This window comes from Aulonocara sp. 'chitande type north' Nkhata Bay, linkage group LG17, assembly GCF_057382095.1.
Source record: "Aulonocara sp. 'chitande type north' Nkhata Bay isolate Kocher_YH1m ecotype deep benthic linkage group LG17, A_spYH_male_GT1.1, whole genome shotgun sequence".
NCBI lineage: Eukaryota > Metazoa > Chordata > Actinopteri > Cichliformes > Cichlidae > Aulonocara > Aulonocara sp. 'chitande type north' Nkhata Bay.
In genome coordinates, this window is record NC_141360.1 from 39,399,812 (window position 1) to 39,677,106 (window position 277,295).

Consider the following 277,295-nt stretch of genomic DNA (forward strand, 5'->3'; position numbering starts at 1 on the left):
AGCTGAATGATTCTGTTTTTCAAATGGGACGCACCAACAGAGATCCCCTGCACCGTGACGTCAGTAAACACATTTTTCTGATGCCTTTATGACATTCATTCTGTAAACTATAGTCATTGTTAGAGTCATTAGAGATTCATAGATTTACATTGAAAGGAAGCATAAGTCTAAATCAGTTATCAGGCAGTATCTCTTGCCATTTTCTACACATCTTCCTGCTGAACCCCTATTGGTATAACCGGTTTGTGAGTTTTTTCTACAAATTCTTGGCTGTTGCTCAGTGAAATCTGAACCAAACACCTCCATGTGATCGTGAGGCGATTGACTTGGCACCCACTCGCCAACTAGCTGAGTGGTAGTAAAGCTTGAAAAATGCAACACAAACTGGAAACAGAGGATGTGTGCATTCAAAATGTGCAACTTTTACTTAGATGGCAAATGGTCTCCATTTCTGGTTTGTCTTGCACTTTTCACAGTTTCACCACCAACGAAAGATTTGACTAGAGCCAGACTGATAGAGGATTTTTAAGACCAATACTGATATTTAGCGCTTTAAAAATCTGACATATCACTCACTGTTTTTTCTTTGACAAAGACACACATATAGTTTCCTAACATTCGTTATGTCTTGTTGTTTATGAGTTTTTACAAATATAGAGTGACAGTGAAAAATAATCTTCTTTTATTTATTTATTATTATTTATTTTAATATCGGCCAATTAACATCCACGATTGATATAGCCTCCCCTACCAATATATCGGTAGGGGAGGCTATATATGTTCTACTGGCAAGTGTTTGCTTATAAGTTGGTGTCTTCCATTCAAACTGTGGGTTCCAACATTTTCCTAGCAAACAAAACAAGACCAAAAAGGGTTTTCGCCTGCTGGTCGGGTAATACACTTCCATTCAAAATGGAAGGCAAGAGTGGTTACCGATCATATCACTGGTGGTCAAACCTCAGGGCACAAACTGGGTATGTGTAATGTGAAGTAATGACAAATACACTGGTAATTAACACCACTCTGCAGTTCTCCTCAGCCACATAAAATGCTCAGCCTCTTTTTTAGCCAAGTCAAGTGTTTTGATTTCATTTGGTTCTTGAATATTTGGGTTAGCAGTCCAAAATACTAGATTGAACTACTGGATTTACTACAGTTGGTCATTGTTATTAGTCATCTGTAAGCACTAATAGCTTGTTTTTCTGCCCCCCGATAATCAAAATTCAGTTGATATTGAAGAAGGAAACCGATCGATTATATAGGATATAGTTACTGTAAAATAAGTTCTTTGAACCAGGTAATGTCCTCCGAAATAATTTGATTTAAACATCTTAATCAAGTAAGGTGCTATGCATCTTAGACTGTTGACCAAATGACTATATAGTAGGCTACTTAACCTGGTCATTGTGATCCTCTTGGTCAGATTTGTCTGTATTCCTTTATGATACTAAAGAAAATGTTGCTTTTTCAGAGTAACAAGCATAATAGTTTCTGGTGGCAGCAGATGGTGGAAGAAGTGACAGGCAATAAAAAAGGAGGGGGGGGGGGGGGGGAAGGAATGGAAAAATCACTTCCAACATGTTTATACTCCTCGGAGTAAGGGAGGGGAACAGGAAGCAATGAAGCTGGTGGGGAATGTGCTGCACGTTAACAAGAAAATGCAGATGAGTGATGCCAGGGAACTTTAAATGTTCCTCCTGCAGCTGGAGGCGAAGACCTGGTGAGCTGGTTTCCAGTGCTAATGAAACATATCCATTATAATGTGCTGGAAGTTCATCTAAATGAGAAAATCAATTTAAAAGTCGACAGTAAATTTTTACATGAATTTCCGGTTAAAATACAGCACATATTGATTATAATAGGCAATAAGCCCAATCCTTCTTTTTGCATGTTTGAGGTGGAAACAAACTGCAGGCAGCAGCCGTTCTGCTGCATGTTTCAAGCTGGTGGGACTAACAGATGGCAATAATGGGATTACAATAATCGGATTTTTAAAAGTGGCATATGTAATCTTAAACACCTACTGTAAAAACACAGTAATCTGATTAGAGACTCTTTGAAGAGAAGAATGCAGAAAGCATTTAGATAAAATTAATGAGACTTGATTTTGTTATAGCATTACTGGAAATCTCTTCACTCTGTTCAGCTGTGAAGCGGAAGAAAGCCTTCTTTCTTCCCCTGTTCAGTCGAGGTGTGGGACGCATTAGGAGATCATACAGCGCGGTGACGCCCCCAAGTGGAAATCAGCAGCATTACAGCATCAGTTCAAGATAAAAAATAGTTCAGTTTTGCTTTCCAATCATCAGAAATGATACCGAAGTTTTCCTCCTCACATGAAGCTGTAGTCAGGCTGCGCTTTGGTCTCACAGGTGGAAGTTAACGCAGGCAGAGCTCGGACACGATGGAGACGGAAATACTGAGAATGATCTGCGCCGGCCAAGGAGCAGTCAACACGGAGGATTTAGTGTATAATCTGTTTTCCGGCGATCCCACGAAGTTGTCGGAGATCATTTCGAACCGAGAGAAATTTGCTCGGTGTTGTCCAAACGGACAGGAGAAGGTGGTGGCCAGGACCCGCCTGAGACTTTGCAGAGGCAAAGACTGCCCGGGGACGTGCAGGGGTCTGCACCTGTGCAAAAACTTCCTCTTCGGATTCTGTGAGTTCAGCCAGCTCAGGTAAACATGCTGGACTTAAAGTAAATTATAGAGTTTATTGCATTGGAGTATTATTATTTCTGCACACTGTATCTGTATACAGAAAGCTGCATCTGACAGCTCAGGTGGAGGCAGGATTTCAAACTCTTTTATCGTGTAAACCTGATATCTGCATCGGTTGCTACTGACAACAAACAAGGTTTTGACACAATGGACTGAACCATGTTGTAATTGGGAGGAACACTATGCAATATTTGCCTTGGACATTGCCATACACCTGCCACATATATTGTAATAACTCAAATAACAGGAATAGAAATGAAGACACAAACAGATAAACAAGAGGAGCCTACAGAGAATTTATAGAGCTGTTCTTGAAAAAGCAAAACCAAAATCCCTTAGACATATTTTCTCTGATGTTTTTTTTTTATGTGCAGCTACAACATCAGCTTGGCTTAGCAGTTAGAAAAAAGAGTGGAAGTGAAAGGAAAATGGCTTTACAGTGTGTTTGGTTGAATTTTTTGTCTCAATTTTAAATGTTAAAGGGATTCTAGTTCTACCCAGCTATATATAAAAAGCTGGTATTGGACTAATCCCATTAAAACGTATGTCCCAAAACCTAAGTTTGACATTTATGTAATATTACTACCATGATTTATTAGGCTGTCATTTGATATAACCCTTTGGTTTTAAGCACTAACAGCCTCAAAAACAGCTGACTTTGTTCCAGACAGATAAGCTTTCATAATCATCCCACAGTGAGAGACATCAGCTCATTTAAATGTATTACACTGTTTTTATTTTTGGTTTGGGTTTTTTCTTCTTAACTGAGCAAATGGATGCTAGCACTCACAGTCACGAATCAGCTGTGTGGATTCTGTTATAACAGGAGGGGCTGCAGCTTCTCCCATGAGCTGACGTCTGAGCATAACCAAAGACTTCTGAGGGAGCATGAGCTGGAGAGCCTGAGCCGAGAGGAGCTGTGCACCCTGCTGCTGCAGAGTGACCACACAGTTCTTCCTGATGTAAGTCTTACTACCGAGCACTCTTAAGTTGAATTTCAATCAATACTGGATCTGCTGATCAAGCAGCCTTTCTTTAGACACATTTTCTTGTCATGCTGATATCCAGCTCAACCTTCCCACCAACTTCACAAAATACAACAATATTAAAAAGCTTGAGAGAGTTTTTCTGTTGCAAACAAGTTAATAAGAAAATGATCCCACATTGACCGATGACCTCAGTAAAAATATTCCCAATACGTCTAGGATCTTGGGCACCAGTTTCACATTTTATTTATTTAGATAGCATTTTGCTAACTTTAATTTATCGAGCTTTTATTGCTGTGATAAAGCAAAGTATGGTTTTGGGTTATACCTACTTACATGTGGGTGCTACATGTCCTCAGTTGCTCAGTCAGATCCGCCTCTTGCTTATAGCTAGTTAACATAAATAATGGATATAACATTGGCCATATCCATCTTTTATATACAGGCTATGATTGTAACCATCTTTTCTTTTCTTCTCTCCATCAGATATGCTACAACTACAACAATGGTGATGGAGAGTTCAGCAGGTGTCGGGATGGTGATGGTTGCAGGAGGCTCCACATCTGTGAGAACTACATCAGCCGTGAATGCAGCTGCTGGAAGAACCACGATTTTAATGCTCCACAGCCATCCAGAGCTTTGAAAGCTAGAGGCGTACCTGACACACTCTTTCAGTCCTTGAAGGCTGCTTATGCAAATAAACAGGCTTTGAGACTGGCTGGAACCAACAGGGAAGATAGAGTCCACAGAGGAAACTGCTCCAGTGGTGAAGTCTCTGCTAATGACAACAACACTGATGAAAACAGTCTTTTTGGTAAGAGCAAAAAGCGGCCACGCCATTGGGATAGAGGGAAACACGGTAACCCGGTCAACCGAGAAAACGCCCGTTTCTCAAGTGACATTCATGCAGCTGACGATGAAGCTGCAAAAGCCAACAAAGGGCACAACAAGAGACAAAGGACCATTAGAGGTAAATCTGGAAACACTTCTATGGGGAGATGAACTAAAACTGCTGTCTAAACAAGGTGTGTGAAATATCTCCTGTTTCTTTCAGATAAAACAGGGATCTGCATGTACTTCATTAAAGGTCACTGCAAACATGATGGTGAGAAAGTCATGGTTAGTAAGTGTTTGAGGCTTTAATGTAGTTCTTTCTTGACTTTGACCAGCTGTCTTTCTTCTTTCTCCTTAGATCGATGTTATAAAGCTCATGACAAGATGCCGTACCGATGGCAGGTCCAAGATGGAGTCCAGTGGACTGATTTGCCCGACAATGAGACAATTGAGAGAGACTACTGTGACCCCAGTAACTCATACAGGTACTCACACAATTGAACTTCTTCAGAGATTTATTTTACACAATCTGTTACGGTTTGGAGGAGGACTCAAGCGCAGGACTCCGGGCTCAGATGCACACAAGAAAGATTTATTTACAATTCACCAGGTGTGTATACAAGAAGGTGCGGGGGGGGGTCCAGGGGAAAAGCACGCATTCTTAAATACAACGCACAAAGGAAACACACTTAACCCGACTTGCAGTAGCTTGGCTTCACTAATGCGTGGTAGACAACGATCCAGCGAGGAGCAGCAGTCACCTCCTGGCTTAAATGCTGATCATCTTCATGAGACCCAGGTGTCTCATCTCCCGAGGGCGTGAACCCACGGTGAGTCCGCCCCGGCGAGAGAGAAGAGGAGAGAGAGAGGAAGAGAGACAGTGCAGCTGATCCGCCTGGCCGTGACACAATCATCTCAATGTTTTTAGATAAAGTGGAACTATTAAGCTTTTCCATATTTTCTTTCATATATACACTGATAAAATAACAGATGCTCATTTTAAACTTTGACAAAGTTTAAAAAAATAATAATAATAATTTGAAACTTTAACATAATTGTAAAACAAAGAGAAAATATGAGGTGAGACAAGATTTTCTGTTGCTACAGGAAAATCCTTTCATTGAGTGTTTCAATGCACAAAGGTTTTGGTAGAACTGATGTTAATACTTTCTTGATTGTTTTTTTGCAGTAGTACCAGCCCGGCCGTGCACTTTGACACGATGACGTTTGGACAGAACAAAGTGCGTCGACTCTCGACAGAAAACTCGGTGATCGAGCCGACCTTCATCCACACCACCGAGTGGCTTTGGTACTGGCAGGATGGGAGTTGGAACATGTTTGCATCCGCTGTGAGTAACTACAGAGTGTTGACAGAAATTTTGGCAGATTGCTAAAAATTAACCCATAAGGACCCACAACATTTTTTTTTCAGGACAATTATGAGTGATGTCAATCATACAAAATGGACCACCTTTAACACACTTCTGAAGCTTTTTAAATAATAGCTCCAGAAAACTGTTTCTGGTTGTTAGTGATGATGTATGAACCCTGCTTTTGGGTCCAAACTTCTACTGTGTTCATTACATGTTTTAATGCTTCTCATCTTGTTCTGTTTAATCTGAACAAGCCCTTAAAAATACTCAGTGATCACTGTCGACCTCTCTGCATTTTTATTAGCACTGTTCATATGCAGCATGTTTTAAACGTGTGTGTATGTGAGAATGCGTGTGTCATGGGGGTGCATTTGTGTGACCTCCTGCTCACCAAAATGATCATAAAGCTGGAAGCTTACAACACAAGAAACAGATCTTTCATATAGGATGTATCTACAATAAAACCTCTCCCAGCACAGAGTGGCTGGAGAGGTGGTGAGACAAAGGAATGTCTTTGATTACACAGTTTGAATCAATGTAGAGATGGGAAGCATAAAAATGACAACATTTAACAATTCACTTTAACATTTCCCTCCTGTTTTGTTATTTTTATGCTCCAGATTATTCCTGTGTAGTATTTTCTCACTCCTTGTTTTTGACAGTGTCAGTGTAGATTTAGATGTCACACAGCTCCTGCCGTCATTCACCTCCTATTGCAGCAAAGGTTCACCATTAATACATGTTCTAAACTACTATGTTCTTCCATCTCATACACAGTAAACTACATCCTGCAAGTAAACAAATGAATGTCAACAGTCAAACACGAAGAATCAACATTCTCAAATCATATGTCACTACAATCCAGCTGTATACAGGCATTCAAACACATCAGTTGATTTTACTGTTTGTCCATGTGAATCTCAGCTAACTTCAGAGCTGTAGCCTGGTCAACACTCCTCTTTATGACCCCTATCAACCCCCCAAATCTTCTCACTGTAGGCACCCTGTGGGGGTTAGAGTCAACTGGTGAATCATCTGCACTTACAACTCTTCTCCTTTCCTGTTGTCACTGCAGAAAAAGATTTTGTAAAGGAAATTGGATCAAGTTGTTTATGATCTTCTCCCCCCTTTTTGAGTCATGTCCACCCATGGCTCAAAACTTCAACCAGCTCAGAGAAGTTGACACGATGTAAATGTAGACAAAAGGCTCCTCTGTTTACATCTCTCCCTCGCAGAAGGCTTCTCTGCAGAGCATCAAATCTGCATGGCAAAGTGACACCTTTAGATGATCTTCATCCTTGGGAAAAGTGGTGTCAACTATCTCCCAGTCTCCTAGCATCTGTGCTTCACACAGAACCACAATTCCATCGCTGGTCCCCCGCTGCGCTGTCACTTTTGGAGCTTGGCACGCTCCCTTCATCCCTCAGTTTCTGTTCCAACGCGCTGACGATTTAAGGCAGAGCACGTCGTACACCTTAGTTGTCTTCTTCAACGTCAACGTCGAAACTTTATTTAAGATTTTGCTGTGCGAAGTCTCCTCATGACGATCTTCTGGAAGCCCAGTGGTGCAACCCACTGTGGTTTTTCAGCTGTCCTGCAGATGTTCCCTGCTTCTCACTGGTCCTCTTGAAGCGTCTCTCCTGGCCTCAGCTTCCATCTTGTCGACGCTCTTCCTTACTCGCTTCTCCTCATGGTACCTGCAAATTTAAAATTGACACTCTTCTTGTGCCACACGGCTCTCGTCATGTGTCAACTCCACACAATGAGACATGCACAAGAATGCTGCACATTCTCTTCTAAAAAAAATTCTCCAGGGTTTCCCTCTTGGAGCAGCTCCACTCCAAACCTGTAACCCTGTCAATACATTAGTCAGAGGTTAAACATTAAGATTGTTTAACTCCCAGCTGCACCCGGAGCCTGTATCCTAGAAGACAAAGTCTTTAAGTTAAAACAAACTCACATTTGCAACCAACTGTAGCATAAGATTAATAAAGTATTCAGCATCACAGAGACAAGTATAATTGCAGGGTTACTCTAAACTCATTAAACCCCTGATTTTTCCATAATTTGCTCCAAATCATTGAACATCTGCACTTCATTCCACATTGTAATCAGAATCAGAATCAGAATACTTTATTGATCCCTGGGGGAAATTATTTTTTGTTACAGTGACTGGACAGTGACTTTTCTTAAGTTTGTCACTCACCATGAGCTCAATAGTGGTCAGATAATAAGCCCCATGTAACTATTGAGTAACCACTGCACATCTGTTCAATCGTCACTTGTCTGTCTGTGCTGAATCCTTTACAAGCAGCTTTAAAGGAAAAACAAACATTAGCCAAACACACGGATCATCCTGGAGGTCGGGCCTAAGTCAACAGGTTCCAGAGGTGCTGTAAAAGGTCATAAAGTTAACACTCGGCTGTAAAAAACAGAAGTAACACTGGTTTCAACACAGTATCACACTGTATTCACATCTTCCCCTGTAATTTTCAACATTTTCTCAACAACACAGTGTAATTTCATCACCAACACACAGCCTGTAACCACAGTTTTCTTGACACACAAAATCTCAGTAATCCTGTGGTAGAAAAACATTACTAAGTTGTGTGTCCTGCTGTAAATCACATGATCAAATCACATGATTAACCCTCTGCTGTAGAAAAGAAATGTAAATGTTAGTGCTGCGCAGGTGTATACACTCTTTCTCACAGTGATCTCTGTGAGCAACACAAGGTGATGAATAACACACCTTTGGTAAATTCAAAAACATCCAGAAAAATTACAACTAAAAAGGTTAAATTTGCAGAGTTCACATAGTCATGTGACCCAAGTTTCCTCCTGTGGTGTCCTCCTGCTCCTGCAACAAGAGGCACACACAGAGATACATCCACTCCTTTGTCATCTGAATGGGGTAACCTTGAATAGTGGTGTCAGTCAGTCTTGTCAGCTTTTACCAGTCAGTCAGTTCCCCATTTTTTTATTTTCACTCATTATTCATTCATCGATTGTTTCTTTTTTTCTTTGCTGATAGTGGAACCTATCGTCGCATTTTGTTTCCACCCTCAGCAAAACGACGACATTTCAAAAAGAAACAGAATTTAGACTGGATTACCTCGCTGAATCCTTTTAGAAAGGGACTCGCTTCCTAATTGTCCCAAACAAGTGGCTTTCTCCTGAGCCCGTTTTAATTTTGGAGAAACTCACTTTGCAACCGTTCGCAACAACATGTTGTAGTTCTCCCTATTCAAACGTTCAGATCCTCTTAGATGAGAGAGAATATTAAACAAAACTTTCAGTGCACTATGAAAGTAACAAAATAAAAAGTAAGGGGGGGGATCATACCAAACCTAATTGGCAGGCTCAACCTTGCAACAAAAGACAAATCATCAGCTAGTTTGATCTCAAACATTCATCCAATCAGCCACACACAACACACAGCATAACCCTGTTGTCTCATCACATAATGAGTTTCTTCTCATGTAACCAAATGTGTGCCATGTTAAAACTTCTTCACACACCAGAAACTCAACAATCAGCTCACTCAGTCAAAACCTCTCATCAGCATTCTGTTTTCTCCCTATGATGCAATCATTTGTCCTCCTATAATATTCAGTCCACTAGTCTATGTATCACTTTTCATCTTACTAGTGACTTGGACAAGATGACAAACAGAATCTCATGCTTAAGATGCTTTCTGGTCTTCATGAGTGTCATTGTATGTGTATGTGGGGTTGGTATGGTTAATGCTGTTTGTGTGTGTGTTTTTTTGTGTACCTTTCTCATTTTGTAGTCCAGACTCCTTCTCAATTTTCCCACTTAAAGCAGTTTGCTTTTTTCCCAGGATTGCTTACCCAAATTTTGATTTCCCACACTAAACGACAGCCTTCCTCTGTGTGCTCACCTGCTCCTCTCACTCCGTTCTCCTCTCCCACGTTGCAGTCCAATGGCAGACAGTTCTCTTCAGCTTTGTCCTGTGTTTTCCCACTGTCTCATCTTGCCATTTTACTCCAAACGTGGCAAATGTCACTCAGACAGTCTCCTCAAAAGTCATCTTCACACACAGTGAAGTTGCAGCTTGCTGGAAACGTATCTCCATCCATCCATGCTGATGCTGTTTGCACACACTGCAGCTGGACCTCTCTGCTCAGGACTCTGTTGTTGTAAAAATTACAACATTTAACAATTCACTTTAACTATTTCCTTTGCCTTGTTTGGTCTCATCCTTTTCAGCACAACCTCACGTGTCTGAATTTACAGTTATGTTTTCATTTTGACATACTGTATTAACACAATTGATCTAAAATCAGACAAAAAACATAAAATCCGAGTAGAAAAAGTTATATTTTTTACTGTAACAACCAAAAACATGTTTATCGAATCATATTTCATAACTTTAAAAACAAATATAAATTGTCAGTTTTAAAATCATATGCACAAGTTTTGCAAACAAAGTTATTTGCAGCCTTTACCCTTTTTTAAATAACCATTTCAAACTATTTACAGAACAATCAGGTGTTCTCATTCAATAAGATGCCACACAAACTATTTGTGCCACTCCAAATATTTCTGTCCACTATAAAGGAAACATCACAGCCTGATACCTGCAGGTCTGACATAAGGTCATAACCAGAGAGGGCTCGCTGCGCTGTCCTTAGACAGTAAACGTGACGAAACTATTCGGGAAAAACGCCGCGTATATATAGTTTGTCATGACTCTGGTTTTACGTGGCCTAGCAACACAATTTAAAAACTGGTATATATCACCTTGTTGCTTTGTCATCTTAAAGTGGTAATATGTCTGCATTTATAAATTAGATAGAAGCTATCTGCAAACCTTAGCCAATCTCTCTGTGGGTGATTAGAGTCAGTCCAAGTCTGACTGCAACTGGTTTCAGTAAGTTTGCCTCCTGTCAGACAACCTTGCGCTCAAACGTGGTCACAAGTGTGCAACATCCTCAAGCTCTGGGCAAAAATGTATTCACTACAAGTTGTAGTTGGTCACAGAATATGAATAAATAAATCAATAAATCACCAGGCAGCCACCAATTTTTACTCCAGTCTTATTTTTACTTGCGTGATAAGCCACGCTGTCAAGCTAAGTGTGTCCAGTGTTGGATGATCGTCAGTTGAATGTAAACACGAGGGTCCATGAAACCAGCTCTCTTGTTCATAGTATTTCCAGAATATATTACCATGCTAAATATTACGATACTATGGTGTATCAATTTTTCCCTCCCTATGGTTGGCAGTTGTCCTTTTCTTATGAACTGTTCATTGTTCATATGCCGATGCAGGTTTCCTTCAAGGTTAAAAACACCTTTACTGTTCTCACTTTGCAGATTGGTGGACACGAAGCAGCAGACATCAACAGTGCAAAGCTGGAGGAGAAGTTTCTGGCCAATGATAAAGACGTGGTGGAGTTCACTGCTGGTTCACAGTCATATTCACTCAGTTTCCAAGGTAAACAAAGAATAGGGAACCATGCATACTTCTGCATGTTAAAATATAAAATCAGCTTTATAATTGTTGTGCAAGTTTAAACTTTTTTGCCCCTCAGACATGATGCAGACAAACAAGCGTTACGGCACCAAAAGGCCTGTTTGTAGACGGCCACGGTTTGTCTCTGCTGCAGATGCCCTAAAAAAGAAAGTCAGGTATGTCATCCCCAAAACAGCTCCACCAGACTTCCTTACTTTTTTCTAAATTCATTAGATACTTGAACTTTCTTGTCATCTTTATTCCAGTTGGAGATGGGATTTGATTTTTACACCAAGATCTCTAGAGACCAGCATATTGTCTTGAATCTAACGTAATTTCTATTCAATACTGATAGGTAACCATGCCAAAGTACTGATATTGCCTTGGTCTTTAGAGTCAAACAAAGCTCACTAACCAAAAGCAAACAAATAAAAAACAATATTGTTGTTGTAGCGTACAGCTTCATAAAGCTTGACAAGAGCTGATGCTGGATCCAGGAAAGTTGTAAACTTAATTTTAAACAAAAATAAAATTGGCCTTGTTTTTTCAACTTCTATAAAAATGACATCATTAAAGTAAATTTGAATTTCTCTCTGCAGAAGGTCTTCAGTTCAAAGCTCCACTTCAATACCAAAAACCTGGGACAACACACAGATCCCTCAAACAGGATGCTCGGTATTGTAAAAAACATAAAATATAACTATTCTGTTGTAAGTCACACTCTTAAATTTAGATGTTTTCGAAATTAATTGTATTCTAATAATATTAATAACAGAAGTGAGCAAGTAAATTTACTGACAAATAGACATGAGGACAAAATGCTGTTGGCGTTGAAGATGCGAAGCTTTTCATTGGACGGGATGAATTCATTTATTAGAAGGACAGCTCATAAAAACGAGTTAGAAGCAGAAAAAGACAGTTTCATACGAGGTTTTCTGCTTCTTCATGTTCGTTCACTTGAAGGTTTTATTCCTGTTTTTTATGGGGTCTTTTTTTCTTGTGACAAATTCTTAAATAATTTGAAAATGAATGAAGTGCAGCCGTCTGGCTAATCTGCCGTGAGAACAGAGTTTCTGTTGCAAATGGTGTAGGAGAAGAAAAAAACCAGTTTTTAAAAAACGTTAAGTAGCAATTTATTCAAAGTAAACAAGCTAAAACATACAATTTAGCATTGCTAGGCATTTATTTCTTTTTTGTAAACAAAAGTACTTTAGTATTTTTGAATAGGCTAAAAAAAGTATATTACATTAGGGCAGCCTAATTATTATTTCATTATTATTAAGAAACACATTAGCTGATTGCTGTTAAGCATTGGGATGGCAATTTGTCCCTATTCGATTCAATTTAATTTAGTTTTATTTTATTTATATAGCACAAAAAAGTCACCTTAAGGCATTTTATATATTAAGTTAAAACCTTCCAATAACACAGAGAAAACCTCAACAATCAGACAACCCCCTAAGAGCAGTGTTGGGGAGTAATGGAATACATGTACCGCCGTTACGTATTTAAAATACAAAATATGAGTAACTGTATTACTGTTTATAAAGGTGGTATTCAGAATACAGTTACTTTGCTAAAATAAATGGATTACACTGCGTTACTTTCCTGTTTCATATGTTAGGCTGTCCCCTCTCTATTTTTGGTAATTCCACGCCGGTGGAAACCCAAACAAAACCCGCATTAAGAGGCTCAAACGTCTCATTCTCGCGTCTCATAGTCACGTGAAGAAATATTTTTTTAAATGATTTAATATGAAGGCAACAGGCAGAGTGTTGCAGGCATCGCCCTAAAGAATGTAGCTTCATGGGCAGTGTAGTCCGTGCTGCAGGGAGAATGGACTGTCATACCCGTTATGTGTCTGTGAGCGCGAGGAGGGAGAAAAAGGAAAAGTACGAGCTGTCATCGAGCAGAAACAGGAGCTGGAAGCATGTAAATATAATAATAACCACTGCAGCCAAAAAGAGAGCCTGACGAGCCCAGCTGTAAGTAAGCTGTTAAGACTCGACTGTGTTCGTGTTTTCCTCCGAAACAATAAGTTCGGTTGGAGCAGCCTTCCAACGCCTCTCTCTGTCTTTCGCTAGCAAAGTTGACCCAGACAACAAAGTAAAGCTAGTTTTCATCTACGAGCCCGACACGTACCCGACGTATTAGCCAGAGGTCCCTTTACTACGGTTCGGAGCCGCTGACCTGTTTTATATACGTGTGGAATAGTTTTCTATACGAGATCGCTGCAAAAAGTGCAGCCTTACCTAATGTCCACCTACTGTTACTCATTTATATTAAGATTTAAACATCTAGTTGGTGTTGGTATGGCGAGTAACCTTCAGTAATAAATCACCCAGCAATAGTACATTCATGTAGTTGTAAAAAAGCATGATAATATATTAAGTAATCCAAAGTATTCAGAATACATTACTCTCATTGAGTAACGTAATGGAATACGTTACAAGATACAATATGTAATCTGTAATCTGTAGTGGAATACATTTTAAAAGTAACCTTCCCAACACTGCCTATGAGCGAGCACTTGGCAACAGTGGGAAGGAAAAAAACTCATTTTTAACAGCAGGCTCAGAGAGGGGCGGGGCCATCTGCCATGAGCAATTGGGGGTGAGAGGAAAAGCAGAGAGCAGAGCACTTGTTATTTTTCGTTGTCATTGTGAATAAAAATATTTAATGTGCCTGTTTTTTTTTTTTCATACAGCGAATCTCACTCCAGCTCAGCTCAGAAGAATTTAAGGAGGCTGAAGCTCTTTTCTATAAAACCATGAAAGACTGTGACATCATCAACATTGAGAGGATTCAGAACAAAGCTCTATGGGAAGCCTTTCAGTTGTACGTATTTCATTTAATGTGCACCCATCTTTCACTTTGAGTATAAAGTTACTGTACCACTGCTGCCAGCTAAAGTGAGGTTATGGTTGTGTAACTGATATGACTGAGCTTTTTATTAAAGTGTATATAGTATTACCAGCTGTCAGTTCGCTGAGGTTTGCAGGCATTCATTTATGCACCGCTCTGTTAAAGCCCTGCATTTCATTCAGGATTCATTCAGAGATGGCCTCACATTTGAACAGTGATGGGAATAACAATGTTCTAAGTAACGGCGTTACTTTTTTCAGTAACGAGTAATATAACTAATTACTGCTACCTATCATTACAACGCCGTTACTAAAATGCGGTGTTACTATTTTTCAACAAACAGACGGTTGAAGCTGTGTTCAGGTTACCGCACCTTATATCAGTTGCACGGAAGTAGCTGTAAGTAATCTGGACGCTACAGCTTTGAGCAGCTGTGCGCGCTCAGATTACTTACTTTTTGGCAAAACACCTGGAGCTAAGGGGGCAAAACAATCGCATGAGTGCTGCTGCTTGACTGAGGAAGAATGAAGTAGTCGTAGTAAGCCAATCACACGACTACTTCAAGATGACAAAGCAACAAGGTGATATATACCAGTTTTTAAATTGTGGTGATAGGCCACGTAAAACCAGAGTCATGATAAACAATATATACGCGGCATTTTTTCCTCAATAGTGTCGTCACGTTTACTGTCTAAGGACAGCGCAGCGAGACCTCTCTGGTTATGACCTTATGTCAGACCTGCAGGTATCAGGTGTGATGTTCTTCTTTATAGTGGATAGAAATATTTGGAGTGGCACAAATAATTTGTGTGGCATCTTATTGAATGGAGAACACCTGATTGTTATGTAAATAGTTTGAAATGGTTATTTAAAAAAGGGTAAAAGGTAAATGGCTGCAAACTGCAACAACAATTTTGTTGTTTGCAAAACTTGTGCGTATGATTTTAAAATTTACAATTTATACTTGCATTCAAAGTTATGAAATATGATTCATTAAACATGTTTGTGGTTGTTACAGTAAAAAAGATAACTTTTTCTACTCAGAGTTAATGTTTTTATCTGATTTTAGATCAATTGTGTTAATACAGTATGTCAAAATGAAAACGTAACTGTAAATTCCAACATGTGAGGTTGTGCTGAAAAGGATGAGACCAAACAAGGCAAAGGAAAGAGTTTTTCAAGGTGAAATGTAGAGGGAGAATTGAAAGTAGTCAAAAACAGCCAATAATGCTCTAAAATTAAACATTTTTTTTTAAAGTAACGCAATAGTTACTTTTCCTAGTAATTAATTACTTTTAGAATCTTGTAACTCAGTTACTTTTTTGAAGAAGTAATTAGTAACTATAATTAATTACTTTTTCAAAGTAACTTGCCCAACACTGCATTAGACTGTAGAATACTTTGGTATACAGAGTTCATGGTTGACTCAGTGACTCCAAGGTGCTCAGGTCCTGTTGTGTAAAAGACCAAACAAACCCAAATCGCCGCGCCTCCACCACCGAGCTTGAAAGCTGGTATGAGGTGTTTGTGCAGAGACTCTGTTTGATGTGCACTGTGGCCAGACATCTCCGCTTTGGTGTCATCTTTCTGAAGGACATTATTCCAGAAATCTTGTGGTTTGTTCAGATGCAATTTTGCAAACCTGAGCTGAACATTTAAGCTATATTTTCAGAAACAGAAGCTGCGTCTGTTGTTTATACAGCATTTAGCTGCATTTAGCATTCAATGTTATCCTGCTTTCCACTTGTGGCTACAGAGACTGCTGCTGCAGATGTATATAGTATGTATACTGTAGATGTCTATAGTATATTTATTCACTTTATATTCCCGCACTTACTGTACATGTACCAGTTAGAGTTAGTTTTTTCCTGCCTCCTATTTCAAGGCAGAAAAATCAAATGAAGAGCAAAAACAGAGATGGAAAGGTGATGGAGAAAAAGCTTTTTCATGGCACTGACTCCAAAGATGTAGACGCCATCTGCCACCACAACTTTGACTGGAGAATCTGTGGAACTCATGGAACGGCTTATGGGAAAGGTGAGTTAAAACGGTTATTGAATATTCAAATTATGTTTTCAGAAAAAATACGTTTAAAATCAAAAATTCCAAACATTCTCATTTCAATCTTGCAGTCTTTTCTGTGACACCCTTGGGTGCTGGGAAGTGATACTTTAAAAAAAATAAACCAAAGGCTTTGTTTGTCTCTGTTTATCACTGAAGAAAATAATGCGTAGCCCTTTGTCTTTTCCCACAAATAAAGTTTTGATAATTGTATCTTTTGGTGTCTAAACACAGGTAGTTACTTTGCCCGTGATGCCAGATACTCCCACAAATACACCGGAGACACTGATGTGAGAGCCATGTTCATCTCACGGGTGCTGGTGGGAGACTTCACCAAAGGGTCCTCTGATTATCGCCGACCTCCTTCCAAGGATGGAGGGGGCATAAACTTCTATGACAGCTGTGTAGACGATGTAATGGACCCCACCATATTTGTGGTGTTTGAGAAGCACCAGATCTACCCCGAGTACCTGATACAGTACAAGACCACAAACCTACTTAATGTGCACAATGGCAATGCAGCAACTAATCAAAGTACTAATAATTCTTGTGTCATTGCTTAACAAAAGTGGTGTAAAAGGGGGTAGGCAGTGTCTTGAAATGGAAATTTTATTTTGAAGGAGCTTAATAGAGTTTGTGCTGAATAATTTAATCATATGCAAACACATACCTGAAAGCAAAAAAGCACAAAAAAATCTTATGTAGAGATAAATATAAAAAAAGAAGCAGTAGATATTAATGACAGATATGTTCACAATAGAAAAGAACTCTTACTTACTTCCAGACGATTAGAAAATGTGAATTGTGAGCTGGTCTGTAGTTAATGTAGATTAACAGTTTATGATTAATTAGCTTCTCAGTCAGATGATATTAAAACATTTTAGGTTAAATTCAAATGATGGGGAAACCTTGATGAAATTGCTGAATGATGAATGATTTATATTTTTACATTTTCCTGTTGCACTTTATTATTTCTATTTCTGTTGTTGTTGTTTTGATGCTGAAGTTTTTCCACCTTGACCAAATGTAAAATGATTTTCTACAAATTGCCAGCATTTCCTCTCACTTTGTATTTATGAGCATATTGAAGATGAAGAAAAAGGTTGGCACGATCCCATTTGCTGAGGTGTTGTTTATAGAAAATAGACCAGCCTTTATACAGAATAATTAAAAAACAGCAGGAGTGAGTTAACCTTATCAGAAGAAAAAACCAAGTGCTTTCCTCATGATTATCTTCGGAGGTTTTATATGTCTGCCACATTTAGTGTTAATTATGCAAACAAATCATAAAATGTCAATTAATGATAAAGGACGCTGTCAGATTAGACCATTAGAGTCAGAAATTCTTATAATGACTTGTCCGAGACACATGATGGATTATGTGTTGGTGCCTGATGGTAGCAACAAGAAGCAGGGACCAACTTTTGAGAACATGAATAGAAACAAACAGCAGCTCTGTGTTTGGAAAAACCTAAAAAAAAAAGAGAAAAATATTAAAAGGGAAGCTCAAAGACGATGCTGTGGTGGCTCTTAATCTCTTTAAGATCGTCCCATTGTGCACTACAGAGCGCACACCACTGCTCTTGGAGTCACGAAAACATAAAGGTTGCGTTAAAACTTGATAACTGATATAGCATTACACTTCTTTCCACTCAGACAAAGTCCATTGCACTACTTTCAAGCACTTTGCAACCTGTCCTCTAATTTGGTCATTTCTTCTGGATGCATTTCTCTTGCTTGTATATATTTATTTTGTCGTATGTACTCCTTTTGTCTGTTTTTTATTCTTGCCGTCCTACTGTTTCTATTTTTATTTCATGCACAGTTGATGTGGAGAACCCACAATTTGTTTTGTACATGCACAAAGAAAATAAAAGGCTATTCTATTCTAAAAAGGAGGCATGCCTAACTGGCATCATTTAGTTATCAACTATGATGGTAACGTCAAATGAATTCAGCTATGTTGCAACTGCAAGCAACAAAGTTGCAAAACACACAACAGTCCTGGGAACTGTTGGCTAACACATGGAGGTCTGTGCCACTTTTTAAGAATCATCAGTGACCCACTGCCAAAGTGATCACGCTGGATGATGTTTGCTGCAATGGCTCCAGACTCTAAGTCGTGTGCTCAGTGTGAGAAAGTGGTGACAGCAGCAGCAGATTTGTCAAATGCTAGAAAGGCGATAATGCATAATGTATATTGAATCATGCTGAGTATGCACAGGTGGCGATGCCTGATTATTAATGTCGCCAATGTTGGGTCCTTACTTAAATAATGTCTTTCACATTACTCCTTACTTTTCCTAAAATGATGCAGTACCTCACTTAATTACTTTACTGGAGAAAGTAATTGGTTAGCCATTTCACGCTCCTGCACTGTCTGTCACGATCCTGGGTCTTTTGACCCAGCGTTTTGAGTTTCAGTTTATTTTGATGTTTATGGTTAAGTTCATTAGGTTATCTAAGTTCATTTGCTTATTAGTTTCCCCTTGTGTTTTCAACCCCTGTTAAGTCTCCCTTGCCCTTCATATGTTTCATGTCTGTGTGTGTAATGTGTGTATGTGTTAGTCACCATAGGGAAATAGTTCCTCTGCATTTAACCCATTCACCCAGTGAAGCAGTGGGCAGCCACCAATGCATCATTATCATCATTATGTTCATGTGTGTCAGCTGTTTTCCCCATGTGTTCCGACTTCCCTCATTAGCCTCCTGTGTGTATTTAGTCAGTGTGTTTTCAGTCATCCCTTGTCTGCTCGTCTGCGTCATGTCTTCAGGTATCCATGTCAGTTCACCATGTTTTAGTTTTAGTTCACCCAGTTTAGGTTATCGTTTACTTTCATGCATGCCCTTTGATTGCATTTATTTTGCCAGCCTTAATGTGGTTGAAATTATAAATATTTAAACTGCTGGGAAGACTGAAGAAGCATTTAAAACCGTTGCAAAGATTATATTATAGGAAGGCCCAACTACAGAGCTCCGGGTATAACTCAGGCTTAGATGAGAGTACTTTACACTCTCATGTCACACTTGTAGTTGGAAGCAACTATGAGGCTAGAACACTGGGCTCAATGGTCAAGAAAGCGCTGAGCTTGACCTGGGAGGCCACGGACGCACCAAACGCTTGGAAGGCAGTGGAAGTAGACATGTGGTATGTTGCGTTTTCCTCAGAGGAGTAAAACAAACCTGAAGAGGATTCACCCATGGAAGAAAGAGGACAGATCATACCGACACACAAAGACTCTGGTAGCCCCAATCCTGGGTTTCAGCACCACTGATGCACGACAGACCCGACCACATGTTTGCACTTTTCAGTACACTTCTTTATTGTGGCTGTCAACTTACACACGCTGCTGCAGCTTTGCAGCGGATGCACATATTTCAAGATTTTCAAGAGCTTGGCTTCCCAAGTCCCTGATTTGGGAGTTGAAAACAGAGTGAGAGGTTTCAGCTACTTGCTGGTGGCGGTGGACTGCTTCACAAGCTAGGTGGAAGCAATCCCATTCAAAAATGAATGAGTGCAGACTATGGTGTCCCAAGGAGCATATGCTCTGACAATGATTCACATTTGTCCAATAAAGAACTGGCAGAGGTAGAAAAGGCTCTAGGTATAACACACCGATTTGTTTACCACCCTGCCTCACAAGGGGTGGTGAAAGGGCAAATCAGACTTTGAAGAGAAAAATTGTGGCATATATTAGGACAGTAAACTGAGATGGGTGGACACTCTCCCCATTTTTCTTATGTCAATGAGAACCTCTCCGGGTGCGCATACACACCTGATGCCACATGAGTCGCTGAGAGGCAGGCCAATGCCTGGTCCAACCCTGAGAGGGAGGTCGTATGACCTCTCTGGATGTTTGGCAGGTGAACTGTGATGAATATATGACAGCGTAGACTAAGCGAGTTTTTAAGTTTTGTTTAAGCAGGTGCAGCTGGCTGAGCCTGAGGAAACTACAACTACAGCAATAAAGGCTGGTGACTAGGTGCGGGTGAAAGTTCACAATGGAAAGTGGCTTGAACCCTGGTGGACTGGACCCTATGAGGTGATTAAATGCACATCCAGTCTAGTGCTGTCCAGATAAAAGGTAAAGCTGGAGCTAATTATCACCACATGACACATTGTATACCTGCACAATCACCTTTGTAAACTCTGGCTGAGGGTTAGGCCTAATCAGAAACCGGTGAAGGCGCCAAACAAATAGACTGATCTGACTCAAAAATTGACCATTGCATGTCCTTGTTAGTATAAATGGCATGTTTCCTAGCTACTATAGAGTGCTGCGGTTGTTGTTGTATTCTGTGTGGTAGAAGCTTATTGAATAGACTATAATAGCCGCTTTGTCCAAGGAGAAAGGCCTACCACCCTATCAGTTGCTGTTGTTTGGACAACAGGAGGAGTTAGAGAATGATGAGGAGGTGCAGAACAGTAAAAGCAGGGAGCCAAGGCTCTGAGGGCAATAGCTGGTGTGGGGTTGAAGGTTTGAAGCTTGTAGCTATTTGTTGTTAATGAACCATCAGACAGGATGGAGTACTGGCAGACATGAAGGGAACCAGTGGATTGAAAATCATCCTTAAATAGGAAAAGATCATACCACTAGGGCTGTTCGATATAACGATATATATCGGATGACGATACAAAAACGTCTATCGTTTCATTTTACGCTATCGTTTGTTTCGTGGTGTCGCAAAATAAACTGTTTACGGCAATGTTTTTTTTCGTCATTTTGATGGTTACTGTAGTGGGTATATTAATTTCTTAAAGTTCTCTCTTTCTCTTATATTTAATACAACCACACTACACACGGACAAGCGCCTGTTTTATGCACTGTCTTTAGCAACAAGGACGGCAACACCATCGCGTGTCCGCTTGTTTATGTTCCGCATAAACCTTTCACAATAAAGCTCAAGATCCTGTTGAGACTTTTCAAAATAAACTGAATCACGTGAAAGAGCAGATTATTTACGGATGAGAATTAAAAAAGAGCCGCCACATGCTAAAAAATAAACCTTAGACTCAAACGTTAGAACAGGCTTTTCCCCGCAGAACGCTGTGTAATAAATACTCACAAAGAAAATGGTGGCTGTTAAAACTTATGTCTAAAAATGTATAGTTTAATGCATCTGTTAAAACACTGGACTCCAGCTACATGACGCGCAGCTGGAAACACTTCCCGCAAGTCGAGCTGCCCGAGATTCACAGAATTTACAGAAAATGTTACATTTTTGTGATTTATATCGTTATCGGGACGATAGAATTCTTATATCGGGATATGAGATTTGTACAAATGTACAAACTAAGTACAATAATCAAACAAAATGACATATGTATGCATAATATTATCCCTCTCACACGCGCACACACACAGAGGTATAGCATTTTGACCCACTCATCTTTGCAGAGTTGTTGTAATTCAGTCACATATAGTTGTATACATAAGGATGGGTTTAGGGAGGTGCACCTACTTCAGTCGTCTCAGGAAGTGCAGTCACTGCTGGGCCCTTTTTGTCACTGATTTGGTGTTGCTGGTCCAGGACAGGTCCTCTGTGATGTGAACACTGAGGAATTTGGTGCTCTTCACTCTCTCTACTGTGACACCAGCAATGCTGAGCAGGAGATGGACAGCCTTGGCCTTCTTAAAGTCAACGATCAGCTCTTTTGTTTTGTCAACATTAAGAGATTATGGCATTGCACCAAAGTGCCAGCCACTGCACCTTCTCTCTGTATGCATCATCGTCCCTAGCTAGTTATCAAGGCAGCCAGACTGTGTCTCTGTAACCAGTTGGAGAGCTCCTTACATCGCACGGCATGATGAACTTGCATTGCTTTTTCCAAATGTTAAATGGAATAGCTAATCTGACATTTAATCTGATAGCTAATCCAAGTGCTAATCCCTTAATTAATCCCAAAGCTAATACATTTGGTAATTTTAAACTATTAAGGATAGAAAAGGTCAAAATAAATCTTTGGGGTTTTTTTTTTTTATCCATTTCCCTTTAATTCTGTTTACTCGTTTCTCTTTTTTAAATTGTACTTTAAAAAGATTTTGAATCTTTTTTCCCTTTGGAATTCTAAAATGTGTTTTTTATTGAGTTATTTTTTATGTTTTAGAAATTGATTTGAATATTTATTAATGTAATAATCATTTATTTTACAATATTGACACACACTTTATTTATGTCTAAATAAATAAAAGAATTACAAAATTAATTTGACTGTTCTGGTCCCCCATATAACCCTCGCTGCAAGCTGCAAACAGCAGACAGCCTGCATTTAGAATTTAGCAGCTAAAAATCCAAATGTTCACCTCAAAGGTTTGATGGAAAGTCTGGCATAACATTTGTTTTTCAATAAATTCTAAATGTTTTTGTTGCGAATTTTCTGTATTATATAGATCCTGTATCTTCATGGCATGTTTCATTACTGGAAATGTTTCAGCTGTGAAGTAGAAGAAAGCCGAGGTGTGGGATGTATGGAGGTCATACAGCGCGGCGACGACTCAGAGTGGAAAACAGCAGCATTACAGCATCCGTCCAGGTTAAAGGTTGTTGAGTTTCGCTTTCCAGTCGTCAGAAATGAGGCTTTCGTCAGTTTAATGTCACAGGTGGAAGGAAACGCAGGCAGAGCTCGGACACGATGGAGACGGAAATACTGAGAATGATCTGCGCCGGCCAAGGAGCAGTCAACACGGAGGATTTAGTGTATAATCTGTTTTCCGGAGATCCCACGAAGTTGTCGGAGATCATTTGTAACCGAGAGAAATTTGTTTCGTGTTGTCCAAACGGACAGCCGAAGGTGGTGGCCAGGACCCGCCTGAGACTTTGCAGAGTGAAAGACTGTCTGGGGATATGCAGGGGTCTGCACCTGTGCAAAAACATCCTCTTCAGCGGATTCTGTCAGTTCACTCAGCTCAGGTAAATATACTGGACTTAAAAGTAAGTAACAGAGCTTATTTAGGGAGTGTTATATCACATATGGTTGTAAAATCAACAGGTTTAAAGTCCAGGACACTGATGGTGCCTTTAGGTATTGTTAGGAAAATCCGACAATTTACAGCAGTTTGACACATTTATTCAAAAAGCTAACCTAAACAAGTAACAAAATGTGGCTTTGAGGGCCAGTAGGAAAAGTTGCTCTCTGGTTGTCTTTTAGACTGAAGCTTAGCTTTGAAATGAGTAAAAAGAGTGACAGTGAAAAGAACATGGCTACGTTCATCCACAGAACAGAAAGATTTTCCAACATCAGCAAAGTTTACTATGAAAAATAAAAACTAAAGCGGCTGCTGCGTCTACCCAGCCACATAGAAAACAATCTAGTACTGGGCTAATCCTGTTTCCCAAGCATGTTTCCCTAAACTTCAAACTTAGTTTTCACATTGATGTCGTACTGTTTCTAAGAGTTATCAGGGTGGCTGTTTGTCCTGAACCTAACCGCTGACTTTGTACCATGCAGATAAGCCTTATTAATCATTACACAAAGACAGCTGTCTCATATGACGCTGTTTTTGGTTTTTTTATTCTTAACTGAGCAAATAAATGCTAGCACGCCCAGTCATGACTCAGCTGTGTGGATTCTGTTATAACAGGAGGGGCTGCAGCTTCTCCCATGAGCTGACCTCTGAGCATAACCAAAGACTTCTGAGGGAGCATGAGCTGGAGAGCCTGAGCCGAGAGGAGCTGTGCACCCTGCTGCTGCAGAGTGACCACACAGTTCTTCCTGATGTAAGTCTAACAACACACAGCATGAACCGGACAAGTTAGTTTGCATTAAAATGAACTGTCACCTTTTCTGATATTTGGCATCTTCCAGCTGATTTTACTCCCAGCTTTCAATTATTTAATTTTCTTTTTTTTTTCTTGTTCTGTAACTGATTGTTACCTCACTAATTTAATTATTTAATCTGTATTGTCCTCCACTTTTCCTGACAAGTTTTTATACGCAAGCTTAAGTGTAACTTTATTAAATACTGGATCTGTTGATCAAGCAAGCCCTCCATCGACTTCACAAAACATTACTGCTTTGAACAACAACAATATAAAAAATGAGAGAAGACGTCCTGTTGTATAGAAGTTTATGTGAAAATGATCTCACACTGACCGCTGACCTCAGTAAACAGTTAACCTTGTAGTTCTTGGAACCATTTAGAGCAAAGTCTAAGGAGCCTGGAAAGAAAAGGCGTCTGGACTTCTTTAAGTTGCTTGAAGACATTTCACCTCTCATCCGAAAAGCTTCTTCAGTTCTAAGGTCAAATGTGGAGAGTCCCAGATTTAAGCCCTGTGGGAGTGTCCCCCCCAAAAGGGACAATGGACCCCCTAATAATCCTCTACCTAATCACACGAGCCAAAGTCTGAAAACGGGTGTAGGTCAAAATCATGTGTATCGTGTGATTTCCAAATCACACGATACACATGAAGAAATATCACTTCCTTCTCTCTCTTTAAGTCCTTAAGTCCTCTTTAAGTGATTGTAAACATGAGCACAGTTTCGAGATCAGCCTTTTATGTACTTTACCTTTATAGGTGTCGACAAACATGTCAATGAGGCCCGCCTCCTCAGAATCCTCCCTTGCAACTTTAATATTTTTATTAAAACGGTGTCTCAGTTGTAATTATCTGTAAAAGTCTGTTTTATTTAACCTGTAAGTTTCACTGAGTTGTAGGAAGCTGTCCATGTCTGTGTTGGTTGAGATTTTACAGTATGCTGTAAATTCTCTAAACACCCCATCCAAATGTGCTGGTGTGAAACCAGTATCATATCCTACCCAGTATTCACACTTCCGCGAAATTTCGACAGAAACCCTGGTAGTAGCCCACCATGCCGAGAAAATGGCGGAGCTCACGCCTAGTACAAGGGGCAGGGATTTTTGCCAAAGTAGGGTGCACTTGTCCTTGACCCACCTGTTTCCCTAGATACATCACAGTGGCTTTGCCAAAATCACACGTGGCGAGATTGAGGGCGAGGGATGCCCTTTCCAAGCGATGGAACACATCAGTGAACGTTTATGCTCTGACCAGGTGTCTGAATAGACGACAATATCATCTAAATACACTTCACAATGGAGAACGCTTCCCAGCACGATATTCATGAGCGTTGGAATGTGGCGTAACAGTAACAAACTTCGCAGAACCGACCATATTGACACAATCTTCCATTCTGGGAAGAGGATAGGAGTCAGGTTTGGTCACGCTGTTCACCTTCCGAAAACTCATACTAAACCGCGGGGTTTTATCTGCTTTAGGCACTAGGAGACACGGGGGGACTCCACGCACTAGAGCTAGGAACAGCAAGATGATTTTCCAACGGATGAGAAACTTCTGTCTGGAAAATGGCACGTTTAGTGGGATTCACCCGGTAGGCATGCTGTTTGATTGGAGGGTGGTCCCCCACATCGATATCATGCTCCAGCACAGTGGTACAGGAAGGAGTGTCAGAGAAAAGATTAGGATGATTCTCAATCAACCGACACACGTCACTTTGAACAGCATCCTTTAAATGTGTCCTTAGATCACTTAGGATTTCAGAGTTTCTAAGTCGTGCGCAGCCCTCAGCGCAACCGAAAACCAAATCATCACTTACCAGGTCATACAGGTTTTGGAAACTGGCACCCCCACAGTCGCAACTGTTGATACACCACTAGCAAAGTAAGGCTTCATCATATTGATATGACACACACAACACTGTTTCCTTCGCTCAGTCCGCCTGCACTGTATACGGACCACTGAAGGAGTAGAAGTATTAAAACTTTGTCAGCAACCTCAAATTTCCTTTGCACAGCTTTCTTATCAAACTTCCTTTTCATCTTTCCCTGCGCTGCAACAAGAGCATGCGATTGCGCATGCTTTATGCAAACACTTTCTAAAAGAACTCTCATAATCCAACACATTTTCCTTAGGAGCATCTATGTCAGACAGAAAATTCTCCTTGAGTAGTTGCATCATAAATTTCAATGTCTGGTGAAAACGCTCGAGTGCACCTTGCGACTCCGGATGATATGCACTAGACTTGTGATGTTTAATACCAAGTGATCGCAAAACTTGAGCAAAAATCCGAGACATGAAATTAGAGCCTTGGTCCGTTTGGACAGATTTCGGCAACCCAAAAGTAGAAAAGAAGTTCATCAGCGCCTTAACAATGGATTCAAAGTCAGAAGATACTGGTGTCCCGATTTTGTTTTAGGAAGTGGACCAACACAGTCAATGAGTATGTCCTCAAAAGGTTCCCCTAAAACTGGAATAGGGTGTAATTAGGGCTGCCACGATTAGTCGACTAGTCACGATTACGTCGACTATTAAATAAGTCGTCGACGATTTTGATAGTCGACGCGTCATTTGAAGCTTTGTAAGATCACAAAAGACGCAGGAATAAGTAGTAGGATTTAAGAGTGTAATAACGGACTGAAACAGAAGATGGCAGCACTGCATGTACAAGGATGCCAGCTGCCGTTAAACCCCGAAGAAGAAGAAGCTGTGTCCCAGAATTCATAGTGCAGCCCAGCTCAGTTTATAACAATGGCGGCAGCTAGTTAGTTTTAATATTACTCTTATTATTCTTTCTGGGTCACAGAATAAACATTTAACACATTTTCAGGCGAGAATGTAGCTGTGTAAACCTCAAATATCTGCTCAGTTTATCAAGACACCACATATTTTCAAAAGCGCTCCGACGTTTTCGGAGACGTCTGTTACCCACTAGCTCGATAGCTAGCCGGGGGCAAGGCTCACTAGAGCCCGTGAGAACACCGGACTCCCGGCAAATCATTTTCATCTTTCGCTACTCAGGTTAAACATACATAAGTCACTTAGATAAGTTAAAAATGTTATTGTTTGGCTTTTTTTCAGTATTTTATTTGTTCCTGAGTAAATCGGTTTGGCTGAGATTAAAGTTATAGTTTTTACACAGCTGAATAAACATCAAGCAGACAGCTGATTATCAGAAGTGTGAGATGCTCGAGAATATACTCCGGTGTCCTGTTATATTTTAGATAGCAAGGAGTTTATTAAACCTCACCGAAACAATCTGCAAATTTCATTAAAATTTAATAAACTATCATCTTGTCTTTATTTTTAGTTAGCACAGACCTTACACACTTAAAGCTGTAAGCTAATGATAGTTATATAAGAGCAGATGCTGCTGGTGCAATAAGCTGTACGTTTTACGTCCAATGGATGATGATCTGATTAGTCGACTATCAAAGTAATCGTTTGTGGCAGCCCTAGGTGTAATGGAGCGGGTGGAATGGTATGTAGATACTTGAAAGTGTGTGTGAGTATGTACATAGATGTAGGTGTATATATAAACGAGCAAGATACACTGTATATCTCCAAGTGGAAAAATTACATTTTAGTAACTTCACATTGCCTTGGGTGAATCCCCCCCCTTTCTATTTTTTAAAATTTTGTTGTTTGCTTTTCTTTTTTTCCTTTTTTCCCTTGTTGTGTCTGTGTAAATGTTAATGTTCCTGTTGAATAAAAATAAAGTTGGAAAAAATACAAATAAAGAAGTTGGACATCACGATGGCTATATTCATCTTTTATATACAGTATACTATTGTAACTCCCCTTTTTCCCCCTTTCTCCATCAGATATGCTACAACTACAACAATGGTGATGGAGAGTTCGGCCGGTGTCAGGATGGTGATGGTTGCAGGAGGCTCCACATCTGTGAGAACTACATCAGCCGTGAATGCAGCTGCTGGAAGAACCACGATTTTAATGCTCCACAGCCATTCAGAGCTTTGAAAGCTAGAGGCGTACCTGACACACTCTTTCAGTCCTTGAAGGCTGCTTATGCAAATAAACAGGCTTTGAAGCTGGCTGGAGTCAGTGACCATGGTCAACGAAGTCAGAGAGGCAGAGGGAGAGGTGGCCATCAGCTCAGCAGAGGCTTTAGAGGAAACAGAGGAAGCCACAGCAGCCGCCCAGATCTGCATCGAGCCCGTTCACTTAGTAACATTGCTGCAAACATTGATGGCTTTGACCTGTGGTCCAGCGATAGACTGAATGAAAGTGACGATGACAACTCTCCCACCAGTGACATCACTGTCGCCGCTACCAGGAACAGGGGCAACCATCAGCGTTTTCAAAATGCTCGTTCCTTAAGTGACATTAACGCTGCTGTCAATGATGAAGCTGCTAAAGGTGGAGAATGGCAGAATAATAGACAGAGGCCTGTCAGAGGTAAACAACAGCTGAAAATACTTCTGTGGGGAGATGAACTAAAACTGCTGTCTGAATGAAGCCTGTGAAATATCTCCTGTTTCTTTCAGATAAAACAGGGATCTGCATGTACTTTATCAAAGGTCACTGCAAACATCAAGGTGAGAAAGTCATGGTTAGTAAGTGTTTTAGGTTTTAATGTAGTTCTTTCTTGACTTTGACCAGCTGTCTTTCTTCTTTCTTCTTAGATCGATGTTTTAAAGCTCATGACAAGATGCCGTACCGATGGCAGGTCCAAGAGGGACACCAGTGGACTGATTTGCCCGATAATGAGACAATTGAGAGAGACTACTGTGACCCCAGTAACTCATACAGGTACTTACATTTATTCTGCAACTCAGACATCTCAGGGTTTTTTAAGATCTAGTGGAACTATTAAGCATTTCCACTTTTTTTCAAAAATGCGTTGATAAAATAACAGATGCTCCTTTTAAACTAAAATCAAGCTCAGTGTATGTGATAGTAATTTTTATGAGGGTAAAAAGTTTTGATGTTGGCTCTGTATGATGTCAATGCAAGATAATGTTCTTAAAATGGTCATTTCAGGCACGCAGCGTTTGTTTCACGTACCACATTATTCACCAAAATTATTATAGTGAAATTTAGTTTAAATCACCACAAAATACTGAACAAAGAATCATAAAAATCATCAAAGTTTTTGCATAACTGACCATCTTCATGTTAATACTTTGATTGTTTTTTTGCAGTAGCACCAGCCCGGCCGTGCACTTTGACACGATGACCTGTGGATGGAACAAAGTGCGTCGACTCTCGACAGAAAACTCGGTGATTGAGCCGACCTTCATCCACACCACCGAGTGGCTTTGGTACTGGCAGGATGAGTTTGGGAGTTGGAACATGTTTGCATCCGCTGTGAGTAACTACAGAGTGTTTGCAGAAATTTTGGCAGATTGCTAAGACATTAAGGCACGACTTTAACAGTCCACTGTGTATCCACATTCAAAAAATGTAACTAATTGTGAGTCTGATTTAATAGTTTTATTGAAAAACACAAATAAACTATTTGTAATGTGAAAAATCCCTCATAGTTTGAGCCTGCAGTGCTTTGTTTCCCCTACAGGAGAACTCTACTGTGCATTTCAGTGCTTTTCAATTTGTGTTTCATGTTGTTGTTCTATCCTCCAACAATATCATCCTGATCTGGCATCAGCAGTGATTCCATTACACTCAGGGAGAAATTTTAAATGAAAAAAATATATGAAAAAACTTTTCCAGTCAGGAATCATATTCGGCTGCTAGATAGCAAAAGTTGCGGAGTAGCTTCCAAAAACTAGCTTGTAGTTCATGAATTGTCACTTCTCTGGTGTGGAAGGAGCCTGAGCTAGTACCTAGGTTTCAATGTTATTTCAATGTGCAAAAAAAAAAACATACCAAAACCCATTTTTGTACCAGCCCGTAAGCGTATTCAGTTCTGCTGTAAATTTGGGTCAGCTTTTTAAGGCTGTTTTTTGGTACTTAAGTGCTTGATGCAGTCAGGTCTCCTTAAAGACAAAGTGTCTCTAAAAGAATTATAATGATGCTGATTTACGATTAGCTCAGGTATTATAATCAACTGTTCTTTATTAATATCCCAGTGCAGGTTTGAGGTCAAAAACTCGCTCAGTTTTCTTGCTTTGCAGACTAGTGGACATAAAACAGCAGACATCAACAGCACAAAGCTGGAGGAGAAGTTCCTGGCCAATGATAAAGACGTGTTGGAGTTCACTGCTGGTTCACACTCATATTCACTCAGTTTCCAGGGTAAACAAAGAATATGGAAACTGTCTCTGTTTGCTGACTTCAGAAATGCTAATATGTACAGCTGGCTTTATAATTATTATGTAAGTTTAAACTTTTTTACCCGTCAGACATGATGCAGACAAACAAGCATTATGGCACCAAAAGGCTTGTGTGCAGACGACCACGGTTTGTCTCTGCTGCAGATGTCCTAACAAAGAGAGTCAGGTACGTCATCCCAAAAACAGCCCCGCAAGAAAGTTTTCAAACCCCTTTACCTTTTTTTTTCTCAATCATGAGATCTTTGAATGCTGCTGCAGCTTCATTCTGACAGATACTCCACTCGAATTCCAGTTGGAGACGGGATTTGATTTAGAGATATTGGCTTAAACCTAACACATTTCTGTTCAGTACTGATGGGTAACCATGCCAACATTCGGGTTTTCTCTTGGTCATAGAAGTCTAAAAGAAACAAATCTTAAAAAAAAAAATATATATATATATATATATATATATATATTTATTTATTTGTGATGTAGAGTACAGCTACATAAAACTTGACAACAGCTGATGACACAAAATGTTTGTCCCTATGAAACATTTGCCTGATTCAAATTTCTGAATTCAGGAAGTTCTGCATGTAATTTTAAATGAAAATCAAATTGGCTTCATCTTTGTGTTTATAGAAATATTGGCAAAATTAGTTGAAAAACTCAAAAACTGGTGTTGATACATTTTAGAAGCTCCTTTTTCAGCAGCACAGCCTTGAGTCTGACCACATCTCTACAGGCTCCACACTCGTGAATTTGGTTTTTTCCTGGTCTTGCTGGCAGATCCTATGAAGCTTTGTCAAATTGCATGGAAGACAACTGTCATTTTCACGGCACCCCATAGTCGTGGGTGATAAAATTTGCTATAGAGACAAAAACCATTATTTTGTACCAGGCTGTAAACATTATCCACAAAAGTGGGTCAACTTTTTAAGCTAACTTCAAGTGGCCATTTAAGGAATTGCAGTTGTTTTGGGGGGTTTCAATGCTGATTTAATTTTTGACACAGCCAAATATCTCTTTCAAGAAGACGAAACGTGACTATTTACTCATGGAGATGTAAATAAGTAGCTAGCCATATCAGTAACTGGTCATATTAGCTTTTTAGTCAACAAAGATTTCACAAAACATGATGTCTACAGGTTTCTTAGAGACACTGTTGAGCTACTTAGTAACTTAACTTAATAAGACTCAAAGACTGTAGGAACAACCCTGATTGTTCTTAAATTCTTCTGTTTCAGTTATTAGCTGTGTTCATTTGGCTCGCTTGTATGGGATCAAATCCTTATTTCACTCAATGACATGCAGATCAAAGAACTCGGTAATGGGGGGTTTTGTTTCTGAATTTTTGGTTGATCTCTCCATTAAAATGAAACGACCATCAAAATGAGAGACTTTATATTTTAATTTCTTTGTAAAGTGAGCAAACCTACAAATTCAGCAGGGTATCAAACAGTTATTTCCCCGTCTGTGTGGAGCCTCAGCATGAGTCACAATTCTTTAGTTTGGGGTTGGTTTTTTTTCTTTCGTTGGTTTGTTTTTCAAGGAATTTGCAAGAAATTAAAAATATGATGTTTTTCATTGTCGCTTATAACGGAAAAATATTTTATTCATTTAAAATTAAAACTTAAAAAAGTTTGAATAAAGAAAAGAAGTCTGCTTACCGCAGTGATCATTAATTACATTTATCTGATGTGTGTTTTCAACCTTTAAAAACAATAATTAAAGTCATTCTAACCCTTTCTCTCTGCAGAAGGCCTTTGGTTCAAACTTCCACTCCAATACCAGAAACCTGGGACAAGACACAGATCCCTCAAACAGGATACTCGGTATTGTAAAAAAAACCAAAAAAAACCCCATTTTATTATATATATATATATATATATATATATATATATATATATATATATATATATATATATATATATATATAATATAAAAAACTGAAAATAAATTCAGATATTTCACACTATCTGCTGAAAAAACCTGCTTTACAGGTTTTCATATCAGATTTTGTGTGTTAGCGTTGTGATTATGTTATTTGTCTCCACTCCATTCTACTTTTCCTTTATAATTGTGACTGAAAATGTTTAATGTTCCTGTTTTTTCTTATAGCGAATCTCACTCCAGCCCAGCTCGGAAGAATTTAGAGAAGTTGTAGCTCTTTTCTCTGAAACCATGAAAAGCTGTGATATCATCAACATTGAGAGGATTCAGAACAAAGCTCTTTGGGAAGCCTTTCAGCTGTACGTATTTCATTTAATGTAGTAATGAAATATGTTTGGCTTGTGTTGTAAAAATGCTTCTTGGAATAAATCTCAATCTGGGAAGCCTGTTCATTTTCCCTTAATTGGTGGAAAATGCAGCTGCAGGTTGAGCAGCAGAGTTGAGTATGTGGGCTGACATCATATCCTTCAACCAGCATTTGTCGCATGTCCCTTCTGTTCTGTCCTCTCCACTCCCAAATTCTGGAAGTAGTCTGTGGGGGTGAGCGTTGACATCTTGGAGGATAGAGCGGAGCTCCACACCATCACACTGCCAAACACAAACGTTAATCTTCCCTGTTTGATAAGAATTTTTTTTTTAACTTTTAGGGTCGTGTTGCTTAAGTTCATCGAGTTTGGTGGACATTTGTTTATGCACAGCTCTCTTAAGGTCCCACTACAACATTTCATTCATGAATGAGTCTGGGCCATTCATTGGGCATCATATTGATTTGTTTCTTTTTCAGCCATTCTGTTGTGTATTTGCGGTTGTGCTTGGGATCATTGTCCTGATGCATGACCAAAGGCTTTGCTGTCAGACAGATGGCGTCCCATGAACAAATTGTAGTTCATGGTTGACTTCATGAGTGCAAGGTAGATTTTCAGAACCAGAAGCTTGATCTAAGATCAACATGTATATTATCTGACTTTTTTCTGCTTTGTCCAGTGTAAGTAGCATTTTAGTATACCGCCCCAAAAAGTTAAATGGACTGATTCTTATATATCGCTTTTCTACTCTCCCGGAGTATTCAAAGCACTGTATACAACATGCCTAATTCACACATTTATACATGCACTTCTAAACTCAAGTACAAACTAACAACATTCACTCACCGATGTAAAACCAGATTCTGTTCATCTGGACGTTTTCAGTGGGAGAAACGTTTCGTCACTCATCCAAGTGACGTCTTCAGTCTCAGCTGTCCGCAGGCTTCCAACCTTATAAATAGTACATTTACACAGTGACTGAAACCAGCACCAATGAATGAGCAATGGGCTGTGAGGTCAGCTCCTTGATCATTAATATGCAAAGTGTCATGATCATTGCTTTCATGCTCTGGGGGACCTGTAGATGCCTGGGGCCTGGATCTCCTCCATGCCTGCTTCATGTCCTGGGGGGCAGGGCTATGGCTCCCCAAACCTATTATTGGACACTTACATGAACAAACCTTATGCGTGTACACACAAGTGTTCACACAGGTGTACAAGCAGGTACTCACAGACACACACTATCTTGGTTGGCTGCTGCCTGTAAACATATCGTGCATTACTAGTCGTGTATGCTGCTCAGTAACATTCTATACGTATTATTTACTGTTACTTATGCTTATGTTGGTTGTTACCGTGGTTTCCTACTGTTTTCTTTGGGGGTTTTTTTTTTCCTACATCAGGTCATTATGCAGATTTTCAGTATCCCTCTGTTGCCAACTTCTCTTTTCTTCTTTCTCTTTCTTTCTTGTCCCCCGGGTTCTGGTTGCCTCACATCTACATAGATTGAGTGACTTTACATTCACACACTTACTGTACATGTACCCCTTTGAGTTCATTTTTTCTGTCTCCTACTTGAAGGCAGAAGAATCAGATGAAGACCAAAAACAAAGGAGGAAATGTGAGGGAAGAAAAGCTTTTTCATGGCACTGACTCCAAATTTGCAGACACCATCTGTCACCACAACTTTGACTGGAGAATCTGCGGAACTCACGGAACGTCTTATGGCAAAGGTGATTGGAAGAAATGTTGAATAGCATCCATTTAAAACATTTTCATTTCAGTCTTGCAGATGATTTTGTGACACTAGGGTTCCTGCTGTCTTTCCCCACAAATGCATTTTTTTCACAGTCGTCTTTTTTGGTGTCTAAACACAGGTAGTTACTTTGCCCGTGATGCCAGATACTCCCACAACTACACCGGTGACACTGATGTGAGAGCCATGTTCATCTCACGGGTGCTGGTGGGAGACTTCACCATAGGGTCCTCTGATTATCGCCGACCTCCTTCCAAGGATGGAGGGGGCATAAACTTCTATGACAGCTGTGTGAATGATGTAATGAACCCCTCCATATATGTGGTGTTTGAGAAGCAGCAGATTTACCCCGAGTACCTGATCCAGTACAAGACCACAAACATGTTTATTGATGGCACAGTACCAAAGCGAGTATCAGGGTCGAGACTAGCACAGCAATCTGTGGTGGTACCAAGACACGTGGCAGTAGGGAAACCACTGGTATTACCCACCGCAGCAGTAGTACAGACACCATCGGTAGTACACAAACTAAATACCATCTTAAGTCAAACCACTGCACGGCACCTTCCCAGCACAGCTTCTTCCATGGACTCAACCAGTGGAACAGTCAACAAACCCACACCATCAACTCCATTTCCCACACTATCTCCAAGGGAATTGTTAGACTTTTCTGAAAATGTAGCTGAGTTAGTAAAAAGATTTTCCAGAAGTGGTACCTGAAAATGTGAGTTATGATTTGTGAACTGTGCTCCAGAAAAAGAGTTGGTAGCACCAGCTTCCCAGTTAGATTCTATTAAAGTATTTTAGGTTTAATATGAATGATGAAGAAACTTTGACAGACATGCTGAACATGTAGATTAGAGGTGATGCAGGTTTCTAAAGAAAGCTTCAGAAATGTTAAATGTTTCATACTTTCTCTTTCCATTTTCAAATTTCTTGTTTGTTTTTTCTCTTTGTTGTTTTGATGCTCAAACTTTTCCACCTAAATCACATGTACTGTAAAATTATTTAAGGTGAATTTCTAAAACTTGACAGCTTTTCCACTCATTATGTTTAAATTAAACTTTGAAATAACTTTTATACAGAATAACTCAGAAATAGCAGCACAACGCTAATATCACATAAGCACGCTGAGCTAGAAGAAACACCTGATTGCTTTTCACGTAATTATCTCAGGTAGTTAGTGGTTGTCATATTAGCGTGTCCTACTGTATTAAGACACTGTCAGATTGGCTGAGACACATGACGGCCTGTGTGTTGATAACTTTGCTGTTTAGACAACCTTTGTGATGTCAACAGGAAGCTGGGACCAACTTCTTGGAGCACAGATAGAAACAAAGGGCTGCAATGTGTGTGACACTCACTTCTCTGTGTTTGGAAAAACATGTAAAAAAAAAAAGAGAAAGAAAGAAAACAATAAACGCTGAGCACAAAGACGATACTGTGGTAGTTGTTCATCTTTCACACTTCGCCCTGTTGTGCACTGATGAGCGCACGCTGCTGCTGTTGGAGTCAAACACATGGAAGTTTCCTTAAAACTCGATATGAGGGCAAAATATTAGCCTGTCAGTTTGTTAGAAGCTATAATAATAACCTACAGGTGACCAGGGATGAGCAGTAACGCGTTGCAAGTAACTACTGTAATCTGATTACTTTTTTCCAATTTTTAAGTGAAGTACAATATTACTATTGCAAAAGAGAAATTAGATTACTGCTACTTTCCTGTAAGCGCTACTGCGTTACTGAACCGTGATTTTATTTGTGAGAGTGACATACGAGCGCGCGACGTCTGTGGCAGCAGCAGACGTGTGTAGATCAACGGATACTATGGAGCTCGGGAGAGAGTGCGACCATGCAGCGTTGGAAGTACTCACATTACTTTGATTCTGTAAAAACATTGTCATCCGCTGTACACTCTGCATGATTAAAACTAATACTAAGTTTTAAAAGATACTTTTTCATTTGATTCAATTTTATGTGATGGATTATGCAGAAAAAATAGACTTGGGCTGATACCTGAATACGTTATAAAGCAATAGTACTTTATAATGTATTCAGGTTGCATATGTTTTTTAAAAGTAACTAAGTAATAAAGTAACTAATTACTTTTGAAAATTAGTAATCAGTAAAGTAAAGTGATTTCTTTTTTTGGAGAAGTAATTAGTAACTTAATTAATTAAGTAATTAATTAAAAATACAGTTAATCCAGTTCCTTCGCAATGGCCCATCCATACGAGCTGTCATAAGAGTTTGCTCTATAGCCCAGCACAGTCTGTGCAGTAGTATACAGGAGATGGGCTGTTGCGCAACGACACATCCACAGAGCCATAGACGCATTGTGACGCCATGTGTTTTCATTACTGGACATGTTTCAGCTGTGAAGCAAAAGTAAGCCCTTCTTTTCATTTTCAGTCGAGGTCTATGGAGGTCATACAGCGCGGTGACGCCCCCAAGTGGACATCAGCAGCATTACAGCATCAGTCCAAGATAAAAAATAGTTCAGTTTCGCTTTCCAATCGTCAGAAATGATACCGAAGATTTCCTCCTCCCATGAAACCAGCGGCCGCTGTCGTCAAGCTGCGGTTTGGTCTCACAGGTGGAAGTTAACGCAGGCAGAGCTCGGACACGATGGAGACGGAAATACTGAAAATGATCTGCGCCGGCCAAGGAGCAGTCAACACGGAGGATTTAGTGTATAATCTATTTTCCGGAGATCCCACGAAGGTGTCGGAGATCATTTCTAACCGAGAGAAATTTGCTCGGTGTTGTCCAAACGGACAGCCGAAGGTGGTGGCCAGGACCCGCCTGAGACTTTGCAGAGCCAAAGACTGCCCGGGGACGTGCAGGGGTCTGCACCTGTGTAAAAACATCCTCTTCAGCGGATTCTGTCAGTTCACTCAGCTCAGGTAAACATGCTGGACTTAAAGTAAATAAACAGCTTATTGTCTGAGTCTTCGAAGTTAAACGGATGCTGGCTCTACCCAGCTGTACATCAAACCTATTATTGGGCGAATCCTGCTAAAACATTTTTCCCAAAACGCTGAACTTGACTTTCATATAATTCTGTCCATGAGTTATTGCGTCGTCTTTTGACTTGCAAACGGACTTTCTACCAGAAAGATAACCCATGACGTACATGACAGCTTTTTTGTTGTTGTCATTATTGTTTTGGGGTTTTTTCTTTTCTTTTACTGAGTACTTACCGTCATGACTCAGCTGTGTGGATTCTGTTACAACAGGAGGGGCTGCAGCTTCTCCCATGAGCTGACGTCTGAGCATAACCAAAGACTTCTGAGGGAGCATGAGCTGGAGAGCCTGAGCCGAGAGGAGCTGTGCACCCTGCTGCTGCAGAGTGACCACACAGTTCTTCCTGATGTAAGTCTAACAACACACAGCATGAACCGGACGAGTCAGTCTAGTTTGCATTCCTACGACACAATGCCACACCCGCTGTTTCCACTAACATGTTACTTTTGTTTTTAAATGAATTGAAAGTGTTTTTCTTTAAAAATGGTTTTTTTTTTTTGAAAAATATAGCTATTGAGAAAAAATGTAAAATAATTACACCATTGACGTCTCTGCCTTTCTAAACGGAGGGACAGCAACTGTGTGTGTAAATGTAAGCGTGTAAAAACTGCAGATAGTCATATTAACAGTATTTTGTCTCTATCCGCCATTGTAGAGATTGATCTAATGTAAACGATGGCTGTATCCCAATTCAGGGTCTGCAGCCTTAAAGGCCGCATTTCAAGGCCGATTACGTCACCGCGATGCGACGAAGGCTGTCCCAATTCAAAGGCTGCTCGAAATGCGGCCCTGAAATGCGTCCTTCATTTCCCTGAATTTTAAGGCTGTGGCGGTGTAGACTTCGTAGCCCAATTATCCCAGAATGCATAGCGCGGCGGTGGGTGTGGATAATTTTGCAAAAAAAAAAAAATGGTGGGTGAAGGGCGCCTGAAGAGTAAACTTTAAGTAAGTACTGAATATTATGTCACTTATTTATGTGCAAATGTTTAATAACGAAGAACATTAAAACATTACTGTTGGTCACATGTCGGCAAAGTTATGTGACATTAGTGACGTTTGTGCTAACTTGGTTTTAAAGCCTTTACTTTAAAATATACGCCGTTCAATAGCTGAGCTTAATCTTACAGAGAATGATCAAAGCTTATGTAGAAACAAACAAATGAACAAAAGATTTTCTCCTTCATTTCTGTCAAACAAAGCTGTATGACACGTTTCCAGCTGTTAGTATCATGGTTGCTAGGCAACCTGGGCAGCGCAACGGAGGCTAGACCGTCCCATTTCACAAGCCTCGCACTTCCGGCCTTAGCGGTCTTTGAGTACGCGGCCCTTGAGGATCGTTGAGGCTGCGTACTTTAAGGCTGCAGACACTGAATTGGGATACAGCCATTAACGTGGCGCACGGCGTGACGTGACAAAAGGCACATACGTTTGACGTTGCGTGACGAATTTCGTTTTCTTGTAAGACGAAGGGGAGGGGCTAGCAAAAAAAAAAGTTTGGGAACCACTGTGTTAAATGAAAGTTCTTTAAATGCCTGCATTTTGTTTAATGCCCAGCAGGGGGAGATTCAAATGGTTGCATCTCTCCTTGAATTTACCTGTTTTTTAGAAGTTTATGACAAAATGACCTAAACTGATTCAAATCAAGCTTATGCTCTCAGTCTTTCCTGTCTTACTTATTTATACAGCTTACATGTACAGTGCCTTTTTAAAGTCAAAACAAAACAAACAACAACAAATCAAACAGGAATGTCAGACAGTTCTATCTATCGTTTATGTAGAATATATGATTATAATCCAGGTTTGATTTACAGTCTGTGATTATAACCTTCACTTTTCATCTTTTCCTCTCTCCATATCTCCAGATATGCCACGACTACAACAACGGTGTTGGACTGTTTGGCAGGTGTCAGGATGGTGATGGTTGCAAGAGGCTCCACATCTGTGAGACCTACATCAGCCATGAATGCAGCTGCTGGAAGAACCACGATTTTAATGCTCCACAGCCATTCAGAGCTTTGCAAGCTAGAGGCGTACCTGACACACTCTTTCAATCCTTGAAGGCTACTTATGCAAATAAACAAGCTTTGAAGGTGGCTCGAGTCAGTGACCATGGTCAACAAAGTCAGAGAGGCAGAGGGAGAGGTGGCCATCAGCTCAGCAGAGGTTGGAGAGATACTTGGGGCAACAGTGGCTTTAGGGGGAACAGAGGAAGCCACAGCAGCCGCCCGGTGCAGGATCAGGCCTGTTCACTTAGTGACATTGCTGCAAACATTGACGCCTTTGACCTGTACTCCAGCGATGGACTGAATGAAAGCGACGATGAAAACTCTCCCACTAGTGACATCTCTGCCGCCACTAGCGACAACGATGCGAGCAGCGAAAATGATGTAAGCCAAAACCGGACATGGCGTCCAAAAAAAGCTGCTGTGCCTTTTAGAGGGAGAGGCGGCAACAGGGGCAACCATCGGCTTTTTCAAAATACTCGTTCCTTAAGTGACATTCGTGCTGCTGTCAGTGATGTAGCTGCTAGAGGCGGAGGATGGCAGAACAATAGACAGAGCCCTGTCAGAGGTAAACAACGGCTGAAAACACTTCTGTGGGGAGATGAACTAAAACTGCTGTCTGAATGAAGCCTGTGAAATATCTCCTGTTTCTTTCAGATAAAACAGGGATCTGCATGTACTTTATCAAAGGTCACTGCAAACATCAAGGTGAGAAAGTCATGGTTAGTAAGTGTTTTAGGTTTTAATGTAGTTCTTTCTTGACTTTGACCAGCTGTCTTTCTTCTTTCTTCTTAGATCGATGTTTTAAAGCTCATGACAAGATGCCGTACCGATGGCAGGTCCAAGAGGGACACCAGTGGACTGATTTGCCCGATAATGAGACAATTGAGAGAGACTACTGTGACCCCAGTAACTCATACAGGTACTTACATTTATTCTGCAACTCAGACATCTCAATTTTAGATAAAAGGTTTGGGCGTTTCCAGATTTTTTGAAGGTAAAATGCTTCAGAAAGCTTTGGTTTTAGGAAGCGCTGGCTCTCTGTGATGTTAGTATGTAACAAACTGGATTGCAAGTTAATCTGATCATTGTGTCATCAGCGTTATTGTGTTCAGATTTGTCACACAGCTATGACGGACTTGCTCCACACGTGCAATGATGTGATTTACTGAGTGTCCTTGAAGGTGTAATAATCTAGAGGCTGTTAAGCCTGTCGATCATATCAAACACCTGTGACAGAGAGTCTGTAGGAGAACATGCTTGTGGTTGGCTGAGAGTGTATGTATGGGGGTGGGAGTTATGGAGCGTGTGTGTGTGTGTGTGTGTGTGGGGGGGGGGGAAATGTAGCACAAGTTCAAGAGGAGACAGAGGGATTGTTTTTGTTCTTCAGGGAGCGCTCTCTTTGTTTTGGCGTTGTCTACAGCCCACAGCCGACTGTGTTACTGTTCCTAATGAACAGCTGGTACACGGAATCCTGACCGTCTCTGTCTCCTGTTGGAGGGACGCTACAATACGGCGGTTTCAGGCGCAACGCTTTGGATAAATATTAAAATAAAATATTTGATTCTTTGCTGAATTTGTAAGTTTGCTCACTTAAAGTAAAATGAACACAATTTTATGGTAGTTTTATGTTAGTTACTCATTTTGATGGAAGCAGATAGAATATCAACATATCACAGAAAAGTTCTTTGACCTGCATGTCGCTGAGTGAAATAAGGATTTGATCTCTGACATGCAGACAGAACTCTGTCTCCCCCAGTGTCACGGGAAGCTGTGTGGAGTGTGGTGGTTGCGGTTTGGTGACCAGGTTTTTATGTTTTTATGTTCAGTGTTAAGCACATTGAGTTGACATGAATTTCCAACAAATTACCATTATCATTACTCCTGATCTCAACTGCGTTTAAAGCAGAATAGATAGAAATCTTGCTGCAACCTTAAGGTCCACCTGCTCAAGTGAACATCTTCATGATTGAGAGAAGGCTTGGGAGAAAGTGTTGTGGTCAGTCAGTCGATCTCTTTGGCCACCATGTTTGGCAGAAGAGAAATGCTGAATATGAGCTAAAGAACACTTTTACCACAGTCAAGCGCTGTTTTCTGCTAAGCGTTCAGAATGAGTTCCCCAGAATGAGGTTCTAATGGACAGTAGGTTTGAGAATCAGGATCCAGTTCTTGTAGAGAACCAGTTCCCTGTTGTCCAAATCAGCTGATTTCAGTTTGTTGGAGGAGGAAAATAGTGGCACAGTCTATAGCCTGGATATGGACTGTCCTTTTATTCTTATTGCACAAAAAAACAGACAAGAGTGTGATGGTAAAGTGGAAACTGCATCTAGGACAGAAACAGCTGCACTATGGTGGTAACACAACTTTGGCTCTTTGCACAGAGAGCATGCTAATACTAAGCCAGCCAAGAACCCAAAGTAATGTTAAAGCCGCAGCCCATCAGCCAGAGCCTGAACTTCAACAAGTAACAAACTGATGAGCAGTCAGGCTGCAGACTCTCTTTCTACCTGTTCATGTTTCTAAAGTAGAATCACCATGGCGATCGCTCTTTGTGCTGGTTTTCATCTTTGCTCTGTGTTGGCAGCTTTTTGTTGACACCTAAATACTATGACTAGGATCATATGTGTGTCCTTGTGTCGTCATGATTTGTGTTGGTGTGCTGGACTGTAGCCCAAGGTTTGTACTATTAACTGGTTATTATGACAGTGTGTTTTAGTATTTTAGGTAATGTAAAGAGTAATGTAACAAGTAGTTACAGTATGTACTGCATTATTTTAAAAAAAGGGTTTTGTGTAATTTGTGTAATACATTTTTACATTTTTCAGTAATGACCACAAAACTCAAGAAGGATGGGAAATCCCTCCAACATGCACAAACATTTGACCACACAGCATGTAATTAACTTCCATGAATGTAATGTCTTTGCTATGCTGCTTAGAGATGGTGGCGACTCAAAGCAGAGCCAGTGAAAGCCATGAAGAATTGATAATTGATATCAATCATTTAATCGGAATCGCTAAATTCTTATCAATTCCCATCCTAAATGGACAGGGCCATGCACCGTACAATCTTGAAGAGAACTTCCCTCCCGCAGCGTGACCACTGAGTGGACAGATTTTCCAGCATGGCAGTGACCCAAAACATACCAAGTCAACAAAGAAGTGGCTAAAGAAGAGCAAAGGTCATGGAGTGGCCCAGACAGTCTCCAGACCTGTCCTATAGAAAATCTGTGGAGGGAGCTGAAGCTTTGAGTTGTTCAGTGGAACCCAAGAACCTGAAGGGTTTAAAGCAGGGGTGCCCAATCCCGGTCCTCGAGAGCTACCGTCCTGCAGCTTTTAGATGCATCCTTGTTCCCACACACCCGAATCAAATGAATGGCTTGTTATCAGGCCTTTGCCAAACATGATGGCATGCTGAAGAGGTAATCAAACCATTTGATTCAGCTGTGTTGGAGTAGGGATGCATCTAAAAGCTGCAGGATAGTAGCTCTTGAGGACTGGGATTGGGCAGCCCTGGTTTAAAGAGTTTCTGTAAAAAGGAGTGGTCTAAGATCCCTCGCTGATGTGTGCAAACCTGATGACCAACTACAAGAAATGTCTTAATGCTGTGTTTTCAAATAACACACACGCAGTACACAGCTAGCAGTGGATTCATTTTGTTTTAATTGTGTGTCTGCAGTAGTACCAGCCCAGCCGTGCACTTTGACACGATGACCTGCGGACTGAAGCAGGTACGTCGGCTCTCGACAGAAAACTCGGTGACTGAGCCGACCTTCATCCACACCACCGAGTGGCTTTGGTACTGGCAGGATGAGTTTGGGAGGTGGAACATGTTTGCATCTGCTGTGAGTAACGACATTATTGTTATCGTATTTTAAATTTTTATGTTGTTAAGAAAAAGACAATATTAGGACATAACTCTAACAGACCGCTGTACAAACATATAAAATGTGTAACTGACTGTTTACTAAAAAGGTTGTTTGCACTCTTTGATAAACAGTGAAGACAGTCGTCTTTGCGTCACCCATTAGTTTGTCGATTGCATTTCAAAGCCTCATTTTCACCGTTGTTGTGTTTTTGTTTTACTTTTTAAAACTGAACACGACCACATTTGGAGAACAGAGCTACATTAATTTTGTCAAGAAACTTTAAACAAGACTCCAAATGCATGCTAGTTTTGTGGACATGCAAATAAAAAACTCTGACACATTTAACATATCAGCAAGAGTCTGTTGCTAAATCCAAAAGCTCATACTGTCACATTTATTACGTAAGAGCATTTGCTGTTTTTCATTCTCTGCTGAAGGGAGCGAGTAAGTGATGGGTTCTGTTTGTTCGTCTGTTTGCTAGCAGCCCAGTGTCCACAGCTTCAACTTTTTGTGTGATGGTAGAGCGGTATAACACACTTTATTTTGTCAATACGATGCACAACATCACAATGACAACAAAACAGACTGACATCATCTTGTAGTATAAACATCATTACTCACTTAAATTTTAGTATAGCTCTGTTGTTTTATGGAAACTGTATTAACCTCCTAGGACCTGGCGTCCACATATGTGGACATCACATTTTGGGTTAGTTAGATCAAAATACTCAATTTTGCTCTACAAGGGCCTGAGATCCACTTACGAGGACATTATACTGCTTCTGTTCTATCGAAATTTTAAATGAATATCCTCATATGTGGCTCTTATTTTTCTTAGAAACAAAAATTAGGTAAAAACAAAAAAATCTGGTAATTCTTTGTTTTTACATTTATCAGGACCCAATCAGCCCAAATATCAAAGAGAAAATAAAAATGCTGCTGTGGAAGAGTTCAGGTCTTAGAAGGTTAAAGTAAATAATTTTCCACTACCATTTAAGTTTGACGTTGCAGCCATTCAGAGCTTACACTTTCTGATCTTTTTAATTCAATTCAATTTTATTTATATAGTCCAAATCACACAAAAAGTCGCCTCAAGGCGCTTCATAGATACAGAGAAAAACCCAACAATCATATGACCCCCTATGACCAAGCACTTTGGCGACAGTGGGAAGGAAAAACTCCCTTTTAACAGGAAGAAACCTCCGGAAGAACCAGGCTCAGGGAGGGGCGGCCATCTGCTGCGACCGGTTGGGGTGAGAGAAGGAAGACAGGATAAAGACATGCTGTGGAAGAGAGACAGAGATTAATAACAGATATGATTCAATGCAGAGAGGTCTGTTAACACATAATGAGCGAGAAAGGTGACTGGAAAGGAAAAACTCAATGCATCATGGGAATCCCCGGCAGCCTACGTCTATTGCAGCATAACTAAGGGAGGATTCAGGGTCACCTGGTCCAGCCCTAACTATATGCTTTAGCAAAAAGGAAAGTTTGAAGCCTAATCTTGAAAGTAGAGATAGTGTCTGTCTCCTGAATCCAAACTGGAAGCTGGTTCCACAGAAGAGGGGCCTGAAAACTGAAGGCTCTGCCTCCCATTCTACTTTTAAATACTCTAGGAACAACAAGTAGGCCTGCAGAGCGAGAGCGAACTGCTCTAATAGGGTGATATGGTACTACAAGGTCATTAAGATGAGATGGGGCCTGATTATTTAAGACCTTGTATGTGAGGAGCAGGATTTTGAATTCAATTCTGGACTTAACAGGAAGCCAATGAAGGGAAGCCAAAACAGGAGAAATCTGCTCTCTCTTTCTAGTCCCTGTCAGGACTCTTGCTGTAGCATTTTGGATTAGCTGAAGGCTTTTCAGTGAGTTTTTTGGACATCCTGATAATAATGAATTACAGTAGTCTGTTTGTTAAACATCGTTTAACAAACCAAAGGTTAAAGTCTTTGCCATGAATAACTCCACGTCTTAGGAGGGGTGTACGGGTGAAGTAGTTCCTGACTGATATGTTTGTGAAACAGTGAACAAACATGGAAAAATAGCTGCAGCAGGTCAGAGTTTTATATCCGGCGTGCCTCAGCATGAAGAGCAGGTGGAGCTGATCTGTGCCACTGTACATCTGTCTCAGTCACATTATCAATGGCACCTACTGCTGCAGTTAATACTACATGTAAACTGCAATAAATGATGCACACAAAGGAGAAAGAAGTGAAGCTGGCAGAGATTTACTCTTAAACTAAATTAAGATCATGATATTTCTCAGCAGTTTGAGTTACACTGGCTGTGGCCCAGCGTGCTTTTTTAGTTTTTTTTATTTTGGCCTTCTTTATATCCTGATTTATTTGTTTCATGGTTAATGTTTTACTTGCTCTATTCTCTTATTTACAGCTCATCTCCTAATCTTTTTCTTTTACCTACCAAATGTATTCCTCTCATATCTCATCTCATATTCTGAATTGTTGAGATTTTTAATACTAAAATAAGCAGTCACTTACCTTTGATTTATAGGAAAGAGGAAGAATTACATGCTACCAACCAAATGAATGCACCATGCTTTGCTTTTCTTCCATTTTCATATAAAATGTCTGCAACCTAAGATCAAATTTCAAAAATCTTAAGGCTCCAGCTGTGGTCGTTAACACATATACCTAACATGCAAAAGATCCCTAGTTTGATACCAAAACACAAATCTGGTGTCAGGGGTTCAAAAGTTCAAAGCCATGCCACATGAGCGCCACATAAATGAGCTCGGTGAGGAAGGACGTCCAGCATGACGACTCTGCCAAACCAAATGTTACTGTTTTCATAATTGTGGCTATGCTAACTTGGGAATTTCTACCTTGAGACCTTTATAATATTACAAGCTCTTTAGACAATATTATTTTGCTTCCCAACGATTTATTGTTCATATGGCAATTCCTGTTTGTTATGCGTTTAAAGACCTGCTCGCCTTTCTTACTTTGCAGATTGGTGGACATGAAGCAGCAGACATCAACAGCACAAAGCTGGAGAAGTTGTTCCTGGGCAATAATAAAGACGTTGTGGAGTTTACTGCTGGTTCACACTCGTATTCACTCAGTTTCGATGGTAAACAAAGAATATGGAAACTGTATCTGATCGCTGATTTCTGTGTTTTAAAAGTGGTGTCATAATCATTGCACAAGTTTAAACTTTTATTTATGTTTTTTTTCTTACCCGTCAGACATGATGCAGACAAACAACCTTAATGGCACGAAGACGCTCGTGTGCAGACGGCCACGGTTTGTCTCTGCTGTAGACGTCCGAACAAAGAAAGTCAGGTACGTCATCCCAAGAGCAGCTTATTCTCTGCGGTGTTCTTACATCTGAGAAGTTCATTCTAATTGGGGAGGAGAATTCATGTTCTTGTTCGGTTTACTCTTCTCATTGAGACAATCAAAGCTCTAGATATGGTTTTATATACTTTCCTTTTCCTGTATCTAGACCTTACCACAGTATTACCTTGGAGATCTACAAAGACTTTATTTGGAACAATCTCGGGCCAAAAATCACTAGTTGATGAGATCTTTGAGCACTCAAGTGGCACTGCATTAAAAATAGGAATGTTGAGCATCTCTCTCTCGCAACTGGTCTCAGTTCACAGACATTTGTGGACTGTTGTTAGAAAAGGGGATGCTACACATGAACGTTTTTGTTATGATGGTGCAGTTTTTCCAGTTTAAACATTCCACATGTTCTCTGTGCTCTAATGTGAAACAAATCATTGCAATCCAAAAATTGCAGCCTCAGACATAAATCTGAATTGTTAAGTTTTTGTTGGTAGTTTTATTGATGAATTTGCAATAATAATAATAATAATAATAATAATAATCTTTTTAAAAATCCAGTAAAAAATCGTACTATTGTTATTACGGCTTTTAATGGGGAAAATGACGATTTTAATTTTAATTAATTTCAGTACTGATATAACTATAAATGTGTTTTGGGGTTTTAAAACGAACAATAATGAAAGCATTCCTTATCATTTCTGTTTGCAGAAGGCCTGTGGTTCAAAATGTTGGCCCAGTACCGGACAACTGGGACAAGACACAGATCCCTGAAACAGGATATTCGGTACTGTGAAAACCAACAAATGTAAAAAATATAATTTTCCTCTGTTGGTTTAGCTCACAGTCATTTCTAAATGTAAACATCATTGAGTAATTGTAATCTATTATTTCTTATTGTTTGCAGTGTAATTTTTAACAAAATGGGATAATTAGTACCAGATAGCTGAGGTTGTTTTTCACATGTTTGCAGATTTTAGGAGTCAACTTTCTTTAGTACGGCTGCTGAAAACTCGATGCCTCAGTTTATTCTGATATAAGATTTTGTATTTTTAATTTTCAAAAAAAAGACAGTCAATGATTTCAGTATTGCTAGATATCTGCTGTTTCTTTTTTCATTTCATTGTTTTGTTTTTTTACATCAGCACAGCCTGATTCAGCCAGCAAAGATGCTATGTTAGCTAAATGGAACATAATAAAGTATCCAGCAAAAAAACCAAATATTTCCTTCAGCAAGTGTTGAAAAAAAGTGTTGTTTAGAAGCCAAAGTAAAAAAAAAGTTAATAATTCTTTCTGTTTCTGTGTTTGATGATGGTGTTTTAAAATTGTGATTACAGCTTGTTTTTGTTCAATGTTATTGTGACTGAACATTTTCTATGTTTCTCTGTTTTCTTACAGCAAATCTCCCTCCAGAGCAGCTCAAGAGAATTTAAGGAGGTTGAAGCTCTTTTCTGTAAAACCATGAGAGGCTTTGATATCATCAACATTGAGAGAATTCAGAACCAAAGTCTTTGGGCAGCCTTTCAGTTGTACGTACCGACATCCAGTTAATATCCATGCATCAGCCGCTTGTTAAATTTGGCTGACAGCTTGTGTCTACGATAGATTCTAACCAGGTTATTGTATCTGTGCAAGTAGCCACCCCTGTCTGATAAAGTAACAGCATCATTTACGAAACTCATGTTGTATTAAAGTAGACTTTAAACTATTAATGGAGAAAATCAACCCAATAGGAAAATATTTAAAGAAGTCATAAACGTATTAAGAAGATCTTTTTTCATGCATTTTAATAAACTGACCACTTTTTCAGTTTTTTGCCCCCTGCTGCCCCCTGAATATAGAGATTTAAGCTGCCCACAGTGGTGTTGCTTTTCAGAGCCACAGGCTTGGTCCATCTTTTATTCAATGTCTACTATTAGCATGCACACTTTCTGACCTTTTCTCTACTTTTTCTTTATATCCTTGCCTGGATCTAGACCGTTACCCAGTGTTACCTTGGAGATCTACAAAGACTTCCCAAAATTTCATGGCTTGTTTTCTTCCAGATATAATGTGACCTATGGGGATATTATATGTAGTAAAATATACTGTGGAGGAGAACACAACCATGAGAACAAAGGGAGACTCAGACCACAAAGACACAGACTAAGACATGTGAACTTGACACAGTGACGGGAACATGGAGACGTGACTGACTGGGGAGACGGGACAGGGTCATAAAAGATGATGACTAAAGATTACATAACCTAATGACGAACACAGAAGCAATGTGAAACAATAATATATTGAAAGGAGTGAATACAGAGCTAGAACATAAACTGCGTCTCAACATCCAAAAGAACAAATCATGAGCTCACAGAAAACTCAAAGCATAAAAAAACTTAAAACACAGGCTCAAAGACACAAGACCATGATTCACACTCTTACAGCTTGCTTTAATTTGTTTCCTGTCTCCTTTTTCAAGGCAGAAGAATCAGATGAGGACCAAAAACCGAGGGAGAGATGTGCCTGAACTAAGGCTTTTTCATGGCATCGACTCCAAATCTGTAAACACCATCTGCCACAACAACTTCGACTGCAGAACTCATGGAATGGCTTATGGCAAAGGTGAGTGGAAGAAATGTTCGTGCTGAAATAGTTATTGGTTATTCAGCACATGTTCAGCATAGATTTAAAAAGCAAAGACTCCAGCCACGCTCATCTTTGTGACACCGTGAGTCCTGTGGAGTTATTCTTATGGAAAACATTGATTTTTTCACCGTGTAATCACCTCTGCATGTTTACCAGTTTCCTTCCCCACAAATACATTTTTTCACAATTGTACCTTTTGGTGTCTAAACACAGGTAGTTACTTTGCCCGTGATGCCAGATACTCCCACAACTACACCGGTGACGCTGACGTCCGAGCCATGTTCATCTCACGGGTGCTGGTGGGAGACTACACCAAAGGGTCCTCCGATTATTGCCAACCTCCTTCAAAAGACGGAGGGGGCATAAACCTCTATGACAGCTGTGTAGACGATGTAATGGACCCCACCATATTTGTGGTGTTTGAGAAGCACCAGATCTACCCCGAGTACCTGATACAGTACAATTAGACAGTGTACTGGTGAAAGAAACCAGCTACCCTATCAGCTTACCAACCCAGCACAGTTTCTTTCATGTGCTGATAGTGAGACAAATGTAACTTTGAGTACTCAGAGTAGAAAAGAGATATGAGAACCACATGTTTACCATTAAGCATTTAGCAATGTTGGTAAAAATGTGTGAATTGTCCTGGGAAATACTTGGTAAAACTAGCTTCCCAGTCAGTTGCTATTTTAGGTTTAATTAGGTTTAATGATGAAAATGCTGAATAAGCAAGTTTCTTTTGTTTGTTTCGATGCTCAAACTTTTTCAACTCGACCAAATGCAAAGTGATTTTTAAAAGAAGACAAATTTCCACAAATCACAAACATTTCCAGTCAGTCTGTCTTCATGTTGCACATGAAGACATATGTGCATCTTTTATGTGCAAAAGATGCACATAAAACCAGGCTGGCACAATCCCATTTGCTGAGGTGTTTTTTATAGAAATGACACTAACTTTTATACAAAATGTAATAATGACATTTTGTATCGCTAATGATCTTAGCATATATCTGTATGTATCTCCTTAATGGTGGGCCAATCTAAAGAAAAGTTTTTTAATAACATTGCAGTTATTAACATCTATTTTAAGCCATGTCTTTAAGTTTTCATATTTATCACCCTGACAATGCGATGATGTCTCCATTTGTTGTTGTTGTGACATTCAACATACGCGAAGGAATTTAGTTATACTCAACATAAATACAGAATGAAGAATTCGACAAAGCATACAGGCTTAGCAAAAACCGCCCATAGGACAGGTTTATGCGAGTAATATAGATATGCTGCAGCGTGCTAACCATATCAGAAGAAAAGCCTGAGTGCTTTCCTCGTGATTATCTCGGGAAGTTTTATACGTCATCCACGTTTAGTGGTTATCATGCGAAAGCGTCGTACCTAAAACATATCAAATAATAAAAAGGGATAACGTTGGAGGCGTTTAGAGCCTCAGATTCTCGTAAGGATTTGTCCAAGACACGACGGACTGCGTGTTGGTGCCTGATGATAGCTTTGCTGTTTTAGATGACCTTTGCAATGTCAGCAGCAAGCAGGGACCAACGTCTGGGAACACGTATAGAAACAAACAGCAGCAGTGTGCGATACTCACTGTGCTCGGAAAAGCTTGAGAAGAAGGAAAGCGAAAAACATGGACCTTCTAGTCCAGCGGTCCCCAACCTTTTTTGCGCCACGGACCGGTTTAATGTCAGACAATATTTTCATGGACCGGTGTTCCGGGAATCCATCCTACCTGACAAACCATCCTACCTGTTGTTTGTACACATGCGCACAACACGAAATTAAGTGGCGAACCGTCCTACCTTTGTGAATATGAGCGAGAAGAATACTCCGATGGGCAAAGTTAAGTGGCAAACCGTCATGCCTACTTAAATTTGTGCTGGAATTAGGAAGTAGGATGGTTTGTCAGAGCACCGGCTTTTAAGGTGTCGCGGATAAATACAAGAGAATAAAATGATACGACCAAGACAAATATAATAATAAACGTGACTTCACTGTGTAATTGTGTAACTTTATTAGCAGCGTCCTCCTGAAATGCGCCAACAACACTTGACAGTAACATCCTCCTCTCTGCCCCTTAATGCTCTCTGGTCGCTATGGTAACGCGTAAATATTTATTTCAAAATAAGACACACAAGACCCAGGGAAACAGAGTTAACGATAAAAACCATGAAAAACATAAATTTCACAACCGAGCCTCAACTCTCGCGGCCCCGTACCCAGCGACTCATGTACCAGTACCGGTCCATGGCCCGGGGGTTGGGGACCGCCGCTCTAGTGCAGCACAAAGGTGATGCTGTGGTGGTTGTTAAACGTTCACTTCGCCCTGTTGTGCACAGTGCACCTCGTTCCATTTGCCAGTCTTTCTAGTTCATAGTCTGACTGTAAATGCAGAAAACAGTTGATAAAAAAAAATAAATTTCTGTTTGAAGATGATTTAAATGTTACATTGTGTGTATTTCCTTTCTCTTTAGCTCTTTTGCAGTCATAGCCCGCTTGGTCAGTAGTACTTGGATTAGCTGTTATATATTTATAATGATTAGAAACAGATATAACAAAATACAAATACCCCATGCTACTAGTTTTGCTTTTTGTTATTGTTCTTGACACTGTATGAGAGGGTACTTACAGCCAGGCAGGCTGTGCATGAGGAAACCCTGAAAGGGCCATAGAAGGGCATCAACCCAGCAGCAGGATCGCTATCTGTTGCTTTATGCAGAAAGTAATAGAAAGATCACTGCCAAAGCCTTACAGAATGGCATATTTATGTGCATGTTCCTGATGAAACTGTTAGGAACAGACTCCATGAGCATAGCTTGAGGTCCTGATGCCTTAAACAGCAGTCATGAGAGCTGCTGACTAACACGTGGAAGTCTGCGTTACCTTCCAAGGATATGCCTCCAAAGGCTCACCCTCTCCCAAAAAAGTCATACAGGATGTTTCAGGCTTCATAAAGTTTGCCGATGGCGCCTCCAGATTCTTTACATGTGCTCACTGTAAACCTGTTCTACTATTAAAGCTATTATTCTTCTGAAATGTTCTATCAAAACAGATTTTTGTGTGTGTGCATGTTGGCAATCATTCAAATAAATAATTATTTAAGAGTTATCGAGACTGTTCACGGGTGTGGTTCTTGATTATGGCCCACTGTGGTTTACGTGGCCTAAATTATGGTCTGCATCAGGACATATGATGATCTGCACTTCCTTTTGGAGTCACAGTCGCAGGATAAAAAACTGCAAAACAAAAAAACCCTCTTTATTTGTTAAAGAGCAAAAAGATGAAGGCGAACAAGCTTCAGCAATAAGCTGTGGGTTTACAAACCTTCTTTTGCCCTCAAAAACCCTGAAAAAGAACAAATAAAGATTACAATAATATTTACAATAACAACATTCATATTTTCCCTCTGCTCAGGCGTTCCAACACCTTCAGTTAATGAGGAATACTTACTTCTAACTTAATCATCATCAGTTTGCAAATTCTGGACGCATTTTAATGATCACTAAATTGCTGTGATTTTTACTTTCCAACAATAATGAGTTAACACAACAAAACACAGCTAACTGCTGTTCTTGCATTTTAAAAAGCGAGCTTGTTGGCGAGCTGGATTGTAAAGGCGCCTGTCTCTAAAGTATTTTGGGTCAACTTCTGCTTTTTAAATGTGCTGTGGGCTATAAATAAAATAGACGTGACAGTCAACACGGTGCATGTATGAGGCACATTTTTTCATTTCCAAAAATAAATAAATAACACAGTTCAGTCGGTTACATATTGAACTTGAAGAAGATAAAACAAGATATCGATCCTCCTGTGCTCGTATCAATCCGTTACCAGTATTAGTGTTGGTATGATACTCTTGATATTCACATTGTTCTGTCGTTCAGGTGTGCCACTGGAGAATCACCTCAGTTTTTCACTGTGTTCTGTGTAGCAGCTATGCAAACAAGAAGAGCAAAGATATTTTTGGACTTGTGATTGTTGTTAGTGCACAGCTGTGCAGCACATGTATTTAGGTTCACCCTCCCCACCCCAGGCAGGCATGCATGAGCTATTTAACCTGCAAACACACAGCCTGGCAGCTGATGGACAGTTAAGCAGCTAAAGACCCGAAAATTCACCCCAAAGGTTTAAAGGAGAGCAAAGCTACAACAGGAGGTAATAGCTATGACTTCCTTTAGTCAGACTTTGAGCTTTCTGCTAATCAGCTCTACTGTGTTAATGTTACACTGTGTGCAGAGTACAAATGTCTTCCCTATATTCTTTCGTGGACGCCCCCAAGTGGACATCAGCAGCATTACAGCATCAGTCCAAGATAAAAATAGCTCAGTTTCGCTTTCCAATCGTCAGAAATGATACCGAAGATTTCCTCCTCCCATGAAACCAGCGGCCGCTGTCGTCAAGCTGTGGTTTGGTCTCACAGGTGGAAGTTAACGCAGGCAGAGCTCGGACACGATGGAGACGGAAATACTGAAAATGATCTGCGCCGGCCAAGGAGCAGTCAACACGGAGGATTTAGTGTATAATCTGTTTTCCGGAGATCCCACGAAGTTGTCGGAGATCATTTGTAACCAAGAGAAATTTGTTTCCTGTTGTCCAAACGGACAGCCGAAGGTGGTGGCCAGGACCCGCCTGAGACTTTGCAGAGTGAAAGACTGCCCGGGGACGTGCAGGGGTCTGCACCTGTGCAAAAACTTCCTCTTCAGCGGATTCTGTCAGTTCACTCAGCTCAGGTAAATATACTGGACTTAAAGTAAGAAAGGTGAGTCATGGCCCGAGTGAAACAGCCACCGTCTCTGTTCATCCAGGCCTTTTCTAGTAATGCTGAAAGTGGCTGCAAAATATTCCAGGGTTAAAGGCCCTGACTAGTGTCTCTGTTTACAGTCAGTGAATTCGACATTTTCAGCAGTTTGACGCAGATTTGTTAGGAAAGCTAACCTGAACAAATATCATCATGTGACTCGAAAGGCTAATAGGAAAAGTTCCTCTCTGTGCTTGTACCGACTTCTGAGTCTCAATAAAAACTTTCTTTTTATTGTCGTATTTGTGTACAACCAAGTTACGGACCATTAAAGAGGCTAAAATGTCAAATAATTCGTAGTGCTTATTATTATTATTAGTGTTTATTATTGTCGTCATATTAACTGGTTTTGAAGCCAGCTAAGCTTAGGGACAAATTCTCGGGTTTGGAAAAATATAAGAACACATATGTTGACAGACACTCAGTCAAAATGAATTTTTTATTGGTATCGGGCTGAATTTGGAAACAGACACACAGCATGTGTACGTGTAATGATGAATTAATCCACGTTTGGCAGCACTTATCATGTTTGTGTGTGGCCCTAATCCTTCTCATGTCACAGTCATGACTCAGCTGTGTGGATTCTGTTATAACAGGAGGGGCTGCAGCTTCTCCCATGAGCTGACGTCTGAGCATAACCAAAGACTTCTGAGGCAGCATGAGCTGGAGAGCCTGAGCCGAGAGGAGCTGTGCACCCTGCTGCTGCAGAGTGACCACACACTCCTTCCTGCTGTGAGTCTTAACCTAACACACGATAAAAGCACCCTGACGAAATACTTTAGGTTGAACTCATCATCATTGTCATAACATCTTTTCACATCTGATTCTGATATGTTCATTTAAATTGTAACAGCTTGTTGATACTGTAGCAATAACAAACAGTACAGCTGACACCCACACAGTGTAATATAATATGTAATTCTTCACAAATTGGCAGTCATTGAGGTGTTCTTAAAACTTAGAGGTAAAGTTGTTTGCCAGATGTGTATTGTTCTCCAATTTTAAAACACATTTTCTGTCACGTTGGTGGCAAATCAGCTTTTTTATACATGTCAAAAAGTATATTAAAAGTTTTAAAACGCATGCAATGTAATTGGTAAATAATCATTTCCTTTCGTTTGTTTGTTTGTTTGTTTGCAGTACCGTCCACAGTTTTCACAATATCTTTTTCAGATTTTGTGTGATGATAACAGCTGATTTAATTTAGATGAAAATTGGGTCGCGGTCAAAGTCTCATCTAAAAAATCAGTCAAAACTTTATATTACCCACAATTTTTTATGGATCGTCTTTAAACTTGACAAAGATATACTAGACCTAAGAAAACGTTTTGAACAATTTATTGTGGCATTTAGAGTAAAATCAATTTAAACTGGTTAAAAAAAGCAGGATGTTGCAATGTTTATATCCATCATTTACATACAGTCAGTGATTGTATTCCATCTTTTACTTACAGTCCGTGTATATAACCACGCTTTCCTTTCATTTTGTTCTGTCTCCATCAGATATGCTACGACTACAACAACGGTGATGGAGAGTTCGGCCGGTGTCAGGATGGTGATGGTTGCAGGAGGCTCCACATCTGCCAGAAGTACATCAGCCGTGAATGCAGCTGCTCGAGGAATCACAATTTTACTGCTCCACAGCCCATAAAAAATGTCCAAGAAAGAGGCGTACCTGGTGCCCTTCTGCCATCCTTGAAGGCTGTGTATGCAAATAAAGAGGCTTTGAGGCTGGCTGAGAATGGTCAACAACAGCGGAGAGGCAGAGGGAGAGGTGGTAGGGGTGCGACAGGCAGCAGGGGCAATAGGGGAAACAGAGGAAACCAGAGCAGCCGACCAGTGCAGGATCGAGCCTCCTCACTTACTGAGATGCTTGCTGGCACTCACATCTTCGATCTGTACACCAGTAATGGACTGAATGAAAGCGACGATGAAAACTCTTCCACCAGTGACATCTCCGCAGCCACCAGTGACAACGATGCGAGCAGTGAAAACGGTGAGACTCGAAGACGGAGACGCCGTCATGGAAGAAGTCAAGCAGCTGTCAGAGGGAGAGGCGGCAACAGGGGCACCAATAAGCAACCACTACCAAAAACTCGTTCATCAAGCAACATTAACGCTGCTGTCAGTGATGAAGCTGCTAAAGGTGGAGAATGGCAGAACAATAGACAGAGGCCTGTCAGAGGTAAACACCAGCTGAAAACACTTCTGATGTTTTCAGATGAACTAAAGCTGCTGTCTGAATGAAGCCTGTGAAATATCTCCTGTTTCTTTCAGATAAAACAGGGATCTGCATGTACTTCATTAAAGGTCACTGCAAACATGATGGTGAGAAAGTCATGGTTAGTAAGCGTTTGAGGCGTTAATGTAGTTCTTTCTTGACTTTGACCAGCTGTCTTTCTTCTTTCTTCTTAGATCGATGTTTTAAAGCTCATGACAAGATGCCGTACCGATGGCAGGTCCAAGAGGGACACCAGTGGACTGATTTGCCCGATAATGAGACAATTGAGAGAGACTACTGTGACCCCAGTAACTCATACAGGTACTTACCAAGTTCTCACAGGACTCTCTGCAGTCCTGCAAAAGACAACGTGATAATCTGATAATCAAATACACTTGACTTTGTGATCATCACAGACTGTTTAAAAGCAGAACTTTTGGCAGTTTACTGGTTCGGAGCATTCAGTTAGGTGTAGGGATGGGAATCGAGAACAGTTCCCAGTAGTGGCATTCCTTGGAATTGTTAGTCTGCTTGCCTATTGATTCTAATATTGGTTCCACCTGCACTTGAATCAGCTGATTTCAGCTCATGTGTCTGAGGATGAAAGTAGTGGAGCGGTCCACAGCATGAGCACGGACATTACTTTTATTTTTATTCCGCAAAAGAACAAGAGTGTGATGGTAAAGTGGGAACTGCATCCAGGATGGAAACAACTGCATTATCCCGCTAACACAACTTCAGCTCTTTGCAAGCACCAAGATAACAATGTTAGCCTTTTCTGCAGCTATGGGGCATATATGGTATCACTCTTGGCTGGAAGCAGTGCTTAAACAATGGAAAAAACACAAACTTTGTCCAAAAACCTCTCATGTTCAGCTGTTTTCCACTTTTTCTTTGGTCATTTTAGCCTTTTTAGCCAGGGTGAAGGGAGTATCTGCCATCAAACAAGAAGACAGCCGCATGTAGCTATGATGATGTTTGCTAGTTCACCTTACATGCATTAATGTAATAACGTGGTTAGCCTACTCAACGTAAATTACACACGAACAACATTAAGCTACTCACGCAGAGAAGAACGGCTGCTGCTGCATCATCATCCTCATCATTTCTGCTACACTGGCAGGGCTAGGGGCCAGGACTCTCCTCTTCGGGTTTTTGGGGGATGTTGCTAACTCAGGGTCCGATAACAGGCACCACACCCGCAGTAGATGTGCTCGGTGTGAGGTCTCGCAGCAAGCTATCAAATACGGTGCATTTCTTGCCTTTAAAAAACACTGTACGTTGCCAGGTGTTTCATCGGATTTGAGGAGTTACCTCCTTTGACAGTATCACAGTATCAGCTTAAAGCACTTGTTGCTGCTGAGTTTGCATCTTTTGCTGTGAAGTACAGCCAGACTTTGACCGCTTCGCCTTGGACATTTGTAATCTGTAGCTCTGCTCTAAAAGAACGTACGTACCTGGACCCGCCTACTATCCTCGGAAACGTAAAATGATTGGCTAGAATCTGAAGTGTGTGACATCTAAGGAAAAAAAGCACCGAAATGTGCGCTACTTTTAGGTCTGGTTACTACCGTTTATGTCAGAACCGGTGCCATCATGGCACCTGATACCGGTATCCTTCCCTACTGAGGAGCAGTCAGGCTGCCAGCTCAGTTTCTGCCTGTATATGTTTCCAAAGTAGAATCATTGTGGTGATCGCTTTAACGTCTCTTTGTGCTGGTTTTCATCTTTGCTTTGTGTTCATACATAAATACTATGACAAAGATCATACGTGTGTCCTCTTTAGAATAGGGATTTGTGTTGGTGTGTGGGCCTGTAGAATAAGGTTTACATTGGTAACGGGTAATTCACTAGCTGGGCCCACGTCCTCATTTATATTTGACAGCATTTTCGTAGATAAAGGTGAATGGCTTTGACATGAATTGAGCTGCGGTTTGAGGAAGGCCTCGAAAGGGACTGACGGCGGCTCCGGGACCTGGCACATCCCGTACTAAACGTACTAAATACAAGTCAAGAAGTTAAAGAATTGAAAAGGGGATGGAGGGTGGGGCATGTAAACGAGAATGAACAGCTTGTAGGACTGGGGGAACCTATATGGATGAGAACTGGAAGGAGTGTGTTTGCAGGTGTGGTCCCACTCCTGAAGTTCTGATACTTAATCTCCAATTATGAGACAAATTCATCCTAAAGTGAGACCCAATACAAACACAAACACAAGGACCTGGTTGTGGAAAGGAGACGATTTAGGTGATGATTCCACAGCCACAGGACACAATTCTTTATTTCTATTACTGTTTCCTTAATATCAACTTCTTTCAAACTCCACACACTTGTTAAAATGTTAACATTATGCCTTCTGTTTTGGGTGTCTGCAGTAGCACCAGTCCAGCCGTGCACTTTGACACGATGACCTGTGGATCGAACAAAGTACGTCGACTCTCGACAGAAAACTCCGTGATTGAGCCGACTTTCATCCACACCACCGAGTGGCTTTGGTACTGGCAGGATGAGTTTGGGAGGTGGAACACTTATTCCGCAGATGTGAGTAGCATCAGAATCCACTGTTCATCCACAGTGTTTTCAAAAGGTTGTTAGCACGTGAGTCAGTACTTTTGTTGTAAACATGATTAAAAAAAACATTTGTAATGTGGAAAAAAGTCCCTCGAACTATGACCCTACCGGGTGTTTTTCCCCCTCCAGGTGATCTCCACAAAGCATTTCAGTGCTTTTCAGCTTGTGTTTGTTTTAGCTTTAGCTCTCGTCAGGAGAGCTAAACATCTCGACAGCATTTTCAATGATAAAAAATTCATAAAAACCAATTCTATAATACCTGCTCAGAACCATATCTAGGTGCTAGACTGCAAAAATAATGGAGCACTGAGCATGTAGGACCTTTACATAAAAGGTGCACACAAGCACCTTAGTGTCATCCACTGGGGTTTTTGACTATGTAAATGTGTAACTGTTTGCTAACACGTTCAATATATCAGCTTCGAAGTCAGTTCTCTGTTGTCACTCTCTGTTAAAATATCTTTAAAGTCATACTGCCTCAATAGATTTATTACATCAGAGGCTGTTATTAAAGCGTAAACTATCTGATTTTCTAATCAAAGGTTAAAGTCTTTGCTCTGGGTAATGCCACGTCATAGGACTGGTATAATTGTGAAACACTTCTCAACAGATTGGGAGGTAGAAAACAGTGAACAAACATGGAAAAAATAGCTGCTCCAGAGTTTTATTGAAGATATCCACACTGACAGCATGCCTCAGCAAGAAAAGCTAGCGGAGCTGATCTGAGCTACAAATAGTCACTGAACCTCTATTTCACTGACCATTTTGGAGGTCACTGCATTGCTTCTGCTGCAATCACAACTATAGTTTTCATATTTTTTTATCCTCTCTGTATTCTGTTGTTTAAGCTGCTGGAATTACAGCTCATGATTAAAGTTTTAATCTCATCTATTATGGCTGTAAATCGAGGCTGCCACAGTCTGTGCATACAGCTCTGGTATCTCTGAGGAGAAATTAGCAGCTGAAGTAAACGGCTACATGTACCAGCTGTGCTCAGTTGATCATGTGAACTGAGCATGCTCATACTGGACTGTTGAGTTTAAAAAATAAATAAGTAAAGTTAAAGTCTGTTAGGGTAACTCTACTGGAAAGAACGTCAGACTTTCAAACGGCCTCAATGGTTTTCAGCCAAGCTAATTTGACAGTCGCTATCTTGGGATATTTATTAAATATTATAAATTAATTTCTCTTACCAATCGTTCATTGCTCTTATGCTGATGCAGGTTTGTTTTCAGGTTAAAAACACAGTCACCTTTCTTGCTTTGCAGACTAGTGGACATAAAGCAGCAGACATCAACAGCACAAAGCTGGAGGAGAAGTTTCTGGCCAATGACAAAGACGTGGTGGAGTTCACTGCTGGCTCCCAGTCGTATTCACTCAGTTTCCAGGGTAAACAAAGAATATAGAAACTCTGTGTTGACTCATTTCTGCATGTTAAAATGTAAAACTGAGTTTCTCATTATCATTTAACTTTAAACTTCCTCCTCAGACATGATACAGACAAATAAACGCTATGGCACCAAAAGGTGTGTGTGCAGACGGCCACTGTTTGTCTCTGCTGCAGATGTCCTAACAAAGAAAGTCAGGTACGTCATCCCAAAAACAGCCCCAAGAAAGTTTTAAGACACCTTCACTTTGGTTTACATGTAGTGTTTTAAATGAGTCTGATAGACTTGTTAACTCCTTGATCGTTACCAACCAGTCTGTAGAGACCAGTGTGTCTGCCAGAATCTAACATGATTCCTGTTCAACACTTGATTGAGACGTTTAATTGTCATTAGCAATGTTACACGTACATGCAGTGAAACAGGACGCCTTCTGATTGTACATACAGAGAGATAGATGATGCAATACATGAGGGAAGAGGAGGAAAAAAAGAACTCCGCCCAGATGGGAGAGCAGTTTGAGAACAGAAAGAAAAAAAAACCCTCAGCACAATGAAGCACATGAATCCTCACAACTTACAACATAAAAAACACATGATTTGCGACAGGGATCGGGGGGTGGGGGGTGGTATGGGGTAATGGAGAGAGCCAATGTAGACAACAGTCATCTGGTCCTGCAGCTGAAACCTGGCGCTGGACAGAGACCTGCCTGACCGCATCAGGTGTAAGCGTCAAAGGCGTTTGGAGGGCGAGGTGTGTGTGTGTGTGTGTGTGTGTGTGTGTGTGTGTGTGTGTGTGTGTGTGTTTGTTTCCTGTATCCAAAGAGAGAGAGTGCGCTTTCACCTAGTTTTAAGCAAAAGTCAACAATCCCCAAGTCACTGCAGGCGACCTTGAGGAAGAATTCGGGAGAATTTGATGTTCCAGCTTTGGCCTTCGAGCTTCCAGCTGAGGGAAGGCCGCATGAAGACAGTGCTCGTTTGGGTTTGGTTTACCATACGTGCCAACATACTAGTGTTGCCAGGGCCTTAAGATTAGAGTGAAGCAAATTCACCATGTTTGTCCATTCAGTAGCAAGAATGTCAAAAAACAGGCAAGCACTAGACATTAAAAATGCTCCAGTCAGAGCTTGCTAAACGTAAGTTGCTTTTTTTTTTTTTTTTAATTTCCACAAATTTCATTAAAAAAATCCCAAACCGATTTTGTAGTAGTACAGCTGTGAGTCTGGCTTCTACACTCTTGGATTTGTTTGGTTTATTCTGGTCTTCATGGCAGGTCCTGTCAGACTTGGTTGTTTCAGGTCTGTTGATGCACATTATACTGTATTGGAGTTTAACTCTGGACCACTGAAGGACAGACTTTCTGTAACCAGCAGCAACGCCTATGATGCAGCTCATTGCTGTGCAGAAATGTGAACCTTTATTTTGATCTAACTCAGCCCTGCCCGTCTCTGCTGCCTGAAGCAGCACAGAGCATGATGCTACCAACACCGTGACATCACGTCGTGTTGTGAGAGCTGTGTGCCGAGGGAGCTATCTGGTGCTCTTTACTCAAAGTGGCTTCTTTCAAGCATCTTTCTACCATAAAGACATAATTGATAAAACAGTGACACAGAGATATGATTCTAGACCCGTTCCCTGATCTAGACCTGGTGAGGCCTGTCGCCCTGGATGTTAAGAAAGAGTTCCTAAGATTTCATAGTTGGTTTGTTTGTTTTTTCTGATATTAGTATGAACTGTGGGGGTTATTACATGCTCAGGTGTGCGTCTTTCTTAACCGTATCCAGATCATCTCAGCAGTGGGTCCTATTTGTTCTTTTTTTTTTATTTAGCAATTATAAAAAAAATTGAAAAACAAACAAAAACACTCCTAAAAATGACAAACATGAGCTCTTGCCATTATGGCATGTGATGGGAAAAATGTTTTGTTGATTTAAAATGAAATCTTAAAACATATGTAAAAAGTGAAGGTGTCTGTATATCAAAGAAACTTTTAATGGCATTTGTGTTACTTATGTTTTCAGACGTATTACACCCAAACCTTGTGTATTTAAAGTCATCCTAACCCTCTGTCTCTGCAGACGGCCCGTGGTTAAAGCATCTGCTCCAATACCAGACAACTGGGACAAGACACAGATCCGCGAAACAGGATATTCGGTATTGTGAAACCATAAAATATTAGTTTTATGTCTCTGCTGTTTGAGCTCACACTCAAGTTTAGACTTATATATATATATACACACACACACACACACGCGCACGCACGCGCAGTGTTGGGAAGGTTACTTTTAAAATGTATTCCATTACAGAATACATGCCCCAAAATGTATTCTGTAACGTATTCCGTTACGTTACTCAATGAGAGTAACGTATTCTGAATACTTTGGATTACTTAATATATTATCATGCTTTTTACAACAACGTGAATGTACTATTGCTGTGTGATTTATTACTATTACTGAAGGTCCGCGACTCCGAACTGTAGTAAAGGGACCTCTGACTAATACGGCGGGGTCCCTGTCAGCTCGTAGCTGAAAAATAGCTTTACTTTGTTGTGTGGGTCAACTTTTCTTGCGACAGACAGAGAGAGGCGTTGAAAGACTGCTCCAACGGAACTTATTGTTTTCGGAGGAAAACAGGAACACGGTGTACAGTCGAGTCTTAATAGCTTACTTACAACTGGGCTCGTCAGGCACTCTTCTTGGCTGCAGTGGTTATTATTATATTTACATGCTTCCAGCTCCCGGTTTTGCTCGATGACAGCTCGTACCTTTCCACTCGCCTTTTTCTCCCTCCTCGCGCTCACAGACACATAACGTGTATGGCAGTCCATTCTCCCTGCAGCACGGACTACACTTCCCATGAGGCTACATTCTTTAGAGCTATGCTTGTAGCATTCTGCCTGTTAGCTTAGCACAACAACAACAACGAAAAGGCGCTCTCTCTCACCCAGGAAACACACAGTCGCAGAGAGAGAGAGAGCGTCGCCCTGTAACCATGGCAACCGTAACGCTGCCGCCTGGAACAACAGAACGTAGCTGTCAAACAAAACCCAAACAGTCCTGACCCGCGACAACATGAAACAGGAAAGTACCGCCGTGTAATCCATTTATTTCAACAAAGTAACTGTATTCTGAATACCACCTTTTTAAACGGTAACTGTAACGGAATACAGTTACTCATATTTTGTATTTTAAATACGTAACGGCGGTACATGTATTCTGTTACTCCCCAACACTGTACATATGTTAACATATTCCAAACATAGTAATGTAGATGTACAACTCAATGTTATGCAGTGTAATTTTCTAGTAAAAGGTGAAAGCAATCAGTTTTTTTTAAAATACAACATTATATTAAACAATATAACACGCATACAAAATAACAAAAAAAAGAGAGAAAAAGGATTAAATAAGACAACCGAACGACATAAAATAAAAACAGACAAGCCTTTATCTTAAAAACGTATTTTTAAGATCATATCTGATCTGTTATCCTTCCTCAGATAGAAACTTGATTCTGGCCTCATAGTATTTTTCAGTGTGGGCTCTTATGTTACACCATCCTGAATACTGGAAGTTCCAGTTATCCATTAAACCCTGGGAGTTTACATTCTCACAGACTTTATTGGGCGATCGTAGCTCAAGAGTTGGTAGTTCGTCGGTTCGAAGGTTGCCGGTTCGAGCCCCGGCTCCGACAGTCTCGGTCGTTGTGTCTTTGGGCGAGACACTTCACCCGTTGCCTACTGGTGGTGGTCAGAGGGCCCGGTGGCGCCAGTGTCCGGCAGCCTCGCCTCTGTCAGTGCGCCCCAGGGCAGCTGTGGCTACAATGTAGCTTGTCAGTGTGTGAATGTGTGTGTGAAGCGCTTTGGGGTCCATAGGGACTAAGTAAAGCGCTATACAAATACAGGCCATTTACCATTAATTACTGTAGTCCTCTCCGTGTGGGCTTTCACTGTCTAAGAACTTTCCTCGGTACAGTTCCTGAATACTGAGCTCTCTATGTATTCTGAAACTGGTCACCCTCTAATGTATTTACCACCCTGTCATATATCAGTAAACATTAGCCTTCCTTCTCATTTACGTTCTCATTGGCTGTTTCAGAGATTTGGAGAGTTTAACTTGGGACCCAGCTGTATTCACCGGGTCTTGTATTGTATTGTTGATTTAAGATAAAAACCATTTACTTTATTCAGTCACTGGTTCCCACATTGCTTCCTGTGCAGATGACACTTCAAGTGGAATTTCTACAGTAAGCAAAAGATTTTCCCAAATAATTTTTTTCTAAGAACATATTTGGGGAAAAAAAGTAAAAAACAAAAAGACAAAAAAAAGCTAAGCTTAGAAATATATTTCCTATCGTTGAATTCAGAGTTTCCATTTCTGTGTTGTTCTTAGGAGTAAAATGCCTTTTTTAACACTGTTGCTGGCCTTGTTTAAAAATAACATTATAGAATTTATATTTGTACTCAGACATAAAGCTAAAGAATTCATACTAACTAAATGGTGAAGGGAAATGCTCGTGTTGAAAGATTGCAATATTTTTTTGTTTTCTTACAGCGAATCTCCGTCCAGCGCGCTTCAGATGAATTTAAGACGGTGGAAACTCATTTCTGTAAAACCATGAAAGGCTTTGATATTGTCAAAATTGAGAGGATTCAGAACAAAGCTCTTTGGGAAGTCTTTCAATGGTACGTATTGTCTTCTGCGGTCCACAGACTTCAGTAAACTCTGACTTCTTTTATCCATTTTCTGCCCCCTGCTGGTGATTTGAAAGAATACAGATTTAAATTCCTGCACTGGTGTCACTCCTCAGAGCCAGAGGCTGTGTTAATGTTTGTGTACACAGTCCAGGGTCAGCGTGCACACTTTCACGACATACAGACAAACCAGACTGACGTAAGATATTTGTATGTCTTCTATTTCAAGGCAAAAGAATCAGATGAAGACCAAAAACAAAGGGGCAAATGTGACTGAGAAAAAGCTTTTTCATGGCACTGACTCCAAGTTTGTTGACACCATCTGCCACCACAACTTTGACTGGAGAATCTGCGGACTTAATGGAACGGCTTTTGGCAAAGGTGATTGGAAGAAATGTTCAAGCTGAAACAGTTATTGATAAAAAGCATGTTTTCATAAACCATACATTTAAAAAACAGAAGCTCCAAACTCACCAAACAGACATTTTTGTCAGCTGTGGTTGTGAGGAACGATGCTTATTTTTTTGCCCGATAATCACAATGGTCTCTTTTGGTGTCTAAACACAGGTAGTTACTTTGCCCGTGATGCCAGATACTCCCACAACTACACCGGTGACACTGACGTCAGAGACATGTTCATCTCACGGGTGCTGGTGGGAGACTTCACCAAAGGGTCCTCCGATTATCCCCGACCTCCTTCGAAGGACGGAGGGGACATAAACTTCTATGACAGCTGTGTTGACGATGTAATGAACCCCTCCATATATGTGGTGTTTGAGAAGCACCAGATCTACCCCGAGTACCTGATAAAGTACAAGACCACACACCCACTAGTTAGTACATTGATGTACAGTGGTGGTGCATCAGCACCAGCACCAAAGCCAGTGGCAGCACCAAAGCCAGCTACCATATCGGCTTACCAACCTAGCACGATCTCCTCTGGATATAAAGCCAGTACCTCCGCTTCTTTTTACTCACCTAACACAACCTCTTCGCCCCACTCATCTAGCTCTGTGTCTTCTGGGTACCCATCTAGCTCGGCGTCTTCTGGGTACCCATCTAGCTCGGCGTCTTCTGGGTACCCATCTAGCTCGGCGTCTTCTGGGTACCCATCTAGCTCGGCGTCTTCTGGGTACCAATACAGTACCTCGTACTCAAACATCAGAACAGTTAACCAGCCCACACATGTCCCTCCATCTCCCTCAGCACCCCCAAAGAAAACATCCGATTCTTGTGTCATTGCTTAACATCAGTGGTGTAAAGGGGGTTGGTGGTGTTTTGCAATAATAATAATAATAGTAATAATAATAGTAATAATAATAATAATTAATAATAGCATAAAAACAGACAGCAATGGTGGATCTTGAGCACTAAAAGTGTTAATTGGAGTAACTGAGAAGAAAACAAATGAAGCCACAGATATTAATGAATTCCAGAAGATTAGAATATGTGATTTATTAGCTGCTGTTTATAATGAACAGATAACCAGTTTAGGATTAACTCATTTCTCAGTCAACTGCTATTAAAGCAGCTTCACATGACTTTGAATGATGAGACTTTGGTTTGCTGAATAGGTAAGCGAGAGGCAGTGCAGAAGAAAGCTTCAGAACTGTTACATTTTCCCGTTACACTTCATAATTTCTTTTTGTTGTTGTTTTGATGCTTGAATTTTTCCACCTCGAACAAATGTAAAATGATTTTCTACCAATTGCCAGCATTTCCACGCACTTTGTTTTTATGTGCAAATTGAAGATGCACGTAAACATGTGGCATTTTGGCACAATCACAATTGTTGAGGTGTTGTTTAAAGAAACTACACTAACTTTTTTACAGAAAATAAAAAATAAACGGCAGCGGCGTGCGAGCCGTATCAGAAGAAACACCTGAGTGCTTTCCTCGTGATTATCTCAGGAAGTTTTATACGTCATCCACATTTAGTGGTTACCATACGAACGCATCGTACTGTATCACGTAATGATGAAAAACACTGTGTCAGATTAGGCCATTAGTGTCACGAATTCTCGTAACAACTTAGTCAAGACACATGACGGACTGCGCGTTGGTGCCTAATGATAGCTTTGCTGCTTTAGACGACCTTTGTGATGTCAGCAGGAAGCTGGGCCCAACTTCTGGGAACACGGAAACAAACAGTGGCGCCGTGTGATAGTCACTGCTCCGTGTTTGGAAAAACCTGAAAGAAAATGTTTAATGTTGTTTACAACTACGAGTGACAAACTCAGGAGTACAAAGCTACCTTGAGTCACTTTAAATATTGCTCTAGTGACTGGATGCCAGTATATCTCAGTGCTCACAGAGCAGGTGATCCATATAACATAAGGCTGTTGCAGAGGGCCGGGCTCAAATCTGACCCCACACCATTTGCACGCCTTCTCCCTCCTTTACTGTCCTATCATAAACAAACGCCCCCCATAAATGTTGTTCACTTACTGGATTTGCGTCTTTCAGTGAACATTAAAAAAAATATAACTGGTTGAGAATCAACCCCAGCCACTGCAACCTCACTGTTTCCGAGTGATAGCGAGTGTTTTGGGGCGATATCCAAGCGTGGCCTGCTCGTTCCATTTGTCTATAAGGTCTTTTTTTTTTTTTTTTTTTTTTTTTTTTTTTTTTTTTTTTTTTTAAATAAATCTTCCCGTAAGAAGATTAACGATTGTTTGGATATTGCATTTTGGCGATATCTCTGTAGGGTCCTGCTCAAAGCCTGCTTAACCGTGATTGGTTAATGCTCCTTGGGATTTCTCTTTAATCTTTCAAGTGATTTGAAAATAATTTATGATTAAAATGGAAAAAAAATGTGACTTAAGCTTTTACCAACCACTAGAAGGTAAAAAAAAAAAAACCAGGCTATATTGATTATTTTATTGATAAAATGTAAATGAAAGGCTTGTAATGTGCATGGTGGGTGATTTGTTTAGGGTGTGATTATTGATCATTTCACCTGCTCAACATGAATAATCACTGTTTTCACAATTATTAAAGTAAAGCATGTTGCAGCACATTAGAGTGTGTTTGTTTGTTTGTCGCTGTCAGAGCTGCAGTTCGTTCTGTCTTTTTTTTCTGCGTGTCTCATAACTGACATAAAAAATGCCACCAGCAGTCATGTTGGGGCTCTTAGTGAAATGAGGCAGGGCATGAAAAATGATCAATATGGCTGCCGGTGCTTCATCTGACACAAAACATTAGGCCTGTAAAGTAACCCCGCTGTAGCACCCCCTCCTATCAGCGTACATGCACCAGCAACTGCCTTCTGTTATGTTTCCTATAAACTGCAGTGTGAATATGGGCATGTTTGGATGTTTCCACTGTAGCAACGAATGGTGGAAACAGACTTTTTGCACAATTACAAAGCTATTAAATCCAGGTCTTCTGTGATCTTAATGAAAGAAAAAGAAAAAAGTAATCGGCCTTGGTTAAAGATCGAAAACTGTGTCACTATGATTCTGATTAGGCCTGACTCCTGGGAATTAGCTTTGTGGAAGTGGAATTCACAACAAGGCAGATGTGATTTTGAAATGCAGAGATAAATATGCTCACTTGCTAATGAGCCGTTGGGCAGACAATTGTCGACAGAAACCCCCCAAAAAAGCATCAGGAAAGGGGGTTACTGAGCTGAGAGAGCAAGGCATTTAAGTGCAGTTTCCTCTTTAAACTTCTAAACAGCAGAATGATTGTTTTCAAGTTTAAGTGTCGCCCTCTGGTGGCCATTAGGAAGACTGATTCTATTACATGTCATATCCATCTCACAGCTGACACATCCACATCATGGTGACATTTAAAACTTTCCTCTCTGTGCTTCCAAGTTGCAAAGCATAATGCTGACAAATGGCATTATGCTGTCCATCTTACATATACAGTCTATGCTTTATCTTCATATCTTAGATTTTCTGCCCACTTCTTTTTTCCTTTAGCCCGCCCCATTTGGCATAAGTACCTGTTGAGGAGGCGGGGTTAAAATAGGGAGGCAGGTACACAAACAAACTGATAAAGCCACCAAGGCGTTATCAAACCAAATGCATTGTGTTTCCATATATATTTATTTTTAATGTATGTGGTCCTGTTTCATTTCCAAATAAATCTACATTAATTCAGCCTGTTAATGATATCAAGTCCCCCATCAACCACCACAGGTGGGGGACAAAGAAAAAGACAAAGAGCTCAGCCTCCACATTAGATTACAAAGACCCAATTCCCAGGGCGAAAATAAATTTGGCTGCCACTTCTGCTGCATCCATTTATCCACCACCCGTGCTTCATTATGCCTCTGCTGCCCATTAAGATAGAGCTGTCCTATGGGAAATGCAGCTGTGTCCTGCAGGATGCAGAAAGCTCACCCAGCGACAGTAAATATCCACTGACATTAACCAGCTTGAGTGGGGCCCCTTCCTGTCTGATGTGTGCTTCGTGGCGGCTGCAGTCCTGGCCCTGGCTGTCATTTCCTGGACCTCCAGAGTCAGCTGCCAGGACCTTCCAGGCTTCGGCGTATCAGACAATCTGGTCTTTCCTGCAATGCACTGGCTTATGAATTAAATATGACTCCTTTCTGCTTTGTTTGCACGCGGCCCTCCCGGCGTGTGAGATGTTTATGTTTCTGCTGAGTCACAGTGGTTTAGCTCCAGCTGATGGAAGAATGCTATGGCAAAAACCGCAGGGGGGGGGCTATGAAAGCGAGTCAGATCTTTATTTCTGGCTGATGGCAGAAGTTTTTGTGGAGTATCTGAAATAGCTGCTTAAACTTAAATTGAAGGTGCAGGCAGCAGATCCATGCATGAGCAGCCTCAGTAGATGAATAAGGCACCTGTGGATCAGCTGACTGGTAATGGTGTCGATATACAGATATATTTAAAGTTACATAGTATATTTCTATGTTGTTAAAGATGCTTTATGTAGCAAGACTTCAGACATCTTTGTGGTGCAACAGTGTAATGTAAGTAAGTAATGTAAGGGGTTCAAAAGTCGTCTAGGGAATTTATGTTTGAGATTTTAGAAAGCATCTTTTTATAGATTTTTTTAAAAGAACTCTTTGATTTATTAACAAATATCTAAAAAATAATGACAATTCCCCCTCAGCTCAGCTCTACTTGGTGGTCAGTACTAATTAGGAAATGATTATCATGCTCTCATGCAAAATTAATATAGCTAGCCATCGGTAGTGAATGCAAGGTAATACTGGCATTAAGGTCAAAGCACTTAGATCCCTCAAAGCTTTTCTGGCTTCATTTAGGTGCGATAATTAATAAAAAACAAAACAAAAACAAAAAAAACAACGTATCTACTTATCCCACAAGACCCCTGATGATGTACCTGATGATGTCATTCTGCCCTTTAGGGTGAAGCACAAGAAGCAACTGAGCAGTGGGAAATGTGGTCTTCCTACAATTCTGCATAATTCTCACATGGTGGCAATACTCAGGTCTGCAGTTATTTTTTCACTTTCTGTGATGTTGTCATTTCCTAAAGAAAACCAATAAGGATGCTGTAGAGAAGATGTGTTGCATTACTATTTTGGTGCTCAGCGGATTTAAACAACACATCTACAACTGTTTCCTCTACAAATGGTGCTTAAGAGAAAGGCACACATTCGAGAACAACTTGAAACGTGCTTGGAAGTCGTGCTGAGGACTTGGTCTGAGAATAGAGTCCATATGTGAGTGGCCTGAGGGTTGATGGTCTGGAGGTGTGGGACCTGATTGACCCGAGACGCTACCAGTGGGCAGCGAGTCAAACGGGTGGTGGGTGGGGGTCACCTGTGATGGCCCTTGTTCTCCTCAGACAGGAGGATCTGGCGATGGCCTCCAGGGGTCACAGAGGGCAGCCAGTTATTTTTTGGCCAGTGTTAATTACCCTCTGCGCAGCCTTCCTGTTCTCATTGTGGCCCCTGCGTACCAAACATCCAGGCAGTAGGAGAGTCTCTACTGTGGAGTGATACAAGGCCAGCAGCAGCTTCCTGGCCTCCTGCATCAATTATAGATTTCTTTTCTTAGAAAAAGAGTGAGAGCCACATTTTACATTGTAGCTCTAAAAAATAATCTGCTTTGCTTTTCATTTGGAGCGTAAAGGCCTTTACATACCTGAGGTGTAAAATGCAAATATTTCAAACGTTTAAAATATTTTTGGGACTCACCTATTCATAATGCAGCCGTTCATAGTGACCGCGTAATTTCACTTGACAAATTTGGTGCAAAAAGTAGTCGTGATACAGCTTTACAGCTACACCTTCCTTGGATCAAACCATGAAATTTGTCTCTCTGCATGCCTTCTTGTGAGAAATGGATGAACCTAGAATTTCTGTTTCTTCCATTTCTCTGAACATGAGGACCAGCTCATGATCGCTGTCAACTTCCTGTTTTTTATCATAGTGCATTTGTTGAGGGTGAATTTTTCAAAAAAAAAAAGGCAACATGTTTGGCGTGTATATAGGTTACACAGTAAGTTTGGATCCGTGAAATCCAGAAATTCATTGCAATTTTTCAAAATGCATTAAGTGTGTAAAATATTTCCTAAAGATGTCTTTGCAGATGGAATTCTTTTTGTAATAGAAGTCACTATAAGTCACCCCCTCCTGGCTATTAGAGAGAATGCAGGTTCAAGGCATTTCTTTAAAAAAAATGTTATAGCCATCTTTTATATACAGTCTATACAAAACCCCTGTAGACATCCTTGTTAATTAATTTATTGCAGTAAATGCATATCATTTGAAAGCCTTTTCGCAGTTTCCACGAAAAGAAATAAAACTTAAAGAAAGTGAGTCTGAGGATTGAAAACAATGAATGCAGTGCTTCTCAGGTGTACTTCTTCGCCCTTTCCTGTTTAAGCCATCTTTTATACCAATCAGCATTCAGTCTTTGCATAGTTCAGTAGTTGTTCCTCTACAGCAGGGGTGACCAACTCCAGGCCTCGAGCGCCGGTGTCCTGCAGGTTTTAGATCTCACCCTGGGTCAACACACCAGAATCAAATGATTAGTTCATCACCAGGCCTCTGGAGAACTTCAAGACATGTTGAGGAGGTCATTTAGCCACTTAAATCAGCTGTGTTGGATCAAGGACACATCTAAAACCTGCAGGACTCCGGCCCTCGAGGCCTGGACTTCCCCCAGGTTGACTTTATATCTAAAACAACACCAGTGAACGACGTCACAGCAGCTACATCCATGATTTATATACAGTCTGTGGTTCCACTATATGCACATTTTACTCATTTGCACGTCTGCTGGAGGTCTCTTAACCCCAAAATGTGATTGTAACTGTATTAAACAACTCACTTGGTCATTTTCCAGAATCCACAGTTTCATTATACATCTAATCTGAACCCCCAAGCCCCCCCCCCCAACAAGAACAACCCAAAGCAGCAAAAACTGCACTAACAGTGCCGCTGCTGTGAGACAGAGACTTCAATCTTCTGATGCTGCGCCGTCATGTCAGTTTGTATTTGTGTTCAGCTGCTGTACAGATGTGTCCTGCTGTGAGCTGATGACAGCATTTGCACTGCACTTTGGGGATGCAGCCTCCTTCTCTTTTCTTGTCTGCAACAGCTGTTTCACTGATGGAAAACTGAGCCAGGGCAGCAATGGATTTATGGCCAAGAGCAGGCTGGATCATAAACTGTCACTGATACTACTAATGGATAAAAAAAAAAGTCAAACAGGCTTAAAATCGAAACAAAGCAGCATAAAATATACATACAAAAGCTGATTCATGTGTACATCTGTAAACAACCATCAACAGCTCGTGCTGAGAGCTTTACTGCAGTGCAACATAAAAAAGTGGCGTTAATTAGATCCCATTGCAACGTTTGTGACTGCGTTTGCATCCGGAAGGCTGGGAGATGGACCACTGCTTTTAATTAGAGTGTAATTAGCTCCAAAACAATCCTGGGATTTGTACATTCATTCACACTCTTACCCCTGAATTCATTAAAAGTTTTCTTAATCCAGCTCTGTGCCCGTGATGCTGCTGACGTGCTCATTGAAGAGAGCGCAGAGTCATTATGAGGCAAGCATGCTGCATAACAAACTGATGAAACCTACTCTTATTGCATCAGCTTTTTCTGTTTTGACCCCAGTGAAACAAACTGGGCATCGTGTCTGCAGACAGGCGGCTAATAAAAATCATCAGTGACGTTATTACTGTCTGTTACATCAGTGAAAGCCAGGCGGTCCGCTTTTAATCCCTCTTTTTTTTTTTGCTGTCATCAAATATTTACTACTGCTGATATCAGCATCACCAATATCTTCCCACTGGTTTCTTCATTTATATTTTGTTGTGATGATGGTAAGTGGTGGTATGTTGGGAGGCTACCTATCATCGAAGCATTAGTAGATGTTTTATTGGTCACTTGTGGGAAGAGTACATACCTGTAGACCAGAGGTGTCCAACTCCAGGCCTCGAGGGCCGGTGTCCTGCAGGTTTTAGAATAGAATAGAATAGAATAGAATAGAATAGCCTTTATTGTCATTGTACAGAGTACAACGAAATTGGAGTGCCACTCCCTTGGTGCAAGTTTCAATAATAAATATAAATGTAAAATATAAAAAGTACAAAAAAAACAATCGTAAGTACTCAAACAATAGTATGTACAATATATACAGGATAGCAGCATTAATATAATGACAGTATGAATAGCAGCATAATATAATGACAGTGACGGTATGGAATAGGTTCAATTGTTTTTGTGCTTATTTACTACGGTGATAGCTCTGGGAAAGAAGCCATCCCTGAATCTGTTTGTCCTGGTTTTATGTGACCTGTACCGTCGGCCTGACGGTAATAGTTCAAACAGTTGGTTGCTGGGGTGAGAGTGGTCCTTGATGATATTGCCAGCTCTGCTGAGGTACCGAGAGTTTGCAGTGACCTCCAGGCTGGGCAGAGAGCAGCCAGTGATCTTCTGGGCTGTGTTGATGACCCTCTGCAGTACTTTCCTGTCTGCAGCTGAGCACCCTGCATACCATGTTGTTATGCCGTACGTTAGGATGCTCTCTATGGTGGCTCTGTAAAATGTCACCAGCAGCCTCTCCTCCAGGTTGTTCCTCCTGAGCACTCTCAGAAAGTAGAGACGCTGCTGGGCCTTTTTAACCACCGCTGTAGTATTTGCAGTCCAGGAGAGGTCATCAGATATCTGCACGCCCAGAAACCTCATGGAGTGTACTCTCTCCACACAGCTCCCGTGAATGTAAAGTGGGTCTGCTCTGCCCTTCCTGAAGTCCAAGATAAGTTCTTTAGTTTTCGTGGTGTTCAGTTGGAGGTTGTTAACTGAACACCACTCAGTCAGTCTGTTGACCTCATCTCTGTAGTCCGACTCATCCCCCCTTGAGATGAGTCCAACCACTGTGGTGTCATCCACAGTGGTTAGATCTCACCCTGGGTCAACACACCTGAATCACATGATTAGTTCATTGCCAGGCCTCTGGAGAGCTTCAGGACATGTTGAGGAGGTCATGTAGCCATTTAAATCAGCTGTGTTGGATCAAGGACACATCTTAAACATGCAGGACACCGACCCTCGAAGCCTGGAGTTGGACACCTGTGCTGTAGACTTTGGTTGTGGCATGTTGAGCGCCTTAATTCTTTGTGTGCAGATTCAGTGAGGTGCTGGAATCATTCCTCAGAGATTTTAGTCCATGTTTACATGACAGCCCACAGTTGCAGCAGATTTGTCAGCTCGGCATCTGTAATTTGAATCTACTGTTCCACCACATCTCAATGGTGCTCAATTGGATTTAGATCTGGTGACTGTGGAGGCAATCTCAGTGCAGTGAACTTACTGTCATAAGTGCCTCTCTTGGATTAATACCACCGCAGTAAGATCAGTACTTTGTTTCTATCTTCCAAGTTCAGTTTGTAGCCCACTGAACATAGTCTGAACCTTTTAGTGCTGACTTTCATGTCTATTATATTTATAGCATAAGTCCTTTAAGTCCTTTAAAGACGGGCGCATTTAGATTGCAGGTCTCAGAAAAACCCAGTTTCAAAATTATTGTGGAAAGTAAAAAAGATGTAAAAGTGATTTAGTGTTCATTCAAATGTGTTCAGAATTTATGATTCATACACACTGCTCTCCCCTAGATAAGATGCCTTTTATAGGGTAAAATTATCAGTACTGGTATCAGTATCAGAAATACTGAATTTACTTGGCATCTGATCGATATCAAAATCTGCAGTGTCATAGCGCTACGTTACATTTCGGGGGCAAATGTTGCACTTTGTGTCTGTGTGTGTGTCTCTCTGTGTGTGTTGCATTATTTCACACAAGTTTAGCAATGAAATATTAGACAATTTAAGATTTTTGCAGACTGTCACCGTAACCATGGTGATTCTCTTTGTCAGTGTCCCTTTGCACATTCTCTATATGCGCTGACATCCTTTGTTATAACAAGCTTCAAGAGATCAACAAATACAGCAAACTAAATACATGGATCAGCAGGTTCATATTTTCTACATTAAATAAGCATTTCATGATTAATTTTTAAAAAATCAAAAAAAATATTTAAAGGGATATTTGAATTAAACACACGAGAAAAATTTTTTAAATATAATTTTCTTTAATTTATTTTTCCATTTCATTTTAAGAAATAATTATCCGACCAATGAGCTTACAGGACCGACTGCGGTAATGAATACGCTACACCCCTCACGTTCCCAGCATGCATTGTGGAGAGAGAGTGAGAGAAAGAGAGTGAGGGGGACTTGGCTGGGAGGCTGAGGAGGACCGCGGACCTGAGCGCAAAAGAAGAAGAGGCAGCAGCATCAGTAGAAGAAGACGAAGGGTCATCGCCCGACACTTGCTGATAACTGACAATTGCCGCTCAGGTAAATTGTGCGTGTTTGCGCTTTCTGGTTCTCAGCATCATGCCCACGTTTCTGTTCCCAGCCTTTGTCGGGGTGTTTGTGCTTCCTGCTGCGGGTTCATTCTGTTAGGAGAGAACAGCTGCTGCTTCACACAATGAAGCTTTTTTTTTCCTGGGCATTAATCATGTTTTATTGATTATTATCGCTCCGATGGAAAAATGTGTTTTGGCTACACGAGCGCAGCGTTTTGCTGTGTCAGACTCATTTGAATTGGCAGCTCGTGTGATATGGATCTGTGCAGGGATTCCCTCAGCCGTGTCTCTGCAGCCTGCAGTCCAGTCACTCCGCTGTAAGGGAGGGGAGGTGGGGCTATCCATGTCATGACTGTGACCAGGGGGTGGCCAGTCTAGTGCTGTGTTAAGGCAGATGTCAGGCTACATTAACTCGTGTGTGTGTGTGTGGTTCCCATTCAGAGACATGAAACTGATGGAGAAGAGCCTGTTTTAGTCCTAATTGAGCTCCTACTTGTCACTAATCTGGTTTAAAGTAAAAAGCTAACTTTTAGATTTTACTTTTTTAAGGTATTTTAATTATTTTAGGTAATATCTTGATATATTAAAAATCATATATATGCTTTTAACCCAATTTAAACCTGCAGTAACTATTTCGGCAGCAGACACAAGCGCAGCACAGAAAATTGACATTTTTATTTTGACTTCTTAGCATACAAATCAGAGCTGACCATGTGTGTGTATGATGACAGTACAGAATGTCACCGGCTATATGAAAGCTTAATAAATTTAAATACATTTAAGAACATTAAAAAAAGATAAAGAGTTGCTGATTCGGAATCAAGTAAATATTGGCAATTGGTTGAAAAAGCTGATATTGGTCAGAAAAATACTTTAACATCATTTGTTTCTGGCCTTCTGGTCCAAGATTTACTCTATTTCTGTGTCTGTTAATTTAAACTAGGTGTAGTTTTTTAGCTGCTAGTGCTTGCGACCACCATCTTGATTACTAGCCTGTTGCTAAGGCTGTTTCTTTTTTTTTCTTTTTTCTTTTGAATACGCTTTATTGACAAAGCACAAAATACAGATATACAAATACAAAATAGCAAACACAATGTCAAGGGGTTCGTATAAAAAAAACAAAATAGACACAGTCTATTAAAGAATCACATGATATTGAACAGGGAACAAGTTTATGGTTTTGACAGCTTTTAGATTTTGAGAATGTTGTATGGTTTTAACATATTGTTTGGTTTCATTTAAAAAGCACTGAAAGGATGGTTTTGTGTTAGAAAATTTCAACTTATGTATATGAAATTTAGCCAATAATATCAATAAATTAATCAAATAAAATTCGTTTGCCCTGTGCATGGGGTACTTAAAGAAACCAAACAATATTTTCTCGTAACAAAGAGAGAACTCAGAAAAGATAAAGGAAACAACAAAAACACAAAATTCTTGCCAGAAAAGATTTGTGTATAAGCATGACCAAAATAAATGAGAAATATCTTCCTTCACTGTTGCTAAGGCTGTTGTCGCTACCTGATCCGTACCGGATGCGCAAATCTTACGTCACTCCCTCTCTTTGCCAACATCGCGGCATTCAATATATTTGAATGATGGTTAGCGCTCAGTTAGCTCCTAGCATTTCTCAACAGCTCTGCCTCCTTTTCGACTGCCCGGGACTTTAAACAATGGATAATCCGTATACAAACAAATTCCTGCTTTTCTCCTCAACAGAGAGCGTCCCCCGATTGAACAAAAACGCCGTAAAAGAATAACAATGTTGTGTCACGTGAAGATTCATCAGCTAGATTAAGTGTTTACTGACAATTGATAGTGATAGCGGACATCATCATCACTATTCTAACAATCCTCTCCACACAGACAAGCATAAACACACTCGATTATCACTAAATCAAATTTAACACACATTTGTAATGATGCTAATTCAGTTTACAATAGGGTTCATTCGCTCGGTCAGCAGGTAGCGGTATCCTCGTACACTGGGGAGTAAACTGCCATTAAACGAAACAGAAGAAGAAAACATCTGCACATGCGCAGTACGGATCGGGTAGACCCGATTTGTACGTGTCACTACCCGATGCGTACCGGAAACCCGATCGGTACCCCGCATGCGCGAAAGGTGTCTACTTCCGGTCAAAGCGTTTTACGATAGTTACGGGTCAGAGTATCTGTTAAGATGTTAAGAATAATAAGTACCTCTTAAAATGTTTCTGATAATGACTCCCAGGACTCCCCGATCCTTGCTGCGCATGTGCAAAGTCGGACCGTACAAATCGGGCCTACCCGATCCGTACTGCGTATGTGCAGGGGTTTTCTTCTTCTTCTGTTCGTTTAATGGCAGTTTACTCCCCAGTGTACGAGGATACCGCCACCTGCTGACCGAGCGAATGAACCCTGTTGTAAACTGAATTTGCGTCATTACAAATGTGTGTTAAATTTGATTTAGTGATAGTCGAGTGTGTTTATGCTTGTCTGTGTGGAGAGGATTGATTGGAATAGTGATGATGATGTCCGCTATCACTGTCAATTGTCAGTAAACACTTCATCTGGCTGCTGAATCTTCACGTGACATATTATAAAGTCTGTATTATTAAGTCTGTAATTAGGTGCCATTCTTCTTAATTTATGGCGCTGTTGTTCAATCGGAGAACGCTCTCTGTTGAGGAGAAAAGCAAAAATTTGTTGCGGATACGGATTATCCATTGTTTAAATGTCCCGGTAGTCGAAAAGGAGGCAGAGCTGTTGAGAAATGCTAGGAGCTAACTGGGCGCTAACCGTATCATTCAAATATATTGAATGTCGCAATGTTTGCAAAGAGAGGAAGTGACATAAGATTTGCGCATGCGGGGTACCGATCGGGTTTCCGGTATAGATCGGGTAGCGACAGTACGGTCCGACTTTGCACATGCGCAGCAAGGATCGGGGAGTCCTGATCCTTAACTATCTTTTTATTTTTCGTTTTTGTCTTTATTATATTGAAATGGTTCATTAATGCAAAAACTTTAAGAGGTACTTATTATTCTTAACATCTTAACAGATACTCTGACCCGTAACTATCGTAAAATGCTTCGACTGGAAGTAGACACCTTTCGCACATGCGGGGTACCGATTGGGTTTCCGGTATGGATCGGGTAGTGACAGCTGTATCCACACTGGAAGCGATTTGCTGGATGCTAAAGCTTTGACAGCTGGTCACTAGTGGACATTTCATGTTTTGTTTGTCTAGGTAGCTTTCAGATCCTTCTGTCCACCAATCAGAGTTTAGTAAAGATGTTTTGATTTAGATGAATGATGACTGTGCTGTTATTTTTTTTTTGTTGCCAGGTTACAGATCAGATTATACCACACCCAGTGTTTTTTCTTATTTACCCAGAGAGCTTAATTGTTGTGGAGCAAGAAAAAAAAAGCACTTAAAGAGTAAATAAAATTTTTTTTCCTGGTCTTTAAATGTTGCAAACAAACATGCATATTTATTGTAATGCACTTCTGTGCTGCACAATGGATGCAGTGTTACAACGTAGTTATTAATATTTATTACCAATGACGCCACACTACAAAATAAACGCAATGAAATAGTAATGAGGTCATCAGGAGGCAGATGCAAGCCTTCTGTCCATCAGCAGTTATCTGCTTCCCTTCCAGCAGATGCTCCTCAGCATGAAAGGCCGACTGCAGCTGCTAATGATTCACGTTTTCTGGCTAAAAGATGAATCGCAAGATAAGAATGACCTTTTTGTCCTTAATCAGCCGGCGTTACTGGACGAATGTCAAAGTTAATGCAGAAAATAGAGCAGTTTGAGAAATGACTGGGAGAAACAAGCTGTAGTAATGTGGAGGCTTGTTCTGAATGAATCAATATGCCACTGATGCTGCGATTATGGAAATGATTCACTGACAACCTGTTGGTCATAGCTCAGATATGAAGGGAATGGGTGGTGTATTGGATTACGTCGTGCTGGAGCTCTATACCAAACGCTGGAAGCCAGAATTGTGTTTACACTTGTATTTTTTTCCCTTTAACTGAAAGATGTTGTTTGAGACTGACTGAGTGATTGATGGATTGATGAACCTCTAATCTCTGCAGCAATTCAGTACATTTAGTCGGCCTCCTGCCTTTTTGTGTGGACGTGCACTAATGCGGTGTCTGCAGTGACGGCTTGGCTCGGTCACTACCGCGGTGACTTGGCGGTGACTCCTCGCCTCACCGGCTCCTCGCTGCTGCTGCTGCTGCAGACACTTATAGTGAATTGAGACTGTTGTGTCACTTGAACCATCGAGTTTTGCAGTTTGACGATGACTTTCCTGCTCCTCCTAGGTGTGCTCTAAGTGCAAAATTAGTGAGATTTTCAGTTTAGGTCCAACGCTTCGTGGTTTTTGAAATGGATTTTGTATTCCTAATCGGAATTATGTCCCCATTATCCAAATTGCGTCTTGGCACAATGTCTTGCTTGGAAGTAAGTTGGTAGAAAGGAGAGGCAGTGCACTGAAAGCATTTCGCAGCATGTTAGCATTTTGGTGCATTGAAATCAACACCCTAGAGGCTAATAGTGTCTTCACAAGCTGCCATTTTGCAAGTTTTGCGATGGCTGATCAACTAAGCAGCAGGCGTCCACGCACCCTCCCACAGCAACTCAACATACCATCTTTGCTGTAAACGTCTCGGCCGCCGCAGAGGCGAGAACGTACAGGGAGAGAAAGATACTGCAGATTAACAGTATGTTTTATAATGTTGTGCAGTATTTTTGGACTTGTGATATGTTGGGAGGTTCTTATGGATCCAAGTCTGGAAATATATGTGGCAAAACCTTTTGCTTGGTGTGGCCCAAATGCAAAGGATTCAGTTTTCTGCAAAGTTAATCAAATTTAAAGGTTTTGGTTTTAACAGTCGGATTGAAATCGTTTTGAGCCAGTGCTGTATAAAGATGGATATATGTATGTATGCATAAATAACAGTTTAGCTGATAGCAAATGCCACTGCTCATATTTTCATATTTAGGATTTAGAACACTTTCTGCTCTGAGCACATTCTGTATTGAGTATGAACACTATATGTATTTATTACCATTAATTAATCTACTTTTTTATGTAGCAATTTCAGTAATGGACTCCTTATGAGGTCACGTAATACAGCCCAATAAAGTCATGCCATCATAATCTAACCAGTTTAATATTGTGCATTAAACATATCAGACTGAGACAGAAGTAATTTATTTATTGCAGAGCTTTATGTTGATGTTGTTATTGTATGATAATGACTTGGGAGAGATGTTTTGTTTTTTTCCAGCTCCATAGCCTCCTAGTGCACTCCTAGTAGCAACATGAAAAAGGTGGCGGAGTGCTAGGCACACAAAGATGAGTCATGCAAACATCCCTGTTTCCTGAAAGGTTGGCGTGTCAGTTAGATGGACTTCTGCCCTGCTTGTAGCTGTACGTAAGCGTGGGTTACTAAGTGACTGAGAAGACAGTGCAGATTATGTGATGATGCTGTTGTTTTGTTATAGTCTGAACTCTGTTATTTGCAAAGTACAGCGTGCATATGGAACATCGAACGGTTAGTAGCATTTACAGCTAAGCAAACGTATGAAACGTGAGCAGTGACGATCAGTGAAGATGAAAATGTATTTTTAGTTTCCCAAACGTTGCTGAAAGGCAGTAACAGTCTGACTGTGTTAGCTTGTGGAGCCATATAATAGGAAATACTGCTAGCTTTGCACTGGGTTAAAACAGCACTGCAATCTATAGGAAAGGCCAGAGTCGTCTCTGTTTTCTGAGGCGGCTGAGGTCCTTCAACATCGGACAATGCTCAGGATTTTCTATGAGTCTGTTGTGGCCAGTGCCATGTTCTATGTTGTTGCATGCTGGGGCAGCAGGTTGAGGGTCGCAGATGGCAGCAGCCTCAATAAACTGATCCGCAAGACCAGTAATGTTGTGGGGATGGAGCTGGACTCCTTTGGGGTGGTGTTGGAGAGACGGATGTTGTCCAAGATAAGGACAATGCTGGATAATACCTCCCACCCACTCCATGACATGCTGGCTAGTAGGGCTGCCACGATTAGTCGACTAGTCACGATTACGTCGACTATCAAAATCGTCGACGACTGATTTAATAGTCGGCGCGTCGTTTGAAGCTTTGTAAGATCACAAAAGACGCAGGAATAAGTAGCAGGATTTAAGAGTGTAATAACGGACTGAAACAGAAGATGGCAGCACTGCATGTACAAGGATGCCAGCTGCCGTTAAACCCCGAAGAAGAAGAAACTGTGTCCCAGAATCCATAGCGCAGCCCAGCGCAGTTTCCAACAATGGAGGCAGCTTTTAATATTAATATTACTCTTATTATTCTTTCTGGGTCACAAAATAAACATTTAACATATTTTCAGGCAAGAATGTAGCTGTGTAAACCTCAAATATCTGCTCAGTTTATCAAGACACCACATATTTTCAAAAGCGCTCCGACGTTTTCGGAGACGTCTGTTACCCACTAGCTCGATAGCTAGCCGGGGGCTAGGCTAACTAGAGCCGTGAGAACACCGGACTCCCGGCAAATCGTTTTCAAACCCACCGCCGTCTTTCGCTACTCAGGTTAAACATGATATATAAGTCACTTAGATAACTTAAAATGTTATTGTTTGGCTTTTTTCAGTATTTTATTTGTTCCTGAGTAAATCGGTTTGGCTGAGATTAAAGTTATAGTTTTTACACAGCTGAGTAAACGTCAAGCAGACAGCTGATTATCAGAAGTGTGAGATGCTCCAGAATTTACTCCGGTGTCCTGTTATATTTTAGATAGCAAGGAGTTTATTAAACTTCACCGAAACAATCTGCAAATTTCATTAAAAGTTTAATAAACTATCATCTTGTCTTTATTTTTAGTTAGCACAGACCTTAAACACTTAAAGCTGTAAGCTAATGATAGTTATATAAGAGCAGATGCTGCTGGTGCAATAAGCTGTAGTTTTACGTCCAATGGATGCATGATCTGATTAGTTGACTAATCGCAAAAATAATCGGTGACTAGTTGACTATCAAAATAATCGTTTGTGGCAGCCCTACTGGCTAGTCACAGGAGCATGTTCAGTGAGAGACTGAGATTACCAAAAAGCACCACTGAACGACACAGGAAATCATTCCTGCCTGTGGCCATCTCCCTGTACACCTCCTCCATCTAACACACTGTAAACACTGCAGTAGTTACAGCCTTTTTGCACACGCTCTACAGCAGCGGTCCCCAACGTTTTTTGTGCCACAGTCCGGTTTAATGTCAGACAGTATTTTCAATACAATATTTTCACAGACCAGCCCTTAAGGTGATAAATACAACAAAATAAAATGATATGACCAAGACAGAAATTGTGGTATTTTTCTAAATATAATAATAAACGCAAATTCACTGTGTAATTATGTAACTTTTATTAGCAGCATCTGAAATGCGGCATCAACATTGAGAGTAACTCCTCTCTGCCCCTTAATGCTCTCTGGTCGCTATGGTAATGCGCAAATATTTCTTCCAAAATAAGACACACAACTACAACACAGGAAAAGACCCAGGGAAACCGAATTAACCATAAAAACCTCGAAAACCATAAATTTCACACCTGAGCCTCAACTCTCGCAGCCCGGTACCAAACGACTCACGGACCGGTACCGGTCCATGGCCCGGGGGTTGGGGACCGCTGCTTTACAGTAAAATAGCAAATGACAAAGTTCACAGGTCAGAGTTAAGTGTCAATCATATATATTTCACCTCTGTAATATTCTTGATATTTATAATTGTGTGATTTGTATATATTAGTGCTATTTGTAAACTTTGTAACATTTTGTATTATTAATTAGTTTAGTCTGTTACTGTTGCTGTCTTGGAGCAACTGTAACCAACATAATTTCCCTAGGGATTATTAAAGTAGTCAGATTCTAATGATTGTGAGGCCATATTTAGCAGGAGGCAGCCATTGCTTCTGAATAAGCTAGCTAAGCTAGCAAGGCCCCAAAAGCCTTCAAAAGTGAGTCAAACCCCAGAAAGACAAAGAAAAACGTGTCATACTGGATGAAAACATGAGTTTCTTTTTTTACAAGCAATGAGATTCGCACCTTGTATCTAACTTTGGTACAATATAAATAAAAAGGAACTGAATAGACCCCAAAGGTGGACTGACTGACAGATGACTAGATCAGCTGCTACTAGCTTACAGCTAGCGCAGACACAGAAAAGTATCAAAAGATTACAATAAAAGATGTCCGTGACATGTCCATTATATATGAAAAATAAAATTACAGACAGGCTGTTTTGGTTTTTCCAAAGCAGAAATAACAAAGTCAAAAATCTAAATTGGGTTAAATGTTAATAGGAGAAGTTAGGTAATCTAATACAGTGTAAAGAAGTATTATAGTTAAATAAAAAAAAACCAAACAGATGTGGTAACGAAGCCTGGGACTTGACTTTGGAAAAACAAAAACATATGTATTTAATTTGCTTTTTTGCTTGAGATGGGTGAGAGCATTGGTCTGAAGCAACAAAACAGCAGTGATCTAATTAGATTTTGAGGCTTGAGACAGGATGGCTCTACAGAAGAGGTCAGGGTAATTTGAAAGGATCTGATAAACCTTAGTGGGCCCGGCATGTTTCATGGCTGTCTGCCTTGTAGATTAAGATGCTCGCTGTTGAGAAGTTTGACCGATTTGTTTCCAAAAACAGTAGAGGAAACAACAACACATGTGTACAGGCAGACAGAGAGATTGACTGACTGATGATGATCGATGAATATTAATATGATCTATGGTAACCATGACAACAGGGCCTGCCACCAAGGAATTTTTACTGTATGGCCCCAGGATAGTAACATCATGAGCATCAACGCGGCACCGATTCCCGCACGGTTATTAATAATCCCCCAGAATGCCTCGGGGCAGGTTCCAGCCAGCTCGTTCTCCCAGCGTTTTGTCTCTCTGCTCTCTTTAATTTCAGACTCGAGTCCAAGCAGCTATGCTTTGCTCTCTCTCGTTACAACCCCCAGCCACTCACCTCAGACTGTCATGAATAATTAAAACCTTGTTCGACTGCTCGTGGTGACACGCTGCACACTGGGGAGATGAGCACTGATCCCTGTAAGCTCGTTCCAGTTTAGCAGACAATATCTGTCCGTGTGTTCATGTTTGGCTTTGGGGTGTGAGGGGCGCTGTACGCTCCCGTAAGAGCCTTAAGAAGGAAGTTAAGAGCAGTTAGGGTCTTAGATAACACACAGTTTAGGTTTCCACACTTTGTCATTTAGGAGAGGCAGGCACTTGAAAACCTTAGCGGGGAGCAAGTAGTCTTTATGGCACGGTGTGAATATATGGCACGTGCTCTTAACTTCCTGTAGGCCTGTGGAGTGGTCAAAGAAGACGACGTGGCACTGCTGCATGTCTTCCACCACTCAGTCAACACTTCTATCAGGCTTTGGTGTGTAAATTCACAGAAGAGGCGTTCAGATTATGTGCTAGATGTAACAGATTCACAGACTGGATGTGAAGGAGGAAAGAACAGGAAGGAAGGCTGCTGGGTCTGCCGCACTCTCTCCTCGTCAATTTCGAGATTTTTAAATATAGAAAAACACACGCTGTACATCAGCGGGGGTCCAGAGTATGGTGTGGCATTATCGTCCTCCTTCCCCTTCATTAGCAGCTAAGCCTGTGATTATTGCTGAGCTGATTTTTGCTGCTATCGTCTATTTCAACTGAGGATTATTCAAGCTTTTGAATGTTTGGATATTTCAGTATAAACTCAGGCTTTGCCGCAGTAACCAGCGATTGACCCTGTTTCTGCTACTTCCTGCTAGAGTCCCATGAGCAGTGTTGCCACCTGTTCAGGGGTAACAGTGTGCGGGTATACTGCTGAGAGAACGATGAGGAAAAAGCTTTAAGGCTTTTAAAACTTGAGGCACAGAGGAAACTTTGCTGAGGGGGTGGTTGAAAAAGTAGAAATGTGCCACAAGTGTAAAGATAGTAATTTTCGTCTTTTCAATGAGATCAAGTCGTCACAAAGAGGACAGAGCTGCCAGTCAGTAAATCTATGCCTGTAATTGCTACAGTTTGCTGTTCTCTTTATTCTGTCGATTTTCTAGCTCCTGCTTTTGCTGTTTCTTTTTACTGTAATGTCTTATTTGCATTGTATAAACTTTGCAGTGGTTGACATATTAGCATAATTCCATGGGGGGATGCTCATCACTCGGTGGTAGGATACACTGTTAAGCTTAACTGCTGCAAAGCTTATTACAGCTCCTGTTTTGCTGTTCCTACTGACAACTGGGATCCTAATCCAGAATAAACTCCTGGGCAACAACCCCTAAATTCAAGTAATAAAGTCTTAATCTCATAATATTCAGTATTTTTATGACTGTCATAAAGAAAGCACACTGTTGACCATGATTCCATCCTAGATATAACATCATGCTGCTGTATATTGATAGAGAGTAAATGTGTATCAGTCTCAAGCCGCAGACTTTGATGCTGAAAACAAAGCCAGTGTGCATGCGCCACTTCCCCACTTTCTTCCTTTTAAAAGGAAGTTTTTCACTCCCACTGTCAAAGCCTAAAGTTCTGCACGATTAAGGGTGTAGTTGTTGAGGGTACTATCAGCTAGGCATCATAAGGTGGAAATCCTGAACTGATTAGCAGAATGCTAATGTTTTATTCAGGACAAGTCCTTCCAGTGGCTCCAAATTCAATCAGTTGTTATATTAAATGCTATTTATGGCCTTTGACTTGAATATTTCCAGCCTCACACAAGAAGTCATTGAGCTAGTGTGTTGGTGCTTGTGTGTATTTAGTTATACTACTATCCTTCCCCAAACCCTGTGCTTTAGTTATCTATGTTGCTAGAGAGACTTTTATATGTTAGCAATGCATAGCATATATTTGTGTCTCTACAATTCACATTGCTAGCCAAGGTAGCTAGCATTAGGTACCTTGGCTAGCGATGCTTTAAATCTAGAAATGTTAGAAATGTCCCATTATTTACTTCTTCACCCTCTCGTCCTAATGCAATCAAAAATATTTCAAAACACCAAGATGGCATCAGGTAAAAAAAGAAAAAACACATTCAAGGCTTTAAAAATGTCCATATTTTATAAAAACCCATTTCCCAAAAAGTTGAAGGCGTCGTAAAATGTAATCGAAAACCGAAAGCATTGATTTTGCAAATGTCATAAAGCCATATTTTATTCATAACAGAACACAGAAAATATATAAAATGTTTAAACTGAGAAAATATACCATTAACTCATGTTATTTTGATGTCAGCAACACATCTTCAAAAAGTCTGTAAACTTCTGGGAACTGAGGAGGTCTTAAGTTTTGGTTCATGATACTCTAAATGATTTCAGTTGGTTATCAGTGTGGACTGCAGACAGGCTAGTTCAGTTAGCATCGTCTTGGTGAAATATACAAGGCCTTCTCTGAGAAAGCTGTCAACTGGCCGCTCCCATCCAGCCGAGAATCCGGGTCGATCACCACACAGACCAAACAAAACACAGGGCTTAAATACACAGAGGGAGCAATCAGGGAATGGGAGACAGGAGGGAAACACAGCTGGGACAAATCAGGGCTAACGAGACAAGGGAAGCAAAATCAGATACATTAATATGAGACGCAGACTTTCAAAGTAAAACAGGAAACATAACACAGAGACACGGACAAGAGGATACAACCAACAGGGGAGACAGCAACTCTGGAGCACAGACAGAAACCAGAAGACTAAAACTCTAACATAAACACACAGAGAACCTAAACTTAGAACAGTCCTGTAACGCATTAGACAAAGAAAGCTAGAATATAATCAAATAAACAAAATGAAAGAAGCAAACACACAAAACACTGGGTCGAGGCCCAGGCACCCTAACACCTGTAGATGATGAGCTATTCAAAGTCTTCTCAGTTTTATGTTGAGGAACGTTCTGAAATTGTTCCACAATTTGTAGATGAAGGGTTTTTTTTGCAAATTGATAAACCTCAGCTCGTCTTTGTTTCTGGGAAAAGTTTCCTCTAAGATACTTGTTGCCATTTAACCAAATTAGTTGCAAAGCATTCTTCTCAGTTTAAACACTTGATATGTTTTCTATGTTCTACTGTGAATGAAAGATTGATAGATTTATGATTTTGTTTTTATTTATATTTTATTCAGTATTCCAGTATTTTGTAGGAAATGGGGTTCCTTCAGTACCATATGTTTAAAAACTGCTTTACAGTGAGACACTTTTTAAATGTCTATGGAAAAAAAAAATCAATATTTTTACACTAACAATCTTTCAGTTTTGTGTAATATGAAAAAAGTCAAATATATTTTACAGCTCCACACACTTTTGTGGAGAACTTCTGAAACTTTTATAGCTAATTTTAGTTTTCGACCTTCATTGTCACTGTTCTCACTCTCAGCAGCTTCTCTAGCAGGGAGCCATGATAACATCACTGTATGCCATTTGCCCAGCAGCAAACAGCAATAAGGTGAAAGTTAGTCACTAGCGGGGGAGCATAATTAGCAGATTAAGGGCCTGATCTTTTTCTCGGGACCTAGTGAAGACTGAATTAGAGCTAAGTGGATGGTGAATGCTGTAGTTTAATTTGCCGGATGGCCAGATGATGCAATGAACGTTTTGAGTTAAGAGTGCAACTCTTACCTTAGGATGAAAACGATCAGGTCGTTGTGGACACTATGCTGTATTTAGATTTTGTAATAATTCATGTAACCTGACTGATATTAATAGGGCCTTACTCGTCACTGAGCTCAGTGTTCTGTCAGGAGAGATCCAGTGGCGCTTTATCACACTGCTAACAGCTGTAACTGTGCTGCTGCTAAGCAGAATAGTACGGTTCAGCTTCTGTGCAGCTCAGGTCTCACTTCAGTTTCTTGCCTCGCAATATCAGGCAACAGCTGCAAGTTTCACAGAAAGCTTCCTCTTGGCGATAACCTGACTACAGTAACTTGTCAAGATGTAACATTTGCTCCACATCCTTCTCTTATGTCTGCAGGCTTGTCAGGTTCTCCTCCTCTGCAAAAACACAGCCACAAACACTGGGCGCATCCGCCTGAGACAAGACGCCACAATAAGAAATGCACTTTTATCTAATCTAAGCTCCATTTATAGTGGGAGCAGCCTAGTTTTAATCAGGTTTAGGGGTTTCTTTTCCTCTCCGCTTGCGTGCGTGCTTCACTGCAGTTTGATGGCTAATCTGCCTGAATGTCTCTCCTCTGCCTCGCTGGGTTCCATGTGTTATATAACTGTTTTTTTCCAACTGACTCGTCTGCTTTACAAAGAAATGAGCTATGAATCTCCTCCAACTTTGCATCATCACGGCTGCGTCGCTGAATTATTTGCCAGCGGTTTCTGTCCCACCCGGCATGGGTAACTCGATCTTATGCAAATCGGGTTTAACAGATTCGTAGCTGTTATAAGAAAAAAGAAAATCACAGTGGAACAACTTTGAAGTGTCACAGTAATAACAGCTCTAGTTTTTCATCCTCATCGATGTGACACTGCTTTCCATCCGTGGTTCATTTTGCCTGAGGTCTGACGCTGATTAGTGTGAACATGGAAAAGTAGAAAAGCATCATATTGTTAAATATTGGATCAGATTCATCTGTGCCCTCAGCATCTAATCCTGATGCTTACATGCCATATACTGTAGTCTGCTCAGTGAACTAACTCAAACTCTCCATAGATACTGCTGATAATCTTTTATTCACTTTAGGCTGTGTTAAACAATTCATAGCCTGACAGCTTTTTCAGTGTCTTATCATCTGGATTACTGTAAACACACTACTGATATATTATCATCAGAACTAATCTCGAGAAAGCATTTCCTGGTTTTTTTTTTTTTTTGTTTTTTTTTTTGTTTTTTTTTAAAATCTTTATACCAAAGCTTCAGGACGCTCACGAGATAGTCCGCTATTGATAGATACGTATAAAGCTAAATGACTAGAATAATTAAATACATGGTAAATGGACTGGTACTTACATAGTGCTTTTCCACTCTAATAGATTGCCCAAAGCACTTTCTACTACAAATCTCACTCACCCTTTCATCAATTCTATCTGTGAAGCACCAAACTGTCACCTCATGGTGCTTTATATTGGAAGTTAAAGACAGAGAAATACGATTAGACGAGGAAGGGAAAGAAAAGTTATATTCCTGGTTAAAATTGTGCATTTTAACATAAGAGTCTGTTGAGTTTGACTTCATTTAGGAGCAAACCTCAAGTTGCCATTGGAGGAGCTGCAGTCAAGTTTGCATCATTCTGTTAATGTGCTCTCATTTTGAGAGAGGGGGTTTGAAGCTTTGTTGTTCTGTTGTGACCCTGTTTGCTCAGTGTGGGGAAGCACCAAACAGTTCTCTGTGCCATGACTATCATTGTCACTGTGGTTTAGTACATCCTCCATCATGTTCATCATCCAGTCGCTAATTGTGTGATAAACTCATTTTGTACATTTTTATCAGAGCTGTTTTTGCTTGATTAGCTGCCTGCTGGAGCAGGAAACATGGCTGATTAGAGCAGTTAGTCTGAATCAAAACATTAATTTTGCTGGCTGCAAGCAATTACCCAGAAGAAGTTAAAATGCTTCTGTAGCACTGGGGGATTTTCTGTGAATACGTCAATTCAGAATGCGACCAAAGAGACAACCACCCCATCAGAGATTGGTGTAGCTTGTATGTTGGACTAGCACAACATCAGCCATAGACAGCACTAAAAAGTGAGCCTGAGCTCGCTTCTTGTGTTTTGAATCTTCTCTTCTTTTTCAGGACTACAGGCGTTCTTCCCTCTCACCTCTGGCCTGACTGACCCACCAGCCCATCACCATGAACTACCTTCGCCGGCGCCTGTCAGACAGCAGCTTTGTGGCCAACCTCCCCAACGGCTACATGATGGATCTGCAGAGGCCGACCCCGCCAGGCTCATCAACTTCTTCTCCTGCCTCCCCAGCCACAGAGAGGCGGCAGCCCCCGAGCGTCCCAAGCCAGCCTCAAGCCTCGGGCGTATCCTCTGGCTCAGCCTCTGGTCCGGCCTCAGGCTCAGGGAGCTTCCTCAGCTCCTTCTCCAGCGTGGTGAAGAGTGCACAGATGGCCCAGAATGTGGCGGCTGCCGCGCATGCTAAGTCAGCAGCGGCGGCTGCTGAAGGCGCCTCTGCAGGAGGTGTTCAGCCGGCCAAGCCTGTGATACGCAAGCCTAAGATCCTGCTGGTGATTGATGATCAGCACACAGACTGGTGAGCAGAAGCCTTTTAATGTAGTAGCACAAGTGTGGGTTTATATTTGAGCAGAAAACATTTCACATCACAGTGCTTGCTCTCTGAAGTCTGAAATGACTCATCTGAGATCACTTCAAGTTCCAGCAAATAATGAACTGAAGTGTGACTGATTTGTTTGTCAGAGTACTAGAACTCTTCCATGTCATTTACAGTCGTGCTTCCCTTAAAATTTCCACAGCGGATCACAAAAACCAATGAGCAGTTAAGTGGAAGTAACCTTCTTACTGCTGTATAAAGTGTAGTAGTATAAGTGGGACATGGCAAATTAAACTTAAGAGTGAACTTCTTTGATACATCACCACACCAAAAGCAAGTCTACACCTTGAAGACATAAAATGTTCAGTGAGTTTACCCTGATATAAGGCTTCTTTACATTGACTGTTTGATTATTAAACTATAAATTAGCATGTTTTTAAAATGTATATAATTACAGAAAAGGTGTACATACTTTGTAAAACAGGACTGCTGTCATGGATGTAAGAGTGAAGCTGGACTAAGTTGGCATTAGAGTAAAATGAAGATAAGAAACAGCTAGCATAGCATTGCAAACTGACAAAATATAGTTTTTATTCATAAAGAAATACATAAATATAAATATATAAGTAAAATATAAAGTGACAATTTCTTGCCGTGTATTGTTTTTGTTGCTGTAGTTCATATAATTCAAGTAATTCTGAAAAGTGCTAGGCTAACTGTTTCTAATGTTTATGCTAAGTTAGGCTATCTACTTCTAGCTCCGGTTCCATACTTTTAATGCTATGATGTTAACAGTAGTACTAATCCGACACTCTTGTCTGGAAGCACGTAGGTGTATTTAGAAAAACATCTGTATTCCTTTAAGATGCTACTTTCAAAACATCTCATTGTCAGTAAGCTAATTAGCCACCAAAATCTTTAGCATCTAAAAAGAAGATATTGCTAAGATTAAAAAAAGGTCAACTTTGATAGCTTGTATTTCTCCTTCTACTCTCCTGCCAAATGGAAAACATTCTTGTGCTTCAGTTTGAATGAAGTGAGATGTGTTATTGTTTATGATAGATTTGTACGTCCTTGGTCTTAGCCGGCGTTTGCATTAGCGTTCTTTGCTGGAATTAAAATTGTCATGGTAACAAGGAAAAGGAACGATGGAATGTGACAGGGAAAAAAAAAGTGATTTAATCAGAAGAAATGAGCTCTTCTTTCGCTGACAGCCCATACATGAATTTTTGAAGCCGACTTCAGCTGCCTTTTACTCCCAACGCCGGAGGAATTGATTTCCTGAGCTGCAGTGAAGACACGCAGCAGCCAGTTTATCGTGTTTGTCTTACGGAATCAATAAACCACTCATCCATTTCATGAATTGTTATTCTGTTGCCTGACATTTGCTGGTAGACCGACCTCAGCTGGGCTGTTATTAGCCATTTCCAGCCGCTCAAGCTGCACCCACAGAATTAGTAGGGATCATTATGTGCGGAGGCAATCCTCTACTAGGAGATCAGGCAGGAGTCTAAAAATGATCCCTAAATTAAAGCGCCCCACTGACAGCCGTGTCAAAAGCACCAAGATTGCTCTCAATTTCCCTCAAAGCCGGGTGGCCTCTTTTCCTTAAGCTGCAATCCCAAGAGGACCCATTTCTTTTCACACCCTGGTGTTTTTGAAATGAGTCGTCAGGGGATCATCCACCCTCTGAGGCACAAAAGCTCACTCAGCCACTCAGATGGAGCATCCTCACTCTTTGAGAGAACAGCGGCTTTTTTTTTTTTTTTTTAAATCACCAACTCTGTTAGTTAAATAAAGAGAGAAGAATGGAAGTTTTTTTTTTAAAGTGCGGTTGATTTATTGATTTTTTTTTTGTGAGCTTTTGCAGCAACAGGAACATCTGAGCAATATAAAGCAATCCAGGGTAACGAAACCTTACCTTCAAACGAGATTTTAGTATTCAAATTTTGATCATATGAGTTAACTCTGTCAAAATAGCTTGCGGCACTGTTGTAGTGGGTTAGATTATGTGTGATGGATTGCAATTTTGAAGTCCAGGTGTCCATCTATGCTCCATAGTTTCGCTTGCTTATTGTCATTTATTGGTTGCAGCACTTTTATTCAAAGTTTGAGCTTTTTTCTGCACAGTTTGACACGACAGTGCTGAGTTTAGGGCCCACATTTTAAGCACAAGCAGGATTTCTGTGATGCCACAGCTTGCTTTGAAGCCTTAAGCAAAACATCATAACACCTACACACGTGAGATGTAGAAACACATCATTTTTTAATCATTTCTTACATCTTTTTAAACATTGCAACAGACTGGCGACCTGGCCAGGAGACCTCACATACCCAGCCACCCTCAATTTGATAAAAGGGATTTACTTAAAGCTTCCAAGCAACATTTTAATAACACATTATTTTTTTAAATATTGGTAGGCGTGGGTTCTCTCCGGGTACTCCGGCTTCCTCCCACCGTCCAAAGACATGCAGCTTGTGGGGATAGGTTAATTGGATAATCCAAATTATCACTAGGTGTGAATGTGCGAATGAATGTGAGTGCGAATGGTTGTCTGTCCCTGTGTGTTGGCCCTGCGACAGACTGGCGACCTGTCCAGGGTGTACCCCGCCTCTCGCCCTATGACAGCTGGGATAGGCTCCAGCGCCCCCCGCGACCCTGAAAAGGACAAGCGGAAGCGAATGGATGGATGGATAGGCACTGCTTTATTTTTGGCACATTTTCTGCAATAACTTTTCAGAATTGTGCAATTTAAGTGCTCTGAGAGGAAACTGCATTTCTGTCTACTCTAGGATGTCTTCAGAGGTAGGAGACAAAGAGACTGTTCCTGTTGGTTATCAATGCAAATGTCCATGGATGTCACTTCACAGGGCAAAGAGTCTCGTTCAGTGTGAGGAAATAGAGCAGGAAAACATGATATTGCTTTTAACTGCTGAATTCAAAGCGTGTCAAGCTGCTGTTAAACGCTGTTAAATGTAGAACTGTTCCTGAGTTAACCACTGGGTGGCACTGTAGCTTACTTAAAGCCTCATAGACGGCTGCTTATCATTTCCCTTGACGCTTCAATGTTTCTATGTAGGAGTGATGAGCTTTGACCAGCAGATGGAGTTATCTGATAGACTATAAATTTTATCTGAAGCACTTCCTCTTGCAGTCTTGTAGCGTTTGAGCCTACAGATGTTCTCAGAGTATTAGTCTTTACATCATCACTTATCACTTTGATTTCATTTCAAACCAGTGTTATCTCTAGAGATGAAGGTCATGTCTTTTCCATTTAGATAACAGACTGAAAGCAGTAATTAATTAATATCCAATTCAAGAAGTTTTTTTTTAGATTCACTTAACACTTTGGACTGTTATCACTGATGTCCATTGTTAGTGAATATACCTAAAATTGGCTCCAAAGCTGCCTGAACAACATCACATCCATGGAAACTGATACTGTTGTTGGACTAGTCGTGTCAAACATGAGGCCTGGGGGCCTGAATTGGCCAGGCAAAAACTCCAATTTGGGCCACTGGATGACTTTGGAAATGTGAAGGAAATTTTGGACTTTGGACCGACAGATCTTTCATTTACTGCAGCAGGATTTCTTCATTGTGTAGATGTACCTTTGAAATTGCATCTTTTTCTTATGATAAGATATCTCAGGGGTTAGTTAAACTTATTTACACTGAGAGAAAGGAGTTTCATCGATTAAGATCAAAGTGGGCTGCGTGAGGCATGTAACATGAGCTTGACATCCCTGATTTGAAGCTTGAATTTGCTTGATGGATGTCCTGAGAGTAAAGACAACTGTTACTCATTCTGCAGGAGTTTATAAATGTTCATCTCCAGCTCCTCTCTGGTATGTTTGCATGTTATCATTGACCAATGGCAGCTTTAAGAGTGTCAGTCATGGTGCTGCTGCTAACAATAAAACTGAACCAGCACTGAAGTGGTGACTGTGAATGTCCACAAGATCAGCTCAGGAGGTGGCTGTCGACTTGAGACTTGAGCCACTTCAGCCAGCAGTCGAACAGTTAACGCTCGACTCTCAGATGCAGATTGAGGGGGAAAAAATTTGGCTGCTCTTTTTGCAACATGTCTTCAACTAAACCTTGTCGCTGGATTTCATTTATAACCGTTGGGAAAGTGATGTATTGTGTGCTGCTTTGCTGTTGAAATCTTTAGGTTGCTCAAATGACAAAGTGAAGATAAGAGTTCCAATTGTGTTGGCGAGGTTTATGATTGGCTTTATGACCCTTTATTGACTCATGATGTACTCTTGATTTTTTTTAAGCCCCAGGAGTCCAATGGTCTTTCAACATCGCGTTCTAAATAGATGCAATGTGGTTTTCATGTATTTACATAGTAAAAATTGAGCTTATTCTATATATGGTCACAAGTTTAGACGCTAACGTAATGTTTTTTGCATGGAAGAAGTGCAATTGCTAAAAAAACACAACTTTAGCTCTTTGACAGACATTCAGCAGGTATATGGCCATCCATCCACTTTCCTTTGCTTACTCCATTTTCCAATTTCTGATGGGGGATTGCAAAATGATCCCAGGACAGTTAAGATGTGTAATATCTCCAGTAGACTGGGCCTACTTTAAAGTTTCCCTTCAGCTTGTTGTGCCTAGAAAACACCCCAGAGGTTTCTCAGTGAGACGTTATAACCAATTCAGTTGGTTTGGTCCAGACGCCCTAGGACAGGGGTGTCCAACTCCAGGCCTCGAGGGCCAGTGTCCTGCAGGTTTTAGATCTCACCCTGGGTCAACACACCTGAATCAAATGATTAGTTCATTACCTGGCCTCTGGAGAACTTCAAGACATGTTGAGGAGGTCATTTAGCCATTTAAACCAGCTGTGTTGGATCAAGGACACATCTAATACCTGCAGGACACCGGCCCTCGGGGCCTGGAGTTGGACACTCCTGTCCCAGGGAGAAAAAGGCTTTGTGGCCTTTTGGATCTGATATCTCATACCGTCTATCATAACCCAAAGCTCCTGGCCTTAGCTACAGGTTGGTATTGGCTGGAAAAATTGAAAGATTACATGTTTACTGGTGAAAATCCAAATAATTTTGTACTTGAGTGAAAATAGCTTTGGCTAGAAACCCAACTAAACACAACCAGCGCAGATTGTCAGGCTGCATGAAAAACGATGAATTCACTTGCAGCTTTTCTTACTGAATTACTGCTGGACAGCGATGTGTTTATGTACAGTTGGGAAAAGGGGAACCGATTGCCCTGATCATCGGCCATCAATCTTTGAACCGAACTAAACAAAGTGACTGGGGCAGGCAAAGGAATATGTGATTTCCACAACAGCTGCTTTACTCTGCTGCCCGAACCTGATTGTTCTTGTTGGAAAACAAACAAACAAACAAAAAAATTCATTCATGTCATTCATCCAGCCCGTTTGTATACAATCATGTGGTCCATAAATGAAATGAAACTGTAGTTTTCATTGGGTTGTGCAGGAACATAGTGAAGCTATCTCTGAGTGTAGTAGGAACACCAGAACTTGTGCTGTGATTTCAGACAGGTTGCTCAATAGCTTGTCCAGTCTTTCTGAGCAGCCCTGACTCGAGAGCGCTGTGAACATATCGGGTGTCCGTTGATCTATCCTTTCCCCCCCGGGGCTGAATTTCCTCCTGGGCATTCCAGCAGAGAGGCTGGGGTCTCTGGGGAAACCCTGCTCTGTCCTGACAGACTTGGCCTCCAGCAATGACTCATGCACAATAGCAGTACACAGCACTGAGAGCATCACCGCAACCACCAACAATCCTTCCTTTTCTGCCTCTCCCGCTGCCTCTCTTTCAGGGTGACTCGTAAGACGACGGGCCAAGTAGCTGTCAGTCTGTTTGCTTTGTGTTCTGAATGATATGAGCATCTGATTGCTCAATTCAGCCCCACGCTGGCATACTGCTTACTTCTTCTAGAGTAGCCCAGTACTATTGACATCCCCTGGTCATCTCGAACCACATGAAGAAGATTAAAATTTTCTGTTTTGTCTGCAGAAGAAGCACAGAGGCCACACACTGGCACAAAAAAAGCTAAACATCCTCTCGCTGCATTTGTTAATCTATGCTTTGTCTCACAAAGAGTTCAGAAAGTGCAAAATGAATTCATTAGAAGGCCACTGGGTTTATAAAGCACTCAAAGGGTAAAGACAGTAATTTACTTTTGGAACGTTTAGTGCTAAAAGGTCCAGATAAAAACGTCCCAGACAGTTTGATTCATTTTATTTGATCACGTTTAGATACAGATTTCTGGGGGAAAAACCCTTTAAAGTGCACACCTTACAAAACAGGCACGTTTATTTTGGAGAATTCTCTAAAAATTAACAACATGAGAAAAGAAGCGTGAAGTCGCTCACCTGCTTTCAGTCTCTGAGATTAGTAATCAGAGGCAAAGCCTCGCAGTCACTCCTTTATAAAAAAGACAAATACATTTACATTTTTTTCTGCATACACGGCAAAATGTGACCATCAGAACGTTTCTACTTTCAGCATCAGCTCTGGTACATAAACCTCACAGTAAATGCAGATGGCACACTTTCTGTGTTTCAACTTACTGGAGGCCACGACGGCCACTCCACTCGATTCAGTCAGTCTATGTCCCACCCTCAGCTATCGCCACCAGCTCTGGGTAGTGACCAAAAGAATGAGACGGCAGGTACAAGTGACAGAAATGACCTTCCTCCAAAGGATGTCTGGCTTCACCCTTAGAGAGAGGGTGATGGGGGCGATTATATGGGAGGGATTGCTGCCCCATCCACATCAAAAGTAGTCAGGTGAGATGCTTCCTCAGCCTCCTGGACGTCTACTAAGTGAAGTGTTTTGGGCATGAGGAAGCCCCGGGGCAGACCCATGACAATACTTGCAGGGTTACATCTCTGTGCTGGTTTAAGCTGCGTACATACTGGCAGCGATCGTTTTGCAGCTGCCAGCTGGTTGCTTGCAGACATTCCAGGCTCTGGTTGCCTAGGCGACCTTCTACTGTATTTACTAGCAGGTCAATTCAAGTTATTTATATACCGCCCAATCACAACAGTCACCTCAAGGTGCTTTATATTGTAAGATAGAGAGCCTTAGGGCTGCTCGATTATGGCAAAAATGATAATCACGATTATTTTCACTGAAATTGCGATCTCGATTATTTGACGATATTTATTTAACAATAACAATGTGTTGAATAATGACTTTAAAGATTGTCAAAAAATAATATAAAATAGTGTGCAAATACTGATAACAGTGCAAATGTTTGCAATATAAAAAATAAATGAAAAATGTAAACATCTATGTTTAGTGAACTTTGCAGTGTTGCTCTGTGGTGCAGCTACACTGTAGCAAAGTTTACACACTGTGTCTACTTGATCCACGTCTGACTCCGCGAACCCATAATGTTTCCACACCACTGAAGTTTTTTTTACCTCTCTTTTCAACCAACGGCAGTCACTCTCCTCTCCAAATAACTTCTGCTTAGCTTTCCGAGCTTCCCTCGGGTCCTCTTAATTGTTGTGACCCGTGTTCGAAATGCAGAGAGGTGCGCTTGATTTGCCACACGGAGCAGCGTGAGAGTAAAGCACGAGGGAGGGGCTAATAATCGGCTCAGTCATTTTTAATGATCGTTGAAAGCCCAGATCGTAATCGAGATTAAAATTCAATTAATTGAGCAGCCCTAGAGAGCCTACAATACAATATTGTAAAGGCTTACAGTAATATAGAGAAAATTCCAAAATTCAGTTGATCCTCTATGAGCAAGCACTTTGGCAACAGTGGGACAAAAAAACTCCATTTTAACAGGAAGAAACCTAGAGGGGAGCGAGGGAGGACAAAAGAGCCAGAGAGTAATGATAATAAATGATTAAATGCAGGTCATATGCCAATCAACAGTATTTTTCACTCTCATTGGTATCCTCAGTTGCTTGCCTATAAAGTTTGTTGCAGATCCCGCCCACTTTGCGTTGCCATCATTTATTTTTTATGAATGCCTTGGAAAAGCTGGAGAAGGTGTCCAGGGAGGGTCTTAGACTGTTGCTGCCACAACCTGCAGCCCAGTGGAGCTACAGTTACACTTCTATTACAGATTAAAAATGAGTGGTGAAGTGGAGTTGCGACTCACCAGTAATTGCCACAATCCAGCTGTTGATGACACATTAACAGGAGATTATGTGAGTTTGGTGCTTCAGTTATTTGTAGTGTTTTTTTCTGAGTTTATTACAAACCTGCTGCATAAAACAAAAACAGGATCCATCCATGATCTCAACATACAACAGAGCTGTATGTGTAGCTGTAACGTAAAATAATACCATCCATGCATCCATCTATCCACCCACCCATCCATCCACCCACCCCCTTTGAGTCCAGGGGGCAGCACATTGAGAAGCCCAGACTTCCCTCACCAGTTCCACCTCTTCTAGCTTATCCCGGGGGACACAGAGTCAATTCCAGGCCAGCTGAGAGATATATTCTCTCCGGGGAGTCCGGGGCCTCCTCCCAGTAGGATATGTCCAAAATACCTCACCTAGGAAGCTTCCAGGAGGCGTACTAGTCAGATGCCCGAACCACCTGAACTGGCTCGTGGTGGAAGACCAGCGGCTCAGAGTCATTCTGGAATAACTGAGCTCGTCACCCTACCTCCAAGAGAGCCCAGCCATCCTTCGAAGGAAACTCATTTCCTCCAAGAATTACTTAGAATAAATTTCCCAGACACAGCAAAACAGTTGTATGAGGCGCTATCATCAAATGAAACCATGTACTTCACTTCAGAGAGGTCACAGTCTTTCAGCTGCAGTTTAATAAGTTTGTATGGGTGCATTTCCCACAAGGTGGCCTTTCAAATCATCAAAGTAACTTTCAAAAAATAGCCACAAAGAAAACTCATTCCCTCAACGTCTGAATGAACTGTGAAGAACACAAACATATATGTAACCTATGTCTGAATGAAGAATGCTACTTTAATTTAAAGCCATTGTTCCTAGACTGACATTTTTGTTGAAGCACACATGGCTGATCATCTGTGCCCACTAAGATGGGTGTGGCCTTTGCTCTCTGATCATTCACCTGTTTGATACTTGATAGTGCTGATCACAGCGGATGTTCTTTCTGTGTGCAGAGAGGCACAATCTGATCTTGGCAGGCTTTTTCTAATCCAGATAACTTTTTATAGTTCCATTTTTATTTTTACTTCTAAAAAAGTTCACATAGCTGCCTTGGACATAGTGTTACAGCAAATGTGACGCTACTGACATCTATATTCTGCTGTCTCCAAGTGGCTAAAGAAATCACTATTTGCAGGTTTAAAGCTTAAGATATTGTGATGGTCTTGTTATGCATCCCTATTGCGCCTTTGTGGGAGTCCCTCCTACAGCGGATGTCTCCAGTGGCCCATGTTTGCCCTCGCCGCACACATGTGCACAATCGAATGGTGAAAACAACACCAGCTACAACCTTCTTTTTTTTTTATTTTTTAAACGAGCTAAACCAGCACATTTTAAATTTTTATCTGCTTGTAAAAATATGAGGCCACTATAGAAAATCTCCTTTAAAAACAGAGCGGTATTAGCACATCATCAGCTCTGATGGAGTTCCTCCTAATAAAAGCAGCGATAACACATGCATGACTCATACGCCTTCTATGAGTGGTACACAAAAAGAAGTAACTTATTCTCATGGTTACAAAAATAAAAGAAGTCGTTAAGCCTCGTGGTGTTTATGTAGTGGGCGTATGCACGACCGAGGGATGGAAAGCCCAGGCCTCTGTGCAGCGCTTCTACATGTGATCACATCTAAAACACTCATTCAAACCCCAGAGCCCAGTGGTCTGTAAATGAAATTGATGTAAATTAAACCAGTGAATGAATATTGGAATTGTACAGCGCTTTGAGGGCCCTGAAAAGCGCTATATAAATGCAATCCATTAATATTATTATTATTATTATTATTATTATTATTATTAGTATTATTAAATGTTTTGCAATACCTTAAACATATACCGGGCTTTTTTTGTTTTTGTTTGGGCCATTCAGCATGCCTCCCGCTCTGAGGCAGCGGTGGTCCTGACTGCCAGGGGGCATTGCCTGTCTAGTATGTAGGTCAGTCATGAAGAATCCCAGCTTCCACAATTACAGAGAATGAGACGGCTTGGGACCCAAAACTATCAAGCCCAACAGCTGGGAGATGTTAGGAAAAAAGATCCTCCTCAGTGACTGTAATGAACATTAATGAATGGAGCTAAAAGGACACATGTGGGCAGATGAAAAACAAAAGAAGGCGGACAGGCAGAAGAGGAAAGAGGCTTTCTGTTTGGTGGAAGAGAAAAAAAATGTTGCAAAAAGGGAAATGTGTTTCAGTCTGAGGAGGTTGCAAAGCATATGTTGGATCAGAAAGCACTGCACATTTTATACTGTGCTTTACTACTGCCATATATGAGCTACTGTGTAGAGGTCTGGGGAAACACATACAAAAGTAACACACAAACAATAACTATAATACAGAAAAGGGCCATTAGATTAATAAATAATGTAGGGTACAGGGACCATACAAATGCACTCTTTGTCAAAATGCAAGCTATTAAATTCCAAGACTTGGTGAAGCTTAAAACAGCGCAAATAATGTATAAAGTAAGAAATAAATTGCTTCCCAAAGAAATCTGTAAATTGTTCATAGAAAGAGAAGGTGGGTATAACTTAAGAGGGAAATGGAATTTAAAAATACAAAGTGCTAGAACAACTTTAAGAACTATGTCAATCTCAATTGCAGGAGTTAAATTATGGAACAGTCTAACAGAAGAAATAAAAGACAGTCAAAACATAAAACAGTTTAAAGTAAAATATAAAAACCTCATTTTAAATAAGTATAAGAATGAAGAAAACGGGGTTAACCCAGGATGGTAATGTTGCTGGTAATGGTGTTGCGGTTCTTTTTTGGTTGTTTTTTTGTTTTTTTGTTTTGTTTTGGTTTGTTGTTTTTCCATAACTTGTGTATCTGCAAATATACACATTCTGTATTTTTCATATGAAAGAAACTATACTGTGGTGGGGCTTGCTAATTTCTTGTTTTTGATTTATGTATGTTATGTTTTGTTTTACTTCATATGTTTATATGTTTCATATGTTGTTTGTTTAATTTAAGACAAAAAAAAATTAAATGAATGAGAGGTAAAACTTGAGGGGGTAGGGACAAATAAGTAAATACTTCAGCCTACTCCTTTTCAAACAAATAATGGAATGATATTTTGTAATGATTGTGAAGGCACATGTTTGAAATGTTTGAAATAAAAATGAACTGAACTGAACTGAACTGAACTGAAAGCCCGTCCCAGTAACAGAAGGCCTGTAGCATGTAGCCCAGATCCTCAGCTCCTCAAGGGTCCAGCCCGGAGCCTTTGACAGATTGTTCACTGTCCCACGTCTGAGAGTTCAGCAGCGTCACCTGCAGCTATAAAACAAAAACAATAACCAAAGATCTACGCTTAAGAAAGGAGAGCTGACTTATATCAGATAATGGTGCTCTTATTTTGAGTTGTGTATCGTTAAATACTTTAATAACTGTAAGGTTGTTGCAAATGATTGCGAGAAACCCCCTCTTCAGTTATATTCGCCATATATCATTACCCAACATGCACTGGGCAATTATGTATGCAAGACAAACTGGACGTATTTTTATTCACATTAATGTAGTCATAGATAAGTTGATACTATGAAAGTCTCAGTATACAATAAAACTAGAGCATGATGTTGTTGACACTGTGGCAGGTGTTGGGTCAGTCCACCAAATGAATAGACTGAAACAGCCGGATGGATGGAAACATATTCCAATTAGTTTTATAATTGACATGGACATAATGTGTAGACGCTTAGCTTTCATTTGCGGGTCTCCAGATTCAAATTGGATCAAAAGTTTGGGAGTTTCAGATCCTGAACATGTGCCACCCTCTTTTTAAAGGGACCAAATGTAATTGGATCAACTGACTCAAAGGCTATTTCATGGGTAGGTGTTCCTTTGTTATTATATGCCATTATCAATTAAACAGATAAAAGGTCTGGAGTTGATTTGAGGTGTGAAGATTTTTGTTGTGAAAAACATGCAGCTAAAGGAGCTCTCCACGCAGGTGAAATAAGTCGTCCTTAACCTGCAAAAAGAGAAAAAAAAAACATCCAAGAAATGGCTAGAATAGCTGGATTGGCAAAATCTACACTTTGGTAAATCCTGAGAATCAAGGGAAGCGCTGGTGAACTCGGTGCAAAAAGACCTGGATGTCCACAGAAGAAAACAGCAGCGGATGATCAAAGCAGATAAACCCCCTCAGAACAGCCAACCAAGTGAACAACACTCTCCAGGAGTCTGCGTATTGATATCCAAATCTACAATAAAGAGAAGACTGCATGAAAGTAAATACAGAGGGTTCACTGGAAGGCACTCATAAGCCTCAAGAACAGAAAAAAGCCAGCACAGTTCTGCAAAAGCATTCTTTGGACAGATGAAAGCAAGACCTCTGTCAGAATGATGGCAAGTAAAAGTTTGGAGAAGGCAGCTCATGATCCAAAGGATACCACATCATTTGTAAAACATACCAGAGGTAGTGTGATGGTTTGGGCGTGCATGGCTGCCAGTGGCACTGGGACACGAGTGTTTACTGATGATGTGACACAAGACAGAAGCAGCCGAATGAACTCTGAAGCGTTCGGAGACAGACTGTCTGCTCAAATCCAGCTAAATGCAGCAAATTGATTGAGGAGTGTCTCATAATACAGAAGGACAGTGATCCTAGACATACAGCCAAAGCAACCCAGGAGTTTATTAAAGCAAAGCAGTGGAATATTCCAAGAAAGTCACCTGATCTCGACCCAGCATGCATTTCACTTGTTGAAGTCTAAACTTCAGACAGAAAGGCAAACAAACAGCAACTGAACGCCGCTGCAGTCAAAGCCTGCTCGAGCATTAAAAAGAAGGAAAGCCAGCGTCTGGTGATGTCCATGAGTTCAAGACTTCAGGCTGTCATTGCGGGCAAAGAGTTTTCAACCAAGTATTAGAAACGAACATTTTATTTTCAGTTATTACTTTCGGGCCCTGAAATAAAGGGATTGTGTTGAAAAATGTTTTAGTTCCTCACATGTTTATCTTTTGTTTAACCCACTGGATTAAAGCTGGAAGTCAACGGCATCTTAGTTGTTTCATTTAAAATTCTTTGTGGTCATGTACAGAACCAAAATGAGAAAAAAGTTGTCTCTGTCCAAATGTATATGGGCCTAATTGTAGCTGCTCTGTGTCCTTTTTTAGGCTTTTTTAAAACTGTTTTTTTTTTTTACCGGTTTAGCCGTGCATTGTACATTCAAATTAACCAAAGAGAAAAAGTTCACGTTTCACTTTTCTGTACACAAACATCTTGAAATAGCTCACAGAAGCCACGTGCCTCTTGGTAAATCTAAATTCTGCAAGTCTGACAGGACAAAGTCTGATGGGATGTAAGATAACTCTTCTGGTAACTGGAACTTAATTGTGTCAGACCTGAAGGAAACTGCTGCACATCAGGACAAGATGATTCCTGTTTTTTTCCCGTGTGACTGTCACGTGACTTCTAAACTTAGTTTAGTGAGTAAGTGCTCAATATGTAGCAACCGCAGTGCAGTTTCACCTGCTCTACAAACTGCTGCCACAAACACATGAGAAAAAGCAACACGCAGCTACTCATTCATTGTGCTGCCTTTATTAAAAGCACTTTTTTTCACCCTTAGCCAAGGGATTGTGTTTACTTGAAGCCCCGCAAGGTCAGATTCTGTAATCATGGAAAATGTGAGTCATTATTTTGCCTACTTGCAAGGTATTTTGGAAGGTCTGTTGAAATTTCAGCCCTCTTTCTATCAAATAAACAAAGATATTTTAAGGTTGTTTTCACTGTTAGGAGTGTTTAGAGCACGTACATTATTCTGCAGGAGAGGAATCAGTGCATATGACCTATAGTAACAAATCATTTTGTGTTGGAATAGTGATTTATACCCTCTGAGTATCGGCTGAAATCAGAATTCCACTGTAGAAATGCCAAATGTGCATAATGCAAACAAAAGAAATCATCTAATATGGATCAAAAGCAAATCTATTATCATTTCTTTTACAAATTCTCTCTTTTATTTCATCTAGGGCCAAGTATTTCCGAGGGAAAAAGCTGAACGGGGAGTACGAGATCCGTGTCGAGCAGGTACAGTGTATTTAATAACGCTATTCTGCCTATTCATTATTTTAAAGTCATCATTGATAGCTATTGTGTTATGTACTCATTGATCCTTTAAACATAAATATTTTGCCTCTTAACAGCTTCGTACTGATTGCGCAGCAACATGTCACTAAAATATTTGTAATAAATGATATGAAATGATTTACAAAATGTTTGGTTTTTTATCTGTTCAAAACCAAAACTGTATAATAATGAATAATGCACACCAAGGTTATTGTCCATTTAATAAGAATGTAATAAATGTTGACAGACTATGGCAGTCCTGACGAGCTACATGTCGTCTTCCATTTAAAGTTTTTGTAAATCATCAGTTTGGCACTTTGGGACATGTGTGCAGTGGTCCCTTGTTTATCGCAGGAGTTACGTTCCAAAAATAACCTGCAACAGACGAAATCCGCGAAGTAGTCAGCTTAATTATTTTACAGTTATTATAGATATTTTAAGGCTATAAAAAAAACATTACACACTTTATGCACTTTTCTCAGACAGACATGAACATTTTCACACGTTTCTCTCTTGTTTAAACACTCGCAAAGTTCAAACCTTCGTAGAAAAATAAGTCCAGTATTATAAAATGAAACCTTTATTGTATTTTTCTTTCGAACATGAGGGTTTGAGGTCTTACTTTTCATGTTTTCTTCAAGCTAAAACTACACCGCTAGCTTAACGGCTAATTTAAGTTAATGAAGTTGTTCTTTGTCTTAATGGACACTTAAAATTTCTTCTCAGTCTTGAAATCTAAATGATAAGAGTTTTTTTTTTTTTAATTAACAGCGTATAACATTTAAGTGAATGCTTTAGTTGTTTAGGGGAAAAAACCTCCTAACGCTTCCACTCATGTGTCACCATATTCAATTATTCCTGTAAGGAAGAAAGCGTACGTTAATTCAGCACAGTTATGAAATTACCGCTTATATGTCTAGACATACGGTATTTACAGTGTGTAGATACCATCTAATTTACCTTAAAAAAGCTGTTCAGTTTGACATGTGCAAGCCATTGTTGAGACTGAAGCTGTCTTTGAAATGGAGTGGTGTGTTTTTATGTGAGAAGGGAAAGAAACCGCAGAAAGCTGGAACGCTGATTTTATAGCCTGTTTGCTTTACTCTCAACTGTTGTGGTCACATCCTCCTTCCAGGACGGCGTGGGAGCTGGAATGAATCAACACTTTCTTTTGAAAATCGATTTTTCTTTTTTTTTAATCTTGCGGCCTCACAATTATTGAACTCCAATAAAAATGCAGCTGATTTAATAATAAGCTCCCTTAAGAGAATAGTGAGGGTGAAGCGACGTATGAGCACCCCTCCACCCCCCACATAGCTCAGCTATAGCTTGAACTGACCTACTTGGATTTTGTTCGACCCTCTTTCCCAGAAGCCCCCTGCACTGACAAATACAAGTCGGTTGCTAATTGCCTTCAGCAGCCAGATTCTTCATCGGCTGTTTGGAGCCTCAGAATGATGGAAACACGATCTCTGTGTGAAAACTTTGCGACATGCTGCGATGAACCATTTTAGGGAACAACAATAAAAGCAGAGAGTCCCACTGCACTGGCTTCTGCTCTCTTGAATTCCACTGTTGTTGGCTTCTTATATAAATGTCCTTTCTTGAGTGACTTTGGGCTTTGGGGAGGCCAATCAATGTCTGATAGGTTTCCACTGTGTGCTTTTCTATCCAGGAATGTTTTTACACACTGCACTGGGAGTGTGTTTGGGATAATTGCTGTTGCCAGTCAAACACTTTCCAGATGATATTACTTGGCAGATAAGAAAAATCTAACTGCACTTTTCTGCTTTCATATTTCCATCCAGTGTGACAGTTTGGGAGCTGAAATGCAGTTCCACACCATGACAGAGCCTCCTCTGTGATCGACTGAAGGGCCAGATGCATCTCTTAAGTCTTTGTTGTATTTTTTTTTTGTCATTTTTGAAGAACATGACATTTAGATTATATTCAGTTGCTTCAGATTTAGTTTTTGGGGCCTGCCACTTCCTTTTTTGTCCTCCGCTTGTTCAGTTTTCCTCAATTTTCTTTAACAAAATGTACACCATGCCAAGATATGTCAAGTATTTAGCTAATAGCTCTTTGGGAATCACTTTGTTGGTGCAAAAATACTTTTTTATGCCTGTCAAACTGTGTTATCTTTGGCACTTTTACAACTAAAGAAATGGGAATAAATGGTGTGACGGGCTGCTAGTGACAAAGTGCCTAAAGATACAATTTAAATGAGCTCTTTGCTAATTTGTCTGCTTTGTATAGACACAGCACTGGTAAAAAAAGGGGGCCAATGTTCAAAGTAAGAGCGGCTGCTCAAGACTGCATTGAAAAATTACAAGACAGTGTGGCTTTTCAGAAGCAAAACATAAAGAAATCAAGGGTGGCTCAAGATTTTTGCCCAGTACTGAAAATAGCCTCTTTGTTTTTTTCACCAGAGTTGAAAGATAGCTCAACATGAAGGCCGTTTAGGTGCTCCCTGAGCTGTTTTTTCTCTGTTATAATGTAATTACAAACTGCATGCCTTACATGGATGGACATTTAGTTTGCTAGTTGCCATGCATCATGTTCATGCTGGTTAAGCTTTCTAAAGCAATGCCAAACCTTCATAACTCTTCTCTGACTTGCTTGCTGCCATATAAGGTACCATCTTTAGACTCGCAGAGCACACACTCACCACAGCGTGTGATGGTGCACTAAAGGAGGCCGGATGCCAGTCCGAACTTGTCCGAAAGAGAACCAGGAGAGACTGGCTTTGATTCTCAGATGTGATCTCTCATTAAAGTGTGCTGCCTCTTATTTACACGACTCACTTCGAACTTCAGTTTAGTTGATGCTCACAGCCCCGTGTACACTGGCTAATCCCATTTTTCTTTTTTTAACCACTAAACAGATGCTTGTGGCAGTGCTGCTGGTGGCTTATTTGTGCTCCTAAGTGACTCATAAAACAAGCTTGAACCCATTGCTTTCTCACAAAATCATTACATGCAGCTTGTTCAGTAGTATTTCTTGATTCTGTTGGGGTTGAGGGTAACTGTAAGTCAGCATACCTTCTGGATTACAAACACACAAACAGTCCTGACTGCAGAGAGCCTGTTTCTGTGTAACTTCTTCACTGCACTCGGCAGTCATCGGGCTGGGAGTTGTAGATTTCTTTCTTTCATTGAAGCAGTTAGGCAGCACAGTGGCACCGTGGTTAGCACTGTTGCCGCACAGCAAGAAGGTCCTGAGTTCAATTCCACCATCAGGCCGGGGTCTTTCTGTGTGGAGTTTACATGTTCTCCCCGTGTTTGCGTGGGTTCCCTCCGGGTACTCCGGCTTCCTCCCACCGTCTAAAGACATGCAGCTTGTGGGGATAGGTTAATTGATTAATCCAAATTGCCCATAGGAGTGAATGTGAATGGTTGTCTGTCTCTGTGTGTTCGCACTGCGACAGACTGGCGACCTTTCCAGGGTGTACCCTGCCTCAACAGACCCGGCCTTTCTGATGAGTTTGTTCAGTTTGTTTGCGTCCTTTGCTTGATGCCTCGCCCCCTGCACGCCGCAGCAAAGAAGATGGTGCTCGCAACAACAGACTGATAAAACATTTAGAGCAGCCAGCTGCATACATTGAAGTATCTGAGCTTTTGTAGAAAGTAAGTCCAGCTCAGACTAGAGCAGGGTGATATGGCCAAAAATATTTATCACGATATATATTTGAAAATTTGCGATAACGATATAACCGACGATATAATTGATGCGAGACAAAATACAACTCCACAACATTACTAGCGCAAAAAGACAACCTTCCATTTATTTTCACTTAAACAAGAAGCTGGTTTTTATGTACATTAAAGCTTTATAAAAATGTAACAGTGCAAATGCAAATTCCTTGCTGAAAGTTTAACCAAAAGGCATTTCCAGTAGAAATGGGCTGACATATCCTGAGCATAACCATGTATAATATCCACTGAAGTTAAAAAGAGGTGCTTTGCAACATTAAACTGCAGTGTGCAGTACGCATTTTTCGGACCATAAGGTGCACGGGATTATAAGGCACATTAAGCGAAACAAAGCAGTCAGATAAATCAAACTTTATTAAACTCATTCTTCTTGCTTCCTCCACTTCTGTACCATTGATTCATTAATGTTGAATTCTCTGGCAGCTGCTCTATTCCCATGTTGTTGCAGTATATTAATGACTAACCTCGTATTGTGGATGGATTATCTCAGTTGTTCTCCTGACTGAAGTTTGGTCCGTTTACAGCATCCTGCCATGCGATTGCATTTGTTTCTAACCATGAAGAACCTTCACGTTAACTTTTATAAGTGGAAAAGTGTTAGTGTTCGTCCTCCAGCTTCACTGTTTATGTTATGCTAACATAGCTGTGTCGCTAGCGATCACGTAGCACATCATTATATACCAGCTAGCCCAACTTCAGTAACCCTACAAACGTCACTGCTGTTTAGTTTCCTGTCTTCATTTATGTTGGAAGTGATAGCAGAGCTGTACGTTTTATTTTTTCAGAAATCTCTCAGTCAGAACATGTTATATCATGTTTAGGTAACTAGCGAAACTAGCGAGCTAACTTCCGCTAGCTTCCTGCTAACTTCTAACTCCGTTAAATGTAATAACTTTTGTTTTCATGGATGCCTGGAAGTTAAACTTTATAGTTACACCTGGTAAAGCAGCAATGCTGATCGTTTTATTAAAGATGAAAGAATTTAGACAGTTTTTAACTCTAAGTGATGCTGCAGTGTTGTTTGACCTGAGGTATACGGAGTTTAGGACCCAGATTACTCCCAGATTTAAGAGCATCTTAGTCCGACAAATACGACAATAACGATGGCCGCTTGCATGTTCTGCAAAAAAATGTGCTTTGTTGTGTATCTGACGGACAAACACCAAACCAGTTCCACATCACGGAAGTTGCACCATTTTTACAAACCAATTCTGGTTCATCTGTTTCACTCAACAATCGGCCATGTGCGTATGAAAACAAAGGCACTGCGCATGCGCGTTTTACTCCCATTCTATCGCGATATTTCATTTTCCTATCGTTGCCTAACATTATACCGGTATTACCGTGAACGGTATAATATGGCCCAGCCCTAGCTCAGACCCTTTTTGTAGGCAGCGTCAGTGTTAGCAGACCACTGCAGCCTGTGGTCCAGTTGATACTTATGTAAATGGTAAACTGCCTGTATTTGTATAGCGCTTTACTTAGTCCCTATGGACCCCAAAGCACTTTACACTACATCCACCCATTCACACACTGGTGATGGCAGCTACATTGTAGCCACAGCCACCCTGGGGCGCACTGACAGAGGCGAGGCTGCCAGACACTGGCGCCACCGGGCCCTCTCACCACCACCAGTAGGCAACGGGAAGTGTCTTGCCCAAGGACACAACGACCGAGACTGTCGGAGCCGGGCTCGAACCGGCAACCTTCTGATAACAAGACGAACTGCCAACTCTTGAGCCACGATCGCCCCAAATTTTATATTGTGAATATTTCAACATCAGTCCCACCAATGCAGACGGGGGAGGGTCGGGATCTGTTCCTGCCAAAGTCCTCCACCAGCTCCTTTGTTTTGGCCACATTTAGCTGCAGGTGATTCACCTCACACACCGATCAGTCAGTCCTCTGTACGCCTCTTCCTATCCCATCTCCATACTTCCAGTAATGGCTGTGTCATCAGAGAATTTCTGCAGGAGACGAGTTTCTTTGATGTACTTGAAGTCGGCTCTATAGATGATGAAGAGAAAAGGGGAGAGCACAGTTCCCTGCATTTCCATCCCAATCTTTAATCACTCTAACCTGTTGCACATCCTTAGTGTTCGGCCTCACGTACAACTCACTACAAACCATTTCCTTTGCAACCCCCCACTGAACATTAATGAAATTTGCTAAATACTAAAAGGGTAAAAACAGTTATGACAAAGGCTACATATCTACAGATTTCCCAGATATTTCTACCTCACTGTGGTCCTGTCTAACCAAGCAAGGCCCAAACAGGGAAACATCAGAAATCAATTATATCCCTAACATAACGCCGTCTTCTGACCTGCGTCTGTATTATATCCTTCATAGATGTTAACTTGAGGAGTTTTATCTCGCAGTAGGTGGCTGTAGATTATTCGACCCACTGACTCAGTCAATTTGTTATTTGAACACTTGCCTGCTGTTTTACATTTAGACTCAAGAGCTGTGTTCATTCAGACGAGTGGTACATTCCACAGATCTCTGGAGCTTGTGGGATATCCATCTCCTACAATGCCTTTTGTATGTGTCTGAAGGGTCTTGGATGTGTTGCAGCCTTGTGGCAGTGCCAAGTTCAAGACCTTCTTATTTAGTTTCTCGTGCACTGGCAGTTTTTTTTACCGTGCCTGTTTCACTTTTAGATATTTAGAAAATTCTGACAGTCTGCTGCAAGATTTTTGTAAAGTTCAACAGCTACAATCAATGTTGATCACAGACGTAATGACACCCAACAACAGGCTGGCAGACAAACTGCCTGTTTACTACCCACAACTCATAAACACTGTAATTTACACAATTGGACAGATTAAACAGAACTGAAGAGGTCTGTTGTTTGCAAAAGAACAAGAGGCACTTCTGTAGGGTTGCCGGCTCGTGTGGTTTGGGTCGCGCGGGGCAACATCTGCTGGGCAGGCATATGACCTCAGCGCCGTCCACGCTCCTTTCCGCTGCAGTCATGGCAGCTCACAGGCAGTTGGCTGTATGTTATCCGTACCATTTTTTGGCTCGTACTTGCCCATGACATAGGGCATGTGAGGAGAGCTTTCAGAAGACGGATGGTTTGGTGTGTAACTTGCTGCCTTCTGTTGCTCCGTTGCACTTAGCATCTGTCGTGAATTTCAGCCGTCAATGCCTCAGTGGATTATTTCACTGTTGCACAAGGTGGTAGCTATTAGCAACAAATACCTCTCTGTGGTGCATATGAATAGTCCACTGTACTTCAGGCTTCTCAATTGCATCAGCATGGGATTCAGCCGAGCTTATCGAGAACGACGAAAACATTAAACAAAGTATCTGCCCCGCAACTACTGCGTGTTCCCCATGTGCTGAGTCAAGTCACGCAGTTTTGTTCTGACTGCAGCGTAAAACTGAACAGCTCGACCTCAAATAACAAAAACAGCGCATCACATGCCAGATAATGTGGGATTAATAAAACTGCTATATTTATGTAACGTTTTCTATTTAGAGTTGTTTTTAAACTAGGTGTCAGTTTGTCAAGGTTTTCCCCCATTGAAACCAGAGATGTAAAGCAATAAAAGAAGCAGTTTGGAGCAGAAAAACATCTATTTTGAGGTGAAAAGAAATCACACAATTGGAGCTAGGGGTAGTGAGAGGCAGTTTTTATTCACTGGCAAAAAACGAACTTAGAAACACAATACATGAGCACTAGAAACAAAACCAAAATCCAAACTGGGAAGGATGACCTCAACTGGGAGTTCATGACATAACCTGACAAAACATGACGACTGAGGAACACACAGCTAACACGGAGGACACGTGGGAAAAACACAGGGCTTAAATACATGCTGGCATAATCAGGGAATGGGAGACAAGAGGGAAACACAGCTGGGATAATGCACTCATGACGAGACGCTGGGAAGCAGAACTGAAACCATAAACATGGGACCAGGACTACCAAAGTAAAACAGGAAACTGAGACAAAGCACCAAGATGCAGACTAGACACTAAGACGTGGAAACATAGAAACCTGAAGCACAGAGATGATACAAAACAGAAACCACAATCCAAGGACTGACGATGTAACATAAGCAGAAAACCATAAATCATAATGATAATCAGAACTATCAGTTCACCAAAAAACACAAAGCATTGGGTCTGTGACCAAGTACCGTGACAGTTACTGAGACTTCACCGCTTACGCTTAAGATGACAGTTCAGTTTGTCCTGGAGACTTGCGAACTTAAAGACCCAAAATTTCCATTGCACGTGTTACACTTCAAATAAATTCAGACAATTTCAGCTTTAATACTTCAACTAATCTCTGGTTTGCTCCTTCAGTCAAAACTGGAAATCATGAAATATTTTATGTAAAAAATTATCAAATGTTTTTACCTTCAAGAAAAAAAAAATTGTCGTTCTGGACATTTTTGCAAATCAAAGATTTAGGTGTAACGTGGCTGGTCCGTTTAAGTTGTTTTTGATTCAGGACCAAGCAAAAGGCGCCTTTACCCGCGTGAAAGTTAATAACCTTCCTTAGTCCGGATCTAAAAATACCAACAAAGATTCCAGATGAGCTGCTGTCAGATGGTGTTTACTGTAAACAGTATCCATGGGTTAATGTAACTTGGCATAAGTTGACAGAGCGCACAAATAAATACTCCTTGTTGCCTTTCACCACAGCAGTGTTTGCCTGGTATGAGACTTTATCAGTCAGGAAGAGGCTGTATGTGATTCAAAGGCCAGTTAGACGTTAGCTGTGTGCTAAAAAGAAGAAAAGATCACAAGTTTGGATGACTGTGATGAAAGTAGCTGTGAGTAGAGGGAATGACAATGAAACTGAAAGTGCAGAAATTCAAACAAGCTTAAGTAAGCAAGATTTGTTGTTCTCAGCTTTGAGCCATAGTTAAACTTAATCGTAAATCAACTTTCTCCCAAACTGTGTTTCTGCTATAGCAGTTTGACTGCACAACATTCTTAATTCAGCCTGGATGCAGGTCAACAGATGAGAAGAATCAGTTCTGGAGGCAGTTGTCCTGTGTATCACTTCCTGTTTTCCTTTCCCAGGGCAAGAGCTGTTCCAAGACAAGTGTCTGAATGTGGTACCGTGATGGTAACCATGGCACTGTGAAAAGCCTCCTGCCCTGGCTTCTGGGCCTGTGCCCTGTACCAGCTTCTTTATCCATTACTACCCAGTGACACTGGCTGTTAGCACTCCTTTTAAATGTAACCAGCCAATTGGAGATGGTGTGTAATTCTTGAAGCTTGCCAAAATGTTGCCCACTCTCTGGTTTTATCAGGTCGCCACACAAGCCACTGTAGGCCCTGGTGTTTGGGATGGGATTTGTTTAGAAGCAGCACGGTGCATTAGTGCGTACATGTGCATGGGAGTGTCACGCAGTCAGTGTGCATTTGGGTGTGTTGTGCATTTAGGAGCCTTTCTTGGCACGGCATGTGCTGCAAAGCACACAGATGTTTCTTTTGGGAATGGGTATCAGTAAGAGGGGAGCTGAGAAAAGCACCAGAGCCAAATACATGTCCTTCAGGCACAGTGAGCAAGAGTGGCGCCTCGTTGTCCCTGAAATAAGATTATGGTATTTATTCGCCCCCTGCTCTTCCTCTGAGAGTGCAAAACAATAAATTAAAAGAGGTGGGTGTTTCTTTTTTTCCCTCCCTCTTGCTCTTGCCCCTCCAACCCCACCCAAAAAAACCTGAACAGTTTTGTTACTCAGCAAATTCTTTTTAAAGGAAGTTTACTCCCCCATACAAGGTTTACATGGGCCACAGAGCTATCCTATCCTGATAATAGTCCTTTTTATGTAGATGAAAGCCCGTGTGAGTCTCAATAAAGTTTGGCAAAGCCTCAGATGAAAAACACAGCTTGAGGATGTCCAGATACCAATTTGCTTAACTAGCAATGCAAGCTTATTTGTTTATTAAATTACGCAAATACTGGACTGAAAATGAGTGATGAATCCACATTTTACATTTTTTTTGGTTAAAATCAGCTTTAATATGTAAGAGAAAGGTATAACCATCAAAACACAGTGGAGGCTGTCGTGGTTTTTGGCTGAATTCATCCAGTGATGATCTTATCAAAAGTGATGGAAGAATGAATGCAGGAAAATACTGCTCTGGAAAGCAACTGATTGGTAATAGCGTCACGTTTCGGTCTGACAGTGATTCCAAATCTAGTTCCAGTCCAGTAAAAGCAAACCCGGATAGAAAAAGACATAATGGGACACTACCAGTCATGGACTGGCCACCCCAGAGCCCGAACCTTAACATTATGTAGGCAGTGTGTGATCAAGCTTGTTAGAATTGTAAACTAAATCTGATATTGACTTTTTTTTTTATCTGTACTGTTGTCTGCCAACACCTAAGGGGGAATGTCTTAGGTGCTAAATGCCCAATTGTGTTTCTGTAATGTGTAATGAATTTGGGATTTTGTAAGAGTTCTACACTGGTAGAATAAAAGCAGTCTACCAGTGACACTGTGAATAAAGAAAAAAAAATGGTTTGCTGACCATTCTTGCAGTTAACTACAACTTTCTCCAAGCTGTGAACTGTGACATACCTTAATGCAGATCTGTCAGACCAGCTGCAAAGGGTTTCTTGCATCTAACAAGTCCATGATTTAGACCGTCAGCCCTCGAGTCATAAACGTATTTGATTAGCTGAATGCCATATGTCATTAGCCATGTGCTGTACATGTGTTCTGGGATTTATTCCAAAGGCCAGATATCACTGTGGGAAGGTGTTTTTCACCCCATGAGTGTCCTTGGGAAACATTTGAATTGTAAAAATAAGAAGAATTTTCTTTTTCAGAATAATAATAATAGTATCTTCAAATGGTAAATGGCCTGTATTTGTATAGTGCTTTACTAGTCCCTAAGGACCCCAAAGCGCTTTACACAACCAGTCATCCACCCATTCACACACACATTCACACACTGGTGATGGCAGCTACATTGTAGCCACAGCCACCCTGGGGCGCACTGACAGAGGCTTCAGATGTAGCCCATTAGGTGTGCTACATTTTGATATGCTTTTTGGGTCCGGCTCTCCAGCCAAAAGCAGTGTTTTCTTTTTTTTTTTCTTTTTTTTTTTTTTTTTAAAGTGTTTTCAGTATCTCGTCCTCGTGGCGTAATCATGCAGCAGTTAAAGCAGAGCTGAGAACCAAACAAACGCTTGGCTCTCCGTTTGACACTTTTGTGAAATGGTTATGAAATGGTCGCTTGGTTATTATTTCATTTTTGCTCACCGAGCCACAGCCAAGCCACAGCTGGCTTGGGATTAGCACACCAGGAAATGCAGCCGTGTTTCCTGTGAAATGTGGCGCTCGAGAGTCGACCACGTCACTTCAGATTGACTTTTTGCTTTTCCACAGAGAGCAGGCTACTTGTTTAGGGCCCATTTAATCCACTACATGAGTGTCATGTCTCATACTTGAAACTGATGTGACGACTACCAAACGGCAGCGTTTCGTGTCTGAGGTCAACCGACTGCTGTTTAGTGTCCCTCCAGGGGCGTTCTGTACCTGCGGCAGATGGAAGTTTACAGTGACACAGCTTGACAGACTCTCCTCTGAGGGAAAGCAGAGAGCATGTTCAGAGTGAGGAATGAGGTCTGACAAACAGGCTGGAGCTGCATATTTAGGGTGTAGCTTTGGTTATATTACGCAGACATATTGTTTCTGCTGTATAATGCAATTCAACTCGTTATAACTGACTACAGTAGCTGTAGGGGCACCAATGACTGTAAATGTGTGTTGTGTTTTTTAAGTGGATATGATGTATTTGTACAAGAAGGTACAGCTGGAGAATTTTTAGCTAATCCTAGTTAGCATGAGTAATTCACGACACAAAGAGGTATTAATGTTGGCTAGCAAAGAACAGAAATTTATTTTTTTGACAAACTTGCTCAGGAGGTAGAGAAAGTTATCTACGTACTGGAAGTTTGGTGTTTTGGTCTCTGGCTGTTCCAGTTTGTTTGCCAAAGTGTCTTTGGGTGAGATACTGAATGGCAATGCCTCAAGATACTCTGAGGCATTCATCGGAGAATTGGATGAATGAAGCATGTCGTGCACTCAGAGTGCTTTGCTTCGAGTGATCACGTAGAGTAGAAAAACTACATAAGAACTAGTCCATTTACTATTTAATTAGAGGATATGGGAATTCTTGGGGAGAACATGAGGCCCAAGTGGAGCTGAACCACAATTTGTGGTTGAATTTTAAGTCCTGGAGTTTGTCATATGGGTGAGTGCCACAGTTGACAGTAAAGGTCTAAGCATAACTTCATAACCATTCGTCTAATGGTTAGAGGTAGATATACACTCAGCAGTAACTTTAGTAGAAACTGGGTTGGATCCACTTTTGGGTTGGCAGAGATTCAATAAGATGCTGGAAACATCCTTCAGAGATGCTGCTCCATATGGACATGATACCATCACACAGTTGTTGCACACCCATGATTCAAATCTACTGTTCCACTCACGGTTGCTCTATTGGATTGAGATCTGATGACTGTGATGGTTATTTGAGTACAATTATTATTTTGAACTCTTTGTCGTGTTCATAAAACCACTTTAGGATGTTCTGAGCATCGTGACCTGGTGCATTGTCCTGCTTTAAGCAGCAGTCAGAAGATGGATATACTGTGGTCATAGAGGGAATGGCATGATTAGCAAAAATACTGAGATAAGCAGCGGCATTGAAACGATTCCGACTTGGTAGGAAGAGGCCCAAAGTGTGCCAAGAAAATATTTCCCACACCATTACACCACCAGCAGCCTGAGCTGTTGACTGAGCAAACAAGGCATGCTTTCATGTTGTTTATGCCAAATTCTGACCCCACCACAGATATTAGGTCACCAAGGTCTGGACCTCGGTAATTTCTCTTCCAAAACAAGACAATAAAACTGAGACAAATCAGTGTTCATTTGCCACATGACTTTTAATTTGAAAGTTTTATGAAGTCCTTGCCTGTCCTACAGTCCCTCTTACTGGGATGTATTGAGAAGGTTAGGTTGATAAATCACCCACAAGGAAGGATAATAGATTGATTTAGGAGCGATGGGCGAATCAGAGGCACAGTAGGGCCAGAGCCACTGAGTAAGGAACTTTTTCCTTTGTGCAGTTTTAATTTCAGTATTTACTTTCAGTATTATGCTATACGTATAGCTCACGTTTCTTTTTACTCCCACAAAAGAAGGAAGATGATAAAATATAGTTTTTTACAGCTTTCAAAATTTCTGGTTTTGATTATTTGCAACTCTAGGAGCCCGTCTCCTCTGAAGTGTAGCCTTTTCTGTTGGTTATTAGACGTGCTTCACCTTAAACATAAGATATTAGCAAAAACAAATTTGGACCTGATTGATTTCTAAACCTGAGCATGATGCTGAACGTGACCTCCACGCTCTAATCCAAAAGGCACATATGATGTTGTTTTCCCATTTTAGCAGGTTTGCCTGGGTTTTGTGTAAGTTCTGGTCTACAAAGAGTTTCTTTATGAGCTTTTCTTTGCCTGCATATGTGCTGAGATCATTCTCTAATGGTTGGAGCTTGTTTGGGGAAAGGAAGGTCTGATGTACCTCTGACCAGCATCACTGAATGGTGCAGTCAGAAGTATGCGCACACCCATTAATGATGTTATGGTATTCTGGCACACACTGGAGTAATTTCCTATTTCCTCATTGCTGTCTAGCTGCAACAAAGTTTCTTACTATTTTGCTCATTTTTTTTAGGAAACCTTGAGAAATCCTTTGCAGTAACTTGGTTATCAATCTGATAGAATTACTCTTACTCTACTCTGAAATTTGGTCCAAAGCAGTAAACATGAATAGATTTATGGGCTGTTGTGACAATCAGTACAAGGACATTTGAATCATCCCTCCCAATCGTGCACAAAGTCCATTCCCAGAAGTCAACTGTCGCCTTTCGTTCTGAGTATTTCTGGAAGTTTGACTGAGTCATTAGGTAGCCAGGCTACGGCCTTTCACAAGGCCCTCACTGTCCAGGAGGCCACTGACTGGGAATAACTCAATTAGCCTTCTCTCACCAGCTCACTTTGTCACTCTGTATTTTGCTCATTTCCATGAGAGTGCAGAAATGTAAAATGGAGGTGAAAGAGTGTGTTGTAGCACTATCTTGTTGATTTTTGGTACTTTTCACAAACAACATAAAGTCAAATTTGAATGCAGTCTAACGCAGTGTCCACATTTCTTCCAGCTTGCAGACACTGATTCAAAGGGACTGTGAAATGCTCTATGTTTGTGCATGTCGCTGTATGATCTTGACATGCCTTGTCTTCGTTACTCCTAGGCAGAGTTCTCAGAGATCAACTTGGCTTCCTACGTTAACTCGGGATGTATGGTGGACATGCAGGTCAATAAAGGTGGCACCAAAGTGATCAGGTAAGACACTCGAAGGGAAGTCGTTTGAGGCACTGGGCCATCCAATATATACTGTGCCACAGTGAGCCTGCACACTTCTTTTCTCTCAGTGCTGTTAAGCATGGCTCTGTGTTTCAACCCCCCTCCCCCGGCATGAGTGAGACTCTATAAAATCAATGCTTTAATGCGATTTAGCCTTTGAAAAAACTAAAAACGGCTTGCTTACTAATTTTTATCCTTGCAGGAAAATCTGTGTGACAGTGGAAAACTGTTTAATCTTTTCACTTTGGTCACAGTTTTCATGTGCGTTTGAGCTTTCTTTTATCTCTGGCTCTCACAGCGTCACCGTGAGGTTTTTCCACCCTGCAAATGCACGTTAAACCCACAGGAGTTGTAGCTAAGTGACCGAATTAGAACTCGGGCAAAACTGACGGTTGCTATTAATCTACTTGTACTAGTTTTTTGCATAAATGTTTCTAAATAACATGTAGACCTCATGTTGCTTTTACTTCATGAAACCTTTCAGTACAGCTGTTGTGGGCTGATGATGGTGACAAGCTTGGACTCCACACAAGTCACGTCTTTGGTGTTTTTAGTGACGTACTGAGCAGTTGGGTCAAAAATGAAAATATTAGCAAACTTTTCATTCTTTAGCTCGCAAGAAGGGCTTCTCTTCCTGTAGTACTGGTTACATTTTAGGAAAACTTGCACACAATGATCAACGAATGGCTCTTGACCAAACGTTTTTGTTCGATGTCAAGGCCATTTTTGTTGTTTTATTGACCCTGTTCCAAGAATCACAAGAATGGGCTCCTAAAAGAGTCGGTCTGGATTATGATTAATTTCATAAATGAAATGTATGCTGTGAGATAACGTTGGCTCCAGTCTAAACCATTTCCACATGGGACAGGATTTAGTCTTAGTCTTAACTAACCTCTAGAGACCCATATACAAGGATAAATCCAACTTAATTTTAAGTTAAGATATTTTGCTCATGTAGGCGGTTCTATGATTGCCATGTTGATATTACACCTCTGTCTACTTATTGTTCTTCCGTTTTAAGCCTTAGCTGTAAAAGCCTGATAGTGTATCCTTGTTTCCCTGGCGGGTAGGCGGGCAATGCGGACACATCGTTTTGAAAATGCAATAACTTCAGAACAAAGCAATGTGGAACTTTCAAGTTGACATAATAGGTGTGTACTAAAACTCTCAGAATCTTAGTGACCTCAACCTCAAGGTCAAGGTCAGAGGTCAAGTTTCCTATAAGTGTGGTAACTGCGATAACTCCAGAAGGAAGTCACCTAGGCTTTTGACATAGGTACCAGCAGTGGTACCTGAGGGGGTACCAGTAATTTCAGTTATTACTCTTCCTGGGTTTTAGCTTGGATGGCACTAATTGGCTAATCATTTGTCTTTCTTAGGCAATCATTGGAACAACCAATGAAGTGGTCTGAACCCAAGCAGTGCACTTTAGATGGTAGTTAAAAATGTTACTTTTCCAATGGACCTTTCAGCAGTTGGACTGCACTGTTTCCAATCCTAAGCAAAACAAACCAAAGCGTAGGTACTTCCTATTAGCTGCTAACATCCAGCTAATATTTAGCAGCAGTGGAGCAAAATGGGATTCGGAGGAGACAAAACAAAATGATAGTAATAGCAAAAATGATATTAATAATAACTATCGTTGTGATACTGTAGCTATAGAAAATTTAAAAATGAAATAAAATAGTAGCAATAACTGTACGGTGTTAAAAATAAAAGAGAATCCTTAAATGTAACCTAAACTGTGCAAAATCATCCAAAAAGAACAATTACATGTGCGTATTATACACACAATATCGATGTTTTATTTTTAATTAGCAGCGTTACCATCTATGTTTGTTATCTCATTAAATTAATTTTCCTCTCGAAATATTTTTGCGTATGGGGAGTTATGGGAAGAAGTCTGACCATGTTACAAATCAAGTGAGAATAACTGCCGACCGAGAAGGCGAATGGTGCTGCTGTTACAATGCCACCTGTTGTCAGAGTTGACACTGAGGTTATTGTGGGGGTTGAATATTTTTCATGATGTTGCTGTAATGGTGGAGAAGCCAAATTGGTTACAGATGGTGTTACTCGCTCACAAACACTGACATTCACTGCCAGATTATTTGGGCTTAGCTTATCATTTATTATTCTGAATCTTATTCTTGTAACTCAAGAAGCCATTCTTAAGGAATGACTTCTTGACAGGGAAACTAAGATACGGAGAAGGCTGTGTTATGGCTTGGTGCTGTATATCAGCAAGTGGTGTTGGAAATTTTGTCAATTATGAATGCAGGAAAGTACTATCTACCACGGAAGTCGATTTACTAAGGAAAGAGTGATTGGCAGTGGCATGATAATGGCTCTAAACACACTGCCCGTGCAGAAAAATCATACCTGGATAGAAAAAGACACAGAGGAACAGAATCAGTCAAGGACCCGTCTCCCCAGAGCCGGGACCTCAATATTATTAATGCAGTGTGGGATCGTGTTGACCGAAAACGGAGCAAACTCCAAAGAAGAGCTTTGAATGACCCTCAAGAAGTCTGAAGAACTATTCCTGAAGCCTTTAAAGAAGATTTAAAGAAACAAAAAGAAAGCTAGCCTAAGAGAGTCCAGGCTGTGATACAAAATTTGACAAGCCAAATGTGGTGCCGAATATTGACTTTCAAGCTTGTTAGAATTGTACAAATCTGTGGATTTGTGCATATTTCAATACATTTCTGCACCTGTTTCCCATTTTGCAAAATAGAAAAAAGAGGGACAGCCCAAGGTTTTTGCACAGTCCGCTCTAAGCTGTAGAAGATGGACTTTACATGTTGGGCTTATGTGGTATAACAAGGCAAATCTGACCTGATATATCCATGTGCATGAAAATAAAAGATATTAATCAGTTCACACATGGATTTATTTTGCTCTTCAGCTCTTTAATCTGTTTTTATCTCTTAAGAGATTCAAGTTTGATTTGATAGTTTACTATTTGAAGTGTGGTTATATTAGTTATATTTCATGGAAAAGAGACTGTATCTGAAAACAAAATGTTTGTCATCTGGTGAGTATGATTAGAGATTAGCAGGGCAGTCATGTAATCTTTCAACTGTCTTTATACTTTCAACTGGGAATGCAGTAAATATCAGTGCTGAGATGCATTTTAAATATTAACATGAGTGATGAACACACACTTTTTGTTCATATGACCTCATCCATCCATATTCATTTGTTGACTCTAAAACAAGCTAGTAGTAAAACACTGTAGATTTAGATGTAATCGATTACATTTTATTGAGTTATTTACAGCTGTTTATAACTGTTTACAGTGAAACAGTGAAGCAAAATGGAGGGACGGAGGGAGGGTAAAGGGTATTGTGTAAGGAAAAAGGGTTGGGGGATAAAGGATCAAGGTGTGATGGGGATAAAATGGAGGAGATGTAGGATTCTGGTTTGCTGTCTCCTGAATCCTTCACACAGTGTTCTGGATGTGGTGGAGCAATGGGAGAGCTGGTGCTGGAGGATAGAGGCAGTTTCTGAGAGGGATGAGTTAGGGGACAGATGGAGGAAGGTGGAGAGGGGAAACTGTAGGAATCAAAGTTGCTTTCTCCACACTCCTCTGTGCCTCCTCCCTCTTTCATTGTCTTTCCTCTGCATTTTCCTCTTCCCTCCATCTCCCCCAAGTCTTTCTCTTCCTTTCTTCTCCTCCTCTCCTTCCTGCTCCTTTTCTAAAGTGCAAGCTGTTTGACAAAAAAAAATCACTAAGGATTCTGCATTAAAGTTTGAAACATTCTGAAACCGCTTTTGGGATCCAACAGAACATTATCGTGAAATCAAACGATCAGCTCAGGCTGCGCACCTGAAGCTGTTGGATCCTGCTGATGAAGAGTTTTGTGTCTTTTTCTGCCTCTCTTGCTTTTCCATCTCACTGATTCCCTTCATCCAGAAATTCTCAGAGAGAATGTTTCTCTCCTTCTCCTCCTTTTGGACTTTGGTTATGCAGGATTCCTCCTGACGAGCAACGTTATCTTGAAGAGCAGCACAGGCGTCGTTCCATTCTACTTCTTTTCTCGCGGTGGACGAGGTCAGTGTGTGCTTTCACCCGAGGTGTTGGTTTTTCGTGGACCTCGTCTTTTTGTGTGAGGTTGTTGTGGAGCTGTCTTACCTTTGTTTTATGCCCATCTTCTTGGATAGCGATCTTTTCTTTGGGAGAGCTGCGTCTCGTAGCTCTTGCACGGTTGCTGATTGCAGCAGCTGGTTTGTGGGTTGCTGCTGACTGAGTGCAGTGTTGTCTCAGCTGATGCTCGCTGTAAAAGGCAACACAAATGTGAACTAGGCCTAAAGCCTGAAAGCATAAATGTAGCTATTGCAAAAATCCAGCCTCATTCTTATCATTAGATACACATAAAAACACAATGTGTCTACTTATGTATGCACCACATTCACTCTAGCACGCCACACTTGGCTATAGGACCTGCTGTTATCCAAGGACAGCAGTTGTTGCTGCCAAATGGGATTCTTAGGCTTCTTATTTCCACACTTACACGGGTATTTTTTTAAATGTGGATTTTTCCAAGTTTGATTTGAAACACGAAAACTCAAGAAATGATCTCAAGTGATTTCAAGTTCATGGCAGAGCGACAGGTGGCGCTATAACGCACACTGTGAAGAAATGTTAGCCAATTAAAAACCTGCAAATGATAACATGCCGTGTAATGTGACATCACAAAAGGAGCTAAAGGCACCTTTGAAGTTGGGGAATTAAATCTCAATTTTCCATATCCTCATGTAAATGCAAGAATGGAAAATCTTCACCCTGTTAGATTTTCATAAGCGATTCAAAATCTGTTTATTTAGACTTTCCACGACACTTTTGCCACTGCACAAGCAAAGCAGGATAAGATGCACATTGGCTTTGACAAGATCCTTAACCAAGATCAAGATTTGGCAAGAAAGCGATGACGCCAACCTGGTGATTTAGCCGACTGAACCTTAGTGTCCAACAAATGCACGTGATTAGTCTTGGTGCTTTATGGACTTCCTGCCTAAACATAGGAAATGTTAAGAATGCCGGTCTGGTGTCACGGTGTGAGGACAACAACCCTCAACACTGATAAAACAAAGGAGATGATTGTGGACATGAGGAAGAAGAAGAGGCCTCACCAGCCGCTGTTTGTCCAGGAGTGTGAGGTGGAGAGGGTGAGCAGCTTTAGGTACCTGGGCATCCACATCAGCGAGGACCTCACCTGGACACTGAACACCACACAGCTGCCCTCTCTGCAGAGCATCTACCATCGCAGAGTCCAGAGGAGCGTCGCCTCCATCCTCAAAGACCCCACACACCCCCAACACGGACTGTTCACACTTCTGCCCTCCAGAGTGTGTGTGGAGTGTGAAACCCAGAACGTCCCGACTCAACAGCTCCTTCTTCCCCCCTGCTGTCAGACTCCTGAACAGCTGACCTACCTCAACTGCAATTTGCATATCAGACACTTTGCACACTAACTTCATTTTGCACATTAAGCTCCATCTACATCAACATTTGCAAACCACACTCGTCTTCCTTTACTTATTTTTGTACTTATTTATCTTCCATTATTTTTTATCCTTATTTCTCTTGTTCTTTGAACCCTCGCCTAACTTGGCATTTGTGCATGGACAGCAAAGGAAAAACGTGCAACGTGGCACAAGCTGTACAGCCTACAGTAGAGCAGAGTGACACACCACAAGGTACAGTAGTTCTGGCATTTTATTCCCTGCTGCTCTGCTGTAGTCAGCCCTTTGGCTTCTCTGCTCTCTGCTGCCAAAACCTCCAGCCAGGCTGCTCGGCTCAAAGTGGGAACACTGGTCGCGGCAGCCAAAGTTTGATAAGCCAGGGAGCAGTGTTCCTCTCCTCTGCCATCTTCACAGAGCTCTGACTGTGGTTAATAAAGGCAGATGATTCATTAGTGGTGATTAATATTGGGCTATGGGGACGTTAACTGCTGGCGGTTGAGTATTTTATTGAGCTTGTTTTACTGTTGCACTCACTGGAAGTAGTTTGGGGCTGGAGCCAGATGCTTAAAATATAAATGTACAATTAGAGTGGACGTGGAGGACTGAGAAGCGTTGGCGTGTTCTCTGTAATGCAACACTGAACCGTCATCGTGGCGAGGATCACAGTTTTATAAAAAAATATTTTACTAGTCTTGGAGGATCTAATTAATACTTCTGCACACATTATTGTACCCTCGAGGACACTGATACTTACAGTAACACTAGATCTCACAAGTGAACCACTCCAAATGCCCTTTTACATAAAGTTCAGCAAATACATTTAGTAGATGATGAAATGGTGAGTATTATTAACCCACTTAGCGCCAGACAAAAGCAGCAGTTGTATGGACAGAATAGCAGCGACATTCAGAGTCCAACCAGAACCTCGTAGATTAGAAAGAGCAATTCAGAAGTTCCTCCATACTTAGTGATGTTAGCTGCAAAAAGACACAGGTGCTCAGCAACCTCGCTTTAATGTAGCACTATAACTGAGCTGTCCTCGTGGGTGCAGATTGGCAACATGTTGCAACCAATCTGTCTGTGTTTATAAAGGAGTGGGTTAGGGCTGTTCGATATAACGACATATATCGGATATGAAAACATCTATCGTTTCATATTATACCCTTTCGTTTGTTTCGTGGTGTTGCAAAATAAACTGTTTACGGCAATATGTTTTCATGGTTTGATGGTCACTGTAGCAGCTATATTCATTTCTTGAAGTTCCCTATTTCTCTTTTATGTATTTATTATTTATTACACTACAGCTGGACAAGCGAATGTTTTTATGTGTTGTCGTTAGCAACAACGACGGTAAACCCAGCGTGTGGCTCCGCTGTCCGCTTCTTTATTTTCCACATAAACCTTTCACAATAAAGCTGAAGATCGTGTTGAGATTTTTCAAAATAAACTGAAATGACATGCATTGTTCTCAAACACCAAATTTCAGAAGATGCATCAAACAAATTACCTCAAATAAAAACATGAAGTAACTATAAATGGCGGTTATAGTAACCACGTGGATGCAGGCACAGAGAATACCAGCATGGCCAGTGAAGATGACGCAGAGCCAGGTAGCTCCAAACAGAAGGACCAGTCAAAACAAACCGAGGACTTTATTCCTAAATGAGGTGCTACCTCTGTAGCATGGAATGAGAATAGAATAGAATAGAATTCAACTTTATTGTCATTGCACGTCACAAGTACAAGGCAACGAAATGCAGTTTGCATCCATCTAGAAGTGCTTTAGCCATAATATAGATATATTACAAAATATATATTAGCAATAACATAGATATATAGATATATTACAGAAATGGGTCTGTTATAGATATGAGGGTACAAAATATGGGTCTATTATGGGTATGTTACAATGTACACGGTATGAAGGTCTGTTATGAATCTGCTATAAGTATGTACAGGCTATGGACAGGATATAAATATTAAAACAAGTTATAAACAGTTGTAGAATTATAATCATCTTATTTTACAGAATGATTGTCTATACAGCATTTACAGTAGTGCAGTTAAGTTCACCAGGATGTCTGAGGACAGGTGGTTCTTCCTCAGAGTCCCCAGGAAGAAGAGGCGCTGGTGAGCCTTCTCGACCAGCTTGGAGCAGTTGGTCGTCCAGGTGAGATCCTCGGAGATGTGGACACCCAGGAACTTGAAGCTGCTCACACGCTCCACAGCCGTCCCTTTAATGTAGATGGGTGGATGGACAATGGTTTGGTTATGAAAAGTCTGACACGGACCAGAAAACTGTACTATGCAAGTTATGCCGCAAACCGGCCCCCACCACAGACTCAGACATGGCAAAATAAATGTCTCATCAGGATGTGAGATTTTGGTCATATCACACATCCCTAGAGTGATTAGTTATCTGCAAACCGTTGCTAGTCTGTCTGGGAGTGATTGCAGTCAGTCCAAGTTGGAATGCAATTCTTTGGAGATTGGCTGTCCTGTGCAGGCTACCAGAGGGTGTGGCTATTTCACGAGCAAAGAGGCGAGACGGGCATTTGGATAAAAGGTTATCCTCTAAGCTAATGTTGGGCTCAAGTGTCCTAAAAATCACACTTTCCCTCTGAGAAGTTTGATTACATGCTGACATTACATGAGAGTTCATTCACTGTGTCCCACTTCAAAGAAAGTTTCACTAACGCTGGCGAACAGCAGCAAAAACAGCAGCGCTTACCAAAAGAAAGGTTCTGGATATTCTCAACAACTCGCCTCAGTATCGCTGTCTTTGGTCAGAATTGAGCTTCACTGACTCACTGACTCTTTTCACAAAGTCTCCAGAGACATGGACACATGACTCTAAGGTAAACGGACTATGTACTCAAATTGGGAGGGGTAAGAAAACTGAATTCAGCTGCCGGCTACCAACCTAAAAGTTCACGTTTCTATTAATCATTATTCTTACCCATAAGCGTTGGTTTTTTTTGTTTTTTTTTCAGGGATATAGTCCTTTAAAACAGTGGTCCCGAACCTTTTTTGCACCACGGACTGGCCATTAAAGTGTCGCGGATAAATACAACAAAATAAACGACTCACGGACCGGTACCGGGCCAATGTCTCAATGCATGCTCAATCATCCAGATAAGTAAATCCCATCATCCGGACGTAGCATTTTCAGTGGGAGAAACATTTCATCACTCATCCAAGTGACTCTTCAGAAAGTCGCTTCTGGTCACACCTCATTGCTGTGATTGGTCAAACTTTGCTCCGTTCAGCGGCCATTACACCAGACTTCAGGTGGTGATGCAGAGGTCTAGAAAACAGACTGACTTACGTTTTAATATTACTTAAAAATGTCCTGTGGAATCTTTTTGTAGATAAACACAAGTTCACACAAAAAAAAAAACCCCAAACTGATCAATAACTCCACTATTTAAAATGAGCTTATTTAAAGGATGTAAAATATGCTATTGTTATTCGTCACCAAGAGCCCAGGTGAGGGCAGTCATGGGTAAATACACATACATACAAATGATCACGTTCTCGTTTGGGCCCAAATTGCAGTTCTGTCATTTTCTGTCAATGAAAAACCTAATTTTGGACGAACTGTCAGGGCTGGAGGTGATGCTCTGAATCGGTTTCAACATTAGATCCAGACTTCTCTTTAAATCTGCGCTTTTTTCACTCTCTGTCTCAAATGGCTGAACTGGCTCGTCACATTCCTCCCCATTCTCAACCCCACAGATGGACAGAGGGAGGGAGGCCGCCAGATTACATTAGCAGATCCTTGTCCTGTTTCTTTCCTTTTTTTTTACCCCCTCTTTTCATTTAATTTTCTATGCTGCGAGCTACCCGCCAAAGAAGGCCACCCCCGCTTTCCAAATCCCTTCTGCACATATAACAAGACTCTCCGCCTTTGGTTACCTCAGGTGACAATTTACAATTTAGACCACACAGAGGCTGTTCACACACGCACACACACACACACATTGGCTAGCAAAGAATCCTTAGCATCCCGCCCCCCTTCTGCTGACCCCCTTAAAAACCCATTTTAATCAGGGAAGGAACTGTCTGCCCAGAGCAGCCTGAACACTTAATACCTCAAACAGGTTCATCTTGTTACCGAGCAAATAAATCCCGCTCACAGACACTCTGAGTTGAGACGTGGCTTTAGGAGGCCTGAGGGTGGTTTCTTTTGACTGCAGTGAAAGCATGCAGCGGCCGTGAGGCCCGATCCACCATCTCTGCTTTTGTAATATAGCCATGAATACAAATGGCCCCGCTAATTCACTCAAACTCCTAACAACGCTCATTTCCCCTCCTGCCAGAGGTCATTTGGCGCTGTGTTCCTCTCGCAGCTCCTTTTCCTCATTACATCTGCCTCCTGTGGGACTCTTTTTCCTAATCTTCAACAACTAAACATTCTCAAAATTGCGGCACGCTAAAGTTACTCCCACTCCTGTTTAGATTTAACACACGTGTGAAGTTTTATTTTTTTGTTGCTGGGCCCCGTTTCTTTTTTTGGGTTGTTTTCTGTGTGACCTCAGTGTCGTGTCAAGATCAGCCTCGGATTGCGAGCTCAGCTGGAGACAATCCAGACCTCTGGCAGCCCTGACAGCAACTTCCCAGGATCTGAGATGCTGCCAGGTCACTCTGGTGCCACCAGGCCTGGAGCCACGGCCGCAACCACAAGGAGTCCTAGAGTCAGACTGGGGGACCACAACAAGATGCTCGGCTACAGGGAGAGACGGGACACAGAGAGAAATAAGAGTTCTTCAGAGCCTTTGGATATGGTAGCGTCATGTGTTCTGTCCTTAGTAAAAATCCAAAACAGCAAACTGAATCAATTGTTTTAACTTCATAAAAGTGGCTTTATTAATTATTCAATCTCATCAGTGTTCAGGTTCACGTTTTTGCTTCTGCTGTTTCAAACTGTTTTTAGTTGAACATAGATTTTCTAAAACTCAGGAACCTTTTCTGTCTGTGCTGCACTCGAGTGCAGTGGGTCCTCTGAAATGTCCTGCAGCTACAGACGCCAACGAGCGCTGCGACACCAAACGGTAGAATTCTGCACAGAACATACATTTTATTATAAAATAATTTGTTTCATTGTATTGATCACTTAGAGCTTATTTAAATCATGCAATCTCTAACATGTTAAGCTAACTGTGTTTTTCAGCTATGAGCTAATTGGCTCGCAGAGCCGTCTCTGTGCTGGTTGAGACTGTATATAAAAGATGAACAGCAGCTGTGATACCTCTTACGCGCTGCTGTTTTGAACCTTTAGATTATATATATTTATTTATTTTTTTATATAATGACCAAACGTGACTATATTCTGATGAGGATGCAAACGTCGGGACCTCTGAGCTAATGCTGGCTAGTTTTGTTAGAACAATGCGCCTGCAGTCCACTGATTAAATGTGACGCTGATTTTAACTAGCGAAAAACAAAATGTACTCGCCAGGGAAACAGAAAAGCCAGCTCCAGTGGTTTCCAAAGTGTGGACCGGTGCCCCCTGATGGGACGCAAAAAGTACTGCAGGTGGGCCGCAGTGATACAAAAACTGAAATTCAGTTTTAAATTACTCACAATTATTTACATTCACAGATTTATATAAATGTAGTTATTTATGTAAAAAGCAAATTAAAACTGGTAATAGGAGGGGGTTAGTTTGTGATATCGCTCATTACTCCGACCTAAATTTACTGCTCTTGGTTGGGTCACTCATTCGCCTTAACACTTTGAATATGACTGGTAGCATTAGTGGTTTTTAGCCAGCACCCTGTGTTAGGTTCCCATTGACTTAAGGAAAAACTGCCTTAGTGTGTTCAGTCAAGTCAAGTGACAGAGAGCTATACCTCATGAAAAATGTAAAAGTTGTAAAGAAAAGCATCAGTCCTGTAGTTGTCTTGAAGTAGGAAATGTTCCCCATATATACACATAAAACGATTGTGGCCTGATTGAGAGTTTTTGCTCTGGAGTGCGTCCTCCTAACAGGAAAGCACAGACTTTCTCTAAGGTGCATTTCCCTCTGATGACAGGGAGCCAGCGCGGCACAATGCACCATTGTGTACGAGCGCTGTGCTGATCCTCGGTATGTACTGTTTGACATTTGTGGCATTCCCGCCGAGTTCTACCCCGATTATGCTTATCAATGAGAGACAGACTGATGGTGGAAGATAAGGCCCTCACCAGCTTTTGAAACAGCCGCAGGACCGTTTCGAGAACAAGTGTTCCCCACAATTCAGACATCCCTTTGGAGCCTATTAGAAGGTCAGAGATTCTGTATGATAAATGGATCTGGAGACCAAACGGCAGCATATTGTCCTGAGTTTTGAATACTTTCCTGCTCCAAGAATGCTGATGAAAACATCCTGTTGGCGCCGTTGTGCGGTACATTTTATGATGGGCTTACGTAACTGCCAGGCTCGATGTGTATTCACAGCCACTATAAAGTGTCCTGTTTTAAACATGTTTATCTGTGCTTTGAGGATTACCTGCCTTGTGCTATGACTCTTTCTGTCCTATAGAATTTGCACCTTTTCTCACTGGAGCAGTGAAAACGCAAACACAGCACAAGCTCATAGCGTTGGCTGTGTTTTTTGGGGGTTACTCATGAAACCGAAGCAGAGCAAATATTACTTTGGAGATGTTAGTCTGTCTGTGTGACAAATTAGTAATCACCCTTCATCTGGATCTATTTTCTGTCACCCGTTTCAAGGGGAAATATTTTACCGTTGGAGCAACCAAATGTTCCCGTGTTCCCCAGCTAGCTGTTGACCTGTGTTTAAAGGGTTGTGTGATGGATCTTACTCAGATCAGAGCTGTAACCATTTAACGAAATATTCAATTCAGATGTGGGTGAGTATTCAGATGCTGAAACTCACCCACAAAGCTGGGGGAAACTGCAGAGTCAGGCAGTTTTTCTCTGTGGGTTCGTCACTGGGAGTGGCTGCATTCACGAGCAAGGAGTCATGAGATGGAGATGTTGACTTAAAATAATGTGAGTAGCAGCTCCCAAACATTTTCTATGACTTATAATCAGCACATACTTTAGCTCATATTTGCACACAGCTCCTGTTGTGCAGTGACACCTCCCTGTTCTGGGGGCTTTTGTGAAGTGACTGTAAGAGTGACCTGTTGATACTGGACAAGTCACCAGTCTATACCAGGCGAACACACAGAAAGTGAGAAGACCTCAAACTCTCACATCCACAGCTAGAGCCAGATGAGAGTCAACAGTTAACCGTATCATTCTGTGGGAGGAGCACCTGCACAGACAGGTAGCAATAACATGCACGCGCCACACAGAACCACCCACTCGGTCCCTGTCTGGCTTACTTTACAAATCCTGTCTTATCTGTGGCCTTATGAATCCACACGGATCCTTTCTGTCCTCACCTCCTAATCTATATCTGTGCTCTTCCCCCATCTGAGCCTCTTATTAGCCTTTTATTGCACTGTAACCTATTCAAAGGCCACATTAGAATATCGCCTGTGAAGCAGTGAGTCTCAGGGCCCGAGGTATTCGCATCGTAAAACATAAACGTGCTGCTTCAGGGTTAATCCGTGGCTCGCAGGAAGCAGTACTTTAACAGGATGAGTCCAGGTGAAGACACACAAAAGCAAAGTTAATGGGTGACAAACTTCAGTGATGCTCTGCTGCTCCTGCCGTCATTAACTCTAGCCCAGTGAAATCCCACTGTGCTGAACGACCGCTGCGTCTGCCCGTTCTGTTATAATCAAGTAGTGTAATCAAGTAGGTTGTTTGAGGCTAATAAGGTGTTCTTTGATTAAACTGCTCGTGCACAGTTGTAACCAGGATGGAGTTTGCTTGGAACAGCACGTCCCGTGTTTAGGAAGCAGTCGAGTCTGGTCGGGTTCTGGGCTTCAATAAACAGCTCCATCCAGTATAAATAGCAGAGCCTTTGGTCTGTTGCCACTGCGGCCGAGCGCAGCAGCAGCAGGGAGGAACAGCTGTAGTCGCTCTGTCGCCGAGGACAGATCACTCCTCAGCCATCCTGCCAGTCTTCTCTGTGCAGTCTAACATGAGCAGCGCTTGAGGACCACAGAGTCTGCTGGAGGGCCTTGCTGTAATTTCAGCCCTCTACCTACTGCACGCACCTGTGTCTGTAACTGCAGGTAATCCAGTGGCTTGCTGTGTACCTTTGTGTTCTGTTTTAATACGTTTAAGTATATGTCACAAGGGGAATGTGTCAAAAGGCGTCTCCCTTAGCAACAAAGAATTTTCCCACTCTGTAGTTTCCATCAGCTTTATATTGCCTCAATGTCTTTCATTGTTTTGGTTTTATATCCCACAACTTTGTTTGGGTTTAGTCTCACCGCTCTCATCAGCTTGGTTTCCACCTGCAGCGGGCTGATGCTTCCTGTCGGAGCATGTCAGATTTGGTACTAACCACGGAAACATGAGTGCGAGGATTTTACCAGTCTCAGTGTGTCGAATCTTTGTTTCAAAGCCACTGGAATCTCACAAGTATATACAATGTGCCATTTTACATTAGTGTCATTATGCACCAAGTTCTGGAAATGGGTCGGTGAGTCTCTCATGACCAATTTACTAAATATGGACACTTTGTGTGCAAGCCAGACGTCACTGTATGATTGAGATCAATTTTAGAGCCTGATCAAATTAATGGGCGGGGCTGATAAATTGGCTGTTTGCCTGTATGTCTGTATCGGCTTTTATAACGGCTGATAAATTAATGAATATTGGAAAAAGTAAAGAACAGGCGGGAGAAACACCCTTATGAATGTCGTTATGAATGTCGATGTTGCACAATTTGTCCACTAGAGGGCACCCTGCAGCATCCCGTATGGTTAGAACACTAAAACCTGATGTTCTGAGCAGAGTGCGGCACAGCGTAAACTATTCATCCGTAACTCGTTGTCATAATAAAACAAGATCTTCATTGCCAAAGTAAGGACTCAGAAATTCACATAACAAATGTTTATTTCCCATGTCCCAAAAAAAATATCCCCTAACATGTCAGATTTTCAAATGAGCAAATATTGGTCTTATAGTGGCCGGGCTCTAATAATTTTTACATCAATGTAGCAATTGGCAGGAACATTTGTTTAGAACTTTAAAGTTTCCAGGTAAATAAATAAATAAAAGTCAAACTGAATTCTCCTTGTTACTATGAAATGTGGGCTAGTTTAAAAGAGGCTTTCAGGTGGGTGATGGGGCACTTGGCTCTGATCCCAGAAAAGTGTCTAAAAAGGAAGGATTAGGCTGGGTTAATTGGATAGATGGTTCAAAAAGATTAGGTGCTGCAAGGAGCATTACTTTACCCCATCAGCTCGATGCACTGAACAACAGAGGGCCTGACTGTAAACACAGCGTCCAGATATAGTGTGTTAATAATGTGCCAACAGAGCTGTCAGCCTGCAAGGAGACACTATGCTGGAGATGTTTGCCCTCAGTGCTGTTAGGTTAGGTGTTAAACAGGAAGTTGATTGTTACATGGAGGAGTGGGTGGATGGTTACGATCTGCCAAAAGAGTCACATATACGTGTATATGTGTAGATGTATAGATAAAGAGAAGTACTGGACAAACTAAACTGGATCCTATAACGACACTAGATGAATATTTATCAAATACCATGATTACTTTTTTGTCCAACAGTTTTTGATACAGTTTACTTTTGGTGAAAAGGAAATCACTAAAGTCTGTAGATGTCTGGCACGTCTGGGTGCAAAAGCTTGCAAAGATTTCATGTTGATCAGTCAGACCAGGTATGCTGCTTCCTGCTTTTTCTGAACACTCAAGCCACACTATGTAGGCATTAAGGACATGTATAACACAACCACAGGCTAGAAGGAGCCCGGGATTGAACCACCAACCTTGCTTTACTTCTACCTATTGAGTCAAAGCTGCCTGGAATTCTTCGCTACTCTAACCCTCAACAGCCTAACTGTATGCTTAACTTTGACAACAGGCCCAGTCTGATGGTTCCTTTTCCATATCCGTCCTGCTGCAGGTCCTTCAAGCCAGACTTTGTTCTGATTCGCCAGCACGCCTACAGCATGATTCCCGGTGAGGACTTCAGGAATCTTGTCATCGGCCTCCATTTTGGCGGCGTCCCGAGCGTCAACTCCATCTTCTCCATATACAACTTCTGCAGCAAACCCTGGGTGGTAAGCGCTCCGTAACGGCTCTCTTTGCTATACTTTCACCCACACAAAGGTGTCGCAAAGTCCCTCCCTCGGCAGCTGCCTCCGACTGATTTATTTGTGCTAATAAATGGAGCTGCAACACCTGTGATTTGAGCTGGCCAGCAGAGCGGGCGGCCTCGGCCACCACGTGTTTTTAGTCACTTTGTGCTGAGAAAAGCTACAAAACTGCAGTGAAAAGTATGTAGATGCTTGGCTTTGAAAGAGGTCTTAAATTTAGGTTTAAAGCAGGAAATATGCAGCACAGTTTTGTTAAAGGTGCCATTCTTCACTATATATTTACAGTTCTGTTACTCATTCTACAAAGCACAAGTTAAAAAATGAGGTGGTTGATCACCAGTAAGGCACCTATCATGCTGTATATGTTAACCAACTGCTGAATGCGACACGTTTAAAACAATGAACCGAAGCAGGTCTGAAGACAAATCTATTGGAAAGGAAATTCCAGCACCTCAAGAATAAATAACTCCAAGAAAGTATTACCTCGGGGTGTAAGCAAATGGATTATTGATTTTAGAAGAACAGGTGTTCAAACCCTCACACTAACAGGTGGGTCTAACTGTACCAGGCCACATTTTATAAACAAAAAAAAAAAAAACCAAACAAACCTGGAGTTTCAGACGATCCATATCCTCTGCTCCTAAAAGTCGTTAACACGCATGAATCTTATAGAAGTTTCTGTTTGTCCTCCTTGAATAATGACGTCTTCCTGTCTTGTTTATTTCTGCTTGCAGTTTTCTCAAATGATTAAGCTGTACCGCTCCCTCGGCCCTGAGAAATTCCCCCTGAATGAACAAACTTTTTATCCCAACCACACACAGATGGTGAGTGCCCCGCAGATATTATTCTTTATTTCAACGGGGGGGGGGTCCACTCTCACGGATGTGCACAAAAATCACCCAAGACCTCCTGTGGAGCATTTTTCAGTAAGTCTTTATTATAAAAATATAAAACACAGAAATTAAGTCAAACATTTCTACAACCCCAACAAGGAAATATCCCCAACCCACATAATTCATAAATCAGTGTTTACACACAGACTGTACACAGCTTCCTTGATTGGATTTTTTTTCCTTTTGACTGATTTCTGTGTTAAGCAGATAGTATATTTACATAAACATGAACCACAGAAATAATGACACAGAAATGCCACAGCTGGAGGAAGAGCTCATTATGTATGGAGGTGAAGAACGATAAACTAAATACTGCTGAAAGATTCAGTCATAAAAAAAAAAAAAGAAGAAAAAAAAAAAAGTGAGCTCCCGGCTAACCTTCGCTCAAAATGCTGTTTAAAACAAAAAAACAAAAAAAAAAAAAAAGAGAACCGAAAACCCCCCCCCAAAAACAACAAATAAGAGAAAATATAGAATTTCGTAGAAATTAAAGGGATTAAAAAAAAAAAAAAAAAAAAAAAAAAAAAAAAAAAGTGACACAGATAACCAGAAATGGACCATAAATGAAACACAACCTAGTTAGCCTAGCTTCACATAGTCTGGAAATAGCACAGCTAGCATAACCATCTCAACATATGAAACATACACAGTAGTGTTTGAACGAATTTTAAACCACCGTAGTTTGTCCTTCCTTTCTACTATGCTATGCGAGGCAGTTTACAGTATCCTGCTTTAAGCTGCCATAAACTAGGCTAAATCACTGCCAAAAATAGATGCATAATTAGCACAAACATGTCAGAGTGATATCAGTATTCTTTTAGCAAACCAACAGTTTCTGTGCTTGGCGCTCTCTTAGCATAAATTACGAATGGGCTCTTCCTCTTTGTGAGGCCAGTCTGTGTCCGTTATTGGAATGGAATGAAGGGAAGTAAAAATAAGAGAAAACCCCAGACGGGAACAGGCGAACAAGAATGAATTTAGTGACAATATATTGTTACTTTCATTTATATATAATGTTCATCTCAAATAGTTAAATAAAAAAAGATTGAATATACACTTACAAAATATGTCCTTCTCTGAAACCTCTGTTATAGTTTTAATTTTATCGGATTGGTAACGAGTACCAGCTTGGGGGGGTGGGGGGGATTATAATGAAGCCAAAAAAACCAAACTACCATAATAGTACCATAATGTTGAATTTGCTGATGCTGGTGCTTCATTTAATACACTGCAGTGAGTTCACGATATTATTTGGCCTGTTTTTCTTTTATGCACATATACCACATAGTATAACCCAATAAACATATAAATAAATGTAATAGAGGTTTCAGATGAGTTGATTTCTGTAGCTTATTTTATATACAGCAACAAATAAAATATCACCATCTCTGCAAGAAATCGGGCGCTTCCCCGCGCTGGCACTGTGTTACTTTTGTGAAGCAGTGCGCAACAGTCGCGTTAAAAACAGGAAGCAGACTTACTACCATTATAAAGACGTGTGTGACAGTTCAAACTGAACATAACCGATACTTCACTGTGAAATATTGTCCATTTCACAAAGGGGTTTGAAGCCAAAATAGACGTGTATCGTTAACATATATAATATGTTGGCGCTGTTTCGGCCATGTTCGGTATATTGATAGCAACAAGCTAGCTTTACTCAGCAAATTTACAAAGGATCATCTTCGTAGTATACTTCGTCTGACACCTCCTGGCTTTTGCTTTAGAGACTTCTCCTCGTTCAAATGATCCTGACACTAGCTACTAGCTAAACTGCAGGTTGCTAATTGAAGCCAATGATACTGATGCTGTAAATAATACTTATGATTAAATCTTTTCAGAAGCTCTCAGTAGGTTGAGCGAGGTCTTACACTTTTTATTGGCCCTTTCTGTCTTTGTCACCGATGTCAACTTGGTGCAAAGGACGGAGTTTGTAGTACAAGGAAAAAGGAGCCACAGGACAAGCTGTACAAATAAAGGGAGGGTGGGGGGTATTATTTTCTATCAGAAGTGCTACAAACAGGCACTGTAATAGATTTGCTCTTTTTTTTCCTTTAAAAAGGGGGACATCACCCAGGCAGGTGAGCTCGAACAGTCCTGTAATACTCTAAACGTGACCAGGGATGGGACGGAGTTTGGGAGGCGGCAGCGAGTTTCAGTCAGAGGGCGTTTGTGTTCAGGGGTCAGTGGCATTGATGGTGGTTTTATCACGGGTGGTCATGCCTCGGTACCAGCTGCAGTAGCCCTCCTTCTGCTGGATGCAGGCGTAGTGCCGGGACTGGTAGCCGGGATAACCGAAGTGGGACAGCATGTCCGTCCATAAGCACTCGTTCTTGGAGGTCACGAAGCAGGGCAGGTAGTGGCAGGGCTTAATCTACAGAGAAAGGAGAAAAACCCGAGATGAAGCCTGACAAGCACTATCCCATGATTTGGCATGTTGCTAGAACATACATGATACTGAGTTATAACAGCTTTTTATTAGTGCTGTCAGCGTTAACCTCGTTAAAATGACGTTAACGCCATAACCACATTAACGCGGCAAATCTCCGTTAGCAAGTTAACGCGGATGGCCCCGTGCGTGGGGCTGCACGGCGTCAATGCGTTCGCGCGGTTAGCACGTTAATAAGTTAACGCCGTCATTTTAACGCTGACAGCACTACTTTTTATATTATAACTAAATATCATACCATAGCGCTAATTAGCTTAGCACTTATTAGCTTTGAAAGAAGAGGTTAAAAATGGCGGAAAATGGTTACACTAGTTGAGCTTGGATCTGGCTTCCTAGGTAGCATAGCAAAAAGACAAATAAGCAGATTTTGGCAGTATGAAAGATGTTCCCTGAATACTTAAACAATTTACCGACTGCGTTTTCTCAAATCCTAAAGTACTTTGAATTTACAGTATTTAGGTTTATTTATGGTTCATTATGAATTAGCTTAATGAGTGCTAAGAAAAATAGCTTGGATCTTCAAAAACACTTGACATGAAATACATGCTTGGTGAAACAAGCAAAACATGCATCTTTGCTCTACTGCCTTTCAGCGTTTGCTTTCAGGGATTTACTGCAGAAGATTTATTGATCTGATGGGACTGGGGGAAAAAATGGCAGCTCTCTAAATAACTAAGCTCAAACCCAGTAAGTCTACACTGGCACGTGCTGCTTTGTGCGACGGAACGTTGACATCTTCCTGAAGCAGCGAGAGTTTTTTGTAGTTTGTCAAGGATTCAGTTCGATGTTAGCCTTTCGTGCGTCACCACTCCAGGTGCTCACACAAAAAGCAGCTTCACAGATGAATATACAGCCTGAAGTGACAGGAAGATTCACATAACTAACCGAGTCGTCACACTTATCTGGATATGAATTCAGCAGCAAATTCAATTAGTACATTAAAGGCCACGTTTGCCATTTTTGGCTGCTTTTGTTACTCAGGCCAAGAAAGTTCATCCTCCGTGGCTCAGAGATGTCTGACATAACTTCTCAGTTCGAGTGCTTCTAACGATCTGTAGAGAGTAATAAAACTGCCACGACATGCTTCTTCGCGCTCCAGTGCCGTAAGTCCTCATTTGTGAAGGAATGCGAAGGACAGAGGAGCTGGTTTTTTAAAACAGTGCAGTGATTTCTGTGTCTGCTTTGCGCTTAAGGGCCGTCACCATGACGCCTCAGCTGATTGATTGCCTCCTTCGATTGCCTCTGGGCTGCTGCCACGTACAATCTGAGCACAGTTTACTTGCTTTGGCCCGTATTGGGAACAAACAGCTCTCCCTGCTAATCCACTTATACTGATAGGGGCCCGGCGCGTTAGCAGATGTCCGCGGCACCGCTGTACAGTAGGATGTTTATGAGGCGTTTCGGCAGCTGCGCAGCAGCAAGCTACATGTGTGAGTCACATGAAATGGGAGGCTTGAGCTGATTCCAGACCTGTTACTTAATTCCCTGTGACAGTAGTAAAACTTGTTTTTTTCTCCATTTCTATCCCAGCTAAACATCCGTGATGAATAATAGTGGGAATTAGACACTTAAAAAGGAGCTCATATTTCAGTCTTGATAAAAAATAATCCGTTCAATGGCTTGCAGTAGAATTAATGATTGATTTGATTCTTCACACAGAGCCACCATAACTAAGTATACACATCCTTCCTCCTGTACTGTTTAAATCCTGTTATATTAATCAACTTTATAAGTGGTCATCCAGCAGGATAACATTTGGTTGCCTTTGCAAAAATGAGCAGCAGTAAGCTCCTCTTGAGCCTCGTCTTTCCTCATCTATCATATCCTTGTTGGGACAAAGGTTGCCTGTTGACACTCACCCTGCAGTTGCAGCCCAGCTGGTAGCGATGGTTGATGCCTTTCTTCTGCGACAGCGAGAGGCGCTCCCACCGCTCGTTCAGGTTGCACAGCCCCGTGTAAACCTTGCCGTCGTAGACTCGTCCTGTGGAAGCACAGGATATTTGGATGTCACTCTTAGATTGTGTTCTCACCTCTGTATAAAACGATGTTTAAGTACCTCTTAGTCTTTAAAACGGACTCTGGAGTCATGCAAACAGATGTGAGGATTTGGCGTTTTTCTTTGCCAGACACACACATGACAAACTGAATCTTCGACTTTGGACGAACCAACAGAACGACATTATCGACCTAATTCACAGAAATTTTAATATTTTCCAAGGCCTTAAGGAGCGTATTTACTTTGCTCTCTCTGGCGCCCAATAAAAGCATCTGTACTTGATTAATGTGTAAAGACCCACACATTAATCCCGACTCAGGTCACGATGCATGCATGCCACTTATTTTGTAATCGTTTCAATATAACACAGGATACTGTAGTCCCATCACTCAACCAGTCCAACTTATTTGCCCATGGTAAGACAATATCATACAGTAAGCCCATATTAAACCAGCACCTCTATTTCTGGATATCCAAATGTCAGCAGACATCTATTTTTAGTGCTGGACCATTTGCACCTTACGGACTCCCGAGACAGGTGCACAATGGCACACTGCATGTGCTCGGGAACGTTTCGATGTCATCAGTGTTGTCACCTCATGGGAATGTGACAGCTCACAAATATGTGCATCTTCGACCCCCAGTGCACCTCCCAATCGGCCTGCATCGTTGCACTGGGATTACTGGAGTCGCTTGCGGGTTTATTACATGGTGCAGAGTGTGCGACACGCACCTAAAATACTAATCGGGGTCAGCGCCCTTATGCTTGATCAAAAGAGATTTTTGCAGCTCACGCTGGAGGCCTCGGTGTGTTTAAATTGTTCTTAATACAATCCTAATTATATGGAGTTCTTTCTATAGATGCCCTGGCAGGAGCGAAAGACACTGATGTCCCCTCGCACCCGGACTGGGTAAACATAGCAGTCACTGCCCAGCAACGCCAGCTCGTTGGCTTGCACTGTGCGATGCAGTTAGAGTATTTACAGGTCGGGACTTAGCGACAGTTATATACACCAAGCACAGCAGGGTCCAAAGTAAACTGCACCTCTGTTAGAAATAGCAACTCATAAAGTGCTTCTGCTGGAAAATGCCAGTCGCTTCCTGCTGGCTGCTAATTACGAGTTGTGTGTGTGAGAGGAAAAAACAAAACAAAACTGCAGTTTCTAGACGGCGAAGCTAAGGGAAATGAGTTTTAAGAGGGCCATTCCTTTGCCACCTTGCACGGTGGCAAACAGTAGGTTGTAATTAGTGGGAAACTTTGTGTGACAGGACAAACCAAGAAATCCTTGGGGAGGAGAAGTGTGTGTATCTTGCAGTGATGCTGGCTGGAAGGCCTCAATGTTTTCAGCACCCATTTGGTGATAAAATGGATTCAGTTTGGATTTAATCATGCCACAAGCTCAAAAAAGGATATATTGAGAAAGAGTGTTGTTAACAGTTACACGTCCTCTGAGACTGTCACATACAAGCAGTCGCTAAGTTTATGTTATTACGAAACAGACCGCGAGTGGTCAGTTATAACTTTCTCTGGTGCTATCACAAATGATTACCTGAAGCCATTTATCAGAAATGCCAAAGGCAGTAAAATCAAATAAAAACAGTTATTTTGGACAATCAAAGACCTTCACAATGAGGATATTTTGTAAAAGCAACTTTCAGCTCTTATCCCACCTCCATACCCTTTAAAAGGCCTGTTTGATGTTTGATGGCTGAGAGTTAAGTCAGAATTAGGTGCCAGTTACACTCGGGGTAAAGCTTTGGCACTTAGCTGTGAACATTCAACTCGGGGGAGGAGTCTTTGGAATGCACCAATTAATCTCCTCATGAAGACTCTGAGCCCCTCCCCCTACACACAGAGTGGAGCAGCCACTCCAGAATGCTTTTTAACCGAAAACTAATTTTAACCAAAACTTAATCATTGCTTGTTCCACTTACATTAAACTCGGCACTAAAAATGACTCTGAGGAGCAGACAGCCATCGAGCAAAGCTGGATAGCTTAGCTTAGAGTTTCCTTCATATAATTTGATTACGGTGACATTTTCTCCCTTAGCACAGATTTCTGTAAACGTTGCATAGCCTCGCTTTGAGAGGGTTTCTCACACTTAACGTTGATTATTTCAACAGTCTGAGTAAAAATCAGTCAATCAGAGCAACGCTCAAAACCACGGCTCACCTGTGATCAGGTACTGGTATTTGTTGATGTCAAACTTCACACCGCACAAACTCTCCGAGGCGTCTGTGTAAATGTGCTGCACATGCTGGACTTTTTCAAATCCTTTGTACATCTGTAAGACATGAGAATCAAACATGGAATTACACCCCCATGCTCTTTAAAAATAGGAAAGTGTAATGTTTCTGCACCATGGCACTCCATCTCTTCCTCAACCTCCACATATAAATAATGACGAATGGAAACAGCACACTGGCTTTATCAGATGACATTTCTTAAGGAGCGCCTCAGGGGAGAAGGAGTATTTGGCTCTGCCCTCAACCTAATCATAGATAACATAGCTACGTTGTGTAATATGCTTTCACTTTGATGGCGTTTTGGCAAGGTCACTGCTAAAATCCAGTCCTTCCATTCAGCTCAGTCATGTAGAGCCCGAAGTGAATGTTTGCTCTGAGAACTTTCTGGATTTTTCTTCCCCTGGCAGTGTAATCTATTTGTCTGGGAACAACAGGAAATCCCTGTTTAGATGCGGCGTTCTGAGAAAAGCAGAACAAACTGTTACTTAAGCCAGAAACTGTGGCACTTTGGGAAAGCCAAAGGCACAAGTCTCATAGGATCTGTTGAAATTTGAAAGGAATTGTGTAAGTTATTAGAGCAAAGCACTGTTTTCAGTACAAACCAGCAGACTGAAATACAAATAAATAAACCAAGAGGCTCAAAGGCCACGTCTAATTGCTGAGGATAATCCCAGAGTGGCACCTGCTATGCTTCGCCATCAACAGGCCACTTGATGTTTTTGTTACAACCTGGGATTTTACTGATGCATCGCATGACTCTACTGAAATATTTACACTCAGAGTGAGGAGTTTGGTTGAGCTCTAATGCCCGAAAGCCTGCTAATCCTCCAGCCTGGCTTCTATCTGAGCAGCAGGCCGATGTCAGCATCTGTCAGAAATATGCAGCGTTATGTAAGAATATAGAGGAAGTAAAGAATGAGCTTTCAGGGCAAAAGATGCAGAAATTTTACAATTTATTTGCTTCAGATTAAAAAAAACAAAAACCTTAAATAAGTGACAACACTGGGGGAAAAGCCAATCTTTACTAATAATAATAATCAGCATATTTCTTTCCTGTAGTGTGACAAAAGAAAACTAGATAGGCAAGCCTCATATATACATGTATGTGTGGATATTTTCAGGCTATACAGGTAACGTCCCATGTCAGCAGATGTCATGGTTTCATGGAGCTCAGGATTAACTTGTCATCACTAGCTAGTACATATCATTAGCTAATAATAGCAAAATTCTTTTTCTCTGTTCATGAGAGCTAAAGAAAAATGTATATAAATCTTATATAGAGACCATTTTAGAATATTTAGATAGTTTGTGATTGGCTTAGTTTAGCAGAAGAACTGGAAACAACCAGCCATTTCTGTAAATGTCCAGTCAGTTGCTAATATGACTTTGAGTTAAATATGGCGCTGTAGTATAGTTAGCTATACTACAGCGGGAAAAAAACAAAACTTCGATATTGTTAAACTACTCTGTTATTTGTATAACATGTTATTTGATCCTGTTTTTGAAATGTAAACAAAAGCAAGATTAGATGTTTCGTTCCTTTTGGTCGTTTGCTAGGTGTCCTGGAAATCTCTTCTTGGTCATGTTATTGCACAAACACAGGGATTAAACTGAAACTTGCCATAAAAGGATTTTGCTTTCTGTAGCTTTGTATTTAACTCAGGCAAACAGCATCGGATTAAGCAGATGTTTGTTCTCACCTTCATTTGCTTGACAGTGTAGCGCATGGTTCCAAACGGTCCATCTCTCAGGAGCTTCTTGCCCACCACTTTAGCTCGAATCACTGTGAAGAGAGCACACAGGTGCATTCCTTTTAGCGTACAACTTTCCAAGCAAATAAACACATTGCTTCTGTTAAATGCCGTTTCAGGACCAGGTTGGCACCACAGTTAACCATTTATGCATTACTTCCATTTGCTGAGAAAGCCAATAGAGAAAAATCACTAAAGGAAAGAATGAGTTTGATACAGAAATGGAAGGAAAAGAGTCTGAACTAGAAAGACATGGATGTCTGCAAATAACTACTCTAGGGTGGGATTGGAAAAAAAACATTCATGTTCACTGTTATTAACTTTTGACAATCTGAATACTAAATCTTCACATAATTAGGAAAAAGTGACTTTAAACAAAAACAGGGTCCCATCTTTGGGAGTACAGCTTGACAACGATCTTATCAGAGTGCAGGACCCTCATGTAAATGTTGGCGAGGTGAAAATGCTTAGCGGCAAGTTTGATTTGTTTGCTTTCACTTGTGTTGGCGTAAGGGGGCTTATTATGAAAGGCCAGGAACTGGGAGTGTACAAAACGAGTGATCATTTGAGCTGCTGCTTCAGCGCCTGCCTCGAGCTGCGGGCCCTGCATGAGCTTTCAGTCCCGCTCTGAAGTTCACCTGCTGCCCAAAGCCCAACAGCCACAGACACAACTAACACTGACTATGTTTGTTATCTTCTCCCTGTGGAATTTCCTTCCCAGATTCTTTGGGGTTTCACATTCCCCAGAAAGGGGGGAGAAAGAAATGAGGCATGTGGCATCTTCTGTTGGATTTCTGTTTGTCTAGCTGTCCTGCTAAAAGGCAAAAGGAAATTGGGCATAAAACTACAAGTCAAATAGGAAGCTATTACAGCATGGCCACCCAAAAGTGGTGACCACAGATTTTAGTTATACGGTCCCCTATTTGAACCGAGACTTTATTTATGCAACACACCAAATCCTATTTTGAAGCAGTAAATTGAGCAATGCAGCCATCCAGGAGCCTCAAACAGATTTTGTGTTACTTTTCATTCATTTCAGTCTTCTTTAGTAGAAAGCGGTGGCATTTTGTTAACTGTCACTGTTAATGTCACCAAATAAAAGATTAAATCACATTAAATCGTAAATTAATAAAAACAACAAAAAAAAAAAAAACATGGGTCACTCCTTCCAGATTCCAGCCCCTGCCTGCCCTCTACTTTCTGAACTTTTGCAATAACTTGGTGCACAGCATTTGATCCATTAACCTGTCAGCTCGCTCTATATGAACTCAGGAGCGCTGCTATGTGATCAACCTCTGCTAAATGCATCTAAATGCTGTCTGACAGACGTCTGCAGCTGCAATTACAACAGCACAGGAGCACAATTACACAGGAATGTGCAGATATAACTGGATACTTTTGCCTCATTTCAGTACACTGCCGCCATTATTTTCAAATGCCACCCGAAAACGCAGTTTCATTCTCTGCCCCGGCCTCAAAACCAACCCTCAGGACTAACAAATGTTTGTGTTTGACGAGTCACAGGTCAGCTGATTTAGCTGAAGTACATCCAGATAGGACCCCTTCGTTTTTCTTTAGACGAAGGCCACTAATTGGCCTGTGATAATAAGTGTGACGCACCAAAGACAGGATTTCCTCGAATTGACCTCCTCTGCATTCAGCAGTTATATTTGCAAATGACCGCAGAGTTGCCAGCTCACATATTTAAACCCATTTCTCACATTACCCTGGTTCATCTGGAAACTACAGGTATACTAAGTAGGTACTTTCTAAACTTCTTTTAGTGTTTTTGATTGACTCAAAGTTAGCAAACTACGCTAGCTAACCTAGCCTGGCTTCCAGGTCTAAAAAAGGAAGTCAACAGCACTTCCAGCCTTAAATGTGTATTCTTTTTAATGGCCAGCAGGAGGCGATCATCTGATTGCAAAATATAATTTGTATAAAAACATTTAGTTTATCAAAGCTAATATTTTAGTAAAACACTTTTCTTATTAGTTTATGGGGATCATCACCAGGTTCAATAAAACCTGAAGTTAGATTCAAATAAAGAACATAATTTACAAAATTACAGCCATCGTTTCTACGGTTAATGAGTGGAAGCTAGGTAACCTAGCTAAGAGTGATAATGATTGAAAAAAAAAAAAAAAGTTTGGCTTTAACAACTTTTGAACTAAACCAAGTAAAATAACACGTGTAATAGTTTTGTTACAAAAATGTATTTTAATATCAGTCATGTATTACCTGGCTGAAGGTTCACTCCATCTTGTGAGGTAAATATATTAACTATTACACCATAGCCATGTCTGTCATGTTAAGTTTAGGTTAGCGAAACCTAACCCGGGCTTATGCAGTGTTCTTGCTATTGGAACTGTCAGTGACGAGTGAGGAGGAGGAGTCTTTCCCTGTGGTTGTCACTGCAACTGCAACTAAAATATGTATGAAGAAAATTTTGATCTGGAAGCACCCTCATGAGAAGAAATTAATCTCTTTGCGCAACAAAAGCAGTAGGCTAGGCCCAGAAAGGAAAGAAAGTTGACCTCAAGTAGTTCACCAACCTATTGTTATTCAAAACAGGCTATAACCCCCCACCCTCTTCCGCCACTACCTCCCCTCAGAACACTTTCCTTGTGACGCACAGGGATTCATCTTCTGCTGAAGACCTGACACACATTTTCAACAGTGGGAGTCTTTTTGTCATAAGAGAGGTAAACAGGAAATAACCTGAAAAAAAAAAAAGAAGAAAAAAAATCCCCCTCCACTCTCTTGCCTGAAGCAGGCGATTACACAAGCATGGATGCAAATGCTAAGTCTTAAGGTGAGCGTGTAATTTAGTTAAACATTTAGCCAGCCTACGTACAATGTGGCAAACTGCAAGCATGGCAAGAATAAGGCTAGTCGTTTGAGTGTGTCTGTGGATGTGTGAGGGAGAGGAGGAAAGCAAGGCACGGGGCGCGTGACGCCGATTTTGGTATGCAGAAAGTTGTCCAAGCTTGAGGAGGCGAGTAGGAGGAAGAGGAATTCTCAGGACGACACACTACCACGCTCAAAAATAAACACTGAAACCGAATCCCCAATGCAGAGCTTTATGTCAGGTGAAAAACACTGGCGCAGAGAGCATGCAGCGCTCGCTCACATGCCAAATGGAGGGAAGCTTATGAAGCACAGGGATTTTTCTTTCCTATCACTCTGATACCATGATGGTCGATTTCTGCCAAATCAAATATAAGAACCTAACAGTCTTTAAATTTGGCTTAAATGTGCTCAAACGTAGCAGACTTCTTAAAAAGTACCCAACTGTAATGTCAGTCATCAAGCTTCTAGCTCATATTTAAGCTAAGTGAATACCAACACACAGCTGGTAATGCCAGACAAAGCAAAGTGCAGTGCATGAAAACGAAAATCCATTTAACTGCCTGTGAATTCAACTTCTTATTCACCAAATTAGAAAGTTGATTTCCCTTCATTAGAGGCTCCTGCGGGATCGAGCGACAGGAACCTTGAACCAACTACTCGTTTTAATGTTGCCGTCACGCTAGCAGACCTCAAAAATGCTAGTTGCCAGAGTTAAAATTGGTACCCTTTTGCACACTTTGGCCAAAGTATCTAAAACACAGCATCGTGCTCTACAATGAAACCTTGTATCTAAATTAGGGAGTATGCTGAGAAAGCTCTGGGAAAGGCAGTCACAACCCAACACTGGGTGCTATCTGTGCATCGTACTACCTTTGCACCTGCTTTGCATTTTCCTCTTCTTGCTTTTTATCTTTGCCACTCACCGACTTGCTGTTACTCACTCAAATCACCAGCTGCCTTTCACCTTTTTACCTGTTCGACTGCAAGTGTTGCGTAAATCTTGGTAACACTGACAGTTAGAGGTCAGTACAGATCAAACAGTACTTGTTACTATTCTTTCAAGTTCGCTAACCTTTAATAAACATACTGAAGCTGAATAAATGACAGTTTTTTGGTTTATTCTTCATTGTGTTTTCATGTATGAGTGTTGTACCATTGTGCGTCGCCCCTGTATTGGCCTCTTGTTTTGGAACAGTTAACCTCTGGGTGGCTGTGTGGTCATTAGAAGGGAAGGGCGGGCTGGACATTCGATACGCCTGGCTCAGGGGACGAACATCCCAAGCTTGTATGGAATCCAGACTCTTTGACATCTCCTCGAATTTTAACTCACTTGAGGAAAAGTATAAAAATCTGATCCAAGCTTACATAATTCAACGGTGGGGGGAGAGAGCAGATGCTGCTAAAGGGAGTAGCTATTTACCTGAATGCTACATAACTCATTAATAGGAGGATGAGGTCACAAAGCTCAATGCCATGCATCGCTCTAAACCCACTATGCTTTGCTTGTTTCACTAAGCTCCTCTATGGATAGCAAACATCCACAGTGGGGCAGGATCCTTTCTTTCAATGGCCTGATCCCCAATCCCAAACCGAGCATAAACGCATATCACGCTAATCCTCAGCTTCTAACTCGGTTTACAGCGCAAGCATGTAAAAGTTTGCTCCTGTCACCTCCAAGCATTTTGGGAATGAGCGGCATTACGAAGCAATATTGAATTTCATGGTCAAAGCTTACTCCCAGACCTCTAATCTTGCTTCGGGAGGGCTTTGGAAAAACAAGTGCTGCACATTTCCTCCTTGTGAATGGGCTGCTTTAACCCAGCTGCCTAGTAGAGGCCAACAAGGTCTTTGCATAAGGCAGCAGCCAGGTCATTGCCCAGTGCTCAGGTATGTAGCAGGGGAAAAAAAGAAAACAACAAAAAACAACCAGCTACAACTCTGCCAACTCTAACAGTAGGCAGTACATTTTGGGCCTTTCTATCACATGACCACAGAATAAAGTCCAACACAGACAGGAAACTGCAGCACATGCATGCTTTTGTATGTCACAGTTTTAGATTTGTCAAGTAAAAAGGAGACATTCTGCAATAACCTAATTTTCAACCCCTTTAACCTAATTGTGATTCATCCAGTGGCGTGCCTGCGGGTGATTGTGGGTCAGGGCCAAGAAACCAAGAGGGAAAATGCTTTGAACTCCACTGATGGTCTTAAATTTGGAAGATACAGGCTTTGATGTTGACGTTGAGAATTACAGCCCTTCTCTCCTGTCAAATGAGCATTTCAACCCTATGCCGTGTTGTTTTCCACGTCTCCGAGTCCAGCGAAGAAAGCAGGTTTCAGTTTGAGTTGACAGAAAGAAAAAAAAGACATTCAGCCTAAAACAACAACAATAAAAAGATCTCTACACCAGTTATACAGTTAAATTGTCCATGATTTGGTAATTGCACATGCTGGGAGGCTACACTTGACCCAGAATATCCTGTGAGCATGTGACCTTTTAGTGTTTCTGAAGCGCTTCTCATCGAGGGACTGGAGGTCCGCAAGCAAACCGCAAGCATTCAAAGCACAACCCAAGCTAAGCCCAGGGCCTTGGAAATGGGATTTGTGGGGCTCACAACTGATCGCTGGCCCCCATTGAAGTCAGTCCCAGATTCTACACTGCAAGTCTCATGGGGTGCCAACACCACAAGCTATCCAAAAGATCTGAAGGACTGTGAAAGGCATCGCTTGAGCGTTTGTCAAACGGGGTCACTTGGCTGAAGACACACCCACAGGCTCTGTGATCAGTCCCCACCAAAGAGAAAACGGCCATTTTGGGGCTGTAATGTCACAATTTCTGTTATCTCCCCTTATAAACAGTGGGATCCTCTAAAGTATGACAGGCTAAACCTGCACCACCTCCTCCTCCTCTAAGATGCTGCAGAGGATTCACCAAACCATCATTGTGAGTTGCTGCCCACGTCAGAGCTAAATGAAGTGACTTCCACCTACAGAGGCACGCTGGTTCTGTCCTCGGAATCTGAGCAAAGAGAAGCCTCCTTTTCACAGGCAAGTCTGGCAAAGCCTTAGGAAAAGCAAAGTCTTGTGGAGCGATTATGACACTCTGAGACTGGAAAAAGGAAACTGCAAATGAAATGGCATTTTTAAAGTTACACCGTGTCCTCGATGTGACGTTTTTCTTGCTGCCAAGGGGTAATAAAAATATGTGAACTGAACAGGATGTCAATCGACGAGAGAAAAGCAGGTTTATGAGAGCTGCTGGATTCTGGAAATATGAGCTTTATTATTGTTTATTTATGGTGATCCATATGCTAAATCGTTAAGGTTAACAGAGCATTTCAATGGGAAAATCTACTTTCAGAGTTAGCTGACACCACTAGCTTTGTGCCGGTATGAATACCATGCTGTACATTGAAGATAACCAACGCTAAAGCTTCAAGCTTAGCAATTTAGGCGTTGCTACCTTGATGTTTTGAAACGTGATGTAATGCCTCCAGGCTCATCCTAAACCAAATCCTCCTCTGAGACTAATGGGGACCTCAGACCCCCCAGTACACCTCTACAGAGTTGGATGCTTTATAAGAGTCAGAGGAGTCACCGCCTGCTGGCTGCTGAAGAGAATGCAAGTTCAAGGCACTTAAGCCTTTAAAGTATGAACTAGAGATGGCACGATACCACTTTTTTATGTCCGATACCGATACCGATATCATAAATTTGGATATCTGCCGATACCGATATGAATCCGATATAGTGTTTTTTAATCAACAAAACTGTTTTTTAAATATCTTGCTGCATTTTGTATAAGTTCATACTCAAGTTTAAAACAACAACTACACTAAAGCTATTCTGTTATACCTGTATGCAAAAAAAAAAAAATTTCATAGTTCAGCAATACTGATCAATCTAATAAACTTAAACCTACACCATCCTCCCTATTCTGGTATTTTAAAGAGTACTTGGTGTAAATATTAAGCAACCTAACTAATAGGGTTCCAACTCCCAGCAACAAAAATAAATAAATAAAAAATAGGGAACCACCCCTCACGCTCCACCTCATGATGCTTAATCGACGTAATCAACCTTAATTTGATGCAGTGTGAAAAAAAAAAAATGCACAGAAATCAATTATTTTTCAAGAAATATTAAATAGATTCAACATCTTTCTTCAACAAAATTGCAGACTGCACAGATGGTACCTTCCCAAAGGGAAAAAGTACTATAGCTTACTAGGGTATATATATTAGACTTAATAGTTACTATATACAGTAATTGACTTCTATTCATTTTACATCAAATTAAAACTTTGGCTGTCAGATAATTATTTATTAAAAGCTAGACATTTTAAATGAGAATAAGAAAGAAAAGTATGTCTTTGTGCCCCCTTTTCCCTGTTAATGCCCTATCGGCCCCCCTGGCTAAACTTTGCTAGATCCGCCCCTGCACAGTTACCAGCGTCAGCTATGTAGAAAAAGATCCTCGAGTAGAAAGTAATATTAAATACATTCTAACAACAGCTGATCAAGCTTAAACGTGCTGCTGTTGTTCAGCCGCTGGTTTCCTCTTTCTGGTGCAAAGTGGACCAAAAACAAACCAGAGACACGGACTCGCGACAGAAAAGCCGATCAGCTGATCGTTAAGCAGTTTCACCATTGAAGTAGCAGCAGGAGAGGCAGTCGCTTGTTAAGCTTAAAGCAGGAATGCTTTACAAACATTCAGAGATGGACTTACACACTTGCTTTACTTCTCTCGGGATAACTTTGTCGGAGATGAAATGCCAGGTTGCTAGCGAAGCTCCAAATGCTATCCAGACCACCGACAGGTCCTGCATGCCACAGCCGCTCTATCACGTGATGCATACTGCTCCGACGTGCTAACGTTCTGAGGTGAGTTACGGCGTGTTGCAAGTTTTGTGAGGTGCTTTCGTGATATTTAATGGATCTGATTACATTTTTTTATTTTTCTCCGATATCCGATCCAGTAATTTAGGTCAGTATCGGACCGATACCGATACGTAATATCGGATCGGTCCATCTCTAGTATGAACCATCAAATAATTGCCAAAAAATAAAATCTAACAAAATTACAAATACACCTGTATATTAATTTGGATATATGAGTTTTAGTTTGTGTCATATTTGTTACATACAGCTTTGTTATACTATTTATTGCTTAAATATATATTGTGAATTTAATTGTTTCAGGTTGGGGTGTGTGTTCAAAAATGAAATCACACTGATGATGTAGAAGTCTCAAAAAGTCATGTATCAAATATGGTACACTTTGCATTGCAGGTGTATTATTGAATTCTGACCAATAAGCTGTGTCCATCTTTTATCTACAGTTTATGTTCACTACCTTCAAGTTAGTTCGCTTAGCTTAACTTAGCATAAAGACAATGAAAAAAGGAGGAACCAGCCAGCCTGGTTATGTCCAAAGACTCAGCTATAATTATAAAGTTGAATAAATAATGTCTTCTTTGCTTAATTCATACAAAAGCTTTGGCTGCAGACATCTAAATGTAGTCAAAAGGGCACTTTTAGGAAGTCTGCTTCACCTTTAAGAATAATGGGTATCATTTGTGCAGTAAATTATGATTTGGTGTGTGTATTTAACATGAAGAAGTCTCCAGTTTCATTAAGATTTTAAGGCATCAGTAACTAATGTTCTCTATAATCGTTTTCAGCCTCTACTGGTTACTAGTAGCAAGTACAAGATCATTAACAATGATGTCAGAGTGTGTTCATGTGAATTAGCTGACAGTAGGTGTTAGGGCAAACACGTGGGTTTACACACATGGTAGGTGTGTGTGTGTGTGTGTGTGTGTGTGTGTGTGTGTTCTGAACTGAGAGATTATTGTTTGAGCTCGGGCTAAGGATTTTAGAGTGCCTCATGACGGTTCACACATTTTCAGGTCAAATGAGATTAAAACAAAATATCGGCTCCAGTCAGAAACCCAAATGCGAGTCTGCGCTCCTCGTCTGCAATAAAAACCGCCTTTCTGTCCCATCTGAAACACTTCAGCCCTCTCTCCCCCTACAGCAGAGATCAAATGATCCTCGGGTCTTTACTGGTGTTATCCAACCACAGAGGTCAGGTTGGACCGGCGTTCCAGGCTAAGCCAGATCCTAAATTCATATTATTCTGGGCAGTCAGAGAAAGCACACCCAGGCCAGTAAAACAAGCCATGTACACCTCGACCCTCCACTGCTGCTTTATCAACCCGAGGCCGGGGGTACTGAGCCACTCAACACAGAAATACCAGAGCGTGCAGATAAATAAACAGTATTTGAAACATGTAAACTCACTGTGGGTCTTGTTTTCAACTGGTTCCAATTCACACCAATCAAAGCACATTCCCCCTCACCCACCCATCCTCCCACCAGAGCACAGCTTTGGGAAGAATGTGCAGACATTTGTGTCCCGAGCAAAAGCGGAATATTTGAAGTAAATTAAAAGTCAAACAGTTTTCTGACATACAGACACGCACAGAGCAACAACATTCAATCATCTGTGTGGGGAAGCCTGCTAAGGATCATCAAGGCAGATGCTGGAGGAGAACTCTGCACTCGCTCCGATTTAAACAGGTGGGACCACGAGGTGAATTGAATCAGGTGATTCTTATACTCAGGTCCTCAAGCGTCTTCATCAGTTTGGGACATTTTAAGCTCTCTCACTTTAATCAGCATCCTGCACTGACCAAAAACTACCAGAGTTTATTAAAAATGTCCAATTCACAGTGAGAGATCCGCATGCGAAAACCCAGAAAGGACTGGAAGGAACCAGTTTTTTCACGCTCCTGTGACAAGCAAAGCTTTTATTTTAACATCTGACCTCCGTGCAGTGGTTAGAATAAAGTCACACTAATTTTCATGAGTATGAGAGGGGGGAAAAAAATCGTGGTTACCCACCTATGTCGGAGTTGCAGAAGGCGTCTTGGGGGTGCGTGAGAGCGCACGAGCAGCCCTCCGTCAGCTGGTTAACATGCAGGGTGCTGAAGATAAACAGCAGGCTGACCAGGTACACTGAGTGCATTTCTCCAAACTTTCTCACTCCCTCTCTGGAATAAAACTGTCCGACTAAGTCCGCTGAATCACCACCACACGCTGGCTGCTGCTTCAGTAAGTAGTCAGTAGATGTAGCAGGTTCTGCGAGTACCGTCCACGTCTGTAGTGCTGCTCGTCTGTCACAGCTCGCTTCTCTCTGCTCGAGCGTTTCTCCCTGATCCCGCGGAGGAGCACACGCGCACATATAAGCGCGCGACGAAAGGTTCACGCCCCTCCCTCTTCAGAGCTCGCAACCAGTGCGGCCAATCACACGCTATTAGGAATAGCAGACACGATGACATACTGGAACATTTCCCCCTCTTCATCTTATTTTCCCATACAGACCTAAATATAATAAAAACAACAACAACAATAATAATACAGAAACATAAAGTAGAGAATGAGATGTTAGCTAAAAAAATATGCGCGCAACTGTTTGATGTTGATCACAGAAGGGAAAGTGGGGTGAGATAAGTGAAGCTCAACTAGTAAAAATGTCGTCTAGCGTCATGTTCATTACAAACAGGATTTAGTTATGTAATAACTAATGAAAGACATGTAGATAGCCAGTATGAACTCACATGTCATACTGGTACATAAAAAAAAAAAACCAATTAACACAGTTTCTAAGTAGAAATGAGCAACTAATGAATTTAAAGAGTTGTTTATCAAATCTCATTCACTAGATTAATTCCAGAAATACTTTATCTCCCCCTCTCCTCACCCCCTTCTGACTGCAAGAAGAATAACTAAATAATGAACAATGTCTCCTTTATTCTTTTGTTTCCTTTTTGCTCATTTCTCACCGAGGAGCCTCACTTAGTCATCCTGCCCACCCTCTGACGCCCCCTTTAATTACTAATGCTGAGTAATAGCAAACACAGTCTGCAGCGGCAATCCGAGGCAACCAGATGACTCTTCATCTCTGCACAGTAAAATCAACAGATGTGAGGGCAGAGAAAGCCACTCTCTTCTTTTTTCTCTCCCTCTTTAAGGTTGATCATCACTGTGCTTGAAGATTCATGTGGACCTGTGGATAGCTTCACTTTGTTTTGCAAAGGCTTTACTCAAGCCACCTGTTAGGCACATTCAGTTATATTAGCCAGTTAAAGCCTCTTTCCTCTCCCTCCTGACTGCTTCACAGATCCGCTGCTCTGTCGCCACCGGGGCTTATCTGCTGAGAGACTGAGCGAGCTATGTTAAGTGTTCACGCTGCTCGTGGTTACATAAGCGCGGCACAAATAATCATGTCGGGGAACTCTGACCCTAGATGGGCCTTCATTAATGGTTATCACGCTTTAAAGAGACATCGCAGGCACACCAAGGCTTAATTTTGTAATTAGCAGGGTACTGATAAGCACGTGAAATTTCAGTTTTAAACTTTTAATCATAAAATTTAAAGCTGACTGTTTGCCTTGTACATGTGGTCCCATTATGCTCGTTTCTTGGATTCTGTTAGAGTAAATTTGCACAACTCTAAACTCTTTAAATGCTGTTTTAGCACCTCTTTAAGCCAGCTTACTTCTGATTGCCTGCCCCTGGCAAACTGAAGGTTTGAACAGCCAGTGGGGGCGGGCCTTGTGTAACTGCTACATTAAGGACATCCCATCTTTTTGACATCATGTAGATCAAAAAGTTGAGAAGTTGTTGGCAGCATCCATTGATTTTACTGCAGAGAGATTGCTTGTTCTTGGAAAAGCATATGCCAACTTTGAGAAAATTCAGTCATTTAAAGGCCACTTAATGGATGCTTTTGTTAATGTGTCACACTCAGAAATACTAACAGGCTGAAATACTGCACAGGCACCTCAGGACTTTCTGTTTTATCCCTCACCCATGACTCGCATCAAGAACTCATCAAAAGAAGTCAGTGTTTGTTCAGCGGTACATTCAGGTGTAACGCGTCAACGCATTTCAGCCAGCAGGACATTAACCATCTGCGGAAATTCATTTTCACAGTGTGTTATCAGAGGTACAGCCTCATCCGATGGTCAACAGCAGCTACATTTCCAGCACACATTATTGAAAACACGTCAGCTGCGTAATTGTATTCAAGCACAGAAAATGCCCATGCTGTTAGTACTGTTAGTTCAGTCTCCGACCTCAAATCCAAGCCAAATTTATTGGCATCCCCTACTGAAGCAGTGAATCTGCATGTGTCATTTGTGGCTTTGGCGATGAAAATGGGAAGGTCCAGACTAGCAGGAAGTTAAGGCCGGCTGCAGAAAGGAGTGATTCACTTGGGCCAAATGACATATGACTTCATAGCAGTGGAACAGCTCTGCATTTCTAACATATTGTATAAGATAACAACATGAATCAGGGCCAAAGAATGCACAAACCTAATATGGTGATTATTGGCATAGACTGCTTTAAAATATAAATTGTCCTTAAAGTTGTCAGAAGTGATTGTCAGCTCAGAGCCAGTTGTGCCATACTATGAGAGGCTGAGGACTGACCATTTTCTTTTCTTTCTTTTTCTTCTTCTCAAGTCCCTCGAGTTTGTAGGTTCTCTGTCATCCAGGAAATGGTAGTCCTAAGTCAGGAACTCCAGGCCTCAAGGGCCGGTGTCCTGCAGGTTTTAGATTTCAACCTGGGTCAACACACCTGAACTAAATGAGTCATTCATTACCAGGCTTCTCTAGAATTCAAGACATGTTGAGGAGGTCATTTAGCCATTTAAATCAGCTGTGTTGGATCAAGGACACATCTAAAACCTACAGGACACCGGCCCTCAAGGCCTGGAGTTCGACACCTGTGTCCTAAGTGCTTGAAATTATGGCATCTGGACTAGAAGAGCACAAATCACAACAAGTGTTTGCAACTGTTGAAAATTTCCACCAATAAGAAGGGAGCTTTTTCAGTAGGGCTTTATAGATAAAAATATACTAAGTGCTATTGTCTCTTTACACTCAATGAAAGAATAAAAATATACAAGTCATCGAATTTAATATGAAATACAGAACTGTGAGAGTCTATTCAACTGAATTAAATTCAGTTTTATTTATGTAGTGCTAAATCACAACAGGAGTCACCTAAAAGTGCTTTATATTGTAAATAATACAGAGAAAACCCCATCCATCAAGAACTCCCTCATGAGCACTTACATGGTGACAGTGGGAAGGAAAAACTCCTTTTAACAGAAAGAAACATCCAGCAGAGCCAGGCTCAGGGAGGGGCGGGGCCATCTGCAGTGACCGGTTGGCGGTGGTGTGCGGTGAACACACTCGCACGTTGTCATGACCATTTAAGTCGTGGCACACAGTGCTCACTGAGCCCATACAATGACTTTGGACTCCTGTCGGGCACCGTGACGTCATTCTGGGATTGATTGTCCCTTCTTTGTTTTGTCCTTGCAGAGTCGTCTGCAGATGTACGTATGATAAGAAGCTATAAATGAACTTGAATGAGCCCCGCCCTCCTCTTCCTTTTGGGTCTGTTTCTCTCACTCTAATCTGGGCAGAAAGCAACATGCAAACTTTGTCCTTTGGTTTCTGTCAACAGGAATTCTTGAAAATGTAGGAAGTTGCAGAGTGAATGTTTACGAGGGTGGCCGACGGAAGGCGGCTCGAAAATGAAAAGCGCAACACTTCACTGCAAAATATTTCTCGGAATGTAGCAAGCATCAAAAAAGTGATTTATTATGTGTAGCGCAGAGCATGTGAAGGTAAATTTTCCTTTTTGGAGTGAGCAGCTGAATAGAGAGAGCTGTTCACCATATGTGTGTGGGTTCAATGTGTCTTTTTGGCTTGAGACGCTCTCGCTGGATAGTCGAGAGAGTAAGACAGATGCGGTGGGGATGCTCGAGTTCAACAATAAGTTTATGTTTGAAGATTGTAGGTGCACTATTAAAAATGATAGGCCCATGCTATGCAAGCATCGTGTTCTACTTTAACTTTACTGTCAGAAATGGGACAAGATAAAACAGACGATGGCCTCCAGAATATTCTGGTTATGTGTGTCTCTCACAGTCTGTCACTGTGACTTGATCCATGCAACTGAAGGGAAAAAAAACCCTCAACACCCTCTGGAAATCATGCTGCTAAAAGTAGGCCAGCATCCTGTAAGAATAATGCAGAGCATAGTGCATTTCATCTGAAAAAGTCCAATTATAGAAAAAGGTTTGTTGTGAGGCTGGCCGTTCGCCGGGGGAGCAGACAACAGCTTTGTATACCGGAGGTCTTTAAGCCATGGTTGACAAAAGAGAACATAGTGGTGACTCAGAGGAAATACCTTTCATCCGACTGACAGGCCTCTAGAGAGGCACAGGAAGAGTTGGAACTTGAAAAGATAGCACCGCTGGGAGAGACGGTCGCCGAGGGACAGTATCCAGCCCTCACTCACCCGGCCCTGGTGTTCGGCTTACATGCCATTCCACTTAAATGGGACACACAGGATGATCTCTGCTCTGCAGCTCGACACTGTAAGGAGGACCGGCAGTGAAAGTTGTGACACGGCAGGCGCACTGGCCGTATTTCGCAGGAGGATTTGGGATCTTGCGGTTTGGCGAAGGATCTTTCTCCAACTCGCTGGGTGGCTGCGTGGACACAAAGGAAACACCTGTTGTCCAGTGAAACTCCACTGGGTGGTAAACTGAACCGCAGGTGGAGTGTGGTTATTAGGAAGGGACTGGAAGTTATTTCACACAGTTTACCCAAACCAGTGCAGTTGGTACAAGCAGATGCTTTATCACAGGCATTTAATGTTTCTATTTTCAAGTCAGCATTGACACTATAAAGTAAAAGTATTGTTTGGCTTGTAGGCATAAAGGAAAAGTCATCCAAAGGTTGCCAGTTTGAGGCCAGATGCACGTTATTCCTCCTATCTCACAGTTTCTGTTTTCTGTACTAAAAATTTCGAGGATTGATTTGCTTAGTTCTGTACAGGGTTATGCTTCAGGTTCACCAAACATGTAAGCCTTTGATGACTGCTCCTGGGTCAGATGTGCCACGGATTGTATGGAATGCATATTTATAGTGGTTACACCTGCAGCGCGCGTTTGATGTGGAGCTGTCTGATTCACAGGCAGAGCAAGTTTGGTGAGCTTTTCTTCTGTATTCTGTGGTGTTTTCAGGTTTAAGAGTTGCTACACTGTTGCAAAACTGTGTAACAGGAGTGTGTTAACAACTACAGGTTTAAGTTACTAAGCAACCTCCAGCTCAGGGGTCAGTGGTTACTTTTCTCAAGGGGCCACATGGTAAACTGGGACTGTTGTAAACTGGGAGAGTTCCATGAAGAAGCTAAACTCAATTCTGCTGAATTCTAATTCGATCTTTTTAGAAACTGCTACTGATGAGGATGGATGTTACACTTAAGTGATGATATGAATGAAACAGGCATAGTCAAAGTGGTGATATTTTGTCACTATTTAATCAGCATTCCTGTTTTGTCCCCAGCCTAACTAGGCATGCAGTTACGTCTGTGAACTTCCTGTACCTTTGACTGAGCGCGTTGCTGCCAGTTCCTCTGTAATCTTTAACTCTTTTGTTATCCCACATACAAAGATTAGTAACTGGGCTGTCTCGTGAGCAACACGGCTTTCATTATGTGCCAAGGAGAAAAATCCACGATTTCCTGGATCTGTCTTGTCTGTCAGTCTGGAGAGAGACACATTTTCAAAGCTTTCTTTTTTTCTCAGGGCATATTAACACAGCAGAGTACGCTCTTCCATAACACTCTTTGATGAACTTCTCACATTTGAGTCCTAATTTTCCATTGACCAAAGGTTTGGATGTAGTATGCAGGCAGTACAATGCTGAAATCTGTGCTAGCTGGTACTAGCAAGTTCAATGCACATGCTAGATTCAGGTGTTCAGTGTAGCCACAACATTAGAGTGTTGTTGCTCTAATGATGCATTTGATCCATCACAGTTCATTCTGCTCCAAGATCATGGCTTGAAGGTGGATGGCACTCTCAGTACTGAGATTTTTTTTCCCTGCTACCTTGGGGTGGAAAAGAAAGATGTTCCTTGCATCCACTTCTCAGGGTCCATCACTTCTAAAAAGTGACCTGCTAACTTTGTTAATTAACACCTTAATTTGTTAATTAACGTACAGCAGTGTTGCGATGGGCTGGTGACACCAACACACAAAAGCTAAAACAGGGCAGTACTGTAGACATAGGAGTCACCAAACACACCACAATACAACTTTATCACAATACTTCACTCACAATATGATATTATTGGAACATTTTGCAATATGGGGAATAGTACAATAACACATATTATGATTTACCACATTTTTTAAACTGCAAATTATGTCCTCAAATGTAACATTGGCAGCTGTCGCTGTCTTATCCAGTAAGATAAAGACATCTCACCTCAGCATAACAACACTGTCACTAAAACCTGCCCTAAATGTTGCCATAAGATGGAGTCAGTCTGCTGTCTTTCCCTGTCTGTGATTGAGTGGGGTCAGTGGGGTCAAGTTGGCAATTACATGCAATCTTCTGATAATCTTAGTATTAGTAGTATTACCAGAATATTTATATTTATTTAATAAAATATTGACATTTTGGCTCCCCGTGTGGATACAATATCACAACACAAAACACTGGGATATTACACTTTATCAACTTTTACCCCCTTCCCCACAGTAAAACCTGAAAGATGCTGAAAGATGCTAAAACACTTTGTGCTGTAGAGCTGGCAAACAAAAATGAAGCAACGTAATAAATATTTAGCTGTTAGTCTTTATCTGCATTAATAAACTGTTTGTTTGTTTTTTTAAAAAAAGGCAAAATGCAGGTTGGTGATCTGCCCTTTTTTATCATTTAGCACTCCTGAAAATGAAAGAAATCGAATGCAGGCCTCTTTGCTGAACATAAAGGAGTAGTGGACTTAGACTGTGACCTTGCTTGCCTGATATTGTTCCAAATAAAGGAAGTGCAAGCCAGTTATTCTGTCTCTGTGTCTAGGAAAGTAGAGCAAACCAATAAATGGCTGTAAGGGCACAAGTGATGTCATTGTTTCTCTGGTATGGAATGACGTTACTAGATAACCTTAGCTATCACTGTTGCTTTTATCTGAACAATAGAGTTTGAATAGTTGGAAATGAGCTCAGGGCTTGCTATCTGAAACCAGTCTGTACAAGTTTGATATTGGTGGCTGTTCACCTCCCCACTGTTGCAGCTGAATTTTACAAAATGACATGACGGCCTGATGTTGAGCTACTCAGCATGTTATCTTCACTGAATATTTGAGCAGATGCTCACTGGTTACCAACTCCAGCATGTCTGTCATTTGATGTGTAGTTAAGACATCAGAAGAAGAAACACAAACATGGCCCTGACCCATGATCCTGCTCACAATGGGACTCCCCCTACAATAAAATATGATGAACGGTCAGTAACTTCCTACTCAGGCAGGCCAAATGCAACCGCAGCACTCGCTGCTCAGACGCAGGCTCCCCTGCTGTACTGTACTGTACATATTTGGTGTGTGTGCGGTCAGGAAACCCCACAAAATGACTATGTTGTATTACGGCATGAGACAATGAGACACCAGGCCTAACCATAAACATGCGCATATGACAGCATGGAAATAGCTTTGACAAATTCCTTAAGGTTGAGAGAATGCCGAAGCCGGATTCAGTGCTGAGAACAGGAGAAGAAAAACCCAAAAAACCCAAAAATCTGTTATGTACATTTAAAAAAATGTTAAGATTTTTTTTAAATTTGACTTAACTGGCAAATCTTACTATATGAAAAGGCCTCCGGGAGACAAATATATATGTATATATTTTTAAGAAAACATGAAAATAGATTATCAGGCTTTTAAAAGATGATACATAATAACAACATAAACTATGCTGCTCAGTACATGGTTAACATCATTTTTTTAGTGGCTCATAATGTTATTACACTCCTCAAAAAAATGAAAGGAACACTTTAATCAGAGTTTATCATCAACTCAGTTAAACTTTCAGGATATTGATCTGGTCAGTTAAGTTTTGGAGGCGTTGTTAATCAGTTTAAGCTGCTTTGGTGTTGATGAACTGAGCAGCAGGTACAGGTCTTTGTCCTGAGCCACAGCCACCCCAAAACAGTGCTCAGTGAATTTAAGCATGGTAGGACGCCATCACTGAAAGAACTACACAGTTTAGAAACTCAACCACAAAATCTTAGAGAGCGGCGTCTCTGTGTGGTAAAGCGTACCCACCAACTCTTTGCTAACTCAGCAACTGCAGAGTTCCAAACGTCCTCTGGGATTAAAATCAGCACGAAAACGTTGCACCGAAAACTTCGTAGCATAAGTTTTCATGGCCCAGCAACTCCTAGCAACGTCCTACAACAAGAAAAAGTTTTCCACTTTTGTATAATTTTATCTTAAATTCTGTTTCTATTCACAAGTGTTTTGACTGCGTCACTGTACAGTGCAATAGAGTAACATTCATATTAACATTTCCTATGAGCAAAAACGTCCTTGACTTTACTCTGCAAATGTATTTTAAGGAAGTTTAATAAAATGGCGTGATCTGTTTTAAAGTACGATGTCATTTCGATCGATGTCGTTTAGATGACCCAGGTGTAAGTGTAAGTGTTTGTCACGGCCGAGGCCGCCTCAAAAGTGAAAGGACTCAAATGCTGGACGCCAAACAAGCACGTAAGTAGTTTTAGAGACGACGTTTATTTACTCAGTAAGTGTTCATAAACTGGAAAGTGAGGTTAACAAGTGCGAAATGCCACAACTGAATCAAAGGGGTCTTAAGCAGCCTGGGCTAAGTAAGCAATCTGGGCCCGTATCCCTAAAGAATCTTTGTGCAAAAAGTGGCTCCTAGCGGCCAAATTCTAAGAAAATTCTCAGAGTCATGACGTTTTCTTAGAATTTCCCCTAAAAGTGACATGACAATCCCAGTTAATATAAAAGCTATTCCTCAAGATTCCTAGCGCTTAAAAGGGCTCCTAAGGCGAGATCTGCTAAGAGCAGGGAAGAGGACTTTTAGTGGCTTAGGAGTTCCCCTAAGCAGCTGCACAAAATGGCCAACAGAAGAAGCAGGAGTGATGTCCTGCAAACACTGGATGACAGGGAATTATTGAGATGCTACAGACTGGATCGTGCAGGAATCATGTTTGTGGTGGATCTCCTTAGAGATGCAATTACTTCACCAACTCGACGCCACAACGCTATTACACCGGAGACGAAAGTAATCACAACCCCGAGGTATTTGGCAACCGGGAAAATGCAACAATGCAGCAGTGATGACTTGGGTCTGCAATCACAGACATTGCTAAAAGCTGAGCCGTGTTACCCTCGTTAAGACCACACTGGACTTGTAACGTTGTGATTTCTACTTCATTAAGGACAGCCTCTTGAGATAGGCCATCTTGTTTTCAACGGGGTCCATATGGGAGTGAAAGTACAAAATATGCCAGCTAGGATATTAATATGAGCAAATAAGACACGAATCATTATTTGAACAGGGTGTAATGAGTTTAAGTTTTCACATATTTTAGATTCTAATGGCTATAACCCCTACAGCTTACTATTCATTTTCCAGATATTTTCTTGAATGTGAAATATTATTTACAATTACAGTCAGCATAAGATTAGAGTATATAATATGTTTATTGATTTGAGGGTACATCCTTTGCTCATTATCACCAAAAGCTCATTTCCATCAAACTTGTAGGATCAACCAATCACGGCTTTTGAAATGATGACTCATACCTAGCAACGGGGTCAACCACACCTCCTCACTAAGATAGGATTTTCCATCCATTCCTTGCTCAGAGTTCACTGAAAATGTTCTGGAATCACTTCTAAGCTAAAACTCCTGGCAAGGAATTTTTAGGTTAAGTTAGGAGCTCTCTGAGAGGATTCTCAGAATCTTTAGGGATACGGGCCCTGGTCTTGGTCAGTGGAAACAGCAGTTCCGGGGATTGGGCTGGAGGGAGAGTCACACTGGGTCCAGGGAAAGGGTCAGAGTTACTGTAAAAAGAGTACAGACGTTCAGGTATGGTTCAGGAGAAATATGGATAAGCTGTTCGTTCTGAATCTTCCTTCGTACTGCGTACTTGCCGTGGGTGGTCGGTGGTGACGTGGAGGGGTGAGTGGTCCGGGTGTGTGGTCCGAGATTCCTGGCGTGGAGGCAGGGAGGCAGGCAGGTGGTTCGGGTGAACAACCTGTGGGACTGTCAGGTGGTCCAGCGTCCGGGTTGGAGCTCTTCGGCAGAGATTAGTGTTTGGCAGCTTGGTGTGGCTATGAGAGAACCACACGATGAGACAAGGTAATTCACAAAGCGAGTGCAAAATCACGGTGGTGGCCTGCACTAACTAGGGTTAGCTGAGAATCTGGCGAAGAGAGGTTGAGTGCGCTGGCCGTATGAGTCCCCGTCTAAATTACCCACAGGTGTGAGCAATCAGCAGAACACTGAGGCCCCTCCCAGGGGTGGAGATGCCGGCTCGGAGGGAGACACACTGGAACACACCCGGACCATGACAATGTTAGCATGATTGCTGTCCCCAAATAGTCTATAAATTAGTGCTGTCAACATTAACATATTAACGCGTCAAAATTGTCAGTTGACTTAACGCAGATTAGTTCGTGTGAGGGGTTATTAGGCGTTAATGCAGCTCAGACGTGTTAACGCCGTCATCACTACTAATGCAATTAAAAATGTACTAATCTGGAGCGTACACTGTCTCAAAGTCGCTGGAATGTCTCTGTCAACGCATTTTGGGCAGTTTGTCCGAAGTTTGTCCATTCTGCGCTCCACACGGGTTGAGTGCGTTAATCGTGATGACTACGTTAACGCGTTTAGCTAACGCAGTAATTAACGACTTAACATTGACAGCACTACTACAAGTATAACACTATTACCTTGAAGTGATAGTTAGGGGGGGTTTCCAAGTTATTTTTCAGATTATAGAAAATTTGGTCTGCATTCTGCTCTCCTTAGTGCTCATTAGTTAGCTCAAAACTGTTAGTAAGATCCAAATGCCCCATTGCCAGCTACTGACACGTAGCTGACTAGCAACAGGAACCTTCGTGATAAGGTTAAGCTTGTAGTCAACATATCTGAGCTGAATAAAGTGCACCACTCTCCTGGTCACTAGTAAAAATTTAAGAAGAAACACCCAAGGAAACCAGTATTTACATTATTGGTCACCTGTTTTAATTTCAGTTGATTTCTGGGAGAGCAGACAAAAATAACCTGCATTTCTGAGAATCATTTACTTATTTGAGTAAGAAGCCCAAACAGGTACGTGTGTTTAGTCATGTTGCTTTCCTTTACACAAGTGTGGCATTCTTTAGCAAGTATCACAGTGTTCTTTATTAACTGCTTCAAACAGAGTTCATCTGGTAAATGGTTTCTTCTGATCAGAAACTGTAAAAAAACAACAACCAAAAAAAACAGCTTTTCCCAGAAACACGAACAACAGTGGGAAGGTGCATGTGGGAGGGGGAGAGGGAAAGTTAATTTAGGGAAGATGGTCAAGTGACTCATCGTCAGGTCAGAGGTTAAGGGTGTCTATGGGGTTCGCAGGATGCTGACATCACACACTGGGAGGGCGGAGGGTGCTCAGGCAGGGTTAAACTTAGAAACATGACATCACAGTATCAGGATTCCCCTGCCACTTTTTTCCATCTGTCTAAGCATACTGTATGTAATTCAGGCGTTTGAAATTTTCCATAATGTTTAACAGAACAGGAAACTGAGACAGTTGATGAGTTACTGTTTTAAGAATCATGTAACCTTGTGGACGAGATAATATTTATAGAACAGTTTAATTTCATGGACTTGGTGGGAAGTGGAAAATTCCACAGTTTATCATTGCTGTGGATTGCTGCTTTTTTCAAGCAGTATCAGGAGGTCATGTTACCCTGAATCTGCTCTGTTTAGTCTTACCTGGTCTGTAACTCAAACGTATCCGTTTCTTACTAATTCAGGCCTCCTGTCTCTCCTAAATGTTGTCGCATAACAAGAGGCCAAATCAACGTGTGAGTGAATTTGTCATTAGCATAATTAAGCAGCAGAAAATCATCTGAAGCTTCAGCTTTTAATGTTCTCTGGCACATTGTAATATATACACTGCTTAAACAAGTTAAAGCATTAGTTTGAAAAACTGTCACATCTCAATGGGACAAAAGAATGCTGGATATTTATTTTGGACTGAGTAATGTATTAGGCACCAAAGGATGACACATCATTTCACTGGAATGAAAATGATCTATCTACAGAGAGCTTAATTCAAAAAGTGAAAAAATGAAACTCAAAAAGGTCTCCTAAGCTCTCCTCCCTGATCTGGACCAGGGCATCACTGAGCTCCTGGCCAGTCTGAGGTAAAACCTGGCAGCGTTAGACTGAACCATGATGTTTCTGAGGTGTACTATTGGATTTAGGTTTGGTGCATGCGGGAGTCAGACATTGGTATCGACTCCTTCATCCTCCAGGAGCTGCGTACATACTATCACCACATGAAACCGGGCATTGTCATTCACCCTTGTGTTCCTCCATCGATATGCTCTCCAGACCATCACTGACCACTAAACCAGTCCTGACGACGTTACAGGCAGCATAAGATCGTCCACAGCTGCTCTAGACCCTTTCACATCTGTCACATGTGCTCAGCGTGAACCTGCTTTCATTTGTGAAAAGCACAGTGCTGCCAATTCTGGTGCTCTATGCTATGGTGCTGGGCAGTGAGCACAGGCCCAACCAGAGGACGATTGTTTGGTCGGACACATTCACACCAGTGGCCTGCTGGAGGTCATTTTGTAGGGCTCTGTCAATGCTCGTCCTGGTCCACCTTGTACCACGATATAAAAAGGGATGAGCTTGCTTTTAGAGCCGGCCTCGTGTGGACAGTAAAGGAAATGCTGTACGGGCACTTCTGTACTGGCTACATTTTCAGAATTGAAGATTGCTTTTTGCCACAAACTAATAGTTGCTTAACAGAAATGATAAATATTTTAAAATAGTGCTGTAGCGCCATCACATCCACAATGATGTTGCAAGGCTTAAGCTGACTACTTTCTAGTCCATTTGGAATAAGTATGTGTTGCTGGTTTGTAGTATAGTCACCACAGCAAATTGGCTGGTATGTGAACACACACATACAGCCGCGCTTACACTCACTGATGGCAACATTTACATCAGACAGAAGGTGTACCTCTAGCACAAAGAGCGTAGGCTTGGCCAAAACTCTTTAAATGCCTGTTGGTCCCATCTTTGAAAACACTGACTGACAAAAACTGCTCTCAATGAGTTCCTTGTAATATCTGAGCGATCTCACACGTGGTTGACATTACAGATGGTTAGCCAATATATTTTAATAACAGGACACAGCCACTACTGCAGTCCAGTCTATTCATTTTAAATAAACAGAGATTTGTTTGAAACTCAGTGTTAAGTACATGTCCAGACTCCACTTGAGTGCAGCTATTTAGGTCCAGCTCCTCTGCGGTTGTGCTTTAATAGGGACCTGGACAGGCCTTATTAGCGATAATCAATTCACTACCCTACATTCCTGCTCCTGAAGAAAAAGGACAGACGGGTCCTGGGTGAGCCAGTCCTGCAAAAGCCATCAACACTGTGCCACATTCCTTTCACTCTAAAGGAAAAGCGATGCTTCTTTCCCAGTTTCCAGGGGCTCCGGCAGTATTAGGTCTCGGAAAAGATGGAGCAGAAATGAAGTGGCTGTGTGCAGATTTGGCCTCGGTGCGTTATGATGCATGGAGTGAATGGAATCATTCAGTCAAACCTTTCAGCTCAGTGATGCTAGCAAAAACAATCGCCGATCCAAACCTGCACCTGTGAGTAACGCGACAGCGCACAAATACAAAATGTTCTCTTGTGACGTCAAATGTATTTTCCCCTGCCCGTGTCTCCGCACACTTCGAGAGTTCAAAGGTCACAGTGACACACTGCTGGCAGTTGGTACTGTCCGTGAAAGCCGCTCAGCTGCCTCTACTCATCTCGGACCACGTGATTTTTCCAAGAAAACGTCCTTGCAGTCTCTCTTTGAATAATTCCTTCCTGCACTATATCCCGCTCCAATTTCCTGTTCCCACAGAAAATACATTAAAACAAAGGAGAGCTGGATGTTTTAAATATGCAGTTTCGTTTATGATATTTGGGACGTAAAGCAGATGTCAAGAGTCTGCATCGAGTGTTTCTTTAACCGTGTTTACATTGGGCTTTAACTTCATGGTTTGCTACAGTTTCGTGCAATTTTGTGAAGAAAATTACAGCTCGCCAAGGCATGAATTTAATCCCTCAATGCTGGGATCAAGTGTTTATTCAAACGGAGCAAAAGGCAGAGTGGGAACTTAAACTTGTCAAACATAAATGTATTCAATTTACTTCACCCCCGATCCGGTCTAGACCCGAGAGACAAATCTGGGGCCTATGCATAGGCAGGCTCACGACCCTTTTATTAGTTGTCATTTCTATGAGAATTACAAATTCAAGCTTCACGTGATCCCATTCATCTGTAGAGGTTATTAGGACATCAGTAATAAAGTGAGAAAGCCTGCATGGTGTGATTTGATTGACAGGTGTCCTGTCATAGGCAGCTGTAGCCAGTCGGTGTCTGCTAGACCTCCCCTCAGCTAACTGGAGTAACTGAACTAGACATGTTCACTGTGTTTGTGCAGTTGGAGCATTTTCATTTTCAAATAATATGACTTACTTTGTGGCACAAACCATCTGAGATCATAGTTCAGTTTCACTGAATAAGTTCTAGGCTTTTATTAGTCTTCTGTCTCAGGGATTTTATTAATGTGACTGTCGATAATACCTGTGCAGCTTCCAGATGTAATCTGCTTACCGAGCTTGCCAGCGTTAGCTGACAATTTAGCTCCCTCTCATTCTGCTACTTCTACTTCTGGCTATAAAAAACCAACATGGCGAAGCCAAAACCAATGGGTAATTTCACGGTGGCTTTGTCCATTTTTTATGTAAAGTCTATGGTCTATATACTCCCATGTTAACAGCGTGGTACATAAAAACAGCTAATGGCCTCAATGGGTAGCTTCTCCCATCATTCCCTCGTTGAAAAGTCCATTTTTGTGTAGAACTGATCCATTTGTACACATTTAAATGTTAAAGTTAGGGGTGTTTGACAGGAGGAATAAGCAACTCTTTGGACAGTGGAGGAGGGAAGGCAGCCATGTGCAGCGTGCATACCAGGGCTCGGCCCAAATGTCAGCACTGCTACTGTTTTTAATTAAGACATGGTACACAGGGAGGAGAGAAGGAGAAGATCAAGGAGGAAGATGGTTTGGAACAGCTGGATGTGGCAAAGCTAATCTGTATTCATACCAGCTGTGCAAGCAGCGGGAAAGGGCGGTACTCTGCAAAACACTGCAGCAGTGCTGATAAATGAGCTGGAATTGATCTACATTTGAAAGCAATCAAGCTGTTGAAGTCTCCTAAATACATTTCAGTCATAGAAAGCGTTCAGGAATAATAAGTGCAAATTTGGATTTGAACCAGAATACTTTTGATGATAATCAACTACAGTGGTGTGAAAAGTGTTTGCCCCCTTCCTGATTTCCTATTTTTTTGCATATTTGTCACACTTGCATGTTTCAGATCATCAAACAAATTTTAACATTAGACAAAGATAACCCGAGTAAATACAAAATGCAGTTTTTAAACGATAATTTCAGGGATTTAAGGGAGAAAAGTAATCCAAACCTTCCCGGTCCTGTGTGAAAAAGTAATTGCCCATCTTCTTAAATCCTAAATTAGTTGTGATTGACCACATTTTTTGGAAAGCTGAGTTCAGTTTCACTAAACACAATCAGGTCTGATTATTGGCAGCCCTGTTGAGCCCATATCATACCATGATCTAAAGAAACCACTGAGAAACAAAGTTACTGGCATCTGTCAGTCTGGAAAGGCTTAAGGCCCAAGGCTTTGGGACTCCATTGAACCACACCGAACCATTATCTACAAATCAAGAAAACTTGGAACAGTGGTGAAGCTTCCCAGGAGCAACCAACCGACCAAAATTACTCCAAGAGCTCTTGGGTTGTGCAGCGGGACAATGATCCAAAACACACACCGGCAGATCCACCTCTCAATGGCTTAAGAAAAACTAAATAAAGACTTTGGAGTGGCCGATCTAGATGCTGTGGCAGGGGTGGTTAACTCCAGGCATCGAGGGCTGGTGTCCTGCAGGTTTTAGATGTGTCCTTGAGCCAACACAGCTGATTTAAATGGCTAAATGACCTCAACATGTCGCGAAGTTCTCCAGAGGTAATGAACTAATCATGTGATTGTGGTGTGTTGACCCAGGGTAATAGCTAAAACTTGCAGGACACCGACCCTCGAGCCCTGGAGTTGCCCACCCCTGTGCTGTGGCGTGACCTTTAAAAGGCGGTTCATGCTCAAAAACCCTCCAATGTGTCTCAATTACAACAATTCTGCAAAGAATAGTGATGTAAAGACTCACTGCCAGTTATCAAAAAACTCTTGATTGCAGTTGTTGCTGCGAAGGGTGGCTCAACCAGTTATTAGGTTTAGGGGTCAATCAATTTTTCACACAGGGCCCTTCTAGGTTTGGATTTTTTTCCCCCTTAATAATAAACACTTTCATTTAGATACTGCATTTTGTGTTTACTTGTGTTATCTTTGTCTAATATTTAAATTTGTTCGATGATCTGAAACATTTAACTGTGACAAACATGCAAAAAAATAGGAAATCAGGAAGAGGGCAAACACTCTCACACCATTTAGTTTCATGTCATTTAGCTTTTCAGCTTTTTTGCCCTCAAAAGTTTTTGCTTAGCAGTAAGTTAGCCCAGGAATTCAGATATGTTTTGTTGGTGGGTTTTTTGTTGTTGTTTGTTTCCAGATTTGAAAAGTAAAGAAAAAATCCGGGAAATCGCCAAACAGTTTTTGTCCATCCATCCATCTTCCGCTTATCCGGGCTTGGGTCGCGGGGGCAACAGGTTAAGCAGAGGCCCAGACCTCCCTCTCCCCAGCCACCTCCTCTAGCTTGTCCGGGAGAACACCAAGGCGTTCCCAGGCCAGCCCAGAGATATAATCTCTCCAGCATGTCCTGGGTCTGCCCCAGGGCCTCCTCCCAGCCAGTCTTGGTAGCCCGCCAGGGCCTCTGCTCCTGGCTGCCGCCCGGCACACAGTGCACCCGACCTCTACTGCGCCTCCTGCGGGTGGTTGCCTGCAGGAGGATGGGCCCATGTCCCCTTTTCGGGCTGTGCCTAGCCGAGCCCCATGTACTAAGGCCCGGCCACCAGACGCTCGCCCTTGGGCAACCTCCCCGGGCCTGGCTCCAGGGCGGGGCCCCGGTAACCCTATCCCGGACAGGGTAAACTGTTCCCTCGGTGATATTCTCATAAGGGTCATCTGAATCGCTCGTTGTCTGGTCCCTCACCCAGGACCAACTTGCCATGGGAGACCCTACCAGGGGGCAAAAGCTCCATAGCCCCTGGGATCCCTGAGACACACAAACCCCTCCACTACGATAAGGTAGCGATTCACGGAGGGGAGTCAGTTTTTTTTTTTGTTTTTTTTTTTAATTTTGTAAGGAAGCTGAATATCCGTTTCATTAGCCACAAACCACAAAAAAAGTTATTGGGTAACTTTTCAGTACAGAGTCTTTTGTCCTTTGTAACGCCTTTAATCTACATGCAACAGTTTATCACAAACTCGATGTCTACAAATGATGAAAACTGTGAGCAATAACATGATCATTCTTCCTTGAATGTTGTTTTTAAATACACATTCACATTTAGGTCAGCTTTTAACTATGCAGTGAGGAAATATAATTTTGTGTATCATACCCTAACCTTCTAATCTTACATAATCTGATAGAAGTATTGAAATGAACCTGCGTCAAATGTAATGAACAACCGTGGTAGATCCGAGATGAGCAAACGCACCAGAAGGTTGAGTGTTTGTGAGATGACTAAGATAACGGGTAGAGATCCTCTCTGCCAGTTTAATCAAAACACTGTTATTGCAAGCTATCTAAACACCTTTGTGAATATCTTAACAGCTAGAAAAAATACTTGCATAATGTGACTGTGTTTCCATGCTGTGCATAAATGTTTGTGTAGAGTCTCCGGTCTGGATTAGGGGGGGATTCCAGTCATGTAGGATGACTTGCTCTTGCTCTGGTTTGTACAGCTATGAACAACAAAACACACACCCTCTGGTCTCAGCAGGGTATGGTTCATGACTAACCACAGAAAGACTGAGCCATCCAAAAGAAGAGGTTTTAAAGGACACACTCCAAACAAGAGTTAGATTTTGTTTGGTTTTCCCCTTTTTCTTTTCTAAAATACCTTTCACCATTTATAAGTTTCTAAAAGTTTCTGAGAAATTATGTTTTGCTCCATCCATCACCACCAGGTTGTACCTAAGTTGTACTTTGGGGTGACTTTAGCTCAGTTGGTAGAGCAGGTCAGCTACTAATTGGATGCCAAATATCCTTGAGCAAGATACTAACCCCCAGTTGCTCTCATACGTCCATTGGAGTATAATTGTGTGTGGATTTTAGCTAGAAAGCACTTGCATAAAACAAAGTGCTTGTGTAAATGGGTGTATGAGGCAAGTGCTCATTTAGAGTACAAAAGTGCGATATAAGAACCATCTACCGGTGATTCCCTGTTCCAGATCTGGGGGGAAATCTCTCAGGACACTATCTGTCATCCCATCCCAAGAAACATGCACACCAGCACATGGGGGCAATAAAAACTACTGCTCACTATTTTGAGTTACTGCAATGACATTTTAGCAAATTGGACTAGTGTCCCGCGTTTCTAATTCCCGGGGTGTCTTTGAATTCAGCCCACTGTAGGTTGATCCTTTTCTTTTCCATCAAATGATGTGGCATCCTTTCATAGATCCAGTTCAAATCAGTTTAGATATCCAGCGTGATTTTCACGGACAGAAATGAACTTCTTTGCCTTTCAGTGTAAAAGTAACTTTTTAGATTCAGGTTTACTGGTTTCGTAAATGTAAAGTAATTTGAAACAAATGAGTGCATTAATTCTTAGTTTTTGTGGTTTCCTATACCTTTTTATCTAAAGGACTACTCTGTCAGCTCTAAACATTTCATAACTTTTGCATGGAGTTGAAGGCCTTTATCTTGAGAAAGAGCCCAACAGCAAACATTCTTCCTGTCCTTAAACACTTGCCTATGATGACAAAGCAGGTGGCTTGACCACCAGAAGACACCACCGGCCATTTCCATCACTACTCCATCAGCACTTTAGTGCTTGGAAGCATCCACCCCGGAAACTTCTATCCTCGGGATTGTTTTCCAGACAGCTGCCTCCCTCATGGAAATACACCAGGACAGACCCTAATGGAAGCCAGATGAGTTTAAATTCCACAACAATAATTACCACACTGCATTAAATGGCTTTTACTGTACACACTTTAACACAATGGACATCTGCCACAGTTTTGGGCGGATGTTTGTCCAGGAAGTTGCTATGACAACTTTTTGAAGTCTGCTCTAGTGATGGATCCTGGAACTACTGCATGTGTCATGATTATGTCACTCTTGGTTTGGGGGCATGTGTAAAATTTGTTCTGAAGGTTTATGGTCTGAGTGAGGAAAATGGCTGACTGCTGTTCCAAGTACTTGAAACAAATTTTAGGAGGTCTTAGATACAAATTAGGACTTTAACTTTGAAAGTCCTCGTTGTAAAAAGTAATTGTAACAAACAGGGACAGTTTTACTAAGAAATGATACCAGATAAGGACCTGTTGACATTATTTTGAACATCAGATATGAACAGTTTAATATTTTAGTAATTTTCTGTCTATCCACTTTAAATATGTAGCTAAAACCTGTAGGTTAGCTTAACTTAGCAAAGAGGCTGTTTACAGTGGTAACAAAATTCTGTGTCCTAGCACCTCTTAAGTAAATTAACCCTAACACGGTGTGCTGAACCATTTATCTCTACTTACAAACAAAAGAGTTTTAAAGTAGAGACACGACTTATTGAAAAATGTTAACTAAACAAAGATCAAGTACAACTTCTTTCAGAGGGCAAAAACAAAATATCTTAAAGTGACAATAAAGCTCATCACTCAAACTGAGTACGAGCTCTAATTCAGTTATTAGATGCTGCTCTTTATAACTGTAAAACGTTGGTTCACCTGTAGCCATAATATAAATAACCCTTGATTCTCTAAATTGTATGCATTTGGATTCAACCCCTGGTCTTACCAGACTTGTACCCACCATCGTCGTTTAAAGCACCTTATGTCATCCCTGCAGGGTTCTGGTCTAATAAATGTTTATTTGCACTGGCCACCTATCCACTTAATATTGCTCCAAATCAAATTTACCCTCCTGCTTTCAGTTAAAACACGGAGCAGTTTCAAAGGGTTCCACTCCTGTCAGGTGTATGAATTCAGTCAGTAACTTAGCAGGGACCTGCGTGATAAACGTTACTGGCCTCTTGAGGCTCACTTAGTCCCCAGGCAGAGTTTTGATGTGGGCGAACTGTCTTTGGTCTCGCTGCGGTCAGACTCTTGAAAAGGATTCTGGGTCGGGGTCCCCCCTGCTCTCGTCGTCTGCCTAAACCATCATGCCTCATGTCTTCTCCTTGATGTGGCAGCTTTGAGTGGCCATAATAAAAATTAAGACATCATAAATGCAGGATGGATGCACCATGTGTTTTCCTTTATAATGCACGAGCCCCTAGTGAGAGGTTTAACTCCCGCTGCAACTCGAGCAACTGAACCCTTCTCTGCAAGGTTTTCATCGTGTTGTGTGTGTCTGTGTGTGTTTGTGTGTCATACAGACAGACCGCGAGTAATTCACTGTGGCGCAGAAGACAACTGTTGGTGGGTTGGTTGAATATAGAAGTTGACTTGCTGCTGCTATAATAAATAGTTTTGGCATTAGCAATGGATGAAATGATTTTATAAGGCTTTTCAGCATCTTTTTGTGTTGTGTTGATTCTGAAAGCTGAAAACTTGCCGACATTTATTTCTGATTAATCCTGAGATTGATTTGCCAGTTCGAATTTGTCACTTCGCTGGGACGAATGAATATGTTTCCACTGGATACAGACCTGCCCTCCAGTCACAGATGGAAGCGTTCAACATGTCACATGGATTTGTTTTGAAGTTAGGAAGGCATGATTCACCTCAGACACCAACCTGAGGAACAGTCCCGGCTGACTCACACAAGCTTTGCATACAGCTATGCGGAGGGGCCGGTGAGGTTGGCGGATGGGTTTCCCTGAAGTATTTCTACCATGTGCCACCTCCGATCGTCTGCCACTTTTACTGTAACTCGAGGGGAGCCTGTGTGTTCCCAAAGAAGGACCTAGACTGGTAAAATCACCCACCGTATAATTAGCTTTTTTAGCATGTGACTTCTTAACATCTTTACCACACTGGATGCCTTTTACAGACTGCTGGGAACAAAAGGCTGAACGGTGAAGCTGAAGTTTCAGACCAACATTTCCACATCGGACAGCTCCGAGACGCTGACGGCCACCGAGGTTTTTTCTTTTCGAAGATGGAAACTTGTTTTGTCATACTCTCTCCTTAAAAATATCAATCACTGTCAAGTAAAGACTTTTCCCATAAAATAGACTCCCTCATGTCTGAAGAAAAGCTTACCGCCACAGTTTAAACCAGTCGCTCCTTTTTATAGATGAAATCTTCAGAAAACATTTAAAGTTTTAACTCCAGCTCTCAAATAGAAATGAGACAGTGCTTTGCAAAGAATTTCATTTCTGCTTTCCAAACCTTTTAAAATTTAAACCCAAGTGTCATTAAATGTGTTTTATTTAGAGACTTTAAACACGACAAAACAGACATGACTTAAGCTCACAAATATGACTTCTAGTCCTGTTAGTGAGCAAGCTAACTGACAGTCGTTGACCTCGCTTGCTCACAGAGCTTTTATCCTGCTCAGCCGCTTTGCTAATGAAACGCTGCACAATAGCTTTGATAGCAAGAAGCCAGAGGGGAGACCAAAACTGAAAATAAAGAGTATATATGGATTTAAATGCTGTGTTAGGTTTTAAGTGTAGGGAAGCTATGGCACAGCTAAGTTAGTTTGACCTACTGTTGCTGTAAAGGTATGCAGAAGCATCTTTGATGGCACAACATGTGGAACCTTGAAGCAGGTGGACTTCTGCAGCAGAAGACCGCATCAGGTGCCACACCTGTCACTCACGACAATTTGGCTCAAACATCATGAACACATATCCATCACAGATCCATCCTTGCTTATAGCAACACTTCAGGCTGGTGGTGTTGTGGAGTGGATGCTTTCTTGGCTCACTTTCGGCCCCCATAGCACCAACTAAGTATCATTTAAACACCACAGCATGCCCAAGGACTGTTCCTGACCCTTTATCATCTCTTTATGAACACACATGTTCTAATGGCTGCTTTCAGCAGGATAACACACCATGCCATAAGATCAAATCATTTGAAACAGCTTGAACAGGACAATGAGTTCACTGTACTCTAACCAATTAAGAACCTTTCAGATGTGCTGAAACAGGAGATTCCAGGAGACAAATCTGCAGCAACTGTGTGACGCTGGCATGTCAACATAGACAAGAATCTGTGAGAGTGTTTCCGGCCTTGCTGGATCTCTGATTTGACGAATTAAAACAGTTCTAAACAAAACGGGGAAGCAAGCTCTATCCAGTGAGACTTCTTCTTTCCTTGTTACAGACATTTCAGGAAGAGTTTCTGCTGTTCTGCATTTATTAGCAGTTTTAGTGTAGCTTTAGCAGTTGTTGGACCTGAACACAGCAGCACAGGAGCCCCACTGACATCTAATTTTATCAAGGTGTTAATGCAGAACTAGAGGAAGTTTAAATATTATAAACCGGGTCAGCCACTAGCATGGACTTTGTGTAAATTCAGCACACGTTTTTCTTTTTAAGTTGAAATCCAAGTATTTTGCACCAACCTGCCAGAAGCATGTAATGCAAGATTTGAAATGTAAAATATTGAGACCGTCTTTCACACTGTCATGTTATCCCTACAGATGACACACAGTGACATCCTTGGTGTCACAAATGACTCTTCAAATAGTTCCTGGATGTCTAAATTTGATAGTTTTGGCGATCAGTCTTAATCTTTGTCTAGCTGATATTGTAATTTCAGCTGAGCTGTTTTTGTGGTCAGTGAAGAAACAAGGAGATAATAGCGAGGCCTCGTCAGTTTGTTGGGAAGCACAGGATGTGGTCTTCTCTTCTTGACAAGTCTGCCGTCATCGCCATGCAAATGGGAATGACTGGAAGCAATGTGTCCAGACAGAGTGGGTGGCTGCAGCCCTTTCCACCCTGAACAGAAGATAAATAGACACCCACACTCTACTGCTACTGCTGGGCTCTTCTCAGACACTTGTTGAACCTCAGGCATCTTATCATTTGTCATGTGACGCACACATGTAACCGCTGTACAAGTTTGGAACTCCTGACTGCTCTCCTACTTCCCACAGTCTTTAAAACAACGAGAAAACACAGGTCTGATTTAGATGTCAGCTCCGTTTCTGCTAATTAAGAGAGTTAGGACAAATTATGCAATAGAAAAACTTGTTGAATCTTGTTGAAGGATGTGGAGGTAGATTTGCAAGACAAGCAGAAAGATCCTTGGCCAGATAGAAGCATAAGTGGAATTTAAACAACACAAGAAATTCATTCCAGCTCAGTGTAGTGCGAACACTTTTCAGTTAGGTTATGGTCTCAGATGTGCTGTTGTGTAATTTAGGGATATGCAACGCTTTTGCACAAAACTAAAGTGGTGACATGGCTTTACACAATAAGGTGCTTCGAAATCACACAATAAAGCTCTGATATTAACTGATCTTGATAGTCGCAGGTTCCCAAATGGGGTTTGTAATCAGCAGGATTTAATGTGGGTGTCAATCATAGACTGTATATAGAAGATGACCATTGCCATCGCAGGATATGAGCATGTTTAGATGGGAGGAGTGACAATGAAATGCTACCTAGCTTGGATAGAGTAAGGTGTATTTTAATCTGAAAGCCTGTTTTAGCGAGTGCTGCAAAAAAAAGCTTAAAAACTAAATTTCTTTCCTGCACCCGTAAACACATCAGTCTTGATGTAACCGTACCCCAGAGCATGAACTGTTTTAGTATTTTGTCATCGGTTTTGCTCTGAATGTAACCAAATTTAAAAAAAAAAAGAAAAACATCTCGTATCTGATAAGACTTGAAATTATCCAAATAAACTTTAAGCCTATAAGGAAAGTTGTTTATGTCACGGTCAGTGGGAGCTGACTGTGTGTTTGAGTGAATAGTAGGACCCAAATGCAGACACGGTAGGAGATGGAACTGAGTTCTAAACAAAAGGCGAGCCGTTTGTGAACACAAAAACAAAGCAAGAGCGAACAGGGCCAACCCTAACCTGAAACTAACCTGGGAAACCAGAGACATGGACATGAAACCGGACAGGTACGTGTGACTATGGAACTATGAAATAAACCGAACATGAACCTGATCAGTACGAAGAACTCTGAGACATGATGTCGCTAGACATGCAAACAAAGACTGAAAGAAAACACAGACTAAATACACACAGGGAGCGATCGGGGGAAGTGGAAACACATGGGGAAAACAGCTGACTAGAATGACATCATCAGTAACACTAAGCGTAGAACATAGAAACAAGACTTTCAAAGTAAAACAGGAACATAATGGGATGCAGACATGACACATGACAGGTTAAAGACACACGAACCAACAAGGGAGACTTAAACAGAGGAGTGATGACACAAAGGCATCGAATACACAAAGAACTAAAACTGAGCAACCTTGGAGCTTAAGATGACTAAATGAACTTAAACATAAACAATGAATATCGGAATACAGGGAAAATTCAAAACACTGGGTCACACGACTCAGGACAGTTTACTGTTGTCATAAATGAAGTGAGACATTATATTTATCTTTTAGATGTAAACCTGAAGAAGTCCAGTTTCTTTCCTTCCGAGCTCCTTGGACTTTTTATGGCTAGACGAGGTGACTGGAAGTAACACAGGTTTAGAAGCACTTTTACTTTTCAGTCCTGGAGGCACCATCCATCTTTTATATGCAGCCTATGCTTTGAAGGCAGTTTGAAATCTGTGCGATATTGATGGATTTCACAACTATTTATTAAAAAAAAAGAGGCAAAAGCAAGATTTGATTTCATGAAAATGAGGAGGATGATGACTTAAACCTTGTTACCATAGTTACATTTCAGTCCATGACTCTAAGGCACAGATATAGGCTTTTATATACTGTATTGCTGTGTTACATTTGACTTTTTACATCTACATCTTTCCAGTTTGCATATTTATTCCTCCTCCCTTACGTAATGCTTCATACCTAGTTAAGTTAAGTACTTGGACATTAGAAAGAGAACCTCATTCTGCAGCCTTGCCTCCCTCCTTTATTCTGGCACTTGTAAAGTGATAATGGCGTCAGTTAGAGTACACTTTATCTTGGCAGTGTGTCAGACAGGCCTGCACTGTCAAAACCTGTCAGCAGAAGCGGCGGTCACAGCCTCGAGCAGCTCCGTGTCCGTTCAAGCCTCGAAACGAGTTGACAGCAGCATTAGGGTGTGCAGTCACATGACTGCCAGGGAGGCCCTGGATCAAATGATAGCAGCTGTTTGGGCGTATCCTTCCTCCTGGCAGGCCTGATCTTACATTTCAGGGTATGATCTGGCCTGGTGCCCGTGCCCTCAGCATCTTCATTTAGTGTTTATTTAAGCTTCACCTGCAGCTATTCACATCGATAAGCACAGTGCACACAGTACTTATCTAGATGCATTTGTGAAAATGGAAAATGCACGAAGGCTTTTTGAATATTGAAAACTTGGCTTTGAATAGAATTGTATGTTTCTGAGTTTTTTTATAAATTGAAAAATTCAAATAATGTTATTCTCTATTACAGCCGCTGTAAACGACCTTCAGACCTCTCGTCTAACTAGGCGTTGCTGCCTGAGAGCTATTTCACGCAAGAGTGGGAAAAGTGCTCATGAAACTGGAAAAGTCCCTCTTCAGACTGCATCCCGTTTACAATCATATCAGCAAATTGATCAAGGGCGTTTAAACCACGTTTGAAGTAATGTGTTGATATTTCATCCATTGCAGTTGCGTAAACTATGAGAAAGAGTGTGTTTGCGGTCTGTCGGGTTTGTCCAAGCCCATTCCATTGAGCTGTGGTCTTCCCTCCAGCTTCCCAAAGCGTTGCAGTTTTGTGTAATAAACCCACACATTCTTCTGTCTCCTCCTCATCCTTCCTAAACTGAGCAGCTTTAGGTTCAGTAGGAGCCAGGGCGTTATTTTACAAGACGGATCTGGACACTGGATGTATACATCCAAGACAGTTGCAATGGAAATAGCTGTCTGCTTTGAGTTGTGTCTCAGTGTGGCGTTTACCACACGTCTGTCTTACTGTATATATAAAAAGGGAGAGTTCAAAGTGCAGTTCTGTTCTTTTTCAAGCCTTTTGGACACTCCCCGATCTTACTCTTATATATTATATCAGGAATTTACATAAAAAAGCAAGAAAATATATGTCAGAGTTGTTGTTTGTGTTGACAGATTTCAATAATGACACTCAGTAGATCCGTAGAACTAGACAAGAATACATTTCAGATGTTAAAGAGCTAAATATTTTTCTCATAAATCATAAATGCTGCTGCCAGAAGCATAGCAGCTGTATTTGGTGATGATACAGTATGTGATTGTTATGTTACAGTGACTGTGTAAAAGGTCATGGAACATTAAGCAGACTACTGAAAAAGAAAATATGTATTTGACCTTTGACTTTATCACTGGCGTAACATCCAAGTCCTTGGATGTTTTCACTGCTGTGCTTTTTAGACCATTTTCAGGCCGTAAATCAAAAGCGGATACATTTTTACATTTCTTTTCAGAATCAGAATCAGAATCAGAATACTTTATTGATCCCTGGGGGAAATTATTTTTTGTTACAGTGCTCCATTTTAAACCAACATTAAGACAAGACAGACAATACACTAACTAAGAATAGTACAATATATACATATATATACATACATACATACATACATACATACATACATACATATATACATATATATATATATATATATATATATATATATACATACATACATACATACATACATACATACATACATACATACATACATAAGTCACTTATAAATAAATATTTGGAAAAGAAACATGTGTAGCTGTAGCAGCAAACAGTGTGTTAAGTGGATGCGTTGTACAGGGAGATGGCCACAGGCAGGAATGATTTCCTGTGTCGTTCAGTGGTGCTTTTCGGTAATCTCAGTCTCTCACTGAACGAGCTCCTGTGACTGACCAACATGTCATGGAGTGGGTGGGAGGTGTTATCCAACATTGTCTTTATCTTGGACAGCATCCGCCTCTCCGACACCACCTTGAGGGAGTCCAGCTCCATCCCCACAACATTGCTGGCCTTACGGATCAGTTTATTAAGTCTGTTGGCATCTGCGACCCTCAGCCTGCTCCCCCAGCATGCAACAGCATAGAGGATCGCACTGGCCACAACAGACTCATAGAAAATCCTCAGCATTTTCTGGCAGATGTTGAAGGACCTCAGTCGCCTCAAAAAATAGAGACGACTCTGGCCCTTCCTGTAAAGTGCTGTGGTGTTTTTAGCCCAGTCCAGTTTATTGTCAATGTGTACTCCAAGGTATTTATAGTCCTCCACAATGTCAACACTGACCCCCTGGATTGAAACAGGGGTCAAGTGTTTCCTGGTCTTCCTGAAGTCCACGATCAGTTCCTTGGTCTTTGCCACGTTGAGCTGCAGATGATTCTGCTCACACCACGTGACAAAGGAGTCGACCACAGCCCGGTACTCTGTCTCATCATCCCTGCTGATGCATCCAACCACCACAGAGTCATCAGAAAACTTCTGAAGATGGCATGTCTCTGTGCAGTGGCTGAAGTCTGTGGTGTAGAGGGTGAAGAGGAAGGGGGAGAGGACAGTCCCCTGTGGTGCCCCTGTGTTGCTGATCACCTTGTCAGACACACACTGTGGGAGACGTACATATTGTGGTCTTCCTGTCAGGTAATCAACAATCCAGGACACCAGAGAAGCATCCACCTGCATCGCTGCTAACTTATCACCCAGGAGGGTCGGCCTGATGGTGTTGAAAGCACTGGAAAAGTCAAAAAACATGACCCTCACAGTGCTCGCCGGCTGGTCCAGATGGGTGTAGACACGATTGAGCAGGTAGATGATGGCGTCCTCTGTTCCGAGACGAGGCTGATAAGCGAACTGAAGGGGATCCAGGTGTGGTCTTACTATGGGTCGCAGCTTTTTTTTCGGGTCATATGTGCAGATCGAAACACGGTAATTGCACTCGGGTGCAAAACAATCACACCAAGACCCTTTGCAGGAGATGGCTTCAGTTGTACTTCTGTCATTTTAATGTGCAGCACTGCTCAGTTCTGTTGTTTTAAAGTGCTAGATGAATCAGTTTGAAGTGTGAGCTGCAGTAAACGCCTTCCCGTAGTCAGGTATTGTTTGAACACCACAGACGTTCACCCTGGATTTACTTTTTTTCTTCTGCAATAAGCAGACAAAATCTTCTCACATGGTTTGTTGTGCCGCAGTAAGTGAAGCGAGAGCTGCGAAAAGATCCGTAGCATGATGACTGGGTGCGAAGATATCTGATTTTCACATCACATTATATCACACATCAAATTATTGTGGTCAAAATAATGTACAATAACTATGTTATTGTAGTATCTATGAAACAATTATAGCAGTAATGGTAACAAATGACTTTGCTTCTGTCTTTGTTGAGTCCTGAGAGCTTGGTGGTCAGACGCAAACGAGATGCAGAGGCAGACAGAAAGAACAGTTACACACTATGATATTATCATATATGCATCGTTGACACTGTATTGATCATTTTGAATTATACGGTTGTTGTGAAACCCCACTGTTTTGTTTTTTTACAGCTCACAAGTCCATCCTTCCCTGTGGTTGTGAAGATGGGCCACGCCCACGCCGGCATGGGAAAGGTGAGTCTCCTTTACGATTTGAATAATGCTGTTTACTAATGTTATCAACCCTTTACAAAAGAAACCTAATTAGTTGGATGACCTATATTTGTGTCTAAGAATAATTCAGAGGGAATAATCAGAGATTTCAATCTAATCCACCCGTTTTAGGGCGGAGCCTTTAGTTATGAAACCTGAGGCAAGGCTCTCCCTTCTTTTCCCTCTCCATCCTCCTCTGTCAGGCTTCATGCAGTCACCCAAATGAGCAAATAAAAGATGTAAACTGGTCCGTATCTGTTTAAAGCACTATCAAAATTAAATTCTGGCTGCTCCCAGACATCAAAATCATTTTGACCTGCTGTCACCTGGATCTGGAACAAAAACCAAAGCCCATTTCAACCTGAAGAGGAAAATAAGATATTTTTTAACAAACTTAATAAAGTACATCAGCTCCTCGGCTCGTGTTATCCCAGCAGACAAGCGGATCAGGAGGTTAAAATCAGCTGATAAGCTAGGCTACATCAGCTAACATTTTTGACTATATTTAGACAACAAATATAAACAAGCTGACACTTTATATGTTACAGCAATCAGTCCCCACATTATCCAAACAGTCTGAACTTTTGCTATATTTCAGTTAAAGTGTGTTTTAAATCTGCATCACTGATTTGTGTTATTAAATTACCTCTTCATCTTCTTTCTGCTGCAGCAGCAGCGAAGGCCTCTGTGTGAGCGCACTGTAACATCATGACATCAACAACACTGGAGTTAAACCTGTACTGTTGTTAAAATAGACAAGTTAGGAAAATATACCATTTGAAGAAAATAATACTAAAATACGCTGTTTTTAAAAGGGTCTAAAATCGCCTATGAGATGAAATTTAAATTAAATATAATATCCATGTCTTTTTTTAAAATTTCACACACAAGCTGCTCATAGCTCAGATTTTCTCTTTTATCAGGTCAGACTCTCTCTCTCACACACACACACACACACACACACACACACACACACACATACAAGTTGTCTTTATTCCATATATGCAAATTAAACATGATACTATCTGGACAGCTTCGGTTGGTCTGAGGTTCAGACAGGAGGTCTGAAGCCTAAACTGCTGTCTGTTCTAGTTTTTGCAGACATCTCTGTAAGGGTTCAAATCGGCCACAGTAGCCAAATTGCTCTTACAGTAAAGTTGTAAAGTCAGTAATGTGTTCCTGGGGTCAAACTAAGTTGATATCTAAGTGTTAACCTGGTGGACAAACAGTTTTAGTGCTTTGTTACACAATAGCCTGACTAACAGTTTCCAACCATTTACCGTGATTGCTGCATAGAAATAACTGGACTGATGCTAATCATCTCTGTTAAATACATAATGAGAAATGAACTGTGGATATTTTGCGTATGTGATTTATTTATTTCAAGACATGGAGTCACACTCTTGACACAATGACATAATTCACACATTTAGCCTCTCCCCTTTCTCCCGTATTTAAATATACAAGGAGCGACACTTTCTTTATGTCTTTTTCCCTCGTCTGTGGGCTTGGTTTCCTGTTCAGAAGCCAGACATGCTATAGAATTTCCCATGAGCCTCATGGGGAACTTGGAAAGTCCTTTCAGACTAAGATCTTGCTTTGCCCCACAGACCTCACAGAACTCAGAGAATGAATATTTAGGTCACTACAATTTTATTTGCTTTTGAGAGAAAAACCCTTCAAGGTGGAGCAAAGAAATTGAATGTGCCAGTAAGTCTCATATATTGATTATAAATAATACTAAAGTAGAACTTAACCACATTACAAGTAGTACTCTACACCGAATTTCCCGGAGGAACCCACCCGAGGAATAATAAAGTTTTATCTAATCTATTCTAATCTAAGTCGTAACCTCTTAGGCTGAGTGCTAGAAAATTGCAGTTCACTGAATGCCCACCTGAGGGCTCTGAAAGCGAGTCCCTTGTTAAAATACCTAATTACATCCAGATGTTTAAAAAAAATGGCTGAGGTAGTGGCAAGATTTTAGCTAATGGACATTACAGCTTTAACTGACAGCTGATCACTGCTAGGCATCACCTCTGCTAATTTAGAGTTAGTGAACTGGACCTCACAACCACTTATTCTAAGAGAAATTCTCATGTTTTATTAGTTAAAGAGCAAATACCGCTGTATGTGTGTGTGTTGCTCTGTTGCATACATACAGTTTATTAATGCATTTTGCCAAGCCTTGCTAGCATTAGTTGAAAACTGACCACTTAACTTTCTTATTCAAATATGGCCAAGTCTGCCTCCACGAAAGCAACATAGCGGCAACCAAAAGTTCAATTTAAGGCTTTAGAAAGTGAAATGAGAAACGAGTGGTGACATCATGTCGGTGACATCCATCTTTTATGTACAGTTTATGGTTGGGACTCTTAAACCCGTAAATGGAAAGCCTTTATAGCTTACTGTAGGTCAACATTTACACATTTTGCTGCTATTTTGTTTCTTTTTTTGCTAGTTTCTCAAACATATTATGCATATGCTGTATAATATATAATTGCTGAGGTTGTTCACCTTATGACCTTTCGGTAACTGATTTCAGACATTTACTGGAATTTAATGGCGATTTTGTTCATTAGCTAACAGTAGAAAATCTACAGCTCAAAGTAATATTGCCATATTTTGTTTTGTTGGGTTGTCATAGGCTGTCTCCATTAATGAAACACACATTAATGACATCAGCTAAGGACAAGTCATGTTGATATTACTGTGGTATTGTTACCTGTAACTAATAGCAGTGTTTGTATATGTTTATCTGATTACAGTTTACATATTAAAATATAATTACACACTTTGCCTTTTTCATTTGACAAACAGCAGTAGAGAGTGAGCCTTTCTACTCAGCTTTCCCATTACGCTATTAGAGCAGCAGGCCTCTGTAATGGAGGTGGTATGTCATGTTATCTGGACACTAACCACCAGTTTCACCACCAGGCACAGCTCTTCATTTCTGTGCCAGTGCTTCACCTTTTCCGGCTTACCTTCTGTTTCTGTCTGCATCATTGCAGTTTGTTTGTTGACTCAGAGGAATTGCGTAAGTCTCTGGACAGGTTTGTGTGCCTACCGCTCACAACTGGACCAGTTCCTTGTGGTCAGCTTCTGCTTTTGCTACCATGACGTACTCTTTCAGTCACATTGCTGTAGTCAGTGGATTTTGTTATTTTAGCTTCTGGTCTTTTCGTGTTTCTATAAGAAACACTGACTGTATTATTTGATGACATGCGCCTTTAGTGTTTTTACAGTTTTTCACAGTTGCAGTTCTGAAATCTGTGAACACAAAACCCAGTTTTTCAATCTGAGTGTCGTGAGCACGAAGTTTCTTTATGTTGGGTTGTCCTGTTTACCAAGGACATGATCTTTCACAGCTGCTTGTATTTTATCTGAAATGCACTGTTGGTCTTCCTCTTCTTGCCTTCTGCCGCCTTTCCATCTTCCTCATCCACCAACTCCCCCCCACACATTTCCTCTTGTGCATCTCAGCTTGTTACTATCTGTTTTGTGGTATCGGTCTTCAACTCACCATGGTGCCTGTGCGCCCTGACGTGGCATACACTCGTCTGATCACTTCATTAGCAAGTGTGAAAAATGGTTCATTGTTATGTGTAAGCACTGAAATCTGCCACCTGTGCTTACCCTTGCGCAACACAAGTACGTCACAGTGAGAACTGAATGAATGTGAGTGTATCTAAAGTATTGGAAAAAGGGTAAAATAATATCTGCAAATGATGTCCTAAAAGAATGTACGTTCAGTACGTTCAGCATGTTGGTTCTCATGGCAAAGAGTGGAATTTGGTGTTTTAGCAATTTAGGGAAACTCTAACACAAACCAGGAGAAAGCTTAGTAAATAAAATACAAGCTATTTAGTGAATTCTTTAAAAAAAAAAAAAAAAAAACAACACACACATACTATGCATATTTTCCTTTATATACGAAGCACTGAATTTATTACCTTGTGTGGTGGGGCGTGGTCTGCGGTGCCGCGCGGACGCACCTGCACGGCATCCGCAATCACGCCCGCCGTGTCAAAACACGGGGACTCAGTGGTTGGTGTGCGGTTGTGGTGGTGTGATGCAAATGTTAAATAAAGATGGCTCAAAACATGGCTCTGTGGTCCCGTCGTGCCTTAATTCCACCACACCTACAAAGCACATTCTCTAGGTTTTCCTATGAAGCCTCACTTGCCCTGGTTTGACTGGATTCTAATGACAGCGAATGTTAATCTGAGCAGACACAGTTAGTATAATGTTACTGCATTTGATTGGGTTTTTTATGTAATTTGGTTGTGCTGTGTTTACATAACACAGCACAACATATGTGACATGCTAACACATAGCATGTCACATATGAAGTAAAACTTACAAGTCAATGTCTAAAGTTTGCTAACACTAGCTAGCAGTAGGCGCTATAAGCTACCACTATGGTGGAAAACTAAAGAAATGAGCAAAAGATGGATTCAATGTTTTGCTTGAGAGAGGAAGAAGAGTTACTTTCTGTTAAAAAATGTCTGTATTGGATCTTAATCGGTAAGGTGTCTTTTCAGGTTTTACAGTGACGTGACAGCTAACCATGTGATATTAACTTGTCTGGCATTATGAACATATGATGCTGACGGGTCACGTGAAAAACGGTTTATGATGGGGCTGTCAATGTTAACGCATTAATGCGCATTAATCCATCGTCATGAGCAACGCAGTTAACATTTTTATTGAAATTAACCCATCTGGAGCGCAGACTGACTCAAAATCCCTGAAATGTCACTGTCAGGGCATTTCGGGCAGTTTGTACAAACTTTGTCCATTCTGTGCTCCAGATGGGTTAATTGCATTAACAATGTTAATCGTGACAACGGATTCACGAGCGTTAATGCATAAACGTTGACAGCCCTAGTTTATGACAGTCGCGAGGTGAAATTGGTCGGGAGACAGTTTCTAGCTACAACACCGCAAACCGGAATGGAGACCAACTTTGAAGGAGAATGTTCTTTGTTTCCAGTTTGTGTCACAGCTTCACAAGTTTGGCAAGTTAGTCAGTTAGCAAACGTTTGCAGACATGTCTGTGTCTTCCTTGCAAACTACAGGCGACTACAGCGGTCTGCTAGTGACCAAAGTGGTTTAAAAAAAAAGTTTTTTGGTGCAGCACTCGCTTTGTGACCAGTTTCACCTAGCAACAGCAAGCAACCTCCAAGAACCCCCAACCACTCAGGGAATAGACATTTTTAACACCGAAAACAATAGTCTTTTCTAATTAGCTATTCATGACTATAAACACAGTTTAACTCAACCATGTCTAGTCTTAAAGATGTTCATTCTTTTAATACAGTACACCCACTAATAACAAGCACAAGCATCCTGTACGTGTATTTTAGCGAAGGTCTTGGAATAAAATGTGCTTAAAGCTAACAGAGAAGCTAACATCACACAGTTAAAATCCATAATTTCCTTAATGACCAGCAAGCGGTAGAAGTGTTTCAAACTAGGCATTAGTTGTGTTGCTGTTTTCTAAAATCTGATATGGATCCCAAGGATATTTTGTAAGAAAATACAGTCATGTTTTTTTAAATCTGTTGGCTTATTTGAAGCTATTTCATAGTCTGCCTTGTAAGCTCATTTTAGAAAGTCACTGATTTAGCGTCAGCGACATATGTGGGTTTTGACAAGCACGCTCATTATGTAATTACCCATCAAAGTGACAACACTGTTTATGTGACCACATTCACCATCAAAGCTGCCCACCCGTCTTTAAAAAATTAAAATTTACTTTTATTGTTCTGGTGTCATTGGTGTCACTCTTTTCGGATTTTCCTTATTTCTTTTCCTATTGACGTTTTTTTGTGTTCATTTTCTGAAGGTGGGTTGCATCATTTGAAAACAAAACAAAATCTCCTTGGGATTCCTTTGTTCCACCCAGACAACTTGTCCTTAGTTTTTACTAGTTTGGGGGATTTGAAAGGGCATTAAAGTAAAACTCTTATAAACACACAATTAAACTGTTGCTTAAGACCTCACAAATTGTTGCATGTAGACACAAGTGTCTTGTGCCTTGCCTTTCCATAACCTCTTTTATCTCTCTTTGAAGCACATTACAAAGAAATAGGAGTGTGGGCTAACCCATCAGTGCCATAGCAACAAACTGAACCATTTCGACACTATGTATGACTGTGTTGGCTGTTTTTTTTTTTAAACTAAAATTGACCATAAATTGAGGTAACCCTGTCGATGTATATAAAGGGACTTCTTGACTAATGGATATGCAACTGTTTAGTCCACAGAATCATCTAAAGTGTTCTATATATTACCATTTGCAGAAAACTTAGTGCCCCAGTGTAAACACAGAAACAGACTTTGTTTATGGTACATACCATTTCAGTATGGAAAATGGTTGCCTTTAGATGTGCTATTTGAAGAACAGAAAAACAGAAGACGAAACCCCCGAGGAAACATCAACCTCCTGTTTTCCTTATCTGGTTTGTGTTTTATCATGACGGAAGTGCAATGTTCCCATTGCTTCCTCCGTGATGGTGCTAGTGAGAGGGATGGTGATGAGTGAGTGGATGCTCTGCACTGACTCGTTTGGTGCCTGAGACAAGAAAACTCGTAGCCGCACAATAACGTTGGCGATTGATGTGACTGTCTCTTAGGATGCCCAGTTTCCCATTGGAAGCACACCTCATTAATCTTTGTATCAACATAAATTACAATAATAATACCACTCAACAAGAAACATCAGAGTAAGTCTTCTAAAAATATATGAGAGCCTTAGTTTCCTACAAATGGCCCTCAGTGTTAATTGTCACTGGAGGAAAATATTTGTTTCCTCTGTATTTTACGCCGTCACACCTCATTGTTACCTAATAATCTCACGGTGAAATTGAAAAATTGCTTTGAATTATATGATATAAACATGTTGTGTGTCGATAGGCTCCCATTGCATCATTTCCCTCTTAGTCTGCGTCTGCAGTCTACTGTTTAATAACTGGGAAAGAGGTGATGTAGTTTCAAAGCCGCCCCCGGCAATGTTTCCATACGTGGACCCCTCATTATCCAGCTTGTGTACAAGTGTGAAATTCCTGTGGGATTTTAAAGCAGCCGCTGCCAGTTTCAGCAGCGTCCTTTGTAATTAGCTGCCCGCTAACAAGTGGCGTCTCTCCTGCAGATTAAAGTCGAAAACCAACAGGACTTCCAGGACATCACCAGCGTGGTGGCTCTGGCAGGGACGTACGCCACCACCGAGCCGTACATCCAGTCCAAGTACGATATCAGGATCCAGAAGATCGGCAGCAACTACAAAGCTTACATGTAAGGTGTTTTTTATTGGCTTGCTGCAACCAACTTCTGGTGGCTGTTGGTGGCATTGCAGGTGAATTTGAAAGCAAACATTTTAAGCGTTTTAGTAGGTTAATGGTAGCAAGGCATGTGGAGCCAGTGGGAAATGAACTCTTATAAAGCATCATCTGGAAAATAAACAGTTTCACCAATAATGGCAAATTATATGTTAAAGTAGCACTTTTCTTGGATTCCAGGCAGTTTTCAGCATTAATGCCTTGATTTTCATGGCCTCGTGCCCCAGCTCCACCCATCTGGAAGCCATAGACATTCCTGTCAGCCAAGCATATTACAACAAAGAATTTGTGCTCAACCTTTTAGCTTTCAAGACTGTATCTGAACAATTGCTCAACCGAAATCGGAGAGGGGGGGCAAAGTAGCCAAGGCTTATCTCATCGTATTTTTTTCCCTGCCCTCACCATTAAACCGTGTCTTTGATTGGCTTTCACACAAACATTATCTAGGTGTGGATTAAAATGGCCATCCTTGATGAACTGATGATAGCTTCCCCCTTGAGAGGGAAAAGCAAAAGTTGGGAGCGATTAACTGTTGCTGGAGCATTTTAGCTTGTTTTTTGCAGAAATATGAATTCATTTCCTGGTGCCCCCCCTTCAGGAGAACATCCATTTCTGGTAACTGGAAGGCCAACACAGGTTCTGCCATGTTGGAACAGATCGCAATGACTGACAGGTGAGCTGGTTCAGAGATTCTCTTGGAAAAATGCAGATCTGTTAAGTACACTGAATCATTCAGACATCTGTGTTCAATTGAATACACTGGCACTACTTTTAAGCATGAATCTGATTATCTCATTGTCCAAAAGTCTTGGAAGCCTTTACTGACATTTATAGCTGTTAAGTCCATTCTTCCTTTAATGATATCTGTAGTGATTATTGGGTTTTAAACAGTCAGCTGTTTGCGTCCCTGTGCTTCAGATATCGTATGTGGATAGACTCCTGCGCTGAGATGTTTGGGGGCCTAGACATCTGCGCTGTGAAGGCCGTGCATGGAAAAGACGGGAACGACTACATTATCGAGGTCAGTGTGTTTTCATCTACAGCTCCAAGGAGAGTTTCAGGAAACAGGGGCTGAAACTTGCTCTTTCATTGCATTATAGTGTATTTTAGATAAATAAGATCTGTCATCATGTTTCAGGACATTTGCAAACATAACGGTTAACCAGCAGTTAGATCGCTTCTCAGCAGCATCACAGGGCTAAAGCACTTTGTGTAACCGTTACCTTGGATTCATTCTCTTTCCCTGCTGATAATACTTTTCATATCATGGGTGAAAGTCAATCGGGAAGGGTGTAACCACACTTGCTGGCACATGATCTTCACAGCCTTGAAAGAACGATTAGTCTGCAGACCAAACATGGGCAGCTGAATGAAAACAACATCAGGAGTCAGCGGTTGACTCACTTCATCTTCTAATCCAGTCTGTTTGTTTGAGTCTGCTGGTAAAGTTTGGCAGTGGAAGTGTAGCTTGCAGTTTGTAGACAAATAAAACTGTCATGGCGTGACTTGACGCAACCAGTTTGGTTGGAGGTTTGGGCTTTCAATGTGATGAGCGTGGCAGTAACAGTGCCTGGGACGGGGTTTCCACTGGGGCCACTAGAGGTTCACTGTTCAGTATCTCTATATACAGCATTTAACATATGTTACACATAAGCATGGTTTAAAGGTGCAGTCTGTGGGGCTTTTAGGTCATTTAAGAGGGGCCAAAAAAAGAAGGTGGAACTCATAAATATACATCGCTTAGTGTGTAATTGTCTGAATGCAGGTGCCTCATGTGTTCAGGTCCTGTCTGAAAATTTCAGAACATATCTTTACTTGTTCAGATTCATGAGACTCACCTTGATCATCTGGGTTTTTGAAGTGCACTCAAGCACTTTATCCTATTTAAGATTTATACTATTTAACATTCACATGCCAATAGATGCATCAGAGAGCAACCTGGGGGTCGTATCATGCCTGCACCCTGCAGACAGTATCATGCATGCAGACTGGAACAGCCAGGGATGGAAAATACAATCTGACATGGCAAAGGTTAGCATAGCAACACATCTATGTTGCTATCATTGTCTGTTAGATTAGTTGGATAAATTATTGTTGGTCATTCACATAACATTCTTACGTACTTTTTTTTCCCAATAATGACATGAGAAATATAATTCATTTATTTGGAATATGTGTTATGGGGCTTTATGGGTCAACTCACTTTATTTATCGCTATTAAATAAAGAAAATCATTTAATAGTTACGCACACACGCCATCTCCAGCAGCCTCACAGGTCTCACAGCCCCAACAGAAGGAATAACTTGCACATATATGTTACTATGATGAGCTTCCCTGGAACTCACACTTTCTGTATGTCTTACTTTTGTTCCACTCCAATAATTTGTTGTAATGCTTATTGATTCTAATCAAGGTTGTCAGTTTATTTATTTCTCTTTTTTAATTTGATTTCTGTCCTTTTTAAAAAATATCTGTTTATCTAAAATCGTAAATACCTTACCCAGAAATGCACATTTTCCTTTAACAATTATTCCCAGGGGCGAAGCAAGAGACAAATAGTTGTGTGCAATCAGTTTTGTTTTTAGAGCAGCTTCCTATGCCTTCAAGTCTGAGGAAATGAGCCAGTCTGGACATCTGAAATGCCCAAACTTAGGATCAGAACATGACATCACTCTGGTGACTATCTGTGTGCTGGGAGAGAGCGGTTGTGAGAAAGCAAAAAAGACCTCAAACTATCCCAGGAAGTATCTATCAGCTCCCCAGGGGCGTGTAGTCTCAGTACTAGGCTGCTACGACAGAGAAACCCACGACACAGTCAAGTAGCAATGTTTCCTGACAAGCATTACTTCCTCCTCCTTTACTCCAACCCTAGATGGAATTTAATTAAGTGCGACGTTGAAGAGCTGTCGGCCGTCACAGTCAGAAACTGTTTTCTTTCTTTCTGTTTTTTGGTGTCAGAACAAAGACAGCAGCCGTAACACCTCACCCTAATGCACAGTAATGAGCTACTCAGAAGCACTTCATTAACACATTACTGCAGCTGGTATCAACATGAGGCAAACTCCAGCTTGTGTCACTTCACTGGGAAATGTATAGATAATAGGGGTGCAGTATTGTTATGTAACATGACACAGTGCACCACAGCGTTTGACAAAATGACATGACAGAAAGTATTTTATATACACAGCTGATCTGACAGGATGTGTCAGCCACATGACATGAAGTAGAATGGCTGTGCTGGTGTAGTCAGTGTCAGTTAGTCCATCTCTTTGGGCAAGACTGTGAAGATTGTTGCAGACCAATCAAAACACGTCCCATAGCAACGGCACTCCCTAGTGGCAGGAGCCTCACCACACCACAAAAGTGTGGCTTGAGTAACACAACAACGACCAAACACTCAATGAATGCCAGATCCCAGCGCAGCTGCGCATCCATGAGGCTTCCCATCCCACAACCCACAGGGCCCAGAAGACCCGCCGTCAGATTTTGGTTGCGTGTCCCCAAAGGACACTTGCTGAAGTCCCAGCACATGGGGAGCCTACACAATAGCAGGCACATAATACTATAAAGAAACTTTATTTAATTTAGCACGTGTAAATTCAACAGACTTTACATAAAAGGTAGGTCTACGATGCCTTAAGGCAAGAAAAACAACAAAACTTTCTAAGTCTTTGAGATTATCAGTACAAAAAAAGTTTTTTAAATTACAATGTCAAATGTAATATTTTTCTACTGGTCCACAGAAACAACACAAAACTTAAAGGGCTAATGTTATGCCTAATAATGATTAGAACATTGTTGGCCTAATTGTAAGAAAATATCATTATATTACAGATTCAGCCATCGGGAGTGACTTGATCTGTTGACAGAGATATTTCAGATATTGTGCCTTCAAGCTAGCAAAAGAGAACAGCACACATGTTGCGATCTTGAAGCTAAAGTTGTTTTCCCAGAAATGGATGACCCTCTGGCCAGCCCTGAACTTCAACTGCACCATCATTTTCAACGAGCACATTTCACTTTTTCTCTGTAAACATTTGCCATGCAGCCCGATATTGTCCAGAAAACACAAACCTTTGCTGCTTAGTAAAAGTACAGGACAACACCTCTGTGTTCCAGTGGTGAAAGAACTACAGCAGATCCAGTCTTCTGTTAGATGACTCTGTATCCTAATAAATCAGCAGGGTGGATCCCGCTTTAGCTTGCCACCGCACGCCGTCTGAAGTGGGGCCTGGCGGTCTTTTACCAGGCCTGCATTCAGTCCCCTGTGGTAATGACTCAACTGGCCAAAACACCGTGCCACACCCGACCTCGCTGCCAAATCCTAGCCAAGAAGCTGGGTACACACAAAAAAGGGGGAGCTTTAAAGGGTTCTTTAGCTTGGGAAGTGGTTCTGTGCAGAACAGAGAGATCCCAAACAGCTGTGAAAAACAAAGAAAATGAGTGGAAAAGACGACTAGTTTGGGTGTCCTCAGTTTGTTATAGGCGTTCTTAGAGGCTCTTTTAAATAAAGCTTTTGATTTGCTTTCAATTTTTTGTCATCAAATGTGGATTTTTTTTAATCAGTTTAGATTAGGACGACATAAAAACCTCTCTTGTTTTAGTCATTATCACTGACAGATTGTTCCACGACTTTTCAATGATTGATGAGGCTTTTTTGAGAAAGTTGTTGCAATGTGTGGCAAGCCCACAAAAGAAACAGCCCTATAATGATATGCAAAAAAAAGCTTTAAATTAATAAGAAATAAAATAGATGAATTTAAACCTACAACTGCCTTTGGGTGCTCTCTTCCTTGCTGGGTGTTTCTTGTATTACGCAAAGAAATCATTAAATAAATCTTACACTTTGGTCCGTAGTTTGCTGTACTAAGGCTTTTGTAGCTTTGCCTCTGTATACCACTACAGTGGATCTTAAATCAGATAGTTAATATGGAATTGAAATGCTGTATTTCAAGAGGTTTTACAAAATTATTAGATGAAGTTTTCAGGATTTATATTTTTATGCAAATCCCCCATTTTCAGAATCTTAACAAATAATTGGACAATTGACTGAAAAGCTGTTTCAGGGCGAGGTCAGGTCTGTTCCCTTGTTTTGGAGGAACCAAATCAAAAATCTACCCTTCTAAATTATTTACATTGGGAGAAGCAGCTTCACCATAGCTCTCAAGCCAAGAACACACGCAAGGAGGTAGCAAGTGATGATGTGCAAACCACTGGTTACACTCATAGACAGTATAAAACATGAACTTAGCCATAGTTTCTGGTCCTGGTCCTGTTTTGGAGCATCAAGTTGAACATTTCCCCGTTGCCATCTTTGCAACATAGAAAACACTGTGGATCAGACGGTGAAACTGGCGAACGGCTTATTATTGAAAACTCATTAGCTGGCGATGTGTCGATTCCGTACCATAACTAATCCTCAGTTTTTGGAACCAAAATTTACAAAAAAAGACTTCAGTATGGCCCAAAACAAGTGAACGAGCCAGCAGGAAAGTGTTTACGGACAGAAAGCCATTACTTCTTTTTGCAGCCATAGCGATCACCTTATGATAACCTTAAACAGATTGCAGGTCTTAGATGCCAAGTTTTGTTGCTCTGGAAGCTACCTCCACGTTCTATAGATCAAGAAGGCCAGATTAAAAAACTTGTACTGTTCTGAAAAGATTAACTTGTAAAAGAATGATGGGAGAAAAAGCGACCACATCGTCAGTCAAACATGGTGGAGGCAGTGTTATGGTATGGACAGCTGTTTAAAAAGAGCCTAAAGAACAACTCTAGCCTGTGTGAAAACAACAAGTGGCTGCTCTGCATCCTACCCCAATCACCCCGAACCGGTCGGAGCAGCTGGTTGCGCCTCCATGAGGCTGGATCTGCAGGTTTCCTCCTGTTAAGTGTAAATTTTTCCCGCCCACTGTCATGAGTGCTTGCTTAAAAGAGGTCGTTTGATTTTTGTTTTTTTCTCTACATTGTTTTAAGCTCTTTACCTTGCAATATAAAGCACCTTAAGGCGACTGTTGTGAATTGAAGTGAGTTAAGTCTTTGCCTGCATCAGTATCTTGTGCCATAATAAGTCGCATTCATTTGAATCTAAGCAAACACCAAGTGTGTGCTAAGAGGCCAGTTTGTCTGAAATTGGACTAAAGAACATTTTTGGGATTTAACTGATACCACTAATAAAAACAACTTCAGCCACAGAGAGCTCCAGTACAGTCTAATCTCTGCCTGGCATATGCTGTGTACCAGAGGATAAGCACACACACACCCACACACACACACACACACACACATGCATGCCTGCTGATGTGTTTACAGCCTGCAGCTGGGGTGCGGTGCAGCAGCTTCTTCCACCATGATGGGCATCTACATCCTAGCCAGCAGCAGCAACACTCCTTTGCTCCTGTTTGTTTTGGTTTTTAGGGAGGAGGACAGCAGGTCTCTGAGCCTCATGAGGCCTGTGGTTCTGCAGCACACATGGACCTGCATGTGAGCTCAAGTGCTGGGAAAAAACATTTTTCCTTGTTTTGTTTTTTTTCTTTTTTGATTATTTTAATTATTTGTGTGGCAATGGGTTTGGTCTATGCCCTTCAAAGTCATGCCCCAGCAACATAATATTTACAGATGGAGCCACTTTTTTTTGCAGATCACTGGAAATTCTAACTTTGGCTTCTTGTGTGTGTTCAGATAAACCTATTTAGTTTATACAGAGCTTAACTAGAGAAGTCTGTGATCAGTCAAAATTAAACTGTTGTAAAGCTTATATGAACACACATATAGAGAAATAAACGAAAGCATCTTTTTTCGCTTCTGTTTATGTGATTGATTGCCAGAGCACCGAAGACCTCCTGAGAAGACAGAAACTCGCAGTTTTCGTCACACACTTCTTTGTATCCTCCAAACTGTGGTTGCCACAGGGCTGTAAAGCTTGTTTCTGACCCCAACAAACATGTGATCTACACTAAATGACTCATCACGTGTGTCCACACACAGTCTTATCACTAATATCACTTGAGGGTCAGAGTAGAGGAATTCTGAATAAGAGGTAACATCCTGCCATCTAGTGGGGGAATTTTAACACTTCAGCTGAGGTCTGTTTGTTTTCTGTCTCTGCAGGTGATGGACAGTTCAATGCCTCTGATTGGCGAGCATGTGGAGGAGGATAAACAGCTGATCACAGAGCTGGTCATCAACAAGATGGCCCAGGTGCTGCTGGGAGTTTCCATGCCTCAGCCTTCTACTGTTAAGGTACAAAAAGCTTTTAAACAAGCCACTACTACTACTGTAACTCACTTTTTTCATAGTACCAGGCAGTAATTATAAAAACTGCTACGAATTACAAAACTTTGTTACCACTTCTACCAATAATGCTAATAAAATTTTTCTACTATGGATACTTATTATCAGGTCTGTTAATTAATAATGTTGTCACTGATGATCACTATAACGCTACACAGTTTTACCAACTGCAGTGACTACTGTTGGAGTAGCACTGTAATTACAAGCAGTGCTTGTATGGCCATACTTTCACCTGTACTCACACTGATAATTTTTTTCAGAAATAAAAAACTTAAAATGCACTTTTCCAAATTATTACGCACACATAGTTTCAAAAGATTTTATAGGTTGTAGAGAATTGAAAATGGCCATTTGTTGAATTTGCAGCATTAGTAGATCAATTTCACTGAAATCAAAAGCTATTTCAATCAAAAACATCTTAACGGGTGAAGTTACAAATGAACATAGGACCCCTTAGGATTGAGGTCAGGGAAGAATGGGGACCAGACCATGAGTTCCTCTGCTTTTATGCCGATAGCAGCCAAGGATGCAGAGGTGTTCTTTGTAGCATGAGATGGTGCATTGTCTTGCATGAAGATGGTTTTGTTGCAGAAGGCACAGTTCTTCTCTTCCTACCATGGAAGAAAGTGGACAGTCAGAAACTCCACATACTTTGCAGGGGTCATTTTCACACCTTCAGGGACCCTAAAGGGGCCGACGCAGCTTTGTTGGGACATGGTGGCCGTCCACCACTGCATCCATCTGTACCATCCAGGGTTGCACTGCACTCATCAGTGAAGAAGACTGTTTGAAAATTAGCCTTCATGTAGTTCTGGGCCCACTGCAGCCATTTCTGCTTGTGAGCATTGGTTAGGGGTGGCCGAATAGAAGGTTTATGCACAACTGCAAGTCTCTGGAGGATCCTACACCTTGATGTTCGCAGGGCTCCAGAGGCACCAGCAGCTTGAAATATGTGTTTGCTGCTTTGTAATGGCCTTTTAGCAGCTGTTCTCTTAATCTGATGTATTTGTCTGACAGCAACCTTCATCATTGTGCCTTTATCTGCACGAACCCATGTGTGCTCTGACTCAGCCACAAATCTCTTAACATTATGGTGATCACGCTTAAATTTTTGTGAAATATCTAAGATTTTCATTACGTGTCCAAGGCATTCAACTATTTCACGCTTTTCAGCGGCAGAGAGCTCCGTTTTCCTTCCTATATTGCTTAAAAATGGTGGTCTGCTTAATAATGTGGAACATCCTTCTTTAGTAGTTTTTCCTTTAATTGGGCTCACCTGGCAAACTAATGATCACAGGTGTCCGAGATTGATTTCAGTCATCCAGAGAGTCCTGAGACACAATTGCATCCATGGGTTTAATTGAAAAACAACTTATTTAATCTTTATGACACTTAAACACAATTTTCACAATAATTTGGAACGCGGTGTGTTTCTAGACTAGCATCTGAATTAATGCTATTTCAGCATCTATGGTCACTTCACTAGCGCCCTTGTTTTTTTTTTTGGTTTTGTTTTCAAACTGTCATCACAATTAATGACTTTCACATATAGTATAGATTACTTATTGTTGGTTCATCAACAACCATATAGCTTGAAGCCGGATTGGACCATCTGAAAGGAAACAGCAGGAGGAAAGCTCTGTGATGGTTTGGGGTAGGATATGTTGGAGCTGATCATCTGTGGCATCAACCTGAGTTGATGTATTTGCAAAGAAAATCAAAATGTCTCATCGTGGAAACTGTTTCCTTTCCATGTTTTCAAAAATGTGTTGTTGTCATGGTGTTAGCAGTAAATTTCAAGCATTTTTATGTAAATGATGCTATATCTGTGTTTTTTTGTGTCTTCTTCAGACCACGCAGCCCAGACGAGGTAAGTAAAGTGCTTCATTATGATTCATTCCACTACCTTCTGTGGTGATACAGTACAGAGAAATAATAAGCCTGTGCATCACATGTTCATGTATGGTAGGGGGACATCGTTCCGCTTCTGCCTCTCCATCTCAGTCGGCCCAGGGATCCCCTCAGAGAGCCCGGTCCGCCACTACGTCTCCCAGCCAGGCGTTCCAGCCCGGTCCCATCCCTGCCTCTTCTGGACCTGGAGCTGGGAAACAATCACCGCAGCTGAAGTAAGTCCAAGCTGGGGTTCTGTTAATCTCACACATGACTTTGCTTACGATGATTTTCCTCGTCGGGTAGCTAAACCGTCTTCGTCTTCGTCACGCAGCAAATCGCAGTCGCTGACAAACAGCTTCACGGAGACGTTACGAGGAAGCTTGACCGACGACGAGGCCAAAGCCGAGACCATCCGCTCCCTCCGACAGTCCTTTGCCAGCCTCTTCTCTGACTAAAAACATCCCTACCGCTTTCCTCTTCCTGTCATCAGGTTTCAGAAAATAATAATAATTGCTTACTCTGTTTGTTATGGAGTCGCCTCTCTCCTTTCCATGTTTGTGAAGTTTAACACTGGTGCAACCCTCTGTCTTCAAATCAGTGATCAATCTATCACTAGAAAGGCCAGTGGATTTCAGAGGACCTACACCATGTTGACTGGAGATGGTAGATTTTAAGATGTCACCAAACCCCCCGTTCACGTTCTAATTATTCCATATTCAGGTTTAATCTACGAAACTCCTGAAACATTTCTAGTCACTCCAATGTTGTGTTGAAACCTAAAACCTGTCCATAGAAATTGAACTTCCTAGAAAGCAAAACCAGCCAATGGCCTTTTTAGTGGTAGGTGATCACAGTAGATATTCATATTCTCGCTCGTGCTGCTTGGTATATAATTGTTATTCTGCATTCTCTTTGTCCGACCGGTGAAACTATTTCTATGTTCATATTTCTACATTTATGTACATCCGTCTATCTTCAGTTTCTTTATTCGACACACAGCTTCCAAATTGTTTGCAGATGTCCATGGCAATATTCTGATCTGAACCAGTTCCACTTGAGTCATGAGAAGCGTACTGAATCCTCTCGCTTCACCAGCGGTCTCTTAAGCATCTTAGCCAGCAGCAGCATTTCTCAGACATCCGTGTGCTGTAGACACATATTGGCTTATGTAGTGACTCCTCTGCCTTGGCCTAACTTTACCAAAGTGCTTTTTAATAACAAAAAAAGAACAGTTTTTTTTAAAGAAACAACCCCCTTAACTTGTTTGAGATCACAATCACACAGAAAAACCTTTGAGCTTGTGATTTTTTTTTAACGAGGTGCAAATGCTGTACTGGCTTACAGCCATCGTCTTCCATCACAGCTCTGCTCTTCCCCAGCAAATTGTTCCTTTTCTTAATCTTTTATGCTTTGTTAATAGCACCGTGGGGTATTTGTTGGTGTGGGGACTGATCTAGCAACTAGTACTGGTGAGTCTTTAGAAGCAAACAGCAAGGGTCTGATATTTTAATCATCTGTCTCTTGTTCTCTGTCAGCTAGGATTGCAGCTCATTTATTGTAGTTCTTTTTAGGAGTTTTGCTCTGTAGCAGATATAACCTACGCACACATATACCTGCAGGAATGGCAGCCATCCTCTTCTAACATCTGTCACTGTTTTGGATCTGCATGTAAATGAATGTGATGTGTGGAGCCAACCTGTTTTCTTCCACAGTTTATTTGATGGGAGCTGACGCTTACTTTGAATTTTCTGGAGAAAAAAAAGTGCATTTTTGGGTAACTTATTATGAAATTAGACACCAAGTACTTTTGGTTTATCGTAGATGGACTATGTAGATTTTCAGCATATTTCGCAAGATGGAATGTGCATACGCAATGAAGCCTTCAAAGAAAAACTCTTAATTGATGACTGATGGCAAAGATCTCTTATGACTTTTCATTGGATCTGAAGGGTATGCAAAACATCTTAGTTTACCAAAGTCTTAAATTTCCAAAATATTCTTTAAAAAAAAATGTTCAAAAAATAATGAGTGAGCTACAGCTTTTAGCTTCTTGTAGCAGCAAGCTCAAAGACACAAACTGACTACATGGTTTTGCTTTCCATGCAAAGAACAATCAAAGTATGATACTCTAAATAAATTGGTACTTTTATTGGAAAATTATCAAAATAGTAATGGTAAATAATAGTTATATCTTGTGACTTAGAATGAGCCTGTAATAGTTTCTCCCACCTTCCATTTAATTCAGAATCTGGATCTTTAGTAGATAAATGATAATCCCAAAGCCAGTGTTAAATGATGAAAGTTCCAGAAAAGGAGAAAAAAGTTAACTAGCCATTTTTGCAATAATTACATTCATTGCAGGGAAAAAAATGCCACCACAGATTGCATATTTATCCTGCAAAACACGGAAACATTACAGTGGCATTGACTAAAGAGAGCATGGCTTAGCAGATGTAAATAAAGTGAATTCAGGCTTCGTTTAGTTTCCTTAGCTTCAGCTTCTACTTATAAATTTAACTAACAGGTTTCTTTCTTCCTTTGAAGCAATGTTACTGTGGTGGCAATTTTTTTTCTGCATTTTTCAAATGGCTGGTTCTTGAGTTCAACTAGAAAGCTAACTAGCTAGCTAGAATGCAGCTAGTCAGCTAACGGATTTTAGCAGTAGTGGTTTATTAGCTTGCTACACCAAAGGGGACGCCATGGGTTTGTTAAAAATAAATTAGTAAATTAAACTTAAATATGCATTTCTGATGGAAACGGTTTGAGGCTAAACATACTAGGATACACGAAACAGAATAATGCTAACTAAAAATCAATTACATAAAAGTGCTAATTATTCCTAAATAACTTCAAGAAGACCATTTCAAATTTTAGTCTAGCTAAATTTTATTTAAATCATGGCCATTCTATCTTCCAGAGGGGATGTTCCACTTTAATAAAAGCATTTGTGAGTTTTCAATGCTAGCTTGGTCAACTTGGTTGGGGTTTCAAATGTCTAAAATTCCACAAATGTATTTATTTATTTATAAAGAGCAGGCTCAATCTGCTCGTGTTAACCACCCTTGATAATTAAAATATTACTTTATTTTTTTAAGTGCTCATTAGGCTTTAAAGTAACAACATTGTGGTTTTCCACTGTAGGCAGTAAGCTAATTCTCCTGTCAGTTGTCATGCTAGGGCAGATAAACACTAATGTAATAATTACTTAGCTTGTATTTTTCATTTTGGAATAATGAAAATATTGACATTGCTTACTGTGATTCTTTTGTTTCAAGTTATCGCTGGCTGTATTAATTCTGACTTTTTGTCAAATTCTCATCTGTAATCTCAGATTTACTGCAGTGTCTTGTGTTAAACACTTTTGCAATTATCTCGTAGCTTTTGGTACTGTGTCAAAGTGGACCAAATCTGCATTTGATTGTGAGGCCCCTTAAAGGTTTACATTAAATTGTTCCATCTTACCTGTAAAGATTATTGCCACTTCATATATAATACTGCAGTGTGATAAGCCATAACCAAACCGTGAGTATTTCCTATCCCTTATGTGCCACGCAATAATGGCTGTGACGTTGCTGAAAAATTTAAATGTTAACTTTAAACACTGTGTCTATAGCCTAACTTGTCCTGGAGAGAAACAGCAGTTACTCTTTCTGGATATCAAGGTTATCTCAAGATATAATTATTTGCTCATTCTGTCAGGGTGAAAGATGAAAGAACTATGATGTCACTTTTCTCACATTTTGGGTTTAAAATACAGTTTAGGATCTGGCACGTTCCATAAATCTGTTTTATTGGGTCAAATTATAAACAATGACCGGACATCAAATAATTTTAGTTTTGTCACTACTGTAGGTTTGCTTCCCTTTTGTCTGAGGGTCAGATGTGGACCCGTACCTGATAGTTTCTGAGCTGATTTAATTGGAACTGAGCTGCAATGTTGATTGGTAACTACCTCAAGTTCAGCAGTGCTCTGCTGAAACTGACAATAGAGTGGTAGTACTGGACAAGATTTTGTGCACTGAGCATGGCTTCATGTTATAACTGATGTGCTCATAAAACAATAAACCTGCTGTGGTAAAACAACATCTAAGTGCAGAAGGAATGAGAGGAATACAATTTTGTTAAAGTCAAATATCGAGTCACACATTTTAAAATTCTTTGTCTCAAAATTTCCCCCCCAGTTTATACATTTCTCCAGTTTTTCAAAATTGTATTTAATTTTATAAATTGTCTTTCCTCTTTCATAACATTTCAGTTAAAGAAAACATTTTGTAACGTGTTACTAGAATGCAATATAAATTGAAATGATTTGGGCTCTTGAAGGTATCTGTGTCAAAATCTTATTTGAATATTGTATCTTTATTATTTCAAGTGATGTTGTGCTTACTATACTGTACATGTTACAGATTTCATATTTATGACAGATATTTTGATGTCACTTTTCAGAATTTTACTTCCTTTATGATGAAACATAGACTGTATATCAAAGATGGACATGGCCACTGCGCTAGCATGTGTTGGTTTGTAGTTAACAATCCCAGAGCTTTCACTTTCACATTTTGGTCATCAACATTTTGGTCTTTTGAGTGTATTTGGAGCTGATTAGTTAACACTTAGACTAGCTAGTTAGACTTGTTACCAAAGTGCATCCGTTATTCACTGTGATATTAATTTGGATGCCAGTTTTTGCTAACACCAGGCTTAAACCAAATGTGTAAACATAAAAAGGCTGTCCCCCTAAAACCCCTAGTGCTGAAAAAGCAAGGATGAAATTACAATTAGGAGGTTAGCTTACTGTCATTAACAACTTAACCATGGGCTAAAGCACTGCTAGCTTTAAATAGACTTAAAGCTAGCATTTAAGACCATAAATACATCAAAGTGTGAGAATTTTCCCATTTCAATGGAAATTTACAATGGAATCCAGTAGAGTCGCCCCCTGCTGTCATTTAGAGAAAATGCAGGTTTAAGGCACATCCTCACCAGCTTCACTTTTCATGTCCATCTTTAACATACAGTTTGTGGGTTTAAAAGGGCACTCTCACAGGTATTTACGCCCCAGGTTTACTTCTGCTCGCTCTCTTTGTCTCTATAGATGTAAGCATTTCTAGTAATCCCAAAAGGTTGATTCTGTTCTGGATGTAGCGTTTTCAGTGGGAGAAACAGGTTTCCCCAACCTTGTAAACAGGACATTTGCAGAATAACTGTCACTTGAAATGTACTGTTTCAGATTGGGGAAACCTGCAGTCAGCTGAGACTGAAGACGTCACTCGGATGAGTGACGAAATGTTTCTCCCACTGAAAACACTACGTCCAGAACAGAATCAACCTTTTTGGATTTACTTACCTGGACGATTGAGCATGCATCAAGACATTTCTAAGAATAGTTCACATATCATTTGTCATCGTAAAGAGAGGTGTTTGAGTTAAGCAGGTTGATAGCTATCTCAGCCAATCACAGTGCCAGATTCACCTGTTTCTCCCAAAACAGGTTGCTGATGTCACCAGTGCTATATCTGGGAACTTTTACAGTGTGTATGGAACGTATGCTCATTTCATAAAGCTTTTTTTAATTTCCCCAACATTGTTTTCATTTAATATATAACTTGGAGCAAAGGCAATACTCTGCTACCGGGGTTGGCTCATCGTGATTTGCTCTGGGTGTGTTGAAGTGATGCATAGTGTAAGACTGAATTAATATGCAGCCACAGAGACTTACAATGAAATACAGCTATTACTGAAAGCAAACTCAACTCTACTTTAATGTGGCATATGTACATGAGAGAAATAATGCCGTTGCACGGGTTCATTTGCCAGTTTTTGAGTTCACTGTGTCCCTTCCTCTCTGCTGAATGGTGGGTGATATTGTAAGTGTATTAATGTTGTGTATATTGGTGTAAATGTGGCATGAAAACCAACCCCTCTTGTGTGCCTCAGGTGTATAAATTTAGGCGTTATGTGATCTCGATGTCTGGCTGCTTATTTGTGAGAAGTGTGATGTAATTTATTAGTATTAACATTATTTCTGTACTTTTGTTCTTTTGTCTGAACGAAAGATTTCTGTTAATAAAGTAAAAACTTTTATTATACCTGTTGCCGTGCATTCCAGTCTCTATCAGTCATCTGCTGAGCTCCACTTGATCAGATTTGAAGGTTTTTTTCTCCATTTATGGTCATTGAAACAGAACGTTTGGCTATTACTGTACTTTTAAAAGCCCTGTTTGAAAAACGCAACTTTCAGAATATGTAGCGATAATCCCAAAATCCTTTCATCTTGGATTATTACCCTTTTTATATTTCTCTTGGCATGATGCTCAGGGTGTTAAAAGCTGTCTGGCAACACAAGGCCAAGGAGAAAGAAACCTGCCGGCATCCAGTGCTTCTTTTCATCTGCTGCCCACTTCACGTCAGGTCCAGAAATTAATTGTGTTAAGAGATGATATTAAACACACTCAGCTGTGAATATGTCACTGAGCACACACGAACGTGTTATAAATTCTCAAACAGCACGATCATCATTCAGGTATTACTACTTTACGACCGAATGTGACTGCCAGACTCGAAAGCCCAGCTTTAAGGAGTAAAGTACTCGAGAAGAACTGAACTGAGACAATCGTATTTTTGTGGCCAACCTTAAATTCAAACTACAGTATTTCTTTTCCCCCTTTTTTAATCACTTTGGCGCACTAGAATAAAGTGTAAACAGATGTAGGCGTGTAAAATGTCTGAACTTAGAACAAATTTTGAACACTTCTTCTTGTACCGATGTAGTTGGTAGTGTTACTTAAAGTATGCAGGTCCAAATAAAAGCTGCGATGGTTAGGTTAACAAATACAAAGAAAGTTCATGAGGATATTTTTTTCCGTGCATCTAGTCATGATGAAGTGATGAGCCCTGTTGCCCGTAAACTAAAAAGTACGAACAAATATTTATGACACCGTTACCAACACCACTGATTAAATGATGCACATGTTTCCACATCAAGCAGACACTGATCAGCACTGGCTTTCAGTTAGAGTTGTGTTTCTATTGCGGTTCATTTCCACCGTATGCTGAAAGCATTATGTGGCTCTTGAGCAGCTCTGTGTACATCGCCTAGTCACTACTGTTTTTCTATTGTAGGTTATAAAAACAAAAAAGAGAACCTTTGAGCTTTTAACCTAAAGGGAATACTATGTGTTCATCAATCACTGTGAGTGACCCCATTCACATTACACACTCATCGTTTTATCTCCTTTTTTTATAGTAAAAATACTCATTGGTACTGAATTTATCAAATTTACAACATGACACAACATCATGGACAAGAAAGAGACTGACTTTACCTCCAACTACAATATTTGTTTGTCAAAAAGATAATCAAATATCTAATTATTTAAAATTACTTACACAGTATAGTAATATTGGTGGGGTGTGTGTATAGCAGCTTGACTGTTCCATAACTTTAAGAAAGAAACCCACTACCTATACTGTTCACATACTTCACTGCAATATAAACAATGTGTCAGTAAGAACACCACAATCTTGCAACCCAATAGAGAAGATAGTTACAACAAATACAAAGTGAATGATTTACTGTTTATATGACAGAAGCCGAAACGCTAATATGGAGGTAGCCAGATACAATAACACGATTATTGTGGCTGAGATGATGATGTTTGTCTCAGCCACAGTAAGATGGCAGCATATTAGCTTCTACAAATCGGAGCCCGCTTGTGTATTTTTAATGGATTAAAAATAGTTTCTCTGAATACATCAGTGTGTTGGAAGATGCAATTGCACACTATTAATGTATTTTTATGGGTACAACATTCCCCTTTTCCTATTAAATTACCTAAAAATTACTTACTGTACCTTTAAAACAAACTAATAATAACTAATAATAATAATAATAATAATAATAATAATAATAATAATAACTTTATTTGTAAAGCGCTTTCAAACAAAGTGCTGTACAACTATTTAAAACTAAAAAGATAAAAAAATAATAATAATAAAAGCGATACATAGCAATACAGGTAAAAGACACAGTACAAGTTAAAAACAGTAAAAATTTCCTTTTCTAACTCGTTCTAATTCAAAGTTCCCACTCTGGTACATCCAGGTGACATGTAACACTCATGAAACACGTCCCAGTTAATATAAAGCATTTTAAACTCGAAACACAGTGGGTTAACAAACTCTTTTACCTGTCTGTTTTCTTGGGATTTGAGTTATTTAGTATGAAATCAAAGAGATGGCAGGCTTGTGTTCTGCAGATCATCCCGGCTGCATTTAACATCAACTGATTTAAAGAGGCAGAGACTGCAACCTAATTCTTCCCCAAGAATTCATCCCACATGCTGATTTATGTTATCTTCACAAAGGTGTTAAACTTTCTTCCCTACGATGAACCTCTGACCTCTCACAGCACCCGGTGCCTGCTCTCACTCTTTGTTCTGCAGCTCTCAGTTGTTTCACGAACCACAGTTGCATACCAGACCACTGGCAGCCTGATGGTAATCTGCTGCCAGTGTAATTTCTTGCATTCTTAAGGTGGAATGTCCAATCTTTTATCAGCCGCAGGTCCCTGCCTGCCTGCCTGCAGCCTCCACTGGCTGCAAAGAAATCCATTCCCACCACACTGTAGTGTGCAAATATCGATGAAAAATAGATGTAACTAAATTACTCTTCACCTCTTACCTCCAAATGCTGTTTGGGGCAGGAATCAAAGGGTCATTACACATCATTACACATTTCCACAGTAAATTGATTAAACCAGTAGGCCAGTAGGGGGCATAGTCCATTCAGCTATACCCAGTCCACCCCTCCTAACTGTTTAAGGATATTTAAGCCTTCATCATGTTTCAGGGAAAGCACCTTCACACATCTTCATTTGCATCTCCTGGAAAACAAGTCAGTGCTGTCTCAGACAATAGTGGCACCAGTCTGTCTCTTAAGGATGGAAACTGGGAGTGATTTACCTGCAAGATAACAGACCAAAGTATTTTCAACTTCACTTATTTTCCCTAACATGCCAGCATTACATCTTATTGAGTTTAGGGCGCTGTTACAATAGATGTGTGGTGCAGTTGGGATCTGTCTAAGTCATGACACAGTACAATAAAGAAACATTAAAGCGCCCCCTGGTATACATTTTTAAAGGAATAATATGAAAAAGAAAACTGTGTAAAGTGGGTACTGTCATCGTTCTCAGTTTTTAAAAATATACTTGCCAGCACATCAGTCCGGTATTACACAGGATGCTTCAAAGCATGAACAGCTTCAATCCAGCAGCATCAGAATGGGACTTGTCCAGGTAAATGTGAAGAGGAAAGAGGCAAGAAGGTGTTGCTTAGCAACAAATGGAACATCAACACGTGAAAACTGCACAAATAATTATTACATTTTGCATCAATGTTGTTTGAACACACACGCAAGCACTGCAGTGGTGCAAAAAGCTGCTGCTAGAGGATCATACATAAACAGGTCCTGTATGAAACTGAGAATGTAGCATCACAGTTTTCAGAACAAGTTTCGCTCAAACATTTGTTTGAGTTTATGCTCTCTGCATAGACTGTATCATAAGAGAATGGATGGATTGTTTTTTCCCTCTGTGCTTACAAAATCCAGTTATGACCTTTTCTTCCTGCACAAAACATGACAGCAGTATTCATGAAAAAGCATGCCATACACTATTTAACTTCAACACAATTTGGTAAAACTGTTACATATTTTAAAGTTTGTTCTGAGAGTCAGCGGAGGTGTGTCCTGCAGCTACATCATCTTAAACGTGGATCCGTAAGAAATGTTTCAAAAAGCTCCAACAGAAAAAGATGGTGAAATTGCAATGCACCACTTTAACCCTCAGTTTCCTCCCTAAAGTTGGGCATTTTAAAAGGAGACTAAGGAATGACTCACTTTTGGAAGTAGCCTCAAGTGGCAAACTGAGGAACTGCAGTTTTGTCACTTCTGCAGTGGGTTGAGTTAAATACTTGTCAGTGTCCAAAACGACTCGCAATCCCTGTTTTATATCATGATAAAACTAATCTATCACAATAGTCAAATTACATATTTGACTATGTTAAGGCTGAACACAAATGCTGTGTCCAAAATGGTGTGTCCAATGCTGGGAAATGTTTTATTTGTCTCTGATGACTGTCATGTTTTCTCGTGAAAGCTACAAGTCAAAGTGTGTAACTAGGAAGCCTGCAGGAAAGAGGGCATTGATTTCAAATCTATATTTAACCATCACTCTGTTTTATTCAGTTGTCTAACCTGTTACAGTTGGACATCATTTAACCCCTGTTTGAACACATATGTGTAGGTGGATGTGCACCCATGCGCCGACGTGTCCTGTATTTGCACACTTGAGCGAGTGTACATGTGAGAAACCCTGCTGTATCCTCTCAGACCTGCCCACAGTACAACAATGCCTCGGTCACCATAGTGAATCCCTTTAAAACAAGGAAAGGCCTTGGTTGTCATGGCAACTGCAATGCTTCATAAAGCACAGAAAGATGGAAGTCTTCTACTCTTGTCTCCAGACTTTGTTGTATCTCTGCTGACGTTTCTGTGATTCTACAGTAGGAAGGAGTGTTCCTGTCACTGGGCTATACATCCTTTATATCACTTTCACAACAAGAAACTGACACATGAAAAACACCAAAAGACCAAATCATCGGGAGAAATTTTGAACCCTGTGTCCGGCGCGTGTATAGATATGGACAAAAAACTGAACAAACTATCAGTGCAAGACCATTTTTAGGCACTTCTTGAGCTGGAATTTTATTTCCTTTGTGTGACGTGCTCCCTGTTTTTACAGCTAAGACATATTTCAGTAAAGAAAAATGAGCAGGTAGGGTGGTGGTGGTTTGTGGAAAGCAGGAGAGGTTAAGTGGTTGCTATTCAGAAGCACACAGATGTGTTTCTGTCACTTCAAAGGTCATTAAACTGACTTAGAGGTGGGTTTTGTAAAGTGTTAGTAAAGCCTCCTGCAGTTTCACGAGTTTCATCTCTAACTCATGACCCTTTCAAAGAAACTCATGGTGCACCATTCTACTAAAAGATGTTTCCTCATTTAAAGTTTTGATGGTGTTACTGGAGAGACGCGTCCACAACACTCAACCCCCTCATTATAGGGATCAAAAGTTCATATTTTTCTTTTAATTTGTAAATATGTGTTCAATCATCAATCAAGTTCATAAAGTTGCCTTAAATCGCTGAGATATGTTGATATTTCTATTGAAAATTAAGTGTTCGACCTCCATCAAAGGTCATTTTCAACCCTCATGTAAAAGCTTTACACATTTGAAGATTGTCATTGTATTCATTATACAGTCACATGAAAAAGAAAGTACATTCTCTTTGTATGTATCAAGACACAATAAAAATAATAACCTGGTGCTTGAATACATCCTCAGGTGAACAGCAGTGACTTTTAACACTGTGTCATTATTTATTTAATAATAGCTGGTGATGGTTATGTGTATGACTTTCAGTGTCTCACATAATTGTGGAGGAATTTTGGCCAATTCCTCTTTACAAAGTCATTGAAGTTCACTTTTCACACTCCTGTTGTCCAGCAGGCGGTTCAGGAGCATTCAGACCTGCACTAGCAGACACAGGAATAGTTTCTACCCACAAGCCACCAGGCTGTAGAACTGCTGACATTCTGTACACACCATTACACACTCACGACAATTACAGGACTCTACACACGGTCACTTCAACAAATATTTCTTAAATGCTCATTGCACAAGTTTTTGCACAAACTGTAAATACCAACAATTGTCTCAAATTCTCTAAATACTGTAGTATTTTGTTTTTATTATATTTTATTATTATTACCACAATTTTCTTGTTAATTTCTTCTTAAATATAACGGCACACTTTCTACATGCTCATGCAAAGCTGAGGAGCACGAGCCAAAGAAGTGGTTACACTTGAAACTTGAAGTTGGGCATTAATTTATCCACAGTTCTTTTAAGGTTTCACTACAACATTTCATCAGGTTTGACTGGGCTATTGCAACACTTTGGTACTCTGTTTTTTCAGATTTGCTGCTGAGCTTTGGTATTCATGCTCTGTGCATCATGTCCGTCCAAATATCTTCACTTTGGTCTTGGCTGTTCCAGAAATCTTGCTGTTGTGCAAATCCAACTTTGCAAAGCTAACGTCTGCTGCTGTGTTCTTTTTGGAGAGAAGAGGTTCTTTGCTCATAACTCTTTCAAACAAGCCTTACACATTTAGTCTTTTTCTAACTGTACTGTCATGAACTTTAATTTATAACAAAGTAACAGAGGCTCGTAGAGTCTGAGATGCAGCTCTTAAAGTTTTTTTGCAGCTCCTCTGAGCACTGTTTGATCGGACCTTGGGGACGTCCACTCCTGGGAAGGTTGGCAACTGTCTTGAATGTTTTCCACTTGTGTATGAGCTTTCTCACTGTAGAACCATGCACTGCATATTGTTTGGAAATGGCCTTTTAACCCATCTCAGATAGATGAACAGCAATAAATGCCTCTCTAAGATCAGTGTTTTCCTCCTTTGGATTGTGTTAACAGACAGCTGAATGCTCAAGCAAACTGCCAAAAATGTCTGCTTTCATAGAGCCGCTCACGCTTGCTGATGATCACTTCAGCGAATAGATTTGATCAGCAGCGCTTGGGTGTTACTTACTCTCTAGATCTCTATGAAAGCAGTCCACTTCTGGATTATGCTAATGGCACAGTGTAATATGTCACATGTCCTTGTTCATCTAAAATTATATTAACACCTGTTAAAATCACCTTTGACGTTTCACATGGCTGTATTAGAAAAAAACTGTTTTGTTTCACGCTTACGACTCCGTACGACATTTGAAAAACATCTGAGTTGATGACGTTTTTCTTTTTTTTTTATCATTTTTGGAAACAAACTCTTTAAAGTTTAAATTAAACAGCGTGTCACCAACCCGTTCTCAGAGGAATCACGGGGTATTTCCAAGAGAACAAAGTGAAGAGAAAAGAAGAGCTTTGAAGAGTCGATTTGTTTACAGAGGGAACATTACCCCTCTCTGCACGCCTTTCATTTCCTCCACTATGAAACTATCCTGTTTTTTTCTTCTCTCTCCACTTTGTGAAGGAAAATTTAATCACCGAGGTCAGGGCAGCACGTCTGCTACCAAACATAAAAATAACATCTGAACGTCCGAACTCACGTCTACTGATTTGTAATTGATTCATATAATAAATTATAATCTGTTGTGTCTCGGTAATGCTGTACATCTATTTTGTTTTATAAGCGTGTGCTGAATCACTGCAGAGCTCATTTTCCCCATGATTGCATATCTAAACAGGATGTATGGGGATATCAGCATCGAAGGATATGAGAGTTATTTTTGCTCCAGAGATATGAGCAGCAAGATTAGCGTGCTTTCCAAGAGGTTTTGCTGAATGCAATTAGTATTGGAAATGTATAATTTTCCCTTGTGTGTCGCATCAGTACTACTTTCTGTATAATAATTCTTCCATCTGTATGATTAAAAAAAACATTTATTCAGCATCTGCTGCTAAAGATCAGTCTTTGAACCATTGCTGCTTTGTTGTCCACTGACTGAGCAAGTGTCTGGCTATGGCAATGGGAAATTAGTGATCAGTAAGACAATAAAGACAATAAAGCAATAAAGACAACTAAAGTGAAAAAAAACTAAATATGTAACAAGTGTGTAGAGTCACTGTTAAACCTTGTCTAGCTTTGTAAAACTGTAAAGAGGTAAAAATCAGTCTGTAAGTGTTTTTATTGGAATATGTTTACCTCCAGTGGACTGTTTCCAATGGTCTACCTTAACTTTTAACCTCTTAAGCCCCAAAGTGGTTTCTGAGCTTCCTGCTCAAAAATGAAATGCCCAAAATTAATTCATTATTTCTCTGCAATTACAAACTCTGTGCTTACAATCTTGGTATCAAAATAAAGCTGACTCTTGTGAACTTTCATCAGAGGTGTAATTATTGCAGCAAATATTACTGTGTCAAAGGTACTGAGACTGGAACACAGAAAAAGTTAGTAGATTTGATCCTCACCTAATTTTTTAATTTACTTTTTTTTTTTTTTAGCATATAACTCTTTTAAAAATATGCCTCAGTTCACATTTCATTGCAGAAATTAAGTAACCAACATATAAACATCATCTGTGCAAAGATTTATGTTTCTAACGTGAAACAGTGAAAAATTACTGCACCGTAAATACATGAATATCCAGACGTTGAACAAAAAATGTCCAACTCTGGCACACAATGGACACCATGCCAGTTTAATTTTTTAGGTATTAAAGAGCAGAAATTATTTAATTTTATTAACAGGCCTAAATACGGAAGAGGATTAGGGCCACTGGAAAAAAACAAAACAATTCTGACTTTAATCTCAGAATTCTGAGATTAAAGTCAGAATTCTGACTTTTTTTTCCAGTGGCCCTAATCCTCTTCCGTACCTAAAAATGCTTTTTTTTAAAATATATATTTGTGAAGAATTAACCACACATTTACATGGCAATGGCCCTTTTCTGCCGTCCTCTGGCCCTTTAAGCTCTGAGAGGCTGTAACTTTGGTTTCTTTTGGTCAATTTGCATGATTGACACCACCTGAGCCAATAGGATCACAGTAACGGTGACACTTCGGGTCACTTCAACCAATCAGAAGTTTTGAGGTCAAATCTCAGCTGGGCACAAATTTACTTCATGTGGCGTCTGTCCAGGTGTCTGCAGGTGGGTCTAAAATGGAGCTTGTTGATGGAAAACGGCTCTGATGCAGCTGGGCAGGTAACTGCTGATAATCACGTGGCTAACGGCTACCGATGAAAATAACGAAATCGGAAGCCAATTTCTGTTTTAGCGCATTTGTGTTTGTGTGGTCTTCTTTTGTGGCTCATTCAGTGAATTTTGGTCTGATCGTGGTGAAACTTGGTGTTTGGAGTCAGTACTAGCTCTGGAAGATAACCAGCCTTTCTATAGCCGGTTACGTGAAGTTTGAAGGATTTCTGGCTCGGTTTTGTTTGTTTAGCAGACGTGTGCACATTTACTTAACTGCTCGTTTAATCATGGCTTGTTTTCGTTTTGTTTGGTGGTTGTAGAAAGTGTTTATATGAGATTTTAGCTGAGATTCAGAGGTTTCTGTGGATACCACATATGTCAGAACATATATTTCTGACCCCGTGTTATAACCGATTAAACGTGATCTCCTCCTTTTTGCTTTTTGGCTTAAGTGCCTGGAAGTTAAATTCTGTATGTTTTTCTAATGAGTACTATTATAGTCCCTTCGCACAGAAGTGTCTCAATTTTGAAATGAGTATTTTCAACAGCTTTTATTTTTTGCTCCTCTGCTCAGTAGGACATGAAACTGTATATTGAGACACCAATCAAATCTGATTAAAGTGAGATTTTAAAAAGCTTCATAATTGTTTCAACAAGCTCGTGGTAGCTCCATTAATGTCTCCGGTCTAATCACTGCCTGTTAGCTGTATTCATATCACCATTATTAACTGTGTTTTATGAGGTTTTGTGGATGTGTTCTTGGGATATTCTGCTGCCATGGGGGCCAGTTAGCTGCACACTGAAGCTGGCAGAGCCTGAGCCGGACTGTTCACGGCACCGTGCACTGCTGGAGAGCTTCCATAGAAATGTGAGTGTGATTACATAATGTTAGAGCGACTTGCAAACAGTTTTGGGATTAATGCCCTACAGATTAATTAGCTAAATTCTCAAATGCGCTTCTGTTGTGACAAGAAGCTTAAAGTAACGTGGTGGTTTTGAAATTTAAAAACATTATAAATAATGTATTGTGATGGATTTAAAAAAAAAAAAAAGTTATCCTGTAATGAAAAATGCTCAGTTTCCTCGTATACTGTAAACTGGTAACTGAGCAGGTGCATGACTTTCCCCCCTACATGACATAAAACCTTGACCTCAATCATATTTAAACACTCAGCTGTCTGCACGTTGATAATGAAGTCCTCCCTATGGAAACATGTGGAGTGCCCTAGTCACGGCACTGGGTCATAGACCCAGTGCTTTGTGTTTATTGGTGAACTGATAGTTCTGATTATTATTATTATGATTTATGCTTTTCTGCTTATGTTACATCTTCAGTCCTTGGATTGTGGTTTCTGTTTTGTATCATCTCTGGGCTTCAGGTTCCTATGTTTCCACGTCTTAGTGTCCAGTCTGCGTCTTGGTGCTTTGTCTCAGTTTCTTGTTTTACTTTTGTAGTCCTTGTCCCATGTTTATGGTTTCAGTTCTGCTTCCCCGTGTCTCATCATGAGTGCATTTTCCCAGCTGTGTGTTCATCCCTCGTCCTGTGTCGTCAGGTTATGATATGCTACGCCATGTATTCCCAGTTTAGTTAAACTCTCCTAGTTTGAGTTTTGTTTTTGCTCAGTACTCATGTGTTGTGTTGCCAAGTTTGTTTTGCCAGCAAATAAAGCTGCTGCCTTTAAGTTAAAAATTCCATCTCTGAGTCCTGCGCTTGGGCCCAACCACTGCCAGCCACACAGCTCACTGTGACAACACTTTGCTTTGATCGTTTCTGTTGTGTCTGTCAAAGGACTGCAGCTCCCACAGACGTCTGCTCTGAACCTGAAATGAACAAATTCTGGCCTCAACCTTGCGACTTTAAATTAAATTTACATCGTATTCTCATGTGTCAGGAGTGTCGACAGCTCGTTACTGAGCAGAAATCACCGTTGTAGTGGGAAGTGATTGTCTCCCCGTCCCCAGCAGCAACCAAGGAGAAAGATGAATCCATTTATCGTAAAATTGTGATTTCTTTTGTTTTCCTACAGAGGAGAATTGGTTTTCACAGCGGTGGTGAGCAAAACGATTGTTAAAATATCTTTCTATATTTTAAACCCTGCTCCTCATCTCCACTGTGCTACCTTTTGCATGACAGTTCCTGAGTGCTGTGTGGGGAGGTCTCCCATTTATTCCAAAGGTTTGTTTCACTGCCTCCACAGTTAGCTTCAGCGAGCTTTGTGAAGCAGCACAAGAAGCAGCTGTCCACCCGCTGGCAAAAAAGTTGTCCCCAACATGTGCAGTGTTTTCCTTGCCAATTTTCTACTGTGTATTTGTGGCGTTTATTTATGATCAGATAAAGCGATTTCCTTTGGGAGCCACACCTGCTTTGCTCTTGGTTCCCCCCTGCACCCCACAAACATCCCGGAAAAAATGCTGTGTGAAAGCGTATTTGCTGATCCATAGTTCAGTTTCGTGTGGCCCACCTCCTCTCACACACACACTAATCTAAGACACAAAAAGCAAGTTGCAGTCACAAATCTCCTTGGCTGCCACTGACACTGCCTCATCCATCCAGAAGCAGAATACTGTGGTGTCAGCGTGATCCGTGTGGGAGTACCAACAGTTCACAACCCAACCAACTTCCGCAGCACTGCAGCGTAACGGCATAAGGAGAAGGCACACAAGTTCAGCAGTCATCTCCCCTTCCTTTTGCTGTGTTTTCTGACCAGCTCTGCTGAATCTTCACTTATCTGTATTTTAACACAAGGAGGCGGTTTGAAGAATCATCATTAATGATTCCCTTCGGCTTTAGGATGGATTTTAGCATCTTGAAGTCCAATGCTTCAGCCTTGTTGCTGTTTAGTTACATTGGTTCTTAAACTGTGGGGCGGTGGTGAGGTGAGTTGTGGGTGAACAGGAGAGAAATATAAAGTGGAACTACGTAGAGTGAATTTAATTTTTTAAGGGGAGATGATTAAAACAGAGGTTGATGATGCTGTGGTGCTGATTTCACTACTGTTCATCTTAGATCACAGGGTGGTGAAGTGGGGCATGCCAGCAAAGGTTTGAACCACTGCATTAGATCATTGCTATTATCACTGTGGGTTTAATAGCAACTCCAAATCAGCACTGAATACTCACATTCCTGTGCTTAACTGTGGACTTCAGTCCTATTAATGCACTGTCCCAGTTCACAGTGAAGTATCACCTTTAATCACTAAATTAAAAGTAACTAAATATGGCTCATAATGTCAACAGCAGGGATGGCAAAACCATAAAATGCTCTTTTCTCCTGCTGGTCAGGATAAGAAGGAACCCTGTGGCTCCTTTCCTGGGTTATTATGAGATTTCCCACTGTAGTAATTATCTGCCAGATCGCTGAGCCACTCCTTTCTGCTTCATTTACAGTCTGTCTGAAGTAACAGGGTGTGCTCAGTGACAAGTTTCCTTTTTTAACACAGGAGAATGTCAAAGATGTGTTGACTTTGAGCTTCTTGGCTGCTATATCGCATATGGAAGAAAAGCTTTTCGACATGGTCCTTCTTAATCTAGAACTGCAGGAAAACAAGAGCAGGTATAACAAATGTTTTATAACTGCTGAAACAAAGCGCTACAAGAACCCTAGTGTACTAATCTAGGCAGCATTTGCAGTGAGGGTGACACAAAATCACTGTTCATCAGTCTATACATGGAGGTCACAAACACACTAATCAAGATTTAATGCATGGCAACGTTCCACCCAAGTCTAATAAGATAAATTAAAATTATTACAGTAAATGTCTAATAGTACAAAAAGAAATTATATTTTATATCCAAAATGTCAAACCTGAAAAGAAATGAATGAAAACTGCTATTTGACTGGTAAGCCAGAGGTTTACAGCAAAAGCGGCAGTTCTCAAATTTTATACCTGATGCTTAGATTGCATGTGTGGTGGGTAAAATTAAGCATTACTATGGATAATTTGCAAGTATCAGATGGTGTGCAAAAAACAGAAAAGGTTAAAATGTTACCCATGAAACACCTTATTACTCAGCGACTGCCATCTTGGCTACATACAACAATGGAAGTGTACACCAAACAATGTACAGCCTGTTGAAGGTGTATATAGCTAGTTCACTCACTTGGCCCACGTCCTCATTTTAGGTTTGACAGCATTTTAGTAGATAAAGGTGAACGGCTTGGACATGAATTGAGCTGCGGTTTGGGGAAGGCCTGAAAGGGGACTGGCGGCGGCTCCGGGACCTGGCAGATCCCCATGCACTAAACAGAAGTTAAAGAATTGAAAAGGGTAGGGAGGGTGGGGCACGTAAACAAGAACAAACAGATTGTAGAACTGGGGGAACATATATAGATAAGAACCGGAAGGAGTGTGTTTGGAGGCGTGGTCCTGCTCCTGAAATTCAGATACTTTGTCTCCAACAAGAACTGCCAATAATGTTAGTTCTAGCTAGCTAGCTGTTAGCTAGGAGCCAGGACCTTGCCTGTAAATTCATGTACTACACGAAGAAATACATATGAGGATGGTGCATTAAAAGCATGCTAATCCAAGCTGAGACACTGAGTTTAAACGGGTCAGGCTTTGTTGCCCAGTTGCAGTGATGCTGGAATCTGGTTCTGTGAACCAGAACTGGTTTGCCAAAGAGAAGAAACTGACTCTTTTTAAAGTGTAAAAATTGCACTTGAGGTAACCATCGTTGTTGGACACAAAGCCACTGTGGTTCATGTGAGCCAGTAGACTTAATCAACATCGGTTTTACAGCCTTTTCTCTAAGTCGAGACATTACCAGAGTCTGCAGTACAGCACCAAAGTAAGAGCTGTGGTGGAGCGTCTGAGTTACATCATTAAGGTTTCTTCTAATGAAAGAGAGACACTGTGGAAAACTACTGGAACTGGACGTATTCACATCTTTTAATTTGAAAATCCATGGTTATGTTAACGATTAGATTTGAACTTATACGAATGTCAGCTATCAGCAATGTCTCCATCCCCTTTGATCGCAGCTGATACAGGCTTTCATCATTTGAATATTTCATAATTTTAACAAATAAAAGCAGCATTTTGTGTTTGGAGACTAATATGTAAATGTGACATTTGATGGTGTGCATCCTGACTTTTAATGATCTGCTTGGAAGCATCTGTACCAATCAGTGATGATTATTTGAAACTGTTTAAGTGCTTCTCTTAAATTTTCTGCAGCCACTGACGACATTTGCATCAATTATGACCAACAGGAAAAACTGGTGTGATATGTCAGTCTTTTATTGTAAGTGCACAGCTGATTAGTTTCATCAGAGAAGTTCACATAGATATCACATTTCTACAATTACAGTATATTCTATTATAGATGACTCTTGGTTCTGTACACACCTAAGACACAGCAGTGCTTAAGGCTATATATTCTGTTGAACATGCTGTAGTTTACAGTATTAACATTATCGCCGTGAAGAACATCCCAAGTATGTGATGGTGCTTCCTTTTGTTTAGAGCAGGGGTGTCCAACTCCAGGCCTCGAGGGCCGGTGTCCGGCCGGTGTCCTGCCGGTGTCCTAAGATGTGTCCTTGATCCAACACAGCTGATTTAAATGGCTAAATGACCTCCTCAACATGTCTTGAAGTTCTCCAGAAGCCTGGTAATGAACTAATCATTTGATTCAGGTGTGTTGAGCCAGAGTGAGAGCTAAAACCTGCAGGATACCGGCCCTTGAGACCTGGAGTTGGACACCCCTGATTTAGAGAAAACAACAGATATTGTATGCATATTAGCTTTAAGACGTTCCAAACCTGCGGTGCTTTGGGTTCCTTGAGGGGAAAAATGTTCAGTTCACGAGTCCTGGACAAACGCACACACCCTGACAGCTAATGTCAAAGGAACATCGTAGACTTGATCGTAAGGATTGCTTGCAAGACAGAGACGGACAGCTTTGTAGATCTGTCTGGAACCAAAATGAGTGAAACACAGTAGATCTACGTTTATCTAAAAGGAGTCCTCTGCTCCTGAAGTTCTTTGACTGCTGCTGACAGAATAGTACAACAGCCCCCTGCACATGAGATAGAAACAGGAAACTCTAAATCTTACTGTGCAATGTCAAAGTTTTGGATTCCCTGCATGTTAAATAGGAGAGCGTGCATGAATCATTTTCTGGATACTCTCTGGTTTGTTTAATATGTCAGTTTGTTTGATGAAAGAATAAAAGAAAAAAATTAAGAACCTTGACATGTTCCTGATCCTTTGTGATCTTAGCTCAGGGGTGGGCAATCTCAGTCCTCGAGGGCCGGTGTCCCTGCAGGTTTTAGATGTGTCCTCGAACCAACACAGCTGATTTAAATGGCTAAATTAGCTCCTCAACATGTCCTGAAGTTCTCCTGGTAACGAACTAATCATGTGATTCAGGTGTGTTGACCCAAGGTGAGATCTAAAACCTGCAGGGACACCGGCCCTCGTGGACTGAGATTGCCCACTCCTGTCTTAGCTAGTCGACATGACTCATCAATGTCTGTCATCTCAATCCAAAAGCATTTCAGTTTTTTATTAATGAGAAATCATCTTTTATGGCTCCCAAGCCAAGTGTCATTCGTTGTCTCTTACAGCCTGAAAAGACAGTGCACTTGGATTTTATTTTTTTTCATCGAATAACAATTAGAGAATAACAGAAGAACACATTTCACACTTAAATCAGTCATCGTCCACTGATGGTCCAAAACATTTGAGCGAGAAAAGCAATTTTTGTTCCCGTCATCAGGCGGTAGCATGGCTCTTCCCTAGCTGCTGATCTTGGTCAGCATCTTGTTGATGGCCTGTTTGACATGAGTGGTGGAGCTGCGGCGTCTGGCTTTTCCCTGAACAGCTTTGCGGCGTCTCACCTCTCTGCAGAGCTCGTGGAACGCCTCGGCCACAGCGCCGCCCTCGTCGGCACAGGCAGAGCATTCGTAGAAGGCACACGCCATTTCGGCTGCCAGCCGCTCTCCTTCCTCTGTACCGACTTGCCGGACGTGGTCCAGGTCAGACTTGTTGCCCACCAGAACCAGAGGAACGTTCTTCGGTTTCTTCACCTCCTCTAGGAGGCTTCGGAGCGGCCCCACCTCCTCAAAGCTTCCCCGATCCGTGATGTCATACACAAGGACAAAGCCGTCACCCCAACGCATGTGACCCTCCCTCTGCTGGATGTCCTCCTGAGAAGAAGACAAGACACATGGTGCTGAAGCTGATTTAGAGTTTTACAGATTTTCCCATGTTTTTAAATAAAATGATGATGTAATAATGATTCATATCTATTTTATGTGTGACGCTTTAAGTCTGTAGAGACTTTGCTGAACAAATCCATGTTAGCAGTTCCTGTTTCCAGTTCCTAAATTAAGCTAAACAACTGTAGCTTTTTGTTTTTGTTTTGTTTTTTTTTACTGTAAAATTATCATAAAACACCAACCAAAGAAAATCTCAGGTAAAAATAACAGACGGAGCAGCTGGAGAATTTCAGATGTGCTGCCTTTACCTTTGGGTCCAGTGAAGCTGTAAAAGTCATATTAGCATTTTCCTGTTTGTAGATTTATGTTGATAATGTAGTTTCTCTCTAATTTTCCCACCAAGAAAACTTTTCATTTAATATTTTTGACTCAAATATTATTTAAACAGAACAGGCTGCAGTCAGCTTCTTTAATATGCATATACATTTTTAGCTCTTTTTGTGTTTAAACATAAAAAGACGTGTAGTCCTTTCTGATCTAAGAATCATGTTTAGTTCCTAACATTATCTTTGCACTCTGCCACACCCTCTTAAGCCCTACATTGAATTCTGCAGCCATCTGTGTAATGCAAACACTCGAGCATGTGCTCTTAATTTGATCATGTGGCTGCAGAATCATCCATGACCGATCACACAACACCTGCTTGGACTAGATGGAGGCCCAAAGGCTCTGATCTCACAGTTACCGACAGAGGAAGCTGAACAATTTATCGAAGAGTGGCCAGATTTTTCAAAAATAGAATATTAGGAACCTGAATGGGGGGGGGGGAAATGTTTTGCATGTGCATAATATACAAACAATATATATCTGATACAGTATGGTGCTGAAAACATTAGATATATTTAATGAATATTCATTTTAAAAAGGCACATTTACTATATATATATATATATACACACACACACACACACGGCAATTATACATCCAAATATGCTAAATAAATAATAATGAGAGGTCTGACATTCACTGAAGTCGTGTCTGGAAACATTCAGACCTCATCCTAATGCCAGCTGAAAATAGACTACATTGTAATGAGAGCAAGAGAGAGAGATGGCTTGGCTAAAGTGTCGCAGGGGAAATCAGCCGCCAGCAGAACACCTACGCAGCAGTGCAGCATATTTATCTTCAGCCCAAGGACTTACGCAAGCTCTCGCTCATGGTCAAACCTGGCAATACTTCTATTATACTCCAGGAAATTAACATCTTTAAGTGCCATCCACTCTCACATCCAGCCAAACAATTCTTCAAAACACCTGAATAATCAGAGGACAAGTTAACTGAATGATGTCTTTTCCATCTATTTCATTCACATTCATATTTAATTAAAGTACATTTCAGAGTTGAAAAACACTTGACAAACACTTTTTCAGTCGACATAGACAGTGGGCTGTACACCTACTTTTGGCACAAAGAAACAACTGTGAAAATGAATGATGCAGAAAGACTTGTTATTTTTTTTATTTTTTACAGACAGTTAGTTGGCATAAGGACTGAAGATGATTCATAAAGTGGATAAATGCTTGTTTTGTTATAAAGGCTTTGTCACAGTCTCAAAGGCCTAGAGCAGGGGTCCCCAACTCCAGGCCTCGAGTGCCGGTGTCCTGCAGGTTTTAGATCGCACCCTGGGTTAACACACCTGAATCAAATGATTAGTTCATTACCAGGCCTCTGGAGAACTTCAAGAAATGCTGAGGAGTCATTTAGCCCTTTAAATCAGCTGTGATGGATCATGGATCACCGGCACTTGAGGCCTGGAGTTGCCTACCCCTGGCCTAGAGACTGGTTGGAGACTCCCAGCAAACATCTGTCCTAAGAAAAATGTGTATCGCCCAACCAGTAGGTAAGTGATTTCCAGAGGTTGAGTGTCTTTGAAATCAGTTGCTAAAGGCCCAGCCAAACACCTGTCACACTCAGAGAAAAATGTGTATCCCATGACTGGTTTCTTGAAGTTGCAAACACTTCTCCAAAGTAAAAGTTGCATCTTTTGAAAGTTGTTGGTTTCAGCGATAAGGCAAAACCTTTACTTTGGAGGTGTACCTTCTGTGTTTCCAGTTCATACTTAGTTGGGGAGTGTTTCAAGACAAGCTGGTGTCTTCCAAACAAACTACAGGTGGCTGCTAGCGAACAAGGCAATAACTAGTTTAGCACCCTGTTGGCAACTTATTTCACCCTACGACAGCCAGCAACCTCCAGAACCACTCCAGAGTAGTTTTCCCTTGTGACCGGAAGTTGCCGAGAGGTTGCCAACTTGTTTCTGGGCCTCTGCAACTGTGCAAACATCTAAAGAAATGCCATGAAATGTTTGATCTCACTACCACCCAGAGACTACCCGGTGTAATCAAAAACAGCAACATAGGCGATAAACTACTGAAAAAAGTTACCTGACAAATTGTCTCACCTGGCCTGCAGTGTCGAGAATCTCCATGGTGACAGCCTCATCGTCGATATTGGCTTGATGACGATATGTTGATTCTGCAAGGCAAAAAATGTGAGGAAATATTTTATGCAGCATTCAAAAAAAGAACTAAAGTGAGTCATTACTGGAAAACTGACACTTCCTAACATGGGAGTGGAACTCATCGTTATGTATTCTTTGTGAGTTAACAAATCAGTATCACTGTGAGGGCGGGCAGATTTTCAATGTGTTTGCAATACTCTTTTCATTCGTGATTATAATTCCACCTACTACTCTTTTGAATATTCAGACGATGACACATAAAAGTGATGATTACTGTTTGCAAGAAGCTTACTCACACTAAAACCCTGCATCTTATCTAAGCTGTAATTTTATCTAAAATATGTTGGTGACAGGGCTGCTGGTGAGAAGTTTCAGGAAACTTGCAGGACTGACGCAGTTTACTGCATCACTGTAGCCTTCTTAAAACAACGCGCAACACATCAGAAACACATAGCAGATACCTTTCAAAGTGACGGCTCCAAACTCTCATGCTAGTTATAAAAACATAATGTGACAAAAAAACAAACATGTACTGCAAATGTCTGTGAAAGTTCTCAGCCAAAATGTTCCCATTTTGGACAGATGGTTTGAAAGAGGAGTGAAAGACGCCATCTATGTCTACTGTGAGCGACCATCTTTGAACAGAGGCGGGGCTTACGACACCAACTGTCTGCCATCTATAATCCAGTTTTGAGAGCCTTTCCCAGACACCTTAACGCCCACTTACATCCTGGGCCATCTGACCTCAGGAAATCACATGATAGGGTGGGGCTAGGCTTCTCAGTGAGCTCACCAGGAACCTTGGCTGGTTGTGACCTACACCCGTTTTCACACCTTGGCTTGTGTGATTAGGTAGAGGATCAATAGGGGGTCCATGTCCCTTTTGGGGGGGACACTCCCACAGGGCTTAAATCTGGGACTCTCCACATTTGACTGTAGAACTGAAGAAGCTGCTTGAATGAGAGTTGAAACGTCTTCAAGCAGCTTGAAGACATTTCAACTCTCATTCAAGCAGCTTGAAGAAGTCCAGACGCTTTTCTTTTCAAGCTCCTTAGACTTCACTGCAAATGTTTTAGAAGTGTGGGCATCACAAAAAGCCAGTCAGAGTGACGAACATGATTACATGCTACTAGCCAGCTAGTAATATATGGTTGTGATCAGACGTTAATATACACTCTTCATGTGCATGATGACTGTCATGGGAATTTTAGGCTTTTAATGCTTTTTTTGGGACTGTTTTTTCCCCAGGGTGGAATGCATGCATCTTTAATGATGTGAAGCTTGTTGATGGCTACCAAAAGCATCTGGTTAAGGTGCAAAGTTGCATGTAACAGACACCGGTACTCCGTGCACATTTTGTACACACGTGTAGAAGTTGCAGTAAGCTGCAGCAACAGCAGAGGGAGATGTTTTATTTCAAGGTAACATGAAAATAGTTATTGAAAAGTGTTTAAACAGACGTTATTAACGCATTTACATCTAAATACATATTAGCCTTTCTGGCAATTAAGGAGCCAGAAAGGATTAAGCTTATGTTTTTTGCTGAAAAATAAAATAAAAAAAGTAAAGCGCCTCGTGGCGACTGCTGTTGTGTTGTGCTATATAAATAAAATTGAATTAAACAGAATCTCCACCCTTAAAATGACTGCAACTGTAGCTCATCTGCAACAGTGGGTTGTTTATTAGTTACCATGGGGTCATTTTCTAGTTCTAGTCCTTTCAGGTCATAAACCTCTTTACACTTTGACCCTCTGTTTGCTGATGATAAAAGCCAGGCAGGCAGTGCAATCCCCCCTGTTTGACACAGTCAGAGCAAAGGCATTTGGGTTTACAGCTTCCCTTTAGCGACATTAGCTAGTTGTCATTGGCACCACATTTGTTTTTGAGGAACCATGTATTAAACATGTTCATGCCTGAGATGGGAGAGCATCATTTTTAGGTCAAAACAACTGCTTTTTGCCTGGTTCAGACAGATGCTGAGTAGCTTGAAGAGAGAACACTCTTTCTCTTCTGCTTACATTTTGGGGACAGGTTTTTCCCAGCATGCTGTCAGACTCTCCTGGTTGCAGGGTGAAGTTTGACTCTTGCAATGACCTGAAAACAGTCTGAGCTTCGCCTCTCTGTGATTTGAAAAACAGGATGAGAGCTCTGTATTGCCGGCACAGGTGTGAACTGTGACTGTGACCTTTCATTTGACCTCAGTCAGAGAGCAGGTTATCTGCCCGCCCCCCTTCGCTGTCATAAAATCCCATCTGTAAACACCTCGCAGGCAGGATCGAGGCTCCCTGAAACCTTTTTTGTGCAGGCAAACTGCCGGGATTTTCCATCGCATGACATTTTCCATGACAGGGCTTAAACCGATGCTTTCTTCTAGCATTCTGAGTGATTTCACAAAAAATCTCTTACCTCTGCTATCATGTACACAGAGGTCCAGGATTCCTGACTCATTTGTCCCAATGTCTAAAATGAGCAAGTACTCCATGTGCCAGTCACAAAGACTGTGCAGTTCATCTTTAGACATAATTTGAAATGTTATTTTGTTTGTTGCTCCCAAACGTCATAAAAATGCAGTGTGCATTTTATTTAAGCCATTGCAGAATTTTGTTACTGAGTGTTTGAACCTTTCAGACTAGACAAACACGAGGAACACGCTAACATGACACACAGGAACGAAAGCTGCGCCCACACTGGAAGGAATGAACTTCAAACCAGCTAAACTGTGTAACAGTTTGTAACACTACAAAGTCCGATTGTGCTTCTGTTTATATATTTACTGATTCTTCTGGCATGATAGTTGTAAAAGTTCTGGGAATCGTCCCATAAACATAAAAAAATCTGTCCAGTCTCTCATTCAAGATCATCTTCGTGTGCATCCCTGGACTGCTTTCAGCAGGGCAGTTATTTTTAGATTATTCCTGGAGCTCTGTGCCGGCTTTAATTTCACTACAGTCCTCAAACTTCCAAGGTCTTTATGGACCATGACAGGTCAGGATCACAACCAGGAGCGTAGTTTTAGTCATAGTTTTTTTTCCTCTTTCACTGTACACTGTGAATTCAGACTAATAAAGCAGAAATCTGCTTCTATTGCCACTGTGTCCAAGTATACAATGCATTTAAAAAAAAAAAAAAAAAAAAGAAACACATCCTTCAGTCACCAGCCAACATACCCTGGAAGTCCAGCCACTTCCACAAAATGAAAGTTAAGTTTTAGAATTTGGCAAGTAGTGCGATTTCCAGGGAGTGATCTACACAACTGCACTGGACGTTTGTCAAAAACACACCAAAAGGGGCCCATTGAAAAGGTTAAGGTGTTTGATTTATTTATGTTTTGGTTTTAACTACATAAGACTGTTTTCTATGAACCTAAAGCACTACACATTTGATACCAATGAAAAGAACTTTCATAGTACGTATTAAAAGAAAAGCTTTGAAGATAAGTTCTAAAGTATCACTTCAATCGAATTAAATGCTGTATTTCAAATGTTTTATTCTGACTAAAAAAAGATTAGGTCTTATTACTTTAAAAACCCAAGCCAAGAAGCGATGGAGAGGACCTGTCAGACTGATGTTCAGATTCTATCTCACGAGAGAGTTTAAAATGACAGGTCCTGCAAGGCCCCCTCTGCTGTGTGCCAGGTGTGCTCACCTCTCCGGGGGGGATAAATTGTGTTGTGTGACGTAAATGAAATGTCACAGGGAGCCAGAGGAGGAAGCAACTGACGCAGCTGTTTGGCTGCATTCACAAGGAGCCTCCTTAAGGAGAACCAGAGTCACGCTGTGCCTCGTGGGACAGCCTATTTCAGGAGCCAGCTCCCTGTCAGCTCCCAATCTGTCCACGTCCACACCCCAGTGTATCTGTTGATAAAAGCACTGGCAGGAGGCAGTGCTGGTGGTATGATTTAAGCAGGCTCACCATCCTTTGTAAGGGTCTTGGGAAGAAACAAAAATGACAGTGCAAACAGCTGCTTTACGCTGTTTTGGGATCAGGCAGGGAAAAAAAGTCTCAGTGTCGACAGTGAAAACCATCCAGTTTGTTGATGAACTCTGTCAGTGTGCGCTTCCATAAATTGCTCCAACAAACCAGAGAAAATGGTGCAGAGCATGAGCAAGCAAAAAAGCCGTGTGATATAATATAAAGCAGAGCTGCTGTTGTCATGCCAAACCACAGTCGCGGTAGCACACAATTAATTTCCCAAATTAATTAATTTCCAACAAATTTCCCACGTGTGGGACTAATAAAGGTTATCTTATCTTATTTCTGTGAGCCAAAGGAGATTAGAATCTGTAACCAGACGGTGTGCAGAGACAGAAATAACTTTTGCAATATTGTGGCCATGTGCAGTCTGAAGTGTTGTTGGTTCCCATTGTGCTGCTGGGAATGAGAGCCATGTAGTGTTTCTGCAAACTCAGTCTCTGTTGCTACCAGCCGAGAATTTAAACATACAGAGATCTGCACGTTTTTTGGTTTTTGTTTTTGTTTTTTTTTTTTACTCCTGTTTTTGCATCTTTTAATTCTCTTCAATGATTGGTTCCTTAACTAGAGATGAAAAAAAAGAGATTAAATTCTTGCCACACATTTTCTTTCTTTGGATGTGCAGGCTTTTATATGTAAAAGCTAAAAAATGCAGCGAATGCAAAAAGTGCTTTCTTTCTTAGTTATCAGAACTCACAGTTTTTTGTTTTTTTTTTTTTTCCCACTACAAGCATGCTGACACACACGATGGGCTAAGTTAAGAGCTGAAAAAGTATTAATTCATAAAATTAGCCCTTTTGGACCTTAGTTTAGTCTTTTAGCTAATGAGTGTGCAGTTTCACAGTCAGATGTATGCTTCCTCCGTCACATCACATCATATCCAGCACGAACACAACAACAGCAAGAGTGTGTGTGTGTGTGTGTGTGTGTGCGCGCGCGCGCAGGTACACAAGCACACTCATTCTTCATTCAAGTACTGATCATATCTGGAGATGCCCACATGTTCGTATATTTACATGATTCTGAGAATATGAATTTAATGTGTTAAGCAGTGGTTCCCAGACTTTTTTTGCTAGGCCCCCCTTTGTTTTACAAGAAAATGTTCGCGCCCCCCCTTCGCACGCACGCATCCTCCAACCACACACACCCATATTTTGCTCCATTGCGGTTCCTTTCACACCTCAAGCATTTAGTAAACAATTAGGAAAATACAAGTAACCTGCAATAAATTACAGGTAGAAAGAATGTAAACTACTAACTCTATTACTCTACGTCCACGCCTACAGGGGTATTTTTGGACATGCAGCCGTTTCGTCCACATGTAAACGGCGTTTCAAATCACTAAAAACGGAGATATTTTAAAACTCCTTTTCCCGTTTACGTGTGGACGAAGAATACAGAGTTCGTCACGCAACGTCAAAGGTAGGTGCCTTTTTTCACGTCACGCTGTGCGCCACGTTATTGTTTACATGAGATGAATTGCAGAATGGCAGATAGAGACAAAATACTGTTAATCTGACTATCTGCAGGTTTTACACGCTTGCATATACACATGCATTTACCGTCCCTCCATTTAGAAAGGCAGAGGCGTCACGATGTGATTATTTTACTGTATGTGTAATAATATTCAACATTGCCATCAATGCATTTTTCAAAAAATGCCTCTCTGTGCAAAATGGGTTTAAAAACATAAACAACTGTGGGATACTGTTTGTCCGTGATTTGAAGAGCCCAGCGCTGCTCCCCACGAAGGGAAAACCAATTCTGCAGGGGAGACCTACCTCGGCACTTGTGCAGGTGAAGCCAAAGGGAAGACATGCTTCACCATATTTTCTAGTCTTTGGCTTAGAATGAAGTTGGTTTGGAAACATATTCAGCGATGCTTCATCTCCTGCTTTGCATTTCTGCATTTCTATCCTGCAGAAAATTGTCTTCGCTAAGCCTGAATTTTTTGCAGTCACAGTAAATCTACTGTCCCCTGAAATAAAATCTGCCTTTGAAGATGCACAAGATAGCTCTGCTTGGGCTGTTTCGTACATCTAGGCTGAAAAGGGACAATTCACTGCAGGGAATAAGATCTGAGCTTGTTTGTAAACCTGATCCAGATAAATAGGTAGATAATAAATGGAGATGAATGGTGAGCAATAGCTACTGGAAGGCATACTGAGATAGATGGAGTGCAGCCCCCATTGCGGCAGTAATTCTCCAGCATGCAAACCCCCTACCTGTGCGATCTGCTCATAATAGTGTTTTAATGATGTTTTGAGCACTTTGAGGGTAATTTCATCCAGGCAGTCTGATTGGTCACAGACACCCTCCAGCGGTGCTGTTATTTCCATTACAGACCTCAAGGGGTTGTGACGTAACCTCTTGTTGTAACCAAGGAAGCAGTTATTGCTCTTTTCCTGATTTCTACCACATTCCCTACTTTGAGTTTAAACAGCAGACGTGTAATATGAAGCTGGCACAGTGGCAATACATTATACTGTAAAAAAGTAGTAAGATGTGGATGGGTGGCAGCTGAGTATGATCTAAATGCCACGTATGCTAAATGTAAAAGAAATCCAGAATCATATCGCTTTAAAGTGTTTCCTCTTTGTTGGTCTAGCACCTGAACATATCTCAGCAGTCTCACAGGCATATGTTGAGATGTCACACAGAGGCCATAATGACTGTGATCATTATGTTATTATATGAAAATGGATTAATTATGCTCCTGAGTGCGGTCTGCTTTATGTTGGTGATTGCACTGTACTGCACCATGTATTGCTAAGAACAGGCAGGCTATTGAAGGAGCATCATGTGAACAGTCCAGAGGCGCTGACCTGCCAAGCACAGCCAGGAAATGAAAAGCACATTATAGAGGAGGCACTTTGTGTCCCATAATTACAATATAGAGAACTGGTTCAACCAGAGTATGAAAAGGCCAGTTCTACTGTATATAATGCACTGATAAGAGAAACCCCCCAACAACAATTTTACATTACGCTGAGTTGTAGCAGTTTCAGCACTTTATCCCAGAATTTTTAATGAATCAATTATTGCTTTTATTCTGTTTTCACCAGATAAACATTTGTGCAGAAGATTAAAGTGCTAGCTCTGTGCTGGCCATGATAGTGCCCATGATATAACTCCTGCACCTAGAATTTCCATTTTCTCTTTTTCCTGTTAGATGAGGAGATTTGGTATATATTAGTGCTGTCTGCGTTAATCTCGTTAAATCTCTCATCGCAGGGTGTCAACGCGTTAGCGCCGTCCAGCCCCACATGCGGGGCAATCCACGTTAACTCGCTAACGAAGATTTGCCGCATTAATGCAGTTATGGAATTAACGTTATTTTAACGAGATTAACGCTAACAGCACTAATATGAATCTATGCTAACTATGAAAACTAAAATGAGCAGCAGCTAGCTTACCTTAGATTAAAAGCTGGAAACTAGCTGGGGAAAGCCATTACCCTAGCTGTGCCAAAAGCAAACACATTTTCATTATGTCATCTTTAGAGAGGTTCATGCAGGAAAAATGCCTGAACAAGATGTTTCTCCTGCTTTCAATTTTTGGCTAAACTTACAGAAAGAGGGCACAAAGCTAAAAGTAATGCTAGGCTAGTTACAGAAGATTTCACATTAGCGGTAGCATGGCAGAAAAGAATCAAGGTGTTGCAATGGTCCAGTCAAAGACCAGACCTTGAACTGACTGAATTGCTGTGCTGGGACTTTAAGACACCTGTGCCATATAACACTTGTATGACAAAGTCATACAGAAAACCATTACTTCAAGTTATTGCTGCTAAAGGTGGTTCTACAAGTAACTGGCTTAGGTTTTGTAAAATTAGTGGAATCTGCTGTGTGTTTTTTACACCTGAGGATAGCTTTAAATAATCAACTTAGTTAAGGACTACATGTATTATAAGAACTTCATATAAAACCATAAAATTGACAGTGTGCAATTTCTGCAGATACAGGAGATGGCAGTAACAGCAGCAGGAGGGGATACACGTTTCTTGGGCTGTCTTACCAAGTGTGGGGTCATACTCCCAGATGAAGCGTCTGGTCAGAAATCTCACCACCAGAGCTGCAAAGAACCACAGGACAAATGTGTTCAGCATATGAAATCAGCACACGAGACACACAGCAGGGTGGCAGTTTGATTTTAAGTATTAAATAGTTTTCTTTTTTAAATAGACTGCATACTGATTCATGAATACACTTTTTACTACGTAGATGAAATTAACTAAAAATTGATGACCATTTGTTTATAATAGTGAAGCTCAATCTACAGCCCTAATATGTACATCCACTAACATGTATTCTCAGAAAATCAGCTGTGGCTAACGCACCGACAGTCCATAAGATCCAAACCACTTTAACACACATTTCATCTAAATGCTAATACCCACTGGAAAACGTCCAGCTCATTAAGACAGAGTTCAAACAACCTTGAAACATCAGCTCTCAGGTTTTATCAAGAGCATCTTCTTCTCTGAGACAGGATTGTTGGCCTGCCTTTGACAGTATCAGCCTTCCTTTAAAAAAACATCCCCAGTGAGCCAGTGACTCACTGTCTTAATGGTTTACCATCAACAAGCAATCTGCCGCACAGAAATGTCATTTATGCAGGCTGAATTAGACAGCCCTTCCCTGTTTATCAGGCACAGCCACACACCAAACCCTCTTTCTCAGAGTAAAATGACCTGTAAACACTGGTGTAAAATGTGTTCAGTTAGCTGAATGCTGCAACATTTCTCCTTTTAGTTCAGTTGTTGGGGAGGGGTGATGTCACTGAAAAAGAGACCTGCTGTATCAGTTTACTTTATGTAAAGAGATTAGCAGAGAAAATAAATGTGGTGGCTATGAGCTCATTCACTTTCACTCAGAGTGAAATGAAATGATTGAAACCACTCTCGTCTGTCAGTGAAATATGGATTCAGCTGTAGGAGGTGGGCATCTCTGTCATGGTCCAAAGGTTTTGTCTAGTATTTGCTGAATTTTGGTTCCTTTTGTTGATTCTTTTGCTTCTAATGTTGTGTTTCACTGTCTTTGCCTCCCTCTGTCTCTTTTGTGTTCCAGTGCCTTCTCTGCTCTTTTATTGGGGTTAATATGAACCTTCATGTCTTAGTTTTAGCCTTGCCTTTTTGTTATTTTCTGTTTACTTTGATAATTGAGGTTGATTGCGTAAAGTGGTCAGTGTAAAGTTATGTCTTTTAGTCTTTATTTGGACATTGGCTGCTTTTTCACTCATGTTCCATCCCGTCCTTGTACCTGACCATTTCTAGATAAATAAATCAGTACAGGTATTTCACATTTTCCTAGTAAACTATAAAGAAATGACAGGTGGCTTGAGATTCACCATTCAGCATCTAAATGGACCGTTTCTCACGTAGCGCTTTGGTGCTTGTTTGATTGTGTCCATGTATTTATACAGTCTTCCCCTGCATTTAAGTTCTAACGTTCACACACCAATTAACTCACACAGGGATACTTTGGCCCCCCAGTTCGAACCACCAACCTCCCAACTGGAAGATGAGCAGCTCTACCTCCTGAGCCACGACCACCCTTCATGAAGTTCAAAGACGTTCCACAGGAAGACTGTAAGTCTATTTACTTCATTCACCTAAAGCTGGACCATTTAAATGAGCTGAGTTTTGCACTTTGGCTCAATATCGACATGCTAAGCTTTACTGACCTACCAGGCGTTCACCGGATTGATTTTTTTCAATCCGTGTTCTTAAAGGTAAAAGTAGGGTAACTTTGTTCTTTTATCAGCATTTAACTTTCTTCACAGTGGTATAAATAAAACAGTATGGCTTTAGAACTTATATTATAAATGAATTTTTAGTAACAAATATGTTAAAGCAACATTAAAGCCACCCAAGTCTCTTCACACTTTTTAATTAGCTTCGACTCACTGCCATTGGGACTGCCTGGCTTTCATGAGTCCAGGTGGGTCTCTGTGTAATCATGTCAGCTTACTGAGCTCCTACTTATGGAAAAGAGCTCATGAAGGAACAGTTCCTCCTTTGAACTTGAAAAAACAGGCCTGTCTTCCAATTAACCAAGTAAAGGAAGAAAATCCACAATGAAAAAAGGAGTGAAGGTGAGCCAGTGCCTTTGAGCTCAGGACAGTAACTTTCACGCATGAGGCAGACTGCAAAGCTTTACCATTTTATCAGCCAAATTGGTCTTTTACTTCAGCGTTCATCATTCCTGTCTTGCTGATTTTGTTCCTCAGGAAATCACAGCCTCCCTTTCTCGCTAACAAATTCAATGTGTTTTTAGGCAAAGGGAGTCCGGGTCATGTAACGTTCAATTATCCCCTGAACGCAGTGAAAACAGAACAGTGGCAGGTAATTTGTCAATTTGCTGTTGACAAAGCAGACGAGCGTGCATATTTATTCTCGGAGCACTTTTCCTTTTCCCGTTCAACCCTAATTTTGCCGTTGAGGTTTTAGTGGCGGTGGCCTGGATTCCAGGTGGCGAGAAAAACCAATGGGGTGTGAAGTCCTTTTCTCATTAGATGTAACTCTATCTCCTGCTTTTCACTTCCACGGGAAAGAAAGGTACACACGGCAGAGAGGAGCCTTTGTTAATGTGCATCAGTGCACATTGTGGCCCAGATTCACTGAAGGATTGCAAACAGAATAATGTGCAAGGTATCGCCAAGCTGACCAGAACACAAAAACAGGTGATTTACTGACTGTGTGCAGAGAGAGGAAAGCTGATAACAGCGCTGGCATTTACAAAAAAGCCTTTCTGTGCTCATCACATATTGCTTATGTGGTTACCATTTTCTAGTTTGATCCTTTTTTCTTTTTTTTAACAGTCTGATAGAGGCGTTGCTTTGGCTAAAATGGAGCCACACATTTTGCAGCGACTCTGAATTAGAGTTGCATTTATGCTTTTAGCAGCCTGTGTTATTATGTTTTGAAAGGTGTGATCAAAAACTGGCATTTAAAAAAACAAAAACAAAAAACAGTCCAGCAGGAATAATGACCTTCCGGCCACAAATTTCAAATCAGAAATCAGAATACTAAAGTGAGTGGCCGACTATTTTTTTTTTTTTTTTTAAATGACTGAATTTGCATAAGCAGGAACACCCTGAACACACATCTGTTTGTATGGTGGTTGGTAATATCCAGGCGATGCTAAAGGGGAGACGGAATGAAATTTAATAATAAAAATAATAATGGATTGGATTTATATAGCGCTTTTCAAGGCACCCAAAGCGCGTTTCAATGCCACTATTCATTTACTCTCACACACTGGTGGAGGCAGCTACAGTTGTAGCCACAGCTGCCCTGGGGCAGACTGACAGAAGCGAGGCTGCCATATCGTGCCATCGGCCCCTCTGGCCATCACCAGTAGGCGGTAGGTGAAGTGTCTTGCCCAAGGACACAACGACCGAGACTGTCCGAGCCGGGGCTCGAACCGGCAACCTTCCGGTTACAAGACGAACTGCCAACCCTTGAGCCACGATCGCCCCATATGAAATTTAAAAAAAAAAAAAAAAGAAAAGAAAAAAAACCAACCTAAGAATCAAACAGATGTTAAGGCAAATCCAAAACAAGACACAAAAGAAAAACAACTAACAGAGTAAAACAGGAAGCAAGTTTAATTCAAAATAGGAACTGAAGCCAAATAATGACCAAGAAAACCTCTAGAACAGTAAAGCAGTCTTAACAGGAATTTGAAAATCAACAAGATACAGATGTAATACAATATAATTTAAGCCTAATATTACATTTGAATTCATAATAAGGCCTCAAAACTGTAATTCAAAACTCAACCAACTCGACTATATCAACTGAGAATTCAAAATAATGAAAAAGACCCAAGGACCATGAAGCAATGTCCTGGTCTGCTTTGGTGAAGGCCCACTGTGGACTAGATCAATCTTCAAATACATGGTAACTAATGTTGCTGTCTGCTACACATTTAGCATAACTGGGACCAAAAAAAATAAACTAAGCATTAAAAACAGGCTGCTGTTTGGCAATAGCAGTAAAGTCTTAGAGGTAATAAACCAATAATAAGCAGTATGTGCTTGCTAGCATCAGCTAATATTAATCAGCTTAAATTGTGTTTATTCTACAGCAGCTTATAACTCCTGCATTGACTTTTGTCAGTGTCACTGGCTACAACATTACCGCTCCTTAGCCACAAATAAAACAGGCTGTGTGTAGCGATGGAAAGTAGATCAGAGTAGAGCCGCTGTTTTATATTTTCTCTGGTGTTTATTCTCTGGTGTCACATAGCCTGCATCATGTGGCTGGTTGAAAAATTCTCTTTATATTAACTATTGCCTTATAATGTCTTCAGCTGCTAACAGTTTCTTCACAACTTGACATTTCCCAACAACTGACCGCAGCTGGAGTCAAAGTAACAAAAAACAGATCTGATCTTATCAAATTGTTCAGCTCAGACTTCATAGGGCAGCTGCGAGCTGATGGATGACAGAGGTTTCAGATTTACGTCAGACACACCATCCGTAGTAGGTGTTTGCCAAAAGCTTCTTTTATCTGAAGTGACCTAATCACATTAGCGGCAGAATGTTGGACTAATTGCAAACAAAGCACGAGCAATTAGTGGCGCCCATGCCCCTGTTCTGAACCAGTGTTGTGTTACTCATTGAACAGTCTCTATTGATTCCTCATGACCATCAGACGAACACCCACAGCTCTTTAGTTCCTTTCAGCCACAAAAAAAACACCTCTTCGCTGTCTCTCCCAGAGCTGTGGCTCTGCAGTCAAGTCCTGTACCTATTGTGTTCGTGTCACGTTGGGTCATGTCACACAGCCAGCTGTGCTGATAAGACTGGTGGAGAAACGGTTACATGGGAACTGCCTTAAAAACAAATAATAGAAGCGAGAAAATTAAAATGTAATAATAGAAAACTTGAAATACTATATATACAGATATGAGAAATAAAGTTTACACAAGACTGTTTTCAGTCTTGTGTAAACCACCCACGCTGTTTCTCTAGGAACAAAGAAGGTAAGTAGCAGTGTGACCACCTCTGTTAAAGTGTGGGCATTAATAGAGTTTAACAATTGCACCAGGATGATGTCTGTGCTCAGACTGTGCAATGATCAGGGAAATTACAAAAAACAAAACAAAACCAAGAGCTACAGACTCTACAAGTGTCAGTCAGCAGGTTAAATGTTAAAGTTCATGACAGTACGATAAAAAACTAAAAAGACTCAACAAGTACGGCTTGTCTGAAAGGGTTACCAAGAGAAACTCTTTCCTTTCTATAAAGGTGCACCTAAACAAAGCACAAGATTTCCAGAAAAATGTGCTTTGAGCAGATGAGACTAAAGTGGAGATCTGTGGCCATAAAGCAAACTGCCAAATGCTGCACATCAGCACAAACACATCACACCAACTGTTGAGTTGTTGGTGGTGGAGGGGTGATGATTTGGGCTTGCTTTGCAGTATCGGACCTGGACACCTTGCAGTCATTGCTGTGTAACTGAAAGCTACTACATGACAAACCAGCATACAAACTGAGCTAAACTGAGCTACATTTTCCCCTTGATTTAGTGAAGATTATCTAAAGAGAGCAGTAGCTGGGGGATCAGAGGGTTAATGTTAAGTACAGCTGCCTTCTACCAGGTGGAAAATGTTACCACATATTTGGACGCATGGGTTTGATATTAATATGACTTCACGGATAACTTTATTTCTATAATACCCGCGAGAGCTCAGAAATACTGGCAAATGTGATTAAAAATAATCAGCAGCAATTGAATTTCACACAGAATTCAGTGTTGGATCTGGTTTAGACAGATCATAGCATTTGCCTGTGCAGATTGATGCCATCAGACTTGTAGTACATTGGCTGCTTTTATGTTTTATGTGAACAGAAAAGGGATGAATCATTAACAAGACATTTCTGGGGTTTTATTGCATTTGGTTTAGAAAAAAATGGCCACTCTGCTGCTTTGTTGGCAGACAAGAAGCAGCAATTTACACATAATGTTCTCCCCAAAAGCTTGTAAAGAGTAACACTTACCAGGAATCTGTAAAACAAAACGGACAATTTTGTTCTGATTCTGTCAACAACTTTGAGATTGTAAGATTCATTACTAGTTTAGATGACTAGAGGATTACTATTTGTGCAGCCGGCCCCACCCCTTAGTCAATATCATAACCATTTACTTCAGAGACGTTGACAGGATTACAGGTCACAGCTCGCTCTCCTTTAATTATCGATTTATGGTTCCTGCAAATCCTCTCAGCAGTTAAACGGAAACTGAGGAAATGAAGACGTTTTATTTATGCAGCTTTGCAGATCCATTACCCCCTGGTTCGAGGATTACTTCTGAGAATCTGAAAAGCTTCTGCAGGAACTAAATTATTTAAGAATGGTTAAAGTCAACATAAAGTGATGGACAGATGAGGGAAAGGCGTACAGCAGCGTGGCAGCTTGATGCTTACAGCGCTGACACAAATGTATTCAACGTTTTTATTAACTTGAGAGATTTCACCTCATTTTAAAGTACTGATGAACCTGAAAGCAGTTTCATGGAAACAGCCAGCATTTTTTGTTGCTTTTTTAAATGCCAGTCAACTAATTTCTCCAACTGTGGAAATGAAAACATTACTGTGCTGGACTGTTTCTTTACACACGCCAAGATGTGACAGCCCTCATGCTAAAAACAAGCAAACATATGACCTACAAAAGCTCCCAAACCACTTCCTGAACAGTAGGTCAGGTCACAGTTTCCAGTCTCAGAGCTTTCCCAGACTTCCTTTCACCACCATTTTCCCTGGGGCATGACTGTATCTCATACCACCAACCAATACACCAAGCTTTCTTGGAACAGTTGAATACCCATAAACCATTTTTCAGCCATAAGGATGTGTGTGCTTGTCTGTTTAACATGGGCTGTTACGATTCCCAAAGCTGCCAGGGGAAATATCCAATCCATCTTAATACAGATAGATGTGAGGGCAGACATCTAATCATCTCAGTCCCATTCCAGATCAGATTACAGCTCGCCAATCACGCTCCCATTCATACATATATATTTTAAATCGTTTTAAAAGCCCATAAAGAACGGATGTGGGAAGGCTGAAGTGAGTGGAGTAACAATAACACACAAACCATTTTTTTTTTTTTTTTTTTTTTTTTTTTTTTTTAGAATAAGATTATTGAAGGATTAGTGTATCACTTGGAGTTTCTTGTAATTTTGGGTTATTTAAACTAATATAAAGCATTACACTTTATTCAAAAGTAAGTCGAGGTGAGGTGAAATATATTGTGATTCATTTATCTGTATAAACTTGCACTAAAGTAGCAGTAAATATAGCAGATAACCTTCTACCACTTCCTGAGAGCTTAATAAATTTACATTCATAAAATCCCATGTCAGTAAAATCCATCTTTCTTGTCAAACTTGATAGTGACATAAAAATATTGGGACTGTTTAGCACCAGTGTTGGGCAGTAACGGAATATGTGGACCGGCGTTACGTATTTAAAATACGAAATATGAGTAACTTTATTCTGTTACAGTTGCCGCTCAAATAGGTGATAATTAGAATACAGTTACGTTGTGGAAATAAATGGATTGCACGGCGGTCTTTTCCTCTTTCTTATGTTTGGCTATCTTCTCTCTAATTTTGGTAATTTCACACATTGCTGGAAACCCAAACAAAACACGCAATGAGAAGCTCTAATGTGAGCATCCTATAAATGTTGATGGTGTCAGTTACACAATGGACCCGGAGCCAGCACAACAGATCCAGCAGTGCATGGGCAGGAATGCATTTCATACTTGGAAATTCTGACACCACTTTACCTTTAAAGAAGAAAGGGATGATGGGCAAAATCTGACTGTGCAATGAAAACTCTCTCAAGCTGCTCTCAGCATCAGAAGACTCCAACCTAAAGAAACATCTGGAAGTAAGTTCTATTTTAAAAACTAACGTTAGCCTGCTGCAGCTACCTTGTTTTAGTTGTGGTAGCTACCTGGGTTATGTGCTCTGCAGCATCTTCGATGTACTATTGCTGTGTGATTTATTACTATTACTGAAGGCTACTCACCAACAAGCTAACATCTAACATTAACTTATGTTAACACAAGCAAATATATTGTCTATTCAGAGAGATTTGGGCTTAACGGCCAATTGGTAGAGAAAAACAAATGAGAATTTGCAGGATGTGATATATCTGACTACAATCAAACCCCAGTTAAATAATATACAAATTAACTAAATCAAATCAAACTAAATATTCAGCCCATTCACACCCTCAGCTCTCATCTGATAGTTTACCCCACGAACAGAGGATAATTGGGGAACTCCAATCAGGTGAACATCATTAGGCTGTAATCATGTGTGCACATCATGAATCCAGCCTTCAGGGAGTTGACATCAAAAGAACATTGATTAGTGGACTTCAAAACAAAAGCACAACAAAATCAAAACTTCCTGTCAGACACTGCAAGAGTGTGCTTCACCTTAGTGAGGGAGGTGCTTCCCAGCACCCCCACAAACACTATAGTGCACAGCAATAATTAAGTCATTAGCGTCAGTCTTGCCTGCCTTGCTGTTCGTCATCAAGAGCATATATATATATAAGATTGTATTCAAATTTTAATTAGCTGACAAGTGCTAGCAGGTTCCTTACTGGGAAAAGTCAAGGACTGTCATCAGAGTGAAACTACAGCCTCCATACTGATAAAGCTGCTGTTAATTAATTTGATATTTTCACAATAAAATGTATTTAATATTGACCAGAAGGTCAATGAGGCAGTAGCTCATCCGGCCCAACATTCCTCACAGTTTACTGGTTATTTTCTGAAAAACAACAAATGCGACTTTGTCCTTGAGCACAGTTTGAATGTGTGCAAGTTTGTATAGATTCTGACCAATACTGTAGGAGGACTGATTCTGGTGAGCTGTGGAGGCACACACGGATGTGTGGATGAATGGATAGTGTAGACCTTGGAGCTCGCAGCTCCAACAGCAAAAATGGGAACATTATAAAGTCAATATTTAGTAACTTCCCAGCAATGTATTTTACAAACTAGCTGGCAACCACCTTTCTCTGTATCTGATTTAAAAAGTGAGTACTGTACTTACAGTGCAGCGTTCATCATATTAGATTTATCTGTGAGGAGCCAGTATCGGCTCAACGACAGATAGTTTGACCTTTAATGTCTTTCTCGCATATCTGAAATCAAATTACTGTTTAAAAAAATTATATCAGTTGGGAGTGTTAAATCTGCTACGCTGTGATTACAAGCTGCATACGAGCCGTAACTGTATGTAAACAGGAAAGCAAAGTTTAGCAAATGCTCCAAGGAGCCTCAGCTATGTTCTGTTCCCAGAATACCAAACGCAGTAATACTTGAAGAAATCTCATCATCTCTCTTCCTCTCCTGATCAGATTACAGCTGGCCAATTATCACCACATGACTCATCTCTTTTTCTTCTCCATGCCTACTCATTAGTGACAGAGGTTCTCAGATTCCTGCTCATCATACAGCATTTAGTTTAATGAGATGTCGGCCATAATGAGCACAAGTGCTCTTGTGAGAATAATAGAGGAGCGTTCTGCTTTTCTGCCATGTTTACTTTGCCATTAACCATAGTAAGATTAATAATTAACCCTTTTCATAAACATTAAAAACAGAAAGAAAATGTTTTACATGAACAGCTCTCGAACAGCTGTATGAACCCCACTCAATCCGTCAACTACCAGTTTTTAATCTCAAATCCCCTCCTCAAAAATACTCCAAATTAAGCACGCTGTCGGCATACTACAAAATCAAAGAGCTTTGTAAAACATAAAAGATTCATAAATCATCCGGTGGTGCCCAGGAGCAGCAGCAGTGAAAATGAACACATTTGTCTTTGTATCAGTGTGAACAGCGTCCGACCTGATGCTGCAGACGGCCTATTTAAATGCCGTTGTGTGATAAACACATTCCCAGCGTCATGAGTAGATATTTTGGCAGCTAAATTGGTTTCGCTGCCTCAAGCCAGGTTCTGGTAATAAATCAAACGGCAATTAAACCATCAGGTGTCGCGCCGTTTTACTCTGCCGAGCTGTTAAATCGCTCCCCTCTGTAAATCTCTAATGCAGAGGGATTTGCTACACTTGCGAGCAATCTAATTAGATACGACAGTAACATTACAACTGAGAGAGATAACAGGGATTCAGATCTTCCGCATACACAAATATAATTTAAAGACCTGCACGGCACTTAAAAAGCTCGACTCTGATTCATCTGTGGCTGCTTTCAGCTCAACAACTGTTTTTGCATCACTGCCTGTTTTATCTTTAAGCGATGTCTGCTCCTTTTTTCGTCTACTGCTTTGAAGCATCAACTTTGGCATTTTGACCACCACCATCTTGGTTTTTTCTTATGTGGACGAGACAAGCGAAGGGTGGAAGTTTCAATAGCAATCAGCTCTGTTAGTATAGCACTCCAAAGAGGCCTAATCACCTCTTGTAAATCACTATGCATCTTGAGTGGAGCAGTGTGATGTATCATGACGACATACTGTATGGTTCAGAGCAAAACTACCCGCACAAAGAGGGACTCCAGTCATGACAACAACAGAGGTCTTGCAGTATTACATCTAGGCGAGTGATGCGAATTGATTTTAGTCTCTTCTGACCCAAAAGTAGTTTGTCCCATATTTTTGTCAGTACGGGACAAACCGGCTTCACATCCTTTGGCTGAATGCGCGTTACCTTCACAGGCAAAGACAGATGTGGCTTTGTTTGAGCAGTGCATATTAAGTTCATTTTGAATGACAGTAAAGGTCGGATAAACTCCCCTCCACTAATCTTTGGATGGGATCCATGAACACACAATGGCAGAGGGTGATGCAGACATTTTCCTCAGGGCCCTGCGGCTCTGTAACACAGGACACCAGAGAGGCTTTGATTTCACGTCTCTGAAGATGGAAAAGGACAGAGGCTTGCACTCGTGGGGTTAAAACAGGAAGGGCGTGAGGATCCCAACACCACACTCATCCCTTTAATTTAGTCTTCTAACAATAGCACCACAGCGCTATTCATCACCATTTGCAAGGCTGATGAGACGCTGCGGTGACCACACCTCATGGAGCGATCTTCACTGCGGTTACGGGCGAAAAGGTTAAGTGCTGTGTAGAAGAAGCAGCTGAGAACAAGCAAAGCAAATATTTTCAAGAACAGCCTCAGTATTAAAGCTTTCAATTTTCCTTGCAGCAGATACTTTGAGCCCTGTGGAGCTTAAACAGAAACCATTCAAGTTTAACCACTTAATGCATAGTGCATCATATTTGATAGAGTTTTTGAGCCTTTACATCATCACTGGAATTTCATCACTGGGGCAGAGATTTCATGGCTCAGGCTTTAAAGTGATATTCATGGTTGCACAGCCAGTTGATAGTGGTTTGGGCCATTCTTTTCTGTGAAGAATTAAGACTTATGTTAGGACTATATTCATAAGAAGAGCCTTTCCACCCACACAGATTTATATTTGGTGGTATAGCTCTAGCTCATGTCTCTTGAAACATTCCTGTGCATTTGTGGGCATGTACAAAAAGCCTAAGATAATAACTGAGTACTGTATGTCACTTAAAGGAGGAAAAGCTGGAAAAAGGTGGGTTGCAAAGTGGCTTGCTAATAATTGCTAATGCAAAAACCCACCTAAAGATCAGTATTTGCATTCTTTACTTGTTTATTTTCTCACATTTGAAAACTTTTAGTTTAATATGCTAAAACAGATCTCAGGATACTGATGGAAAAGTCACCAGTATCATTAAGGGGGCAAAATTTGCTAATGCTAATAATGGCTATAAGCTGAAACGCATCGCTGATTTAGCTAAAAGCTCCCTACAATGTCATAGACTGACTAACTGCAATAAACAATGATTTGTGGAACAATCTTTGATGTGGTGGTCGACTTCTGTCCCCCCTCTATTATTCCATATGAGCTTATCAGCTGTCATGATTTGCACAACCACAGCAAAGAGCCACAGTGGAGCCTTATAAGGACAGCATTGATCCTGGTTTGGGTTTTTTAGGCTCTGACAATCTGCAGTTTCACATAAGCATATAAATTTGGTATCGATAATTAAGAAAACTGTTGCAGTAATATCCACTTCTAATGTCTTCCAAAAGGCATGCACACATACATGCATGCAGAGTAAAACTCTGCAGTTTTTGGAGTTGAATGACAGAAAAGCAGAAAGATGCTACTGCCCAAAAAATGTGGGAAGGCAGAGGGTGGAATAAATCAAATAGAGCTGAAAGTGGCCCTGAATATTAAACAGTAAGCTGAACCTCAGCTGATAACGCACCCCGAGAAGCAAAAAAAACAAAATACTTCATGGATTCATCATGAAATTTTCAATGAGCTGCTAATCTCCAGAGAGAGAGAGTGTGTGTGAGAGAGAGAGAGGTTGTGAAAAGCGAGGAGGAAAATAATCGGTGATGAGTCACGCACCGGCTGAGGACAGCGGCGGCTGTCCGAGTACATGAGCGGAGAATGGATGTGGATGTGTGGAGGCTGAGAGGAGTCAGAGGTGTGCGCTAAAAATAGTTCAGCAGAAGAAATAAGCGTGGCCACTCGACAAACTCATCTTCCTGTGACACAGTCATTTCCTTTTATGGCTCCTCTTTATCTTTGTATATGGCAAGGAAAGACTGATTTTCTGGTATTTATACACAGAACATTGGCTTCCTTCACTCCAGAAATACATCATTTGTAGTAATATTAGTAAAATCTGTGTAGGTGTGTGTCAGGTGAATAGGAACACGGGGGAGGGTTGGATTCTGAGGCCGCCAGATGGCCTTAAGAAGGCACAAACAGAAAAGGTGAATAGCACAGTCATTCTTTTCCTTTCTGAGGACAAAAAGCAGCTCTGGGCAGGAGATACAGCACATTCAGAAGGAGAGGGAGTGGAGGAAGATAGAGAAAGACCAGCTGAGTGTGGGCATGCTAAGGGAATTCACTTTCTTTGACATTTTAATGAAGCTTCAGAGATGGTAGAGGATGAGGCATCAGAGGGACTGATGATGTCTATCTGCTGTCTGAATAGTCCTGCTCCTTACTGTAGCTGAAACTCAAACATGCAGTTAAGACTTTATTCTTAATGACCTCGTTTCACACATACGTGACGAGAATTTTAGACACGTTGAAAGTTTGTGAAAAGGCACCATCAATTCAACAGCTTGCAATACTCAATATCAGTGAGTTCTCAAGGAGACAAACCACTTCCAGTTCACCCACAGCAGCCCACTGTGGGCCTACATGCAGTCCAGCTTTGCCAGCAAAAAAAATAATCAAGCTGGATATCTACACTGATACGGACTGGATAAAGTGTTAGGCACAAAAGATGCCACATCACTTGATGGAAATTAATATTATTAACCTACAGCAAGGGTGTCCAAACCCAGGCCTCGAGGGCCGGTGTCCTGCAGGTTATAGTTGTGTCCTTGATCCAACACATCTGATTTAAATGGCTAAATTACCTCAACATGTCTTGAAGTTCTCCAGAGGCCTGGTAATGAACAAATCATTTGATTCAGGTGACCCAGGGTGAGATCTAAAACCTGCAGGACTCCGGCCCTCGAGGCCTGGAGTTGGACACCTCTGACCTACAGAGAGCTGAATTCAAAGACACCCAAAAAATCAAAGTGAAAAAAATATGCCCATTTTGCAGCAACTCAAAGTGATAGATGTAGTAGTTTTTATAGCTCCCACACGGTTGACCTGACAATGTCTGGGTATGCTCCTAATGGCATCCTACAGGATCTCCTCACAGATCTAAACCAGCACATCACTGAGCGTTTGATTGGTTAAGTCCCTTCTGTGACTCTGTCCAGCTCTCATAGAGTAACTTCTGGCAATTACACACAGAGCATTTAAAAAAATTAAAACTAAAGGCATATCATTCCTTTGCCTTCATAGTACATGTTAAAGAAATACTACTCAGTTTGCAAATGACAGCACTAACACAAGCTGATCGTACCCATTTCTGCAATAACATGGCTTCATTTTTTGGAAAATGGGAGGAAGTACTGATGAGTCATCTACTTATATAAAGTCTGAACCAAAGCATTTTATTTAGTGACATAGCAACATAGCCATCTCTGGAGCCATATAGCCACCATGCCTAAAACATGTTTTTACGCTGGCAGCATACGCTGAACATGAATTCTGCAACAATAACCTGAGTGAGAAGTCATTCTTCCTTTGTTGCCCTGACTATACTCATCAGCCGCTGTGCACAGAGTTATCAGGGCATGCAGGGTCAACAATTTCCTTTCACACAGCAAACACTCAACTTGCACACTTAATTACTTTGGAAAGGCATGTTCAGATAAATACGCAGCCTTACTGTAGCTTTCTCAGCTTTCTGAATAAAAGAAAAATACTTCCTGCCCATTTTAAAAGGTAATTAACGTCCTCACCTTTAACCTGCAATCCTTCCAATCAGTGTCCAACTTTAGCAAAGAACCAAGTGGAGATCCTGCTGATAATCTGATACATGTCAGCTACATAACGGCATCCAAATCCAATCACTCATGCAATTGTGTCCGGATTAGAGATGGCACGATACCACTTTTTTATGACCGATACCGATATCATAAATTTGGATATCTGCCGATACCGATATGAATCCGATATAGTCCATATTTCTGTAAAGTTATTTATTTCATATTCTGTATAGTTTTTCATATTTATATCCTGTTCATAGCCTGTACATAGCTTGTACTCACTACAGCCTGTACATACTTATAGTTATAGCATATTCACAACATACTTCATACCGTGTACATTATAACATACCATAATAGACCCATTTCTGTAATATACTTACATATCTATACTATTGCTAATATATATTGTAATATATCTATATCACTAAAGCACTTCTGGATGGATGCAAACTGCATTTCGTTGCCCTGTACCTGTGCATGTGCAATGACAATAAAGTTGAATTCTATTCTATTCTATTCTATTCTATAGTGTTTTTTTAATCAACAAAACTGTTTTTTAAATATCTTGCTGCATTTTGTATAAGTTCATACTCAAGTTTAAAACAACAACTACACTAAAGCTATTCTGTTATACCTGTATGCAAAAAAAAATATTTCATAGTTCAGCAATACTGATCAATCTAATAAACTTAAACCTACACCATCCTCCCTATTCTGGTATTTTAAAGAGTACTTAGCATATATATTAAGCAACCTAACTAATAGAGTTCCAACTCCCAGCAACAATAAAAATAAATAAATAAAAAATAGGGAACCACCCCTCACGCTCCACCTCATGATGCTTAATCGACGTAATCAACCTTAATTTGATGCAGTGTGAAAAAAAAAATGCACAGAAATCAATTATTTTTCAAGAAATATTAAATAGATTCAACATCTTTCTTCAACAAAATTGCAGACTGCACAGATGGTACCTTCCCAAAGTAAAAAGTACTATAGCTTACTAGGGTATATATATTAGACTTAATAGTTACTATATACAGTAATTGACTTCTATTCATTTTACATCAAATTAAAACTTTGGGTGTCAGATAATTATTTATTAAAAGCTAGACATTTTAAATGAGAATAAGAAAGAAAAGTATGTCTTTGTGCCCCCTTTTCCCTGTTAATGCCCTATCGGCCCCCCTGGCTAAACTTTGCTAGATCCGCCCCTGCACAGTTACCAGCGTCAGCTACGTAGAAAAAGATCCTGGTGTAGAAAGTAATATTAAATAAATTCTAACAACAGCTGATCAAGCTTAAACGTGCTGCTGTTGTTCAGCCGCTGGTTTCCTCTTTCTGGTGCAAAGTGGGCCAAAAACAAACCAGAGTCACGGACTCGCGACAGAAAAGCTGATCGTTAAGCAGTTTCATGATTGAAGTAGCAGCAAGAAGAGGCAGTCGCTTGTTAAGCTTAACGCAGGAATGCTTTACAAACATTCAGAGATGGACTTACACACTTGCTTTACTTCTCTCGGGATAACTTTATCGGAGATGAAATGCCGGGTTGCTAGCGAAGCTCCAAATGCTATCCAGACCACCGACAGGTCCCGCATGCCACAGCCGCTCTATCACGTGATGCATACTGCTCCAACGTGCTAACGTTCTGAGGTGAGTTACGGGGTGTTGCAAGTTTTGTGAGGTGCTTTCGTGATATTTAATGGATCGGATTACATTTTTTATTTTTCTCCGATATCCGATCCAGTAATTTAGGTCAGTATCGGACCGATACCGATACGTAATATCGGATCGGTCCATCTCTAGTCCGGATGCATCTTTTTTTCCCCTCTCTCAAGCAATGATCAGCTGATCCTGATCAAAGAGAAGAACACAAACGGCTGTCGTTTCTTTCCGTTGGCTTCTGCCTGGAAAATGTCTATAATGCATGAAAAAGAGTCGAATGCTAGTGTTTTAAAATCACCTCAATCAGGGCAATCACTAAAGAACAACCTGACTCTTGGCAGTCACTTGCTTTTTTTTTTCCTTTCATTTGGACCTTTTGTTTCTTGCCATCTGCTAAGAGCCCAAAATTTACCTCTTTTAGCTCTGTTTTGGTCTCCACGTATGAAATTGTGCATTAAGGCGCCATACTCATTTTCTACTTCAATCAGATTCCGGGAACACAACAGTGCAGACTTATTAATCTAACATACTGTGAGAAATTAAATTCATGCATTATTTACTGGACGTTCCTGCTGTCTGGTGATCTTGATAACTTTTTTTAAGCACCTGACCTCGGCTGCATGTTCGTGAGCACCTACTTGACTTTTCACCTAAACACAGAGAGGACTGGCTTGCTGAGCGAATAAGCCAAATTTAAAAGAATAAAGCCTTGAAATTTGATCAACTCTTATGTAACATATTCAAGTGCATAAAAGTCACTTAGCGCTTTGCACAGCACATCACTCACACTCTAAAAGCCATTTGGGAACCTTTTCAGATCTCTTATCTAAAACCAGTCAAATCTACTTCCGACCCACTGATTAGAGCACTTGTTCTGGGGCATAATGCAGTCTATGAGTCACACCATATGGCTGCTCACCAGGTCCGGCACGGAGAAAGCAATCAGGAGGAGTCAAATATCCAGTCAGCTTCACAGCTTTGGGCTCTGTCAGCTGTCAAAGGCTGAGGATGTGCCTGGAAGCTCGAGCAGCAGGACAGGCAATTTGCGCTCTTCTGCTTCTGCACCCTCGGAAATAGCTTGACCGTGCAATGTGAGGAGGTACACACAAGCATTGTTGATGGATGTCAAATAACTGGTGAGTTATTTGATCACTCTCCAGGTATTTCATTTCACCCAGCAGGAATCACAAGCAGTTGATTTTGGGAGCAGCATGGCCGCTGCAGTCAGAACGTTTGACTGTGCCATCTTTCACCAGGTTTGTTTCAAAATCAGATCACACTGTAAAGTCAAACTCATTTTCTTCATTAGAGATTATATTACTGTAAGTGTTACAACATCTCATCCATATTTTGTTTTTCTGCAAAACGAAAACGATACCAAATAATCTTTTTACAGTAGTTTTTCACAGTAGAGTCCAGTAGTGTCTTGTTTTTGTGGCCTCGTCTCCCCTGTCCGCCCTCTGAATGTCTGTTTACATCTCCAGACCATACATCAGGCTGATCCACGGTCCTCTTCTTGGCATCGAATGTGGTAAGCAAGTGGTATTTCAGAAGCAGACACATTTTAGCTCACTCCTTTGTTTTTGTTCTGCTGTCTGGCTGTCAGACAGGCCAGTGAGAGGGGGGGAAGGCGGCATGTTTGAGGAGTGACGAGACAAGAGTTTTTACGAGCTGGCGCTTCACACGCCTTGAAGTTAACTTTCCGAAAGAATTTCCAGAGAAGTTTCAAAGCACATTTCCCTCTGTTAATGTGAATGCTGTATAAACAGACAGAATCAGTGAAAGCCAGCCTGTGAAAAACACTTTCTTACAGTTATTTTTGTTTATTAGTAATTACTGTCAGCACATTCACAGCAGAAGGAACAGGGCACACACGATCAGCTTATGAAGATGACAAAGGCAACAATACTAGTAAACATCATTTTAGTACTAACGTTGCTTTTTATATGTGGACTGAAACATTTAAGCTACACTAGGCTGAAGTCACAACAATGAACACCTCAAGGCACTTTATATTGTAACGTTAAGACCCTACGATTATACACCAACAATCAGATGACCCCTATGAGCAAGCACTTGGCAACAGTGGAAAGGAAAAACTCCCTTTTCACAAGAAGAAAGCTCTGGCAGAATGAGACTCAAGGAGGAGGACAGGACAACAGACACCTATGAAGAGAAGCCAGTGTGGGAGAAATCTGCTCTCTCTTTCTAGTCCCAGTACTCCCACTCCAGCCTTTTGGATCAGTTGAAGGCTTCTCAGGGAGTTTCTTTTAGAACCACCTGATAATAATGAATTACAATAGTCCAGTCTAGAAGCAATAAATGCTTGAACTAGTTTTCACCGTTTCACTCTGAGACTTTCCAAATTTTGAAAGAAAGGCAGGAACATATCAGAAATTACTTCAGGATTCCTCACAGTGTTACTGGGGATACCATGTTTCTAAAACTTTAGGGCAGAGTACAGTAACCTCAGTTTTATCTAAACTTAGCGACATGGATAGAAAAAGCTGAGTATCATTGGCATAGCAATGAAAATGTACGATACGCCTTTTAATAATACTGCCTAAGGCACAGGTGTCAAACTCCAGGTCATTGTAAAGAAATGTAATGTAATGAAATGTAATACTGGCAAATAAGAGCAGTTTCAACTAGAGATGGACCGATCCGATATTACATATCGGTATCGGTCAGATACTGACATAAATTACTGGATCGGATATCGGAGAGAAATTAAAAAAAATGTAATCGATCCATTAAATATCAAAAAAGCACCTCACAAAACTTGCGACACGGCTCCGACAGTCTCGGTCGTTGTCCTTGGGCAAGACACTTCACCCGTTGCCTGCTGGTGGTGGTCAGAGGGCCCGGTGGCGCCAGTGTCCGGCAGCCTCGCCTCTGTCAGTGCGCCCCAGGGCGGCTGTGGCTACAATGTAGCTTGCCATCACCAGTGTGTGAATGTGTGTGTGAATGTGTGTGTGAATGGGTGGATGACTGGATGTGTAAAGCGCTTTGGGGTCCTTAAGGACTAGGCCATTTACCATTTAACATAACCGTAGCACGTCGAAGCAGTACGCGTCACGTGATAGAGCGGCTGTGGCGTGCGGGACCTGTCAGCGGTCTGGTTGAGTATTTGTAGCCTCGCTACCAATTCGGCATTTCATCTCCGAGAAAGTTATCGCAGAGAGAAGTAAAGCAAGTGTGTAAGTTCATCTCTGAATGTTTGTAAAGCATTCCAGCGTTAAGCTTAACAACAGATATATGGAGCGACTGCCTCTCTCTCTCTCTCTGTCCTGCTGCTACTTCAGTCATGAAACTGATCAATGATCAGCTGATCGGTTTTTCTGTCGGGAGTCCGTCTCTCTTGTTTGTTTTTGGCCCACTTCGCTCCAGAAAGAGGAAACCAGCGGCTGAACAACAGCAGCACGTTTAAGCTTGATAAGCTGTTGTTAGAATTTATTTAATATTACTTTCTACACCAGGATCTTTTTCTACAGCTGACGGCTGGTAACTGTGCAGGGGCGGATCTAGCAAAGTTTAGCCAGGGGGGCCGATAGGGCATGAACAGGGAAAAGGGGGCACAAAGACATACTTTTCTTTCTTATTCTCATTGAAAATGTCGAGCTTTTAATAAATATTTATCCAAATCTTACACCCAAAGTTTTAATTTGATGTAAAATGTGTAGAAGTCCATTACTGTATATAGTAACTTTAAGTCTAATATACCCTAGTAAGCTATAGTACTTTTTTCTTTGGGAAGATACCATCTGTGCAGTCTGCAGTTCTGTAGAAGAAAGATGTTGAGTCTGTTTAATTATTTTTTAACAAAAAGCAGCAAGATATTAAAAAAACTGTTTTATTGATTAAAAAACACACTACATCGGATTCATATCGGTATCGGCAGATATCCAAATGTATTATATCGGTATCGGACATAAAAGTGGTATTGTGCCATCTCTAGTATCAACAGTATGTCTTGGTTTTGCACATGATGAAATCTGTCTGAGGGTTGTTGTTTTTTTTTTAAAAAACAGCATATTTTTGTTAATTTAGTGATATTTTTTTTGTTTTTTGTTGATCTGCCATACAAAATAAATAATTCTATATTAGTCATTTAATTGTTTAAAATTTTATAAGCACTTTGTAGTGTGAATGAGCATAAATGTGAATACTGATTAATGCAGTTATAAATGCTGGCTAATCCATTCTAGTCTCATTTATTGGAGGGCAGCTTTAATGGCAATATTGGTAAATGGCCTGTATTTGTATAGCGCTTTACTAGTCCCTAAGGACCCCAAAGCGCTTTACACATTCAGTCATCCACCCATTCACACACTGGTGATGGCAAGGTACATTGTAGCCACAGCCACCCTGGGGCGCACTGACAGAGGCGAGGCTGCTGGACAGGGGCGCCACCGGGCCCTCTGACCACCACCAGTAGGCAACAGGTGAAGTGTCTTGCCCAAGGACACAACTGTCCAAGCCGGGGCTCGAACCGGCAGCCTTCCGATTACAAGGCAAACGCCCAACTCTTGAGCCACGATGGTAAGGCTCAAAAAATGTTAATATGAATCCCAGGAAAAGGTCCTCTCTGTAATATTCTAAAATTTATTATAACTGTAACAATCTGTCAGTGTGTGCAATAAAGATCCTGGAAGTCATTTCTGCTGTGAGTCCTCTCTCTATACAATAGAGCTGTTGAAAGATGGCGAGGCAGCAGAGGGACAAAGTGCCTCTACGCTCAGATATTGACTGATGTTCTCTGCAGTGTTAAACATAATAATCTGCTGCCGTGTTTTTCCTAATACAGCATGTATTAAAAGTCAGAAATAGCTCATGGAACAGAATATTTACTTGATGTGCAGCACTCTGACAAAACTACTGAAAAGCCTTGCTGCAGAGGAGCTAAGAGAGCTCACAGCATCTGCTGTGTGTGTGTGTGTGTGTAGTAGGCACAGCAATTGGATAAATGGGTCTTATTTTCTCACTCCACTCCGCTCTACGTCTGCTGAGTCAATAAACCAAAAGACTGCAAACTGCTAGAAGAGCCAGACTTAACACACTCAGCTCTTTATTAGAGCTAGAGCTCTCTGCAGGAGTCCAAGTCAGACCCTCACAGGGAGCCTGGCACCCTGGAACCCCATCAAACAATTTTGAGACACCCCAGAGGTCTGCTGCTGATCATTCAGAATAATCACAGCTAAAGTGAAAATACCACCGGTACTGCTGTCCAAAGTAAAGATGAAACACTGATACCCGACATTTTTTTTCCAAGTTAAACTAAGTATCAGAAATCTAAAGTGTTTGGAATCAGAAGGAACATTTAACACTCAAGGACTGCAAATTGTTCAAGGTTTTCGTCGGTTGAATTGATAGCAATTTGAACAAACCTGACAAAACATGCAAACAAACAAAAATGCAGCACAAAGATGGAATTTAGTGTTCTGAAAGAGATTTATGAAGTTCACAGTGTGCCTCCAAAACAACATATTAAATCTGCTTAACGTTGTTATTTTGCTTTTCCTCCCTGTTACAATGTGCGCGCAGGGGGAGTGTAATTTATTGCCCACATGCAGATGTTTTCCCACTGAGAAGCAACCTGATTGATCTGATAGCATCTGCCAGTTTCCAGTGAAGGCCTATGTTTAGATGAGAGCTGCTCATTGCTGAAAGGATCACCAGGGCTACACGAAGCATCAGATGTGGCAACAATGCCTGTTATGCTGTGCTCTGTTTTTGTACATTAAAATAAAGCAAAAGGGAGACATGCTGGTGACACGAGGATCAGGCAAATACAAAGCTGCAGCTGTCCACGTGAAGATCAAATGTCCATGTGAGAGAGGAAGAAACCTTTCATTGAGCAAGTGGCTTTGTCACCAGAAGAAGGAGCATCAGTCTCATTGTTCTCAAGCTTGTTACAATTTTCTGTTCTTCTACACTTTAGACAACAACTTAGGAGACGAGCACTCCACCAAAACTCTGGAAAAGGCCTGTGAGAAAGTTCTATAGCTCAGTCCTCGCTGAAATATTCCCCTTATCAGACTCCTTGAGAAGTTTTTCACAGACACTCCGTCTGAAAGGATGAAACCAACTGACTTCAGTGAGCTGTGACTTCTCTTTCAGAGTTATAATGAGCTGCAGTTGTACTGATATCTTGAGTAAACCACTGACTGGCCAGAATGACATAATGTATGTTGTTCTCAGCTGACTGCAGGTTTTATGTGCAACAAGTTAAAAACATTTGAAACATGAAAAAAGAAAAAAAACTATCTGCAATACACCATCAACTGCACTTTGATTTTAGTACAAATGACAAATGCTAACCCACTCAATAAGAATCAGTGTAAATAGAAACCATGAGGCATGTGAGGCCCAGAGACTAATCAGCCAGAGCACAGAGCAACCTCTGGTCGCTGAGGAACAATGTGTGTCCTCTGACAAGTTGCTAAAGGTTGTTGGAGGTAGCTGTGGAACTGGTTTTTAAACCCCATTCGATAGGTCTAGAGCCTGGTTAGTGACCTGCGGTTACTAGGGTTACTAAGTGTACTCTGCAACTGGCTGGCATGTGGTTGCTGGAGGTTGCTGGTAGCCACTAGAGTGTAAAGAGGTATATGGTGCTGAATCAAAAACCGGCTCAGCTCACCAAGCAGAAAGTTTGAAAAATGCAACGCAAACTAAAACAGAAAGTTTGCCTACAAAGTTAAAGTTGCACCCAAGCCCCAGTGTTTTCTCTTTGTGTTGGTTGCAGTGTTAAGGCCCAACATTTTCTCTGCAGGTGATTGTTCTCAACATTCATAAAGCTAAATGCGCCATTCCTGCAGACACCTGGAAATTGCATGGAGGTTGCAGACGTAACTGTTGCAATCTGCTGACGAAAGCAAATACAGGGAGGTTTTGGTGCATTGGAGGAAACCTCCAGCAACCACTCGCCAACTATTCAGGGAATATGGATTTTTCTCTAGCAAGCCGAGGTTGCAAGGGGGTCACTGACCAGCCTCATTTGAGCCACTGTTTGTTCCAAACACAGATGTGTTAGCATGGCTACAGACTTTGCAGCCTAGTCTGATGGCAAGGCGAGAAATAATCACAAAATTGCTACAAATAAAGAGGTTTTTTTTTTCTTTAAAGTTTGGACAACTTTAGTTTTAAAACTAAAAGACGCTTACCTGCTGCTCCTTGGCAGGTAGCTCCATGCCCTCCTGGGTTTTAATTGCACCTTAGAACACATATGCATCAACACTACAATGAGCGGGTGGAGGGAGGTTTGGAGTCTTCTCCCACCCCCATTCTCTGCGGCCTGCTGGAGCGGGAGGGCTAGTAGGAGGAGTTGGCCGTCCGACTGCGGTCTGGGGTGTGGGGCCTCCCTGCTGCTGCGGAGTCGGGGTGGTCTGCCTCTCCCCACCGCAGGGAAAAGGGTAACACCACCTGGGTCTGGGTGCAATTCCCCCCTCCAGGGGCAAGGGTACCTAGACCCGGTTTGTAGAGTACGCTTGGGGAGTGTGATCGTGTGTACAGCGTCTCTTTATGTCTGTCTCCACGTTGGTTGAGTGTGGAGTGAGTGCATATGAGAGCATGAGGGTGGGAATGGATGTTTGTATCTGTGTGTGCCTGTATGTCTGTGTCTATATGTCAGGTTGGGTATCAGACGCCACCTCTCTGGGGACACCTCAGGCCCTCCAAGGTTTGGAGGCCTATCTCCACCCACCACCACTTCCCCTGCCGGTGGCGGACTCCCTCAGGTGTCGGTGTGTTGGTGGTTCTTTGTGTCTGGGGGTGGGCGTCCGGGTACACACCGGCTCACTCCTTGGCGGCCGCTTGTCGGGGCCTGGGGCCTGGGGCTCGCTCGGGCCCCTTTGGAGGTGGGGTGCCCCCGGCCTCTCGGCCTGGGGCTCGGTCACTCAGGCACAGCTGGGGGCCGGCGGAGCTCACGGGCGCGTCACTGCAACTCCCCCTGACTTCTGCTCCGCGGCTGCTGGGCGAGCCCTCATCTGGGACTCTCCTCAGCTCTTACTGGGACAGTGGCGCAGCTGCCCCTCTGTTGGTCTTCCATGGTCTCTTGTGTTCTGGGGGCCTCTGGATGTCTGGAGTTTTGATCTCCTCCATACCCGCTTCACACCCTGGAGGACGGGGCTGTGGCCCCCCCACACTCCCTAGCAGATCATTACATGGAGAAACCTTTGGAATGCAAGCATGCTGATCCACACAGGTATGCACACATGGGTATTCACAGACGCGGACTAAAGCTTTCTTGGCTGCTGCCTCAAAGCACACTGTGCGCTGTCTATCTTGCGTGCTGCACAATATCGTTTATTATTTAGTAAATATTGATATCTATGACTAGCTAGTTTATTGTGATGGTGCTTTGTTTTCTCTATTATTATGTTGCTCTTTGTTGTTTGCTGTCTCCTCTGTTTGTTTTTTTTGTTTGTTTTTTTTTTTCTCCATACAGGTGACCCAGGAGTTCTTTTTTTTTTTTCTCTCTCTTCCCCCCCCTTCTCACCGTCTCTTCTCCCCTTTGGTTTTCTTTCTTTCTCTCCCCCTCTTTCTCTCATTCATTCCCCCTGTCCTATTTATTAAAAAAAAATAAATAAATAAAAATAAAAAATGACAAAGGATGAACTGAAGCTCTGCCATCACGTAATGTCGCATACTGCTGTTTCTGATGTCACTTATAAAAAAAAAAAAAAAAAAAAAAAAAAAAAAGACACATTTTTGTGCCTGTACCACTTAGGTTCTAATGAGTAAAAATATAAATACTGTAAGTCCTGAGTGTCTGAAGGCAGTTTCTATTGAAACTCCTGTCTGAAAGCACAGGGACAGCTGTGACTTGCGATTCATTGGGACATAAAGATTGCATGGTCATGGCTTTCTATCCAGGCACAGGACTCAATATATTACATCTTGCAAGCATTTCACAAACTGCTGTGAAATTTTTTTTTGTACTATTTTATCTGTTTCCATCAGCTTTTTCACACGTATTTTGACAGTTGTGTGACGGTCAAAATACGTGTGAAACACTGCAGGAAATAATCAGCAGTAACCGTTTGCAGCAGTTGGAAAGGTTATCAGTGAGGTGCTTTTTGTTTTGTTTTTTTCTTAGAGAAAATGAGCAGTGACATGTTCATACATTAAAGACAGAAGCCGGAACACTAATCTTATTTCCAGAAGTTAAAACAGAAAGTCGCAGTAAAAGACGGGAACTGCAGCAGTGTGATTGACACGGACAGATGTCAGCTCCCTGATATATATTTTTTTGCAGGGGGGGATAAAAACTTGATGAAATGATGAGCTTCCAGCACCAACATCACACTTTTTAGTTCATGGAAAGAAGCAGCAGATTCAAGCTTCAAGGTATGTTGTGAAGAAGAACCCAGACTTACGTCAGATGCCATCATCCTCACTGACGTGCTTCAGAGCTTCACTCCTTCCACCTGGGGGCTATGAGCCTCTCAGTCGTTATACTTCTCAGTGCAGCACTTGAATTGACCTCCAACGACATTTTAATGGCCTCCTTTAACACAGAGGAGATCCCGCCAAGGCCTGTTTTCCAACATCTGATTGCTACATAGAAGCAATCAGGCTTGATTTGCCGCCAACGGGAAACACATGGTCTGTTTTATTGCAGAGAAAACGTACACGGTGCCAGCTGAGTGTGAGTGGCTGCAGCTTATGGAGGAAAGCTGAAACCAGATGATAATGACTCAACTTACTTATCTGTGGGAATGAAGGCTTTTAAGCCAGACCGATAACAACCACCTACTGCATTGGTGACAATGCAAACAAAGTCAGTATGATTTTTATAGCAAGCATAAAAATCCTGAAGGGACGATGGAGGGAAAACACTGGAAAGCACAAACTATGAAGACACAATATGGCAACATTAATGAGGCGGAAGGAGATTGGGAACAAAAACCACATTTATGCACCTAGTCCTATGGTGAAGTTGTTTAATATATTAGTTTGAGCCACTCGAAGAACTAAAAGTGTGCGCACAGTAAAACAGTCCTTTGTTAGAGCTCGAATGTACACAAACACACACAAGCACACACTGATGTTTACCTGACTTTCCCACCCCGGCTCTGCCGAAGACGGCCAGCTTCACCTCCGGGCTTTTGGCCATGACAGCAGCTGTGACGAGAGAAGCTCAGCGAGCCAGTCAGTGATCTCCGAGGTCAGCCCCAAACATCCTCCATCCAGGAAGCAGCGTCTGAGGAGACGAGGTAATGCGTCTACGTTTAGCTCCACGAAACATTCACGAAACATTTCCACCATCAGAAGTGAGTCACAGAGAAAGTGTTCAAGGAAGCAAGCAGAAGTAGCAGACTATGACTGAATGTGATGAAAAGGAAATAAATAGTTTTAGCAAATAAAATGAAATAATTCATACGTCAGTGTCACATCACTAGTTGCAAATAAATATAAAAACCTGATTTTATGTGGACACGGTTGCATAGATAACATGAAGATTGTGATGCTAGCAGCTCTTTTAAGAAGATGGCCACAAATTCAGGACCAAAGCATTTTCTCTCTTCCTTTTTTTTTTGCAATTTTTGGTACTGAAAGGATCAAGTTCAGTCTAAAAATGAGTTCATTGTGTACAGGTTAAAGAAAATATCAGTAGAAAGGCTGATTCACTTACTCAAGAAATGAATGAAACGATGTGGAAACATGTCAGCTCTCAGTGGAAAAGAATCATGCCAGATTTCTACACTGATATGGACTTTGTAATGTGTTAGAAATGAAAAGATGCCACATCGTTTGATGGAAATGAAAATGATCAACATGCAGAGAGAGGGCTGAATTCAAAAGTCAAAGTGAAAGTGAAAAAAAGGAGAATACCAGGAAAGGAGATACCAGCTTTAAAACACTTTATTAATCCATCAGCAGTCACTGAGGATGAAATGCACACTGCAACCTTCCTGCAGCTGTCATCTGTCTATGGAGCTTTAATCATCTGAAGGTGATGGCCCTCACACACCTCTCACTGTACCTCCACAGGAGAGAACCGATACAAATCACAAACCCACAAATCAGTGAGTTTTCCATTTCCAACAACATAGTGAAGTGAATGTTGGACAGTCATGTCCATCTTTTTTTTAGGCTGTTGATCTACCCAGGCTATGGTTTTTTATGTTGGTGCATGAAAAATGTGAAGTGAAAAAGACAGGAGAGAGAGGGGGAGAACACCGAGATCTGAAATCATCCATTCAAAAGAAAACACCAGTACAGCCAGATGAAACAGCCACACGCCCGTCTGTTTAATAAGAAAACAAGCAGCTGTGGCGCTGTCTCTCCTGGTAATTGACTCTAAAGTTCTGGCCTGATCACTCTGTTTTTCTCCTGGATTCCACTCGGACCTTTAACCTGAGAACAAACAGATACTGACAAGGCTTTAATTCAAATCTTAGCTTGATGACTTCACAGCAATCCTGGGACAAACTAGCTGGAGACTGCTGTGTTTCCCATTAGCACCAATGCTGACAGAGAGAATGTAACACCCCAGGTCTATGTGGGGAGTCATGCTGTGTTTGGCTGGGCAGCTGCAGCTAAAGATAATTTTCATTTTTTCTCACTGCGCTGCAGTTTAGCGACGATGCGTGCAGAAAAACATACAGCTTAGTCACAAATCTACTTAGGAAGCAAAGTTGTCGACATTATCTGTTTGCAAATCCTTTATTCTAATGTGCTGCAGTGCAGAGGTGCAGCTTGTCAACCACAAGCCACGGTTAAAGGTGCAGTAGGTGGGAAGGGGCTACCTTTATTTTTCAGCCTGTCTGTCTTTGGACACTTCAACACATGGACGCTGAAGTAATCACTATTCCTGTATACCTGCCACCCGTGCAATGATACTCAAAGTAAGATCTTGGCTTGCTGTAGGAACCAAGATCTCCAGCTCTCAGTCACCTGATGCCAGTGATCAGGAGGAGTGACGCCTCAGTTAATCCTGCTGTGTGTTAGTCAGCTTTGATACAACATGAGGTGAAAAAACTCTGGCAAGTGACAGTCTCCCCAGTTACTCAAAGGTCAGACTGTGCCATGCTCAGAGAAAGTGTAATAAGCCAAGAGCTACATCTCAGACTCTACGGGCCTCAGTCAGCATGTTGAATGTTAAAGTCCATGACAGTAGAATTAGAAAAACACTGAGCAAGTGTGGCTTTTTTGGAAGGTTTTACGGAACATAGGGTCAGAACATGTCAACACAGCTTAGTTTGCAAACTTCGATCTGAACAAATCATAAGGCTTATGGATCAGTGGCGTTGGGACACATGAAACTAAAGTGGTAATAATTCAATTCAATTTTATTTATACAGCGTGAAATCACAGCAACAATCACCTCAAGGCGCTTTATATTGTAAGATAGACGCTACAATAATACATACAGAGAAAAACCCAACAATTATATGACCCCCTATGAGCAAGCACTTTGGCGACAGTGGGAAGGAAACACTCCCTTTTAACAGGAAGAAACCTCTGGCAGAACCAGGCTCAGGGAGGGGCGGGGCCATCTGCTGTGATTGGTTGGGGTGAGAGAAGGAAGACAGGATAAAGACATGCTGTGGAAGAGAGACGGAGGTTAATAACAGATATGATTCAATGCAGAGAGGTCTGTTAACACATAGTGAGTGAAGAAGAAACACCTAGTGCATCATGGGAATCGCCGAGCAGCCTACACCTATTGCAGCATAACTAAGGGAGGATTCAGGGTCACCTGGTCCAGCCCTAACTATATGCTTTAGCAAAAAGGAAAGTTTGAAGCCTAATCTTGAAAGTAGAGATAGTGTCTGTCTCCTGAATCCAAACTGGAAGCTGGTTCCACAGAAGAGGGGCCTGAAAACTGAAGGCTCTGCCTCCCATTCTACTTTTAAATACTCTAGGAACAACAAGTAGGCCTGCAGTGCGAGAGCGAAGTGCTCTAATAGGGTGATATGGTACTACAAGGTACTACAAGGTACTGCAATAATATTGCACAGCACCACAATTAGCAAGAAACACAAAGATCTCATGCCAGGTGTCCAGCACGGTGGTGGAGGGGTGATGATTTGAGCTTGTTCTGCACCTACAAGACCTGGGCACCTTGCAGTCCCCGAGCCACCCACGAACTCCTCCGTACACCAAGTATACGAGAGTCAAATGTGTGGCCAACAGCTAAACCCTGGATCATGCAATACGACAATGATCCCAAGCAGAGCAGCAAATCTACAACAGAATGATGTTGAACAGGCAGATGTCAAGAGACAACAGTAATTTGTTCTGTGAATTATTTTTAAATGTACACTCTAATTTAACACCACATAACTTTGCCGTTCAATAATTAAGACAGCTATTTATAGCGTGCTGAAGTTTGTCAGCCAAGTTTTTGAACAGATTTATCGTCAGTCACCGTTGTGTACATTACATGAAGCACAGACTGGACTGGACTTCTCGCTCTTTGTTGGCTGAAATGAGCTACAGCAGGAAAATGAGAGAAAGCTGAAACCGGATCACACGTTCGTGTGCCCAGTTAAATAAAAGCTGTGCTTGGTTAATATGTTGCTGGCACTGACACACACCCAACTTCACACTGGCTGAAATTATTAAGTGGCCAGCATCCAGTTTTCTTCTCCTTTACTCCAGGCAGACGCTTAAACACACACATATGTTTTAAACTAACCTTTTCCCCTTCATAGCAACACACATATGTCTATATATGGTGTGACAGCGTGCCGCTCTGTGTGACCCAAGTGGAGATCGATCATCTGTCTACGTCTCCTACTCGGCAGGTGGTGTCACGGCAGCTGCCAGCATCTTTAAATATTTGTTTCGGTCATTGCTGATGTGGCTCCGATAACCACACAGCACAGTCAAAGCAGTGAGCAAAACCGCTGCTGTAATAGCAATAATGACGTTGTGTTCTGTCCTCCCAGCTAAGTTTGTGGTGTTTGGCAGTTTCGAGGACAAAGATGAATGACTGAGTTTAACCCTGAGTGGCATTCTCCCACTGTTCAAGTTTGAAACGTGTCATTACATCTCCAACCAATATTAATATCACTGCCTCGGTGATTCTTCCCACTCCCTTTCAACATGTAAATTAATCAGAATGTTTTTTTGTATGTAATTTGTATAGTATATTTTTTTTCTCTCATTTCTTTTCTAAATGTACTTGTATATTGTTCACATGTTGAAATAAATTACCAATCAATCAATCAATTACCAATCAATCAACCTTTATTTCCTGAGTGCTTAGAATGAATGAAACTGCCACATTTAAACAGTCATTAAGGCTGGGTCTAAAATCAAGTCACAGACTCCCATGTCTTTAAGACAGAGGAAGCATGTTTACAACCTGGTTTAAAACAAACAGTATAGGGGTACATTTTTCACATGACCCACCCAATTAAATGCTATTAAGGCTTAAAGTTCTGATTAAGTGTGTGGCTGCTTTTAGAGACAGGCCAGTTCATCTTGTTTAGTCTTTGTTTTAAAGGACACTCTGAGCAGTTGGCTGGTTAGTTGCTCCAGTAAACAACGTGTCGACACAGCACTCACATCAAGGCTTTAAAACGGGACATGTCTGTGAAGGTTCTCAGTCATCCAGGTCATCGTAGTCAAAGGAGCTTGCAAAGAAAAGCGTCTGGACTTCTTTAAGTTGCTTGAAGACATTTCACCTCTCATCCGAGAAGCTTCTTCAGTTCTAAGGTCAAATGGTGGAGAGTCCCAGATATAAACCTAGTGGGAGTGACCCCCCACAGAGGGACAAAAGGACCCCCTGATGATCCTCTAATCGCCTGAGCCAAGGTGGGAAACTGGGCGTGGGTCCCAATCAGCCAGAGTTTCGGGTGTGTTCATTGTGAAACCTGGCCCCACCTTATCATGCGAATTCCTGAGGTCAGATGGCCCAGGATGTGAGTGGGCGTTAAGGCGTCTGGGAAGGGATCTCAAAACTGGATTATAGATGGCAGAGAGTTGGTGTCGTAAACCCCCGCCTCTGTTCAAAGATGGTCGCTCACAGTGGACATAGATGGCGTCTTTCACTCCTCTTTCAAACCATCTGTCCTCTCTGTCCAAAATGTGAACATTGGCATCCTCGAAAGAGTGTCCTTTATCCTTAAGATGCAGATGGACTGCTGAGTCTTGTCCTGTGGAGGTGGCTCTTCTGTGTTGTGCCATGCGCTTGTGAAGTGGCTGTTTGGTCTCTCCAATGTCTGAGCATTCCTCGCTGCACTGTACAGCATACACCACATTGCTAAGTTTGTGTTTTGGCGTTTTGTCTTTCGGGTGAACCAGTTTCTGTCTGAGCGTGTTGCTGGGTCTGAAATGCACTGGGATGTCATGCTTGGAGAAAACTCTCCTGAGTTTCTCTGATACGCCGGCTACATAGGGGATGACAATGTTGTTGCGTCTGTCCTTCTTATCCTCCCTCACTGGTGTCTGGTCTTCTTTTCTGTGCCTCTTTGCTGACTTTAAGAACGCCCATTTAGGATAGCCGCACGTTTTGAGTGCTTCCTTTACATGTGTGCGTTCCTTCTTTTTCCTTCAGGCTTAGAGGGAACATGTTCTGCCCGGTGGTGTAGGGTCCTAATTACTCCAAGTTTGTGTTCCAAAGGGTGATGGGAGTCAAAGAGGAGGTACTGGTCCGTGTGTGTGGGCTTCCGGTAAACTTCGATGTTGAGTTTGCCGTTCTCTTCAATGTGCACAGCGCAGTCCAGGAAAGGCAGACAGTTGTCCTTTGTGTCTTCCCTGGTGAACTTGATGTTTTTATACACAGCGTTGATGTGCGCAGTGAAGGATTCCACTTCTTGTGTCTTGATTTTGACCCAGGTGTCGTCCACATATCTGTACCAGTGGCTGGGTACTCTTCCTTTGAAAGAGCCAAGAGCAAAAACGGGACTTGACAAACCAGTGGGTGATACCACTGTAGCAACATCCATCTGTTTTGCCATCTATGTTGATAACGTGGTCGTCCTATGTATAGTAAATGGTGGAACCACAGTCTCTCCCCTCTGTCTATCCGACGCAGTAGGAAGCAAAAACATGGCATTGAAGACGAGCGTTCTAACCGAGGTTTTTTTTGTGAAACTGACAGCACGTACGCTTATCAGTGTAATCACAATCAAACGGCACTTAGATCCCACCTGTTAAACAAGCTCTGTAGAAGATCAGATATGAAATAACACTAGAAACTTATTTTGGCTACTCTGTTGCTCACAGGGTTTTACATAGTTCCACATATTTAAGTTGGGAGACTTTTTACAGTCTCATCGTGATCTCGCAGCAGGGATCTTTTGCATATTAGGTAAACACTATGATATGGAGCCATCAGATATGAAATTATACTAACAACCAAAAACAACTCCTGTCTGTTTAAAGACTCATCGCTTCCTTAGTTTGCTGTGTACCATAATATACCGCTCAAACACCGACATTTTTCCCATGGAGAGACTCACAAACCTCTACATGCTGTGCAACCACACCCTGCAGCGCAATGGCTGCCATTAGTTATCAGAATAAAACTCTTGGACCCGTTGTCAGAGCCCATGCCGGTGCAGTGGGTCCTGGATTCCTCGTGGTGCGCAACAATGCCCAGCTTCGTGTTCCTAGAGCAGAGGTAGGCAACTCCAGGCCTCGAGTGCCGGGGTCCTGCAGGTTTTAGATGTGTCCTTGATCCAGTACAGCTGATTCATCTTGATGCATTCTCAATCATCCAGGTAAGTAAATCTCCAAAAGTTGATTCTGTTCATCTGGACGTAGCGTTTTGTGGGAGAAACGTTTCGTCATCATCCAAGTGACGTCTTCAGTCTCAGCTGACTGCAGGTTTCAATCTTATAAACAGGACATTTGCATAATGACTGAAACCAGCCCACTGAAGGAACAATGGGCTGGGAGGTCAGTTCCTTAATCATAATTATGCAAATTCTCATGACCATTGATCAACAACCACTGATGAATGGCCAGGAGTCCCATTCACAGAGAGTTGGGGAATGGCTGCAATCACAGCATTGTAAGATGCGAAAGATGTACCCTTAGGCCCCTCCTCGATTCAGAGATGGTCTTTCCCTTTTCACGTAAATGGCCTCCTTGGGGGTTAATCAGATACAGCTGATTCAAATTGCTAAATGACCTCTTCAGCATGTCTTGAAGTTCTCCAGAGGCCTGGTAATGAACTAATACTTGATTCAGGTGTGTTGATCAAGGGTGATAATTAAAACCTGCAGGACACCGGGCCTTGAGGCCTGGAGTTGTCCCCCCTGTCCTAGAGGATAAAGGAAGTGATACCACTGACGAACCCCCAAGTCTTTCTGACCCAAATTCAACAGAACACCTCTGGGATATTATATTTTGGTCATTCCAACGCTTCCAGGGTGAGAGGTAGGGTACACTGTGGACAGGTCGCCAGTCTTTGAAAGAGCTAACATAGAGAGACGGACATTCACTAATCTAATCTGAGCTATCTAATCTGTTTTGTTATTGGTGTCTATCTAACACCTGCATTATAAAAGTTTGAGGGGACATGAGTATCTACTGATACTGGAGTTAGCTGTGCACCAGACCTGCTGCTACTTCTGTAAAACACACCCTCTGTCTTCTAAAATGCTTATTCACTCCATCAAATGCTAGCTATAAGAATTAGTAACATCCATAACAACAGTGCTCTAAAGGGAGATAAAAGCTTCTCTTTTAGCTCCACGCACAGTGTTTACACTGACAGTAGATGCTAAAGGAAAAGTCTTCAGTCGAATGTAAACAGGACATGAAGGGAATATGTATGGCTGTTACAGCACTTTTTTTTCTGCCTTGTTTCTCACTTTTACGCTCGTGTTTGCTCTCCCTCTGTTTCCCATCTCGCACACATTGCTGTAACGACACAAAAACACACACACACACACACACACACACACACACACACACACACACACACACACACACACACACACACACTGCTGCAGTGATCCCTTGCTCTCCCACGCAGCAGCAGGGAATCACCACTGAGAGGAAGAAGAGAAGCACAGAGACGTGTCTCCCTATCGACTCGGCCATTCGTCTTCCTGTTTTGCCTTTTATGGCCTCCACACCTGCTCCATCCTTCATCCAAACATACATGTATGTACACACACACGTATGTACACACACACACGCACACACCTCAGTCATGCAATGAAGTCACAGGATGATCTGCTTTAGTGAAGCTGAGGTGTCTCTCTATTTTACTCAACGCATGTAGAGCTTTTTTCTGACAGAGAACAAATTCCAGTGGCTGCCAAGACAAAAACAAATGATATGTTGTTTCAGCATGGATCCAAGGTCAAAGAAACATAGGATCAGCCAGAGAAAGGAAAAAAAACAACAACTATGAGCCAGGATAAGCACTACAAGTAAAGCAGGGATGCATTTTAAAGAGCAATTTTTCTCACATTCTGAAAGATCACGGCCTGTGTGTTTGCCACCTTTATGTGTCAAACGTGGTAATCACTATCAACTTCATCTCACCTGCATGCGGTACAGAGATAAGACAAGCTGTGACTAGCTTGGCTGACCTTAGCACTGCACTCGTCCAGCGCTAACAAAGGTGCATTTGCATGTTGTCTCTTGTAAATATGGAGCCTCCTCTTTTTCTTCTGCTCTTTTAAAAAAAAAAAAACCCGATAAAAACCTGGCTAGCTGAAGTCTGATACTGTTGTTGGATAACAAATCACTGCTTGAATCTGAAGATGGGGAAAATAAGAAGAGGGAAAGAAAGATCTCAGGATTTACTTCAACAAGTGAGTGTTTACCGTGACTGTAGTCTAGCTTAACTAGCATGCTGTAAAGACTAGTGAAAACTGTTGGCCCAACTTTTTCTAAAGTTAATAAAAATGATCTTTGGTTCAACTAGAAGTGCCAAAAATTCAGTTCCTTAAGGTATTTGCCCTCTGTGAGAAATTCATCCATCTGAATACAAGAGTTACGGATGTGTTTACTTTGACTGACAGGCAGCTACAGCCAGTGAGCGCCTGCCAGGCCTTACCGCCACCATCTGGAATTCTTGACCACGGTCGTACACAGATTTCCAGATCAGCCACCCTGTGCTACCCAAACCTGGCTGGGCAGAAATGTCCCCGGCAGTTCATTATATCTGCCAGGCTTCCAGTGTCTTATTTTTTGTGCCATGTTGCTATTGTCTGTATTGTCTGTTGCCTATTGTGCAGTGTACATTGAGAGCAAAGAAGTAACCTGAGCCCAATTGTGTGTGTACACATACTTGAGCGATAAAGTTCTGTACTGTTAGCAGACATGCGTGTCTGTTTGTCGCATATATACGGCTTATGAATGCATTTCTGCTGGTGTTGCTAGTCTTAACCAGCAGTCCCCAACCCATCAGGCGGGTCCGTGAGTGGTTTGGTACCAGGCCACAAGAGTTGAGGCTCGGGTGTGAAATTTATGATTTTCAGGGTTTTTATCGTTAACTCGGTTTCCCTGGGTCTTTTCCCGGATTTTAGGAGGACACTGCTAATAAAGTTACACAATTACACAGTGAATTTGTGTTTATTATTATATTTACAAAATACCACAGTTTTTGTCTTGGTCGTATCATTTTATTTTGTTGTATTTATCTGCGACACCTTACGGAGCCCTGCAGGGGACATGGAAGAAAAAAAAATTAAGACAGACTTTTGCGAGATCTCGCAAAACAAACTCGGGTTCTCGCAAAAGTTTTGCGAGATCTCGCAACATTCCAACAATGGCGGCAGCTACTTAGTTGTAATATTACTCTTTCTGGGTCACAAAATACACTTTTAAGATATTTTGAGGTGTGAATGTAGTTGTGTAAATGTCAGATACCTGCTCGGTTTACAAGACATCACAAATTTGCAAAAGTGCTCCGACGTTTTCGGAGATCTGACACCCACCATCTCGAAGCTAACGGGAGGTCGAGACCTACTACAGCCGGGAGGAACACCGCTTTCCCGGCACATCGTGCCTCGATCTCCCGGTCGGCTTCGAGCTGGCGGCCTCCGAAGAATGCGGCTAAAACTTTTGCGAGATCCCGAGTTTGTTTTGCGAGATCTTGCAAAAGTCCGTCTTAATTTTTTTTTTCTCCCATGTCCCCTGCGGGGCTCCGTAACACCTTAAAGGCCGGTCTGTGAAAATATTGTCTAACATTAAACTGACCCGTGGTGCAAAAGAGGTTGGGGACCGCTGGTCTTAACTAGCAACACTACCAGTCTTAACTAGCCAAAATGCTACCGTTGACGCATCACAGGAACTACGTCCATTTTATACATCTAGTTTATTACAGAAAAGGGTCTTTTTTCTTTGCTTTTTTTGGCTGGGTGGAATGACTTCATTCTCAGACAGTTTTTGAGCAACACATGGTAACGGCAATGCTTTAGGAATTCACAGCACCAGACTGTTTTTAAGCTAAGCTAAGCTAAGCTAAGGGTGTCCAGACTTCATAGGTACAAATGAGCGATCTCAGCTAACTCCCATCAGGAGACTAAATAAGTGAATTTCAGTATTTTCTACAACATTCCTTTAAATTGACTTTCAACGTTAATTAGAACATTCTTAACAAATCAACATAAAAGAGGCGAAAGACAAACTCGCTGTGTACGGCAAAGGTTAAAAACAGTCAGCACTAACTACAGCATGTGATTAGAAATGACTACAAGATTAGAAAGCAAATCCTGTGATCCTCATCAGACTGTGTCTTAATAAACTTTTCCATAATTGGCTACATAGTGTTTCTGTCAGTGTTTCTGTGAAGCTGTTCTTGTTTACTTTCAGGAGAGGCAAAAACTTTAACAGAGAAATACAAAGAGTGATGATTGATGGACTCGATGCCCTCTGTCCAGGATGCAGCAGTGTGCTTATTTCGACACGTGGACCTCTGCTCTGCAGGGACTTCACCCAGACTGTCAAACTGGGCACGTGTATATATTTTTTTCCACTGTGTGCCCAGCTGGCCTTTTTGTAATTTTTACCCTGAGAAATGAATCTGGGTGGTGGTGCTGTGGTTGACTGAGATTACAGACCTCAGTGCTCCAAACCAAGGGAGGAGACCTGCTGCACCACAGGCTATAGAAAGACGGCAAACCGCAGGCCTGTCATCAGAATATACAGTGAAATGGTGCGCAGCCTCTGGAGGGAAATTAGTGGGGAAAATACTTCTGCAATGCCCTGACTCTAAGAAAACGTTTAAATTATATTTTTAGTTAAGTAAAAGCCGAAAAAAGACGCTAGATTTTCAGTAACGATCCAGACCAGGCTTTAATATTATACAAAAAAATTCCAAAAATTTCTACCATATGGTGACACTGGAACACCAACCAGGGGTGACGGGTATCTGTCACATGATCATCATCCTGATACATAAATAGAAGAAGGAGTGGCTCAGTATAAAAGCAGAACTCTTCACAACTCTTCTAATAAATTTTATTCAAGTTAAAGTAAATAAGTTTGGCCTCATTTGACCTGTTAACAAATAAGTCAGTGTGTACTCTGAGATTTCCTTAGGAGCAACTTTAACATTGAACTCGATACCATGCAGAATGGCCCCATTCTGGACATCATGCTAATTTATATGTTAATGATATGTTGCTATTATCTATGAATTTGTGTTAACATTAAAGTGCATTGTAACTAGTTGCAGTGATTTTTTTCTTATAGGTTAACACGTGTTTATGTAATCATAATCTACTTGGAAGTTCAGTTCAAGGGATATTAAGTAGCAAAAACTGAGAGTATGTCGGTTGTACTTGTGTTTTTTAGTAAGTGCACCAGTTACAGTGCTTCATCAGAAGGCAGAGACTGTAGTGCTTCACAGCTCTGTTTACAAAAAGGACTATTATACAGTTATTTAAGCTATTATAAACACAATATAGCAACATTTATCTCTGTTTTAAATATAATGAGTACATGCATTTTATTTTTCATTATTATTATTACTATTTATTAATTAATTATTATTCTTATCTGGCCTTCAGTCCAGATTGAATTGATTGAAATTCAGTGCATAAGCAGTATATCAAAGCCACTCAGCATTTCCTTGCCCCTCTTCTTCTGCCCAGTTTGGCAGGCACCAGTGCTGGGCGACAGGACCCTAATTCCCATAAAGATTTGGCCTGTTCTGCAGTACTCGGGGCTGCCCATGAATGCGAATGGAGAAGGAGAAGGGAGAGTAACACGAAACTGCATATTCATAAAGACTGAACTCTTTTGGTTGTATTACAAAACTGGATTCTGGCTTTCTCTTTCATTGCTCCATTTTAATTTCCTAAATAACTGACTTGCAAGACTTTTCCAACTTGCAACACGTCACTAAGACCACAGACTAAATTACATTAAGCTATGGTTAAGGTTAATTTAAAGCAATCCCAGCAACACTTAGGATAGACTTTCCCCCCATGAGACTCAACCTCACCTCAGGAAACACGAGCTTCCTTAAAAGGATTCCCTCAGCTGCTAATATATCAGACCTCTTGGCCTGACCACAAGTCTGATCGCTTCCACGCCTCTATATTGCGGGGATTTCGCCTCACGAGAAAACACCGGCAGGGCGACTCACCGGTGACCGCTGAATTCAGTAGTAATTCCTCCGGTGATGAAATCAAGAGGACAGAAATGGGGGGAAAGAGAGGAAAACAAGAAAGAAAAAAGTTGACAGGTCCGATGATCGAAAATAATGTGTCTGACCTTCTGAGGTGCAGATGCGGACGCTGCGCACCTCTGGGCAGAGGGGGAGGTGAACACGGATAGGTGGATGGACGGGTGGATGGAAGAGGAGATCCTGTCCGGGCGGACCGAGCAGCAGCTCTGACGGGGATGAATGAATCCCAAAAACAGAGCCTCAGTGGAAATATATAGAGAGGAGCTGCTGGAGTTCCCGACACTCTGCTGCCTCTGACCGGGCTGATGCTGCGTGCCGCTGCATGAGCACAACGAGGGGGACAGCGGCCTCTGGTGGCGGGGAGCAATAACACAGGCTTCGAGATTCTAAAGGGAAATTCCACTATTTTCCAGTTCCTCTCTCATTTCGCCAAACCCCCTAAAGATTTCAAAGATCTCAAAACGTTAAACGATATTCTTCCAAACCGTCTATGTTAGATTTTTTTCCAGTGTTTTGGCGGCATTTAGGCACTTAAATGTGCTATGACATGTAAACACAGACACTTTTTCACTTTTATTAAACCCTGGCTGACTTTAAAAAGAGCACCACAGAAATGTACAGTGGACTAAAACGTGTTCAGACACAAAAACAAAGTGGGGAGTTTGTCTGTGAAGGTTCAGCCAGTTTCAAGCAACTTAAAACAGTCCAGATGCTTTTCTTTCCAAGCTCCTTAGACAAAAATGTGGAGTTATTTAAAACTTTAGACAATATAAATCATTAAACTGAGAAAAGCAAAATGATACTCGTGAAACTATATGCAGCAGAAAGCAGACAAAGAAAATATATACAGTCTGAGAACATGGCACCAAAACTGTATAGTCCAGTAGAGTCACGCTGCATACATCCAGCAGCCAGTTTATTATGTGTGCCTGTTCAGGTCAAACTGAGCATCACGATGGTGAAGAAAGATGATAGAATGTGTCGTGGCTGTTGATGCCAGACAGGCTGATTCTGCTTGGATTTTCCAGAACAATGATCTCTGTGGTTTACAGAAAATGGTATAAAGAAGTTGAGATATCCAGTGAGCTGTATTTTCCTGGGGGAAAATACCTTCCTGATGCCAAAGGTCAGTGGAGAATGGTCAGACTGCTTTGAGCCAATAGTGAGGCAACAGGAACCATTTGTTACCATCAAGGTGTGCAGAAGAGCAGCTCTAAGTGCACAACACAAAGTAAATGGGCTACAGCAGCAGAAGACCACACCAGGTGTCCTGATCCTCCGGTCCTCTCTAGAGCTCCGTTTGTTTTGGATGTTTTCTCTCCCTCTTCATTCCTCCTCCTGGTCCCTGCCTCAATCTCCACGACTGCTCATCATCACTCACCTGCTGCATGATTGCTCTGCCACTACTTAAAGCCACGGCGGACTGTTGTTCATTGCTGGGTTGTTGTGCTTACCTTCGTTAGTGTAGTTCCAGCTCTCTTTGTGAATCTCCGAGTCTCATCGTGATTCCTGGTTTTTCCTTTTTTTTTTTTTTTTTTTTTTTGGCCTGTCCCGTTTGGCTCTTTTGCCCTCAGAATTGTTGTCTAAAGGCAAAGAAAGATGCCCGACGGATTTACTTTACCAAACTGACCATCCCAGCCTTGCCGTAATGGTCCATTTGATTCACCTTTTATTGTTTATTTTATTTTCAATTACTGAATACGGGACAGACTTGACTGGGGGAAAGAAGGGGAGAAAGAAAGAGGGAAAGAGAAACAGCTGAGAAGAGGGACGGGGGAGAAGGGCAAAAGACAAAAACCAACAGAACGGGCAGAGAAAAAAAAATGCATATATCAATCACCTGGATCACCTGCTGAGAAAGAAAAAAGAAAGCAAGCAGAAGAGAACAAGAGTAATAGAATAAACAACATCACAATGATATATGGGAATATGACAGTAAATACTAAATGTTAAACATTATTGTGCAGCACATAAGATCAACAGAACACAGTGTGCTTTGAGGTAGGAGCCAAAAAGGGTGTAGTTTGTGGGTGTGATCACCCGTGTGTACACCTGTGAGCATGGACGCGCTTGTTTTTTGTTTTTTTAAAAGGTTCCTTCATGTAATGATCTGCTAGAGGGTGTGGGGGGGCCACAGCCCCGTCCTCCAGGGCATGAAGCAGGTATGGAGGAGATCAAAACTCCAGACATCCAGAGGCCCCCAGAACACAAGAGACCAAGGAAGACCAACAGAGGGGCAGCCGCGCCACTGTCCCAGAAAGAGCTGAGGAGAGTCCCAGATGAGGGCTCACTCAGCAGCCGTGGAGCAGAAGCCAGGGGGAGTTGCAGTGACGCGCCCGTGAGCTCCGCCGGCAGCCAGCTGCGCCTGAGTGACCGAGCCCCAGGCCGAGAGGCCGGGGGCACCCCACCTCCGAAGTGGCCCGAGCGAGCCCCAGGCTCCAGGCCCCGATAAGCGGCCGCCAAGGAGTGAGCCGGTGTGTACCTGGACGCCCATCCCCGGACACAAAGAACCACCAACGCACCGATGTCTGAGGGGGTCCGCCACTGGCAGGGGAAGTGGTGGTAGGGGGAGATAGGCCTCCAAACCTTGGAGGGCCTGAGGTGTCCCCAGAGAGGTGGCGTCTGATACCCAACCTGACATATAGACACAGACATACAGGCACACACAGATACAAACATCCATTCCCACCCTCATGCTCTCATATGCACTTACTCCACACTCAACCAACGTGGAGACAGACATAAAGAGACGTTGTACACACGATCACACTCCCCAAGCGTACTCTACAAACCGGGTCTAGGTACCCTTGCCCCTGGAGGGGGGAACTGCACCCAGACCCAGGTGGTGTTTCCCTTTTCCCTGCGGTGGGGGGAGGCAGACCGCCCCGACTCCGCAGCAGCAGGAAGGCTCCACACTCCAGACCGCAGTCGGACGGCCAACTCCTCCTCCTAGCCCCCCTGCTCCAGCAGGTCGCAGAGAACGGGGGTGAGAGAAGACTCCAAACCTCCCTCCACCCGCTCATTGTAGTGTTGATGCATGTGTGTTCTAAGGTGCATTTAAAACCCAGGAGGGCATGGAGCTACCTGCCAGAGAGCAGCAGGTAAGCGCATAGTCCCTCCTGCTAGCCCTCAATGTCTACGTGTATTTAAAATTGAGAGGTGGGCAACGATGCCAGGGGTGGGGTGTACACCCTGATGGTACTTTGGACTCCGTGTATTGTGCCCACCCCCAAGATCCTATATGTATGTGTAATGAGAGTGTGAGTAATGTGAATGTCTAAGTTGTGGGATAAAATTGAGGCAGAGGCAGCCAGAAGGGGACAGAGGGGGGGGTAGCCTCCTCTGCACCCTGGTGACATACCCCTACTCCAAGGCCCTGCATGTGTGGGTGGTTGTGGTGGAGCGGGAAGAGGGAGGCAGCTGGAGATGGGGAGGGAAGGAAGGGAGGGGCAAGTGACCTCTCCCTGGGGCCAGCTCCCCCGCTGACCCCAGTAGGCACCCCCATACTCCGCGACCCGCCAGGGAAAGGGGGCCCAGGCCCATCCAGACCGGGCCCAGTGCAGCAGCGCCGCCCGGCCCCACAGAGCCCGGGACAGTCCACCCAACCCCACCACAGAGAAAACTGCACCCACCCCACCATCCACTCATCTTCCAGACTACATAAGACAATAAACACCCAGGCTGAGATCTTCCTCCACCTCTCCTGTATCTCCCCCTCCTGCAGAGGGAGCTCCTGAGGAGAGGAAAGCTCCTGCAAGATGTGACAATCTCCCCCACCAGTTGAAGAGCCCCCCAGGTGGCTCGACGCACCGGCGGCACCCTGCTCCAGGGCTGGGCCCCCATGCACCCACCCGCCCACAACCCCGGCAACACACCAACCAGTGATTCCTGGTTTTTCCTAACGATCCTCAGGATCCCTGCCTGTTTCATGTGGACCCTGCTTGGATGAGTGTCAGTGAGTTTCAGCGTGGGAGTGGATTGAGTACGAGTGAGTCACAGACAGTGTGAAGAGGACTGTGGACGTGGACCCCTGCCCTGGACCTTCCCCTAGATTTCCTGGAGCCCGTGTCCCTTCATCACTGTAATTCAATTCAATTTTATTTATTTAGCACCAAATCACAACAAAAGTCACCTCAAGGCCCTTAAATATGTACATATGTGTATATATTTCACTTGGTGTTGTTGTAAATAAACCTCCCTTTACATGCACAGCTCTGAGTCCCGCATTTAAGTCCTGCCTGACCAGCCGTGACACCAGCCGCATGTTAGCTAACATCAGTCCATCAGACACTTTGATCCACAGCAGAACATTAAGAAAGCAATGAAATTATCCTCACTTTGCTGTGGATGTTATTGACCCACAGAGGGTTGACTCAGTGTACTGCTGCTTGTTAAAACTCTTAATTTGCAACAACCAAAGCACTGTTTTACTATTAGTTTGGGTTGTCATTGTAAAAACAGAAAAAAACTTTCTTGTGTGATACATTATGTCTGTCTGCTTTCATAAAATGCTACTTCAGCTAGTCCTGTATGAGCTCCTTCTTAGGGAGGACAGCGGCCTCTAGTGGCCACAAGTGATAACAAAGGTTCTGAGTTTATAAAGGGGAATCCCTACACCTGTTTCACACACCCTGCCCGGGATGAGGGGCTACAGGCAGTTTTTGGGGCACCGTCCCAGTTTGCTGCTGGTTTCGGGGGGAGCTGGATGTTCTGGTGTGGTCACTGACCCGCTCCCTTGGTTGCTTGGGGTGGCTAGGACCTCCTTGATGGGAGGGGCTCTGCCGGGTGGTTCTTGGGCACCTGTGGCCCTTTGACCCTGTTCTCGGACCAGGGCAGCCAGCCTCTAGCGGGGTCGACTACCTCTGGTCCTCTGGGACTCTCACCCCTTAGCTATGGGAAACCCATCTGGGCCCTTCCTGCTTCTTCTACTGGAATAGATGTGTGGATGACGCAGATGTGTGTTGGGGGCTTTGGATGGCATGTATCATATTCTGAGTGAGTGTTTAGTGTTTTTCCACCTTATTTACTTATAAATAAATAACTAAATAAATACGTTTTCAATTACTCTCTCCCCTTTATCTAAATCCCCCTAAAGTTTTCACCCAGCTATACCCAGTGAAAGCAACATCAGCAAAAGGGAACTCTAGAAGCCCGAGAAATATCAAGGGCTGAGGGGGGAGCTTGAGAAGATGTGGATGGTGAAGGCAACAGTACTAGTGTGATAACTGCAGCATCGGGGCAGCTACCCCCCAAATTGAGCCAGTGGCTCCAGCAGATCCCAGGAGTGATATCAGAGATCTCTGTCCAGAAGAGCGTAGTCCTGGGAACGGCAAAGATAATGCGCCAGGGCATGTGTATCCAGTACACTTTCCAGCCTAGGTCCCACATGCTACTCCTGGGATATGAGCAAGAGAGACAAAACTGAAGCTATATCAGCTCAGACATCATCTAGATTAACAAGGTTTGTGTCGGAACAATATGAGAACAGCATCCATTCCAAGCCTTGAGTTGGAGCAATACTCGAACAGCATATGGAAGAAGGACATCACCAGACCCTGACACGATTCATGCCTACTGGCTAAAGAAACTACCTGCACTCCATGAGTGTCTGGCAGCACATGCAGCACAACACTACATGCCTTTGCAACTTCAGGTTGGGGGTCTGACTCCCGACCAAGGCGTCTGAATCCAGTAAGGGTCCTTTTAGAGGTTTCAGAAAAACTGGAGAGGACTAAAGGAGAAGTGATGCATATTTATGGGACCCAAACACACTGTATGGCAGCATTTATTGAGAACACCTTGATGGCGATTATTTTATATTGTGTCACAATTAAAGAGGGTTGTTATTAGCTTCCGGAAATCAGCTTTAGTGTCGAAATCTAGTTTTCAGCTAATGTTTTTTTATTGATTTAAAACTTAAACTTCATCTTACTCTGTGTTGAGGGAAAGGGAACTACTGTAATTGTGCCTCTTTTTTGTTCCTGGATATTCATACATACAGAAAAAAAGACTTCAGGGGCATAAATACACATATACCATTGTGAAAATATTCTTTTTAACAAGAGAGAGGACAGTTCTCATAATGCTGGACACAAATGGAGAACTGATTCACTTGAGTCTGTTGGATCAGGAAATGTGACGACGCTGCACTTGTGGTCAACTAGACCACGAGTCACATGCCACTGTTCATCAACAACCCAGCTGTGCATTACAGAAGCACTTACGCCTTACTTAAACCTTTTTTTTAATTGTTTGCATGTTCAAATATTCTGTGTATTTTTGAGTGAACGGACTGTTGATGGCATTCTGTTTATCATTAATTATGATTTTATATCGTAACCATAGTCACGACACTTAACACTTTTCATGTTTGAGATTTGTGAACAGAGATTTGTCCTCACACCATCTTTCACCACCACTGCGGAGCAGCTTTCCGGCCGACTCCACACACACACACACACAC

At 41.3% G+C, this 277,295-nt stretch overlaps 7 protein-coding genes across 11 annotated transcripts; 5 read left to right on the top strand and 2 right to left on the bottom strand.

Moving 5' to 3' along the window:
• Window positions 1-2,318: 2,318 nt before the first annotated feature.
• Window positions 2,319-18,212, top strand: LOC147310588 (protein mono-ADP-ribosyltransferase PARP12-like). Its single transcript, XM_086270338.1, has 12 exons — window positions 2,319-2,676; window positions 3,545-3,680; window positions 4,191-4,674; window positions 4,759-4,809; window positions 4,897-5,023; window positions 5,728-5,887; window positions 11,254-11,374; window positions 11,472-11,568; window positions 11,992-12,067; window positions 14,100-14,230; window positions 16,143-16,294; window positions 16,553-18,212. Exons 1-12 carry the CDS (start codon window positions 2,402-2,404, stop codon window positions 16,879-16,881), a joined length of 2,139 nt encoding a protein of 712 aa, XP_086126464.1. The 5' UTR covers window positions 2,319-2,401; the 3' UTR covers window positions 16,882-18,212.
• A 2,028-nt stretch (window positions 18,213-20,240) lies between these two features.
• On the top strand, window positions 20,241-35,760 carry LOC147310589 (protein mono-ADP-ribosyltransferase PARP12-like). 2 transcript variants are annotated; one of them, XM_086270336.1, is made up of 13 exons: window positions 20,241-20,403; window positions 22,711-23,230; window positions 23,902-24,037; window positions 27,898-28,492; window positions 28,582-28,632; window positions 28,720-28,846; window positions 29,239-29,404; window positions 30,172-30,292; window positions 30,400-30,496; window positions 32,072-32,147; window positions 32,434-32,564; window positions 34,152-34,303; window positions 34,448-35,760. In XM_086270336.1, the coding sequence occupies exons 2-13, from the start codon at window positions 22,953-22,955 to the stop codon at window positions 35,044-35,046; spliced, it is 2,529 nt and encodes an 842-aa protein (XP_086126462.1). In that variant the 5' UTR covers window positions 20,241-20,403; window positions 22,711-22,952; the 3' UTR covers window positions 35,047-35,760. The 2 variants fall into 2 exon arrangements, with proteins under 2 accessions (XP_086126462.1, XP_086126461.1); XM_086270335.1 differs by lacking the exon at window positions 20,241-20,403 and having other exon boundaries at window positions 22,616-23,230.
• A 1,043-nt stretch (window positions 35,761-36,803) lies between these two features.
• Window positions 36,804-52,277, top strand: LOC147310590 (protein mono-ADP-ribosyltransferase PARP12-like). Its single transcript, XM_086270337.1, has 12 exons — window positions 36,804-37,232; window positions 37,566-37,701; window positions 39,216-39,924; window positions 40,014-40,064; window positions 40,152-40,278; window positions 43,035-43,200; window positions 46,194-46,314; window positions 46,430-46,526; window positions 47,244-47,319; window positions 47,931-48,061; window positions 48,997-49,139; window positions 49,377-52,277. Exons 1-12 carry the CDS (start codon window positions 36,955-36,957, stop codon window positions 49,628-49,630), a joined length of 2,289 nt encoding a protein of 762 aa, XP_086126463.1. The 5' UTR covers window positions 36,804-36,954; the 3' UTR covers window positions 49,631-52,277.
• A 1,233-nt stretch (window positions 52,278-53,510) lies between these two features.
• On the top strand, window positions 53,511-67,466 carry LOC147310591 (protein mono-ADP-ribosyltransferase PARP12-like). Its single transcript, XM_086269255.1, has 12 exons — window positions 53,511-53,908; window positions 54,573-54,708; window positions 55,480-56,161; window positions 56,254-56,304; window positions 56,392-56,518; window positions 58,573-58,738; window positions 60,037-60,157; window positions 60,258-60,354; window positions 62,231-62,306; window positions 64,709-64,839; window positions 65,078-65,229; window positions 65,416-67,466. The coding sequence occupies exons 1-12, from the start codon at window positions 53,631-53,633 to the stop codon at window positions 66,093-66,095; spliced, it is 2,697 nt and encodes an 898-aa protein (XP_086125381.1). The 5' UTR covers window positions 53,511-53,630; the 3' UTR covers window positions 66,096-67,466.
• Window positions 67,467-75,445: 7,979 nt separating this feature from the next.
• Window positions 75,446-205,828, top strand: syn3 (synapsin III). 3 transcript variants are annotated; one of them, XM_086268904.1, is made up of 14 exons: window positions 75,447-75,679; window positions 90,459-90,922; window positions 105,073-105,130; window positions 119,184-119,275; window positions 134,765-134,921; window positions 135,692-135,781; window positions 183,124-183,186; window positions 190,361-190,503; window positions 191,146-191,220; window positions 191,466-191,568; window positions 197,659-197,790; window positions 199,693-199,711; window positions 199,811-199,967; window positions 200,066-205,828. In XM_086268904.1, exons 2-14 carry the CDS (start codon window positions 90,516-90,518, stop codon window positions 200,187-200,189), a joined length of 1,620 nt encoding a protein of 539 aa, XP_086125030.1. In that variant the 5' UTR covers window positions 75,447-75,679; window positions 90,459-90,515; the 3' UTR covers window positions 200,190-205,828. The 3 variants fall into 3 exon arrangements, with proteins under 3 accessions (XP_086125031.1, XP_086125030.1, XP_086125029.1); XM_086268903.1 differs by having other exon boundaries at window positions 75,448-75,672; XM_086268905.1 differs by lacking the exon at window positions 135,692-135,781 and having other exon boundaries at window positions 75,446-75,672.
• Window positions 135,870-156,712, bottom strand: LOC147310593 (metalloproteinase inhibitor 3). Its single transcript, XM_086268445.1, has 6 exons — window positions 156,650-156,712; window positions 154,056-154,535; window positions 144,244-144,326; window positions 142,470-142,581; window positions 140,159-140,280; window positions 135,870-138,224 (listed from the first exon to the last, which is right to left on the bottom strand). The coding sequence occupies exons 2-6, from the start codon at window positions 154,393-154,395 to the stop codon at window positions 138,027-138,029; spliced, it is 855 nt and encodes a 284-aa protein (XP_086124571.1). The 5' UTR covers window positions 154,396-154,535; window positions 156,650-156,712; the 3' UTR covers window positions 135,870-138,026.
• A 13,889-nt stretch (window positions 205,829-219,717) lies between the features above and the next one.
• On the bottom strand, window positions 219,718-271,120 carry rerg (RAS-like, estrogen-regulated, growth inhibitor). Of its 2 annotated transcripts, none has more exons than XM_086268680.1 (5): window positions 270,919-271,120; window positions 258,328-258,475; window positions 232,169-232,225; window positions 224,119-224,192; window positions 219,718-221,648 (listed from the first exon to the last, which is right to left on the bottom strand). In XM_086268680.1, exons 2-5 carry the CDS (start codon window positions 258,386-258,388, stop codon window positions 221,238-221,240), a joined length of 603 nt encoding a protein of 200 aa, XP_086124806.1. In that variant the 5' UTR covers window positions 258,389-258,475; window positions 270,919-271,120; the 3' UTR covers window positions 219,718-221,237. The 2 variants fall into 2 exon arrangements, with proteins under 2 accessions (XP_086124806.1, XP_086124807.1); XM_086268681.1 differs by lacking the exon at window positions 270,919-271,120 and adding an exon at window positions 270,791-270,909.
• Between the last annotated feature and the right edge of the window lie 6,175 nt (window positions 271,121-277,295).

What these genes read in the sequence shown, in the direction of transcription:
- LOC147310589 (XM_086270336.1), top strand. Translation starts at nt 22,953, where the DNA reads ATGGAGACGGAAATACTGAGAATGATCTGCGCCGGCCAAGGAGCAGTC. An exon ending in ACCACACAGTTCTTCCTGAT is followed by an intron (nt 24,038 to 27,897) that starts GTAAGTCTAACA and finishes TTTCTCCATCAG; the next exon opens with ATATGCTACAACTACAACAA. An exon ending in CTTTGGGAAGCCTTTCAGCT is followed by an intron (nt 32,565 to 34,151) that starts GTACGTATTTCA and finishes TCCTACTTGAAG; the next exon opens with GCAGAAGAATCAGATGAAGA.
- LOC147310591 (XM_086269255.1), top strand. Translation starts at nt 53,631, where the DNA reads ATGGAGACGGAAATACTGAAAATGATCTGCGCCGGCCAAGGAGCAGTC. An exon ending in TAGACAGAGGCCTGTCAGAG is followed by an intron (nt 56,162 to 56,253) that starts GTAAACACCAGC and finishes TGTTTCTTTCAG; the next exon opens with ATAAAACAGGGATCTGCATG. An exon ending in GACCCCAGTAACTCATACAG is followed by an intron (nt 56,519 to 58,572) that starts GTACTTACCAAG and finishes GGGTGTCTGCAG; the next exon opens with TAGCACCAGTCCAGCCGTGC.
- LOC147310588 (XM_086270338.1), top strand. Translation starts at nt 2,402, where the DNA reads ATGGAGACGGAAATACTGAGAATGATCTGCGCCGGCCAAGGAGCAGTC. An exon ending in TGTGAGTTCAGCCAGCTCAG is followed by an intron (nt 2,677 to 3,544) that starts GTAAACATGCTG and finishes CTGTTATAACAG; the next exon opens with GAGGGGCTGCAGCTTCTCCC. An exon ending in CTATGGGAAGCCTTTCAGTT is followed by an intron (nt 14,231 to 16,142) that starts GTACGTATTTCA and finishes TCCTATTTCAAG; the next exon opens with GCAGAAAAATCAAATGAAGA.
- LOC147310590 (XM_086270337.1), top strand. Translation starts at nt 36,955, where the DNA reads ATGGAGACGGAAATACTGAAAATGATCTGCGCCGGCCAAGGAGCAGTC. An exon ending in TGTCAGTTCACTCAGCTCAG is followed by an intron (nt 37,233 to 37,565) that starts GTAAACATGCTG and finishes CTGTTACAACAG; the next exon opens with GAGGGGCTGCAGCTTCTCCC. An exon ending in GTATTCACTCAGTTTCGATG is followed by an intron (nt 46,315 to 46,429) that starts GTAAACAAAGAA and finishes CTTACCCGTCAG; the next exon opens with ACATGATGCAGACAAACAAC.
- LOC147310593 (XM_086268445.1), bottom strand. Translation starts at nt 154,395, where the DNA reads ATGTGCGCGTGTGCTCCTCCGCGGGATCAGGGAGAAACGCTCGAGCAG. An exon ending in ACACTGTCAAGCAAATGAAG is followed by an intron (nt 142,582 to 144,243) that starts GTGAGAACAAAC and finishes CATGTCTTACAG; the next exon opens with ATGTACAAAGGATTTGAAAA. An exon ending in ATACCAGTACCTGATCACAG is followed by an intron (nt 140,281 to 142,469) that starts GTGAGCCGTGGT and finishes GTGCTTCCACAG; the next exon opens with GACGAGTCTACGACGGCAAG.
- rerg (XM_086268680.1), bottom strand. Translation starts at nt 258,388, where the DNA reads ATGGCCAAAAGCCCGGAGGTGAAGCTGGCCGTCTTCGGCAGAGCCGGG. An exon ending in GGAGTATGACCCCACACTTG is followed by an intron (nt 224,193 to 232,168) that starts GTAAGACAGCCC and finishes TTTGCCTTGCAG; the next exon opens with AATCAACATATCGTCATCAA. An exon ending in TTCTCGACACTGCAGGCCAG is followed by an intron (nt 221,649 to 224,118) that starts GTGAGACAATTT and finishes TCTTCTTCTCAG; the next exon opens with GAGGACATCCAGCAGAGGGA.
- syn3 (XM_086268904.1), top strand. Translation starts at nt 90,516, where the DNA reads ATGAACTACCTTCGCCGGCGCCTGTCAGACAGCAGCTTTGTGGCCAAC. An exon ending in GATGATCAGCACACAGACTG is followed by an intron (nt 90,923 to 105,072) that starts GTGAGCAGAAGC and finishes TATTTCATCTAG; the next exon opens with GGCCAAGTATTTCCGAGGGA. An exon ending in ATCCCAACCACACACAGATG is followed by an intron (nt 135,782 to 183,123) that starts GTGAGTGCCCCG and finishes GTTTTTTTACAG; the next exon opens with CTCACAAGTCCATCCTTCCC.